The following is a 229,629-nucleotide window of genomic DNA, read 5'->3' on the forward strand; positions in this document are numbered from 1 at the left end:
ATTCATTAATATGTTACTTTATGTTTGGGTTGTTTCTATTTTTTATCTATCTATCTATCTATCTATCTATCATCTATCTATCTATCTATCTAATCCTCACCCAAGGATATTTTTCCATTGGTTTTTAGAGAGAGTGGGAAAGAGAAGGAAAGGCAGAGAGAAATATCCATGTGAGAGAAACACAGTGATTGGTTGCCTCCTGCACATGCCTTGACCAGGGCCCAGGCTGGGGAGGAGCCTGCAACCAGGAACATGCCCTTGACCAGAATCGAACCTGGGACCCTTCTGTCCACAGGTTGACGCTCTATCCACTGAGACAAACCCGCTAGGGCTGTTTCTAGTTTTTAGCTGTTATGAATAAAGCTGCTATAAACATTTATTTTTGTAGACATCGGTTTTTATTAGGTAAACTAGAGGCCCAGTGCATGAAAATTCATGCACTGGAGTGGGGGTACCTTAGCCCGGCTTGCCCCCTCTCTCAGTCCAGGAGCCCTCAGGGGCAGGAGGCGACCCGGTGATCAGGGGAAGGCAACACCCCATCACATCTCTGCTGCTGCCACTGCCAGCAACACAAGCCTCGGCCAGCCCTGGTTACCTGAGCCTCCAGTGGCCCTGGGTGGCTGGGCAGCCACCATCCGAGGCTTGCCTGCACCTCAGGCCAGCCCTGGGCATCTGGGCAGCTGCTATCTGAGGCTTACCTGCGCCTCGGGCTGGCCCTCGGCGGCTGGGGAGCTAAGGGGACTGGGGGACTCTGGAGGCAGGTGCGTGAAGTGGCCGGGCCTGCCTGGGGGTGGGCCTGACCTGAGCATGCACCTGCCGCCCCTGCGGAGCTGAGGGGACTGGGCATTGCCATCTTGTGGCTGTGGGCGCCGCCATCTTTGAGGGCGTGACAGTCAATTAGCATATTCCCTCCTTATTGGCTGTGGGTGCCGCCATCTTTGATGGCGTGATGGTCAATTAGCATATTCCCTCTTTATTATATAGGATACTTGGGATCAGAATTGATGGGTTAAATGATAAGTAAATGTTTAACTTTATAACAAACTATCAAATTGTTGTCTTTGTGTATTAGAGTTCTAGGTGTTCCACATCCTTGATAAGAGCTTGATATTATCAGTTTTTTAAATAAACTTTCTTAGAACAGTTTCAAATTTTTTAAAATTGTCATAATACAGAGTTCTCATGTACACTTGCACCTACTTCTCCTATTATTAATATGGTAAATTTATCAGTTTTTAAAATGTAGTTATTCAAAGGAGTCTGTAGTGGTATCTTATTGTGGTTATAATTTCTATTTCCATGTGACTAATGACGTTGGGCACCATAAGGTGCTGATTGGTCTAATGAGTATCTTTTGTGAAATATCTATTCAAAATCTTTTGTTCATGTTATAATGGCAATGAGATATAAGAATTCTTAGGGACCAATTGTTTGTCAGATAGATGGATTGTGAATGTTTTCTCAGTTTGTGGTTTGTCTTTTCTTTCTCTTTTTTTCAAATATATTTCTTTATTGATTTCAGAGAGGAAGGAAGAGGGAGAGCTAGAAACATTAATGATGACAAAGAATCATTGATCGGCTTCCTCTTGCATGCCCCCAACTGGGGATTGAACCCGAAACCCAGGCTTGTGCCCTTGGCCAGAATAGAACCTGGGACTCTTCAGTCCGCAGGCTGACGCTCTATCCACTGAGCCAAACTGGCTAGGGTTGTCTTTTCATTGACTTAATGTCTTCAACAGCTTTTAAATTTTATGAATTTATTTATTTCACCTATGATTTGTACTTGTATCATATTTAAGACCTTTGTTAACCTGAGATAGCAAAGATTCCATCTGCAATCTTAATTCTTTTATTACCATGTAACATAACATATTCACAGGTTATGGGTTTTAGAGTGTAGACATCTTGGGGGCCATTATTCTGCCTACCAAGTAATTCCATTACCAGAATGAAAAACTGCTCTTCTGTTGCTAGTTTGCTGAGTGTTCCACGCTCTCTAAAAATCAATGAAAAAAAAATCCTCAGGTGAGGATTAACAAAAAAGAGATAGAGATAGAGATAGAGATAGAGATAGAGATAGAGAGAGAGAGAGAGAGAGAGAGAGAGAGAGAGAAGGAGATGATGATGATCTTGAAGAGGAAGGGTTGGAAGATATGAAGGGGAGGAGGATGAAGAAGATGATGAGGGGGAGAAAGGAGAGAAAAATGAAGGAGATGACTAATGGAACACTGATGGATTCCAACCTTCTTTTTAAATTTTATCCAATCCCTGGGAGCAAGTTTCGGTCTCTCTCTCTCTCTCTCTTTTTTCCTCTTGTGCTCAAATGCCTAGTTTTTAAGCTCTTTTCTCTCTCCTTTATACCATGGTTCTCATCTTATTTGGAGGGGAATTACCTTGAACAGAATACAGTGCGAAAATAATCTCCACCCCTTTCTGTTCCAAATATATTTTTATCTTTTCCTGTCTCAACAAAAACTTTATGGAACCAACACCACCGTGTTCTGTGGGAAAAAAGAAAAACCTGATTTCATTAGCTTTGCTGGAAGCTGGAGGGTGCTAGGCCCGCCTAGTGCATAGAATTCTAGCTTTCCCCGCTCCTTTCTCTGTATATTGGGCTCAGTTTACACTGCCTCTGTGGGAATATGGGCAGTTAGCATTTATCAACATGTATCTGTCTACTTTCTTTTGTTTAAAAAGAGGAAAAAATAAAAACAAAAATGGGGGGATAGAAGGGGGGGTTAAATAAACTGGTTGGACTAACGTTATAGGAGTTCTAGGAAACGGTCAAAGGTCTAAACCATATGAATGCTCAATGAAGAAAAGGTACCTTTAAAACGATGGGCAATTTCATGGCATTTTCACTTGCCTTTGCCCCATTCCTCCCCCCCCCCCCCCCCGAAATCTTGGGATCCTAAACCGGACTGACCATTAGAAACGTCCCTAGTTCTAAAATTCTTTAACCCACCCAGTTAACAAAAACGAAGGAACTAGGTAAAAGAAAAGCCAGAAAATATGAGCCTTAAAGAAAACAAAACAGCCAGCAGGGAGGAGGAAGCCGGAGTGGTCCACAAATTAGAAGTGAACTTCCTGTCCTGGGTAAACTTCCGGGATCAACAACAGGCGGCCCAATCAGAAGCTTTCTCCGGGAGCCAATGGGAGAGCACATTACAAAGAGCCAATCCCCGCAGCGCTGTCACTGTTATGGTCCTGTCAGGGCGCCGGCGTCGAGGTGTTGGGGCCGTCGCCACGGCGGAGACTTCGGTGGGGCATTCTCGGGGGCGCCGCGCTGGTCCCGGGCTCGCTTCCGGCCTGCGCTTCCCGGCTCGCGGGCTGCACCGTAGGGCGCCGGTGCGGGTCGGCGCCGCGGCCGCCTTGGGGCCTGGGCCCAGCCGCAGCCTCCTCCACCGCCGCCGGCTCCCAGCGGCCGCGAGATGCAGCCGCCGGGCCCGCCCCCGGCCTATTCCCCCACGAACGGGGACTTCACCTTTGTCTCCTCGGCAGACGCGGAAGGTGAGGCTGAGCCCCCGAAAGTCCCCTTTCGCCGCCGGAAGCGGGGCCCTCCGCGGCGGGGTCTTCCTGGTGCCGAGGCGGCCGTGGCCGGGTCGGGAGCTGACTGCGCCCGCGGGGCCTTCGGAGAGGGCCCGGGCGGCGAGGGAGGGTGTGGGCGCTTTCCGAGGCGCTCGGTCCGCTCCGGCGGGCCCCACGCCGTTGGGGCAGGTTGTTCTGGGTGACTTGCTCACCTCAAATGAACCACGGAACTCGAAGGTGTTTTTTTAATGAAATGACTTGCTGTTACTCAGAAAAGCGATTGGTCAGAGTAGGTGTCAAAGGTGAGGACATGGAAGGAGAGAGAGCAGCGTTCCTCTTATTTACCCGACGGTAACTTTGGCTGGGTTTGGAGTCGGCGCTGCAAATACATGGAATTTGATATTCTGCCACCGTCCCAGTTTTCCTCCTGTTTTTTTTTTTTTTAGTGGTTGACCTGATATTCAGAGAAATAGACCCAGGTATATTTGAAACTTCTTGTAACCCCGCGAGGTGTTGACAATGGCTTCCGCAGATTTCCTTGTGACAACTGTTTGGACGAAGCAGTTGTGCTGGAGAGAGTTTTCTACAGCACAGGAAACTCTGTTTTCCTCCTGTTCTCTGCTCCTTACCAGACTTGGGAAGTGGAATCTTTCTCTGCTCGTCATTTTCAAGTTTTAGTTTTAATATACTTTTGTGCATACACCAGTGGTTTTCCAGTGAGCAGACTTACTACCTAATAGGACAAAAAAGTTATACTTTAGGAATTTTCGTCTCGAGAAGAATGTAGTGTTTCCTCAAATCCAGTTTCCTGGTGCATTAGTTAATATAGCTGGTTTTCCCTCCCCCACCCCCTTATTTTGCTTTTTGATTGGTATTGTTTAAAAAAAAAAAGTAGTAGTGTAGTGTTGGTTATAATTTAAAAGGTAAAATAAAAATTTTACCTATCATAAAGAAGGTAGCTGATCCATTTTTTTTTTCCCAATTACGGTTTACATTCGGTATTATTTTGTACCAGAGGCCTGGTGCATGACAGTCATGCCCTGGCGGGGGGGCGTCCCCTCTGCCCTGCCTGAGCCCTCTGGTAGTCTGGGACTCCTGGGGGGATGTTCCCCTAGGGCAGTGGTCGGCAAATTTCGGCTCACTAGCCACATGCCGCTCTTTGGCCCCTTGAGTGTGGCTCTTCCACAAAATACCACGGCCTGGGCGAGTCTATTTGGAAGGAGTGGCGTTAGAAGAAGTTTAAGTTTAAAAAATTTGGCTCTCAAAAGAAATTTCAATTGTTGTGCTGTTGATATTTGGCTCTGTTGACTAATGAGTTTGCCGACCACTGTCCTAGGGGTCCTTAGCACAGGGTTTTATTATATAGGATAGGATTGGTATCAGGTATACAGCATAGTAGTTAGACAGTATACTTTACAAAGTGTTCTCCCCTATATTTCCAGTACATCTGACACCATACAGAGTTATTACAACATTATTGACTATATTTCCTATGCTGTACTTTATATCCCCATGACTATTCTGTAACTACCAATTTGTACTTCTTAATCCCTTCATCTTTTTCACCCAGCCCCCCAACTCCCTCTATATTTGGTGAAATATAGCAACCCAAAATATTTTGGTTTGTTTCATCTAAATTTTGTAGCATAGTGCTTAGGGAGGAATATCCATGTTAATTTTCCCAGACTTTAGAAGTCTATCATTGAGTATCGGAACCTAATATTTGTTCAAATTACTTTTTGTATATACTGTTCATATCCACCCTTCCCCTAGGAATTACCTTTCTTAAATACACCTAAGAAATCTGACAGAATAATATAATGAACTAAGGTATTGACTATATACTAAATCAATAAACCTGGAATAAGTAAAATCTGTAAGGTTTATTCAGACTTTTCCATCTAGCATTTAAGAATATATAGATTCCCTATATATCCAAGGACATATCCTATATAATAAAACCCTAATATGCAAATTGACCTAACGGAGGAACAAATGGTCGCTATGACGCACACTGACCATCAGGGAGCAGATGCTCAACACAGGAGCTGCCCCCTGGTGGTCAGTGCGCTCCCACAGAGGGAGTGCTGCTCAGCCAGAAGCCAGGCTTGGGCTCACAGCTGGCGAGTGCAGTGGAGGTAGCAGTGCTAAGGACCCCCTTGGGGGTCCCAGATTGTGAGAAGGCACAGGCCGGACTGAGGAGACCCCCCTCCACCCCCCGTGCACGAATCAGGGGCCGGCCAACCTCCTGCGGTCCCTCCCCCTGGCCAGCCCCCTGATAGGCCTCAATCGCCGCCAGGCCGAGGGACCCCACCCATGCATGAATTCGTGCACCTGGCCTCTAGTAGTTACATAAGATGATACCTTGGGGGAAACTGGGTGAAGGGTACATGTAACCTCCCTACTATTTTCTGGTGGTCAGTGCATATCATAGCAAATGGTTGAGCGGCCTTAGCATATCATTAGCATATTACGCTTTGATTGGTTGAACTGATGATCGGACACTTAGCATATTAGGCTTTAATTATATAGGATGTCTAGCAATTTATAAAATCATTATCTTTCATTGGCCTATATATGCATTAAAATGTTTTATAACTAAAATGGGACAAGGGAATTTATTCCTTCACTGTGAAACATGTGCTTCTTTTGTTTCTGCACAAATACTCAGTTCTGGTTTGGATTTAAGCACATATGGATTTTCAAATAAGATGATTTTTGTCTTTGTTCTTATTGCATATTAAATAAGAAAATATTCACATATATAAAAAGTTGACAATTGGCCACATAATGTGCATTATTCATTGCAGCATACTTTTCTTTTTTAAAATATATATTTTATTGATTTTTTACAGAGAGGAAGGGAGAGGGATAGAGAGTTAGAAACATCAATGAGAGAGAAACATCGATCAGCTGCCTCTTGCACACCTCCTACTGGGGATGTGCCCGCAACCCAGGTACATGCCCTTGACCGGAATCGAACCTGGGACCCTTCAGTCCGCAGGCCAACGCTCTATCCACTGAGCCAAACCGGTCAGGGCTGCAGCATACTTTTCTTTCATAGAAATCTAGAACTTATCTAGAGGCAGATCAGTAAATCTTATCCTAAATATACTATCACTAGAGGCCCGATGCACGAAATTTGTGCAAGAGTAGGCCTTCCTTCCCCCGGCTGCCGGCACAGGCTTCCCTCCGGCACCCGTGACCCAGGCTTCCCTCCGGCCGCTGGCAGGCACCTGGGACCCAGGCTTCCCTCCAGCTGCCGGCACCCAAGACCTGGTCTTCCCTCGCAGCCCAGCTTCGTCCAGAAGGTCGTCCTCCCGTCTGGTCTAATTAGCATATAACGCTTTTATTATTATGGGTACTACACTTGACCAACTTCTTCCTTATCTTTCAAAGTGAAGTTCTCAGGCTGAATAGAAAATTCAGAGAAAAGATCCCTCACCCATTCATACACTTGAATTGAAAGGGAGAGAAAATTACTGTTAAATTTTGTTTTGCAGTTTTCCCAGGTGACTTTCAATAAAATTTGAGATGTCCTCATTCTGAGCCCAAATAGCAGTGGAAACATTTTTAAGGTTTCCCTTTGCAATAGATTTTTTTCAAAGAATATTTCCTCTTAAATCCACATATTTATTATTATCTTTACACATTTCTTAGAAAATAACAAGAATATTTTATATAGTGTAATAAGAAAGAACTAATTTACAATTAGTATTTTAGCCCAGCCAGTTGAGCTAACCGACCCATGAATCAGGAGGTCATGGTTAGATTCCTGGTCAGGGCACATACCCCGGTTGTGGGCTCAATCCTCACTCAGTAGGCAGCCGATCCATTTATGTTTCTATCCCTCTCCCCTCCTCTCTCTGAAATTAAAAAAAAATAAAATAGTGTTTTAAAATTCTGAATACCTATCCTAGAATTAAGAACCAAGCTAGCTGGTTCTTACTCTGGTTTAATTTAAGACAGCTGTGCTCTTGAAGTGATTTGGAATCTTTTTTTTTTTTTTAATGCTATTCTTGTTTTAGTTTGCTAACGTGTTAGGCAAACTACCAATTTTTGGACTTTTCTGTTGTTTTGTTCTCACACTGATTGTGTCTTGGTGGTACTAGGGGATGTGTCAAACTACTGTTGCTGGCATTCCTACATATATGTCCATGATATTTTCCCACTTTGAATGGAATGGAAAATACTACAGAATTATAAGCTAAAGGTGCCTTTTTGAGATTCTGGCATCCATGCTATGACAAACTGCTAAACATATACAATTCTTTATTACAGCATTCCTTCACACTATAATTTATAGATCCTTTTTTGGGTTAGATTAAGTGTAGCCCCTTCTACAGGGCAGGAAACAGTTGTTAAGGTCTTTCCTGCCTCATAATTCCAAAACCTTTAATGTCACTGCTGTACTAATGACTTCCTGATCTAAATCTTCCTCTTGTTAGGTCAAGAAAAACATTTTTTGTACCTAATGGAATGGAATTTTAGTTAAATTTTAACTCATTTTCAACTGAGATTAAGACAAAGAAGCAGAAAGTAATTTTGAGAGAATACTTTTTAACTTACAAGATTCTATGATGGCATCTTACAAGAAATAATTTTAAACTTTAAGTAGGGAAGGACAGTAAATTCAAAAGTACTTGCATTTTATCTCTAACTGAGTAAGCTGTATTATAAAACCTTTTTAGAATCATACAATGTTAAATCTGGTAAGGAATAGGAAACTGGAGACCAGAGGACATTAATGATTTGCTGTATTAATTAGTAGCTAAGCTAGGACTTAGCTTCATTTTATTGTAATTAAATGGTTGCAGGAGTTCTCACAACCAGACCAGGTTATGACTCATAATTGATCCACTCATTGAAGTTTTAGCCAAAATTATAATGGCTTTTCTCAAAAGCTAACCTAAAATTTAGGTTAAAATTTAGCTTTTTAAAAATATATGTATGTGCTGTCTGTGGTCTCCAGAGAAGGCATGTCTATGTTAAGAATGTTTTGGGTTGCCTGGCTGGTGTGACTCAGTGGTTGAGGTCCCTGGTTTGATTCCTGGTCGGGGCACATGCTCGAGTTGCAGGCTTGAACCCCTATAGGGGGTGTGAGCGATGTTTCTTTCTCTCTATCCTTACCCCTTCCTCCCTCTAAAAAATCAATAAAAACGTGTGTTTTTTATAAAAAAGAATGTTTTGGTTTACTGTTGCCAAAATTATTTTCTAAAGTACCACTCCAGTTATGTGGCTTCTAGTTAACAACAATGATGGTTGTTTACTAGTGCATAGTGCCTGGTCCTACAAATGTCTTTTTTCTTAACTCCCATATGACCTCAAGCAAGTCCTTTACTCTCCCATTTTTATTTTTTTTTACCAGAATATGTGACATTTGTACTAATGTGATTATCTTAACCTCTAAGCTACTGCGCAGACTACGAATGGAATTTATTTTGTAATCTGGGAAACTGAATCTCTTCACCTTTTTTAGAGGTGACCTAAAAAACCTTTTATTTTTGCCAAAACTTAAGATGTAATTATATAAAGAGAAGAGTTAGCTGAAATAGCAATGAACTCTTACTAGTTAGTTTTATCCAGAACTACTCTTTAACATATGAAGTACTTAACATAAATATTTGGTGATTTAAATGAAAGAATGTATGAATAAATACATTAAAAAGTAGAGAAAAATTATCTATAGTTTTCCTTTAGGCAATAAGTTATGTCTGAAGGTTTGGGGGTATATATATGTAAAGCCTTTGAAAATAATTTATACACTTTGTTCTGTATAATATACATAATAATGAAGGGAATGCAAGATGATATCATGTGATATATTTTGTATAAATCTGCCATTTAAAATTTAAAGTTATTCTGAAAGCAACAAATGAACAAACAAGAAAAACTCATAGACACAGGCAGCAGTGTGGTAGTTACCAGAAGAAAGGTGGATTGGGAGATTGTAAAGGGTAAAAGGAGTAAAAAATACGGTGATGGAAGATTTGATTTTAGGTGGTAGGCACACATTGCAATATACAGGTGACATAGAATTGTACACTTGAAACCTGTATAATTTTATTAAACAGTGTCATCCCAATAAATTTAAATAAATAAATAAGCTCTGGCCAGTGTCTTCAATGGTTAGAGCATAGGCCCATGTACCAAAGGGTCTCACATTTGTCAAGAACACATACCTTGGTTGCAGGTTTGATTCCCAGCCCAGTTTGGATGCATGCAGGAGGCAACCAATCAATGTATCTCTCTCACATTGATGTTTTTCTCTCTTGCTCTCTCTTCCTCCCTCCCTCCCTTGCACTCTAAAAATCAGTGGGAAAAATAATCCTCGGTGAGGATTAACCAAAAATAAATAAATAATAAATAAATAAATAAATAAATAAATAAATAAATAAATAAAACAAGACATAAGCATTGATAAATTTTTTTTAACTTATTGTTATAAGTGTAGATCAAGCATGTCAAACTCAAAGGCTAACACAGGCCAAATAAACATGAGTTTGACATGCTTGGTGTAGATTATGGTACCAGTCCAGCTAATTAGCTATGAGACTTTTCTCATCTTTTATTTTCTTGTAAAATAAAAGATGATATTTAGATACCTGTAGCTTTAAAATATGAAGATTGTATGTAATAGTAGGTCTTCAAATGATAATTATGTTAGTTGAATTTATGCTTATATTAGTTATAAATTCACACATTATTCCTTAGTTTATAATTTTGTCCTCTTTTCTCCTAAGACCTCAGTGGTTCAATAGCAGCCCCAGATGTCAAATTAAACCTTGGTGGAGATTTTATTAAAGAATCTACAGCTACTACATTTCTGAGACAAAGAGGATATGGCTGGCTTTTGGAAGTTGAAGATGATGATCCTGAAGATAACAAGCCACTCTTGTATGTAAAAATAATACGTACTGTTTTATTTTTAGAGTTAGTTTGTGGGATGATTATAGTCTTTCATTATTATTTAAAGATAAATATGGAAAATCTTAACCTTTTTGGTCAAAAGTTTTGGCTATTTTCAGTTTATTAGTAATCATTAAAACTGAAATAAGGGGAATTAATATTTTTAACATATTAAATTGCAGAAATTAAAGGTTGCATGTTTGATTCTGGTCAGGGCCCATACCTAGGTTGCAGGTGTGGTTCCAGGTTGGTGCATAAAGGAGGCAGCCAATCAGTGTTTCTCTCACATCGATCTCTCTCTCTCTCTCTCTCTCTCTCTCTCTCTCTCTCTAGTGTATGTCTTTCTCTCTGAAATCAATAACTTCAGGTGAGGATGTAAATAAATAAATATTACAAAAAGCAAAAGAATCATAATCTTCTCTCTTTCACGTACGCACACACACACTTCAAACTGTTAGGGCTTACCTGGGTCTATAGCTATCTCAAGTAAACATAACAGTCTTTTTATTTTTTAACGTGCAGTGTAAAAAAGCAGACCACTTGGTTGCTTGTTGTGGAAATTCAGTTTAAGACCATTTAAGATTTCCAAAAAGATTATTGCCCTAGCCGGTTTGGCTCAGTGGATAGAGCGTCAGCACACGGATTGAAGGAGTCTGGGTTCGATTCCCGTTAAAGGCACTTGCCTTGGTTGCTGGCTCGATCCCTGGCCCTAATTGGGGCACGTGTGGGAGGCAACCAATCGATGTGTCTCTCACATGATGTTTCTCTGTCTCTCCTCCTCCCTTCCTCTCTCTCTAAATAAAGCCAATGGCAAAATATCCTTGGGTGAGGATTAACCAAAAAAAAAAGATTAATCACTCCCAAATTTCTCCCATATAGAAATTCTAAAGCGTATAGAAATTCTAAAGCTACCATTGAGGACTATAGAGAGATTACTTTTTTTTTTTAAATAACTATGTTATCACTTGGAAAAAAACTGAAGAATTTAACAATTTTGAAAAGAACCTATAGCTTTATAAAATCGAGGCATTACCAAGTTATTCTCTGTAATAATTATTGATAGATGGAGTGCTAAAACATCTTATTTCTATGTTGATATACCATACTTTATCAAATATAAGATACTATGGATTATAAGGTGTAGTTATCTTCTATTTATCAACAAGAAAGAAAAAGTGCTTAAGACAGCATAAAGCTGAGGACATCAAAGGGATATCTCCTTGGTGTAAAGATAAATGAGAAATAACCCAACATACAAAAAGAGACAGCAGGGGAGTTTATTTGTCTCAATTTGACACTGGGTGGGGTATTGAAAGAAAACTTTCCCTTGAGAATGTAAGCCCTTTACCAGTTCTCATATAGGATTGCAGTCTGAGTTATTTGTACGGTCCAAAAAGGTCTCAAGCAGAAAATTATATTTAAAGTCCCAAATTGGTAGTGCCTTTAGGAAACTGGCAAAAGGAAAGGCAGATCTTGGAAACACTTGGCTTCCCTTCAGCCTGACAGTAATTGTAAGACACTAGCGAATGTGACATTCATCCCAATTTTAGAGATGTTAAAATGTTGAAAATGTATACCTTGGAATCAGTGAAATATGGTACTTCAAATGCAAATGCTTTGTTGACCTATAGAGACTATGCCATTATTTTTAAACTAGTGCCCAGTGCACAGATTCGTGCACATTGAAAGGAATTAATTAGAAGGTGGCCGGTGGGGGTGGGACTGGACAAGACGGGTCAGGCACACCCTGGAGCCAACCTCCGGCAGTCCCTCCCCAGGGGCTGGCCACACCTGGGTCAGTGCCTCAGCTTGAAGGTTGTCTGCAGAGTGAGCGGGGTTCCTCTGGCAGGTGGGGTCCCTTGGCCTGGCCCGCGGGGATCAGGCCGAAACCGGCTCTCCAACATCCCCCAAGGGGTCCTGGATTGTGAGAGGGCGGTTCTCAGGTGACGCACCCCAGAATCGGGCTCCCTCCTCTCTGGTTCCGGATGCGTCACCCAAGAACCACCGCTGCCAAGTCACCACAGCTTGGCAGCTCCTGCGTTGAGCGTCTGCCCCCTGGTGGTCAGTGCGCATCATAGCTACCGGTCATGCTACCGGTCGGACAGTCACTTAGTCTTTTGTATATATAGATATAAGCTCTACTACAGATGTCTCCATATTCACAAATGTGCCTTATAAATTTTTTTATTTTACAATTATAGGGAAGAATTGGATATCGATCTGAAGGATATTTACTACAAAATCCGATGTGTTTTGATGCCAATGCCATCACTTGGTTTTAATAGACAAGTGGTGAGAGACAATCCTGACTTTTGGGGTCCTCTGGCTGTTGTTCTTTTCTTTTCCATGATATCATTATACGGACAGTTTAGGGTAAGTATATCTTACTTTATATAAATTCTAAATTTTTCAAGAGTTTAAAAAAATTAAAGATAGCCAAATATTAACTATCATAGGATATTACATTTGGGAAATGCTTTACCACTATGCATTATTTATCATTGGTCATCCCTATAACTATTATTTTAAAAATATATATATATAGCTGAAGCCGGTTTGGCTCAGTGGATGGAGCGTCAGTCTGCGGACTGGGAGGTCCCAGGTTCGATTCCGGTCAAGGGCATGTACATTGGTTGCGGGCACATCCCCTGGTGAGGGGTGTGCAGGAGGCAGCTGGTCGATGTCTCTCTCTCATCGATGTTTCTAGCTCTCTATCCCTCTTCCTTCCTCTCTGTGAAAAATCAATAAAATATATTTAAAAAAAAAAAAATATATATATATATATAGTTTATTGATTTCAGAGAGGGAGAGAGAGATAGAAATATCAGTGATGAGAGAAAATCATTGATCGGCTGCCTCCTGCACGCCCCCCTCTAGCCCACAACCCAGGGATGTGTCCTGAACAGGAATCGAACCATGACCTCCTGGCTCATAGATTGGTGCTCAAAAACTGAGCCACAAAGGCCAGGCTCTGAACAACATAAACTGATGAACAAGGACAGACCCGGAGACAGGGAAGCATCGATCGGACTGTCAGGCCTCGGAGGGAGGGTAGGAGAGGATGGGGGTGAGGGGGAGAGATCAACCAGGGGACTTGTGTGCATGCATATAAGCCTAACCGGTGGTCACAGACAACAGGGGGGTGGGGGATGCGTGGGGAGGGGTTTGAGATGGGAATGGGGGGATGAGGACAATCAATAAAGAAATTTTAAAAAAAAGCCAGGCTCATAGAACTATTCTTAATTATGTGGGAAGTACCTTACATTAATGCTTTTCAAACTTTTCCACATTATCATTCACATAGGAAATATTAATATTTGGCCCTAGCTGGTTTGGTTAAGTGGATAGAGCGTTGGACTGTGGACCAAAGGGTTCGATTCCGGTCAAGGGCACGTACCTTGGTTGCAGGTTCCTTCCTGGCCCGGGCCCTGGTCTGAGCTGCAAGAGGCAACCAATTGATGTGTTTCTCTCACATCAGTGTTTATCTCTGTCTTTCCCTCTCTCTTCTACTCTCCCTAAATATCAGTGTAAAAGTATCCTCTGGTGAGGATTAACCAAAAAGAAAAGAAAACATTAATGTTTGTATAGCGACTGGGGTAAGTGGATGGAACTAATCCCTTCTGACCAGAAGTGACCAAAGGGCTGCCTGTGTCCTTACTGATTTCCCCAAGGGATGAAGAGTTCAAAACACAAACTTCATAATCATGTTCTTACCTTTTTCTCATTTTCAGTTCTGTTTCTTAAAATAGACATTTCAATAAATGATGGTAGGGATTCCATCAATATTTATTGTGGTCTTTTTGTTTGACTTTTTAAATATATATGTATTTTTTATTGTTGATAGTATTACAGATATCTTCCTTCCACCCAGCTCCTCCCCGCCCGTCCCCCGTCCCCCCCCGCCCCCCCCAGTATTTGTTTTTATATAATACTTTGTCCTACTCTCAGGGGCTTTATCATCAAAACACAACATGCACAAATCACTCCCTCATCCTGAGATTGTTTCAGCTTTAGTCATTTGGAGCTCCTTCAGATTAGCTTTAGTGTCCTTTCAACATATTCCCATCCTTTTTTGAGTACTTTCTTTCCTCTGACTCTATGAAGTGTTCTGGGCTTATCTTTTACCTGCTTCAGCCCTGGAATCACCTATTTCTCTAAGGAATCCTAGTTCCTTTTATTAGGGAATGATATTTAGAAACCAGAACCTGGGCAATAAGAATGCTTATGTAGCTGCTGGAGTGTCACTATTTCTAGACTCCAAGTAGACAGAAGAGGGAAATGTATGCATATATTATTATGCTAAGTCTCAGGGGTTAAAATGATCTGAAATGTCTTTAATTCATTATTTGGATAAATGTGTGATTAATATAAACTTTAAAGACCTCCCAAGAAGATGGGTGACCTGTGTCAGGGATGAGTTTTCCTTGCAGGATAGTGAAAATCATGGGGTTGGGAGTAAGCTCTTGGTTCTCTTTTTACAGTCATCTTTTATCATTGTTCTTGAAGTACTGATGTGTCCTTATGCAATTGTTCGTTGCTAAATTTTCTTTTTTTTTAAATATTTTTATTAAATATTTCAGAGAGTCAGGGAGAGAGAGAAATATCAATGATGAGAGCAAATAGCTGCCTCCTTCACGCCCTCTCCCCCCCACTGGGGATCAAGCCACAACCGGGTCATTTGTCTTGATTGGGGAATCCAACTGTGACCTCCTGGTTTGTAGGTCAGTTCAAACAATTGAGCCATGCCATCTGGGTTAAATTTTCAATTTGAATGTAAAATTACATTCACATTTTATTCTTATTAAGTTTTGTAAAGATACCAGGGAACCCAAACCAACTCTCTATGACCTGAAATAGGGTATACCAAAGTATCTTATATGACAGGGAATTGAGTTCCTAGGAACTTCCCAGCTTATTTTGTACAAAGAATTAATTGCATGAATTTTTTCCTCCTTAGGTGGTATCATGGATTATAACTATTTGGATATTTGGTTCACTAACTATTTTCTTACTGGCCAGAGTTCTTGGTGGAGAAGTAAGTGGTTAATTTTGAAAATAGCCTTTTTTTTTTTATGGTAAGCTTTATTTTTGAGCTGTAGATGCCATCAGTGGCTATATTCATCATAAGTATTTCTTGTTCCAGAATTGCTTTTAACTTATGCTACTTCCTTGAAGAGGACCAACATATTAGTATTGTGTATACTCATAATGTTATAAGAAAGGAAATGGAAAGAAAAGATCCTATCCCACTCATAAGTAATTGACAGCTTTTTAGGGAAGCATACAATTCTCTTTTACAGCATTCTCAAAGTTTTTGATATCAGGTCCCCAAAGAGATTTCTCAATGTGGGTTATATTTATCATATTTGCCATGTTAAAATTTTTAAAAATATATTTATTCATTTAAAATTAAAAATTAAACTAGATTCACTTTAACATAAATAATACGTTTTAAAGAAAAATAACATTTTGCAAAACAAAAGCGTTAGTGAGAAGAGTGGTAGTGTTTTAGTACCCTAGTTCCCTCATATCTGCGTTTTGCTTTCTGCTGTTTCAGTTACCTGTTAGCAACTACCATCCAAAAATATTAAATGGAAAAGTCCAGAAATAAACAATTCATAAGTTTTAAATTGCATGCCATTCTGTATAGCATATGAAATCTCCTGCCATCCTGTGCAGAGAGTGGATTCATCCTCCATGCAGTATTCACCTGCCTATTAGTCATGTAGTGTAGGATACCAGGGTATTAGATCAGTTTCAGAGAGAGACCACATTCACATAACTTTTATTACAGATTAGAATTGTTAATAATTGTTCTATTTTATTGTTAGTTGTTTTTACTCTTTTTAAAAAATATATATTTTTATTGATTTCAGAGAGGAAGGGAGAGGGAGAGAGACAGAAATATCAATGATAAGAGAGAATCATTGATCAGCTGCCTTCGGCACATCCCACATTGGGGATCAAGCTCGCAACCCAGGCATATGCCCTGACTGGGAATCAAACTGTGATCTCCTGGTTCATAGTTCGATGCTCAACCCCTGAACCATGCTCGCTGGGCAAGTTGTTGTTATTCTTACTCTACCTAGTTTACAAATTAAACTTTATCATAGTATGTATGCATAGAAAAAAAACAGCACAGTATATGAAATTTGAAATATGATGAGTATAATACGTCATGATCTCTTCCTAATTCTCACAATTATGAAAGTATAACAGAATATATAATGTTAAATATGGGTTTAAATGAATATCTAGATTTCTGTGACATTTATTTAAAAATTTAAAAATTCACAGGTTGCATATGGCCAAGTTCTTGGAGTTATAGGATATTCATTACTTCCTCTCATTGTAATAGCCCCTATACTTTTGGTGGTTGGATCATTTGAAGTGGTGTCTACACTTATAAAAGTAAGTAGTATGTATTATAAAAAGTAGTTTACTATTTTCCAATAAGTATAATAGTTCTCTGGCTAAGAACATCATTACTCCTTATCAAACAATTAATAGTATTTTGGAACAGCGATCTTACTGATTTTACCAATGGTATTTATCTTTCCTTTTAATTATCAGAAATTATAATATATGTCTGGGGGGCGGGGGGATAAAGAACAGAACAAATCAGGCCTGAGGATATTATACTCAGATAATTTTTTTTTACTTTTTAAAATAATTTTTATTGATTTCAGAGAGGAAGAGAGAAGAAAAGAGAGAAGCATCAGTGATGAGAGAGAATCACTGATTAACTACCTTCTTTATGGAAAATAGAACTTTTTAAGACCACCACTTTCAGAACTGCCATTAATGTAGCCTCCACACTAAAGTATTTGTTTTTAAGTAGTGCCACTTAATTTTTATGACATTTGGTTTTAAAGTTTATTACTTATTCCAGTATAGGAGAAATTATTTCTTTCAAAATTGTGTAACTACAGGCTAATACTGACATTATATAAGCATTAGAAATTGAGTAGAATGTGGACTTTGGAACCAGTCAGTTCTGAATTGAAACCCTGGTTCTGCCACTTACTTGCTGTCTGCCTTGGGGAGAGGAGATACTTTTCTTACCCTCCTCTGCAGAATGGGAATGTGAACAACTACTGTTATGAAGATTTTAAAGTATATGTAATGCCTAGTACAGTGCTTGATACAGAGTAGGCATACAAGTGGTAGCTGTTGTTATTACAAATATTATCCTAGGTAATAAAAGGCTAATATGCAAATCAATCGAATGGCGGAATGACCGGTCGCAGTGACACACACTGACCACCAGGGAGCAGACGCTCAACACGGGAGCTGACCCTGGTGGTCAGTGCGCTCCCACAGGGGGAGCACCGCTCAGCCAGAAGCCCTGAGCCAGACTCACGGCTGGCAAGCAAGTGGCAGTGGCGGGAGCCTCTCCCACCTCCATAGCAGCGCTAAGTATGTCTGACTGCTGGCTTAGGCCCGATCCCTGCGGAGAGCAGGACTAAGCTGTCAGGTGCACATCCCCCAAGGGCTCCTGGACTGCGAGAGGGCGCAGGCCAGGCTGAGGGACCCCCACCCCCCGAGTGCACGAATTTCGTGCACTGGGCCTCTAGCAAAAGAATATTTTGAGAACACCTTTGTATGTTGGAACATTTTACAGATCAAGGAGATCTTTTTTCCTTTACATTCTAATCCTAAACATTTTTTTAAATTGCCATTATTAACACTTAGTTCAAAACTCCTATAGTGTAGGAGTTAGACCCATGCTGGCATTTAATTATCTAGCCTTAGTGAACATACCACTTTACTGAATCATTCAGAATAACTTCCTGCTCATTTTTTTTTAACTTGGGTTAAAGCCTGTTTTAATACTGCTGAGACTACACCTAAAATTGCTAAAACTGTGTCTTCTGGTCATTTTTAGTCATCACATTTAACTGAAAATTGGTCCTTAATAATCTTTTTGGAGCATATGAATGTATTATTATAAAATGGAAAATCTTATTTATATCATTAAAAATTTAGGATAAAATTGTTTTTAAACTTTACATTTTTCTTTGTCAAATTTGTTTTCCTAATGACTTAATCTTCTGTGTGTAATGAGTTATTGTACATGTTCCTTGTTTTAGTCCAAATTTTGAGGAATATGTTGCAGAACTCTCATTATTTAACTATAGCATTAAAATACAGTTTAATCTATAACCACTCATCTTTTAAAAATTAAATTTATATAATTCTTACCAATTGTTAACCATTTATATATAACAACAAAAATTGGAACATGACATACAAATGCAATTTGTTCATAATTTTATTTTATATATTTTTCTGTACTTTTCTGTAGGCTTAAAATATTTATGTGGTTTTTGTTGTTTTTTATTTTTTAAATATATTTTTATTGATTTCAGAGAGGAAGGGAGAGAGAGGGGGAGATAGAAACATCAGTGATGATAGAGAACCACTGATTGGCTGCCTCCTGCAAGCCCCCTAATGGGGATCGAGCCCACAACCTGGGCATGTGCCCTCGACCGGAATCGAAGCTGGGACCTTTCAGTCCACAGACCTCTATACACTGAGCCAAACCATCTAGGGCTGTTGTTTTTTATTTTTTAACTAGAGGCCCGGTGCACAAAATTCATGCACTCAGGGTGGGGTCCCTCAGCCCGGCCTGCACCCTCTCACAGTTTGGGAGCCCTCAGGGAATATCCGACTGATGACTTAGGCCTACTATCCGCGGGGAGCAGGCCTAAGCCAGCAGTCGGACATCCTTAGTGCTGCCCCCAAGGTGGGAGAGGCTTTCGCCACCACCACTGCATTAGCCAGCTATGAACCTGGCTTCTGATGCACTGACCACCAGGGAGAAGCTCTTGCGTTGAGTGTCTGCCCCCTTGTGGTCAGTGCACATCATAGCAACCAGTCATTCTGCCATTCGGTCAATTTGCCTATTAGCCTTTTATTATATAGGATTATTTTAAAAATCTTTATTGTTGAAAGCATTACATATGTTTCCTCTCCCCCCCCCCCCCATTAATTTCTTCTAGCCCGTCCCTGTGCTGCTGCCGTTGTATTTTTTTAGTTTAAAAATCAGTAGAAAGTTGGACCATCTCAAATACATTTTCAGTCAGTATGCCAATATTTTTTACCCTTGTACCAGTGGTTCTCAACTGAGGGCGATTTTCTCCCTAAGGACATTTCATAATGTCTCAAGTCATTTTTGGGTGGCACAAATTGGTGGTGGAAAATTACTGGTATATAGTAGGTTGAGACAGGGATACTGCTAAACATCCTGCAATGCACAGAACACCTTCCCACAACAATTATCCATCCCAGAAATGTCAATAGTAGTACAAGGTTCAGAAACCCTGCTCTATGCCAAGTCTGTTTCTATCATACTTTCCCTGATTTGTACCCTGGAAGTTCTTTCTTTAATTTTAATCTGTAAAATGGCTTCAGTAACTATATTAGTAAGTACTACATAAAGTTCCAGTGGAAATCATTTAAAATTAGATATGTGTATACTTAGAAAACCACAGTATATTTTATTTAATTAAAATCTTCACCAAAATGTTATTTTTTTCCTCCTTTTTATTTAACCCTGTATTTCTATTCCTGGGAAAATGCTGGGATACTTAATAAACATTGTGTAAAATTTTTATTTAATCTGTTATCTTCTTAGAAGAAAGTAAATGCTTCTGTGTAAGAAGAGTCAATTAGTTCTCTTTCAGTAATCAAATTTCTTTTAGCAATTTGGTCCAATAATAGTTTTTCCAGAAGTTGCCTTACTTTAAATCACGAGGGACACTTGTTAAAAAGATTTGTAACTAGACCTGTTTCTTAGAAATTCTGATTGATCACAACTAGAGTGAATCTCAGGATTTTCTTTTTAATAGGCACCCTAGGTGATTCTTTTGATTAGACATGTTTTATAACAAAACACTTCATTTGCAGAAGTCAAGGAGCAGAGCAAGGACTAACATTCTTAGAAGTTTAATTTTTAATATATTTTTATTTTTTTAAATATATTTTTATTGATTTCAGAGAGAAAGGGAGAGGGAGAGAGAGATTGAAACATCAATGATGAGAAAGAATCATTGATCGGCTGCCTCCTGCATGCCCCCTACTGGGGATCAAGCCCACACAACCTGGGCATGTGCCCTTGACTGGAATTGAACCCAGGACCTTTCAGTCCACAGGCCAGTGTTCTATCCACTGAGCCAAACCAGCTAGGGCCATTCTTGGAAGTTTTAAACATTCTCAATAAGTTTTACTGTTTACCACCATTGGTTGCCAGGGTTGTTTTAAACAATATTGTAAATATTATTTTTGCTCTATAATATGCAAAATGTTAATTGACTTGCTAATATGCTGCCTTTTGTCTTTTTTGTTTGTTTTTTAAAGCTGTTTGGTGTGTTTTGGGCTGCCTACAGTGCTGCTTCATTGTTAGTGGGTGAAGAATTCAAGACCAAAAAGCCTCTCCTGATTTATCCAATCTTTTTATTATACATTTATTTTTTGTCCTTATATACTGGAGTGTGATCTAAGTCACATGTGAGTAGAAAAAGACAATGTTACCTTTGCGTGAAGGTTGGGAATTCTTGCTGAAAGGATTGAAGAAAAACTGTTGCTGATAAAATTTTACGTGTTCCAGATACAAAGACAGGTTTAAGGCTTTTTTAAAACAATATTTTGTTTTTGGATTTAATTAAGCAATTGCAGTTATCTGGATTTTTTTTAATCAGAATTCTGAATTCTGTTTGATTCTTCATATTCCAGTCAATAAAATATAAAAGCATTGTGTTTTTAAGATTGTGTTGATATTCTCCTAAAAATTTGTGCCAAAAGCACCTGGAATGGTCATTACACTTCACTTAAAGGGTAAATATGACAACATCCTGATAATCTAAAAGTGCAATTTTTTTCTTTAAAGGATTTCTCTTCACTGTAGATCCTGTAGATTTATATTTATATTTATACATATATATTTATGAAATAATTCTTATTCACAAAATATATTTCTGAATAGCAAGAAATGAAGATATTTTAAATCTGATGCTTAAATTTTCTTCAATTTGCCCATTAATCTTTTTATTTATAAATTTAAATTTGTTTTTTAATTAATTTTTAAATCTCATACATGTTTCAGTATGTCCTTGTTAAAATTCTTAATAATAACAAAACTAATTTTAACATACATTGATATAGATTTGATTTGTTTGGGTGTTTTTAAAAAGCATTTTTAATATCTAAACATTAAAAGTTTCTGTTTATCTTTCTGACCAAAGGAGCAAAAGGTATAATGCATATGACATTCATTAAAATTATTAATATGTAGAAAAGCAGTAATATTTATAGCATCAGTAAATATTTTTAAGTGGTATTCCTAAGTCATAAAAGTTGCTTGAAAGAGACCTTTAAAATAGGTTTGTGGTCCTAAACAATGTTACATGAATTAGGAAAAAATAAAGTGCTTCGTAGCTGTTTGTTTTGTGTTATAACACCTTGTCCTGTATTACTTGATATTTTAACAAGTATCAGGTACTCTAACAGATGTACAATATTTCCTAAAGGGAAATAGTAAGAAATTTTAGCTAGTGAAATTTTTGTTGCAAATAATTTCATAGACTTTATATGTATCTTTAATTAATATTACCTTGTAAAGTAGATAAAATATTTATGTTCATAAAATAGCAAATGCCTAACTATTAGCAAATTATTGTATTATTCTGTTCTGAGCTGGAAGAGTTAACTGCTGCCCTCAATATGATAACACGGCCACCTCTTGGTATGTATTCCTTCAGCAATCTTTTCCATCAGGAAATACACAGCAACTCTGAAGCTAGCCTACAAATTAGCAAGATATCAAGCCCATCTCTCTTCTTTTTACCCTCTCCCCCGTGAAAAAAGAAAGAAAAAACTTACTTTAGGCTGCAGAAAAAGTGTGGCTCTACCTTTGAACCAGAATAATGTGGAAAATTTCATATGCTGATATTTTAAACAAGTTTAAGAAAACAGATTGGAAGCACCAGAGGGATGGAACTTCTGGAACCTAAATAATATGATGTTCTGAGGAAGGATCTATAGCTACAGAAGCAGTAACTGTAAAGTAAATATTTGTCATATTGAAGGAATTCCTGAGGACCAATACATTGTGACAGTGAATTATTATTGTCCATATTGTTGACCATGGAATCTTCTCCAAAAAGCTTGAGGATCCATACTAGGGGATAGAATTTCACTAAGCAATAAGTCAAGGAACTTTAGGACTAAGTACATTAAAAAAAAAAAAAAGTTTAATATTTTTAAGCTATCATATTTATTTATAATGATGTAAGATAAAATGAGGTATTTGTGTTCCAAAAAGGTATTTAAGAATAAAATCATTTAATCTTGTAAACTGCCCTATTTGGGGTATATATAAATACAATTTTGATGTTTCAAGTTCAACCAACATCTTCATATGTTAATGAGCAAAGCAGTTAAATCACATTGTCAGTTTGAAAATATGATTTGTAAATGTGTACAAAATACAGTACTGCTACAACTAATAATGATAAGTTGACCATAACAATGTTCTCTCCTTGAATTTTTATATAATATTTTCTAAGTCATTGATTTTAAATCATGATTTCCAACCTAATTATTAGTTCATTAGTATTTCTAGAACAAAACTAGCCAGATAGTCTCTTCTAGTGTATGTTTTAAGTATTAACAGCTATAGTAATCCTGATGAATGTTAGTCCTCAAAACATTTATGAGGCATATTTACTTCTGTTTCAAATTGATTGTAAAATAATTGAAATTTTTATTAAAAATCAAAGTCTATATATAATTTTCATTGTATTAATCATTGTTTAGGAAGATTTGTAAAGTTTTATGAACCATTTCTTATTCCTAAGGTCTTATAAGACAGTTTTATATGTAATAATGTGTCTTTCCAAAAATTCCCCAAATGTTAATATGCTAGTATAGAGTTATGAGTGAAATTTGCATTGACTTAAAATAAGGCAGATATTTTTGTTTAAATAATGTTTAAAATTTAGTCATTTCTTTTCAAATTTGATGTAATAAAATGAATAAAATAATGCTTCTTCAAACTAATAAAAACAATATTTTTCATATTCAGCAAAACCAATAGAATATTTTAAAATAATTATTACTTACCTTTTATATTTTTATTAAGGCATATTTAGTTATTTTTAGACTTCAGGAAATTGTGACATGCCTTTTTGTTTGTTTCTTTTTGTATGTGTCACATATTTGTTAAAATATCTTACTTCCATACAGTTCTCTCTTTTTTTGGTATTTGAACAAGTTGCATTTATTGTTTTTCTCTTTGCAACAAAGGAGAACAACACTCAGGATGGGGAGCCATAGGGTGTCTCATAGTGTTGAAAATTACCTATTACAGGATTTAGGTTTGTGTTAATATAATTATTTCCGATTGCATGGCATGGCAGTCTGAAGTAGGTCTTAACAGAGCTAAAAATCGCCCTCAGAATTCTCTGCTCTGATATTTTAGTCACATAAACAAAATAATGGTATTTTATTATCCTCTTTCATAGGTGGTTTCTTTAATTAAACCCTTGTATTATATCTTACTTTGTACTACATTTTAATTTCCCATTAGAAACTAAATTACAAGTTCTCTTTCCCTCATGTGTGTAATTTCCTGGCAGTAATTTGTGTGTTTGAGAATCTGTTGCCACTTTTTAAATAAATCCCGAAATATGATTTTGACATCAGTGAATACTAGACATTCTTATATCTTTGCACTTGAAATCCTGGTATTTTCTGAAGAAAGTTGCACTTTGTGAATACATTTACTTATAACAAACTGGTATAAATTCTTAATCCTAGCATGTCTTTATGGGGTGTAAAGGTCTGAGAAGAAATGGCTAAAAAAAATATTCCCTGTGCAGCCATATATAATTAAACATAAAATTTAGGGTTAGGTCTCTCACTTGAATTTCTTTTGATATGCTGAGATTGCAATTCGGAGTTTAATTTAGGGAAAGATATCAGAATAATTAAAATGGCATTAGTAAGAATAATTCCCTACTTACATTTTGTATTGGTAGTGATCCTGGTTTCAGCTTTATTAATTTTCACCAAGATATCCACAAGTTTTTACTTTAAGATATTTAGTTTATAGTTTTTTAAAAAAAACATGTTTTTATTGATTTCAGAGAGAGAAAGGGAGAGGGAGAAATAGAAACATTGATGTGAAAACAAAACATTGATGTGAGAGCAAAACATCGATCAGCTGCCTCCTGCATGCCCCCTACTGTGGATTGAGAGTGCATGGGATGATGCTCAACCAACTGATCCACACCAGCCGGGCTAATTTATAGTTTGCAAGTGCTTGAAAAAAATTTCTTCACCCCTTCTGAATAGTTCAGTGGGATACTGGTGCTACCACTGAGATTTTTTTAACTTAGATGCAGTGAATATTCATAGCATCATTAGTAATATCCAAAATTGGAAACAACCCAAATAGATAAATTATGTCACAAGAGAAAACAATAAGATTGCAAGACCTATAACTACATGTAAGATTTTGGATGATCTCAAAAACCTAATATTGAGCCAAAGAGGCCAGACACGAAAGAATATATGCTTTATGGATCCATTTATGTATAAAGTACAAAAACAGGATCTTGGTTACTCTTGAGTGGGAATGAAGTAACTGAAGGAGGGTACTTGGATTGGGGTTCTAAGATGCTTATATATTCTATTTCTTCATGTGGGTTGTGGTTTTGATCCCCGGTTGGGGCATGTATCTCTCTCACATGAATGTTTCACTCTCTCGCTCTCCCTCGCTCCCTCCCTCCCTTCCTCTCTGTAAAATCAATCTCTCTCACATCAATGTTTCTCTCCCCCTGCCTCTCTCTAAAATTAATAAAAGCATCATATCCTCAGGTGAGGAATAAAAAAACACACCACAAATTGTCAACACCATCTACTGTGCTGTTAATGTTAAATAAAGTCAAGGATTTTTAGGCATGAAATATTTAATAAAACTTATTAATATGGATTTATTGCAATTTAGATTTATGAACTCACTCGTAAAACATCTAACAAAAACAAGAAAGTAGTCATTACTGCAAAGCTTCAATTGTTGCACATAAAAGTGTCTTAATTATTTAAAAGGCAAAATATCACAATTTAAAAAAATAGTTTAATGACTGCCCGGCTGGCGTGGCTCAGTGGTCAGTGGTTGATCCCTGACTTATGAACTAGGAGGTCACTGATTCTGGTCAGGGCACATCCCCGGGTTGAGGGTTCCATCCCCATTGTGGGGCATCTAGGAGGTAGCCATCAATGATTCTCATCATTTTAAGTTTAATGACTTATTGTTTTGTTAATCCTCTGCTGAGGATATTTTTCCATTGATTTTTTTAGAAAGAGTGGAAGGGAGGGGGAGAGACAACGGAGCGACGTTGATTGTCTCCTGCATGCACCTTGACCAGGGCCAGGGATGAGCCTGCAACCGAGGTACCGCTCTAGACCAGAATCAAACCTGGGACCCTTCAGTCCGCAGGCCAACCTCTAGCCACTGAGCCAAGCCAGGTAGGGCAAAATAGTTTAATGACTTTCATTGATGTTGTGGAACTGAAGATAACATCTGGGGAAGATATAAAACCCTATTACAGGTGTTCATGAAAATTATTCCAATAAGAACTATATGAAAACGGGTGGGAGGCAGTTGCCTTTATACTTGATCACTGCCATCTTAGCCCAATCCTGCTTTTTCTGATTTGGGATCTGCAGCATTCTCGTGTAGTCCCATTCTGACCTTGGTACCAAGGGGCCAGTACTTGAAACTGTTTTGGGATCAAGTCTTTGTGAGCCAGAAGTCACCCACGTGCAAGTCTCGTTGTTTGGTATCTCCCAGCCTTCCATGGTCCATGAGCTGCTCAGCATAGTCCTTCATCTTGTCCACATGCGCCAAGACCCCCTCAATGCGTTCCTGTGGCGCTAGTCCTGTAAGCAAGTTCTGAAAGGGTGGGTGCGGAACTCGTGACCTGGGGAATATGTGGCCAGGGGGATACCAGCAGCCTGTTCTCTGCTTCTCCCCATCCCGGTGAGGTCGGAAGTGAAAACTCAAGGGGAAACTCGGTTTTTCTTTTGAATATACTAGGACACATTTCAGACTTATAAAAAGGTATGCAGATTAATGCACTCAGAAACTGTGTCAAGAAATAAACAACTTAAAAACAGAGCATTACTAATAGTTTGTACTTTGTGATCACATTTTCTTTCCCCAAATAAAATTGATTTTACTAAATTTGGCGTTTTTCATTTCCATGCACTTTGTTATAATTTTATTATTTATGTATATATTCTTAAGCAATATATGTAGGGTTTTTTATATGTTTTAAATTTGTATGTCAATGGAATCTTCCTGTGTATTTTCTTCTGCATCTTGCTTCATCTGTGGGCAGGTAGCTGTAATTTATTCATTTCTACTGCTTAGAGAATTTCTTTGAATGAATATATTATGTGTTATTTATTCATTCTCCAGTGGATATCTTAGCATAGATAGCTATTATAAAGGAGGGGAGCAAAGGAAATCAGGCATTATTAGGCATAATCACCTAGGGAGCCGGCTTGCTTCCTTAGGAAGTTACAGCTTCACACACTCCCCAGGGAACCGGGAGTCTGTTCCTCCCAGATCACAATAAAGGGGAGGTAAGCAAATGAGCAGTAGGAACCAAGAAGGCCACCAGGGAGGTATACCTCGTCATTCTAAACTTGGAAAAGGATTGGATAAGAGACATAACCCAGAAAGATCTAGGAACTAGATTGGTTAGGGGGTGGGCCCATCAGAAGCCTGGGAAATTGATTGGTCCGTTTGAAAAGGGTGCCAGGTCCTTCCCAAGCCGTAGATAATATAATCAGCCTAACAAAGAGCTTTCTCCCATCCTGTACACTCATGCCTTTCAAAGCGGCCACCTGGTACCCTCAGCAGACTGGGCTGCAAAGGACTAAGTTCTATTATGGCACAGAATCTCTGGACATTGGCACTATTTCTGGCCCTGATGAAGATAAGGTTGGATGGACCGAGATGGGACATTGGGAACCCAGGGGCAATCCTTTGATTTTGCATCTGATGCTACAAATAAGTCTTCCCATGCCACAATCTCCTATACGTGGGTTTCTGGAATGCTTTCCTTGAGACTCAGTGAAGAAACACTGATTTCCACTGGCAAGAGAGAGAGGGCCTTTAGGTTGTTACCAAATAACTGATATATCTCTCTCACATCAATGTTTCTCTCTGTCTCTCCCCCTCCCTTCCACTCTCTAAAAATCAATGGAAAAAATATCCTCTGGTGAGGATTAACAAAAAACAAAAAAAATTTGCAATATCTATCCACCATGGAGTATAATTCTTGATTAATTTAAAAGTAATAAATTTCCTTTTACCGTATCTAAAAATCCACAATCATATTCTTCCTTCACTTAAAAAATACACTAGTTCTCTTGCTTTGCATGAGTACTTGGAAGTTTGAATACACAGCAGGAGGTAGAGCCTCAGCACAGCATGGGATAAAGTCAGGAGCACATCCACTAGATTGCTGGGCAGGGTCACCAGGAGGGTGAGGGCCTGAAAATCCTTGAAGGACTAGACTCATCCTTAAGGAAGCAAGAACCAGGCTTAGTGAGTTTGGTGCAGTTGCAAACGTTTAGTTTTTGGAGTGGGGAGAAGCAATTCTGTGTTATATCTTATTTGGGTTTGATTCCTAGGTCAGCAGTACATTCCCTACTCTCCTACTCCCCAAGTAGAACACAGCATGTGACATAAAAGACAAAAAAATGAATAAGAATTTTAAATGATATATATTAAAAAAAAAAAAACAAACACCCTCCTCAACTTTTATCTATAAACTAGAGGCCCAGTGCATGGGTTCGTGCACCGGTGGGGTCCCTCGGCCTAGCCTGCACCCTCTCGCAATCCGGGACCCCTCAGGGGATGTTGGACTGCCTGTTTTGGCCCGATCCCCGCAGGCCAGACCGAGGGAGCCCACCAGTGCACGAATCTGTGCATCGGGCCTCTAGTATGCATATAAGATCTTTGGTTAATCTCTTCCCACCCTCCCCTTTGTCCCTTTCCCTCGGAGATTCATCAGTCTGTTCCATGTTTCCATGTCTGTGCATTGAGTGTCTTCCCCCTGGTAGTCAGTGCACGTCATACCTATCAGTCAAATGGTTGAACAGTCGCTTAGGCTTTTATATATATAGATATTTATGTTAAGAGGGTAGGTGTGTAGCTAGTTGGGCTGCCTTTGGACTGGAGACTCTGTAGGTTGTTCAGGCCAGGCAGCAGCTGCTCAGGCCTGGGAGGCCCAGACTGATCCCAGACAACTGAAGGCATCGCCTGGGAAGCCAGTTGCCATGTTATGAGGACACACAGAAGTGCTGTGGAGAGGTAGGCGTATGTGTTGAAGAATTGAGACTTCCTGCCAACAGCCATGGGATGGAGCCATCTTTGAAACAGATCCCCCTGCCCCAGTCAAGCCTTTATACAACTGCAGCCCTGGCCAACAGCTTGATTGTAACCAGACTACTCAGGTGCCATTCTTCGGAAGGAGCATTGGCAAATAGCACACATAAGCAGCTTCTCACGCTAATGGTTGAAAGGATGGAGGATATTTATGCTGAAGAAAAGAAGACTGAGAATGGAAGAAAGCAGACTAGCTCCTTTCAACTGTCAGAAGGATTAAAATATGGAAACGGAAACAGACTTACTGTGATGCTCAAGGCAAAGAACAAAAGTAATGGGTATAAGCTACAGAACGTGAGCTCAGGCTGGGGTAATTACAGCCAAAATGGTGTAAGTGGCTTTAAGAAGCAGGCAGAGGCCAGATAATCACCTGCAATGTTTGACATTTTGGACTGAGCAGTACCATCATCAAATTTTGCCACTGTCCTATTAAGGTCCTTTAGAACATTGTTTTTTTCTGTTCCAGGATACAGTAGAAGATTATGCATTATGTTTAATTAAAATATCATTTTAGTTTACTTTTTTTAAAAAAAGAGGGTAGGTGTGTAGCCAGACTACCCAGGTTCCAATCTAGGTCTTATCACTTAACTGGGAGAACTTTGGCAAGTTACTTAGCTTCTGATTCTCAGTTTCTTCAACTATAAAATGAAAACAATAAAAGTAGTAGCTACTATATGTGATACCTTAATCAATAAAGAAATTAAAAAAAAATAAAAGTAGTATCTACTTCATAGGATTGAAATGATTAAATGTTAATATATGTATATGTAAGCATGTGTGTCTATGAACACAGGGATATAGGTTCTGTTCATAGAGCTCAGGAGCAACAAGTGCACATAACACCGGATGTGGTTTCTAAATCTCATTTATTATTGAAAAGAACAGAGACTTCTTGAAGAAATGATTGATTCCAGGACTGGGGCAGGGAAAATACAAGATGAGCCTGGAACATCTTTTTGTGTCAGAATCACAGGAACATATTTGAAGGAGCTCTCATTGACCAAATCTGTAACAATTTGAACATCAAAATAAATAATGAAAACAAAGGAATATAACCTATTGAGTAAATAGCAGGACCACAATGAGAGACAGTTGGAGGAGGGAGAAGAGAGAGAGAGCACGCGAGTGCTAAAGAATTTTTAAGCCCTAGCTAGTTTGGCTCAGTGGATAGAGCGTCAGACTGCAGACTGAAGGGTTCCAGGTTCAATTCCGTGCCTGGGTTGCAGGCTCGGTCCCCAGTTTGGGGTGTGCAGGAGGCAGCCAATGAATGATTCTCATCATTGATGTTTCTGTCTCCCTCTCCCTTCCTCTCTGAAATCAATAAAAAATATTTTAAAAAAAGAGTTTTTAAGGTAGAAAGTCATGTAGAAGAAATGATGGAATTAGAAAATCATTTGGTAACCATCATAGTAATAATTATGGATGCTAAAACTAGTGGGTGTACGTTTGAAGAATAACAGTAACAAGATACCTATTAAGTACAAAAGATAAACTATTAACTTAGCAGAGGAACCTGGCCAATACCACCTTAACCAATGTCAAACATAGTATCACAATAATGGGAGAAACCAAAATTATATGTCGCCTGAAGCATCACTTCTGTGGTATTTTTTAAATTGATTTTTTTTAAAGAGAGAAGAAGGGAGAGGGAGAGAGAGATAGATGTTTTCGAAGAGAAAAAAATATCCATCAATTGCCTCCTGCACCGCCCCCCTCCCAGGGATCAAGCTTGAAACCTGGGCATATGCCCTGACAGGAAATCAAAGGAGTGACCTGTTGGTGCATGGGACAGTGCTCAATCCACTGAGTCACACTGGCTGGGGTTCTGTGGTATTTTTGCCAAAGAATACTTTCATTGTGGTGATAGTTTCATGGGTGAATGCATATGTGCAAATTTATCAAATTGTATACATTAGATACGTGCAGGGTTTTTTTTAAATATCAATAAGGTGGAAAATTTTTAAAATTTAAACATATGTAAAAGAGCTTAGAATGTGCCTGACACATAATAAGGAATATATGTGTGTTTGCTGTTACCATAAGGATATACGAGAAGCCTAGATGACGTGAAGATATAAGAAGGTGAAGGTAAAGAACATGAAGGTAAGTGACATGTTCCTGAGATTACCCAAGTTCCAGGAATCCCAGGACTCGTGATAGTTTACTTTAGTGTCTAATGTCGCCTAGATGTTTTTTTAACTTGGAAAAAATCTAAAAGCATATGATTTTTAAGTGGAAAGTAAAAAAATAGCATTTTATTTGAAAAGAAAGGAAAGATTTTGTAGGCAGATCATAAGCATACCATCTGGTTAACTCAAGAGAAATTCCAAGAGCTTAGATTTCACATTTTTATCAGCCATGCATGGTTTAAGATAGATCTCCCTAAGCTAAAAATATTGAATCATATTTGTTCTGCTATTTATGAGTTAGTTGAAAATGCCACTCAACTGCAGTGCTAAAGACCCCATTTATCTTATCTAAGAATCGGAGTCCATTATGATTTATATTTCTCAAGTTCAAATGTTCAATGGCAAGACAAATTCATCACATGAGAAACAGGCAAAGTTGGCACAGTAGTAGTATCACTAAAATTAAATTTTAATTCTTTAAATATAAGATTCTTATTTTTAAACCAGAGGCCCAGCGGATTTGTGCACCAGTGGGGTCTCTCGACCAGGCCTGCGCCCTCTCGCAATCTTGGATCCCTTGGGAGATGTCAGACTGCCGATTTCAGCCCGATCCTCACAGGCCAGGACAAGGGACCCCACTGGTGCACGTGCACCGGGCCTCTATTATGCATATAAAATCTGGTTAATCTCTTCCTGCCCTCCCCACTCCCCCCTTCCCTCTGAGATTCATCAGTCTGTTCCATGTTACTATGCCTGTGCGTTGAGAGTCTGCCCCCTGGTGGTCAGTGCGCGTCATAGCCACCAGTTAAATGGTCAAACAGTCGAACACTTAGCATATTAGCCTTTTATATATAGAGACTAGAGGCCCGGTGCACAAAATTCGTGCATGGGGGTGTGTGTCCCTCAGCCCAGCCTGCACCCTCTCCAATCTGGGACCCCTCGAGGGATGTCCGACTGCCCGTTTAGGCCCGATCCCGGTAGGATCGGGCCTAAACGGGCAGTCGGACATCCCTCTCACAATCTAGGACTGCGGGCTCCCAACTGCTTGCCTGCCTGCCTTCCTGATTGCCCCTAACCGCTTCTGCCTGCCAACCTGATCACCCCCTAACCACTCCCCTGCCAGCCTGATTGATGCCTAACTGCTCCCCTGTCAGCCTGTTTGCCCCTAACTGCCCTCCCCTGCAGGCCTGGTCACTCCTAACTGCCCTCCCCTGCAGGCCTGGTCCCCCCCAACTGCTTTCCCCTGCAGGCCTGGGTCCCCCCCAACTGCCCTTCCCTGCAGGCCCGGTCGCCCCCAATTTCCCTACTCTGCCAGTCTGGTCACCCCTAACTGCCCTCCCCTGCAGGGTTGATCGCCTCCAACTGCCCTCCCTTGCAGGCCTGGTCCCTCCCAACTGCCCTCCCCTGCTGGCCATCTTGTGGCAGCCATCTTGTGTCCACATGGGGGCAGCCATCTTTGACCACATAGGGGCAGCCATCTTGTGTGTTCGAGTGATTGTCAGTTTGCATATTACTACTTTATTAGATAGGATAGAGGCCTGGTGCATGGGTGGGGGCCAGCTGGTTTTCCCTGAAGGGTGCCCCGGATCAGGGTGGGGGTTCCCTTGGGGCATGGGGCGGCCTGGGTGAGGGGCCTGTGGTGGTTTGCAGGCTGGCCATGCCCCCAGGCAACCCAAGCGGAGGCCCTGTTATCTGGGATTTATTTATCTTCTATAATTGAAACTTTGTAGCCTTGAGTGGAGCCAAGCCTCCTGCTTGCTCTGTGGCCACAGCCATTTTTGTTGGGATTTATTTATCTTCTATAATTGAAACTTTGTAGTGGAGACCAAGGCAGGCCAGGGCTGCGGAAGCTTGGCTTCCTCCATCGCCGGGGGCAACCCAAGCCTCCTGCTCTCCCTAGCTCTGTGGCTGCCGCCATTTTTGTTGGGATTTATTTATCTTCTATAATTGAAACTTTGTAGCCTTGAGTGGAGGCCTGGGCCCGCCAGCGTGTGTGGAAAGCTTGGCTTCCTCCATTGCCAGGGAAACCCAAGCCTCCTGCTCACTCTGTGGCCGCAGCCATCTTGGTTGGGTTAATTTGCATACTCGCTCATGATTGGCTGGTGGGTGTGGCTTGTGGGTGTAGCGGAGTGGTGGTTAATTTGCATATTACTCTTTTATTAGATAGGGTGATTCTTTTTTTTTAATACCGTATTTTCCGGTGTATAAGACGACTTTTTAAAAATATATATATTTTATTGATTTTTTACAGAGAGGAAGGGAGAGAGATAGAGAGCTAGAAACATCAATGAGAGAGAAACATCGACCAGCTGCCTCCTGCATGCCCCCTACTGGGGATGTGCCCGCAACCAAGGTACGTGCCCTTGACCGGAATCGAACCTGGGGCCTTTCAGCCCACAGGCCGACGCTCTATCCACTGAGCCAAACCGGTCTCGGCTAAGACGACTTTTTAACCCAGGAAAATCTTCTCAAAAGTCGGGGGTTGTCTTATACACCGGGTGTCATCTTATAGGGCGGGTATATCCCAAACTCTATGTTTTAACTGGAAAAGTTGGGGGTCATCTTATACGCCGGAAAATACGGTATATTTTATTGATTTTTTTACAGAGAGGAAGGGAGAGGGAGAGAGAGTTAGAAACATCGATGAGAGAGAAACATCAATCAACTGCCTCCTGCACACCCCCCACGGGGGATGTTCCCTCAACCAAGGTACATGCCCTTGACCAGAATCGAACCTGAGACCCTTGAGTCCGCAGGCCAAAGCTCTATCCACTGAGCCAAGCCGGTTAGGGCAGATAGCATGATTCTTAACTAGGGACAATATGATCCCCAGGGGATATTTTGCAAAGTATGGAGACAGTTTTGTTCCTCACTACTGGGAATGGGGGTAGGGGGAGAGCATGTTACTGGCATCCAGTGATAGAAACCAGGGATGCGGCACAGGCAGCCCCCACAACAGTGGATTATCTTATCTAAAATGTCAATAGTGTCAATGTTGAGAAATCCTGGACTAAATGAAAACATTTTCTAAAATTTCAAGCAGTTAAAGTGCTGCAAGGGGTGGAATAATGCTTCCAGTTCTGTCATTTTTTGTTAATGTTTTATTGATTTTTTTAGAGAGAGTGGGAGAGAGAGAAACATTGATGTGAGAGAGAAACAGTGATCAGTTGCCTCCCCCATGCACTGGGACTACGGATCAAACCCGCATGTGCCCTGACCGGGAATCGAACCCCAGACCTTTCCGTGCTCAGGAGGACGCTCAACCATCTGAGCCACACCAGCCAGGGATTCTAGTCCTGTCTTTTTTTTTAATTTATATTGCAGAAAAAAATTTTTAAATATATTTTATTGATTTTTTACAGAGAGGAAGAGAGAGGGATATAGAGTCAGAAACATCGATCAGCCGCCTCCTGCACACCCCCCACCAGGGATGCGCCCGCAACCAAGGCACATGCCCTTGACCGGAATCGAACCCGGACCCTTGAGTCCGCAGGCCGACGCTCTATCCACTGAGCCAAACCGGTTTCGGCTAGTCCTGTCTTGATATAGAATATTATCAGCTAGCCTAGTGCCTATACATAATACACACTCAATATATATTTGTTTAATCAATCAAAAATTTGGACTGCTCTATGAGTTTTTGTATGGTTTTACCTTCATTTATATATGCACTAAAACTGAACTAGAACTTCATTACTATCTGCCTCATAAGTATTCCACCCTCATCTCAAAATATAGAAAGGGAGAAATTTATATACAAAATTAGAGATAAACTAGGTTATAGAATGAAGCCAATATTCACTAGAGGTAGAATAAAAAAGAGGACCAATTTTAGTGGCTTCTAGCATAATGAAAAAAATTTAAATTTAGTAAAGACTTTATTAGGCAATCTCATTAAAAACAAAAAAATTCAAATGATTTTCAAAACACAAATAAGAATTCAGCCCTGCCAGGGTTCACACACTGTGCAAATCTTTAAAGCTACTCAGGCCATAGTTACTTGTCCTGACAAACTGTGGGGATAAGTCTCTCCCCATCCTGCTTATTTTGTGCTTGAGGAAAATGAAGTTGCAGGAAGTTATCCCTGCTCCACTCCCCAGGAGCATCATCTTGAAGGTGCACCCGTGGCCCCTGTTAAAACGGAGAAGCTATGAACTGCTGAGAGCTCCTCTACACCGCTTGGTTGTATTTCTCTCTAGCAAATAATAGTCCACAAAACTTTCATCAGTCTGTGGCATAACCTCGGGTTGTCTGATTGGTTTGAAAATCATGTTTAATGTGTTATGTTCAATGACTACCTCATCTGTCTAGAAATCCCTGAAGTGAGAAACAAATGTTAATTGCTTAGGATGCACAATGGTTAAAGAAAAAACAAAAGTATTAATACTCTTTATATTGATATGCTAAAGAAAAAAGATTATTATATCTAAATTCAATCCAACTTGGACTTGGTTTTTATTAGCTGTTTTAAGAAATTAAGTTAGCCCAGCCGGTGTGGCTCAGTGGTTGCACATTGTTCCTATGAACCAGGAAGTCACTGTTCAATTCCTCGTCAGGGCACATGCCTGGGTTGCTGGTTCCATCCCCAGTGTGGGGCATGCAGGAGGCAGCCAATCAATGATTCTCGCTTATCATTGATGTTTCTATCTCTCTCCCTCTCCCTTCCCTTGTGATGCAATAAAAAAAGAAAGAAAACAATTGAGTTAATATTTAGTAAAAAAAAAAAAAAAGAAAAAGAAAAAAAAAGAAAAGAAAATTGCCAATCCAGAGGACTTATAATGAAACTAGTGACCCACTGCACAGATTCGTGCACATTGAAAGGAAATTAATTAGAAGGTGGCCGGCAGGGGTGGGACTGGGTGAGAGGGGCTGGATACTCCCTGGAGCCAATCTCCCATGGTCCCTCCCCGGTGGCCAGCCGCACCTGTGGCTCGAAGGACAGCTGCAGAGTGAGTGGGGTCTCTCCAGTAGGCGGGGTGCCTCGGCCTGGCCTGCGGGGATCGGGCTGAAACTGGCTCTCCCACATCCCCCAAGGGGTCCCAGTGTGCGAGAGGGCACTCTGCAAAGTTGCTGTCGTACAAGGTGTGGAACGCAAATGCAAGTGTGCAGTAAACCAGATTCGGGATCAACAGTGCCCCAGCAACAACATAACCCAAGGCCGGAGGTGGAATTGCGTGGCTCCACGAGGAATCGGGCTCCCTCCTCTCTGGTTTCGGGGTGCATCACCCAAGATCCATCACTGCCAAGTCACTGCAACTCAGCAGCTCCTGCTTTGAGCGTCTGCCCTCTGGTGGTCAGTATGTGTCATAGCTACTGGTCGGATGGACACTTAGCATTATTAGCTTTTTATATATAGATGCCACAGCCCCAATGCCATTCCTTCTCCACTCCGCATCCCAGTACTACTTCTCAGGGGCAACTCATTTATTTTTGTTTTTCAGATGGTTCTCTTTGTAACTTGGAATAATATCCCTATGTTAATATTTCTTGCTGTATCAATTATAGACATTTACTCTACCTCTGAAATGTGAGGATTTAACTGCTTAAGATATTCTCTCGATCCTATCCATTTTTGGTAGTTCTATTATCTTTAGTTATTTTATTGGAAGTCTTCATAACTTAAAATAAGATATACTCCTGTTTCTTGTTCTTCAGCTTTATTGTAGCAGCTCTTGTCTCCCCTGATGAAGTATGGTGAAGTCATTGCCACACCCTCCTTCCCTTCGCCCCTCTCTTCTCCCACCCAGCCTCTGTCGGCTTCACTTTTGCTTTCTGTCTTTTAATTTGATGACATCAAGATTCGTGACAGCGGCACTCTGGTCTGTTGCTATAAATAAATGGTCAATGTTTTGTCTATAATTGATTCTGAACTTTGAATGGCAGTAAGCAACATTTGCTTTATTATCACTATGTAAATATTAGTGCAGAGACAGGTGCCACGCCAGGACATTTCTTTCCTGTTTCATGGGTCCACTTTTTGACCCCTCAACCATCCAAGAGAGAATGCCACTTTCCTTAAATTCCATTAGTTGTTTAAAATCAAGATATATTTTAGTTTGCTTCATGTCTGGACTGTAGCTTTCTTGTGATTTTTTTTTTCTTACAAATTCCAATTGCCTTTCTTTTTTCCCTATTGAAAAGAATAGGTGCCTCCTTTCTCCATCTACAGCATGAAATGCAGTCCATTCCCATTGTTGAATACATGCTCCGTGGAGCCCACTGGCTTTGTCCTGTGGAGAAAGATGGCTTCCAGCTCTGCTGCATCTTGGCATTCTTCTACACTGGTTTTGATTGCTGTGTTCTTGTATCCCATGTCTTCTTCCTTCTTGATTTTTGCCCTTGTTTTGCTGGCATACATCCAAACATTTTCATCAAAACAAGAGTTCCTTGTTTTCTAATTGAGATCATGTTCTTGACTCTCCTTTCTGGGGGAAAAACAGTGATATGCACCCAAGTGAATTTCTTTTCTTTTTTTTTTAATATATTTTTATTGATTTCAGAGAAGAAGGGAGAAGGAGAGAGAGAGAACCATCAATGATGAGAGAAAATCATTGATTGGCTGCCTCCTGCACATCCCCCACTGAGGATTGAGCACACTACCCGTGCATTGACTGGAATCGAACCCGGGAGGGACCCTTCAATCCACAGGCCGACGCTCTATCCACAGAGCCAAACCGGCTTGGACCCAAGTGAATTTCTTGTACTTATCTTCCAACTTTTTTCTTAGATCTTATGGAAGAAAAGCACCAATACGCTTTTTAAGGTAGTTGTAATGTTAATTCTGTAACTTAGAGCAACCATCGGTTCTCGATATGGTGGAAAAGTAATCCAAATAAAATGGAGAAACCTAGTATGTATTTTATAGCATGTAAGTTGCCAGTTCTTATAGAGATTGAGAGTTAGCCTGATGGATTTTGTCAAATGGTCTTTAACAGTATTTTCCAATAACATAGATGGACTCAGTGTAAGGGTGTTGGTACAAACATTGTAGCTATGTAAAGAAAATACCTAAATTATAAACAAAATTTTTATTTTTAAATAATGGACATGAGATAAACTGTTATTTAGCCTGAAGAATTTAAGCATATTTTAATGTTGCAAATGTTTTTGTTATTAATTGATTTCAGAGAGGAAGGGAGAGGGAGAGATAGGAACATCAAAGATGATAATTGTTGGTTGGCTGCCTCCTGCACTGTCCCACACTCAGAGTCAAGCCCACAACCTGGAATATACCCTGACTGGGAATCAAATTGTGACATCTGGTTCATAGGTCGATACTCAACCACTGAGCCATGCCGGCAACGCTGTTACAAATGTTTTAAAAATACTGTTTCCTGCCCAATCGACTTGGCTTAGTGGATAGAGCATCAGCAGGCCTGCAGACCGATTCCAGTCAAACGCACATACTTTGCTTGCAGGCTCCTCCCCGGCCCGGCTCCAGTCCCGGTCAGGGCATGTGCAGAAGGCAACCAATTTATGTTTTTCTCTGACATTGAGGTTTCTCTCTGTCTTTCCCTCTCTCTTCCTAAAAATCAAGGGGAAAATATCCTTGGGTGAGGATTAACAAAAACAAACAAAAAATTGTTTCTTAGAATATTGATTTTTAAAAATAAATATAACTTAGAATCGGCTTGATTTGGGAGCCTGGGACTAAAGGCATATAAAGGTTGTGGCTTTTCAAAGGCATCTATAATCCCAGGAGTCTTTTTTTTTTTTTTTTGGACAATGCTAGGTAGAACGGGGAGGAGTCTTTTTTTTTTTTTTAAATATATTTTATTGATTTTTCACAGAGAGAAAGGGAGAGGGACAGAGAGCTAGAAACATCGATGGGAGAGACACATCGACCAGCTGCCTCCCGCACACCCCCCACCGGGGATGTGCCCGCAACCAATGCACATGCCCTTGACCGGAATCGAACCTGGGACCCCTCAGTCCACAGACCGACGCTCTATCCACTGAGCCAAACCGGTTTCGGCATTTAAAAATATTTTTAAACTAATTTTAGAGAGGAAGGGAGAGGGAGAGAGAGGTAGAAACATCAATGATGAGAGAGAATCATTCATTGGATGCCTCCTGCACGCCCCAACTGGGGATCAAGCCCACAACCCGGGCATGTACCATTGACTAGAATCAAAGCTGGAACCCTTCAGTACACAGGCCTACGCTCTACCCACTGACCCAAACCAGCTAGGGTTCTTTTTTTTTTTTTCTGTTTCTGCTCTGCTTGTTTGTTTGTTTTAGATTCAGTTGTGGATAGATGTGTATTTATTGCCATTTTATTGTTCATATTTTTATCTTTTCTTCTTCTTCTTCTTCTTCTTCTTCTTCTTCTTCTTCTTCTTCTTCTTCTTCTTCTTCTTCTTTTTCAAGAAGACACTTTAACATTTCTTATAATAGCCCTGGCCGGTTTGGCTCAGTGAATAGAGCATTGGCCTGCAGACTGAAGGGTCCCAGGTTTGATTCCGGTCAAGGGCATGTACCTTGGTTGCAGGCACATCCCTAGTGGGGGATGTGCAAGAGGCAGCTGATCGATGTTTCTCTCTCATTGATGTTTCTGACTCTCTATTCCTCTCCCTTCCTCTCTGTAAAAAATCAATAAAATATATTAAAAAAAAACATTTCTTATAATACTGGTTTGGTGGTGATGAACTCCTTTAGCTTTTGCTTTTCTGGAAAGTTCTTTATCTGTCCTTCCATACTAAATGATAGTTTTACTGGGTCAAGTAATCTTGGTTGTAGGTCCTTGCTTTATATCACTTTGAATATTTCTTGCCAATCCTTTCTGGCCTGCCAAGTTTCTGTAGAGAAATCAACTGACCGTTAAATGGGAGCTGCCTTGTAGGTAACTAAGTGCTTTTCTCTTGCTGCTTTTCAGATTCTCTTTTTGTCTTTAACCTTTGGGACATAGCCAATCGATGTGTCTCTCTCACACTGATGTTTCTCTCTCTCCCTCCCTCCCTCCCTTCCGCTCTCTCTGAAAAGCAATGGAAATAATATACTGAGGTGAGGATAAAAAAAAAAAAAACAGCCGAAACCGGTTTGGCTCAGTGGATAGAGCGTCGGCCTGCGGACTCAAGGGTCCCAGGTTCGATTCCAGTCAAGGGCATGTACCTTGGTTTCGGGCACATCCCCAGTAGGGGGTGTTCAAGAGGCAGCTGATCGATGTTTCTCTCTCATTGATGTTTCTAACTCTCTATCCCTCTCTCTTCCTCTCTGTAAAAAATCAATAAAATATATTTTAAAAAAATATCCAGCTCTTCAGAAACTGAGTCACACCCTGGCTGGTGTGGCTCAATTGGTTGGGTGTCACGCCTCCTTTTGTGTACCAAAAGGTTGCCAGTTTGACTCTTGTTCAGGGCACGTGTCTGGTTGCAGGCTCGATCCCCAGGAGGGGGCATGCAGAAGGCAGCCGATGGATGTTTTGCTCTCTCATCAATGTTTCTCTCTCCCTCTTCCTGGTTTGTCCTCTCTCTCAAAAAAAATCTGTGTTTTTTTTTAAATCTTTAAAAAAAGAAACTGGGTCACAAATGTAAAAATTTAGCTCTGGAGGGGGAAATTATGCCACATGCTGAGAAATTTGGAATAAAGTAGCAAAGCCAGAGGACTACTGAATATGTACTCTGCATATCTTATTAGCCTGGGGTTAGGGCTGGAATCTCAGTGAAAGGGTAGGTGCCAGGAGCAAGGGGGCGGGGAGGTAAAGTCTATTGATTGCATCAGCCAGGGTTCAGTGCAGGAAACAGATACCATTGGAAGTGTTTTGAGCCTGAAGGGATTTGTTGTACAGATTTATGTGCTTAGAAAATCTTTGAAAGGGCTGAAGGATCAGGTTCTAGGCTGGGACTTCAGGAATGAGTCCTAGAACAATACAGAATTGACTCACCAGGAGACTGCCATCTGAGACCACTACCAGGAATGACTGAGTGCAAGACCACAATATAATTGTAACTGGACAATCAATGAGTCTGAGTTGCCTGTCGCTACTTGAGCCAGTTAAGCAGAAATGGGGTTGAATCATATATGAGCATTTATTCCAATACTGCTGGCAGTATGGGAGAGCAGCAGGTCATCCACAAAGATCTGCTGCTCTGCGGTCCCCACATAAACCAGCTGCTTATACAGGGTAGGACAAAGATTATATGGGGAAGTAGGGATTACAGGCATGGGGGAGTAGGAGGCTGGGGTGGGACTGTTTGGGCAACAAGGTTATCAATCTTCCCATGATAATAAGCAGTTTTTAAAAAAGTATATTTTATTGATTTTTTATAGAGAGGAAGGGAGAGGGACAGAGAGTTAGAAACATCGATGAGAGAGAAACATTGATCAGCTGCCTCCTGCACACCCCCTACTGGGGATGTGCCCGCAACCAAGGTACATGCCCTTGACCGGAATCAAACCTGGGACCCTTCCGTCCGCAGGCCAATGCTCTAGCCACTGAGCCAAACTGGTTAGGGCAATAAGCAGTTCTTGAATGAGAATGGACCACATTCCAAGGTTGACTCCCAGGTCCCAGGGGGCATACAACTCCCAGCCAGGTTAGAATGGTCTTTCTTTAACCAGAACAAGGCAATCACAACAGAGCATGATTATATTTCCAATAACCATAGCTAGTTCCCAATATTCTATTTTTGCCTCTAACACCATGATGCTTTCCAGGGTTCAAGAATTAAACATGGTTCCTTGCCACAGTATCTGCTTATCAGGCAGCAGTAACAGCACCAAGGTGTTAGGCTGGTGGGGTTAAACTGAACCTGAGTTTAGCAATCTCGGTAGATGAGTTCTGGCTAGGAAAGAAGAATTCAGAGCCAAGACTCAAAACTGTAAGAGAACATTTATTTGGAAAATAATAGAGGTGGAAGAAGTAATATGCAAAAGAAATGGGCTTAGGAAGCAAGTAATAGAGGCAGAGGAAGGGCCATAGGAGGTTGGGAGTGAGGAAGGTAAGGGTAATGTCCTTGGGGGGTTTGGGGGATGGAGAAGGGGAAGGGAAAGGCGAAGGGAAAAGGAAAAGCATGGGTGTGCTTGGAGGGAGAGTGCACTGAGTCCTCCTGCTAAGGGTTTTAAGGTTAGAGATTTTAGGGGAGGTCCCAAGGGAAGATCTCATTATACTATTCAGCAGTTTTCTAGATGTGTCCTTTCAGGGTCTAGGTCTCCATTGATTGATTGGTCAGTTCCAGGGCAGGGAGTCATTATTCAATGCAGCTGGTCCTGAGGTCAGCCTTGGTGTTACTTGTCTGGTTTTGCTGCTTTTCTGGACTTGGAGCTGAAATACAACTGAAGCTTTGATGTTATCTCTATGAAGGAAAGGTCACATGACCAGTAATATGTAGAGGAGGAAAGGTCACCGTGGGGGTGAGGTCCCAACCTACAATTGTCCTTTGCTAGGCACCCAGGGCTTTCCACCCTGGTGACCTTCTGTACCTGCTCCGAATGTCAGCTAGTGGCCAGATGCTGTGCAGGGGTACTGAATTCAAGAGCAAACATTTTTCTATGGTGTTTACAATCACTATGGTCTTGATTTACTTTTAACTGTTAGTGCCTTATTACTCCAATGTTTCTCTTTTCAGAAAACTGCTTTTGTGAATAGGTAATATATTCCTAATCTTGTACACATGCCATGTCACAAGTCTTCAGGCATATCCATAGAATATCCCCAGATGTGGAATTGCTGGTACGTAAAAAAGCACACTGCCCGGCCAGTGTGGCTCAGTGGTTGAGCACTGACCTATGAACCAGGAGGTCATGGTTCCATTCCCTGGCAGAGTGCATGCCCTGGTTGTGGGCTCCATCCCCAGGAGAGGGTGTGCAGGAGGCAGTCAATCAGTGATTCTCTCTCATCATTGATGTTTCTATCTCCCCCTCCCTCTCCCTTCCTCTCTGAAATCAATAAAAACACATTAAAAAACAAACAAACAAACAAACAAGAACATGGACTAGAAATGATGAGGAAAACCCAGAGGCATTCAGACACTTCTGCAGAGTAAGGTCACCCTAATGTGTTTAGATTTGAGTCGCTCTGTGGTGGATCCTCTAGGACTTGTGAAAACCAGGTTTCACTTGCTTGCTTGTCCCTTAAGCTTCCATCCAATTTACTATGATAAACTTTTCCTTTAAAATTAAAGTAAAATTTCCTTTTGTAGGACAGTTTAGTGAGATGTATCAAAGTAAATATTGCATGTACACTTCACCCAGCAATTCCACTAGAATCACCATAATATCTAGCAATAGGGTCTGGTTAAAAAACGTTATGGTTCATATAGTCAGTGGCTTACTGTTAGTTGTATAAAAGAATGAAACAGCTTTTCGTAAACTGATATGGAAAGATCTAGAGACATCATTAAGCAAAGAAACAAGCTGCAGATAATTATGTATAGTATGCTTCCAATTGTGTGATAATAAAGAGAAGGACATATATACTCAAATTTGATTGTAAATGAATATTTAAAATGTTTAGAAATGATAAATACAAAACTAACAACAGTGGTTAACTGTTAGTGGAAGGGAAAGAAAGCCAGGCAAATGGAAGAGTGAAGAAAAGGATAAAGGGAGGGAAGGAAGGAGAGGGAGAATTGATTTTTTAAAAGAAGAAGTATAAAATACACTTTAAGTAAAATAATACAGAGGACAGTATACTGAGAAACCCAACATTATTCCAAAACCTCTGGAAATTTCTATGGTGCCCACATATCTCCTAGTTGCCTCTGTCTTTGAGTTCTTGCTTCTGCTGATTTTTCTTTTTTCTCTGCTTTTTTTGACCTCCCAGTGGTGGTGTCCCTTTGCAGTCTTTTTTTTTTTTTTAAATATATTTTTATTGATTTCAGAGAGAAAGGGAGAGGGAGAGAGAGCTAGAAACATCAATTATGAGAGAGAATCATTGATTGGCTGCCTCCTGTACATCCCCTACTGGGGATTGAGCCCACAACCTGGGCATGTGCCCTTGAGGAGAATTGAACCCAGGACCCTTCAGTCCGCAGGCCAATGTTCTATCCACTGAGCCAAACTGGCTAGGGCTCCCTTTGCAGTCTTATGTCACAGCTGTACATCATGGTGTTTTATTCAATTTCCAAAGCACCACCACAGGCTGTCTGTAGCACACCTTTACTAAGGGGGTACATTATGGCCCAACAAACAACCTCAACTTGGATCCTTTTCTTTAAAAGTTCCTCAGTCACTCCCTCCTTATGATTGCCTCTCCACAAAGAGCCTTGAAGCTGGGTACTTGTCTCCTCTTTGACCTTCTCCCCTGTCCTCTGGTGTCACTCCCAAAATTATTCTGAATTTCTTAGGCAATGAATTTTGGCTCTCTTTTTGCCTCTCAGTCCATTCCAGAGGGCCTTAACCAACCATTAAGGGTGTGTGTGTGTGTGTGTGTGTGTGTGAACTTTTTATTTTGAAATGATTTTATACTGATACTACAGTTGCAAAAACAATCCCTAAAGTTCCTGAATATCTATCACCCAGATTTCCCTAATGTTAACATCTTGCATAACCATAGTGCATTTATCAAAATCAGGAAATTAGCACCAGTAACATATTATTAACTACATGACAGACTTTGTTTGGATTTCATCAGATTTTCATTACTGTCCTTTTTCTGTTCCAGGATCCAGCATTGCATTTAGTCATCATGTCTCCTTAAGTGTTCTCCAATCTGTGATAGTTCCTGTCTTTCCTTGTCCTCGTGACCTTGAAACTTTTTTTTGACCTTGAAACTTTTGAAAAGTACAGTTATTTTGTAGAATGTCTCTTAGTTTAGATCTGTTTGGTGTTTTTCTCATGATTAGATGGAGAGTATGCATTTTTATTTTTTATAATTATTTTTATTTTTTTAAAATAGTTTTATTGATTTCAGAGAGGAAGGGAGAGGGAGAGATAGAAACATCAATGATGAGAGAGAATCATTGATTGGCTGCCTCGTGCACACTCCCTACTGGGGATCGAGCCCGCAATCTGGGTATGCTCTGGAATCAAACCGTGACCTCCTGGTTCAAAGGTCGACACTCAACCACTGAGTCACACCTGCTGGGCTGCAGTGAAATAGGTGGCGATGACTTCAATCTACGGAGTCACTTAAAAAAAACAGTACCTCCTAAATATGTATTAACTTCATAAGCCTAATTTTTTGCACTCGATGAAATATTTGGAGCTAACATGCTATTGTTCCCCCTGACAGCATTTTCCTCCTATAAATCATCAGATTCATATCCCAAAAATACACATCCTGTAACAGCCCTAGCTTTGGCCTCTTTCCAGGACACCAGGATATCACTGAGATGAAACAAAACTGAACCTGGAAAAATTGGGGGTGGGGAGACCCTAATCCCTTCTTCTTTTTTTTTTTTTAATATATTTTATTGATTTTTTACAGAGAGGAAGGGAGAGGGATAGAGAGTTAGAAACATCGATCAGCTGCCTCCTGCACCCTCCCCCCACTGGGGATGTGCCTGCAACCAAGGTACATGCCCTTGACTGGAATCGAACCTGGGACCTTTCAGTCCGAAGGCTGATGCTCAATCCACTGAGCCAAACCGGTTTCAGCCTAATCCCTTCTTAATGATGAGAAAAAAATGTGGATTTTGTTCCTCTTTTATTTTGACAGTAAAATTTTAAAACCTTTAAAAAATTAACCATTTTAATACACTTTAATTTTTAGAACAGTTTTAGATTTACAAAAAAATTGAGCATATGGTACAGAGAATTCCTATACCCCTTTCCCTGCACTCAGTTTCCCCTATTATTATTATTTATATGTTTTTATTGATTTCAGAGAGGAAGGGAGAGGGAGACATAGATGGAAACATCAATAATGAGAGATAATAATTGATTGGCTTCCTTCTGCACACCCCACACTGAGGATTGAGCCTGCTACCCGGGTATATGACCTGACCGGGAATCGAACCATGACCTCCTGTTCATCGGTCAATGCTCAAATAATAGTTTCCCCTATTATTAACATCTTGTATGTGTATGGCGTATTTGTTATAGTAAATGAACCAATTCTAATACACTATTATTAACTAAAGTCCATAGTTTACACTAATGTTCCCTCTTTGTGAGTATATTCTATGAGTTTTGACAAATGCATAATATCATGTATCTACCATTATAGTATCACACAAAATAGTTTCACTGCCCTAGAAACCCTATCCTCCATCTATTTATCCCTTCCTCCTTCCCACAAATTGCTGGCAACTACTTATCTTTTTTACTATCTCTATAGTTTTGCCTTTTCCAGAATGTCATATATACAGTTTCTTCAGTGAGGCTTCTTTCTTTCACTTCACAATATGCATTTACGTTTCCTCCATGCTCTTTGCAGCTTGATAGCTTATTTCTTTTTATCACTGAACAATAATTTTTATGGATGTACCACAGGCTGTTTCTGCAGTCACTTATTAAAGTGCCCTGACTGGGAATTGAACCGTGACCTCCTGGTTCATAGGTAGATGCTCAACCATTGAGCCACACCAGCTGGGCTCCATCTTAGCTATTTAAAAAAAAATATATATTTTTATTGATTTCAGAGAGGGAGAGGGATAGAGAGATAGAAACATCAATGATGAGAGAGAATCATTGATTGGCTGCCTCCTGCACACCCCCAACTGGGGACTGAGCTCACAACCCTGGGCATGTGCCCTTGACCGGAATCAAACCTGGGATTTTTCAGTCCGCAGGCCGATGTTCTATCTACTGAGCCAACCCAGCTAGGGCATATTAGCTATTTTTTAAAAAGATATATTTTATTGATTTTTTACAGAGAGGAAAGGCGAGGGACAGAGAATTAGAAACATCCATGAGAGAGAAACATCGATCAGGCGCCTCCCGCACACTCCCCACTGGGATGTGCCTGCAACCAAGGTACAAGCCCCTGACCGGAATCAAACCTGGGACCCCTGAGTCCGCAGGCCGACGCTCTATCCACTGAGCCAAACCGGTTAGGGCCATATTAGCTATTTTTAAGTGCACAGTTTAGTGGCAGTAAATACATTCACATCCATCCACAGGATTCTTTTATCTAGCAAAATAAAAACTCTACCTTTCGAACAATGACTCTTCATTCCCTTACCCCCTTAGCCCTTCCAGACACCATTCTAGTTTCTGTCTCTATGAATCTGACTACTCAAGTCTTCATATAAGTGAATCATACACTATTTTTTCCTTTGTTCTGGCTTAACTTAGCATAATGTCCTTGGGTACATCCACATTGTTATTGATAGACACTTGGGTTCCTACACCTTAGCTATTGTGAATAATACTGTTCTGAACATGGGTGTACAAATACATGTGAGGCTCTGTTTTCAGTTCTTTTGAGTCTATACCCAGAAGTGGAATTGCTGGATCATACAGTAATTCTATTTTACGTTTATACTGTTTTCTATAGCAGCTGTACCATCGATTCCCACCAACAGTGCGTACACAAGGGTTCCAATTTCTTCACATTGTTGCTAACGTTTATTTTCCTTTTTAAAAAATCGTTGTCATCCTAAAGAGTGCTAAGTGTTATATCGTTGTTGTTTTGTTTGTTAAGAGTACATTTACTTGACTAGAGTCCCCACAACACCCACGCACACTTATTAACAATTCACATAACTCTAGTTGGGTGGAAGGTGGTGCAGAAACGAGACTTAATTATGAGCTCCCAGCACCTCAGATCTGGCATTTTCACTCAACAAAAAGATTCGGAAATTGGGGGGTGGGGCGTTGTAGCGGGCACGGGTTTGGGGAGATCGTTCAGTTTCTCCAAACCCAGACCAGAGGTTTTTCACTGTCTATTCTGATCGGAGCCGCGGCCCAGGCCCGGAGGTTTCCTTCCGGCCGCCGCGGAAGAGCTGCGCACCGCGCGCGCCGGGAGCCGTTCGGGCGCGGCTGGAACCGAGCAAAGGTCCTCGGGCGTCTCGGACAGGTAGACCCGGCGGGGCCCCCGCCCAGCGGAAATACACAGGCGCCCCACCTCCCTCGCCCGGAGTCCAGGCGCGGGGCGGAGCCCGGCCACGCCCAGGGCGCACCGAAAATCTGGGACGTTGAGGACGCAGCGCTGGCCAGACCCGCGGCGCGTGGCACGCGCGAGCCCTCCCGCGCATGCTCCCGCCGCCCCCGCCCCGCCCCCCCCCCCCGCTCTCTCGCCCCCTCCCCCGCCTGCCTCCTCCGCGCAGGGCCCCTCCGAGCTGGGCCCCTGGGGGAGCGCGGCCGACGTCCGGCGTGCGTGCCGGCGCCTGACTTCACTTCCGGCTAACGCGCTCGCTTGCCCCCTGGCCCCGGATGGTGACTGGCGGCGGTGGTGCACCTCCCGGGACTGTCACTGAGCCGCTTCCCAGTGTGATTGTGCTGAGCGCAGGCCGGAAGATGGCGGCTGCGGCTGCGGCGGCCTCGGGCCCGGGCTGCTCCTCGGCGGCGGGGGCGGGGGCGGCCGGGGCCTCGGAGTGGCTGGTGTTGCGGGACGGCTGCATGCGCTGCGACCCCGACGGGCTGCACAGCCTCTCCTACCACCCGGCGCTCAACGCCATCCTGGCCGTCACCAGTCGCGGGACCATCAAAGTCATCGACGGTACTTCAGGGGCCACCCTGCAGGCCTCGGCGCTCAGCGGTGAGTGTGCGGCGCGCCGGGCCGGGGCCCGGTCCGCTGCGGGAGGGGCCGGGCCCGCAGGATGCCGGGGAAGGAAGCCGCCCAGCCCGCGACTCGGCCTCCGGAGGAGGGGAAGCGGCGTAACGGGAGCGGGTGGCGGCGGAGGGCAGGCAGGGGGCTCAGGCCCGGCTGGGCAGGGGGGCCCGGAAGCTGATGGAGGGGGAACCGTGGGACTTGGCTTTCCAGCGCTGCCGCTGGTTCGGAGAGGCTGGCGAGTTGGGCAGTGGTGGGAGTTGCCGCTCGGGCCTTGAGCGTCCGGGGTAGGTGGGTCCTCCGGGAGAGGTGAGGAGGCCTCGGGTCTGGGCCCTGAAGAAGGCCAGGTCCCCGGGTAGGTCCTGGGAGACATGGTCGGTACTGCCTTCAGCCAAACGAGAGAGGCAGGCTTTCGAAGGGTTGGTCCCGAAGAGAGAGGCTGGCGGCCGGAGGCGAGCGTCCTTGCCAGCATCCTGGCTCTCCCCGCTGGAGCGTGGAAGCGGGTCCCCGACGGCTCCGAGGACCTGCAGGTGCCGGCGGGCTTGGCGCCGGGAGTGGGATTGGGAATGGGATTGGGAATGGGAATGGGAATGGGGGTGGGGTAGGCTGCCCTGGAGAGGGGGTAGGGAGGGAAGTGGGCGGGCTAGCTGCCCGAACTGTGCCGTCGACGACTTTGGGACTCTGGCGGACGCCATGGGAGACTAGACCTTGTCCCCTCAGTGACGAGAAACTCGGGAACCGCGGGGTGTGAACCTGTCGATTCCCTTGGGTTCGCAGTGAGGTGAGACTTCAGGCCCTCTCTGTTCGTTGCACCAGAGTGAGCGAAAGTTGGGATTGGGAGGCGTGTGTGAGTCTCACCGAGGAGGAGGGCAGTTCTGGGCGGTGTACACGCTGGTCCGGGGGCCGGACTTTTTAGCCTGCGGGGTGGGGGTGGGGGTGGGGGTGGGGGTGGGTGGACGCTCGGGGCCCCGGAGCGCAGTGTTTTGGAACCGCCCTGGCCGAGTGACGTTTGGTGGAGGTGACATTTCATGTGAGGTTTAATGAGCGACTTAATTTAGATTTATAAATTGCGTTTGGAAAGTGAGCATGTGTGAGTGAGTTAGACCCAGGCACAGATTTCTAATCCATACGACAGTGCCTTTAGCCAAGTGGGAATAGTGACGTGGTTACTACCAGCTCACTTGTGTTTTAACGTAGACAAATTAGGAAAGATCGTTCTTCTAGTTTCCGGTGTGAGTAAACAAGGCACTTCAGTAAATGGCGATTTAGGGATGTGGAGGTAAGATAAGGGATTTAATTTTTGTTGATGTGAGAGTTGTGAAAGGAATGGACTGTGTATGGCTCTGGAATATGAACCTGGAACCGTATCTAAGATATGTCTAAGAGAAAGTTTCTGCTTGTAATGTTTCTTTTCTTGGCTTGAGGAACAGGAGGGGTGCCCTAGATAGAGCAATGAGCAGTTACTGCAACTTGGACATTATAGTTTATATTACCAATCATTAGTAAGTGGATATCCTCTTAAATTCACTTAAAAATATTTCAAATTCGAGAGGGTATAAAGAATTATGATGTATCCCCCACTCGGTTTAAGAAATAAAACTTTATAAAGAGAGTTGAAGCCCCCTCTGTGTCCATTCTGGATTGTATTCCTCCAACCTTCCTCCTTCCATGAATATTATCTTTAATTTGGTTTTATCATTTTCATACATATCTTCATGCATTTTAGTATATGCTTGTAACTTTAAACAATATCCAGTACTGTCTTTCATGATTTTGAACTTTGAATAAATGGTATTATAGTATATGTATTTGGATTTCTATATAAAGCCTTATTAACAGAAGCCTTAAAAGCGTTTTCCAGCCCTAACTGTTTTGGCTCAGTGGATAGAGCATTGGCCTGCAGACTGAAGGGTTCCAGGTTGATCCCAGTCAAGGGCACATGCCCCAGCTGTGGGCTCAGTCTCCAGTGGGGGGCGTGCAGGTGCAGGAGGCAGCCAATCAATGATTCTCTCTCATCATTGATGTTTCTCTCTCTCTCCCTCTCCCTCTCCCTTCCTCTCTGAAATAAATAAAAATATATATTTTTAAAAAAGTGTTTTCCATAAAAAGAGTAGTCTCACGGAATTTTATAATATCTGGAAGCCATGTTTGAGAAAAATATGTGCTAGAATTTGTTATAAGTGGTTGGGGAAATTAGACATATATGTATTACCTGTTCATGAAAGGGAAAAAAGTAGTCACTCTTATGGTAGATTACTACAGGGGAGGCTTTTAGGTGCATAATATAAGTGTAAAGGTTAGATGCATAGAACTGATTTGGGATGACTTTGTTGGGGCATTTGTTAATTAGGAAGGAATGGGATTGGGTACAATTGCAGATGCCTATACATTGAGGATTGAATATGTATAAATAAAAACATATAGGCCCTGGCTGGTGTGACTCAGTTGGTTGGAGCATCATCCTGTATACTGAAAGGTTGCAGGGTTCTATTTACTGTCAGGGCACATACCATGTGATCCTGTTTGGGGCACATGGGAAGGCAACGCATCAATGTTTCTCTCTCTCCCTCCCCTCTGTCTACAATCAATAAGCATGTCTTCAGGTGAGGATTTAGAAAAATATCCTATATAATAAAAGGCTAATATGAAAATTGTCCCCTTGACTGGGAGTTTGACCAGGGGGTGGGGCCTGCTGGCCAACTTGCCCACAGCCCCCTGGCAGGCCTGGCCCGCTGGGCCCAGATCAGGGAGGGCCAGCCGGATACCACCAGTGCATGATTTCATGCACCGGGCCTCTAGTATACATAAGAGTTATGGCAGCCCTAGCCAGTTTGGCTCGGTTGATAGAGTGTTGGCCTGCGGAATTAAGGGTCCCAGGTTCAATTCCAGTTATGGGCACATGTCTGGGTTGCGAGCTCAATCCCCAGTGGGTGTGTGTGTGTGTGTGTGTGTGTGTGTGTGTGAGGCAGCCAATCAATGATTCTCTCTCATCATTGATGTTTCTATCTCCCTTTTCCTTCCTCTCTGAAATCAATAAAAATATATTAAAAGAAAAAGTTACAGCAAACAAAATTCTGTATCCTTGACTAAATTACTTAACATTTCTGTTCCAGTTTTCCCATTTGCCAAATGGGGATAATAATTGTACTAATTTTGAGGATTAAGTGTTTATAAAGTACTTAGGACACTGTTTAATGTTCAAAAATGTTTCTATTATTTACTTGTAAATCTCTGTAAATATTCTTCTTACTTTTGGTTCTTTTTTACTTAAAACCTGCTAAATTTTTTCAACTTAACTCCACATTTAAACTTCTTAGGATTTTTTTCTGATTTACCAGCTTTTGCTACCCCACAGAATTCATCTAGTTTTTACTTTTATATAAGAATAAAGTATTGCCCTAGCTGGTTTGTCTCAGTGGATAGAGCTTCGGCCTTCAGACTGAAGGGTCCTGAGTTTGATTCTGGTCAAGGGCACATGCCCAGGTTGCTGGCTCGATCTCTATTGTGGGGCATGCAGGAGACAGCTGATCAATGTTTCTCTTATCATTGATGTTTCTCTCTCTCTCTCTCCCTCTCCCTTCCTCTTAGAAATCAATAAAAACATATTTAAATATATATATATTAAAAAAAAGAATAAAGTATTATTGCCCTGGCCATTGTGGCTCGGTTGGGTGTAATCCCATGCACCTAAAGGTTGCTCCTGGGATGCCGGCTTGATCATTGGTGGGGGGCAAGCAGAAGGTAGTTGATTGATGTTCTGCTCTCACATCCATGTTTATGTTTCTCCCTGCCCCTTCTTCTCTTTCTAAAAATCAATACAAATCTTAAAAAGGTGAATAAAGTATTGTTAATTTGTTCAGTATTTTCTTAATTCATTTAATTATTGCTGGTGGTGTTTTCTGTTCCGGAAATAGCTCCATACACACACACACACACACACACACACACACACACACACACACACTTTAAAAAATATTTTTTATTGATTTCAAAGAGGGTGGGAGAGGAAGAGAGAGATAGAAACATCCACGATGAAAGAGAATCATTGATCGGCTGCCTCCTGCATGCCCCACAATGGGGATCTAGCCTGCAACCTGGGCATGTGCCCTTGACTAGAATTGAACCTGGGACCCTTTAGTCTGAAGGCCGATGCTCTATCCACTGAGCCAAACCAGCTAGGGCTGTTTTTTTGTTTTTATAGTTTTTTGAGAGCATGTGATGAGAGAATGGGCTTTTATGTTTTAGGTAGTCCTGAATTTTGAACTTTAGCTCACTAACTCACTATCTAAACTTCATGAACTTCTGCTTCCTCATTTATAAATTAAGATTAATATTTCATATGGTGGCTGTGAAGACTAAGTGGTAAATATTTAAAGTGTCTAACAGTTTTTGGCATAAAGTATCTAATAATTCTTGTACCTACTTGGTATGGTAGGTCTACATGAATGCTAATTCTCTTGTCTCATAGGTGCTTAATATTAACATGCTCCTTATTATTTATTACTTTAAAAAATGTTCACTGACTTAGTGTTTATATATAGAAGATAAATAGATATCATTCAAATGTAGATGGAAATATAAATGTTGGTAACATATTTCAGTGTATTGGTGTGGCTAAATGTCAGAATGAAGTTTGTTGTAATATTAGTTTTGTATATGGATTGCTCGTGTAGTATACGTATATAAGTAAATGAAGATATATGTGTGTATTAATTGATGGATATTGTGATACAGTATATGTGTAAAAGAAATTCATGTCTCTTCAGTTTTTTAAGGGGGTTCCAGATCTTTGTCACAGTGAAACCGCAGAACTCCAAAGCTGCTTATTGTTTTCAGATAAATACTCTGGTTTTACATTTCTTTATGAATCCCTTTATCTTTTTCCTAGATCAGGGGTGGGGAACCTTTTTTCTGCCAAGGGCCATTTGGATATTTATACATCATTCACTTATTATAATTCACTTAATATAAATTTATGTCGCTATGAAAAAAGCTACTAGATTTATTGAATTTCAAGTCCCGCCTGCGGTTGCCTTGGCAGGGCCAGACCAAATGATTTCCCGGGTGGCCCACAGGCCAGGCGTTCCCCACCCCTGTCCTAGATAGGCATTGACTTTGATTTGATTTGAAAAGTGTGTACAGTGATCATAAATGAGAAAAAGATCATTATATTCCAGTTGCAGCAAAGTTCAGATTAAGAGAATTCTTATTGATTGATTGTCTGAGGTAACAACTTCTTGTTTAGACTTAAAGCCCAGAGCTGCCTGCTCCAGAAGTCTTAGAATATAGAAAACTAACCAGGTTAAACTGCATAGTACTCAAATAAATTTTATGGATAAAACTCATACTTATCACTGTGTTAGAGTTAGAAAATATTTAAAAAAATATATTTTATTAAGTTTTTACAGAGAGGAAGGGAGAGGGATAGAGAGTTAGAAACATCGATCAGCTGCCTCCTGCACCCCTCCCACTGGGTATGTGCCCGCAACCAATGTACATGCCCTTGACCGGAATCGAACCTGGGACCCTCCAGTCCGCAGGCCAACGCTCTATCCACTGAGCCAAACTGGTTAGGGCAGAAAATATTTTTCTGACTACTACTGAATTGGCATGTATTCATGCATTAATTTGGATAAAATGGTAAAAATTTCTGTATGTCTGCTTTGGAAATTATGATTTAAACCACTTTCCTGTTCCCTGACTAACCTTGGTACATGTAGCCTTCCTAGTCTCAATTTTCTTTTATGAAAGATAATAAACACAGTATAAGTTGGAATTTTAATAGCCCCAGAAGATAATTACCTTTATATGAGTTCTTTATAAAAAGTAAATTCAGCAAATCTCATTGTGGGCTATGAGTACATACGTTGGTTCTATTCCAATTGATTGACTTTAGTAATGCTATATGATGCTCTATCTTATGTCAAAGATTTGCTTTAGCAAAAAAATTTTTTTATATTGAATGAGTGGATTTATAGAAGACTTTATTGTATTTTTAAAAATTGATTTTTATTTTAAATAAAAAACATTTTTATTGATTTCAGAGAGGAAGGAAGAGGGAGAGAGAGAGAAACATCAATGATGAGAAAGAATTATTGATCATCTGCCTTCTGAGTGCCCTACACTGGGGATCATGCCCGTAATTGGGACATGTGCCCTTCTTGGGAATCAAATCATGATCTCCTGGTTCACAGGTCATTGCTCAACCACTGAGCCACACCTTTAAATTGATTATTAGAGAGAGTAAGGGAGAGGGAGAGAGGGAAATACATCTGTGTGAGAGTGAAACATCAGTTGGCTGTCTGCTGCACGCCCACTACCGGGAATAGAGCCTGCAAACCGGGCATGTGCCTGACCTGATATTGAACTCACCACCATTTGGCATACAGAAGAATGCTCCAGCTAACTGAGGCACACCAGCCATGGCCATAATATGTTTTTCTAAGAAGTCAATGGTAGGGAACCATTGTAGGTTATGACATGGTCAGATTCATTTTTAGAAAGCATTGAAGCTAATGCCCAGTTGTGAGAAGTGATGAGAGTATCATCAAGTTAGAGAGTTGGGAACAACATAATTTGGTGAATGTGGGGATGAGATTGAAAAGATGAAAATTATTCATACTTAGGTTCCTACTTTGAGTAATGAATGGCGTTTACTAACCCAAATAGGCAATTCAGTAGTCCCTCTTATTTATGGTTGTGCTTTGCATGGTTTCAGGTACCTGTGCGGTTAGCTGTGATCGGAAAATATTAAATGGAAAATTTCAGAAGTAAAGAATGCATAAGTTTTAAAGTGTGCCTTGTTATGAGTAGCATGATGAAACCTTAAGCTGTCCCTCTCCATCTCGCTCTGGCTGGTAATCATCCCTCTGTCCTATATATTGATACTGTATTATACACTACCCACCCATTAGGTAGGTAGTAGCCATTTGGTATATCAGATCAAGTGTCACGGTATTGCAGTGCTTGTGTTCAAGTAACCCTTATTTTACTTAATAATGGCTCCAAAGAGTAGTGATGCTGGCAATTTGGTTATGCCAAAGAGAAGCTATAAAGTGAAAAGGTGAAAATTATCAAGTTAAGGAAAGTAATAATCCTATGCTAAACTTGCTAAGATCTATATAGTAAGACTGAGTCTTCTATCTGAAGTTGTGAAGAAGGAAAAAGAAATTTGTGCTAGTTTGCTGAGAGAGACACCACATTCACATAACTTTTATTACACTATTTTGCTATAATTGTTCTGTTTTATTATTAGTTATTGTTGCTAATTTCTTTCTGTGCCTAATTTACAAATTACACTTTATTATAGGTATGTATGCATAGGAAAAGATAGTATCTATAGGGTTAGGTACAACTATGCTTTCAGGCATCCACTGGGGGTCTTGGGATGTATTCCCATACATAAGGGGGGTGGGTCTACTGTACAAGAAAGTGTGGTGAGTAGCTTTTGTTGGAAAAAGCAAGAGGGAGATAGTGATTTCAGTTGTGTTAATTTTGAAGAGCATTCAAGTAGAGATATCCAGAAGGTATTTGGAAATACAGGGTTGAAGTTTGAAAAATTGGGAATACAGATTTGGAAGGAATTGGCATTTATAGAGAAAGATTAGTCTGATGGTTAAGAATATTGGCTCTGGAGCCAGACTGAGTTCCAGTCTGTGACTCACCACTTAGTAGCTGTGCCCATAGGCAAGATGCTTAACCTCTCTCTGTACTTCATAATACCTAACTCAGTGGGTTATTGGAAAGATTAAGTAAACTGATATCTGTAGACACTGCTTGAACCATCTACCAAAGCACTCAATAAATGGTGTGTGTGTGTGTGTGTGTGTGTATATTTCTGCGAGGAAGGGAGAGGGAGAGAGATAGAAACATCAGTGATGAGAGAATCATAGATCGGCTGCCTCCTGCACGCCCCTTACTGGGTATTGAGCCCACCACTCAGGCATGTGCCCTTGACCAGAATGGAACCCGAAACCCTTTAGTCCGCAGGCCAACGCTCTATCCACTGAAGCAAACGAGCTAGGGCTTGGTACCTTTTTTTTTTTTTTTTAACAGACTTCATTTTTAAATATATTTTTAATGATTTCAGAGAGGGAGAGAGAGCTAGAAACATCATTGATTGGCTGCCTCCTGCACACCCCCTTCTGTGGATCAAACCCGAAACCTGGGCTTGTGTTCTTGACTGGAATCAAACCCAGGGCCCGTCAACCACAGGCCCATGCTCTACCCACGGCCAAACCAGCTAGGACAGTCTTGGTGCTTTATATTTATACTAGAGGCCTGGTGCATGAAATTTGTGTCCGGTGGGGGCAATGTCCCCTCAGCCCAGCCTGCACCCTCTCCAATAAGGGATCCCTCAGGGGATGTCCAACTCACGGATATCCCTCTCACAATCCAGGACCATTGGCTCCTAACCACTCGCCTGCCTGCCTGCCTGATTGCCCCTAACTACCCCTCCCCCTCCCGCCGGCCTGGTTGTCCCCAACTGCCCCCTTCTGCCGGCCTGGTCTCCCCTTACTGCTCCTCCGTCAGCATGGTTGCCCCCAACAGCTTCTCCCTGTCGGCCTCATCATCCCCAACTGCCTCCCTCTGCCAGCCTGGTCACCCCCAACTGCCTCCCCTGCCGGCCCGATCACCCCACGCAGCCTGCTGTTAAGTCGTTTGGTCGTCCCTCACTAACCCCCCTGCCGGCCTGGTCTCCCCATGCAGCCTGCTATTCAGTCATTTGGTTGTCCCTCACTAACCCTCCTGCTGACCTTTTCACCCCACATCTGGTTGTTTCGGTTGTGATGGCCCCTGGCTTTTTATATATTAGGATTAGGATTAGGAATAGAGGCCCAGTGCACAGATTTGTGCACCAGTGCAGTCCCTTGGCCTGGCCTGCGGGGATCAGGCCGAAACCAGCTCTCCGACATCCCCTGAGGGGTCTTGGATTGTGAGAGGGCGCAGGCCAGGCTGAGGGACCCCACCGGTGCACAAATTCACGCATCGAGCCTCTAGTTCTATATAATAAAAGGCTAATATGCAAATAGACCGAATGGCAGAATGACCGGACGCTATGACGTGCACTGACCACCAGGGGGCAGACACTCAACACAGGAGCTGCCCCCTAGTGGTCAGTGTGCTCCCACAGGGGGTGTGCTGCTCAGTAAAAAGCCGTGCTCATGGCTGGTGAGCGCAGCAGCAGTGGCAGGAGCCTCTCCCGCCTCTGCGGCAGCGCTAAGGATGACCGACTTCCAGCTTAGGCCCGCTCCCCTTGGGGAGCGGGCTTAAGCCATCAGTCAGACATCCCCCAAGGGCTCCCGGACTGCAAGAGGTGTGCAGGCCGGGCTAAGGGACCTCCTTGAGTGCAGGAATCTCGTGTACTAGGCCTCTAGTATGTATATAAGAACTTTGGTTAATCTTTCCCTGCCTTCCCCCCTCCCCCCTTTTCTCTGCAGTTTATCAGTTTGTTTCATGTTTCTATGCCTGTGGTTTCCTGCTACTTCGTTGAGCGTCTGCCTACTGGTGGTCAGTGCGCATCATAGCTACTGGTTGGCCGGTCGCTTAAGTTTTTATATATATATAGAGACCCGGTGCATGAAAATTCATGCACTGGGTGGGGGGTTCCTCAGCCCAGCCTGCCCCCTCTCATAGTCTGGGAGCCCTCAGGGGATGTCCTACTGATGGCTTAGGCCTGCTCCCTGTGGCTGGTGAGCACCTCTGCGGGAGGCGACCAGGCCAATCAGAGGAAGATACCTCCTCCATCACCCTGCTCCTGTTGCCACTGCCGGCCCTCAGCCCTAGGCCCTTGCTTCTTAGTATTGGCCCTGCCTCTGACCCACTGGTCGGGGGGTGTTCTGGGGCCAGGCCAGCTGGAAGAGGGGCTGTGGGAGATTGAGGCACCCTGTCTAGCCTCTGCGGAGGCTTTGGGACTGAGGCGCTGCGGCCTCTCCTGCGCCACCTCTGCAAAAGGGGCTGTGCCTCTGGACTGGCCTGTGCCGCCAGCTTTTGGCCCTCGCAGCTGCGGCTTTGTCTGGAAGGACATCCGGAAGATGTCTGGTCTAATTAGCATATTACCCTTTTATTAGTATAGAGTATAGATAGTTCAGGCCAACAAGTGTCATTTGAGGTAATAAGATGAATGCCAAATTAAAAAGCTTTCTATAAGAGATGACATATCAGTTGAGACTTGAAAGAAAATGAGTTGGTCCGATAGAGGGAACAGCATGAACAAGAGTACACAGGTAGGAAGTTGGTAATATTTGTTACAAGCAGTTTGGCATTAGAGTACAAAGCATACAGAAAGGACTGATCAGAGAGCCTGAGGATCTTAGACTTGTCCCTCCTGGGCTATACTTCTCATATTTAAGTAGTACAAGAACTCCCAGTTTAAAGTACAAAAAAGTCTAGGGCCTTATTATGATTAGGAGCTACATGTTTAGTATCAGTTAACACTCAATTCCCTTCTGGCTGGTTTAGCTTTTAGATTTTTATGGGAACAAGTCAGTTAATACTCTTCTATCTGTCCTCCAATTTCAAATTTTTTTTTTGCTGTCATATTCTCACTTGTTCCTTTTTTCTTTGTGGGCTTGGTAAGGCCCTCTTTATCTCTTCACTGTCTTTGCAGTGGGAGCTTGGAAGGGAGCAGAGGTAAATGTGAGTGTATTACTAATCCTTATTGTTTAACTGGCAATTTGTAGTTGTAATTGTACTTAAGTTGTGCGTTTGTTACTCTCTACTTAGGAATGTTGGCTATAACTGTAGCTAGAATGTAAACAATAATAGATTTCTGTATTGTAGTATGTAAGAACAGTGGGGAGATGGGTGGGAGGTACCTCTCATATGTGCATTGTACTGCTCATGACCTTATGCCTCTTGGTGCCTTTGGCAAGACACTTCTTTGACTTACTATCTTTTTTTTCTTTTTTCCTTAAAAATGTTTTCATTGATTTTAGAGAGAGGAAGGGAGAGGGAAAGAGCTAGAAATATCGATCAGAGTGAAACATCAACATCGATTGGCTGCCTCCTGCACGTCCCTTTCCGCCCCCAACGGGGAATTGAGTCCACAATCTGGGCATGTGGCCTGACTGGGAATTGAACAAGTGATCTCTTGGTGCATGGGTCAATGCTCAACCACTGAGCCACACCAGCTGGGCCTGATTTACTTGTCTTTAAGTGGGCTAGTAATTCTTGCCCAGATTACTTTATTTCTTGATAAGATAATGAATGGAGAAATTCTTTGTAACCTATAGAACTTTAAAAATGTGAGGTATGCCCTAACTGGTTTGGCTCAGTGGATAGAGAGTAGGCATGCGGACTGAGGGGTCCCAGGTTCGATTCCGGTCAAAGGCATGTACTTTGTTTGCGGGCACATCCCCAGTAGGGGGTGTGCAAGAGGCAACTGATCTATGTTTCTCTCTCATCAATGTTTCTAACTCTCTAGCCCTCTCCCTTCCTCTCTGTAAAAATCAATAAAATATATATATATTTAAAAAAAATAAATAAAAATGTGAGGTATATAACAAAGTTAAGATAAACTCTTTGGGTATAAAATAGGAGATAAGAGAGGTACAAATAATAAAAAGAAGGAAGTATAGAGAGGAGATAATGGATGTACAAATAACAAAGAGAATAAAGTAATTGCTATATAAAAGAGTTTGTGACAAGGGCAGGGCTCCTAAAAAGTAGTGTGGTCTAGTTTGAGTGTTTCAAGTAAGGGCTGTATTTTAGATAATATGAATATTATGCTTTTTAGAGGAAATGATAGAAATGTTTTAGTGAGGCAGATAGGAATCCCTTCTTTGAGATTTGTTGTGGGCCCCAGGAATTTAAATTTTTGTGATTTGTTTCTCTACTTTTACTTTGATTTATGAAGTAGGAAAGGGAGAAGTAGGATGGGGGAGATGGCAAAGGGCAGTGGTTCTCAGCCTTGGTTGCTCATTAGAATCATCAAGGGAGCTTTTAAAAAATACTCTGGGCCCCAGTAGTCTGGCTTAAGTGGTCTGGAGTGCAGCCCAGGCATACTTTTTTTTTTTTTTTTAAAGCATGCCAGGTGATTCTAATGTGCAGCTAAGTTTAGAGGTTCAAACTAACTAGGACCTCAGCAAGCACATTTATTTGATATGCCTGGGATAAACGAGAAACAGGTTTCATTTGAACTGAATAATAACTATTTTGTCTTAATTTTTTTGGTAAGAAAAACCTCCCAAATTAGTTTGTCTGCTAATAAAACCTATCTCATATTTTAAATTGCATTTAGTTAATATATAATGAAATAGTGCATGAAAGAGCAGGGATATTTCAATTACTTTCAATTTCTGTTACTTTCTATTTTTTCCTTTTCTAATTCAGTTTTGGTTGATTTTTGTTTTTTCTTTCTTTTTTTTTTTTTGAGCTACAGAGCACTCTGGTACTTTTTCACCAAAATGCCATTACAGCTTAGGACAGTGACTGTATACTGGCAGGAGAAGAGGAAGTAAAAAGGGGCAAGGAGGGTAGAGATGGCCGGGATTATCTGTTCCAGATCACTAGTTTCATACCTAAAATATCTAAGTTACATGTGTACTAAAATAATTGTAGAATACTGCATTTTGCCACATTTTAGTTTAGTTTTAATATATTAAAAATTTCTTCAAAACTAGAAAATACCTTTGCAACAGCAAAAATGGACCTGGAGATTATTATACTAAGTGAAGTAAGCCAGTCAGAGAAAGACAAATATCATATGACATCAAATATCACTAATATGTATAATCTAATGAACAAAATAAACTGAGGAACAAAATAGGTCCAGAGACATGGAAGTATGGAACAGGCAGATCTTAGAGGGAAGGGGAGAGATTAACCAAATAGTTTATATGAATATATGCATAGCCCATGAGCACAAACAGTAGTGCGGTGAAAGCCTGGGGTGGGGTGGGAACCAGGTTGAGTGGGGAAGGAGGTAAATGGGGGACATCCATTATATTCTCGACAATAACCCCCCCCCACTATATATAGAAAATAAGTCATTTATTCAAAAAACACTTATTTTATATCAAGTACTGGTGATACAGCAGTTAAAGTCTTTGCTTTCCTAGAGCTCATGGTTTAGTGGGAAGAGATGTATTACACCCTCCCCCCTCCCCGACACACACAATGTTAGGTGGTAATAAATACCATAAGAAATTAGAACTGGAATAGAGACAGACTCACAGATAGAGAGCAGGCTGACAGCTGTGGGGGCTGGGTGGAGGGATTGAGCAAACAACTCATGGACAGGGACAGCAGTGGTAATTGGGGGAGAAGGAGGTGGGTGGAAGTGGGAGAGGGGTTGGGAGGGGATAAATGGTGATGGCAATAAATAAATAAATGATAAATAGCTATTTACAAACAAAAACAAAAACAAAAAGAATAGTGAGGAGGTCAGGCTTAATGTTTTGTCAGGTGAATGTAGCTGAGAAAGTGAGGAAAAGAAAGTTTATTATGATAATGATCAGAGCTGGATACGGAGGAAAGCTAGAGTCAGGTAAGGACATAAAACAATGTTGGTCAATGAATTGGGGGTCAGAGAATGGTTGGAGTTTGAGGATTGGAATGGCCAAGTGAGCAGTGCTCTAGACAGAGATTAGGTGTGACCATGGGAAGAAGGTGCTTGACATGAGGCTGAAAATAAGATCAATGGAGGTGATCGGTTAAGGAACAGAGAGACCAGTACCTTAGGAAGATCTTCTTTGTGGGTATTGAAATTAACAACATGGTTGTAAAACAGTGATTCGAGTGCTAAAATATTCACAAAATTAGAATCTTCAGAACACTGCAACAAAGAGTGAAATAACACATATTAGAGCTTAATAACAGCTTCAAAAAAGCAGGGAGTTAGGTAGAAGGGAGGTATAATGTCAATAAAGAGTAAGCAATACCCAACCCATTTCCAAAACCGAAATAGGTGCTGTGTGAGTGGAAAACAGCCACCCCTGAGAAGGCTGCAGTTGCCATTTTGAGCAAGAAGTGGGTGGGGTATGGAAAAAGCCCTTTAGGGATTTCAGGTCACGCAGTGAGGGTGACCTAGAGGTCTTACGCTTCTTCTGAGGTCTGAAGTAAAAAGGGATGCAGAGCATGATCAAGTTCTGTGTTTTCTGTAGGGGAGGTCAAAATTCAGTTCTAACCATTCCCTACTTCTCAGATGCTGAGAATCTGTCTTGCAAGGAGCATGATGCACTCCTTTGCGGAGTGTGTGTGGGGGTAGTGAGGGGGGTGGGAGTGTGGGGGGGAATGTGGGGGTTGGGGGTAGGGGGTAGACTGCTATGATTGTCTGTGTCACAGCAGCCAAATATCTCAAACCCACTTTGTTCACTGTGAGTCTGTCTTGACCATAGACCTAGTCATATGGTCATTCATTCAGGGGCTAATATATTCCCCCACATATACATATACCGTATTTTCCGGCGTATAAGACAACTTTTTAACACAGGAAAATCTTCTCAAAAGTCGGGGGTCTTATACGCCGGAAAATATGGTATATTACTTTTGTTCTATTGAATGTAAGTTGCATATATCGTACCCTTCTACCTCTTACTATTTTTATTTCTAGGAACAGTGATAATTCTCTTTTATAACAGCAATGATAGTTACGAAGTTGATAATTTCACATTGATACTTTTATCTGATCTACAGTATATATTTCAGTATAATCAGTTGTTCTTATAATGTTCTTTATTTTTTATTTATTTATTTTATCAATTTTATTTTTTATTTTTTTAATATATTTTATTGATTTTAGAGAGGAAGGAAGAGGGAGAGAGAGATAGAAACATCAATGATGAGAGAGTCATCGATTGGCTGCCTCCTGCACGCCCCCCACTGGGGATCAAGCCCGCAACCCAGGCACGTGCCCCGGGCCGGAATCGAATCTGGGACCCTTCAGTCCGCAGGCTGACACTCTATCCATTGAGCCAAACCAGCTAGGGCTAATGTTCTTTATTTTTAAAAAAATATATTTTATTGATTTTTTTTTTTACAGAGAGGGAGAGGGACAGAGAGAAACATCGATCAGCTGCCTCCTGCACACCACCCACTGGGGATGTGCCCGCAACCAAGGTACATGCCCTTGACCGGAATCGAACCTGGGACCTTTCAGTCCGCAGGCCAAGCTCTATCCACTGAGCCAAACTGGTTTCGGCTTATAATGTTCTTTAGAGCATTTTTTTCCCCCAGTCCAGGATTCTATATTGTATTTAGTTGCCATGTAAACATTTATCTTGAATGGACTATTGGTCTTAAAATCTTAAGTGTTGAATTTTTGTTCTTTTCACAGCTAAACCAGGTGGACAGGTGAAATGTCAGTATATTTCTGCGGTGGATAAAGTTATATTTGTGGATGACTATGCAGTAGGATGTAGGAAGGACCTTAATGGAATCTTGTTGTTAGACACTGCTCTGCAAACTCCAGTTTCAAAGCAGGATGATGTGGTTCAGCTTGAATTACCTGTTACAGAGGTAAGTTAAAATAAGTATCAAAATATTTTTCTGCTTAATGTAACCTCAGACCTATTAGCTGTTAAATGAAATTGGATTGTCTAATAAGAACAAAGAATTAACTTACTGATCACAACTTTATTTAAATATTTGTTTTTCCTGTGCATAATTAATGCTTGGTGAAGTGATATTTAAGTGTGAACTATACAGATTAAAGCACTGTAAGAGAGACCTCAAAATACAGTGCCTTAAACAGGATAATTTCTTTACAGTGACAGTACAGGGCTAAGTGTAGAGGTATCTTTGCTTACCTCAGTTCTTACAGCTTTCATCTTGTGAGTGTAAGACAATTGCTCTAAGTGTCATTATTTCCTAGTCATAGTGACAAGGAGGACAAAGGCCAGGCGAGCACAGTGTGACACGACTTGCCAGCCTTACTTTTCTTCCACCTTTCCTGTGTTTCTCTCTCTCCTTCCTCCCTCTCTGTCTCCTCCTTCTTTCTTCTTGACTTCTTTCACAAAGTCTCTTACATATGCCTTTTTGATACTTACCCCTTTGGCCAGAATTTAGTCACATAACCATATCAGGCTAAGAAGTTCGGGAAAGATGTTTATTTTTTTAAATTTTTATTTCTTTTTACTTTTTAAAAATTTATTTTTATTTATTTTTTAAATAAATCTTTATTGTTTAGATTATTACAGTTGTTCCTCTTTTTCCCCCCCTTAGCTTCCCTCCACCTGGTTCCCACCCCACCCCATGTCCTTACCCCTCCCCCACTGTCCTCATCCATAGGTGTATGATTTTTGTCCAGTCCCCCCCCCCACACCCGTTTCCCCCCAAGGATTGTCAGTCCACTCCATTTCTATGCCCCTGATTCTATTATATTCACCAGTTTATTCTGTTCATCAGATTTTTTATTCACTTGATTTTTAGATTCACTTGTTGATATGTATTTGTTGTTCATAATTTTTATCTTTACCTTTTTCTTCTTCTTCCTCTTCTTAAAGAATACCTTTCAGCATTTCATATAATACTGGTTTGGCAGTGATGAACTCCTTTAGCTTTTTCTTATCTGTGAAGCTCTTTATCTGACCTTCAATTCTGAATGATAGCTTTGCTGGGTAGAGTAATCTTGGTTGTAGGCTCTTGCTATTCATCACTTTGACTCTTTCTTGCCACTCCTGTCTGGCTTGCATAGGTTCTGTTGAGAAATCAGCTGACAATCGTATGGGAACTCCCTTGTAGGTAACTAACTGTTTTTCTCTTGCTGCTTGTAAGATTGTCTCTTTGTCTTTTGCTCTTGGCATTTTAATTATGATGTGTCTTGGGGTGGTCCTCTTTGGATTCCTTTTGTTTGGAGTTCTCTGCGCTTCCTGTACTTGTAAGTCTATTTCTTTCACCAGGTGGGGAAGTTTTCTGTCATTATTTCTTCAAATAGGTTTTCAATATCTTGCTCTCTCTCTTCTTTTGGCACCCCCATAATTCGGATGTTGGTACCCTTGAAGTTGTCCCAAAGGCTCCTTACACTATCTTCATATTTTTGGATTCTTTTTTCTTTTTTCTTTTTTGGTTGGGTGTTTTTTGCTTCTTTGTATTTCAAATCTTTGACTTGATTCTTATGATGATCCTCTAGTCTGCTGTTGGATCTCTGTATATTATTCTTTATTTCAGTGTATGCTTAATTTCTAGTTGGTCCTTTTTCATACCCTTGAGGGTCTCACTAAATTTATCGGCGGTTTCTAGAAAATTCTTGAAAAACCTTATAACTGTGGTTTTGAACTCTATATCCTCCATTTCTGTAATTTGTGACCTGTTTCTTTGTCTCTGCATTTTGGCTGCTTCCCTGTGTTGATAGAGTGGCTTTGTGTGCTAGGTGTCATATAGGGCCCAGTGGCTCAGCCTCCCCAGTTACATGAGGTGGACACTCTTGGTGCACCCCTTTGTGGGCTGTGTGCACAGTCTTGTTGTAGTTAAGTCTTGATTGTTGTTAGTGTCACTGGGAGGAATTGACCTCCAGGCCAGTTGGCTGTGAGGATCAGCTGTGTCTACGCTGAGAGAATTTCTGTGCTGGAGACACCCTTATGAGGCAAGACTTGCTTCAGTGGGGCTTTGGTGCTCACTGAGTCTGCCCCCTGAGTTTGTCCTTATGGATGTGAGGAGTTGTAATCTGGATGGTCCCACTCTGACCACTGTGTACACTGGCTCTTGGATCTCCAAGGAGGTGTTAATTTAGCCTCTGCCTGAGGCCACCCAGCAGGAGCTATGGAGAGATCTGCAGATTCCTCTTCTTTGGGTTTTGGAGGTGCCCAGATGAGGCCCAGCTGTGAAACAACACAAGCTGCTATGGGGCCTTGGGCCTTCTTTTGGATGTTCTGTGTCTCTCTGACTCAGCTGCAGTTTGTTAGGTAATTTTAGATTTCAAAGGACCAGGCCATTCATATGCAAACTTGGGTGGGTCGGGGTCTCAGGGCGGAGCAAACAGCAATGGCTTCCTGTCAGCCCTGCCCTAAGATGCCCCTGGGTCTCATTGTCTCTTGTAATCGCTGCAGGCACCTCTGAGAGAAAGCTGCCCTCGAGTTCCGCCCGATGCCAGATAGTCCAGTTTCTCCCTGTATGAGTCTGGGTCCCCAGAGTCTTGCCTGGAATTGGAGTTCAGAGCAGTCGGGAGCTTGTGTCTCTCTCTTGATTGAGAAAGACAGCCTCAGTTGCTAGCCCTCTCCGCGAGCGCGCCTCCGTACCTCTGCACTTTAATTCCACACCTCTTCTCCTCCTTTGAGTCTCAGTTTGCTTTTCTTTTTCCTTCTAGTTGTAGAATTTCCACTCAGCCAGACTTCCAGTGGTTCTGGATGATGTCCGTTTTGTCCTTTAGTTGTAGTTTTGAAGTGGTTGTGCGAGGCAGTAATTTCAGGTGTTTATGCCGCCATCTTGGTTTCTCTCTATTTTTTTTTTAAGTATTAAAAAAGGGGAGGCTTAAATATTAATGGACAACCAGTAAGGAATATGCTATTTATTGTATCGCTTAACAATTCCAATATAGAATTTCAGCTATATGCATGTTTTTATAGTGTTACTATTAATTACTTAATTTGTAAATGTATCCAAATTAAACTTTAAAAAAATTTTTTTTATATATTTTTATTGATTTCAGAGAGGAGGGGAGAGAGAACTAGAAACATCAATGATAAGAGAGATTCATGGATTGGTTGCCTCGAGCCTGCAACTGGGCATGTGACCTTGACTGGAATTGAACCTGGGACCCTTCAGTCCACAGGCTGATGCTCTGTCCACTGAGCCAAACCAGCTAGGGCTTAAACTTTTTTGTGTGCATTGATGTTCATGTCATGTAATTTAAAAATTACTTTTAAAAATTTTTGTAATTTAAATGATCTTAAATAGAATATAAAAGATTATAATGCTGTTCTTCCTAAAAAAAGTGAGATATTCTGTTTTGTTTTTTTTAAAATTGATTTAAGAGAGGAAGGGAGAGGGAGAGATAGAAACATCAATGATGAGAAAGAATCATTGATCGGCTGCCTCCTACATGCCCCTTCTGGGGATTGAGCCTGCAACTCAGGGATGTTCTGTGACCAGGAATTGAACCATGACCTCCTCTTTCATAGGTCGAGGCTCAACCACTTAGCCACACCAGCCAGGCAGTATAGTATACTTTCCATTTAGGACATGAGAAATGCCAATGTGTTAGGTGTTTTTATTCTTACTAGGTGGCATTTTAAAAAAATCAACATATATCCACTTAGATTTCTCACTTAGTGTCATAGCACAGTCTTCTATTATATGTTTTTTTTTCTTCTGTTATATTTTAATACTGAAATCATGTAGCTGGAAGTTAGAATTCTGAAAACAGAATAGCCATCTTTTATTAGATTATCTGGATATGGGGGCATGTCTAAAATATTTGAACAGATAATTAGTTCTACTTGTTTTGAACGTTTTTTCCCTCCTAATTTAAGGAATTTAGATCAAGTGTTATGTTAATAAAACTGATGCCTTAATAAAGGATTTATAGTATATTTACAATGGAAGATGGCATTATACTGTTCAAGTTTAAAAAAAACACACTGCAGAATCACAGTAGAATATTTGAATATTTATATGAAATAGACCCCCTAGTCAGTATTTTTCCAACTACACTGACTGAAATGCTAGGTATATTATACCTAGGTCTTTTTTATCACCTCCTGGAACTTGCTGGCTCTTAATATTTATTGCTGGATTTCTCTCTTTTTACCTAAATAATTACAACTCTGATATTCACATAATATATTATTTGTAGACCATCCAACACTCCAGGCATCCTTTACTGCACCACATTAGTTTGTCGCTCTCTTGACCAAAGTATGGTGTCCTATGTTTGGTTGGATCAGAGTAGATGTATTCTTTTCCATATATTAACCATATATTTTTTTAAGGTAGTTCATATTGAATATATGCATACCAATTCAAAGGGCTTTTAAAAATATATCATGGTAACTTAGTGAATGAATCCTTCTCTGATGGTTTTGCATAGTCTGAATATTTAAAATTCTTTGAAGGACTAGACATTGATGTCTTCAAAATTTTTACCTCTATTATTTTTGTTCATGGTTTTACTTTGCCAAGTTTTTTTGTTTGTTTGTTTTAACTTGCTTTGGTTTATGATAGCTTCTGTGTATTGAAACTTTTCCTGTGTGGTAATACACTGAATTCATATCATTTAATTTTGCAGTTGCCCTTTCAAATCATTTAAGTTTGTTAAGAAAAGTAAAAGTCTGCAAGCTTCGGTATAGTAACTGTTAGAATCATTACAAATTAAATTATTTGAATGAGAATTTAAACTTGACATTTTTTGTTTAATTTTCTGTGTTCATCTTTTTCATTTAGGCACAGCAGCTCTTATCAGCATGTTTAGAAAAGATAGATATTTCTAGTACGGAGGGTTATGATTTATTCATCACACAGCTTAAAGATGGTTTAAAAAATACATCTCATGAGACTGCAGCAAACCACAAAGTTGCTAAGGTAAGAAAATAAAAATAATACTTTAGAGTTATAATAGAAAAAAAAACCCCTTCATACTTTCACTTTTCTTTTTTTTTCTATACTTTTACTTTTCTGTCCTCCCTTTACCCCGACTGGCATAGCTTCTAGATTTTTCTCTTTTTAAAACAATGTGCTTATAAGTCATCTTAAAATTGAGACTATTTTTACTTAAGTTTGACTTCAGTTTGTGGGAACTGTTTTGGTGACCTTGTTACTAAAGCTTCTGTGCTTGATGAGCTTCTATTGGTCAAGAGGCAGATGAAAGAGACCTTGTCAGGTTATTTGCTTCAATGAGAAATGGAGTATGTCTTAGGAAATGGGACGACCATTTTGGGTTTTCTTTGTAATTAAAAAAATTAAAAAAAAAATTTTTTTTGCATGATTAGGATGTCTGTGGGAAATGGTGCTTTGACTTAAATCCGTGGGCATACTTCATTAATTTCTTTTGCGTTTTTTTTTAAAGATCTTTTTAAGTTATAATTGTAATACATGTAAAATTTCTATATTGAAGAATATAACATAGAAGGTAAAAGCCATTTTCCTAAAAATAACTTTTACATTTATAAATTTTTTCTCATGTACAATTGTAATTATTTGAAAATACTGTGATATACTATCTTAGTCTGTTTGGGCTGTTATACCACAATACCACTGACTGAGTAGCTTATAAACAACAAGTTTATTGCTTACAATAGTGGAGGCAGGGAAGTCCAAGGTGAAGAAGTCAGTCCTACCTGGTTCATAGCTGGTGCCTTCTCACTGTGTCCTCATGCAGGGGATAGGGCAAGGGATCTCTCTGGAGCCTTTTTTTGTAAAGACACTAATTCTATTCATGAGTGATCAAAGGCCCTACCTACTAATTCTATCATATTTTGGGGTTAGGATTTTAACAGATGAATTTTGGGAGTATGGGGGATACAAACATTCAGACTGTAGCATATAGCTGTGTGTGTTTTTTAACTTAAGAATGTATCTTTAGTATTTTTTCTTATAAATCCCCATGGATTGTATTTTTATGTTGTTTGTAATGTTTACATTGAATTTTATTTTCTAGATTTACAATGATTTTATTAACCCTTATTCCAGTGATAGGACATTTTATTTAATAAAACAAACCATACTATACATTCAAACAGAGAATGTATTGTAAGGAATTGATTTAACATGTGTTTGAGAACTGAAAAAATGAACAGGAAATGCTGAATTGACACATAGATGATACCTACAGGAAGCAGCTCTCACGTAATCTGGAGAAACAAGAGGTTAGGTTTACCGCACTCTACAAACTTAGAGAAAGGGCCTTGTGGCTCTGGGACCCAGATTTCTGAAGAGGAGTTGCTGATACTGTGGAGCTTGAAGCTTGTGAAATTGAGACCTATCTCTGAAGAGAGGTGCTGCTTGGCTGATGTTAGTACCTCTGTTGGAGCTCTGAGGGACCTCTATGAGACTAGTTCTGGGAATCCTAAGAAAACAAAACAAAAAACTGCTGGTGCCAGGTCTTTTGTTGAAACAATCCTGACAGCAATGACAAGAAATAGCAAGGCGCAAGTTTTTCTCCCCTTACCATGCTTTCCAATTTCCATCCCGTGTTTCTTTTGTCAGAACCCATCAGCCAGAAAACTGGTTGGCAAAGAAGAAATATAGTTTGTAGAGTCCCAAACCCAACATGACAGAGAAGAGAACTAAAGGGTAGGTTTGGTGCTTAGAAACAGTAGTTTAAAACAGGCACAGCCTACCCTTTTGCGTACTCAGCATCTCCATACACACAGTCTATATGTATTTGAACAAAAATATTATGCTTTTACTTAACAATGGGAACGATTTCTTTTCTTTCTTTCTTTTTTTTTTTTAAGCAGGCTTTAATCATCACTTTATTTTTCTTGTATAAAATTATGTGGTGGCCACAGCTGGAGCCCAGGTTCCCTGCACAGAAACTCTGGTGTGGGTCTTTACAAGATGGTCAGTGAATTCCTGACAGGGAGACTTGGTGAACACAGTCTCTTTCCAGCGATCTGGGGTGAGATAGCTGTAGGTCTTAGAGATGGCATCAAAGGTGGCCTTGGTGAAGTTGCCCAGGGTGGCAGTGCAGCCCCTGGCCGAGGTGTAGCAGTCATCAATACCAGCCATAATCAGCAACTTCTTAGGCACAGGGGCCGAGACAATGCCCGTACCTTTGGGGGCAGGGATGAGGCGCACCAGTACAGAGCCACAGCGGCCAGTCACCTTGCAAGGAACCGTGTGGGGCTTGCCGATCTTGTTTATCCAGTAGTCTCGCTGCACAGGCACAATAGAGAGCTTGGCCTGGATAATGGCTCCACGGATGGCAGTGGCTACTTCCTTTGAGCACTTAACACACAGACGAACAAATGCCTTGAACTGGGTCCTCTGGCCAGCGCATGTCTGCTTTTGCACAGGCATGATCTTTAACACTTCATCCTTGAGGGATGCCCCCAAGAAAAAGTCAATGATCTCAGATTCCTTGATGGGCAAGGAGAATAGATAGATTTCCTCTAGGGATTTGATCTTCATGTCCTTGACCAGGTGGCCCAGCTTGGTGACAGGGATCCACTCCTTGTCCTCGGCCTTGCCTCCACGAGCTCCCCGGCCGCGACCCCGGCCCCTACTTAAAGTTGGGGCTGCCAAGTCCTCCATGGAAGCCTCCGGGCCCTCCTGCACCGGCATCATCCACAATTTGGTGTTTCATCGGAAAAGAAGTGGGAACTATTTCTTTTTACAAATGAAGAATCTCTTTCCCCATTCCCCAGAAAGGAGAGAAACAAGCTTTCAACAGAATTTTGTTCATCCCTAGATAATATTAACTACACCTAAAATTTAGTTACAGTCTCAAATGTTTAGGTAATAGAACTCTGCTACCTAAAGACTACATTAGCTATAACTAAAAATTCTTACATAAAATAAGTCTATATATGTGTGTCTATGTGTGTCTGTATCTAAATGTGGGTTGGGGAACCTTTTTTTTTTTTTTTTGCCAAGGGCCATTTGGATAATTGTAACGTCATTCTCAGGCCATTCAAAATTATCAACTTAAAAATTAGCCTGCTATATTTGGTCAAACATTTAATTAATTCACCCATAATGCTTTGGCAAGGCCAGACCAAATGATTTCTTGTGCCTTATACAGCGGGCCAGGTGTTTCTCACCCCTGAAAATTATCCATCCATTTATCCATTCATCAATTATGTAATAAGGGAAGAAAATATGCATAGCTGCTCTATCCCTCAATTTTATAATGGTGAAGAGGACATTTATAACTTCCTTCTTCAAGTACCTATTCCATATTCTTTTTGTCCTGAGCCAGTACCTCATCTGGTCAGATGTCTTTACATGGTGGAGTGACACAAATCTTAACTCTTGCAGGATTGAAATCCTCAGTGGTGCTGTGTTTAAGTTGTAATCATCCATTCACTTTTACTAGTAGACAGGACTTAAGGACATGCTAGAAAATCTCCTGGATTTTAGCTAAGTTCTTGCCCCTGTTATTTAGCAACAATCCAGTTTCCCTTGTTTGTCAGTCTGACTAGTAATCATACCAACCAGTAGAATAACCACCTTTTTTTGCCCGATGTTTGGTAGCAGTGTCATCATGTAACTCAGTGGAACAAATATTGTATTCTGGTGGAACCTTCTTCCCTAGGGACATAAGATTTCCAGAGCATAAATCTTAAAAGTTTGAGAATTGGTTAAGTATAATACTGACCCTGTCCAGGAGAAACTGTATCATATATTTTTGGTTGATTCAAAGAATAATCCTGTAAGGTACAACTCCAACCTTTCAAGCATGTCTCCCAGTGCACAGTGACTGTAGTGAATACACAGATGCCTTTGGGGAGAACTTGGAATATGATTTACAGTGTAGAGTTGAGGCATTGTTGTAGGATTCTTTCTCAAGGGGATTCAGCCTCCCTTTCATCCAAGAGGCTCTGGATGTATGAACAGTTTAGGTCTAGAAACAAAGTAAGAGGCTTTCATTCTCTCTCTTATACATTTTTATTTTATTTAATTAAAAAATTTTTTGGATTGGTTGTAGAGAGAGAAACATCAATTTGTTGTTCCACTTATTTATGCATTCATTGGTTGTGGGGATCAAACCCACAACCTTGGTGTATTGGGACGATGCTCTAACCAACTGAGCTACCCAATCAGGGCCTCTCTGTTTTTTGTTTTTTTTATAGTTTAGCAATTCAAATTATATTTCTGGACACAATTTTTCTAGTTATCTAGATAAGCAATACTTTAAGTAGGATGCCTAGAGTATATTAGAGAGTGGAAACCATAGGTGAGCGGGGACAGAATATAAAGATGAAATTACTTTATAGATTTCTGGGAGAATAATGCTTATCATAAAAGTCTAACTTTTTAAGTAATCATTTTAATATTAAATTATTATGGTTAATATTTATTGAATACCTACTTTGTTAAACACTGTACCAATTCTCAATTCTCATAAGAATATTATATGAGTAAGTATTTGTTTTTTCCCATTTCACATAAGCAGGAATCAGAAGTTAATTTGACCAGGGTACCATTATTGATGGTGAAGATGGGCTTGGAATCCAAGTCTGTGTGACTATAGATCTTTTTTTTCAGTTACTTTTGCTGGATTATTATGACAACAACAATAAATGCATAAGAATATGCTAAGCCAAAGTAATTTCTCAACTACCTTAGTAATAATAAATTGTACAAATATTATTTTTTATTTTTTAATCCTCACCTGAGGATATTTTTCCATTGTTTTTAGAGAGAGTGGAACAGAGAGGGAAAGACAGAGAAATATCGATGTGAAAGACACACAAAGATTAGTTGCCTCCTGCATGTGCCCCGACCAGGGCCCAGTCCCGGGCCGGGGAGGAGCCTGCAACCTCGATATGTGCCCTTGACTGGAATTGAACCTGGGACTCTTCAGTTCGCAGGCCAATGCTCTATTCTCTGAGCCAAACCGGCCCGGGCTACAACTATATTCTTATGAATTGAGATGAATGGAGATATTTGAGTGCCTAGTTTGTGCTTAACATTGTATATGTGCTGGAGGAATATAAAAAATTACAGATGATTTTTTTCTTAATTGTGGATGGGATATGTGAGGTGTATTACCATCTGGTTTTTAACTGTCTTTTTGAGGGTGACTAATTGAGATTTCACTTTTTATGTAATTGCAAGTTTCTGCTTTAACTGATGAATTAATGGAGTAAACTGACTTGAGACTAATAAGTAGTTCTTTATTTAATAATGTATACATTATGGTTTTGGTTAAAACTGTTGAGTACATTTTCCTTTGCTTACACTCCCCATTTTCTTTCAGTGGGCCACAGTTACATTTCATCTTCCTCATCATGTGTTAAAGTCCATTGCCAGTGCCATTGTGAATGAACTCAAGAAAATAAATCAAAATGTTGCTGCCTTACCTGTGGCGTCTTCAGTGATGGACAGATTGTCTTACCTCTTACCTAGTGCACGTCCAGAACTTGGAGTGGGGCCAGGCCGTTCTGTGGACAGGTATAACTTTGCTTATAAAGAGATATGACACTGAGATTAAATTGATTCATTTTTGAATTAACCAAGAACAACTGTACATTTGATTATGATTAAAAAATTTCCACAAGTTTATGAAAACCATTTAGATGGTCATTTCTATCAAAATACTGAAGTGGCCCTAGCTGGTTTGGCTCAGTGGATAGAGCGTCGGCCTGCAGATTGAAGGGTCCCAGGTTCAATTCCGGTCAAGGGCACATGCCCAGGTTTTGGGCTCAATCCATAGTGTGGGCGTGCAGGACGCAGCAAATCAATGATTCTCTCTCATCAGTGATGTTTCCAGCTCTCTCTTCCTTTCCCTTCCTCTCTGAAAAAAAACAAACAAACAAACAAAAAAACTGAAGTGAAGTAAACTACTACTTGAATTGTTACTTGTTTTGGTACCTGGAAGGTATTTAAAGGGCTTGGAAAACTATATTTTGAAACTTAAAAATATAATTATTTACTATATAAGAATTATTTTTCTTGTTAAAATTTTGTGACCTTTGAGATAAATTTTTAAAAATTGATTTAGAGAGAGAGAGAGAGAGGAAGGGGGGAAGAGAGAGAGAGAGAGAGAGAGAAAGAGAAACATCGAATTGGTGTTCCACTTATTTATGCATTCATCAGTTGGTTCTTATATGTTCCCGGACTGGGGATGGAACCCGAAACCTTGGAGTTTTGGGACAACGTTCTAACCAACTCAACTACCTGGCCAGGGCCTTTGAAATAAATTTTGATAAAAAACCATGCCGGAATCTGACTATAAGAGCTATATATTATTTTTTATTGAAAATAATGAAAACTATTTTTAAAAAATTAATTAGGACAATTTTTATTTTTATGCTGCCTGCCGCCGATTTAAAGAATATTATAGCCTGGGCAGTGTGGCTCAGTGGTTGAGTGTTGACCTATGACCAGGGTGTCATGGTTCGATTCCTGGTCAGGGGACATGCCTTGGTTGCAGGATGTATCCCCAGCATGGGGCAGGCAGCCGATCAATGATTCGTTCTTCATCATTGATGTTTCTATCTCTCTTCCCCTTACTCTCTGAAATCAATTAAAAAAAAAATAGAGTATTATAAAAGTCATACCTCAACCATTATTTTCTTTAATAAAGATTTATTGCGGTTCCGCTATGTGTCAAACTAATTGAAAAGCTAGTAATGCATTCATTTAAAAACATAAATAATTTTTTATTTGAAGTAACATCAGATTCTCATTAAAAGCACTAAAACATGAAAATGCTATACTGAAATATGAATTTAACTTTTGATTTAGGTTCACATTTGCCTTCACATGCAACATTTTATGTTTTCATTTTCTTGGATGTGAATTGTTAACTTTTTATGCTCTTTTTTGAAGTACATTTAGAAATAGTACATACTAATGTTAGCAAAGGCACTACTGAATGAATTAACTTTTAACTTTTATTATTTTAAGTATTGCTCTTATATTAGTTTGCAGTACTTACTAGTTTATCTCAGTAAACTGAAATTTTGCTTAATCAGTTGCTTTTAAAAAAAATACATTTTATTGATTTTTTACAGAGAGGAAGGGAGAGGGATAGAGAGTTAGAAACATCGATGAGAGAGAAACATCGATCAGCTGCCTCCTGCACATCCCCCACTGGGGATGTGCCCGCAACCAAGGTACATGCCCTTGACTGGAATCGAACCTGGGACCCTTCAGTCCACAGGCTGATGCTCTATCCACTGAGCCAAACCGGTTTCGGTGATCAGTTGCTTTTTAAAAGTGATTTTATTCTATAAATAACTTCTATTGGTTGTATTAAAATTTGCAGAGAATTTTTATATTACACTAGAGGCCTGGTGCACCAATTTGTGCACAGGTGGGGTCCCTTGCCCAGTCCGGATTTGGGGGACCTCGTGAAGGCTCCAGGGCGTGTCTGGCCCTCTCGCCCAGTCCCAAAAGGCTGGACCCCAGCAGCAAGCTAACCTACCGGTTGGAGCGTTTGCCCACTGGTGGTCCGTGCAAGTCATAGCGGCTGGTCCAGCAGCTGATCAAACAGTCGACTCATCAGTCAGACACCTAGCATATTACACTTTTATTATATAGGATAGTAATAATTGTTATCTCTGCCTTTTGGGCAAAATGTAGAAATATATTTCAAATATATTTTATTTCAGAGAGAAAGGGAGAGGGTGAGAGATAATAACATCAATGATGAGAGAGAATCATTGAATGGCTGCCTCCTGCACACTCCCCACTGGGGATCAGCTTGCAACCTGGGCATGTTCCCTTGACTAGAATCGAACCTGGGACCCTTCTTCAGTCCACAGGCCTACGCTCTGTCCACTGAGTCAAACTGATTAGGGCGAAACTGTCATTTTTAATGTGATAACTATAGGTGATATGTGCTGTGGCTGTCCTTAAAATATTCTTTGGAATGTCTGGAAGGGGGGCGAAAGGTGTACTTAGAATAAATGTTTTTGTCTGAGTGCTATACCTATCTTGAAGAGATTATAAAACAGCCACTCACTGCTATTTTCATTGCAAACAATATCAGGGTTTCTAAAGAAAGCAGTATAAACTGTGGTAAATATTTTATTTTAGGAGATGCATTGATTAGATAGGATACTCAGTGTTTCTGGTGGTGTTAATGTCTCAAAATATTAATTGTGATTTAGTCTGTGTTTGTTTCATTACAAGTGAATCTAGGGACCTTATTAGGACCTTGATGAACTTAGATCTGTTGGGGGTTTGAATTAGGTTCCGGTAGATGTTATTGCTGTTCTGTTTGGTAGTATAACTAAGGAGACAGCTTTCCAAGACTGACACACGTCTTGAAGACTTATATAGTCTGTAAAGGATAAGGCTTTTCTAACCCAATGGTGTGTTTTCTTTTCAAACCAGAATGCTGCAGTCTTTTTTGCAGCTAGGGTTCAGGATCATGGAGAAGGGCTATGCGTAAATGGATTGAGACTTGACATGAAATATAAAGTTGGGAGTCATGGGGGAGCCAGGGGAGGCTCCACTTTCTAGTGAAGTAGGCTCTCCAAATTCAGGACCCAGGGCTTTTTATTCACACATTTTGCCCTTTAGCAAAGCAGATATACATCAAAGGTAAGGTTTGGTAAACAGTAAAGGACCATCAGGTTGGGGTAATTGCCTTCAGCTGTTCCAGCAGCAGGTAATAACATGCAGATTTTCAGCCCTGCTGAATATGTCCATTCAACCTTTTGAGTACTTCTCGAATCTATTATGACCTGCTGGACTTAGCCTCCAGCACCAGAACACAACTATGAGTTAAAACTAAAATCACTAGCAATATTATAGTAGATTGTGTACTAATTTAAGGAAACATTATTTTTCTGATCTCATTGTGATGACCTTTACCACTTTCTCTCTCTTACCTCCCCCCCCCCCCCCATTATCAGTTACTCATTAATGTTAGGAAGAGTAAGCTTTGCTTACCAGTTCTTTCTTACTTGAAGCTATTTAGACTTTTTCTAATTTTGATATAATCCTTTAAAGAAATACTTTAATGCTCTCTGTGTTACAAGTTCACACTCAGTGAGCTCACATATTTAAATATGAAAACATATGAAGATTTCCCTTTTTTATAATTCCATGGAGAGTACAACTTTCCTGGAAAAGGATTTCTCTGAAAGAACAAAAAATTGCCCTCTACTTAAAAAATATTAAATTAGAAAATAATTTCTCAAGATGGATGAGATAAAACCACTGTTTCTTTGGTTATAATTTTACCCACTTATACAAAACTTGGCAAATGATGAAGGCATACGACTCTCTGCCTCTACATTTTCAGATTTTGTGTTCTTGGCTTGGTAATCATGTAACGTCGGTTAATTAAATCTATCCCTGGAATTGTTTATAATTTGTGGCTATTAATCAGGCTTATTTTTTCCTACCATATTTAAGAGAAATCCCTTAAAGTGATTATTTTTAGTTAAAAATACAAATTTAAAGTGGTTATTACAAGTTTTTGTTGATAATCTAGTAAAGTTTTTTCATTAGTGTGAAATAGGAGTGTCACTATCATTTGATGCTTAACTTCGATTACATAAAAGTATGTTTACTTTTAGATCATTAATGTATAGTGAAGCTAACAGACGGGAGACATTTACATCATGGCCTCATGTAGGCTATAGATGGGCACAACCAGATCCCATGGCTCAAGCTGGATTCTATCATCAGGTAAAAAATATAAAAAACCTCAGTTTTTTGTTTTAAAAAAACTTTTTCAAAATCTTACTTTGTGTACCCTGTGTGCTTATGTGTATGCCTTTTTGTGAGTTTTTTTCTTCTTATACCTTTGATCATAATATTGACTGGCTACTATGTCATGTATTGTGCACGAAAAGAAAAAAAATGTGTTAAAAGTAACTAACAATTGAATTAATCCTATATAACTGTTTTCTATTAAAAGTAGGCAGTATTCTTCAGATATGCTTTTTAAAAACTGTTCTCTTTTGATGTGTATTTATTTTCACTTTTTGACTTCTGCATGCATAACAGAGAGAAATTACTTAGGGTAATTCAATAAAAGCAACACATTATTACTGAAATTCTAATTTTATTTAGCATAAAAATTACCCATATACTAGATAACTGGAGTAGCAACATTATGTATAATAAAATGCAACCTGAATACATAAAGTATTGAAAAATTGATTAAGACATTGCACAGAAAGAGGAATAATTAGTCAAGGAAAATAGTCATAGTTTTATACAGGAAAAGAGGCATGTGTACATTGTAAGGATTAGTGTGACAAAAAGACATGAGAATGGGACACTATGGAGAGCTTCATTGAAAAAAGTAGAGGGAAGGTAAGAAAAAATGGATTTAGATAGGAAAAAATATACTACTTATACTGAGTACAGGGTAGACTGGCTTGCCATTGTTTTACCCCTGCTAAAGAATCTAAGATAACATTTGCATATAAGTTTTTCATTAAACTTGCTTATTTAATTTTAGAATTTCACGAAACTTTGAAATACATGAAGAATTTGCAGAGTGATTATTCCTTAGTTCTCTTGAAGTGTTTCTGAATATGTTAACTAAAATTCAGAATGTCATATATATTTGAATATTTTATTTAAACTTTTTCAGATTTTTAGTTAGAATCATTTGGAGACCGGCTAATATTAGAATCACTTGAATTATTTTCTTAAATTAAGGATTAAATATGGACCATTTTTCCTAACTTTTTATCTTCTTACTAGAGGCCTGGTGCACAAAATTTGTGCACTTGGAAGGGGGTGGTCCCTTGGGGTGGTCCATCGGTCAGGCCTGCACCCTCTCGCAGTCTGGGAGCCCTAGGGGGATGTCTGACTGGGGAGCAGGCCTAAGCCGTCAGTCGGACATCCTTAGCACTGCTGTGGAGGCGGGAGAGGCTTCCGCTCCTGCCTCTGTGCTCACCGGCTGTGATCCCAGCTTCTGGCTGAATGGTGCTCCCCCTGTGGGAGTGCACTGTCCACTAGGGGTCAGCTCCTGCATTGAGTGTCTGCCCTCTGGTGGTCTGTGTGCGTCATAGTGACCAGTTGTTCTGCCATCGGGCTGAAACTGGCTCTCTGATATCCCCCAAGTTGTCCTGGATTGTGAGAGGGCGCAGGCCAGGCCGAGCGACCCCACCGGTGCACGATCAGGGCTGGGAAAGGACATAGGAGATTGACCAGCCACGGAGGGACTGCAGGAGGACTCCAGGGCGTGTCTGGCCTATCTTGCTCAGTCCCGATAGGCTGGACCCCAGCAGCAAGCAAACCTACCGGTTTGAGCATCTGTCCCCTGGTGGTCAGTACATGTCATAGTGACTGTTCAACCGCTTAACTGTCTGCCCCCTGGTGGTCAGTGCACATCATAGCGAGTGGTTGAGCCGCCTTGGCATATTATTAGCATATTATGCTTTGATTGGATGACTAGACACTTAGCATATTAGGCTTTTATTAAATAAGATTTGGTGGTGTTTTCTAAAATAGTCTCTGAGAAGGGGTAACTTTGATATTTTTTCTATTGAATTATTCATTGTATTACTTCTTTGCCAAGAGGTAAAATCATAAGTTTTCTAGAATCTTCTGTCTGTATTAAGGGTTGATTATTTTTAATCTTGTAGACACAGTAAGTACTAATTAGAATCCTACCTAATAAAATGGTAATATGTAAATTACCATCACTCCGCTACGCCCACGATTGGCCAGCGGGAGGCGCAGGGGGCGGGACTCGGGGTGGCCGGGGTAGCCGATTGGGCCAGCGGGACGCTGAGCTCGCGTCGCCAGCGGCGGCGCAAGCTTAGCGTCTGCGCCATGGCTGTGCTGCGGAACAGAAGGGGCCTCTGGGGCAGCGAGCTCACGTCCCACCGCGGACCATCAAAAGCGGGGGAGCTGGGTGCCTGTCTGCTCTGGCACCAGGCCTTTCGGAAGCCTCTGCCGTGCCGGCACCCAGCTCCCCCGCGATGGAAAGCGAAAGCGTGTAGGGGACCCTACACGTGCATGATCCAATCATGCACTGGGCCTCTAGTAAGTGATAAAAATAATAACGTTGATTTTTAGAGGTATCTTTCAGTTCAGGTTTTGTTATTTATATGTAGGATGTAGTCCAATGTGTCTTGAAGAATATTACACTTGGTTCACTAGTTTGCATTTCGATTTTACTTGCCCTTGTATGGTTGTATGGGATTCAGTTTATAATAATAAACCTATTAGTTATTTTCTTTCTATACTTAACTATATTTCAAATACTTTAGTAATATAATCAGTAGTATAATCCATATACATAAAAGCCCAGCAACCATTACGGTGGAATTACCAGAACAACCGGTCGGTATGACCACCAGGGGGCAGACGTGCAATGGAGGAGCTGCCCCCTCGTGGTCAGTGCGCTCCCACAGTGGGAGTGCCGCTCAGCCAGAAGCCGGGCTCATGGCTAGCGAGTGCAGTGGCGGTGGTGGGAGCCTCTCCTGCCTCTGTGGCAGTGCTAAAGAGCGGCGAGCCAAGTGGTAAGGAGCAAGCGGGCGGGTGGTAAAGAGTGGTGAGCCGAGTGGTCAGCCAAGTGGTAAGGAGCGAGCAGGCGGGTGGTTAGTGGGGGGTCCCAGATTGTGAGAGCATACCTGGGCTTAGGGACCCTGGGCTGAGGGACACACCCGCCCTATGCACTAATTGTGTGCATTGGGCCTTTAATTTTTTTTTTTAAAATATATATTTTATTGATTTTTTACAGAGAGGAAGAGAGAGGGATAGAGAGTTAGAAACATCGATGAGAGAGAAACATCTATCAGCTGCCTCCTGCACACCCCCTACTGGGGATGTGCCCGCAACCAAGGTACATGCCCTTGACCAGAATCAAACCCGGGACCTTTCAGTCCACAGGCCGATGCTCTATCCACTGAGCCAAACCGGTTTCGGCTAATTTTTTTTTTTTTTTTTTTTTAATAATAAAAGTGTAATATGTTCTTCTGGACGAAGCTGGGGCTGCGAGGGAAGCCCAGGTCCCGGTGCCTGCTGGTAGCCAGAGGGAAGCTGGTTCTGGCAGCTGGGGGAAGGAAGGCTTACTCTTGCACGAATTTCATGCATCGAGCTTCTAATCAGTAATAAATCTGAGGTTATCTGTGTGCTTCTATGTTTGATTTAGTGGCCATTTTCTGATGAAACACAATTTTTCAAATAAAGCAGCAAGTTTATAAACATTTAGGGATTCAGTATATTGCTTGAACCTAATAGTGAAGACTAATTCTCTTTTTTTCAATGAAGAATTTTACCTAAATTTATAAACTTCCTTAGAAGTTTTTATTAAAAAGTTATTTTAATGTTGATTAACCTTGTCTGTCTTCTTTATAAATTTGCAGCCTGCCTCATCTGGAGATGATAGAGCCATGTGTTTTACTTGTAGTGTATGCCTTGTTTGTTGGGAACCTACTGATGAACCTTGGTGAGTCTTGATTTTTCTGGACATAATAGCTAAATTAATCCTATATATTGAACTGCGTCCAGCACGGCCAGGGGTGAACCTGAGGAGGGGCGGTGAAGGATTAAAGAAAACAGACAAGAGAATACAGTTGGAACCAGGTGGATCACTGTGCTTAGATGAGGAAACAGTGACAGAGTCTGTAAGCCAAAGCTTTATTTTATAGTCAGATCACACAAAGCAAAACAAGGGCAAGATGTTTATAATGTTCTTGGGATTTTCAAATCTGCTTCTTTCCTGTTGTTGTCATTCTCTGAACTCGTATCAGCTTCGTTTAGTGCACCCCCAGAAGCCCACATCCCTTAGCTACTACCTAGGACTGCAGGGTTAAGCTTACAATCATAGCTTTTTGGCTATAATTGTGCTGGGAGGGTTTTGCCCTCTTCGCTGGGACTTGTATGTGGCTTTGCCACAAGTCAGTCCAAGGCTTGAACCTGTCTGAGCGCTGTAGCTGCTCTCCACAGTATATGTGTTTCTAAATTGTGCTCTTCTGGTCTAGATATCATAATAATCATGTCTTTCTGCCATCAGTATTTTTTCCCTTGTCCCAAGAGGATAAGGTAGCACTGTCTGTGCTCTATCACATCACTTGGCATACAGTATTGCTAAGATCTTTCACTTCCTAAAATCTGTACTTGAAAGTGCCAAAGAATAGAATCAGACTCTGAAAACCAGGAGACTATGATAAAATAAATGAAAAGAGCATGATTCACTTCAGCTGTTTAATAGTGATCTGTTGAGGGCAGGCTGTCAGTGGGGAATCCACAGATGAGGGTCTTATGATTTATGTTAATAAATTTTATATTAAATTATATTTTTAATCTTCACCCAAGGATATATTTTTTTATTGATTCTGTAGAGAGAGGAAGGTGGGGGGGGAGAGAGAGAGAGAGAGAGAGAGATATGAGAAAAATATCGATTGGTTGCTTCCTGTAATCATGCTGACTGTGTTTTTCAACCTGAAACCTGGGTATGTGCCCTGACCCAGAATTGAACCTTTTGGTGCATGGGATGATGCCGAACCAACTGAGTCATGATTATAGGTTCTTGCTTTTCATCACAGGGTTATTCTTTGTAAATATTTATTTCTTTTCGAATATATTTTTATTGACTTTAGAGAGAAAGAGAGAGGTTGATAGAAACATCACTGACGAGAGAATCATTGATGGGCTGCCTCCTGCACGTCCCCTACTGGAGATCAAGCCCCCAACTTGGGCATGTGCCTTTGACTGGAATCAGAATTGAACTTGGGACCCTCCAGCCAGTAGGCCGATCTTTTATCCCCTCAGCCAATCTGCCTAGGGCTTTACACATTTTAAATATACAATGCAGTATTAACTATTGTCACTGTACTCTGCATATATGGAGAATTTTAAGTCTAAAAAAGTAGTTACTCATTTAAAGATGTAGGAAACCATTATGAGGAAATACCAGGACGTTAAGCAATTTAATCAGTATGCTGATAAAGCGTAAATTATACTGTAGCATTTCTGAGTTTCATCTGAGACTGTATTTGTATTGAGTTAAAGCGTATAATAACTGCTATTCTGAAGTTCTGGTTGGACATGTTAGATGATGTTGAATGACTTGGTATTTGAGTCTTTTTAATAAGGAATACCTGTTTTTGCAAAAAGAAAAGATGATCCTGATGTTCTGTTTTAATGTGCAAATTTAACTGCTTTGTTATTCATTAAACTTTTTCCTTTCTTAATATATGTAAAGGTCTGAGCACGAGAGACATTCCCCGAACTGCCCCTTTGTGAAAGGTGAGCACACACAGAATGTGCCATTGTCAGTCACTCTCGCAACAAGTCCTGCACAGTTTCCTTGTACGGATGGAACTGACAGAATATCTTGCTTTGGTTCGGGAAGCTGCCCCCATTTTCTAGCTGCTGCAACGAAACGAGGAAAGATCTGCATATGGGATGTTTCCAAACTTATGAAGGTATATTTTAATTTTGAAGTAACAGATTAGTAATTGATAAAAAAGCAGTTGTAAACTTAGCCTTTTCATTGTTTAGGTGCACTTAAAGTTTGAAATTAATGCATATGATCCAGCTATTGTACAACAGCTTATTCTGTCAGGAGAACCAAGCTCAACAGTTGAATCAAGGAGACCAACTTTGGCGTGGCTAGAAGACTCCTCTAGTTGCTCAGATATACCAAAATTGGAAGGAGATAGGTATGTGAATTTGTTTTATTGGTATTTATAGACATTAAGTATTTTCTTCTCCTAAATTGTATATTCTTTTAATTCTGATTAAAGAGGCAGAAAAATTATTATGTTAACAAATTAGATAATAAATGTTTGGTTTAAAATCTGAAATAGCTGTATAATTCTTTTAGAAATGCCATAGTCTGTAAAATATACTTTATTTTGTACATTAACCTATGCCATTAATTGGACATAATTGCTGCATCGGAAAATAGTATAAATAATGAAAAAAACACACCTTCGATTAGGATTGTAATTTCCTCTTCTACTAAATCTTTTCATAATGCAGTAGAACCAAATGGTTAAATGATTTTAGTTTTCCCTTTTTTAAAATTAGCACTTTAAATTTTAGACATCTTCATGAATAATGACATAACTGTGGTTGGAGAGGATGACCTAATTATTTAAACCAATTTATTAGTAGCCAGCAAAGATTTGAGACAAAATTATTGCTATAGAAATATTTTGTTAAAAATTCTGTGCTGGATTCTTTTCCATTGAGCTTTTCTGGCAGATTCCTGATTTCTATAGGTTTATTTGATCTATGTGGGGAAAGAAAGTAAAAGGACAATCCCATTTCACTCATTTGTTTCCAAGAAATTGCAATTGTAACTCTGAAGTGGGCTAGGATTACAGAGCAACACCTGCAATATTCTCAAGCAGGCAGAATGAAGGGTTTCACAAATGACTTCAACTTGTCTTAAGTTTTAACATCTCCCCTCCCCCTTTTTCTTCTTCAATTTTATTTTTTAATTTTAAATATTTTTTGTTTTTTTAATTACAGTTGATGTACAATATTACATTACTTGCAGATGCAAAAACCAGTGATTAGACATATACTAGTATATGACTTACAAAGTCATAAGTTTAGTACCCATCTAACAACTTACATAATTATTACAATATTATTGACTATATTCTATGCTGTACTTTACATCCCCAGAACTATTCTGTAAGTACTGATTTGTACTTATTAATCCCTTCACCTTTTCATTTCCCCTGCTACCTTCCAATTTAGCAATTGTAAAAATGTTCTCTGCATCTTTGAGTCTGTTTCTGTTCTGCTTGTTTATTTTTTTGTTTTTTCTTTTTAGATTCTACATATAAGTGAAATCATATAGTATTTGCCTTTTCTCTGTCTGACTTACTTGATTCAGCAAAATACCCTCTTGATCTTGTAGATGGCAAGATTTTTTTTTTAATGGCTGAGTCAAATTGTATATATGCACCACTTTATCCTTTAATCTATTGATAGACACTTGTATTGCTTCCATATCTTGGCTATCCTATCTATCTAATAAAGAGGGAATATGCTAATTGACTGCCCTGCCCTCAAAGATGGTGGCACCCACAGCCAATAAGGAGGGAATATGCTAATTGACTGCCTTGCCCTTAAAGATGGTGGTGCCCACAGCCAATAAGGAGGGAATATGCTAATTGACTGCCACGCCCTCAAAGATGGTGGCGCACAGTTCGCTCAGCCCTGCCCCTGCCACGCGCCTGCCTCTGGAGTCCCCTGTACCCTCAGCCCCCCAGCCACCCAGGAAAGCCTCAGATGGCAGCTGCCCAGGGCTGGCCCAAGGCACAGGCAAGCCTTTGATGGCGGCTGCCTGGCCGCCCGAGGCTCAGGTAACCAGGGCCGGCCAAGGCTTGCGTTGCCGTCAGTGGCAGCAGCAGAGGTGTGATGGGGCATTGCCTTCCCCTGATCACCAGGTCACCTCCCGCCCCTGAGGGCTCCTGGACTGTGAGAGGGGGCAGGCCAGGCTGAGGAACCCCCCCACTCCAGTGCATGAATTTTCTGGGCCTCTAGTTGTAAATAATATTGCAGTGAATGTATGGATGCATATGGCTTTTCTATTTCGTATTCTGGGATTTTTGGATAAATACTTAGAAGTGGAATTGCTGGGTCCTTTTTTATGTCTTTGTTTTAAAATCTATTTTGTGTGGTATAAGTATTACTACCCCAGCTTTTTGTTGTTTCCTTTTTATGAAATATCCTTTTCTATCCCTTCACTTTCAGTCTGTGTGTCTTTTGATCTAAAGTGAGTCTCTTATAGATAGCATGTGTAGGGTCTTGTTTTGTTATCCATTCAACCATCCTATGTCTTTTGGTTGGAACATTTAATCTATTTGCAATTAAAGTTATTATTGATAGTATCTATTGCTATTTTATTCATACTTTTTATCTATTTTGTTTTCCTGAAGAAGACCCCTTTAAAAAATATTTTTATTGACTTCAGAGAGGAAGGAAGAGGGAGAGAGATAGAAACATCAATGATGAGAGATGATCATTGATCAGCTGCCTCCTGCATACCCTGCACTGGGGATCGAGTCCATAGTTTATCAGCATTGTTTAATAAGTTATGGTCTCAGACTACTTACAAGTAATTTAAGTTAGTTTTAATGATGCTTATATTCCAAATGTAAAGCAGTGGTTGTTGTAACATTGTACTTTTTTTCTGTCTCACATGTATACATTTTTTTTATAATTCAAATTATATTTTTCTTTGTCTTTTAAGTGATGATTTACTGGAGGATTCAGATAGTGAAGAGCATTCCAGATCAGATTCTGTGACAGGTATGTAAAAGAATGTTAGATGATCCGTTTCTAGCAGAGATCTTCAATTAGTAGTACATAGTGTTTCCTACTTAACTTTAAATGGTACCTATTTGAGCCAATGAATAAAGGGACAGCTTTATCAAATTTTTGTTATAGATGTCAGGGAGTTGACATTGAGCTCTTAAGAATGCGTTCAATTTATTTGCTTAATGTTTTCTCTTTTTAAATAAAAGTAACATTTAAATTAAGGTAAAAGGTGAATAGGAAATACATTTTTAGGTATAAAATCATAGACATTAAGGTTTCAACATTAAGGCTTCAATGCCTTATTCATTATCTTTTGAAATACTAAAACAGAGTATTTTTCATATTTAATGTAGTTATAGTATGGGCAAGGCTAATAGTGCATTTCAAAATAGTTTTACTGTGTCAGAATGAAAATCTTGTCATTTAATTATAGTCTGATAGCATTTTCTAATATATAAAATAGTGATGCTAACATCTGTTAATTAGCATTTTGGGGATTAAGATAAAAATATGTGAAGCATAGTCCCTGGAAGTAGCCAGTGTGTTTAAAAAGGGACTGTTATTACATTGTGGCTCTTCTCTGATAGCAAGTCTCATGAATTAAGGAATGTATAACTTGTTAAATCTCTATATAAGAGACATGGTTTTATATAGTATAGTTGTTAAAAGTTATAGTTAGTTTAGAATAGCAAGTGCTTTTTAAAATTCAGTTTGTTATGAAATCCTTTTTAAAGACACCAAACAATACTGGTCTGGTTTTGGGTTAACCCTTAGTTGTATTTTGAGGTAGTTCTTAGAAATGAAAAAAAAAAAAAAAAGTAGGAAAATGCCATGAGTGATGTACAAATGTATAATTAGCTCCCGAATAATAAAAATTCCATTAAAAATGTTTAGTCTTCTGCTGATAATAATTGTTCCCATCTTTGTTGTCCTTTTGCAAAAAACAGAAAAGGGCTACTGTTGTGTATTCTGAATTTGATCAATAATAAACTGGTCATTGGTCACGTGGAGTCTAGGTTAGAGCTTGATCTCTTCTACAAAATAGTTCTTAGGTCTTGTCAAGTCACTTTAACTCTCTGGCCCTCAGTTTTTCCTTTGTACACTGAAGTGTTTGAACTAAATTTTTCTTTTTCTACTCTTAAACTTTTAAATTCTACCTATAACATTTTCTTTGTATGCTATGGCTTTGCTCTTTTCTCTGGGTCTAAGGATGTCAGTAGGTATTTTTGTAATTTTAATGGTTACCTTTGGTCTGTGTCCTTATACCTTTTCTAACCTTTATCTTTTTCACCTATGCCTGGTTGATCTTTCGCTCCTCCTGTAGAAACTATAGTTCTGTTTACTTGACATCCCTATATCTAAAAAATTACCATATATTCTTGACGCTGTGATACCTCAGTAGGGTTGGGAATGTTGTCTTCATGTAGTATTTAAAGGTAGCATTGGTAATAGAAAAAAATTCTTCTAGCTCGAAAACTTTAGTATTGCTTACTTTTGAGATTTGTAAGTAGCTCATTTATTTGTAGTAAAATATGTATCTTCTAAGCTAATTATATTGATATTAGAGGGTCCATTGGCGTGGCCTGCGGGGATCAGACCGAAACAGGCAGACCCCAACGCCGCCTGCTGCTCTTGCCTGCCACTCCTGCTCATCCTGCCCCCCCTAAGCCTGCTGCCGCTGCCACTCAGTAGGCTCGCTGCTGCTCCACTGCGGTCTCTGGACTGCAGTGGCCAGCTGTGAGCTCTGCATCTGGTGCCCATCAGTCAGCTGAGCAGCGCTCCTGCTGTGGGAGCACACTGACCACCAGGGGAAGCTCCTGCGTTGAGCGTCTGCCCCCTGGTGGTCAGTGCACATCATAGTGACTGGTCTACTGGTTCTGTTGTTCGGTTGCTTAGGCTTTATATAGATAATGCATTGACTAGATGAGTAAAAATGAAAATGAGATTTTGATTTACATTCAGAAGGCCATTGCTAATGAATATTGTTTCTTTTCACAGGGCATATATCACAGAAGGAAGCCATGGAAGTGAGCCTTGACATAACAGCACTCAGCATTCTCCAGCAGCCAGAAAAACTTCAGTGGGAAATTGTTGCAAATGTGCTTGAAGATACTGTTAAGGATCTTGAAGAACTTGGGGCAAATCCTTGCTTAACAAACTCTAAGAGTGAAAAGACAAAGGAAAAGCACCAGGAACAACACAACATTCCCTTTCCATGTTTATTGGCTGGAGGTTTATTAACATACAAATCTCCTGCTACCTCACCCATTAGTAGTAATTCTCACAGGTCACTGGATGGTTTAAGCAGAACTCAGGGTGAAAGTATATCAGAACAAGGGTCAACTGACAATGAATCCTGCACTAATTCAGAATTAAATTCTCCTCTGGTAAGGAGGACTTTACCGATTTTGCTTCTTTATAGCATCAAGGAATCTGATGAGAAAGCAGGAAAAATCTTTTCACAGATGAACAGTATAATGAGTAAAAGCTTACATGATGATGGTTTTACAGTTCCACAGATTATTGAAATGGAACTGGATAGTCAGGAACAGATGTTGTTGCAGGATCCTCCTGTGACTTACATTCAGCAATTTGCAGATGCAGCGGCCAACCTTACCTCTCCAGATTCTGAGAAGTGGAACTCTGTGTTTCCCAAGCCTGGGACTTTGGTTCAGTGCTTGAGACTGCCAAAGTTTGCAGAGGAGGAGAATCTTTGTATAGACTCTATAACTCCTTGTGCTGATGGAATTCATTTGTTAATAGGACTGCGGACATGCCCTGTTGAATCCTTGAGTGCAATAAATCAAGTAGAGGCCTTGAATAATTTAAATAAATTAAACTCTGCACTGTGTAGTAGACGGAAAGGTGAGCTGGAATCCAATCTTGCTGTAGTGAATGGTGCAAATATTAGTGTAATCCAACATGAATCACCAGCAGATGTACAGACCCCTTTGATAATTCAGCCTGAGCAGAGGAATGTTAGTGGTGGATATTTGATACTTTATAAAATGAATTATGCCACTCGGATAGTGACTTTAGAAGAGGAGCCAATAAAAATCCAACATATCAAAGATCCCCAGGATGCAATTACCTCGCTCATTTTGCTTCCACCAGATATATTGGATAATCGAGAGGATGACTGTGAGGAACCTATTGAGGAAATGCAATTAACCTCAAAGAATGGCATTGAGAGAGAAAAAAAGTCTGATATTTCTACTCTTGGACACCTGGTAATAACCACTCAGGGAGGATATGTAAAAATATTAGATCTTTCAAACTTTGAAATTTTGGCAAAAGTGGAACCTCCCAAAAAGGAGGGCACTGAGGAACAGGACACGTTTGTTTCTGTCATTTACTGCTCCGGCACAGACAGGCTGTGTGCATGCACCAAAGGTAAGTGGTCGGTTTGTTGGGTTTCTCTACAAAACTTATAAAGTTATTGTATATGGCATTTGTTGATATGTGAATTTTAGATCCATGTAAAGAGACATTTATTCTTTTATAATGAAGTGGTAAACCTTTCAACTTTTTAAACCGTTTTTAAAACTTTTTTCTATTGCCCTAAGTAAGGATTCTAACTGTAAATAAGTTAATATCTCAGAAAGTATCTTCTCTGCTTTAACCTCAAGAAAATAACCTGCTCTTCTTTCTGTGAGTCCTGACTCTGTATTTGCTTAAATTTGTGGCCTTGGGCAAGTTACTTTAAACTCAGTAAACCTTTGTTTCTTTATTCATAAACTAGGATAAGAAGGCCTATTTCCAGGCTTGTTAGAATTAAATAAAATCATATATGTAAAGTTTCTTGCATAGGTATTGATCCTCATTTCCCCCGAAATAAAGATATTTAGCAAATAATTAGTATTTTTGCCAGTTTTTTTGTATGATTTATTCCTTCCTCTGGTTTTTAGTGAAATCAGTTTTGTAACATCTGAGGCTCTGTATAAATTATCATATAGTATGCATTTTTTTTTTTTTACTTAATATGTATTTTAAGTCAGAAAGAAAAAGCTATTTTTGAAAAGGATTACTGACGATATCAGACAACATGAATAGTCCTGTTGATAGTTTAGTAGGAATTTAGGGCCAGGAGATACTGAAGCCTAGGTAACTATAGCTACTACTTGGGCAGAGGAATTAGGTTTGAGAAGAGTGATATATCTCATGTAGTTTTGGTAAGAATTAGCCTGTTTTTCCTCTCTTTAAAAATATATCAAGACTTTAGTTAAAAAGAATAATGGTTACTTTCAAGAATAAAGAAATTAAATAGAAAAATAAAACAAGAGATGACATTAAAAAAAATAATGGTGAATATAGTGGTTCAGGTTGCCTTCTTTGAAATACTTCAAGTGAAATAACAAAGGGACAAACATCTTCAAATAACATAAAAACCTAACCAGGGTTAACTTGACAAATGGCAAGGCATAATAATTTTAGACTAATAAAACTTTGCTTAGTTAATAAAGTTCAGAAAACACATTAAAATACTAAGCAATATGAAGGGTAATATGAATTTATTGATAATCTATGGCCAGTTCATTGTTGTTAGATCTTTACCTCTATTAATTTGTTTAGTCATCACATCAACTTATGAGGTATGTGCTGTCGTCTCAATTTATAGATAAGGAAACTGAGGGAAAGAGAGGTTAAGTAACTTGCCTATAGAAAGCTAATCAGTGACCGAGTCAGCATTCAGACCTGGCAGTCTGTCATCAGAGTGATTAACTAGTTACACTGTCGTAATGTACCCAAATCAGAAGACTCATTTGGTGACTTCTGGAATCTTAATCTGAAAGATTTAAAAAAATGAAAATAATTTAATTTGCCATTTGGCATGACATCACTAGTGCCTTGATATTTTTGAAAATATATAAGATGATCCCCAACTTAAGATGGTTTGACTTAGGATGTTTTGACTTTAAAATGGTGCAAAAGCGATATGCATTCAGTAGAAACCAGCGAGAATAACCTATGTTCAGTAGGTTACTTGTATTAAATGCAATTTTAATATTTCCAATTTAGAATGGGTTTATTGGGAAGTAACTCCCATCAGAAGATGAGGTGCATCGTTTTTATTTCTGGAGTTGCGGTCTTAGTGGTTTAAGTTGCCACAATCTACTTCAGAATAATGCTGACTTAATTCTAGTAAAATATGGAAATTTTTTTGTAATCTTTTTTTTATGCTACCTTTGTGCTACTGTTGTCTTAAGTATAATATTTAGATGTTATAAATCCATCCAAAAAGTGTTATTTTATAAAGTCTTCGTCTTGTAAAAAAGTTAACAAATCAGAAAAAATATTTTGATCACCTAATTGTTATTTCTATTTTTTTTGTGTATGTGAATTTGGTATTGTCTTCTTTTATCTTGAAGGACTTTCCTTTAGTACTTATTAATAGGCAGGTTTGCTAGCAAAAAATTCTCTCAGTCTTTGTTTATCTGGAAATGTCTGGAAGTGTCTATTTCTCCTTTTTGAAGAATAGTGTTATATATGTAGAATTAGTTGTTGACTTTCTGTACATGTCATTCTATTGGCTCTGGCCTCCATTGTTTCTGATGTCAGTTGTTAATTTCCATGTCTGATGAGATATTTTTAACTTGCTGCTTCGAAGATTTTCTCATTGACTTTGACTGTAATGTATGTATATCTGTGGATCTTTTTGTAGTCAGCCTACTTGAGTTTAATTGAACTGATTGTATTTGTATATTGTTTTTCATCAAATATTGAAAGTTTTTGCCCATTATTTTATAAAAATTTTTTTCTATGTCTTTCTCTTCTCTTTTTTTGAAATTCCCATTACATGTATGCACTTACATTTGATCTGTCCTATAGGTCAATGAGATGCTTTTTTCATTCAAAATTTTTTTTCTTTCTTTTATTGAGCTTCTTTGATTTCTACTGGTCCATTTTTATTTCACTGATTTCTTCTACTGCCACTGCAAATGTACTTTGAGCCTCTCAAGTGAACTTTTAATTTTAGTTATTTTACCTTACAACTCCAGAACTTCCCTTTGTTCTTTTAGAATATTTCTTTTTGTTGTTGAGATTCTTAATTTGTTGAGTCATTTTTTCCATTTGTTCCCTTAATTCTCCTTATCTGGTTTCTTATTTTATGATAATATTTACAATTACTTACTTGAAGTTTTTGTTCGCCAAATCTAATTTTGGGTACTCAGACATTTCTCATTGATTTTGTTTTTCTTAAGCATTGATTGCTCTTCCTTTGCATGTTTTATAGTTTTTAATTTAATTTAATATTGGACATTTTAAATGACATTGGAGAAACTCTGGATTCTGATCCCCACTCCACCACCTACCCCCCTCATCCATCCCTCTTGATGGTTGTTGTTCTTTGTTTGATAACCCACTTGGACCAAATCTGTGAAGTATGCTTCTTTTTCAGTGTGTAGCTGCTGATGACTCCTTTTTTGTTTGTTTTAACTTTAAGCCTTGTTTCTGTTTTATTGTTAACTCTTGTGTCCACATAGCTTCCTATTCAGCTAAAGATTTTGATAAGTGGTTGTGCCCAAATACCAAATACATTAACCACAAAGGCTGTGTTCATGTGTGCCCTGACTTTTCTTTATTTTTGTTTTCTGTTGAGCCCTCTCAGTTCTTCCCTGCATAGGCATTGGGGGCTTGTTTGGGAATGTGTTTATGGCTTAGGCCCAGTATGGTCTTTGCTACACATGTGTACAACCTCTAATCAATGTAGGATTTATAGAGTTTACCAAGCCCCCTATACTTCTATCACGTCTTTTAAGTTAAAATTCCTGATTATTTCCAGTGTTTTGCTTGCCCCAGGATCCTGACTGCAGGTAGCAGAGTTGATGAGCCTCATTTTAGTTGCCACTGAGTTACTTGAAATTGACAGCTCTCCAAATCCATGAGCTTCCTCTGGCAAATAGAAGTGAATCAACTGTTTTTCACAACTTGCCCTACCCTGGTCGAATGACAATTTTGTCCAGGTTTATATAAAGTTGCTTTTCAGGAAGAGACTTTATTGTCCTCCTAATTCGGGAAGCGAATCTCCAAATACTCTTGCTAGAATATAGTTTTATTCATTCATTTTTGTCTTAAAATTTTGCTAAGTTTGTTTTCAGTGTTTTTCTGTGATAGAGATATAAAAAAATAGGGATTCAATTTCATTGTGAAATTAAGACTTTTTTACTTCTTCCACCACCCCCTTCACTGATTTTAAAGGGGGGGAGGGGAGAGAGAGAGAGAGAGAGAGAGAGAGAGAGAAAAACATTAATCTGTTGCTTCCCATACGAGCCCTGATTCAGGGATCAAACCCACATCCTGGGTATGTGCCCTGACTGGGAATCGAACCGCTTGGCCCTTTGGTGCATGGGACAATGTTCTAACTAACTGAGCCACACTGGCCAGGTTTGTTACTGCTAGGATTGAGATTGGCCCTTGATCCCAAAATAGCTAGTGTATTAGTTTCCTTATCTGTTAAGTGGCTACAATAATTGTCCCTATCTTAAGGTTTTTGTGAAGACTAAAATAATTAATTTAAGCATTTAAAATAGTACCTTTCACATAGCAAGTAAATACTAGTTGAATAATTATTATTTTTAAACATGTTTGTGTATTTGACATTTTCCTAATTTAACTTTCAGTTGGCAATTACGTGGCAGTTTAACTTCTAAATTCTTGGAAATATATCACTTTGTTGAATTGAACTGTGACCTTCTCATAGGTCAATGCTCAACCACTGAGCCACACAGGCCGGGCTGTTACCCTTCTTTATCTGACCATCAAGCGATAGTAAAATAAATTTTCTTAACTAAGTAAAGTGCACTTGTATGTGTACCCATCTATGTATGTATGTTGATGAAATATTACTACACTGTAGGTGGTGAGCTTCATTTTCTTCAAATTGGAGGAACCTGTGATGATATTGATGAAGCTGATATATTAGTGGATGGATCTCTTTCTAAAGGAATAGAACCATCTTCAGAAGGTTCTAAACCTTTATCGAATCCTTCAAGTCCTGGCATTTCAGGTATGGTATTAAGTGTTTTTGTTTTTTTTTAATGGTATTAAATTTTTAAATGATTTTTAAAAATGCAGATTCCTGTGATGCTCAGAGTTTTCTGAGTCTATTTTTTTATTTTGTTGTTAATCCTCACCTGAGGATATTTTCTCATTGATTGTTAAGGGAGAGTGAAAGAGAGAGGGAAAGACAGAGAAACTCGATGTGAGAGAAACACCTCGATTGCTTGCCTCCTGCACGCACAGACCAGGGCCTGGGCCAGGGAGGAGCCTATAACCGGGATACCAGAATAGAACCAGAGACCCCTTTGGTCTGCAGGCCGATGCTCTATCCACTGAGCCAAACTGGTTAGGGCTGAGTCTATTATATTCCTACACAATATTTCAATTTTTATAGTCAACTCTTGCTTACTTTGCTGAGGGCATTAATTTCTCTATTGGCATTCTTTTACTAGGCTTGTTTTTTTGTATTAGTTATTATTTTTCCAGTAGTTGGAAAATGTTACAAACATTAAAATAAGTGATTCTTAACTTCGGGTAGGTTGACCAATATTGGTTCAGTTATCTAAGGAAAAAAACATTACATTGGCCATTAAGGAGCTTTTGGTTTAGCAAGGGAAGAAAAAAAAAAAACATGAAAAAGAGAAGATTTATTAAGTAAGTGTAAAGTCAGTGGAATGGCCTATATTACTAATACCAGAGGCCCGGTGCACGAAATTCGTGCACGGAGGGGGGTTGTCCCTCAGCCCAGCCTGTACCCTCTCCAATATGGGACCCCGATGGGATCGGGCCTAAACGGGCAGTCGGACATCCCTCTCACAATCCAGGACTGCTGGCTCCCAACTGCTTGCCTGCTTGCCTTCCTGATTGCCCCTAACCGCTTCTGCCTGCCAGCCTGATCACCCCCTAACAACTCTGCTGCCAGCTTGTTTGCCCCAACTTCCCTCCTCTGCTGGCCTGGTCACCCCTAACTGCCCTCTCCTGCAGGGTTGATCGCCTCCAACTGCCCTCCCTTGCAGGCTTGGTCCCGCTCAACTGCCCTCCCTTGCAGGCCGGGTGCCTCCCAACTGCCCTCTCCTGCTGGCCATCTTGTGGTGGCCATCTTGTGTCCACATGGGGGCAGGATCTTTGACCACATGGGGGCAGCTATATTGTGTGTTGCAGTGATGATCAATCTGTATATTACTCTTTTATTAGATAGGATAGAGGCCTGGTACAGGGATGGGGGCTAGCTGGTTTGCCCTGAAGGGTGTCCCGGATCAGGTGGGGGTTCCTTTGGGATGTGGGGCGGCCTGGGTGAGGGGCCTGTGGTGGTTTGCAGGCCGGCCACGCCCCCTGGCAACCCAAGCTGAGGCCTTGGTATCTGGAATTTATTTTCCTTCTACAATTGAAACTTTGTAGCCTGGAGTGGAGCCAAGCCTGGGGCCCCCTCCAAGGCCGGCAGCCATTTGTGTTGGGGTTATAATTGAAACTTTGTTGCCTTAAGCGGGTGGGCCCGGCCAGGGTGTGCGGAAAGCTTTGCTTCCCCTGTTGCTGGTGGCAACCCTGGCCTGCTCTCTCAAGCTCCATTCTGCCGCCATTTGTTTGAATTTGTTTACCTTCTATAATTGAAACTTTGTAGCTTGAGTGGAGGCTTAGGCCTGGCAAGGGCAGGCGGAAAGCTTGGCTTCCTCTGTTACCTAGGAAACCTTGCTCTCTGTGGCTGTAGCCATCTTGGTTTGGGTTAATTTGCATACTCGCTCTGATTGGATGGTGGGCGTGGCTTGTGGGTGTGTTGGAGGTATGGTCAATTTGCATATTTGTCTATTATTAGATAGGATTACTATAGGAGCTGAAAAGTCAAAAAAATACTTTTAACTCTACAATAAGCATATTAGACCCCAATTGCCCCATTGTGAAACTTTAGATATTCTATATAATAAAAGCCTAATATGCTAAGTATCCGGTCGACCTATCGGCCGTTCAATCAAAGCATAATATGCTAATGATATTCTAAGGCTGCTCAACCGCTCACTATGATGTGCACTGACCACTAGGGGACAGATGCTCTGACCGGTAGGTTAGCTTGCTGCTGCGGTCGAGCCAATCGGGACTGAGCGAGATGGGTTGGACAGGCCCTGGAGCCCTCCCATCGTCCCTCCCCAGCAGGCCAACCTCCCACTTCCCTCCCTGGCCCCGATCATGCACCGTTGGGGTTTCTTCAATCCAGGACCCCTTGGGGGATGTCGGAGAGCTGGTTTCGGCCCAATCCTGCAGGCCAGGCCGAGGGACCCCACTGGTGCACAAATTCGTGCACTGGGCCTCTAGTCAACACTAATAAAAGAGAAATATGTAAATTGACCGTCACTTTGTGACACCCACCAGCCAATCAGGAGTAAGTATGCAAATCAGTGAGACAAAGATGGAGGCGGCCACGGAGCCAGCCAGAGCAGGCAGGAGGCTGGGGTCACCTCTGGCAACAGAGAAAGCCAAGCTTCCCGCCCGCCCTGGCCGGCTGCAGAAGGAGGGGCCTGTGGGGGGCGGCCACGGAGCTGGCCTGAGTGCAGGAGGCATGGGTCGCACGCCCGGCTGCCGAGGGAGGGGCCTGCAAATGGCCCTCAGCCCCTCACCCAGGCTGGCCACACCATCATCGGGGTGAGGGTCCCCACTGGGGGTCGTGGCCAGCCTGCAAACAGCCATCAGCCCCTCACCCAGGCTGGCCAGGCACCCCAGTGGGGACTCCCCACCCTGAAGGGGGTGTGGCCAGACTGAAAACAGCCCTCAGCCCCTCACCCAGGCTGGCCACGCCCCCCAGCGGGAACCCTCACCCCATGGGGGTGTGGCCAGCATGCAAACCACCACAGGCCCCTTGCCCAGGCTGCCCTGCTCCCCAAGGGAACTCCCACCCTGATCCGGGACACCCTTCAGGGCAAACCAACCAGCCCCCACCCGTGCACCAGGCTTCAATCTATACTAATAAAAGGGTAACATGCTAATTAGACTGGGAGACCTTCCAGGACACCTTCCGGACGTTCTTCTGGACAAAGCCATGGTGGCAGGGCCAAGGTAGAGGCGGTTGGGGCCAAGAGGGGAGGGCAGTTGTGGGTGATCAGGCCGTTGAGGGGGGGGCATTGAGGGTGAACAGGCCGGCGGGGTGGGGGGGAGTTGGAGGCAAGCAGGCCATCAGTGGGGGTCAGTTGGGGGCGATCAGGCCGGCAGGGGGGCAGTTGGGGGTGATCAGGCCAGTGGGAGGGCAGTTGGTGGTGAGCAGGCCAGCGGGGAGGGCAGGTGGGGGCGAGCAGGCCAGCAGGGAGGGCAGTTGGGGGCGAGCAGGCTGGCAGGCAGAGTGGTTAGGGGCGATCAGGCAGGCAGGCAGGTGAGCGGTTAGGAGCCAGTGGTCCCGGATTGCGAGAGGGATGTCCGACTGCCGGTTTAGGCCTGTGGGATCGGGCCTAAACCGGCAGTCAGACATCCCATGAGGGGTCCCAGATTAGAGAGGGTGCAGGCCAGGCTAAGGGATACTGCCCCCCATCCCCGTGCACGAATTTCGTGCACCAGGCCACTAGTATGATTATAAAGGAGCTGTAAAATTCCTATTGCATAGTGATTTCTTAGCTGTGGTAACATTACTGTTACAATGCATTACTCAGGTGTTCGTGATGAGGCTGGTATAAACAAATCAACTGTGCTGCCAGTCATATAGAGTGTAGCACTTTGTAGTCATATACAGTACATAATTCTTTTAAAAAAAATTTTAAAAATGTTTTTATTGATTTCAGAGAGAGGGAGAGATAGAAACATCAATGATGAGAGAGAATCATTGATTGCTGTCTTTTGCATGCCCCTTACTGGGGATCAAGCAGCAACCCTGGACTTGTGCCCTCATCGGAATCAAACCATGACCTTCTGGTTTATGGGTCAAAGCTCAACCATTGAGCAACACTGGCCCAGCTATCCTCTACTTTTAATTATTACTTTAGAGTGTAATCTTTCTACTTACAAAAAGTTTGCTGCACAAACCGTTTGCTGTGTAACACTAGCAGTGGTCTCACACATCTCATGTTTGCCATGTTTCCTGATTGCATTATTTTCTCTTATGCTTGATTTATTCTTGTTTTGTACAGTAATATGCTATACATACCACATAGCCTAAGTGTAGTCCAGAAGTACGCCATACTGCATAGCATAGGTATGTAGTAGGCTATACCATCCATGTTTGCATAAGTGCACCCTATGATGTTTGCACAATGATGTAATTACTCAATTATAAAGGAGCTGTACAATTCTTAGGTATTTTCTTAGAATGTATTCCGTTGTTAAGCAGTGCATGACTATAATGTAAAGAAAAGACATTGACATGCTGTTAATATTTACCAACAATTTAATACAGTTTCAGTTAGATTTATAAAGTGCTAAGCTTTGAGAAAAAATGTGGTTTAAAGTACACTTAACAATTTTATGGAACTTGATTTACATTTTCTTTGTGAACATATTCTATATTTTGTATTTTAGTCTTTAAGCTTTTGTTAATTGGAACAAGAATAACAGCCTTTTATCTTTCTCTAATGTTAGACATTTCACAAATAGAATACATATATTTATTAAAAAAACTAATCTGTCTGAAGCCGATTGTTACTCTTATGATGATATGTATATATGAGATTCTCAACTACCATCGAAGTGGAAAAAAATACTATTTAAAGGGCAGATGTTACATGTTAGCAATTTTTTTCATGAATAAGAAAATCTCAAATTTGATATTTATCTGATGTAAATTAGACTTTCATTTTAGCACCATTACTTTTGTTGCTCTTTCTAATTTAGGGTGAGGTAAGGTTAATGAGGACTTTTCTAACAGGTTGACTTTGGGTTTCTCCAGTAATGAGTACCCTTCCTATAATTTAAAATATTAAAAAGTATTTTTCTTATGCTTGTTATGTAGTCAGTGCTAGTTACTTTAGTTGCATTTAGGTATCTATCTGAACCAACGTTATTAACTTTTCAGGATATTTAGTAAATGTTGCAATTTGAGTAGATAATAACGTTAATTAAAACTATTTTTTTAATAAAACCTACTTCAAATTCTTCATTCACTATTATTAAGGAGTTGATTTATTGGTGGACCAGCCATTCACCCTTGACATCTTGACATCTTTAGTGGAGCTAACCCGCTTTGAGACTTTGACTCCACGGTTTTCAGCTACTGTTCCTCCATGCTGGGTAGAAGTTCAACAAGAACAGCAGCAAAGGAGGCATCCTCAACATTTGCATCAGCAACACCATGGAGATGCTGCTCAGCATACTAGAACTTGGAAACTACAGACTGACAGGTAAAACATTCTTCCAGGGTATTAAACTGGAAATCTATATAATATATTTTTTAGAGACAACAGAATTCTTAGAAATATATATTACTGTTTCTCTTTTTATATTAATAGCTTTTGTTTGTTTTATTCTTTGCCTTAATTTTGGAAGTTGCTATATTCATACTTGTAGAATAAAATAGTGAAAATAATATACCATTGTCATTAGTTTGGCCACTCAGTCCACAAATTTAACAGTTAATGAATGATGGAATTTATATTGTAATAGATAGACAGTAAGCAGATATTGACTAGTTAATATAGTCATAAAATATATTGAAATTTGTTAAAACAATATGGGTATAGAATAGTTGTGTGTGTACATGTGTGTAAGAATGAGATGTAGAGAGAGCAAATTTGTCTAATATTTTTAATATAAGGGCCAAAGAAAGGCCTCCATGAAGACATTATTTCAGAGACAGTAGGAATGCAAAGATAATGAGTATGTTTTATGAACTCTAGAAAGAGCAAGAAGACCATTTGTTGGAGTTCAGTGAACGTAGTGAGATTGGTAGGAGGCCAGGTCTAAAACAGTAGCTGGTAATCAGATCATGAATGTATTTATAGGCCACAGTGAGAATTTTATGCTGAGTGAGATGGGAAGATGTTAGAGGGTTTTAAGTATAGGGGTGATGTGATACAATTTACATATTAGAAGGATGGTGTAAGACTGCTGTGTTGACTATAGATTGAGTGGTTGTGGTGTGTGTGTTAGGCAGCAGTGATGGAAGCAAGGATTCTAGTTGGGATGCTATTGTGGTAATCCATATGAAATGGTGAGGGTAGCTTGGATCATGGTGATAGTTGATGGAAGTAGTGAAAAGAGTGATCAGCTTCTGGATATGGATATAATTTGGAGATAGAAGGAACAATATATGCTGATGTAATGAACATCTGATGTGAGAGAAGAGTCAGGGATGACTAAGGTTTTGGGTTGAACTAGTTGAAAAGTGGAATTTTGTTTACTGAGATTGGAATGGATAATCATGAAGTTTGGATTTATAAATTTGAGCTGTCTGGTAGACATTTGGACATGAATCTAGAATTTAGTGGAGGAGAATGCTTTGGAGATTGTTTTTGTTTTTTTTTTTAGCATATCCTACCTAATAAAATAGTAATATGCAAATTGGCTGCACCTTCGCTACACCAAAGCCATGCCCACCAGCCAATCAGGGCGAGTATGCAAATTACCCAACAAAGATGGTGGTTAATTTGCATACGCTGAGGGAGGGAGGAGTGAAGACTGAAGACAACTTAGAAGGAAGAGGGAGGAAAAGCGGAAAGCAAGGTGGCTGCCAGAGGGAAAGCCCGTGCAGGGTGGAGCGGGGCAGAACGGGGCGGGCGGCAGCGGTGTGTGGGTGCAGGTGCGGCGCGCATGCGGCCTCAGCGGCCGCTTTCAGGATTCTTCCTGTAAATGGGCTACTAGTATGTATATAGAATTTAAATCAGAATGGACACATAAGAAATACAAGAAGTTCTTATTATAAAATGCAGATTCCTGGGACCCTACTCATAGATTTAGGGTCGGGCCCAGGAATCTACATATAATTCTGATTCATAATAGTCCATACTGTAAGCAAAAAGGGTTTATATAATGTACAATTCCCAAGGCAGGTATGGATTCCTAAGGTAAGATGATTCATGGCCCTCAGTAACCTCTGTGTTGGGAGCTGCTTATATTCTCTCCTGATATGGAGAAGCATTAAGTTTTGTTGGGGGCTAAAAATCAGAGTGTAAAATGTGATATTAATTGTAATATGGTTATGGCTGAAGGAAGATTTTTGCTTTATTTAGCATATTCTTTCTTTTTAACAGCAACAGTTGGGATGAGCATGTATTTGAATTGGTTCTACCGAAGGCTTGTATGGTTGGACATGTGGACTTCAAATTCGTTTTGAACTCAAACATCACCAATATTCCACAGATACAAGTGACACTGCTGAAAAATAAAGCTCCGGGCTTAGGGAAAGTCAATGGTAAGAATGAATAAAAATTTATATTTGAAGATTTTATCTTGTAGTTGGTTTCTTTAAACAACTAATTTGTTGTCTAGGATTGCCGGTTCCCTCTCCTGGTCTTATCCCAATATATTCTGCTCTACTTTTGGTGATTTTATTTATAAAAGTTAATCCTGGGAATACTTTAGAGCTTTTCAGTAACCCCAGTATTGTTCAGAGTTGCATAAACTTTTAAATAATTTAATTATGCATTTTGGGGAAATACAGGTAGTTCCTTTGTGAATTAGTTTCACTTTTAGCATTATTAAACTTAATACATTACTCTTTTTAAGAGGAGAATTGATTGGGAAAAGGACTTTGTAATGGAAGTCATATTCTTGTAAGGTTACTAGTGAAACCCAACCTTTCATGTCATGCCAGAAATATACCCATTTCTATTTATCTTTGTCACAAATTTAGAATTTGATACATTGAATTATAAAAAGATTCTATACATGTAGCATATTGGGAACTAGATTTTACTTGTCAGTCATTTCTTCTTAATAGGTTAATTGAAAACGGTGGCGGTAACTTTAGAGTAAAATGGCTACTTTACCCAGGGGGTTAAAGACAATGAAACTTGAAAATTTTCCTATTTAAAAAAATGTGTGTGTGTGAGAGAGAGGGTTTTTGTATGTGAGCATCCTTTTGAAATATGACAGATTCTGATTTAATTTGGTTTAAGACTTAGACATTGATCTTTTTAAAAACTCTGCTGGTGCTTGTACTCTGCAGCCTAGGGTAAGAATTTTTAGTTCAGTTGCCAGCAAATTATTTCTTCAGGTGAATATTTTACCACGATTAAAAAAGAGATGAGTGTATGAACAGTTAATGGAATCTAATTTTTTTCTTCCTGACAACCATTTTGTAGCATCTGTGATAAAAATCACAACAGTTCCCAGTTTTATAGAAAATTTTAGAATTTTAGGCACATAAATCATTGATATTAAGTAAAATTAAGTTTACTAATATTTTTATCCTCTAGAAACAGCAGTAGATAGGCAGATCACCTTTCCTTTGTCTCCAGCTCTTAACATTGAAGTGGAACAAAATGGAAAACCGTCCCTGGTTGATTTGAATGAAGAAATGCAGCACATGGATGTAGAGGAATCACAGTGTGAGTTAAATTATAGAGCTGTTGTCCATGACAGTAAAAGGAACAGTGACCAAATGCATCATGCTGGGCACAGATTTCCTTATGGCTTGCAAAAACTTGGTTTTAAGAACATGATTAAATAGTAACCTATAATTCTGCTTTGGCCAAATGCTTTAACTTTTCAGCTCACCTTTTTTAACACAGCTGTGCTATTACTTGCATTATTGTTTTTTAATATCTTGGAATTTGAAATTATGTCATGGTTTTATTATTACTATTGAAAATCAAAGTGAATGTAAATAAAATGGGAATGAAAAAAACCCATAAAATGTCAGGTAATTGATTATTATAGTTCCTTATCGTGATAGTGTATTTATACTTGAACACATTCTAAGTATGGTATTTTGTTAATACATGTAAATGGGACGGGTATTTGTTTTTTAAATATTACATTTTATATTATCAACTACTTTAAAAGAAAATGTATATTTTTCTTTATAGGTCTTAGATTATGTCCATTTTTAGAAGATCATAAAGAAGACATTCTATGTGGGCCAGTATGGCTTGCTAGTGGCCTTGATCTATCAGGGCATGCTGGGATGTTGACATTAACAAGTCCCAAACTTGTTAAAGGTAAAGTAACATATTTTACCAAAGCAGAATAAATAATGACCCAATTTTAAAAATAGAAACAAAAAAAAAAAACAAAAACAAAAACCCTGACCTAATAAAAAGTAAGATATTGTTTTATTTGGGGTTTTTATTAGCAATTCCATCAGTTTCCTGGTAGCTGACATCATTTCGTCTCATAAATTACTTTAAAAAAACACATTTTTATTGATTTCAGAGAGGAAGGGAGAGGAAGAGAGAGAGAGAAACATCAATGATGAGAGGGAATCATTGATTGACAGCCCCCTGCATGCCCCCTACTGGGGATCTAACCTGCAACCCAGGCATGTGCCCTTGACCGGAATTGAACCCAGGATACTCCAGTCCGCAGACTGACGCTCTCTCCACTGAGCCAAACCAGCTAGGGCATAAATGACTTTATGTGAAATTTTCTGACTCTACTTTCTTTGTCTCAGAAGTCTTAGTGTTTTTTGAAAAAGCATAAAGTGAACACAGGGGACTTTAGTGTGATATAACAAAGCTCTTTAAAGTTGCCAGCTATGCTCTGACATGTATGCCTTTGCCATAAATTGGAGAGTTCTGTGTCTTTGGCATGTTTATTGTATATTGTTATAATATAGTTTCTGAAGAGGGTTTTTATAGAAGAGTGTTCTTGATAAGTATCAGATGTAACAATTTGAGTGTCTCAAGTAAACATAAATTATAATTAATGTATATTTAAAAATAATTGGCAATTATATAGATAATAGATATTGCAGTAGGACTCTTATTTCAGCTTTTCTCAGTCTTGCAAGTGTGGAAAAAAAAAGCCAACAAACAAAATACCCCCTTATTATTAAAGTAAATTTGGAGGTGGGGTGGGTTGTGGAGATCCTTTCCCAAACTAAGAAATATCTGACCATCTAAATAACTTCTATTTCATATATGCTTCCTTCATAATGTTTATCTACATTCACACATTTACCTTTAGTTCTGGTCAAGGGCATATACCTGGTTTGCAGGCTCGATCCCTGGCCCAGGTGTGGGAGGGAACCAATTGATGTGTCTCTCTCACATCGATGTTTCTCTTTGTCTCTCCTCCTCTCTCCACTCTCTCTGAAGATCAATGGAAAAATATCCTTGAGTGAGGATTAACAAAAAACAAAACAAAAAAAGAAGAGGGTAATAGTGTAGTGCTAGCATGGTAGGCAGGCAGATCTGTGGAAAACAACAAAGGTTATAATCACAGGAAAATTTAATGCTGTTGTTGCAGCAATTAGCTGATGGTTTCCTGATGAGTGTATTAATTTGATCCATGCAATTATATGGATTTGAGGTCGGTACTATTATTTTCATTTTATGTTTGAAGGAACTGAACCACAGAGAGGTTAATTTGTCATATGCCTTATAAATGGCAGTCATTATTCAAACCCAGGTAATGACCCCAAAGTCTTTGCTTTTTCAACCATTAATACTATAATGCTTATTTGTATGGGTGTCCATGGATGCATAAAAGGATTGTGTGGATACACATATGGGTGGTGCCTTAATGACAGTTTTTTCCTTTGTGTTTTTCTGTGATTCATAAAAATTTGTTATTAGAATCAATAACTTTTTGGGGAAAATATGCCCAACAGCAAAAAATTTTTGTCTTATGCTACTCCTGTAACTCCTATGCTTCTTGTTCTTTGGCTACCAATTGAATATAGGAAGGTATTGAATTATACTAAAATAGCAGTGTAATTTGAAAGAATTCTGAACTGTGTGTTTTCTTTTTTTTAAGTTATTTTTTTAACTTTCATTGTGAAGGTAAAAAACAATTTGCCCTTTTAGTGGTTCAGTTATTTATCCCATTCTACGCTGCTCCTCTAGGTATGGCAGGAGGAAAATACCGTTCGTTTTTAATCCATGTCAAGGCAGTGAATGAACGAGGAACAGATGAGATCTGTAACGGCGGTATGCGTCCTGTAGTAAGACTTCCATCCCTGAAACACCAGAGTAACAAGGGTTATTCACTTGCTTCACTCTTGGCAAAAGTTGCAGCAGTCAAGGTATGAAACAGTTATTTTTGAACTATAACAATCCTGTTTTAGACATTGTAGATGAAATTTGACACACTATTGGAAGTAGTATGACCATTGTGTTTGTTTTTTTTCCAGCAGATCATTGGTTTGTATTTTTTTTCTTTACAGTGACTTAAAAAATATTGAAAAGAAAATATTTTGAATTAACTTTAAGCAAACGACGTAAATTGTATAAGGTATATTTAGTAAGGAGTAATTGTTAGCTAGTACCTCCCTTTACCTTATTTTAGGTCATAATATTTCTTTCTTTAGGTGAGAAAGTTTGATTTAATGCCTGTTACTGGTAACTCACCACTTTTTGTTTTTAGTATGTAGAAAGAGAAGTTGGGGAGTGATTTTAGAGATAAATTGTAATATTTATGGTTGATTTTCTGCAACTTGTCTCTTCATAATTGTCTGATCTTGGATTTTCCTGAAATTTATAGAGATTGTGTTTATTATCATTATTCATAGGCAGCAGTAGCAATATCAGTAATACCAATCATCTTATGTTTATATAGGTTTTCTAATTTTTCAAGGACTTCTGTGCACTTTATCTGACTTAATCCTTAAACTGAGATAGGCAGAGCAGGTGCAAGTATTATTTTTATTTTTCATATTGAGAGTGAGTGAACCGATGGGGCCAGGTGGGTCAGTTGGTAGGAGCATCTACCTGTGCACCATAGAAATTTACAGGTTCAATTCTCAGTCAAGGCACATACCTAGGTTGTGGGTTTGATCCCCAGTGGGGGCACCTCCGGGAAGCAACAGATTGATGTTTCTCTCCCACGTAAATGTTTCTCTCTTTCTCCCCCTTCCTCTCTCTAAAATCAATGTAAAAAATCTTCCAGTGAGGATTAAAAAAAAATTTTTTTTTAAAGTGAGTGAACATTAGAGATTGGGAGGTATTATATATCATGTAGCTTCTAAGTGCTGTAGCTGGGACTTGGATTCAGGGTGTTGGCATTGTAATCTTAACCATTGGGTATTGACTGTAATAACTGTGTCTTTTTTTCTTCTATTATAATTCTGAGGGAAATTAGTCATTAATTGAATATAAAGTAAAAACTTATTTTAATTTGAGATTTATGTTATGATAGTCATAATTCAGTTATTGTCCTTTATTTGAAAACTTTAATAATAAATACTTTTTAGAATCATTTGTTCATTCAATTATTTATTTTTGTGTATTTAGGAAAAATCATCTAATGTTAAGAATGAAAATGCAAGTGGCACTCGTAAGGCTGAAAACCTCCGGGGTTGTGACTTACTTCAAGAGGTCTCAGTCACAATTCGAAGATTTAAGAAAACGTCAATTTCTAAGGAAAGGTAACCTCATTCCCTTTCCCTATTATTCTTATAGTAATAAAAGTACATGCAAAAGAAGAATAAATATACTAACAATATTTTAAAATCTAACTTGAAAAATCTTTTAAAATTTTCACTTGTTTTATTAAGAGCTTGTAATCTCAGTCAGAGCATGAATTGTCTTTCTACTTCATTGGTTTAACCCTAGTGTCTATATACTGCTTGGTATATACCAGGAATACAATATTTGTAGCATGAGGAAAGAAAGAAATAATTTGAAATTTTATTCAGTGTGTCAGAATATAATACATTATCATAAACTTTATTTCTTTTAAAACTGTCTACAAGCCAGGTATTGCTTACATACTTACATACTATTTTAAATCTTTTAATACCATAACATTAAGTTCAGAGGCTGACATTCCACTGTAATATTTATTTTCAAAAGTTCTTTCTTTTAAATTGTGATATTCATGATTTTGCCCTGGCTGGTGTGGCTCAGTTGGTTGAGCAGCATCCTGTGCACCGAGATGTCGCCGGCTCAATTCCTGGTCAGGCATATGCCCGAGTTGCAGGCTCCATACCCAGTAGGAGGTGTGCAGGAGACAGCTGATGAATGTTTCTGTGTCTCATCAATGTTTCTTTTTGTCTCCCTCTCACTGCCTCTCTCTAAAAAATATAGAAGTCATTGAAACATATTAAAAATTGTAATATTCATGATTTAAAATGAAACATATGACCAACCAGCTTGTGATAGCTTTTGTCTGTTTTATTTTGGTTGCTAATGTATTTATATTTTTCTTTTTGTAGAGTACAACGATGTGCCATGTTACAGTTTTCAGAATTTCATGAGAAGCTTCTTAACACCCTTTGTAGAAAAGCAGATGATGATGGCCAAATCACAGAACATGCCCAGAGCCTCGTGTTGGATACTCTTTGTTGGTTAGCAGGAGTACATTCCAATGGACCTGGAAGGTTAATAATTAAGATTTTATTACCATTGATGATTGCTTTTTGGATGTTATGATTGCAAGTTCAAATGTGTGCTATTGTTTTGCAGCTCAAAGGAAGGAAATGAGAGCCTGCTTTCAAAAACACGAAAATGTCTCTCGGATATTGTACGTGTTTGCTTCTTTGAGGCAGGTCGAAGTATAGCCCATAAATGTGCCCGATTTCTAGCCTTGTGCATTAGGTTGGTGTTTTTTTAATTTGAAAGTATATTTTGTAGATGCATTTGCAGTTTGGCGGGTGATACCTTGTCTCTAGTGTAATATGAACCTTGTTGAATGTATGTATAACTTAAGAGAACTTGTAAAAGTTGATGAAATTCTAAGAAAGAATTCAAGGTTTTTAGGGGGAAATGTTATGTTAAATAAACCTATTAGTAAATAGGCGTCTCTGCCTATTAGTAGCAGTTTAGGGAGTTTGGTAAGGGGAACTCTTTCCCCACCTTCACTCTTTCCCCACCTTCACTCTTATTCTCCCTGGTTGTCTTTGGATCCTTCACCCGGGGCTTTGTTCCCTGTTATATGTCAGTCTTACCAGGTTTATTTGTAATATTGACCAGATCATTTTCTCTAGACCCTGAGACTCTTACCTAGGAGTATTTAAAAGCTAACAGTCAATATTGACTATACCTGCTTATCAGTCCCTTTTGGTAAAGTGAATGGTTTAATGCATAAGAAAAGTTACAACGATCCTTAGTATAATTAGTCCTTACTATCTTTTTGCCTCTTTATAGGGCTTTAAGGCAGATTTTTATTGTGATCTGTATGAATACATTTAGAAGATTTTTAGAAGAACTGTACCATCTTTCTGTTGAATTTGAGTATCAATGCATTTAAATTTTTTCTTTTAAAACTTTTCAGTAATGGAAAATGTGACCCATGTCAACCAGGATTTGGATCTGTTCTGTTGAAGGCTTTACTTGATAATATGTCATTTTTACCTGCAGCTGCAACTGGTGGTATGTGAAATTAGTTTAATCACTAGTAACTGTAGTCGTGGAAAATATTTCACAATATACTTAGGATTATTTAGTAACTTTTTGTATATTTTCCTTTTTTTACTCTTATCTTTTTAAGTGGTTGTTGTGTTCTGGTTGGGTGGGCGGGTACTTTCTGTTTAATAATATTGCTAGGAAAAAGTGGGATAGATAAGTATAAATATCAAGTGATCTTAATATATACATTTTCTAATTTCATTGAAATCATTGAGTTTGGTGGTTTTTTTACTGACTATAGATTAGATATCACAAACTAAAATGCTAGTAAGTGATCAGAGAGGTGTATGATTGGTAGCAGCTATAGTCAACTGAAATTCTCTGAAAGGGGCCAGTGGGTTTTTTTTAAGCACCTGAAGACTGTGGTAATATCATTCAATAATGAATGTAGTTATCAAGTAGGAATTGAGAAAGCAATCCCCTAAAGTAGCATATGCATAAGGTAATGAAGATTAAATTTTTTTTAAATGTCTTTTGCTGTTTTATGTTGTTATTGTGAAAGGATATTGATATGCCCTTTTAAATCTAATACTGTATATTTAGTAGCCATTTCTTACTATGTTTTCTTTTATAAATGACCAACCCATTCAACATGTTATCTCAATGACATAAATATATTTCATAAGGATTTGATCTTTGGGTATAACAGGAAAAAAGCTTTCTCAAATTTATTTGGTAAATGGGTATTTATCACTACCTTAATTTATTATTATTAATTTTAAAAAATATATTTTTATTGATTTTAGAGAGGAAGGGAGAGGGAGAGAGAGAGAGATAGAAACATCACTGGGGATCAAGCCTGCAACCTGACCATGTGCCCCAACCGGAATAAAACCGTGACCTTCCTGGTTCATAAGTCAGTGCTCAACCACTGAGCCTCTTTGGCCAGGCACTATCTTAATTTAGATAGTTTATTTATAGTTACCTTGAACATATAGTGGATAAAACTCTTAACTCTATGTTATATAAAGTAGGATATTTTGGACTTGATTGATCATTTAATAGTTTTCTTTGATTAAAATATTTTGTTGACAGTAGTCTTAGAGGTAAAATGCTTAAATTTTGGTGTGTACTTAGATATCTCAAATTTTATAAAAGAGTCTTAAAATACATCACCACGATCATCATTTAAGCAATATTGATCTGTATTTAACTGCCAGTATAGAATAACTATACTACATTCACTTGCTTAGTAAGGTGTGTTAGTTGTAACTCAATGATGCCATCCATTGTTCTTGAAAATTTTAGTGCTACAGAGAAACAGTATTTCAGGATGGATGGCTTGAAGGCCCTGACATCTTTATATGTTTCTAACTATTCCAAAATGTCCCTCAGCGTCATCTCATGTTATTAAAAATCTAAATGTGTAGTTAGGAAGTTGGTCCTTCTTTGTAAACTGCAAGCTGTAAGAAAGTCTGTCTGGGAAAAGGAGACACTGATAAATATGTAATCTGAAGTTTTCTTTGTTAGAGAAAAATGAGGAGACGTTGATTTTTGTTGTTTTCAGGTTCTGTGTATTGGTATTTTGTCTTACTGAATTATGTTAAAGATGAAGATTTGGCTGGGTGCAGTACAGCTTGTGCATCTTTGCTTACTGCTGTGTCCAGACAGTTACAGGACAGGCTAACGCCAATGGAGGCTTTACTTCAGACAAGGTATTTTAATAGATATAATGACTAATAGTGGGCCTTTCTGGACATGGTACCACCTTTGCATAGTACTGTCACATATATATTTGCTTAAAAACCATTTTTCTTACAAAAATATATTGAAATTATACCCAATCTTTTCCCAAATGATATTAGCCCTTCTTTTCCCGTGTTTTTTTTTTTTCTCCCTGAAATGATTCTGTTTAACAATTTTGGAATTCCTGAAGATTGTTATTCATAAGGCTAATAATAATAAAATATTTAAAAATTCTATTTCTTGCTAATGGAAGAGGATTTAAGGTAATTTGTTTCTCTGTTGTTAAACTTTGTTGGCAAATTATGTAAGTCACTTATAGCCCTTAATTAGTATTCTTTATCTCCTGATTAATTACCTAAAACTTCAACATAATGACATAAAGAAATAGAGTTGCACAGTGGTTTTGTAACATTTTTAAATTGGAAATCTCGATTTTGATGAAGTTTTACTCAAAGCCTTTGTACTTTTTCCTGGGTAATGTAGATTGTGGTGAGGCTAGGGCTGCCTCATATCTCGTCCATGCTTCAATCTGCAGAAGAAGATTCAGTCTGGATTCATTAGCTGCCAGCTTATTGGAATCACATTTGTTGACTCTGGACCTTGTCTTTTGGAGTATAGGTTTACAGGGATCACAGTTTAATTTAATGGGTTAATCCTGGTCAGCATCTCTTTCTGCCCCATCTCAAACTTCTTTTAAAACCAAGTAAATAGGTAATTTGTCAATTAGATGGCTGACAGGAAAATTTTTAGGACATTATTTTGTTTTTCAGATATGGATTATATAGCTCACCATTTGATCCAGTCCTCTTTGATTTAGAAATGAGTGGCTCTACTTGTAAAAATGTATACAACAGCAGCATTGGTGTTCAGTCAGATGAAATTGATTTGTCGGATGTCCTTTCAGGTAGTAACTTCTTTTATTAAAGGAATTTCTGAATTTTAAAACTTGTATTTAAGCTACCATTGAATTCATAGATTATGGTTGCTATATTTTACCTTTAAAATCTAAAATTTAGGACTTAACATATGTGAATCATTAAACTGTTTGCCTTTCCTACTTAATCTCCTACCCTTCCATTATTAAGGCTATTTTTGAAAGAAATGTGAACTTGTTTTTTATGTTTCATTGCATGTCAGTTTGACTTTAATACTCAAAAGAGACGATTTAAAATTTTATTATTTGTTGTGGTCTTTTCACTTATATTTGGTGTGCTTTTCCTGTCTTTAAAATCAAAACATATTTCATATTAAAAATAAAATTAATATGTACTTATTGTAATAAGCAAAGATGCAGAAAGAAAAATAATTTTCTGCATCTACCATTACACTCTACTGAGGAAAACTTTGTGCACAGTGTTATATGTATTGTATACATTTCTGAAGAAAATACATTTAGAATTGAATTGACTATAACATTTATATAAATAAAAGCCTAAGTGATCATTACGATGGAACGACTGGTCGCTATGATGTGCACTGACCACCAGGGGGCAGATGCTCAATGCAGGAGCTGCCCCCGGCCCACAGGCCCCAATCATCAGATGGGGCCTGCTGGCCAACCTCCTGGTTCCTCCCCCGGCCGACAGGCCCCCATTGCCCAATTGGGGCTGGGCCCCGGGCTGGGACGGGCAACCAGGGCTGGATGGGGGCGGATGCGGCCCCTTTCCCAGAGGGATCGAGGGCCGGCTCATTCCTCAGTGCCAGCGGCCAACTTCCCGGTCCCTCCCGCAGGCCGGCAGACCCTGATCTGCCTATTGGGGCCGGGCCCGGGGCTGGGACGGGGAACTGGGGGTGGGTGGCGGTGACCAACCTACTGTGGCACCTGGGTGGGGGACTGCGACCTCTTGCTGGCTACTTGGGGTTGGGGGTGACGGGGATGGAGATTCGGTGAGAATGTGGGGTGTCCACTGAGCTCTCTCTCACTCCCTGCTACCCTCCTGGGATGCCAGGACTCGCACGCCGGGGAGGCCCCTATGTTCAGATGCTTGACACCACAAGGAGCCCGCCCTGTAGCTGCCGGGACCGCAGGGGCCGGTTGGGCTTCTCGTGGGTTTGTGCAGGAGCCGGTCTGCAAGGCTGGCTGGGAGAGAGCGTGCTGCCTGCCTGGCTTCCATGCAGCACCACTGGGTGGCCCAGAGGCCCACGCTGTGCCCCTGCCAGCAGCGTCCAGCCACGCTCACCACATCTCTGCGTGGAGACTTGGGCGCTGTGACTCAGGCAGAGGGCGGCATGCAAGGGCCAGGCAGTCCAGGTGGTGCAGGGCCCAGAGGTCAGCTGGGACCTGCCCTTCCATGCCAGACGCTAGTGCTTTGATCGCCTGCCAGGCCTACGGACCACACTTGTTTATGAATTTTGTGCTCTGGTCCTCTAGTTCTTTAGATAATCTTTTCAGGTGATAGAATTTGGTGTTTACCCCATTTTGTTAGCTAAAGCAATGGCCATTTTATTTTTCATTTCCTTCCAACTTGCTGAACTTAACTGAAAGTGTTGCTTGTAAACCAGAATGTTAGAAAATGTATTTATAAACATAGTAAGATACTTACCACTTTAAAATAAATAAATTTTGAATTAGTCTCAGTTTTATTTTAAAATATATTTTATTGGTTTTTTACACAGAGGATGGGAGAGGGATAGAGAGCTAGAAACATCGATGAGAGAGAAACATCGATCAGCTGCCTCCTGCACACCCCTCACTGGGGATGTGCCCGCAACCAAGGTACATGCCCTTGACCGGAATCGAACCTGGGACCCTTGAGTCTGCAGGCCAACGCTCTACCCACTGAGCCAAACTGGTTTCGGCTCAGTTTTATTTTAATATTAGAGGCCCGATGCATGAAGATTTGTGCAAGAATGGGCCTTCCTTCCCCTAGCTGCTGGCACCGCCTTCACTCTGGCCCGGAGCCACCTTTCCACCTTCCCAAGCTGCCCAGAGGCCCAAAGTGGCTGGGGCAGTGCGGAACACCTGCGTTGTCGCCATGGCGACGGCGCTGGTGTCCTGCCCCTGGCCATTAGGCACCTGTTTATGCAGATTAACCCATCATCTTTGTTGGGTTAATTTGCATATCCTGATTGGTGGGCATCACGAAGGTACGGTCAACTTGCATCTTTCTCTTTTATTAGTGCAGATGAACTATGAATTGTGAGAAAAGCAAAAGAAAAATAAAACATTCTATATAATAAAAGCGTAGTATGCAAATTGTCCCCTTGACCAGGATATTGACCAGGAGGCGGGTACAGCTGGGGGAAGGGAGGGAGTCCCTCGCCGGGTAAAGGAGTATCTGGCTGGCCCGCCTCCAGCTGCTAGAGATCCTACCAGTGCATGAATTTCGTGCACTGGGCTCTAGTAGAAATATAACATTTCTCAACTCCACTCTTTCTACCCTTTAAGATTACCATTGTTAATAGGATGCTTAGCTATTTAGACTTGTTTTGTATACATGCTTTAATGAAAGTGATCATATTATACTTATTGGTCTATTACTTGCTTTTTAAAGACTTAAGCTGCCTTGGGTACATGCTTCCCTTTGATGATTTAAGCTCTGACTGACTACTTCATGGCAATCTGGCTCTTTCCAAGTAACACATTAATTTATGAGTGGAACTCAGATTAGATAGCATTAGATATATAGATACCTCCCATATATCTTAGAATTGAATGAGAGATCCATTTTGGAGAGAGTGTAAAGAGAAGACCATAGAGCTCTGGCCAAGCCAGGTAGTCAAATATTCAAGAGTAGCCACACACAATTTAGAAGAACCAGGAGAAGTGACTTAGAAATCATAATATGTCTCCTTATGAATGTCTCACCATTTTATTCCTTACCATAGTCCTTCTGCAGTGTGCCTTTTCTCAGCTAATGGGATCAGTCGCACAAAACAAATCTGAATGTCATCCTTGATACTTTTGTCTTTCTCATCCTTCACATTGAGGCTATCACCAGATTCTATCTATTTTTCCACCAATGTATAATTCAAATCTGCCTATTCCCTTACCTCCCATGATCATCTGATGACAGATAGCCACAGCAGTTATCTTGAACATGGGCTACAGTAATAGATTTCTAATTGGTCTTCTTGCATCTGTTCTTGCCTCACTTCAGCATATTCTCCATATTGCAATGAGTATGATAATTTTGAAATGCATACCTGATCATTTTACCTCTCTCCTTAAAATACTTTTCATGTCTTCATATTACTCTGAAGTCCAAAGTCTGTAATATAGTATTCAAAGTCTTGTGTGATCTAGCTCTCTTTCCCTTGCCACTGTGACTCATTAATCTCCTCTCGGTTCCTGAGATCCTATCATGGAGTCCAGGGGTCAACTGTTTTCATGATTGAATGATGTTATTGCTTTATGGAGTCCATGGGTCAACTGTTTTCATCATAGAATGATGTTATTGCTTTTTTTTCACTGCACTGACATTTTTACCGTTTGTGCAAAAGCATGATGTTCTTCACTAGGTACTTGCACTAAAAAATATGCTAGTTTCACATTGACTTACAAATTTCCTAGATGAAGTAGTAAAACTTGTTAACTTTATTCAATTTTGAACCCATGAGTACTCATCTTTTAAATATTCCATGCTGAGATTGGAAGCATGCATAAAACAAACACTTTTGCTGTACACTGCAGAACCATGACTGTTTCAAAGAAACACACTGTGCAGTTGAGTTATAAAGGGAATGTTTATTTCATGGAACTCCATTTTTATTTGCAAGATATGTTATTAAAACTTGGTTATTTGGCAGGTATTTTTACACAGACTTATAGAAAAAGTCTATCAGTATCCATCCAATTGATAGTGTTTGTTCCCAGTATTAAAAGTAGAGCTTTTAAGCAAAAATTAGAATTTCTGAAAATGTGTATCCTCCACAGTGAACTTGACAGCTTACCAATACATGAAGCCTTTTTTTTTTTCTGGTGGGTTATGAGGATATTAGTGATTGTCATTTTCTGATGTTACATATGAAATGTGTTAACATTTGAAGATCTGTATATAGTGGTGAACCAATATTTTCCACACAAATGGCTAAATGATTATTTAAAAGTACAAGATAGGCCAGTTAATATTAGTGCAATCGAGTTTGAGAAGTTCACTGATCAGATATCAGTATAATGTGGCAACTAATCTTTAACCCTTTGCACTCACTTGCTTTTTTCTCGATTCCTTTATTCTACTCGGGATTTAATTTTTTAAATACCCCAGATTTTACAAAGCGCGGCAGTAGAATAAAAAACTGGAGTTTCTTTTCATACAAACTGATTTATTTGGATTTTTTTATATTTCACATTATTGATACATTCAAAGAGTAATTTTAATCTCTATAATTTTTAATGGTGTGATATTTTTTGAAACATTCACCCACATGAAGACCTGGTTTACATTCACATGTTTCGCAAATATAAATCGTCTCTCTTCTTCCTCCTTTGATTTTTCTGTTAGAACAAACAACACAATCTTTGTGTTTTTTGTTAGGGTGAGGTGTGATTATATGGAGATTTCCATCTAAACGTTGCTCTAAGTTAGTGGATAATAATCTATCCCTGGAAGTTAGTGTACCATCTCTGAATTCTCCAACAAGATCATGTACTATTTTCCTAATAAATTTCACATGCGTTATCGGTTTTTCATTTTTTCTTTTTTGGCATTCTTTGTACAATATATAGGAATTTACAACACTGACCTCAAGCCCCCAGAAAAACAATTTACGCCACCATTTTAGAGTCTTCCTCATAAAACAGTATGTGCCTGTGTAGTGATCAGCTATATCAACACCCCCCATAAACTTTGTATAGTTGGTCACAACCTTGGGTTTGAGAACTATTTCCTTCCCACCACCACGCACTCTCCTTTCCACAGACTCAGTCTCTGAAGTGTCCCATGAACTGAGCATTGTGACTATCCTCTTGTCTTTCCATGCAAAAAGCATTACATTTTCATCCCTGAAAGCCACTCTCTCCTTTCATTAGCTTTGGATGTTTGATAACAGGTGGATTATCTTTCCTATTGGGCATTATTGTCCTTGTCAAGTGTGTTTTTTCCTTGAACAATTCCTTTGCAAGAGTGACACTAGTGTAATACCTGTCAGTGAAGAAATGATAACCTTGAGAACCAGGTACTGAGTTCTTCAATCTTTCATGAAGCTCTAAAACTATTCTGCTAGTAAAAGGGAGATCAGGTCTTAACAACGTTTCAGATGTTATTCCTCCATAATAAGGGACAAATGAATGTACGTAACCACATTTTGAATCTGAGAGGACATATAAACGAATACCCAATTTGTTGGCTTTTTAGGATTATATGTGATGAAGTGTATCTTTCCCTTGAAACCAACAATAGCCTCATCAACAGCAATCTCTCTTCCAGGACAGAATCTCTCCCTAAATTTCATTTCAAGGTATGACAAGAAGCAGTTTACCTTCTCGGTTCTTGTTCTCAAATCTTTACTTGACTTTTGGTCGTTTTTCAAGTGTAACATACAAAATATTTGCAAGTACCTCTCTTTTGAAAACAGATCGAAAAAATGGTATATGAGACTCAAAATCCATGGACCAATAACTCTGCAAGTTGGGGTGATTCAATACACCCATATTTAGTATTACACCAAGAAAAGCCTTCATTTCCTCTATCATCACATCTTTCCAATTATTCCAAGTGGATCGCTGGGATAGTTCTGGCTAATTTTATGCTTAGCATACTCATTTGTCTCATCCGTTATATTTTTTATCAACGTCTCAGTAAAAAACAACTGAAAAAAGTCTATTGGTGTGGCACATCCAGAAGGAACTTGAGGTCCAACGTGTAACTGACCAGTGGAGAAAGGGATTCTGCTAGGCTCTTTGTCATTCACAGATGTAGATGTCCATTTTCTTTTTCCTGTTTTCCCCTGGAAACGTAACTTTCACTGGGTCTTATACCCGATTTCTCAATGATATCACCTATATCTCCATCACTCTCACTCGAATAAACAATTGTGCGTCTTCGTTTTGCCTTTATGAATTCAATGTCACTGTCACTGTCCGTACTTTCAGCCAGATCTTTGGGCAAAGCAAGGGACTTTTTCCTTTCTGTAGTTCCACTAGGACCAGCGATTTGTTCATCATCTCCACTCTCATCCTCGGAGAACTCACTTTCGTCACTATTACATTTTTCACTTTTTTCTTCGTTTTCGAAGTAAAATTCATCATCGCTGCTTTCTATGTCTTTGGAAAACTTATCCATCCTGAGGAGGGGAAATTCACTCAGAACGTGCTACTGCTAGGGGGCAAACCAATCATCCAACTAAACCCTGTGTCATGACAACATCTGTGATATGCTAATAGAAACCTAAACAAACCTAGGAGACGAAAAGATAAGGAAGGTTCTTCACCAAGGGAAGATGATGCAAGCTCAAAAAGGCATGATGCAACGACTCATGCCTTGGACCCTCCTACTCAAGATTGCTGCCTATGCAAAAGATAAGCTTAGGTGGTGGCATCAGTTGAGACAGCATTTACATTTTACTTGTCCTTTTATGCTAATGAAAACAAGAAAAGATACTGGAAAAATAGACAAAAATCCCCCTTCCCCCTGCGGTGAAACTACGTGTCGAGTGTGGCTCGACATACGAGCTGCTACCGATGCTAACCGTGTTGAGTCACACTCGACATCCGAGTGCAAAAGGTTAAAAAAAAAAAACTGGTACTTGTCAAGTGTTTGAATATTTAAGGCTATTGAAATCTTTTTCATCTTCCTGTTTGTGTTGGGTTGGATTTCCTTCATATACTTCTACAAAAACAACATATTACAACACAGTTAATGGGGAAGGCAGGAAAATCCAGTTACCTTCTGAAAAGCCAGAATTTAAGGGATTTATAAAATGTAAAACTTTGCCACTATTCCATTAGGTATTTTTGTTTTAGAAGACAGTTACTTTTCATCAAAGTATGCTGTGTTTTTTTTTAATCTAATGAGTTTATCACTGTTAAATGAATTGATATTTAAAATATTTCATTTTAAAATTTATGCTAAGTATCAATATATAAGTACTGTTGCCTCACTTCAGCACATAAAAGGAACCAACCAACATAAAAGAAAGGTTTTTTGAATTCTCAGTTATTCTAAAGCTATGAAAAGTGGTGTTAGGATTGAGAAATATTCCTCTAGCCACATTTGTTCTATCAATTCAGTTCCTGTAATGTGCCTTGTTCCTTCCTAGTGGAGAGATTTCATTCAAGTAATTATTTTTTCCTGCCTGGATTCCCTTGCTGAATGGAGTAAATACATAGAAATCTCTTATTCTTTCCATGAACCTCATCACCTCATCATGGAACTATTTTATTATCTCTTACACTGATTTCCCTTTATTAGTCCTTTGAACTTCCCTTAAGTAGAACATAGCACTTAAAAAAAATTCAATTGTATAATTAGTTGTTTAATGAAATAACCTTCGACACAGAAAATGTATTTCATGAGAACTGGGGCCTGTCCTTTTACTCTCGTATTAAGTGCTCAATAAATATATATATTTTAAGACATGTGTCAGACCCTATACTAACTAGGCACTGATGGGAGTTTGGAAAACAAGGTTATGGCAATTTAGTGTTGCTTTTATGAAATATATATGTTCTTAATTGATTTCAGAGAGGAAGGGAGAGGGAGAGAGAGATAGAAACATCAATATTGAGAGAATCATTGATTGGCTGCCTCCTGCACATCCCCTACTGGGGCGGGTTGGGGTGGGGGCGTTGAGCCAGCAACCCGGGCAAGTGCCCTTGGATGGAATCAAACATGGGACCCTTTAGTCTGTAGGCCGATGCACTATCCACTGAGCCAAACCAGCTAGGGCTACTATTGCTTTTAATTTAGTCCTTCAGTTGTTGGTAACAGTTTTTATATAACCTCATTTTTTCCATATTGAGTTTCTGTTTCACTTTAGTTGTTACTTATGTTAAAAGTAGTATGAACTCCAGAAAATTGAAAGGACTAAAGATAATCTTTTCCCTTACCACTTACACCCTTATTTTTTTTGTGTGTGTTCATCCATCCATTCTTCTTGCTATGGTTTTATTGTTATACTTTAATTGTTCACACTAGAGGCCCAGTGCATGAATTCGTGCACCAGTGTGGTCTGTCGGCGTGGCCTGCGGGATTGGGCCGAAACCAACTCTCTGACATCCCGTGAGGGGTCCTGGATTGTGAGAGGATTCAGGCCAGGCTGAGGGAACCCACCGGTTCATGATTGGGGCTAGGGAAGGATGCGGGAGGTTGCCCAGCCAGGGAGGGACTGTGGGAGGACTCTAGGGTGTATCTGGCCCATCTCGCTCAGTCCTGATTGGCCAGACCCCAGTAGCAAGCTAACCTACTGGTCGGAGCGTCTGCCCCCTGGTGGTCAGTGCATGTCATAGCAAGTAGTTGAGAGGTCTTAGCATATCATTAGCATATTATGCTTTTATTGGTTGAATGGATGACCGGACACTTATCATATTAGGCTTTTATTATATAGGATAGTTGTGACCATGTGATATATTTTTTTTACTATACATTGAGTGGCCAGATTATTATGATCTCTGAACACATAATTGGCCACTTAGTATGTGTGTGTGTGTGTGTGTGTGTGTGTGTGTGTGTGTGTAATAGAGGCCTGGTGCATGAATTCGTGCATGGGTGGGGTCCGGCCAGCGTGGCCAGGGGATGGGGACATGGGCGGTTGGCCGGCTTGCCTGCTGGTCGCACTCCTGGTCGAGGGGACAATTTGCATATTAGCCTTTTATTATATAGGATATACACTGAGTGGCCAGATTATTATGTGTTCATAGATCATAATAATCTGGCCACTCAGTGTATATGCTAACTTAAACTGTTTGTATGATTATAAAGTAGTATGCCTCATTTTAGAAAATTGACAATATATATAAAATATAAAGAAGCATTTACAGATCTTGTTCATACTTTGGAATGTTTATTCATCTATTTAGTGTCATATTTATACAGTTGATGTCATAGATTGTATTTTGCTTTTATGCATACTTAACAGATTGGGCAATAGCTATTGGAAGTTTATTATCTTTTTCTCTCACTTAAAATCTATATCACTCGTTATTGTTTCTTATTAATGTGAATGGACACTGAGTTGTTTTAATGCAATTCTGCTTTTGTAATAAGGACAGTATCTTCTGCTTGTGAGTTTTCTTAGTACCATGTCAATTGTGAAGTGTTATGTAAGGGTTGTGTGTTTGTTTATACGACTTCTGTAATTAAAATTGGACTAGCACTATTATTTTCATATGGCTGTTGCCTTTTAAAGATTTATTCACATGTTATAAAACTTGTGTCTTTTCTGCATTAGGAAATGGAAAAGTCAGTAGTTGCACAGCTGCTGAGGGTAGTTTCACATCTCTCACTGGACTTCTAGAAGTTGAACCCCTACACTTTACTTGTGTGTCAACTAGTGATGGAACCAGAATTGAAAGGGATGATGCAAGTACGTTTACTGGTATATACCTTCTTTTATTATTTACATTCTTTTATATATTATAAGCTGTATAAATATTAAGTGACATATAAGGATTTAAGTATCTGTTTCCAGTACTTAATAAGTTTCTTAACTGTCATGTTAAGTAGAAATTTATTAATAGGAGGGACATTTTGGGGAAAAATTATAAGTAGTTTTATACTTTCTAAATCTTCATAGGATTTTTTTGTTCTACCCTCTAGTGCACTATTTTAAATCTTATGGTTTTTTTTATGTGTGTGTATATTGAGAACTTTTTTAATTTGGAAAATATTAAACGTAATGAAAATAGAGAGAAGAGAAAAATAGACTATATTTCCATTAGTCAGCTTCAATAATCATCAGTTGATGTCAGTCTTTTGTATAGTTTTGGCATCATATTATTTTATTTCTTTCAGTTGTTAAAGGTATATTGGTGCAATGCTTTGAGAAGTGTGAAATGAGTAAAGAGGGAGTACCATTTTTCCATCTAGTTTAAAGCAACTGCATATTTATGAACCAATATTTGAGTATGTTGAACAGTGTGGTTTTGCTGATGTTTTAAATGAATAATCAATGGGATGTCTCATTTGTATATCTTTATTATCTTCTAACACTTGAACAGAAAGTAAAATCAATTTGCAAGAGAAGTCATGAAAAATTTAAACTTGTCCTTGGCTTCAGAATGGCAAAGGGTTTAAAAGAAACTTATTAGTTCTTTATTTGAGTACTCTTTATATAGAATCATCTTATATCTTCCAATTGTGGCAGTAAATACTAAGTGAAATTCATGGATTATGTATAATGATGATAGTTTCAATTTTAAATTAAATTAAATTGTAATGTTTCTTTTATATGCAGATGCCAACATATAGCTGCCTTTTATAATCCACTAGAGGCCCAGTGCATGATTGAATCATGCACGTGTAGGGTCCCCTACACGCTTTCGCTTTTCGCGGTGGAGCTGGGTGCCTGTCCGCTGGTGTACAGAAGCCGAGCCGGAGGCTTCTGAAAGGCCTGGTGCCGGAGCAGACAGGCACCCAGCTCCCCCACTTTTGATGGTCTGCAGCCGCTGAGGGGGGCTACCCTGCTGTTGAGAGGCACAGGGGGCGGGCTGAGGGGGGCTGCCGCGGACACCTGGCTACCATGCCGTTGAGAGGCGCAGCTGGGTGTCCGCGGCAGGCCCCCTCAGCGGCCGCGGATCTGGCCGCTGAGAGGCACAGGGGGCGGGAGTCCCACCCCCTGCGCCTCTCAACAGCAGGGTAGCCCCCCTCAGTGGCAGCGGATCCGTGCCTCTCAATGGCCGGATAGGCCATCCCGAGTCCCGCCCCCCAGCCTCCCGCCGCCCAATCGTGGGCGTAGCGGAGTGATGGTAATTTACATGTTACTCTATTATTAGATAGGATTCTGATACTTGTCTTTCAGTTGGAATATTTAATGTACATTTAATGTAATCACTATATATTTATGTTTAAATCCACTGGTTTTTAAAATTAATATATTTTATTATATTTCTCATCTTGCCAGATGTATCTTTTTTTCTCCTTTTTTTGGTGATTACATTTTTATTGGCCTATTTTACTTTTTACTATTATTAACTGTTTTTACAAATATCATAATGTAGACATACTGTTGACATCTGAAAGTCCTGTTGCTATTTTTACCATATCTTTAACATTATTTATTATTTTCCCACTTTATATGGCATTGTAATTTTATAATTTGAGTGTATTTTAATTCCACACATTATATTTTTTATATTTAATACTCATTTGAGTTTATCTCATTTCATTTTCATTTTTCTTTTGAACTTTTATCTGGTATGATTTTATATGTGAAAATACTCTGTAAAGATCTCCTTTTTGAATTTGTCTACTCATGAAGTAACTTAGTTTTATTGGAAAATTTTAGAAGTATTTTTTGAATAATTAGATGAATAAACCACATAGCCATTATTCAGATTGCAGTATTATTGATACATTCCACATTCCTTTTATCACTTTTATTTTGCTTTAGTACCTCAAAAAAATACTAGGTATATTACTTACCTCTATGTAACATATACATAAGTACTTTAAACAATACAGACATCCTCTTTAACAACTGGTGCCATTTTCATCTTAATCATCTTAGTTAATTATAATGTGTCATGATACATGGTAATAGTCATGAGTAAGATATATGGGCCCTACTATTTGTGAATTGGACATGCCTCTCTCTATGTTAGTGTTCTGGGAAGCTTATGGTAGGAAACTGGTTTACATATTCTGTGCAAACCAGACTCCGTCTAGGTTGTGCTTTAAAATGAGTGTTATCAGTCAATTTAAATGATGTTCTTGTAATTGAGGATTTTTTTAGCTTTTTTGGTCTGGAGGGAGAAGGAAGTATTGTTGCTTGTAAGAAATCTTTGTAAAGCAAATTTCAGTTTATTTCTTATGTTCAAATTGTCTGACAAGGTCACTCTCATTTTTTATTTTCATTTTAGCTATATTAAATGAAGTTTCCATGCTGAAAATACTTTTTAAAATAATTTTTTACTTATCAATTATAGTTGACATACAATATTATATTAATTTCAGATATACAACCCAGTGATTAGATATTTATATAACTTAGGAAGTGATCACCCTGTTTAAATCTAGTATCTACCTGACAGTGTACATGGTTATTACAATATTATTGACTATATTTCCTATGCTGCACTTTACATCCCTGTGACTATTCTGTAACTACCTATTTGTTCTTAATCCCTTCACATTTTTCACCCATTTCCCTAAAGCACCTTTTATCTGGCAATGATCAAAATGTTCTCTATATATATGAGCCTGTTTCTTGTTCTGCTTGTTTTGTTTTTTGTTTTTTTATTACATATTCCACATACAAGTGAAATCATCTGGCATTTATCTGTTTTTGTCCGAGTATAAAACTGTCTAGGTCTATCTATGTAGTTGCAAATGGCAAGATTTTCTTCTTTTTTTTTTCTCTCTTTTAAAAAAAATTTCTTTATTGATTAAGGTATTACATATGTGTCCTTATTCCCCTATTACCTCCCACCTCCCATTCATGCCCCCACCCCCCTGTTGTCCATGTCCATTGATTAGGCTTATATGCATGCATATAAGTCCTTTGGTTGATCTCTCCCCCTTACCCAAACTGTCCCCTACCTTTCCTGAGGTTTGACTTTCTGATTGATGTTTCTCTGTCTCTGGATCTATTTTTGTTCATCAGGTTATGTTGATTATTATATTCCACAAATGAGTGAGATCATGTGATATTTATCTTTCTCTGCCTGGCTTAGTTTGGCTCAGTGGATAGAGCGTCGGCCTGCGGACTGAAGGATCCCAGGTTCGATTCCAGTCAAGGGCATGTACCTTGGTTGTGGGCACATACCCACTGGGGGCTGTGCAGGAGGCAGCTGATCGATGTTTCTCTCTCATCGATGTTTCTAACTCTCTGTCCCTCTTCCTTCCTCTCTGTAAAGAATCAATAAAAAAACATACTTAAAAAAAAAAGATTTCATTCTTTTTTATGACTGAGTCATATTCCATTATATATATGCACTACTTTATTCATCTATTGATTGATACTTAGGTTGCTTCCATATCTTGGCTAATTGTAAATAATGCTGCAGTGAACATACGGGTGCATATGACTTTTTGATTTAGTGTTTTGGGTTTCTTTGGGTAAATACCCAGAAGTGGAATTGCTGGGTCCTTCTTTTTGTCTCGTTATAGACTATGCTGAAAATATTTTTAAATTTAAATGTATATGGATTAATTTTTATTTGATTTGTAAGTCATTCCTGGATCACTTAAACTTGAATAGTATTATTATAAATAGATTTTTACTATTAAGATTCCCTTATTTATACTCTCTAGATTTCTGTCTTTCAAAATGAAAATTAACTATAGTTTTAGTGTCATAATAGTATAGTACTTTGAATGTGTTTCTCTGTGAACCTTTTCTTCATCCTGTTTTTTTCCCCCCTTGTCTTATGCCAGTGAGTTCCTTCGGGGTTACTCCTGCAGTAGGTGGACTATCAACGGGGACAGTTGGGGAAGCTTCGACAGCCCTGAGTTCAGCAGCCCAGGTAGCTTTGCAGTCTCTCTCTCATGCAATGGCTTCAGCCGAGCAACAGCTACAGGTGCTGCAAGAGAAACAGCAGCAGCTTTTGAAGCTTCAGCAACAGGTTGGAGACCATTTGGCTCTTTGTTCATGCTGTCTCTAAACTTCAAAAGCTGAAAAAGTACTGTAAAAATGACCATTATTTTCATAAAGGAAAGTAGGTTGGCTGATCTGAACTAAGCATTTTCTACAAAAATTGAGGTAAAGTTTTTGTGATATGCTTAAATAAAAAATTATATAAATACACGTTATTTGATATACAACTTAGGTAATATAGTTGATGATTTTTTTTGCAATCTTTATGTAAAATCCATTCTTACATATGTTTCACCACTATTGGTCAAACATTGTAGTTACCATTTGCTACTTATATGGATTGAAGAACCTAAAACAGTATTTTAAAGACCAGTCAAATTAGCATGATTTAAAATTTAGTAATAATGACATGTTTTGGAGATTTCATCATGGTCTAAAAATAGCGTATACAATTCTAGGTGACAAATTGTACCAGGTTAGGTAACATACGAGAGTACATTCTCTGTTAATATTTTGTTTTTAGGAGAACTTTGTTTTTCTTACTTTTCTTCTTCCTTGCCATCTTTGATATGAGAAAGTCCTAGTTCCCAAATGCTCAGGAAATTTTATATCAGATTTTAAATGAAATATACACGGCAAAGAAATATTCTTTATGTGTGTTGTCCACTTTTTATTTAATTTCATTTTTATTTATTTAGGATACAGTTATTCATGTCTATCTTCATCCTATATATTCATGTAGTATTCCCCACAATTTAGGTAGGCAGGGTTAGTCTATATTTGTTGCTTTTCCTTTTTTTTACAGAAAGCAAAGCTGGAAGCCAAGTTACATCAGACAACAGCTGCAGCAGCTGCGGCAGCCTCAGCAGCAGCAGCAACGTCAGCTGCAGCAGCAGCAGCAGTAGCAGCAGTCGGTGGTTCTGTTCACAACTCTGTGCCTTCCAACCCAGTGGCAGCCCCTGGATTCTTCATTCATCCATCTGATGTTATTCCACCCACTCCAAAAACAACACCACTTTTTATGACTCCACCACTCACACCACCTAATGAAGCGGTTTCCGTTGTGATTAATGCTGAACTTGCACAGCTTTTCCCTGGCTCAGTTATTGATCCCCCAGCAGTCAATCTTGCTGCACATAACAAAAATTCCAACAAGTCCAGAGTGGTAAAGTATTATATTTTTAAATAGGTATTTGTTTAGACATTTAAAAATAACTTGAAATACATGCTAAATTTAGAAGGCAAAATTTTATTTTACCAACTTAATATAGCAAATTTGATTGTTTTTATAAAATATTATAGAATGTATATTAGACAGTGAAACTTGTTATTTTGATATTATTGTTATTAGTTTTTCTAGAGCAAGAATAATATCAATATAGAGGTATACTTTTTTCTTTTCTAGAATCCACTTGGTTCTGGTCTAGCCATTGCAATTTCTCATGCTTCACATTTTCTTCAACCTCCACCTCACCAGTCCATTATTATAGAACGAATGCATTCAGGTAATCTTTGTCTTTCTTAAAATATTTTTCTTGCCTAGTCTGTTGGTTTTTTGAAGACTTAATATTCTGTAGTTTGATTTTTCTTTACAAATACATTTGTTCTTGGGTAAGTAAAGTACCCTTTATCAAAGGCTCAAGATATGTGCTTACCAAATTGAAGGGAACAATGCTGCAGAATAGGTTCACTAGTTCTGTCCAACCAGTGGATTTGATTTATTTTTTAATGAATCTTGCCTGCAGAACTATAGTTAACAAATATTTGCCTTCATTGTAGCTGCTCAAATAGCATTACAGTAGAAATTATACTTAAAGAAGTAGTATTTCTAAGACTAGCATTCTGTTATTGGAACCATTTCTTGAGAATAGCAGAAAGATTTACTGTAGATTATAATTAATAACACTTCATAGTCTCTGGATAATTGAAATTTTAACTAAGCGTATACCCTGCTTTATGTGGTAGAGACCTGTGATCCTGATAGGTGGTTTCAATTAGATCATGTTTACTAATAAGCTATAGGCAATTTTTACCTTATAATCCTACCAATTCTTTTTTGGGTTTGAGCAGCAATGGAATTCAACAAAATCCTTAAGTGTGTTTTATAGGAGGCAGTACATGAATATATTGCATACTGTATCACTTTTTTTTGTTGTTTATTTTAATCCTCACCTGAAGATACTTTTCCATTGATTTTTAGAGAGAATGGAAGGGAGTGGGAAAGACACAGAGAAATATAGATGTGAGAGAAACACATCGATTGGTTGCCTCCTGCACACGCCCTGACCAGGGCCTGGGCTGGGGAGGATCTTGCAACCGAGGTACGAGCCCTTGATGGGAGTCAAACCCGGGACCCTTTGGTCCTTAGGTCGATGCTCTATCCACTGAGCCAAACCAGCCAGGGCCTGTGTCACTTTTCATTATATAAACAGTTGAACCTTATTTACTCTATTACATATTTATTCTCTTTAGAAGAGAGTTTTTTTTTTAAATAGCAAAAGTTGAAATCGTGTTTTCTGCCAATTAATCATTCATTGGTAACAATGTTAGTGTGTATAATATTTAAACTGTAGTTTCTTGTGCATTCTTACAAAATGTGAGCAGTAGTTTACACTATGATTTGTTTTTTTATCAATGGAATTGACTTTGGGGACTAAACCTTCTAAGGAGGAGAATTTTTTTTTGTGTGTGGTTCAATAGTTTTTCTGTTTAGGAAAGTATTGGTAATTGCCTGTTTTCTTTTAAACTAGCTCCATTGAGAATCGCTCTAGTTGGGTTTGTTTACTTGGGTTTCTTTACTGTAAAATGTAGGAGTAAAGATTACTAGATGCCCCTAACTCCAGCCCAATAAAAAGTAAAAAGAATTAAAGTATTATTATTATTGTTTTTTAATTTAATAAATCTTTATTGTTCAGATTATTACAATTGTTTCTCCTTTCTGCCCCCCATATCTCCCCACCACCCGGTCCCCCCCCCCACCCTTACCTTCCCCCTGCTGTCCTTATCCATAGGTGTATGATTTTTGTCCAGTCTCTTCTCATACCCCCCACACAGACACCCCTTTCCCCCTGAGAATCATCAATCCACTCCCATTCTATGCCTCTGATTCTATTATGTTCACCAGTTTATTCTGTTCATCAGATTTTTAATTCACTTGACTTTTAGATTCATTTGTTGATAGATATGTATTTGTTGTTCATAATTTTTATCTTTACCTTTTTCTTCTTTTTCCTCTTTTTAAAGAATACCTTTCAGCATTTCATATAATACTGGTTTGGTGGTGATGAACTCCTTTAGCTTTTTCTTATCTGTGAAGCTCTTTATCTGCCCTTCAATTCTGAATGATAACTTTGCTGGGTAGAGTAGTCTTGGTTGTTGGTTCTTGCTATTCATCACTTTCAATATTTCTTGCCATTCCTGTCTGGCCTGCATAGTTTCTGTTGAGAAATCAGCTGATAATCGTGTGGGTGCTCCCTCGTAGGTAACTGTTTTTCTCTTGCTGCTTGTAAGATTCTCTCTTTGTCTTTTGCCCTTGGCATTTTAATTATGATGTGTCTTGGTGTGGTCCTCTTTGGATTCCTTTTGTTTGGGGTTCTGTGTGCTTCCTGGACTTGTAAGTCTATTTCTTTCATCAGGTGGGGGAAGTTTTCGGTCATTATTTCTTCAAATAGGTTTTTAGTGTCTTGCTCTCTCTCTTCTTCTGGCACCCCCATAATTCGGATGTTGGTACGCTTGAAGTTATCCCAGAGGCTTCTTACACTATCTTCAACTTTCTGAATTCTCTTCTCTTCTTGATTCTCTGGAGGAGTGTCCTTTGCCTCTTTGTATTCCAAATCTTTGAGTTGATTCTTGCATTCCTCTAGTTTGCTGTTGGGTCTCTGTATAATATTTTTTATTTCAGTCAGTGTATGTTTAATTTCTAGTTGGTCCTTTTTCATATCCTTGAGGGTCTCATTAAATTTATCGGTCTTTTCCATGAAATTCTTGAAAAACCTTATAACTGTGGTTTTGAACTCTTATGTCCATTCGTTTGTTCTCCTTCATTTCTTTCGTTTGGGATCTGTTTCCTTGCCTCCTCATTTTCGCTGCTTCCCTGAGTTGGTTGGGTAGTTTTGTGTACTAGGTGTCCTATTGGTTCAACGGGTCAGCCTCCCAGTTACGTGAGGTGGACACTCTTGGTGTACCCCTTTGTGGTCTGTGTGTACAGCCTTTTTGTTGTTAAGTCTTGATTGTTGTTGGTGTCACTGGGAGGAATTGACCTCTAGGCCAATTATCTGGGAGGACCCGCTGTGTCTATAACGGAAGAATTGCTGTGCTGGAGACACGTTTATGGGGCAGGACTTGTTCCTATAAGGCTTTGGTGCTCACTGAGTCTGCCTTTTGAATGTGTCCCTTTTGAGAGTGGTTGAAATCTGGTGTCGTTTCACACCGACTACTAGATACACTAGTGTCTGGATCTCCAATGGGGTGCAGGTCAGCTACTGTCTGAGGACCCCCAGCAGGAGCTACAGCAAGAACTACTGTTTTCTCCTCTTTGCTTGGGCGGTTTTGGAGCAGTCTGACTGGAGCTGCAGTTAATTTGGTTAAGCTCCCACAGAACAGGCCATTTATATGCAAAAGCCGCTGTGTGGAGCCTGGGCGGGTATGTAGAGTGTGCGGGGCGGGGTCTCGGCAGGGCGGGGCGGGGTCTCAGGGCGTCATTAGGCTAGGGCGTGGCAAATGGCGACGGCTGCCATCAGCCGTCTCTGCCTTTCCGCGTTTCCAAGTCCCTGCGTTCCGTGCAATGATTGCTGGGCGCACCTCTGCAAAAAAGTCACTCTCACTTTCCGACCCGATGGCCGAGCGTTCAGCTTCTCCCCGTAGGCGTCTGGGTCCCCCGCGTGTCCCCAGAAACTGGATTTCAGAGTGATCGGGAGCTTGTCTCCCTTCTGGTTGAAGAAAAGCCGCCCACCCAGTCGCCCGCCACCAGCCTGATTCGTGCGCCTCCATACCTCAGCTTTTCAGCATTTGTGCTCCTTTCTCTTCTTAGTTGTAAATCTACCACTCAGCCAGCTTTCCCGTGGTTCTGAGTGGTAGACGTTTTGTCTTTTAGTTGTATTTTTGAAATTGTTGTGTGAGGCGGCAGTTTAGTTGTTTAACTTTGCCGCCATCTTGGTTCTTCCTAATTAAAGTATTATTAATGAGACTGCTTCGTGTTTCACTAATTGAGCTTAATGCTGAAGTGTGTGTGAGATGAGCGATGCAAATCTGCTCTTCCTTTCCTTTCAGATCATTCTTGCCTTTTCTTAGTGTGAGCGTCTCATGCTGAGTGTGATTCTAGTGCTTACACAAAAACACATACTACCTCTTTGTGTGGCCCTTAACATTCAAGTAAACCATCTACTTCATACAGTACAGAGCTAAAAAACAGGCATGTGTCAGGACTGGGGGGCGAAACAATGTTTGAGATAAGCTGTATCTATCTCCATTAGAGGACCTTGCTAAGGGATTTTTTTAGTGATAGTAATGGCTACATGTTACTTCAGCCTTATAATTTTACCTTGTATTTTATCCCCAATGTAAGATGTAAATCCATAAGAAGTGAAACAAAGCTTAAAAAAACAAAAATCAAGTGTTACAATGTGATATGCATCTAGTTGTGAAATTTTTAAAGAAAGATCAACTGGTTGAAAGAAGAGTAGATAGGTACTTTATAGAATTAATCTACATATATATATTTTTTGGTCTGATGATTTAAAATTAAATCTTTATGTATAGTTGATCGCCTTTATAGTAAGAACTTACTATTGTGTGTGTGTGTGTGTGTGTGTGTGTGTGTGTGTATATATATATATATATATATATTTAAAATATATTTTTATTGATTTCAGAGAGCAACAGAGAGGGAGAGATAGAAACATCAATGATGAGAGAATATCACCTGATTGGCTTGCCTCTTGCATGTTCCCCAATGGGGATTGAGCCTGCAACCCCAGCATGTACCCTTGACTGGAATTGAATCTGGGACCGTCAGTTCCCAGCTGATGCTCTATCCACTGAGCCAAACCAGCTAGTTTTTTTAAAAATTCATTTTTATTTTTTTAATTTAAGTCTTGGTATTCAAAGTAACATAGATTGAGGTTTCAGGTATTTGAATGGAAATTATTAACTTCTCATTTATTTGTATTTAAGTTAATTTCATTTTTTAAGAACTTTTTTAAGTATATCTTTTAGTTAATTGATATATGGTATTTTTGATCAATTGCTATTGCTTTTTCTCTGCTCTCTCTCTTTCTGTCATAGGAGCAAGAAGGTTTGTGACCTTAGATTTTGGCAGACCAATACTGTTGACTGATGTATTGATTCCCACTTGTGGAGACTTGGCCTCCTTGTCAATTGACATTTGGACATTAGGAGAAGAGGTGGATGGGAGGCGATTGGTGGTAGCAACTGATATAAGCACCCATTCACTAATTCTTCATGACTTGATACCACCTCCTGTGTGTAGATTCATGAAGGTAAAGAACTTCAAGAAAGTGATATAAATGATAAGTTTTCCATGTTTCTGATAAGTTATGAAAAATACATATAATTAAAATGTATAACTATATCAAATTTTTAAATACATTACTCAGATTTCTATTGTTGAATATGAGTGTATATGTATGTATATTTTTCATTTCAGATCACTGTCATTGGACGTTATGGAAGTACAAATGCTAGAGCCAAAATCCCATTAGGATTTTACTACGGTCATACCTACATCTTGTCTTGGGAGAGTGAACTGAAGTTAATGCATGATCCTCTAAGGGGAGAAGGAGAATCTGCAAACCAGCCAGAAATTGACCAGCATTTAGCAATGATGGTTGCTCTACAGGAGGATATACAGTGCAGGTTGTTAGGAAATTGCAGAATATTTTAATCTTATTGAAGTCATTATATTTATATATTTAAAATATTTTTATTGATTTCAGAGAGGAAAGGAGATGGAGAGACAGAGAAACATCAATGATCAGAGAATCATTGATAGTTGCCTGCTCACCCCCTACTGGGGATTGTGCTCGCAACCTGGGCATGTGCCCTTGACTGGAAATGAACCCAGGACCCTTTAGTCCACGGGCGGACGGTCTATCCAAGGAGCCAAACTGGCTAGGACTAACCATTATATTTTGTATTATGCCTTGCATATATTTTTCAAGTAATGTCTTTTCATAAGTGTACAGAAAAGAGCAGAAGGAAGTAGGGTATTAGTATGTTACAATAATGTTTAATACATTGATATATTGCGATTAAATAATTGGCTCTATTTATTTAGTACTTAACAAATGATTAATTCTTTTTAATGGTTGTGTTAACATATTTTAGTAATTTAAATTTTAGTGTGTATTCATAAATGTACATTAAAGAACATTGCAGGAATGATTTTGTTCAATTATTTTTTACTTACAGGTATAATTTAGCTTGTCATCGACTGGAAACTCTTTTGCAAAGTATAGATCTTCCTCCTCTCAACAGTGCTAACAATGCACAGTACTTCTTGCGGAAGCCAGATAAGGCAGTCGAGGAAGACAGCAGAGTTTTCTCGTCCTATCAGGACTGTATTCAGCTACAGCTTCAACTTAATTTGGCTCACAATGCAGTGCAGAGGCTCAGAGTAGCTCTAGGTGCAAGTAGGAAGATGTTGAATGAAACATCAAATCCAAGAGATTTAATTCAGACGTCTTCCACAGAGCAATTACGTACTATCATCAGATATTTATTGGACACTTTGCTCAGCCTTCTTCACTCTTCCAATGGTTTGTATTTACCTTAAGTATTTTAAAGACTAGGAATATTTGTTGTGATCTAGTTGAGTATTTTATTGTTGCCTTGATATTTCCTGGGTAGTGTTAATTATGATATCCATTCTAATATGAAGATGAAATCTGTTCTTTAGGTTAATTCATTTTTCCTTGTATTTTTTTTAAATGGATTATTTTTTTTCTTGACTCTCTCCCATTGATGTGCCACATCGCTGTGTTACTGGCAAAATAATAAATATTGTTTAAATGTGCAACAGGGAAAACTTAGTAGTTGTTAATCTAATATAGAGCTGTCCAAGAGCTATATTTTATTATTACTGAAGCACATACAAACACACATACACAGCCTTCTGGTATATCCATCTCCACATACAAGAAATTTAATGAGCTGAAACCGGTTTGGCTCAGTGGATAGAGCGTCGGTCTGCGGACTGAAAGGTCCCAGGTTTGATTCCGGTCAAGGGCATGTACATTGGTTGCGGGCACATCCCCGGTGGGGGGTGTGCAGGAGGCAGCTGGTCGATGTATCTCTCTCATCGATGTTTCTAGCTCTCTATCCCTCTCCCTTTCTCTCTGTGAAAAATCAATAAAATATATTAAAAAAAAATTTAATGGATCTAAATGCGAACTCTTCCCTTCCTCAAGTATTTAGCAATTGAAATCCTACCTATAAAAATAATATAATTGTGTATTGATTGCTGGTAAAGAAGAAAACATGTCTAGTCATGCCGATCTTGATATCACAGCATACATTTAAATAGGAAATTTTACTGTTTTCTTTTTTATAATAGGACACTCAGTTCCTGCAGTTTTGCAGAGCACGTTTCATGCCCAGGCCTGTGAAGAACTTTTTAAACATTTGTGCATCAGTGGAACCCCAAAGATACGGTTACATACTGGTCTTCTACTTGTTCAACTCTGTGGTGGTGAAAGATGGTGGGGTCAGTTTCTCTCTAATGTTCTTCAGGAACTCTACAATTCAGAACAGCTTCTCATCTTTCCACAGGATAGGTAGGTCAGACAATATTGGACTTGTTATTAATGATTTATGCTTATTATGGTCTGTGTTCAGATTTTGTAATCTGTACGTTGATACTGAATGGAAAAATGTAGCATGTATGTCTATTCAGAGGTTGGAGCATGCCCAGTGAAGGGCATATTGAAGATTATACATGACTAGAGGCCTGGTGCACCAAATTTGTTCACGGGGTTGTGTGTCCCTCAGCCCAGCCTGCACCCTCTCCAATCTGGAATCCCTCTCACAATCCAGGACTGCTGGCTCCCAAATGCTCGCCTGCCTACTTTCCTGATTGCCCCTAACTGCTTCTGCCTGCCAGCCTGATCACCTCCTAACCACTCCCCTGCCAGCCTGATTGATGCCTATCTCTCCCCTGCTAGCCTGTTTGCCCCTAACTGCCCTCCCCTGCAGGCCTGGTGCACGGGTGGGGGCCAGCTGGTTTGCCCTGAAGGGTGTCCCGGACTAGGGTGGGGCTTCTCTTGGGGTGTGGGGTGGCCTGGGCAAGGAGCCCGTGGTGGTTTGCAGGCCGGCCACGCCCCCCGGCTACCCAAACAGACGTCCTGGTATCTGGGATTTATTTATCTTCTATAATTGAAACTTTGTAGCCTTGAGTGGAGCCAAGCCTCCTGACACTCCGTGGCTGCAGCCATTTTTGTTGGGATTTATTTATCTTCTATCATTGAAACTTTGTAGCATTGAGTGGATGCCTGGGCCGGCAAGGGCAGGTGGAAAGCTTGGCTTCCTCTATTGCCAGGGAAACGCAAGCCTCCCTCCTGCTCTCTCCTTGGCCGCAGCCGTCTTGGTTGGGTTTATTTGCATATTCTCTCCTGGCTGGTGGGCATGGCTTGTGGGTGTAGCGGAGGTACGGTCAATTTGCATATTACTCTTTTATTAGATAGCATAGTATAACTAGACTATATTCTTTAGTTTCCTACTTGAATCATGCTCTTTATAGATTTTTGTTTACTAGTATTTCCTATCAGATCATGCTATTTTATATGTTAAATTACGTGTTAAATATGTTTTTTGAGGTTATGCTGCACTTCCCTCTACCTGATTTCTTGTGGTTAAAGTTAGAAAATACAATCAAAAGCTTGATAAAGCTAACTAACATTATACATATAGAGAGTTTGCTTAGAACCAAATATTACTCTTAAATCATTACTCTTAAATTTCAATGTAAATATTTTTTTGAATTAACAATTAAATTGAATCATGATGACTATTTTATTTCTATCTTCTTTTTAGGGTCTTCATGTTACTTTCCTGCATTGGTCAAAGGTCACTTAGTAATAGTGGAGTATTAGAAAGCTTACTTAATCTGTTGGATAATTTATTGTCACCTCTTCAGCCACAGTTACCCATGCATCGGAGAACAGACGGTATTATTTAAAAAGTTATCTTTAGTAGAAACATAAGATTCCTGTAAATATTGCTTTAGAAATTAGGCTGAACTACTTTTAAAAATATTCAATATTGCACATTTTGTTATTATTATTATAATGTAGACTTTTTTGGATGACCAGACTGCATGTGATTGACTTCCATATAGTCACTGCTTTTTCAATCTTTTCATTATTTGAGTTTGAACTTGGAAATTATTATAATGTGTTTCTTCTATACTGTCATAACGAAAAATCAAACTTTCTTACTTAAGTTTAAGGTTAAAAGTACCATTGCTGTTGTGGTCAATGAAAATAAGTTTCATTTGAGGGAGAAAATTTTTATTGAAATAAAGTCCTTAGAGAACATTTGATTTTCTTCATAATCTTGAGGCAATTTTATAACTTTATTAATCGTAAGTTGAGAGATTTTTCTTATTTCAATCACCAGTAAGTCTAAAGATATTATCTTATACCTTGTTGGCTAGTTTACAGTTTATCTCTTATAGTCATCCTATATTTAAGATTCTATTTTTGTACCATGAAGCATTGTTTTCCATTACAATCAATTTGTACCTTGATTTGTGGTCTTAAGTTCCAATTTTGAGGATTATTATAAATAAATATTAAGTATTAGTAATTATATGGTATGTTCTAGATTTATAAGATGTTTTATCTCATAATTATTTTATTTGACAACATTAGGACTTTTAGAGTCCCCTGATTATATTTTAACCTCATCTCTTTATAGGGGTACTAGATATTCCCATGATCAGTTGGGTTGTTATGCTGGTGTCCAGGTTGCTGGATTATGTAGCAACTGTTGAAGATGAAGCAGCAGCTGCAAAGAAGCCGTTGAATGGTAAAGACAGGGAGAGGTTTCTGACAGGTATCAGAAGTTTTTAATAATCTGTTGGTGGGGTTTTTGAGAGACTTACAGTTGTTCCAGAACTATTTATTGGCTCAGAGATTCCAGCTGTATGTAATTTATGTAAAATATGAATTACCTTTACCAGGAATCTTTGTAAGGATAGAATTCATTTTTGAAGAACATTATGGACAAACCTCTTGTCTGAACCTGACTTTAGTTTCTAAATACAATTATGTCTTTCATTGAGGTTTCCCCCCATACCCATTTAATCAGTTTATAATAATAACAACATATCTATACATATATGTGAAGTTTTAAAAAAGGAAATATGTGAAGACTTCTTTTGTTTTATGTTACTTTAGTATAGTGTCATTCCATTTACCGTTATAAAGTACAGTTCTATTAATTAATTACAAATGGCTTTTATACTTCCAGAAATTCTGAGATTTTTGTTGTAATCGTTCTTCATAGTCTTGAGGTAACTTTTAAAAATGAAGGGAAATCAAATTGCAAGATGAATTGTTTTCTTTTCCTCTTCCAAGTTAAGACGTTATAAAAATGAAGCTATTTGTAATAGCTGCATATAGCTAACAAATGCCATAAAATTTGAAATTTTAAACATTGTCAGGTTACTAGTATTAAAAAAAAGATCCCCTGGAGTGTTTTATAGGTGAATCTATTGATTATGGTATACATTATGTTTTGGAAGAGGATGGGGGATTCTTTTCATGTACAATGAATTTGTCTAGATATTTATTTTTTAAACAAATACTGTATGTCAGTGGTCAGTTTACTCAGTTTTAGGATTAGATGTAAGACAATTAAACATGGCTATAGTATGAAGTTGAAATATAATAGTATTGGAGGTCTTAAGTTTTTATTTGTATCATTTAGAGATTATGGAAATACATTGGTGGAAGACATTTTTTTTTTTAAGGGTTTTAAGAATTATACTGACTTGACAAATGGATAGTAGAGAATCGAAAAAGATGTCTTTAGGTTAATCAAATAAACAAATAATTTGTTGGGTTAAGTGTCGGAATAAGCCTGAGTTGAGCAGAAGAATGACACTTAAAGAATTTGCCTGGAAACATTGAGGGAAAAAAAAAGAGAATAAGTAGAACTATGCAGCATGATACTTGAATTACTCAACCTTATTTTTGCAGTCATTATGTCAAATTATTGAGTACCATTTTAGGGGCACCTGCACAAAAGCATAGGAGTTTGAAATTTAGGCAGTATTAAGTATTTGTTCTTGTTAGATTTGAGTGACACTTTCACAGTTGTATTGTATGGAGATTAATCTTAATTGTGGATAAAGTTGGCTGTTATCTGGAAGGATTAGAGAAAGAACTCTGGTCTTAGAGTCACTTAGGGTTTAGGTTAACCTTTCCAGGGTAAAAATATTAGCAATTTCTTTACAGTGGTTTTCTTAATTTTTAAAACTGCTTTGTCATGATTGACACATTTATAATTTTATGCTTACTGGGTATTAAAAGTACTTTAAAATTACATTGAACAGAATTATTAATAAAACTTTTCTTTGCCCTATAGGTAACCAGTGGAGTTTTATTAACAATAATATGCACACTCAGAACATACACAGGTCTTCCAAAGGCAGCAGTAGCCTGGACAGATTATATTCCAGGAAAATCAGAAAGCAGCTAGTTCATCATAAACAGGTAATTTTTAATACCTTTTTTATTTTAATCTTTGAGAACATTGTTTTTACAAGTTGCATAGGATACACTTGCATTAGGTATGGCATGTGAAGAGCTAAGTAGGCAAATTACTAACACTTTGAGACTGTATTTCCTTATTTGTAAGACTGCAACAATCATTAACCTTTGCTTCTCTGCCTTTGTTCTTTCTTATTCTAATCCGTTTTTCATGCTGCCCCTGGGGAGTTCTTTTTAAAAACCAACCATTGGATTATCTCATTCCTCTAATTCTTAGTTTCTTACAGTTGACCTTCTAATGAAGGTTAAAACTTCCTTAACATGGCTTCAGAGCATCTATTATCTGACCCTCTGTCTAACTTTCAGGTTTGAATTTTGGTCTAGCTACTTTGAGTTCCTGGACCAGTTTTCTCATACAGAATTTTGGTTGTGCTGTTTTGTCTTGTTTTATTTTTCCTCCAAACAACATACTTTATTCTTTCTCTTTGATAACCTAACTTATTTTTCAGGTCTTTCTGGTTTCTAAATTAGGATAGTATTGCATATAATATGTTCCTCCTGTGTCTTATATTTTTCCTTTCATATGCATTTTATGTTTTTATAGGGATTCTTTTATTTTGTGAACATGAGATTTGAGCATTTCACTGAGTAAACAATTTCTTACAGTACTATTAGGAATCATGCAGAGTGTGTGTTCTTTTATTCCTGGCCTCTTTTGCTCAAAATGATGTTTTTGAGATTTATCTATATTATTGAGTGTATTAGTGGTTCTTTTTTATTCATTACTACTATTTCATTTTTGGAATGTTCCAAAATCTGTTTTTTCACTTTCCTGATGATGAAACCTTTAGTTTTTGGTTTATTCTTTAATTGTTTTTCTTTGAAATATAAATAGATCTCCGCTTCTTCACTGTGCAAATGCTTGTGAACACATACACTCACTTTTTCTTTTACAGAAGGTATATGGGGTGGGCAAAAGTAGTAGGTTTACAGTTGTGAGTCAGTGAAACTCAAGAGTTTCTTCTTGTTACTATTAATAAATCATTATTACTAACCTACTTTTGCCCACCCATGTATATTAGGATGTGATTTTATTGCAGGCCATCTGTGGATTCTTGTGGTTTTGATCTCAATTGGTTCCATGACTTCTCTTGAAAATTAAGCATAAAATTATTAATGTGCATTTCACTTTGTGGAAGTGAGTTTATAGCTGACCTCAGATTCTTATGATGCTGTACTTTATTAAAATTACTTAAGAAAAGATTTTTAAGTTGACTTTTAGACATGAGGGGAGCGAGAGAAAGAGAGACAGGTAGACCAATGTGAGAGGGAACATATCCTGCATGGCCCCTGCTGGGAATTGAGCCTGAAACTCTGGACATGTGCCTTGACCGGGAATCAAACCGGCAACCTTTCAGTGCATGGGACAATGCCCAGCCAACTGAGCAACACTGGCCAGGGCTATAGTTATTTTTGAAAGTGTCTTCCTCTTTATCTTACAGCAGGTACTATATCCTTGATACTTAGTATACAACCTAGTGTGTTGTCAATAATATTTTTGTAATTGATTTAAGATGAAATGACATTGTATGTGAAACCCTTAGGATATGGCAAGTTTGTGAAAGCTTCGGGCTTTTTAAAAAAACATGACTTAGCACCAACTTGTTTATTTTCACTTCTAAGTTTTTCAGCTATGAGCGAACTATTTGATCTTTTGCAAGAAAGATGATCTGAATCCTTTTCTTATTTAAATAATTATTTATTGACTGGGCATCGAACTTGCATCCTTGGCGTATCAGGGCAATGCTTCAACCAGCCAGGGCTGAAGCTTTTTCTCTCAACTATTTTTCTTTTTGAAACTCAACTAATTTTCAGTGGTACTAATTTGCATTTTTTCAAATATAGCTAAAATTTATTGGTCACTTAATGTTTATGCTGGCTGCATTTAATTTAGGGTATGAAAATAGAAAATAAACATAGAGTGTAGTTCAGTAGATTTTTTTCTTAGTAAAATATTATTACTGCATTTTATTTTTTAGTGTGAAGGACATTATTGGACAATTGGCAAGACTTAAAATGGGGTTTGAGAAGTAGTGGCAGTAGTGCATCATTGTTATGTCTCTGATTTTGATGGTTGTATTATGGTTTGTGGGAGAAAGTTCTTGTTTATATGAATTAAACACTAAAGTGTTCAGGATTGATTGGTCATCAGGTTGCAAACTTATCCTCAAATAGTTTGGGGAAAAATGTCTTTATATAGTAATTTAAATTATTAAGATTGTGGTTGTTTCAAAATAAATTATAAGTTATATTTTTTTCTTGAGTGTAATTGTATATGTTAACTATAGAGCTCTTGGAAAAATTGAAAATAGTGATTTGTAATAGTTTTTACATTTACATAATATGTATTGATTAATATATGTACATGGCTGTTTTTAATTTAGGATAAATTTTCATAATGGTATAACAGCCAAGTTGGCATTTATTTATAATATGATAATAACATTTTTATAATTATGACTGTAACTTTCTAGTGATTTTCTACTTAAGAGTATTGTTCTGCATATATGGCTATATGAGGAAGTGGTTAAGTCATTCAATAGATTTTTAAGGTCTTTCTGGGCAGAGATATTTTCCCCCCTTTTGGTCTGTTTGTTCAGTACTGCCAACTAGTGGTTGCCAGGGATTACAGACTATGCAAACGGGTTATGAGGATAGTAGGTGGGGAACAAAGAACAAATGAGGGCACCTTGTGGTGGTAGAACGGTTCAGTATTAACTGTAGTGATGATAGATACATGAACTAACATATGCTTAGAATTGTATACAGTGAAAATACACACACACACACACACACAAATGAATAGAAGTGAAACTGGAGAAATCTGAATAAGTTTGGTGAATTATAACATTATCATTACCCAGTTGTGATATTTTTTCTTATACTATATTTTGTAAAACGTTATCATTGGGGAATTTCAGTGAAGTGCCTAAGAGATATCTGTATTATTTCTTACAACTGCATATGAACCTATTGTTATCTCAGTAAAATTTTTAATTAATAAATACATATGCATACCAAAAATATACTGCTCTTGAGCGAGATTCCCATAAAGCAAAAGTAAAAAAATTTGTCCAAAATATTTTCCCATATATTTAAAAATAATTTTTTCCCTTTATTTAAAGAAAAGTCTATTAGTCTCAATGGCTTATATGAGAAAATTTTCTGGTTATTTCCCTTTTCTCATGAAATAAGAAATTGAAAATTTTTTCATTATAAAATGGAAAGATCTTATTGAGACTTAGAAAGATGATTTTTCTTTTTATTATTGTTGTTGTTTTATTTTTAAAATCAGCAACGTAGTTAAAATTAGGTCTTTCAGGGAATTATAATCGTCCCTTGGTATCCAGAGGTATTGGTTCCAGCACCCTGCAGATACCCAAATCTGCATATGCTCGGCACTTAGATAAAACGGCATAGTATTTTCATATAACCTACATTCGCCTGTATACTTTAAATTATCTCTAGAGTATGTATAATACCTAATACAATGTAAATGCTATGCAGATAGTTGTTATATTGTTTAGGGAATAATGGCAAGAAAAGTAAGTTCTGTATATGTTCAATATAGCCGCAACCATGGTAGTTGGGCCTAACTATATAGTGCAGGTCAGCAACGAGGTTATTAACATTTGTATTAATTCCATTAGTTTGATGTATGAATTCTGTGAGGAGTATATTAATTTATTTTGTTGTTTTTAACATTGTTATCTATAAGAGTATTTTTTTAAATGTTTTTTAAAGCAACTTAACCTACTAAAAGCAAAACAGAAGGCTTTGGTGGAACAGATGGAAAAAGAAAAAATACAGAGTAACAAAGGATCATCATATAAACTTCTGGTAGAGCAAGCAAAACTAAAGCAGGCTACTTCAAAGGTATAATTTTTTAATTTTAAATGTAATTATCTTAGAAAAGTTATTTTCCCTTTTATTATTTCAAATTATTTGAATCGATAAGTATCTATATATATAAAACCCTAAGCGACCGGATGACCGCACGACCAGCCGACCAGCCGGTAGTTATGATATGCGTTGACCATGAGGGTGGCAGACGCTCAATGCAGGAGCTGCCCCCTGGTGGTCAGTGTGCTCCCACAGCAGGAGCACTGCTCAGCTGACCAACAGGCGCCAGACACCGCTCGTCAACTGCGGTGGCACAAGTCTCTCTAAGGGATACTCCCCCCTGTGCACTCCTTCCTTCTCCCCCCCCCCCCCCCCCCTCCCGCCATGAGCTGGGGGTAAGGCTGGGCTGTGGAGGCGCAGAGGTCCACTGATCCCTGCAGGCCAGGCCAAGGGACCCCACTGATGCACAAATCTGTGCACTGGCCTCTAGTCTAATAATGACCGGGAAATGTAAATATATGTTATTCAACTTATGATGGGGTTATATCCTAATAAACTGATTGTAAGTTGAAAATATTGTTAAGTTGAAAATGCAGTTGCTGTGCTATCTTTCTGTACTGCCACAATGGTATGCATGAATGTTCTGGCTGATGCGCTCAGAGTATCATCAATGCTGAAAAGAGAGACAGATGCCAGGTTCTTATTAGGCCATGCTCAAAAGTAATTGTCTGGTTTCTCACTGTGATGATGAAGCATGGTTATGTTGGTGAATTTGAAATTATTCATGGCCACAGAGCTGGGAAATTTGTTGTGAACCTCACGAGCAGATTAAACAAGTGTGGAGTAATCAGCCCCAGATTTGATGTGCAAGTCAAAGATCTAGAAAAACCTTTTCTGTCCCATCAGTTTGGTTTCATTGTACTCAGTGGGCATAATGGACCATGAAGAAGCAAGTTAAACACACACAGAAAGGAAAATATCGGTATTCTTTTTCTTTTTTAAATTCATCTTTATTGCTGAAAGTATTACAGATGTTCCCCTTAATCCCTCCATTGACCCCCTGTCCCTGCTCCTATACCCCCTCCCCAGGCCTCCACCACACTGTTGTCTGTAGGGATGTAATATATATGTGCACATAAAATGCCTCAATGAAAAAAAAAATGCAATCAGTACACCTAAAGTATGAAACATCATCACTTAGCCTAGCCTACCTTAATCGTGCTTAGAACATAATGCCCCAAAAATGCTAGTAACACAGTACACTGTAGAGCAGTTGTTCTCAACCTTCCTAATGCCGCGACCCTTTAATACAGTCCCTCATGTTGTGGTGACCTGCCAACCATAAAATTATTTTCGTTGCTACTTCATAACTGTAACTTTGCTACTGTTAATGAATCGTAATGTAAATATCTGTGTTTTCTGATGGTCTTAGGTGAGCCTGCTAGTGGTTCTCAACCTGTAGGTCACGACACCCTCGAGGGGTCCTAGATTGGAGATGGTGCAGGCTGGGCTGAGGGACCCCTGCTCCCCCCCCCCACCCCCCCGCCGCACGAATTTCGTGCACTGAGCCTCTAGTATTATATAAAAGCCTAAGTGACAGGACTACCGGAAGACCGGCTGGTAGCTATGACACGCACTGACCATGAGGGGCAGATGCTCAATGCAGGAGCTGCCCCCTGGTGGTCAGTGCTCTCCCACAGTGGGAGCGCCACTCAGCTGACAGACAGGTGCCAGACACTGGGCTGATGGCTGGTGAGCGCAGCTGTGGCAGCAGGAGCTTCTCCTGCGGATACCACCTGTGTGCCTGAGCGGTGGCTGCAAGCGCATCGGGCCTGGATGAGCGGGAGTGGTGCAGCACCCAGCATGGGCTCGGGCTCCTCCCCGGCATCCTGCTGCTTCGTGCATTACTGTGTGCTGTGCAAGATCGATGTGGACAGGGGGCTGGAGCCCGACAAGCTGGTGGGTAAGGCCGGGCTGCAGCGGCGTGGAGGTCCACTGATCCCCGCAGGTCAGGTCGAGGGACCCCAGCTATGCATGAACCCGTGTACCGGGCCTGTAGTATAAATATATTTGTACTGAAAGAATTTCCACTCAATAGATACTGATTTAAATATTGTAAATTTCTATGTACAGCACTTTAAGGATTTAATTCGGTTACGTCGGACAGCAGAATGGTCTCGTTCCAATTTAGACACAGAAGTTACAACAACCAAAGAAAGTCCAGAGATAGAACCACTTCCATTTACCTTGGCCCATGAACGCTGTATTTCAGTAGTCCAAAAACTTGTCCTGTTTCTCCTCTCCATGGACTTTACATGTCATGCAGACCTTTTATTATTTGTTTGTAAGGTAAGTAAACTAATAGGCATAATTTATAATTATAGCTTTATAGTGTATGAAAAGAATTAGGAAAAATGCAGTTTTTAATTGATTTTTAATTAAGAGAAGTTATGGTGCTTTTATTGGTTTTTCCTTTTATTCAGTTTTTTTGTGCCTTGAAATATTTAATAAATATTTTGTCACTGATTTCTCAGGACCTGATTTATATTTAAATCTAGTTAAAGCTAGATTAATGTCGATTTGAAATGTATATAATTTGGGTATGTCTATCTCAAACATACTTTTTAAAAATAATTAAAATAGGAAATATACCAATAAATGCCAAATTACAGTAATGAGGGGGTTTTAATTCCCTGAAGCATATTCATTGTTCATAGAAATTATTTTTTAACTATTCATCCCAGTTTTTAAACAAGATTTAATATTTGATTCATGAAATTACATTTCTTTTTCATTCTGTGTTAGCCAATTATTTTAACATCATAAACATATCTCATTGAAAACTACAATGCTTTGATTTTGGAAAAAAGCATATGTAATTGCTCATTAAGTGTATAATATTATAAAATGTATTGCAGGTTCTTGCACGCATTGCGAATGCCACGAGGCCAACTATCCATCTGTGTGAAATTGTAAATGAACCCCAACTGGAAAGACTGCTATTACTTTTGGTTGGAACTGACTTCAATAGAGGAGATATATCTTGGGGTGGTGCTTGGGCTCAGTATTCCTTAACTTGTATGCTGCAAGATATTTTAGCAGGTTTGTCAGGATTTATTTTTCATAAGAGTATATCAAAATTAGCTTGGCATTGCTCTATTAAGTAACCTTTAAAGGGAACTGTAAACCCCCAAAGTATAAAAGATTTCTTTAATGTTATAGCAATAGCAACCGTTCAAATTACTTTTGTTTAATTACGTTGACTTTTTGTGATGATTCTTAAGTCTTTTTGGAGGAGTTAGGTTAAGTACTGGGATATTGGAGTTTGTTGGCCTCATTATTAATACCAGCAGTGGGCTGCTTACTAGTTCTCTATGGCCTTGAGGGAAGGTAATCTCTGTGCCTTCATATATAAAATAACAATAATAGTCTCTTCATATGTAAAATTAGTACCTTTCTTATAAAGTTGTTTTGATGAATTAAGGGAGTTACACATTTTGTGTTTTCTCCTACTTACTTAATTTTCAGAAATTAAAGGTAGTACAATAATAGGTCCTAGTATTTCCTTAGGTACATGAGGTCTCATTTGCCACTGAATCTTTTATAGTTGGTGGAGAATACATGCTGTCATTCTCTAAACTGGAGGAAGAAATATGCTTTAATATGTTTTGGCTGTCTATTTATAAATTATTCAAGCAGTTGGAACTGTTTCCTTACATACAGGAGAACTGCTGGCGCCAGTAGCTGCAGAAGCCATGGAGGAAGGAACAGTGAGCGATGATGTCGGTGCAGCAGCTGCCGAATCTGATGACTGCCTTCAACAGTCTTCAGTGCAATTGCTAGAAACTATAGATGAACCTTTGACACATGATATAACAGGTATATTCTTTGTATTATGTTTTATTTCAAATATCCTTTAGGTTTTTTTTTAATGAAAATGTTTCAAAATTAAGAATGTTAGTGAAGTATAGAATTAATTTTTCTGTTTTTCTGTTAGGGCTTTTTGGCCTTAGTAACTGTATCAGTAATTTTCCTAATGATTATGTTTTGCTTTGACTCTCGAATGAATGCTCAAAATAAAATGCTATCTATTCATAATGTCTTAGTTACTTTGATACGGTTTGACTGTGTTGAAGAAATTATAAGCTAGAAAACTTAAAGATGTTCAGTGGATAAGAAAACAGGGTTAAAGGCTCTTTAAGATTCACTTTTTGCGTATATTTGCTTCTTTTCTTTCCTTTCCCCCCCCTGTTTTTTAAAAAAGTAACTGTAGCTTAGCCTGCACAATCGTTTGTGGGATACTCCCTACTTTTCAAGACTAATACCCTATGTATGCCAGATGGTGAGAGAGAGAAACATCTATGTGAGAGTGGGACATCGATTAGCTGCCTCCTGCAGGCCTCTTTCCTGGGATTAAGCCAAAACCCAGTCTGTCTTATGCCCTGACAGGGAATCGAACCAGCAACCTTTTGGTTGATGGGATGATGGCAAACCAACTGAGTGAACCACACTGGCTAGGACCATTTGTCTTTATTTTATGTATGTATGTATTTTACATTAACTTGTTTTTTTATTTAAATTTTTTATTGTTGAAAGTATTATATATTTCTCCTTTTCCCCCTATTGACCTCTCCCTGGCCTTCCCCCCACCCCCATTTGTCTTTCTTTAATCTTATATTCTCTCATGTTATTATCCTTTCTACCTAATATTCCCTTTATCTGGATTAGAGTGTCTCCTTTTGTTTACATGAAGAACTCCTTATCTTACATTCAAACAATACATGCCCCTTCCCAGAAGCTTTTTCCAACACACCAGTAGTGTTGGAGATTGCCATCAATGGTACCTTACACTTGATTCTCTCTGATAGCACTTACCATGTTGTAGTTGGTTTAATGACTGTAGTGTACCCTCACCTCTGAACCACTATTAATTTTTGGAGGCTGGAAATTTGTTTTATTAATCTTCATATACTCTAACCCTAATACAGGCTGGCATTTGCTAGGCATTCTATAAAACATATGTTGACTAAGAGGGTGGGAAGTTATGAGAAGATAAGATTTGTAAGGCATAGAAGGCTAGTTAAGAGAGCAAAATACTTTCTAATTCATCATAGAAAAATGAGAATAACAGTCTTATAACTTGAATCTTTTTTGCTTTTCACTGGTTTCAGTTCCTGAAAAATTAGATGTAACAATGAATTTCTTATTGGAGGTAAAAAAATTAACAACATTTAAACTTTATGCAACTTGATTCAACAAGGGTTAATTCAATGGTCTTTTTCCTTCGGAATTGCATTGCTTTTTAAAAATTGTGTGTTATAGAGCGATATATTTGCATACCTACTAATACCTAATTGTCAAGATTAAAAATTTAGGAATTTTTATATCAATAGAAACATATGTTACACACAAGTGAAATAACTTTTACTGTAATTAAAAGCAATATATTGGTTAAAATTAGGTTATTTACTCCATCAGTAAAATCATTTTCAATTATTTGAAGGTGCACCTCCTCTTTCCTCTTTGGAAAAAGATAAAGAAATTGATCTTGAGCTACTTCAAGATCTAATGGAAGTTGATATTGATCCTTTAGATATTGATTTGGAAAAGGATCCTCTTGCAGCCAAAGTTTTTAAGGTATGATACAAAATAGTATTCTTTGCAAATAAAACCTTTCATCTTACTCTTTTGGTTTATTCATTAATCAATAGAGGAAAGTGTACATATCTATCACCAAATTGACCCATGATTTCATGTACTCAAAAATCTATTAATTTGCTGTAGGTACTGTAGTATATCAAATGAATAGTATAAGGAAAACTTACACCATTTTGTTAATGTCTCTACTAATATTATCTCATACTAGAGGCCCAGTGCATGATTGAATCATGCACGTGTAGGGTCCCCTTTTCGCTTTCGCTTTCAATCGCGGGGGAGCTGGGTGCCTGTCTGCTGGTGCGCCAGGCCTTTCGGAAGCCTGCGGCGTGGTGGAGGCTTCTGAAAGGCCTGGTGCTGGAGCAGCAGGCACCCAGCTCCCCCGCTTTTGATGGTCCGCGGCGGGACGTGAGCTCGCTGCCCCTGAGGCCCCTTCTGTTCTGCAGCACCGCCATGGCGCAGACGCAGAGCTCGCGCCGCCGCTGGCCCAATCGGCTACCCCGGCCACCCCGAGTCCCGCCCCCTGCGCCTCCTGCTGGCCCAATCGTGGGTGTAGCGGAGTGATGGTAATTTACATATTACCATTTTATTAGGTAGGATAAGAACCACTAATAAGCATGGGGACGTATATTTGTGGATTATAAACATTTCAAGCAGCATTTAATCTGATCCAAGCTGACTTCATTGCAGATTTTACTTCTGTGTTAGTCTTAACTTTTCTAAAGGAGATACATGCCTAATACTTTATATTGGTGCTTTTTGTGTGTAAGAGATTTTATTAAGGACTAGAGGCCCTGTGCACGAAATTCGTGTGTGTGTGTGTGTGTGTGTGTGTGTGTGTCTGTGTGTGTGTGTCTGTGTCCCCTCAGCCCAGGAGCCTGCACCCTCTCTAATCTGGGACCCCTGAGGGTAGTCAGACATCCATCTCACAATCCAGGACTGCTGGCTCCCAACTGTTCGCCTTCCTGCCTTCCTGCCTGATTGCCCCTAACCACTTCTGCCTGCCAGCCTGATCACCCCCTAACTGCCTTCCCCTGCTGGCCTGATCACTCACAACTGCCCTCCCCTGCCAGCCATCTTGTGTCCACATAGGGGCAGCCATCTTTGACCACATGGGGGTGGCCATCTTGTGTGTTAGAGTGATGGTCAATTTGCATATTACCTCTTTATTATATAGGGTAATTATCCCTCAGGTTTTAACTAAGCTATTTTTAATATTTTGTAAAAAAAGAGAATATTATCAAACCATTCCTCTACATCATTAGGATTATATATATGCTTTGGGGAATTTAAAAGGTAGAGAGAATGATTATTTTGTAGCCCTGTATAAGTTTAGATAATGTACATAATAATGTCAGTCTTTCTGAAGAGGCAAAAATAAACTGTGGTTGTTTTCCATTTTCTTAAGCCAATAAGCAGTACATGGTATGATTATTGGGGTGCTGATTATGGCACCTACAACTACAATCCTTACATTGGAGGTCTTGGAATTCCTGTAGCAAAGCCACCTGCAAATACAGAGAAGAATGGATCACAGACAGTTAGTGTTTCAGTGTCTCAGGGTAAGTGTGTGTTTATATTTTAAGACATATGCTATTCTTAGAAATAAGTCCTAAATTTATGTTTTCTCTCTTGAGAAATTGAGCCCGAGTGTGTTCTACGAGGGTTTAATATCACAGGTGTGCCATGATAGTGCCATTCAGAGCTGTGTGTTTCTTTGTCAGTAAGTTTTGAGGAGCTTTCATTTATGGTCCAAATTTTCCCCCCTCAAAATAACACTTATCAAAATAGCAAAATATATTTGTAATTTTGTTTGTCAGTGTTTTTCAGTAAATCTGCTTTTATTTTTTTAATGTTAATAAACTTTTGTATTTGTCAACAGAATAAAACTATTTTGAATATTATTTGACACTCTTCTAGTCACTTAAAATATATCTTTTTTTTTTTTTTTACATTTTGAATCAATCATACATTTATTAGAGAGTTACAAGTATACTACAGAGAACATGTGTTGCCTTGATCCAGTAGGTGTAAGTTGGTAATCTGATGTTATTTTTATTTTGTTTTATATATTTTTCAAAGCAGGTTATTTTTCTACATAAACACATCAGAAGGCACATTTCATCAAAATCAGGAAATTTATATTAACTAATGTTCAGACCTCATTCAAGTTTTGGCAGTTGTGTTTAAATAATGTCCTTTAATGCAAAAGAATTTAGTACAAGAACATGCAGTATATTTATCTCTTCAGTTTCATTCAGTCTGCCATAGTTTAACTTTTGTGATCTTGATGCTTTTGAAAATTACAGCCTAGTTACTTTATAGAATGTCCTCCAGTTTGGGTTTGTATGCTATTTCCTCATGACTAGATTATAGTCATGCATCTTTGATAGAAATATCGCGAAAGTGTAATGCTCAGGTTTTCTTATTGCACCCCATTAGGTGGTTCATAATTTTAATTTGTCCCACTACTGCAAATTTAAGTTTATTTACTTCATTAAGGAGGTGTTTGCCTATATTCTCCATTGTAAAGTTATTCTTTTCGCCAAGTAAAATATTTTAGGGGTGTGATGGCAGAGGAGTTCTTGGAAACTATTCTTTTTTAAAAAAGTTTATTCATTTAGTTTGAATAGACCCTTGGTTTGCTGTTTTACTCAATGGATTATAAGTCACTGTTATCATTATTTACTTGTTTGTTTGTTTTTATTGATAATATATAAATAACATAAAATTTACCGTTTTAGCCTTTTTAAGTGTGCAGTTCTGTTGCAGTAAGTCCATTGTTAGTGTTTTCATTATTTATTTTGATGTTCAAATAGTTCCAGATTTGACCAGTGGGATCTTTTCCAAGCCGGTCTCTTTTATTTTTGCCATGTTATCATTTTTCTTTGAGCACTTCCTTGTTTTCTGGAGCAGCAAGATGCCAAGGCTGATTATTTACTTTCCCTTCCCCAGATTGAGAATCAGACATTTTAATAAGGTAAAGCGATTTCAAAATCTTTTAGAGGAGAAATTGTGACTTAAAAACCAAAGTTTGATTGATAGATAGACCCCCTACTGGGGCTCGAGCCTGCAACCCAGGCATGTGCCCTGAACTGGAATCATAGGTTGATGCTCAACTGCTGAGCTATATTGGCTGGGCTACTTATTGCTCTTTTGATGGCCATGGCCTCTTGGTGGACCAATGTAGGAGAGTGTGTATGTGTGTCTATACACATTTGCATCTATATTCACTTCTGTGTCTATCTAGAATGCCATGAGTTCACATTGATACAACAGTTAATCTAACTAATCCAACTTCATAGGCTTCATTTTAGTAGTCCCCATTTTCATAGTTGTATCTTTTTTCTGACAGTGAGGAACCTGGTTCTCAGTATCCTTAATGTATTCATTTCATTACTATTACTTCACTTATTTGATCCACCTCTTTCTGCTTATTCACCTTCCCATCACTGGACTTCTTTGTACAGGTATTATTACATGCTATGGCTATGATAACTCCATGCCCAGTTGTTCTTACCTGAGGAGAGATATCCTACCCAGTTTTGTGTTTGGTTGTCAACATTTTATTGTAGGAAGTAGGACATGAGTGTTACCAAATTATCTTTTTAAAAACATCTTTTCATTGCTTTTCTTTAGCCCTAGATGCTCGTCTAGAAGTTGGTCTTGAACAGCAAGCAGAACTGATGTTGAAAATGATGTCTACCTTGGAAGCAGATTCCATTTTGCAGGCATTAACAAATACATCTCCTGCATGTAAGTAAAAATCATCGTTCTTAGGGTATTGCAAAAATGATTAATCTGTTGATTATTTTCAGGTGTAGCCAGCAAGGACAGATTTTTAAATTTTATGTCTGATGTGAGTCTGAATGGGCTAAATATAAAACACCTCTCTTGCTAAATTAGTAGCAAGTTGAGAAATAAGACAAAGGATTAACAAGTTGGGAGAGTGGAGGGGAACAAAATATCTCCATGTAATGCTCTTAAATTCAGCTCAGAAACCTGAGTCATGTTTTTGTTATTGTCTTGTGAGGTTAAGTAAATTCCTAGGGAAGGCTGTTAGCTAGCTGTGTGAGTTTATTGCATTATATCTAAATCATTAATAAAAGTGACTTTTGTATTAGCAACATCTTTATAATCCTTAAAGACTAGGATGGAAGACCTAGGTAAGGATGATAGTCAAATGGGCCTAATTGAACTGCAGAATTGAAAGGATTTACTACCTAATTATCTATAGCAAAGGAAGGCAAATTTTTATAATAAGGGACCAGACGTTTACTATTTTAGGATTTCTGAGCCATATAGTGGGTATTGTAACTACACAACTCTGACTTTTTAGCAGTAAAGCAGCCATTGACAATAACAATATGAAAATGAATGGGCATGGCTGTTACAGAATCAGGTGGCCTGCCAGATTTGGCTGTCAGGTCATGGTTTGCTGACCCTTGATGTAAAGTGCTAGACTTGGGTAGATCTGCTCCTCTCAGGTGAGTACATTTTAGATAGCAGCCTGTCTCTCAAAGGCAAAGATCGAGGAGAAGTACTGAGAAGAAGATAATGGTTCCCCCCACCCATGTAGGCCTACGAATCACTTTACCTCCTCTGTGACATGGTGACAATGGGCTGGTCATAGCAGTTAGAACCTAGGGCAGTGATGGCGAACCTATGACATGCGTGTCAGCACTGACACACGTAGCCATTTCTGATGACACGCGGCCGCATGCCGAGGATGAAACATTTGCTGCTCCTGAGGATGAAACATTTGCGACTAGAGTCTTGGAGTTAGTTTTTTCCTCAAAGTGACACACTACCCGAGTTATGCTCAGTTTTTTGGCGAAGTTTGACACACCAAGCTCAAAAGGTTGCCCATCACTGACCTAGGGAGAGCATCATGTTCCTTTAATCAAAGGGAGTTAGTTCACAGTTCATTTTAATAAAAGCTGGGTTTTCTTTCTGTGTTAAGTTAAATTCTTTTACTGCAAAACTTCCATTTACTTCTTAAGAGATACAGAAAAAAAGAGAAGATGATGTTCTGTAATCTTAGTATTGGTATTCTAATGTTGTTGTACATTGTCTCCTATGTAATAATGGGGATCCCTTTTGTTGGGTCAGCCTTTCCATCACCACAGCTCAGTACTGCCCAAAATAGACCTTTTCTTTGTTAGCCATTTAAAAGAACACGCAAAAATATTTATTAGAAGTTCCTTTTGCAATTTGTATCAACTTCTCAGTTGTCTTTTGATTATTGTCATGTGCAGAACTGTGTCCTCCCCTTTGTTTTCCCCCTCCCTTTTAATATAATAACTTTCTAAATATATGAAGTACTGCTCTTAGAGTCCCTATAATTCTTGCTCCTCATGAATTATATTTATTTAATTAGTTTGATGTGTGGCTTGGGATCAGGATTTTTGGATGCTTCAGGGTTAAGAATCAATTACCTAGATTATCCATCCTAATCCCTGTTGGTGAGCTTGTGGCCTGCCAGGTTTCGCTTGTGGACCAGAGCTAGATTCTAGAAACCTCACCTGGAGAAGAGAGCACAGCTCCAGTGGGCTCATGCCAGGGGAACTTCTAGATACTTGTGGGTGGGGTGGAAGAAAGAAAGAAAAAAACAGTCAATAGACTGTAGTCTAGATTATTCTAAAACTACCTTCTTAAGAATTAGTCAAGATTCTTCTTCCTTTCCCTTTTCTTTTCCTGTTATTAATTAGGAAAATTTTAAAAATAAAAATTGCTAGAGAGTAAAGTGAAAAGAAGTTCCTTTCCTTTGGTGGACAAATCCTATGATTTGGGAGTTTCTCTGTTGATTGTCCTTTTTGACTTTCAAGTAATGTGATTAAAACAAGTTTTCATATAATAATGAATCATTTTAAAGAATACAGTTTTAAATTAAAAAAATATCAACAACAAACCACAACCTTCACTTACCTATACATAGTAATAGCTAGTTAGCAGTTCTCCTGATTTGTGTATAAAATCATAATTGTGTTTAATTTTCAGTATCACAGTCTCCCACTGGAACAGATGATTCACTTCTAGGGGGTTTACAAGCAGCGAACCAATCCAACCAACTTATTATACAGTTATCATCTGTCCCAATGTTAAATGTTTGTTTCAACAAACTTTTTTCCATGCTTCAAGTCCATCATGTTCAGGTATGACTTCAGGAGAAATGATGCATTTTTAGACATTATTAACAGCCTGATATAAGATGAAAATGACTGGGGAGAGCATTCTCAACCTTACAGGGATGATTTCTTTATTATGCTTAGCTGGAAAAATATTGGAGATGCTTTGATAACCACAGCTCTTCAGTAATAGGTTAAATATAATTTTTATGATTCTACTTGATTAGATCCCACTACAGTTGACGCTTGAAAAACAAAGAGTTGTTAACAGCTCTGAACTCCCTCACAACTGAAAATCACATTTAACTTTAGACTTCCCCAATTTAAACTACTAATTGCCTTATGTTGACCAGAAGCCTTACTGATAACAGTCAATTGTATTCTTACAATAAAATAAGCTAGAGAAAAGAAAGTGTTATTAAGAAAATCTTACGGAAGAGAAAATACATTTACATATTTATTGAAAAAGTCTGCATGTAAGTAGTTCTGTGCAGTTCAAACTTGTGCTATTCAATGGTCAACTGTAAATATTATAGTTTAAATACATTTCTATTTAAACACTTGAATCAACTCTTAAGTTAGAAAAGCATTTTTATTAGCTAAATTATAAATTTATATTAGGTACATTATATATTTTAATTCACTTAAGTTTTGATTCATCAAGAATTTTAAGATTGCTTGTCAACTAAATTGAAGTAACCAAAGTATTTAATGGAAAAATTATTTAGACTTAATCATAGGGATTCATACAGAAGAATTTGTTTAAAAAGTATTTCATAATATAACATACTTTTTTGTGTCAATTTTTATTCTTTTTCAGTTGGAATCACTTCTCCAATTGTGGCTCACATTGAGCCTGAATTCTAGTTCATCTGGAAACAAAGAGAATGGAGCAGAAATTTTTTTATATAATGCTAATCGAATACCTGTCATTTCATTAAATCAAGGTAATATTTATTATTAGGAAAATTATTCTCATAGCATAAATAATAAACTAAAAAGGTAGTGATTAGGCTAATATATACTTAAACTTTGTTATAAGGGTTATAATGTTTTAGTGAAAGAAAAAAAAATATTTTTTTAATATATTTTTTTTATTGATTTTTTACAGAGAGGAAGAGAGAGGGATAGAGAGTTAGAAACATCGATGAGAGAGAAACATCGATGAGTTGCCTCTTGCACACCCCCTACTGGGGATGTGCCTGCAACCAAGGTACATGCCCTTGACCGGAATCAAACCTGGGACCCTTGAGTCCGCAGGCCGACGCTCTATCCACTGAGCCAAACCGGTTTCGGCAAAAGAAAAATATTTTTATACACTGACTTAATAAATAGGAAAGAACAGAAGACTTTTTTATTCTCTTATCTGTATTATTTTATGCCTGTGTGCAACTGAAAGTGACAATATTCCATGAATCTTTATATTGGATTCCCATAAAGTAGTATCTTAATTTGCTTTTAGGGGAATTGGTAAGTTGGAGAAGGATATTAATTTGACATAGAAGTTGTGTTCATTTTTTTCTGGGCATATATGCAAGAATGTGGAAACTAGAATAATATCTTAAACAGGAATAGAACTAGCCTTTAGATCTGGTTATAAGAATTTATTTTAGTTATATTTTAAGAAAAGCGAAAATGATCTATTTCTGGTGTTTTCTCCCTGTGGAGGGGTATCCTGTATTTTGCATGGCTCTCATATGACCTGTCTTTCAGTCTTACTGACAGCCACACTGGGTCATGGTCCCACATATGTTTGCGTTGTTTCAGCCAGACCAGCCTGACTTTATTCAGCTTACATCTTTTCCTTGCATTAGTAATTATTATTATCAATTTTTCTCTCATTTCTTTTAAATTTTGTTATTATGAAAAATATTAAAAAAGAGTAGATAGAAAAGTAATGATTCCTTACTATCATCAAATAATCTGGTTAGTATTCAAACTGACAATTGTCGCAATTTTTATAGTTTTTTAAAAATTTTAATTTGGATCTATATAAGGCCTATACATTGTAGTTAATTATGTTTTTTCCTTTTAATCTCAATAGGTTCCCTCTGTGTCTTTTTTATCCCCTTATAAAGTCATTTGTCAAAGAAATATGGTTGTATGTTTCCCAAGATTCCTGGGTCCTGTTTCTTTGTGATTGTATATCCACTATATCCTCTGTATTTCCTATAAATTGGTAGTTATTATAAGTTGTAGTAAATTGAAGCTTGATCTGATTTGAGGTTTTGAAGGCATTTTATAGGTTGTCTGTCTTTTTAACAAGTATTGATGTTTAATGCTTAGAGTCATTAATAATTCACTAGATATTTCAAAATGAAGATAGTATAAGTCTATTATTTCTTCTTTCTCTATTAGCTGAAATACTCCCATAAAGAGAAACTTCCTTTTATATGCTGTTATGTCACATTTTGATGTTATAGATTGTATTAAAAAAGGCAGAAAAAGTGCTGGAAATTTTTTTCTTTTATAGAATTAGTTTTAAAAATGACCTGGTTCACAAATAGTCTATATTCGTAAGCTATAAGTTTCTTTAATAAGTATTTGTATGAGTTATGAACTTAAACATATTTTTTATGCTTCTTTTACAATTCTAATTTTTTTTTACAGAAAAGGTTATACATACTTAATTTTTTTTAATTACATTAAAATTTTTAAAATTCTATATTGTGAAAGTAACAATTATAATTCTTATTGATGGTGATATTGTGCCAGTTGTGGCCAGTAAGAGACTTTTTTTTTAGTAATTTTTTGGGGGGGAGAAGGGTGTAATTAAAAAAAAAAAAAGAAACGATTTGGTTTCTGTGAACTTTCAGTATAATAGGTGCCCAGACTCTGCATTTCCTTCCTGAGGTCTGGAATGATCCATTTTTACAGGGTGTTTTAAGAGCATACTCTCTGCACTCTGTTATGTTTGTGTATTTTCAATAACTGTTTAGCTTCTCTAGCTGGTACAGGTGCTTCTTATTTGGGCCTTTTAAGCAACCTTACTACGGTTTTACTTTGTGCTTTGTTGGGAAGTTACATTGATTTTGCCCGCCCTCCCTCCCTCCCTTCCTTCCTTCCATTTTTTTGCAGAGAGGAAGGGAGAAGGAGAGAGAGTTAGAAGCATCGATGAGAGAGAAATATCAATCAGCTGCCTCTTACACACCCCCTACTGGGTGCCCGCAACCAAGGTACATGACCTTGACCAGAATCGAACCTGGGACCCTTGAGTCCGCAGGCTGACGCTCTATCTACTGAGCCAAACTGGTCAGGGCCCTTTATTTCTAATAAGCCTTATTATTTTTAATTTTGGGTTTTGCAGAACGTGATGATTTTTAGTAAAACACAAATTCTGTTTTCAGTAGAAATGCCTGTAGTTTGGAAAAAACAATAAATTTATAATGATAATAATTTATATGTCATGGGCTGAGCTTTACACTTAGCCATAAAATGTTATTGATGCTTAATGCTTTTGTTCTTTTTAATGGGGAACTCTTTCATTTGTATGGGGATGTTAGATAGTGAGTTGATTTAAATAAATATTTTTGAATTCTTTCTGTTTGTTTTTAATTCTGAGTAAACATTTGCTTTTCCTGAGTAGAAATTTTCCCTTTTCTTTTCTCTGCATAGCATCAATAACTAGCTTCCTCACAGTGTTAGCCTGGTATCCAAATACCTTGCTCCGGACATGGTGCCTTGTGCTTCATAGTCTAACAATCATGACGAACATGCAGCTTAATTGTAAGTAAAAATTTATTCTTTTAAGCCTATTCATTCCTTTAAATCTCTGACATATACAACATTCTTGCTATCAGAGTCTTTAAAGAAAAACTTTTTCTAAGAATTGATATAGTTATGACAATTATTGAATTTATTTGAATATGTATCTTCTGAATTTGTTGCTCTCTCTCTCTCTCCCTCTCTCTCTCTCTCTCTCTCTCTCTCTCTCTCTCTCTATATATATATATATATATATATATATATGTGTGTGTGTATATATATATATATATATATATATATATATATATACTAGAGGCCTGGTGCACGAAATTTGTGCACGGGGGTCCCTCAGCCCAACCAGCACCCTCTACAATCCAGGAGCTCTCAGAGGATATCCTATTGATGGCTTAGGCCCACTCCCCATGGTTCTCTGCTCTCTGCGGGGCCTGGAGGTTTCCCTGCAGCCATGGAGATGAAGCCCCCGTGCCCTGCTGTCTGCTCTCTGCCTGCTGCTGCCATGTGCCATGTGAAGGAAGCCCCAATGCCCTGCAGTGTGCTCTGTCTGCCGGGCCTGGGGGCTTCCCAGACACGGACACACTAAGGAATCCCCCATGCCCTGTTGTCCAGGCTCTGTCTGCGGGGCCTGGGGGTGTTCCCACCGCCACTGCCCACTAAGGAAGCCCCCAAGCCCTGCTGTCTGGGCTCTGTCTGCCATGTCTGGGCACTTCCCTGCCACTACCCCACTAAGGAAGCTGCCATTCCCGGCTTTGCAGGGCCTGGCGGCTTCCCGGCTGCTGAGATCAGGAAGCCACCATGCCCTGCTCTGCTGGCACTGGAGTCTTCCCGATCACCTCGGCGACCATCAGGAAGATGCCATGCCCTGCTCCTCCGCCGGCTCCGTGTGTACAGGGCCTGGCGTCTTCCCGATCGCCGCAGCACTAAGGAAGCAACCATGCCCTGCTCTCAGTGCTCTGTTTGCTGGTGGGACAGGCCAGACACTCCAGCAGCGGGGCTGAGGGGACTGGGCGCCGCCATCTTGTGGGTATGGGGGCCGCCAATTTGTCACGGAGTGACGCTTAATTTGCATATCACTCTATTATTAGATAGGATATATATTTGTTGCTATGTATTGTATCAACTTGTGTCAACACTATGTTGATAATATATTCTCCTATATGTACCATTATAAATTCAAGTTCTATTTTTACCTTCTAAAACGTAATAGTTATTAAAATAAAATGGATTACTTTTAGAGTAGAAAATCAAATATTTAATACTTATCTGTGTTTTATGTTGATTATTCTATAAAAGTACCTTTGTATTTAAAAATGATTTATTCATTGTAATCCTCATTAACATATATAATATAACTAGATTCTTCAGTTTTTGTTTTTTTACATTCAAAACCTGTGTTAAGTGAACATAATTTTTCTCAGATTCCAATGCCCTATTAAGTTTTTATCTTTTCACCCCACCCCCTTTTTTTTTACCATTTTTGTTAAGATAGTAAAATAATTTCTGAACATTTCTCAGAAAGGAATTTTTAGTACTTTTTGTGGCTTTTGTTTCTCTCAAATCATGAAAATACTATATATTATTTTCTGTAGTGCTTATTGTTTTTCATGTTTAATTCTAGGTTTTTATTTGGCATTCTTAAGGTAGTTGTAAGGTAGGGATCAATGTTTGTATTAGAGGGCATGGACTACCCATTTGTGAATTGAAATCTTTATTCCAAGGGACATATGTAATACTTTTAACAATAAAGATAAAAAGAAATCTTTATTTTATTTGTATGTTATGACAAAAGGAGTGTGGATGTCTTCCCCATTCTGTTTGGACTTAATTTTGTAAATAGAAAGCTCTGTGACATTGATAAAGATTTAAGTCATTGCTTAGCATGAAAATTCCATTTTCTAATTTGGAATATATTTTCCAAATATGGAATCAAAAGCATTATTATATGATGCTGAAGATAGATTTAACGTAATGGATATTTTCTTCAGTTCAGAAAACTGTTGTGTTGCCTGAGTATCAGTTAACAGTATACAACCTTGAAATAACTGACATTAAAAATTAATAGTTTTCCCCTCAATTTTAGTTTAAAAAGCTGGATTAAAATTTACCTGAAAAGTAGATTCTATTTCTGGAAGAGAGATAGGTTCACTGAAAGTACATTAAGCACTTAGTTATTTCTTTTCCAGTTAATTGTACATAGAACAGGGTATTTTTCACAATTGAAGTAGGAGAGAGGCAGGAGATCTGTCGTAGATGAAAATAAAGAATGAGTCCAACTCAGTTAATTCAGATCCATTTAATAACCTGTAACAGCCAGGAATATGTTAGTTTTCCTTAAAACTAAAAAATACTAGATACTACATTTTTATTGTTTCTTAATGTTTTATAGCTGGATCCAGCACAGCCATTGGTACTCAGGACAGTACTGCCCATCTGTTGGTTTCTGATCCAAATCTGATTCATGTTTTAGTGAAATTTCTTTCTGGAACCAGTCCACATGGAACAAATCAACACAGTCCACAGGTAATATGAATTTTGAAAAGCAGTGATAGGTCCATACTATAAAATTAAAATGTTTGTAAAAAACTTTAATGTACCTAAATATGTAACATGGTTATAGCCACAGTATTAAATGGTAGCCTTTGATGTATCAGTGTAATAAAATGTTTTGAATTATTAATAGTAGGGGCCCAGTGCACGAATTCATGCACCCTGACAAAGAACTGTGGGCCGCGAGGCTGCGGTAGGCATAGGAGCTGGTCTTGGACCATCCTCTGTGCCCCTGTGCAGCCCCTCCCACTGCAGACCTTGGTCCCCTATCTGATGGCAGTCCCGCTCCCACTGCTGATGGCGCCAGCTCCGCTTGCACCCACTGACAGCATGGAGCAATTGGGGCCGTGCCAGCAGCGGGTGCGAGTGGCGGCTGCTGCCTTGGTTGCCCCTCAGGAACAGGGGGAGGTGGTGAAGCCCTCTGGGGCGATCAGGACCAGCAGTGGGTGTGAGTGGTGGCTGTGGCACCAGCTGCGGGTGCGAGCGGGGCCAGCGCCAGCAGCAGGTGTGAGCGCCGGGCAGGACCACAATGCACAGGAACAAAGAATTTTCAGTAACCACCAGAGGCTTGCCCTGATGACAGTGACCAGCGCCCCGCCTTGGTCTGGCACCCCTGCTCACCTGCTTCACCATCCTGCCACGGCCAACGCCCGCCATGTTCCGCACACGCCCCCTGGTGGTCAGCGCATGTCATAATGACCGGTTGTGTGGTTTTTCTGGTTGTGCCATGGTTCGGTCTATTTGAATATTAGCCCTTCATTATGTAGGAGTAATAGCTATATTGAAACTGAATTATAGGGGATAGTGTTTTCTGTTGGATTTTTGGCATTGATTTTGTATCATTTAAGCAATATTCTGAATAAATACCTGAAAGTCACGGAAGCGTTTCAAAAATTTTGGAATTAAAGCTTTTAAAATTTATGTGTCATTTGTAATGACTTCTATAAGAATTGACAATTCATGTAATTTACTTATTTTTTAATATTTGCTATTTTATTTAACAAAAAAGTAAGATGTACCAAAACTTATAAACATTTTTAGTCTTGCAACAGATTTCTTTTATGTCATTCTAATTTCTTGCTATATTGTACTATAAAAATATTTATACTTTATTATATTTCTTTTTACAGAAAAATATATGTAGTATTCATAGCATCTTTTTAACGGAAGTTATTCAAGATTATCTTGCAGTATTATCTTTTGTTGTTAATCTTTACCCTAGGACAGTGGTCGGAAAACTGCGGCTCGCGAGCCACATGCGGCTTGTGAGCCGTGGTTTGCCGCTGCTCTGTTGACTAAAGAGTTTGCCGACCACTTCGATTCCAATAATTACAGGCTGTTGTTGTTCCTTGTGATGAAGCCACTATCCCAGTGGTCAGCAAACTCATGAGTCAACAGAGTGGCAAACCGCGGCTCATGAGCTGCAGTTTGCCGACCACTGCCCTAGGATATTTTTCCATTGATTTTTTTTTTTTTTTTGAGGGAGTGAAAGGTTGAGGGAGAGACACACAGAGAGAAACATTGATGTGATAGAGACACATCAATTGATTGCCTCCCCACCCTGACCAGGACCAGGGATCAAGCCTGCAACTGAGGAATGTATCTTTGACTGGAATTGAACTCGGGACCCTTTAGTCTGTGGGTCAACACTCTATCCACTGAGTCAGTCAGGCTAAGGCTATAGTGATATCTTTTAATTCTTAGCTATGTGCTAGGCTAGGTACTGTTCTAGGTGCTAGGAATATAAATAGTTACCAAGAATAAGTCTTACCTTCTTGGAGCTTAAATTCTGAATCTGAAATTTCCTATTTATGACTATCTAAAAATGAATCAGTTTCCTGCTATTACTGATAATATTTTTGTTCTTCAAATGAAAGTTATAACAGTATAGTATTTGATTTAACACTTGGAGACTTTTTAAATGAATAATTTCTTAATTGGTATCAGTAAGCAGTTTTCAATGACATTTCATTTCTTTTCAGGTCGGGCCAACAGCTACACAAGCTATGCAAGAATTTCTGACCCGATTACAAGTGCATCTTTCTTCAACATGTCCTCAGATATTCAGTGAATTTTTACTCAAGCTAATTCATATACTTTCAACAGAAAGGTATATTTCAGTGTATACATATATTTCTGATGTGTAACATATATTACTCCATTTTTTTGAGGCATCTATCTGGGAGAAGATAAACAGTAGGATATTAAGATTAAGGAGGAAGGGCCTGGCCAGTTTTTCTCAGTGGTTAGAGAATCAGCTTTTGTTCTGAGCAAGGAGACCATTTCCTTCTCTCCACATGGTGGAAAACAGCAAATGGTGTTTGAGGATTTGTTATTTTCTTGACACTAAATACATGGTGTCTTTCCAGTACCATTTTTTTTACCTGACATCAATTGATATCCTACCATTCAGTACTATACTGACACTACCCAAAGTTATTATCAAATTCACAGTTTTAACTGCTGAGTTCTACAAGACTGCTGTCACTTCAGAGGATAGTTGCAAGTGCCAGGTCTCCAGGTTATATGTACTAGTAAGTTAAGGTAGATTATGATGAAAAAAAAAAAAAAGAAGTATATCATAAATTGAGGGCAGGCACTATAATCAAATTTAGTTATCCTACCTAATAAAATGGTAGTATGCAAATCACCATCACTCCGCTACGCCCATGATTGGGCCGTTGGGAGGCTGGGGGCGGGACTCGGGGTGGCCGATTGGACTTATGAGTCCCCGCCCCCCATTCCTCCTGCCGGCCCCAACGGCCGGCGCTGCGGGAGGACCCATGGGGCCGGCGGAAGGTGCCGGTGGCGGAACTCGGGGTGGCTGATTGCGTAGCTGCCGGCACCAGTTTTCTGCCAGCACCAGTTTTCCGCCAGCACCAGTTTTCCTCTGGCCACCTGTTAATTGGAGCGCCTCCCGCCAGCGCGATCAGCCACCCCGAGTTCCTCCACCGGTGGCTGGAGGAACTCGGGGTGGCCGATCGCGCTGGTGGGAGGCACTCTGATCGGCGGGTGGCCAGAGGAAATGGCTCTGGAGGAACTCAGGGTGGCTGATTGCGCTGGCGGCTAGAGGAAAAGGCGCTGGAGGAACTCGGGGTGGCCGATCGCGCTGGCGGGAGGTGCTCTGATCAGCGGGTGGCCAGAGGAAAACTGGTGCTGGCGGAAAACTGGTGCCAGCAGCCAGGTGAAGGAAGGTCTTTTGCACGAAACTTCATGCAACAGGCTTCTAGTTAATAAATAATAAACCAATAGTGGAAACAAATGAAATCCATCAACTTAATCCAAAAAGTATGCAGAAAATTATGTTTAAAAAGGAACAAAGACTAAATAGAAAAATAGCAAAGTGATAAATCTTAGTCCACTATATCAGTAATTACATTTAATGTGATAAATCTTAGTCCACTATATCAGTAATTACATTTAATGTAATTAAATCATAGTCTACCTTAACATACATGTAATTATTACAGTGTATTTCCAATTTCTCACTTATATGTCAGAACTTTACAACAATATATTTTCAGTTCCTTTATCCTGGTTTTTCTTCTGTCACATGTTTTCTTATGCTGTAAACACAAAAATATATTCCTATAGTTTTTTGCTTTAGATAAACTCATAGCCTTTAGGCATTGAAGTGAATAGTATTTTTTGCCTGGGAGGAGATAAGACTCTTCTAGGGCAGTGGTCGGCAAACTCATTAGTCAACAGAGCCGCAGTTTGCTGACCACTGTTCTAGGGTGATTAGTGTGAATATTTAGTCACTCTTTTTAGGAATTGAGTTTGGATTGGCTTTTGTTGTGGCTATGGTTAACCACACATGTACAATTTGGCTACAAATTGAGGGATTCTCAATTCCTCAGGTTTGCTAATTCTCCTAGGACAAATTACAGAACTCAGGAAAAACATTTTATTCATGTTTACTAGCATATTATAAAGTATATAATTCAGGATCAGCCCAATGGAATTGATGCATAGAGCAGGGTGCATAGAGGTGGTGGTGAGGGAGGTTGCCTTTGAATGGATGTGAACTCCAAAGATTCTACACTGAGTGGCCAGATTATTATGATCTCTGAATGCATAATAATCTGGCCACTCTGTGTGTATGTGTATATATATATATATATATATATATATACATATATATATATATATATATATATATATATATGTGTGTGTGTGTGTGTGTGTGTGTGTGTGTGTGTGTATGTATGTATGTATGTATATGTATTAGAGACCCGGTGCATGAATTCATGCATGGGTGGGGTCCGGCCAGCCTGGCCCAGGGGAGGGGACATGGGCAGTTAGCCAGCCTGCCTGCTGGTCGAACTCCTGGTCAAGGGGACAATTTGCATATTAGCCTTTTATTATATAGGATACACAGTGAGTGGCCGGATTATTATGCATTCAGAGATCATAATAATCTGGCCACTCAGTGTATGTCATCACCCTTGCATCCCTGGTGTTTAGCAATTTGTTAAATACTTTAGTGCACTTCTTCTTACCCATTTGTATATTGCCAGTGTCTCTTATTAATTCTGCCACAGGAAAGCCAGTGCTCATATTCTATCTCCTTGGAAATGACTGTATTTTTATAAATGTCAGGCTTTTTGGTATCCCTTGACCTCAGGGATCTGATGAGTTCAAGAAGAGTTATGCCTTTATAGTCCATTTAGCTTTTTCTTAATAAGTTGTGGGCGATGATTTTAGGCATAGCAGAACATGAGAGCATTTAATTCTGATGTATAAGAATTATTTGATTGAATCTTAATTTTTGAAATTAAAACCAGTAGGAAATGTTTAAAATAGCAACATTTGAGGATAAAATATAACAGCTAATTTTATTAGGAGGAGTACCTTGTGATGTTTATATATTTTATTCTGTAGCTTCAGAGTCACCCGTTTGATTTACTTGTCCTTTAGTTTTCTATTTTGAAGGGAGTAATTTTTTAATTTTGTATAAAATAGAGGTAAGAACAAGGACTCAGGAAGACATGGAAACCATTTGCTACCAAATGAAATAGTGAATACCACGAGTTTAATTTTTGTTTAGCTTTATTGTTTTACGTTGTTGACTTCCCTGCCCAAAGATCTTAAAATGGATTGATTTTTAATTCTCTATCTTTGTCTGCAGGGGTGCCTTCCAGACAGGCCAAGGACCTCTTGATGCCCAAGTAAAGCTCTTAGAATTTACTCTGGAGCAGAATTTTGAAGTCGTTTCAGTTAGTACTATTTCTGCTGTGATAGAATCTGTCACCTTTTTAGTGCACCACTATATCACTTGCTCTGACAAAGTCATGTCTCGAAGTGGATCAGATAGCTCAGTGGGTGCTCGAGCATGCTTTGGGGGACTCTTTGCCAACCTCATTCGTCCAGGTGATGCAAAAGCAGTTTGTGGAGAAATGACAAGAGATCAACTCATGTTTGATATGTTGAAACTGGTTAACATTTTAGTACAGCTGCCTCTTTCGGGCAATAGGGAATACACTGCAAGAGTTTCTGTGACCGCCAATACGACAGACAGTGTTTCAGATGAAGAAAAAGTCTCAGGAGGCAAAGATGGTAATGGAAGCAATAGTAGTATTCAAGGATCACCTGCATATGTCGCTGACTTAGTGTTAGCCAACCAGCAGATAATGAGCCAGATTTTGTCTGCTCTGGGCCTGTGTAATAGTAGTGCCATGGCGATGATAATTGGTACGTATTGAGAATATTAATCTTATTCTTGTTTTTGGTGCTATATCTCTTCTCTTTAGCAATGTATGAGTTCATTTTCTTTTCACTTTATGCTGTAGGGGTAATTGTAAATTTCTTAACATGGTTGATTTTTATTAGTGAAAACTTATGTAGAGTGGCTTCAATCAATGAATTAAATTGAAATACTGGGAAATTTTAAGTAATTGGAAAATACTAACAAAATAATGTCAATTAAATTAAGAAAAAATATCATCATAAGGCAGATACCATAATTTATAGCGACATATTTCTAATAATTTAAAGATGAAAACTTTTACATCAAATTTGGTATTAGGGGATCAGTAAGATTTATTTACATTTTCTTAAAAAATGAAATATAAAATTTTATTCAAAGTGTAATAGTTTCTGTGACACATATCAATGAAAAATGTATATATTGTTGCTTAAGTTTTCTACCTCTTCAAAAGCTAATATATTGTGTTTATTTTTTAAAGTAATTGAATTTTTGTAAACTGTGACACACCCTTTCCTGATATATTTTTTCTTTTTGTTATATATATATATAATATATATATATATATATATATATATATATATATATTATATATATATATGTTTAATTTTTTTTGTGAGTAGGTATGTGAAACAGTCATCTTCTTTTAATCATTAGCTGTTTGAAAGTAGTTACATATAAATATCACTTATTTTTCTCTCCATTTTCTTTCTGCTTCATATATAGCTATGCGGAATTATGTTCTTTGATCATATAACATAACTTCTTTTTATTGTTACCAGCAATAGAGATAACTCATGTATCTCAGATTACCAAAAAGCATGCTCTACTGAATATTATATTAGATAATTTAATTTCTAGGTACAACACTCCTCCCCCCCCTCCACAAGCACAGACACCTATTAATGTACCCATCCTTCAGTGGTTTCAGGAAAAATGACCATTAAGTATATTTTAATTATGACCATTAAGTGTATTTTAATTATTACTGGGTTTTAAGAATATACTCTTTAAAAAAATGTGTAATCTTTTTATTTAAACTAGGGGCAAGTGGATTACATCTCACCAAACATGAAAACTTTCATGGTGGGTTAGATGCCATATCAGTTGGGGATGGATTATTTACCATACTGACAACCCTTAGTAAAAAAGCGTCTACAGTGCACATGATGCTGCAGCCAATTTTAACCTACATGGCTTGTGGATATATGGGCAGACAAGTAAGTGTGATCCAACAACAGTTGTAATAATTTAAGTAGTTTCTGACAATGGAAGTAGAGAATTATTTAGAGGACAGAGAGGAATAGAGTATTCATTTTACAAATTGGAAAATGAACAACATCAACAGATGAGAACAATAAATTATTAGTGGACATTGGAGAGTAACATGTCTTTGAAGTGTTATTTTCACAGACAACCACAGTGATATAGTTATCGTATTCTTAAATTTTAGAATTTTTTCCTATTGTCCCAAAGGTTCTTTCCTCCCCCCCCCCCAATGGCATAGTTGAATACTAAAATATTGTCTTTAGATATCACATATGAAAATTTAATGAGTATTTTTTCAAGCTTATGTTGCATATTTAGTTTCTTTTCAATTGAAATTCAAGAATAGGATAATTTTAAAGGGAAATGTTAGAATATTGCTTTTTATATTTCCTTTTTTAAAATGTGATTTTTTAAAAACTTTTAGTCTTTCAAATGCAGATTTTAAAAAGCAATTTTGTAAAGAATTTTTTATATGTCAGTGTATAATTATCATTTTCTTAAGTATTTATTGAATATGTATATTTCTTGATTGGAAGATACAAATATATTTGGGAAGGATTAATTTTTGAATTGAAGCAAAAATTAATGCATATTAACTTAAGGTAAAAGTGATAATAGTAGTTGAAGACAGATGTTTAAAATTTTCTCTGAATTCAGAGAGGATATTGTTCCTTTTTGATTCAAGTGAGACTTGTTATATGTTATAGCAGACACTGTATGTAGTGACAGGTTAAGGGTGTCATTTTATAATAGACTATAATGGAATATTACATTTACTAAGAAATTTAGTTGTCCTAATTTACTGTAAATTAATCACTATTTTAAACTTATAATGTACATGTGTATTTTTTTGTTTTATTAGGGCTCTCTTGCTACTTGCCAATTATCAGAACCATTATTGTGGTTCATTTTGAGAGTATTGGATACTAGTGATGCCTTGAAAGCATTCCATGACATGGGTAAGATAAAATTCCATTAATTGTCCTTTAAATGTAATCATTTGATAATATGTTATGTCCTCATTTGGGTAGTCTTTAGGAAAGTTAAGTTGATGTCAAACTATCTATCCTAAGATTCATTTAGTATTTTTTGGTAAATTTAGGTGGTGTTCAGCTCATTTGCAACAATATGGTAACTAGCACAAGAGCTATTGTAAACACTGCAAGAAGTATGGTATCAACTATTATGAAATTTCTTGACTCTGGTCCGAATAAAGCTGTGGACAGCAGTTTGAAAACAAGAATACTAGCTTCTGAGCCTGACAATGCAGAAGGAATTCATAACTTTGCACCTCTAGGTAAGAAAAGAATTATTAAATCCTACTGGTATGAATTTATGTAGTTTATTAACCTAATGAAACAAAAATAGTTGTTGAAATAAGTTGATAATCCTATATAATAAAAGGCTAATATGAAAATAGACCAAACAGCAGAACGACCAGTTGCTATGACATGCACTGACCACCACGGGGCAGATGCTGAATGCAGGAGCTGTCCCGTGGTGGTCAATGTGGTCTCACAGGGGGAGCACTGCTCAGCCTGAAGCTGGGCTCATGGCTGGCTAGCGCAGCAGCGATGGTGGGAGCCTCTCCTGCTTCCACGGCAACGCTAAGGATGTCCGACATAGGAAGTGGGCCTAAGCCATCAATCAGACATCCCCTCAGGGCTCTCAGACTGCAAGAGGGTGCAGTCCGGGCTGAGACACCCCCCCCCCCCCCCCCCGCCTTGAGTGCACTAATTTTGTGCACTGGACCTCTAGAGTTATAATATTACCATTTTAATGAAAAACACTTGATTTTTACTAGTGGATTTTAAAACATTCTACTTATTAAGAGGGAAGTTTTTAATAGTTCTTTAGCAGTAATATTTGTTTTTATTTTGAGTTTAAATAAAAGTGTAATGTAGAAGACTAAATAGAAGAGATATATCAGTTTTCACTGTAAATACTAGTATTGAAGAACTTGTTCCTTCTTTGTGTGGTATTTTCCTTTGAAGAAGCTTCAGATTAAATATTTGCTCCATTTTCCAGTCTACATAGTTTCTGTTATATTTTTCATATTTGTAACTCTATGAACATTGGCATCTTAGAATAAAAGTGATTATTTTTGCCTTAGCCAGTTTGGCTCAGTGAATAGAGCATTGGCCCGTGGACTGAAGGGTCCCATATTCGATTCTCTGTCAACAGCATGTACCTTGGTTGAAGGTTCAATCTCTGGCCACAACTAATCTCTGTGTCTCTCTTACATCAATGTTTCTTTCTCTCTATCTCTCCCGCTCCCTCCTACTATCTCTCAAAATCAATGGAAAAATATCTTCAGGTGAGGATTTACATACAAAAAAAGTGATTATTTTCAGGTTGAAGGCTGTATTGGACATTTTGTTTTACTTAAATTATATGAGGATTATAGTGCTAGATTTGTTATTACTTTAGTTTTCATTCAGTATCAATACTGATAAAAGGGTAATATGCTAATTAGACCAGAGGTCCCTCCAGACAAAGCCCACGGTGGTGGCGGCCGAGGCTGAGGTGGTTAGGGGGATAAGGCTGGCAGGGGAAAGCAGTTAGTGGCAACCAGGCTGGCATGGGAGAGCAGTTAGGGGTGACCCGGCCAGCAGGGGAGAGCAGTTTGGGGTGACCAGGCTGGCTGGCAGAGTGGTTAGGGACGCTCAGCCAGGCAAGCAGGTGAGTGGTTAGGAGCCAATGGTCCCAGATTGTGAGAGGGATGTCCCACTGCTGGTTTAGTCCCGATCCCACTCGGGCCTAAACTGGCAGTTGGACATCCCCTGAGGGGTCCTGGACTGGAGAGGGTGCAGGCCGGGCTGAGGGACCCTCCCGCTCTCCCGTGCACGATTTTCGTGCACTGGGCCTCTAGTGTGAATATAAAGAAATTAGGCAGCAACTAAAAGTGAACTTGTCATTTCTCAGTTGACTAGGTGTTGTGATGTTTTGTGAATATTGTGGCAAATCATGCTGAGTGTTTTAACTATATTCATAGTATCAAAAATGTTTACGTTTTTAATTAAATTTTCTAATATTATGATTTGAATAGTTCTTGATGCTTTATTGGGTTTATTTTGTAAGTTTTCATTTAAAATGTCTTTTGTAGGTACAATCACATCTAGCAGTCCTACTGCCCAACCAGCTGAGGTGCTTTTGCAGGCCACACCACCCCATAGAAGAGCTCGCTCTGCTGCTTGGTCTTACATCTTTCTGCCAGAGGAGGCTTGGTGTGACCTTACCATTCACCTTCCTGCAGCAGTACTTCTTAAAGAGATACATATCCAACCTCATCTTGCATCTCTTGCAAGTCAGTAATGTTTTTTTATAAAGAAGCATAATAAAAGTAAACTATAATATAGAAACATAATAATGAGAAAAGTATTTGGCAAATGGTGAAAAGATATTATTTCTAGACTTGTTAATTTTGGAATTTTTAGTGTAATATTTGATGTTACCACAAAATCATTTCCCATAAAATGAACCGATGAGTTTATTCCTCAAACAAAAAGAATGTTTGCTGAAATCCACATATATTCCAATTAATTGTATATTGCCTTTTCGTGGCCCCCTAAATTTATTAAACAATAGCATTAAGTTGAAATGAGTGAGTTTACACACTTGTAGATAGCAATCTTCGTTTTTCTAGTATGACACTCAATACTAGCCCTGTAATGTGAAGTTAGCATAGGCTTATGTGTGTCCCCTCCCCATTGCAAAAATAATTACAATTGTAAGGAATTTTTAAATCATAATATTTTGAAGGTAATCCTTTGTAATATTTTGAACATTTGAGTGAATTTTTTTGTTTGATGGTTTGAGTATTATTAATTTAATCCTTTTTCATTGAATATTTGTTACAGCTGCAAGGTAAATCAAAGGAATTTTTAGAAAATAAGTTATGCACTAAGAGAAGCAAGAACTCTTTTCAGATTTTCATAAACTAGTGTGAAGTACTAGTTTGTATATATGAGGTCCCCCAAATTCTTTCAGTTTAAAATATAATTTTAATAGAATTATTGAAATGTTCACATTTATATTTATTGATTGATGTCACTTAATAATGGCATGAAGAACTATGGGAGATTTTGTAGATCCCTGGCATATTTGGAAGAATAAAATTTTCATTTATTTGTTAGATTAGACTATTATACCCTAATATAGTTGTGGAATCCCCCTTTTGGATAAAAACAGATATAATGAGTAAAATGCAGAAAGAAAGTATACTAATCCACAGGTTTTTAGCAGGTCAAAAAAGAACTATGTGCCCTAGCTGGTTTGGCTCAGTGGATAAAGCATCAACCTGTGTGTCCTGAAGGGTCCTGGGTTCCATTCCAGTCAAGGGCAAATGCTTGGGTTGCAGGCTCAATCCCCAGTAGGGGACGTGTTGGAGACAGCCAATCAGTGATTCTCATCATTGATGTTTCTGTCTTTCTCCCCCTCTCCCTTCCTCTCTGAAATCAATAATAAAAAATATATATCCTATATAATAAAAGCCTAATATGCTAAGTGTCCATTTGTCCGGTTGTCCTTTCAACTAATCAGAGTGTAATATGCTGATGATATGCTAAGGCTGCTCAACTGCTTACTATGACGTGCACTGACCACCAGGTGGCAGATAGTCTACTGGTTGACCAGTTGCTATGATGTGCACTGATCACCAGGGGGTAGGTGCTACGACTGGTAGGTTAGCTTGCTGCTAGGCTCCGGCCAATTGGGACTGAGCAAGATGGGCTGGGCATGCCCTGGAGCCCTCGTGGTCCTTTCCCAGCTGGCCAACTCCATCGTCCCTCCCTGGCCCCGGTTGTGCACTGGTGGGTCCTTGGCCTGGCTTGTGCCCTCTTGCAATCCGGGACCCCTTGGGGGATGTCAGAGAGCCGATATTGGCCCGATCCTGCAGGCCAGCCTGAGGGACCCCACTGGTGCACGAATTCATGCACTTGGACCTCTAGTATATATATAAAAGAACTATGTTACATGGTAAACTATAAGTCAATGTAAGGCTTAAGGGGTTAATCTAAGATGAGGAAGAAATTGCTTTTATTTGGAACGAGAAAGTGGTTCATATAAATGGTGGCTTTGAAAATATAGCCTGAATTTGCTCATGGGGATTGATGTAGGAAGAATGATACGGAGAGCTTAATAAAACATTTTGATTTTATTATTGGATTGGAGCAGAAATTGAAGATACATTGTTTTCCAGGAGAAATAACCTAGGCTTTAGAATCAAACATGTACTAAAATGTAAAATGTGCCATTTGTTAATGTGGTGGTTTGGCTTACTTAATCTCTCTTTGACTTTGTCAACTTGTGTACAATGTGGATAATACTTATCTCAAGGTTTTGAAGATTATATTTAATACTCGATGTGACTTGTATAGTCTTATTGTAAACCTGGTGTGTAATTGGTATACAATAAGTGTTACTTCCTAATTTTACAGTCAAAATTAAAATCAGAGTTCAAAGTTTGTTGTATTAATAGATAAATTTATTATATGGGCTTTCATGTTGTTAGGAAAAAAGAAACACTTTCCCATAGCAGCTGCCAATTGTTACTTCATTAGGCCTCCTTAAATTTTAGAAGGAAATTATTTTAAAAGCAACCCTTCAGGATATTTGGCTAAGGTTTGAAAGAGAAACAAAAAATAAGAGGTGAAAGAAATTTCTAAACTCAGCTATGTTTAAAATCATTGCAATATGGTAGTAGTGAAATAATAAGTTGGTGGAAAAGCAGCTTTTAAAATTATATTTTCTCTAATTGTTGACAACAGTGAACATATTAATCAGATGTCCCATATTGTTGGAGATAATTCTAAATAAAATAGAAGTAATAGAGAGTCAAGTACATGTGGGCTGTATATCTTTATTTACTCTTTTTTGAAGTGAACGTTAGAATTTTTTAAAAACAACTTTGATTTTGTTGTAGATTTCATATTACATGTTGGAAAATAGCTCAAAATAACTTAGGGTGAGAGTCAGTGAATGATTTGGTGTATAAATGCCCTTTTGACAACTTCATTGTGAATATAACTGAAAGCTGCTGTTTTACTGGAATTTTTACTAACCTATGGAGGCTAGTTTACTTATTTCTTTAGTAATTGTTTCATTTTCTCTTCTGCAGCCTGCCCATCCTCAGTGTCTGTTGAAGTGAGTGCAGATGGGATAAATATGTTACCTTTGTCCACTCCTGTAGTCACAAGTGGTCTCACCTACATAAAAATTCAGCTTGTAAAAGCAGAAGTAGCCTCTGCTGTCTGCCTTAGACTCCATCGTCCTCGAGATGCCAGCACATTAGGGCTTTCACAAATTAAATTATTGGGCCTCACTGCTTTTGGTACCACTTCTTCAGCCACAGTTAATAATCCCTTTCTACCATCTGAAGATCAGGTATCTAAAACAAGGTATGTTTATTTCTCATTCTTAAAAAAGCTTTTTATGAAATTATTCTGTAGTTTATTATTTATTTAATTTAAATGGTTTTATTGCTTTGAGAGAGAGAGAGAGAGAAACAACAATGTGAGAAAAACACTGATTGGCTGCCTCCTATTTGTCCCCTACTGGAATGGAGCCTACAACCTGGGCATTTGCCCTGGCTGGGAATTGAACCAGTGACCTTTGGTGCATGTGACAATGTTCAACCATCTGAGCCATACCAGTCAGGGCTGTGGCTTTTATTTTTTAGGGTTTAGGAATTTCTTTGTTGAATAGGTATCTATATAAGAACATGCTTTTTTGTTTGTTTTTTAAAGTGTAATAGAGACTATTCTATCAAAGCAGAACCTTGAGGCTAGTTAAAATTTAGATTTATATGTATTTAATCCTTAAAATGATCTTTAATGTGGTACATGTGGATGTGGATTCTAGTTTCTTGGATTGGAGTCTAATATAAGAATGTCTAGCCTGGCCAGTGTTGCTCAGTGGTTGAGTGTCAACCCATGCACCAAGAGGTCACTGGTTTGATTCCCAATTAGGGCACATGCCTAGGTTGCGGGCTTGATCCGCAATAGGGGGCATGCAGGAGGCAGCCAATCAAGGTTGATTCTTTCCCATCAATGTTTCTATCTCTCTCTATAAAAATCAATAAAAACATATTTTTAGAAAGTATCCAAATGCCAATTACCAGGAATCTATCTAAACCATAGAAATTGAATACATAAATTGATCTAGTCTTAATATGGTAATTCCTAAACACCAGTCAGCAAAAGGGTTGTATTTGAACCATACAAACTAACCAAACAAACAAGGACCTGAATATATTCTTTAATTTACATTTTTCTGGTATATTTTGTTGTTTGGAAATTTTATAAACTGGTTTTACTGAAAGCTTTGCCTGATAAAAAAATTTAGGATATCTTTTTAATTCCTAAGCTGCCAAGACTTTACATTTTTTCAAGTCTATGGTCTTATATAGTTTATATTTATACAAATAAGTATGTGTATATATAAAAACACTAGGGGCCCGGTGCACGAAGATTTGTGCATGGGGGTGGGTCCCTCTGCCCAACCTGCACCCTCTCCAATCTGGGAGCCCTCAGGGGAGCCCTCTCCAATCCAGGAGTTTCTGTCTGTCTTTGCAATCATATGAGCGAATTTTCTGAGACCCCAACCCAGTTTGTTTTGGTGCTCACAGAATAATAGAGGTCTTTTTTTTTTTTCTTTGCTCCATTGGTAGAGATTTCCTAGAAGTTGCAGGATATCTTTCCTTTAATTTTTCCTCGACACTGTGACTTATGTCTCTCACCTTTGCTTTCCCCCCACCTCCCACTTGCAACAGTAACTTGCTTCAGGCTCACTTTGCTCTAGTGTCTAGGAGATCCCACAACACGTCTGCCACCAGAACTGTGATTCCCAGCATTCCCGGTGCACCCGCGCTCTTGGTTGCCGCCTCCGGTCTAGGGGCTGCACAAATGAAAAGGACTGCGAACTCCAGCCACCCCAGGCCAGGCTGACAGGACCAGACACTCCAGTGGCTTCCCTGGGACCCCAGCTCCCTGGCGCCAGCACGTGTAGGCCTGGAGTGGCTGCGGGTTGTTCTGGGACCCCAGCCGCTCTGGGCCTATGTGCAGGCCTACAGGCTCAGAGCAGCCTGGCTCCCGAGGACGCTTGTCCCTAGGACGCAGGCCGCTTGGCGCTGTCCCACCCACGGCTGCTCTGCGCCTGTGTGCGTAGGCCCAGAGTGGCCGGGGGTCATTCTAGGACTCAGGGCCTACGCGCGGCCCTAAAGGCTCAGAGCGGCCTGGGTCCCAAGGATGCCCGTCCCTGGGTGCCATCTTGCACGCAAGTGGCTGCCCGGCCCCCAGCTGCTCAGGGCCTGCACATGCAAATTAACCCACAGTGTTTGTCGGGTTAATTTGCGTACTCCTGATAGGCTGGTGGGCATTACAAAGTGACGGCCAATTTGTATCTTTCTCTTTTATTAGTGTAGATTTTCTGACATTAAAAAAGAAACAAGCACATAGTTTCAAAATACTATTATCACATAAATATTTTTATGTATTCTGTCACAGGGAAACTTATTGTTTAGTTAATTCTTTATTTGATAGTGCAGTATTCTAAAACTTTTTTTACCTAGATTGGTGCTATTTATGAAACATAGCATGCTGATCTTTAAGAAGTTTTGTTTTACTCCTGGAGTAATTCGAGCTATGTAAATTTATAAGTCACTTTGTATTGTATATTTCAGTATTGGATGGTTACGGTTGTTACATCATTGTCTAACTCACATAAGTGATCTGGAAGGAATGATGGCATGTGCTGCTGCACCTACTGCTAATCTGCTACAGACTTGTGCTGCCTTATTGATGTCCCCATACTGTGGAATGCATTCACCGAATATTGAGGTTGTGCTTGTAAAGATAGGCCTGCAATCCACTAGAATTGGTCTGAAGCTTATAGACATTCTGCTGAGAAATTGTGCAGCATCAGGCAGTGATCCTACAGGTGACCATTAACTTTGATATTTTAATTTCTACATTTGCAAAGCAATGACTTGAATTATGTCATTTGTGGTTATTTACGTTTCTGAAATTAACTTCCATTTATGCCTTTATTATTTTTGGAGTTTGCTTTTTTTGTTGGAATTTATAGAAGAATTATTTTTAATGAATATTTTAACATTAAATTGAGCAAAACTCATTCCATTTGCTTCTTTAACAACTTTTTCCTTTTGGTTCTTTATTACAAGATTTAAATAGCCCTTTACTTTTTGGAAGATTGAATGGGCTCTCTTCTGACTCTACTATAGATATTCTTTATCAGCTTGGAACAACTCAGGACACTGGAACAAAAGACAGGTATATAGTCTCATTTTTAAATTAAGGTCACACAAACATACAATCACTTGTAGGGAATTTATTTGTAATACTTCCCCATGTTATAAAAGTTAAGACCATTTATTATATTGTATATCCACCTGTATACTTTATATGATGCAATTTGTAGAGATTTTTGTGAGCATTAAACAAATTTTCACATATACCTTTCTACCCCTATCTCTCTTACCTAGAAAAAAATCTGATGGTTTAAAATAGAAATTTGAAAGCAAATAAATACAAATATAAATAGTGTTTTAAGAATGGGCAATGTATCTTTTCTGTTTCTTAAACTTCAAATCACTGTTGCTTTAATCATTCTTTTACTCTCAGTTAGTGGTCCCCAGCTCCAGGGGATTGAGAATAGAGGGGCACTTACAAAAGGACATATGTTGGGCTTATATTCTGTTTTCAGAATGAAGGAGGATGAGTGGCTGCTACTAGTATTAATGGATGGGAGCAAGATTTATGAAACAGGCTATATTGCATGTGATTCTGCACAATGAAGAATTAGCCCCAGATTATTCCTCTAGGTTGTATGGATTTGTTGTGAGAGAAAATTTAGAAGAGATGGTGTTTGTTAAGTTGTATGTACTGTAATTCTAGTTATATATGTTTTATAAATCAGGTAGGAATTAATGTTTATTTGCTGAATTATAGTTATTATCTCAAACATTTTCATCGGTTGAGATTGGAAAGGTTATTGGAAAATTAGAACTACTTATATCCTTGTTGCTTATATAATTCCTTTCCCCTTCTATTTTAGATTAAAATTCATGAGAACAATTAGTATGTTTTTCTTATAAATATATTTCTTTCAGAAAATGGTGATATTTATCCATATTAAATGTCAGTTATGATATAAGTAGTTATTTGAATTTCATTTTCTTCTTTTAAGAATTCAGGCCTTGTTAAAATGGGTCAGTGATTCTGCAAGAGTGGCTGCTATGAAGAGAAGTGGCAGAATGAGCTACATGTGCCCTACCTCTTCAGCAATAGAATATGGTCTTCTAATGCCATCTCCGTCTCATTTGCACTGTGTAGCAGCAATTCTGTGGCACAGTTACGAACTCCTTGTAGAGTATGATTTACCAGCACTGTTGGACCGAGACCTCTTTGAGTGAGTATGATTTGTGAAATTCTTTTCCCCTCCAGTACTAAATGGCTTTGGTTTTCACTTGAAATGGTATTTTATATGCTTATTGGGATAAAAAGAATACTTTGAAATTATTAGTGAGTAAATATAGTTAGGTACAATTTTGAAATGAAATGTTACAAAAATTTAATTTATCTTCATGTTTTAAGAAGATCTATTAATGTCATTGCCTGTTTTTCCAACCTAAAAGTAGAATGTTTAATATATATGCTCCCTACATTTCATAGTGTTTATCTTATTTGCACATTTACTCATCAGATTCTTTTATCTTTAATGTGTAACTGTGGAAAAATAGTATAGCTAGAAATTTTGAAAGACTTTCTATGTCAGAAGGGTTTTATGATTAACTGTTTTTATTACTAAATTTTAGAAGCCTGTTACGATTGTTCTTTTGATAAGTAGTTTCCACTACCCACTTTTCTTCATCATACTCAGCTAATGCATTGTTGAGCTTACTGCCTGACAACTCCTAAGTCTTAGCAGAATATTATATTTCCTTTTGAAGAGTCCCATGCCTGATAAAAGGTTGGGCTTTTGTCTTGGAATTGGTCATTGTCATATTTGCCCCTACCAGTTGGTATAATCTGTGATTTATTAGTGAGAGTCACTAATAATTTTTGATTTGCAAACATGTATTTAAGCCATCAATCATATCAAATTTTCTTGGTAAACAATTTCATTGTTTTTTTAATGTCACTTTTTTGAGATCACACAGAGAATGGCCAACCTCCCGCTTCCCTCTGATCGTGCACCAGTGGGGTCCCTCGGCCTGGCCTGCATCCTCTCTCAATCCAGGACCCCTCAGGGGATGTCAGAGAGCTGGTTTCAGCGCGATCCCGCAGGCTAGGCCAAGGGACCCCACCGATGCACAAATTCTTGCACTGGGACTCTAATTTTTATATAGATCTCTTGGTTTTCTCTACTCATTTTATACTTTTATTCTACCTTCCAGTTTACCTAAATACTTAATGTATATTATAAGCCATCTTTCTGAAATCTTATCATGTGATAATATTTATGTCAAATAAACAATATAGTTTTCATTAGAGTTTAGATTGATCTCTAGTAGAAATATTTGGAATAAGTATAAGAATATATATTAATATGTATATATACATACACATTGTTAACTTGGTGTCTTTTATTCCCCTAGGTTACTCTTTAATTGGTCCATGTCTCTTCCCTGCAATATGGTTTTGAAAAAAGCTGTTGACAGTCTACTTTGCTCAATGTGCCACGTACACCCAAGTTATTTTTCTTTGCTGATGGGCTGGATGGGAATTACACCTCCTCCAATGCAGTGTCACCACAGACTGTCTATGACAGATGACAGCAAAAAGCAAGATCTTAGTTCATCTTTAACAGATGACTCTAAAAACGCACAAGCTCCTCTTGCACTAACTGAATCACACTTAGCAACTCTTGCTTCCTCTTCTCAATCTCCAGAAGCTATCAAACAATTATTGGACTCAGGTTTGCCATCTCTTCTTGTGAGGAGTCTGGCTAGTTTCTGCTTTAGCCACATTTCTTATTCGGAAAGCATTGCTCAGTCAATAGATGCATTCCAGGACAAACTCAGGCGGCATCACGTTCCACAACAAAGCAATAAGATGCCTATCACAGCAGACCTGGTTGCTCCTATTCTTAGGTTTTTGACAGAAGTTGGCAGTAGCCATGTTATGAAAGACTGGCTTGGTGGTTCAGAAGTCAATCCACTATGGACAGCACTTCTGTTTTTATTGTGTCACTCTGGATCCACTTCTGGAGGACATAATTTAGGTGCACAACAGAGCAGTGCAAGATCAGCTTCTCTTTCTTCAGCTACTACAGCAGGATTGACTGCTCAACAGAGGACAGCAATTGAGAATGCAACGGTGGCATTCTTCCTGCAGTGCATTTCATGCCACCCTAATAATCAAAAGCTGATGGCACAGGTAAGAGTGGAAAATCTGGCTTATGTTTTAGGTTATTTTAATATGTTGTCAAATAGTACTAGTGAAATTAGTTAAGAAAGGGGCATGTATTTTATAAGACTAGATTGTGGTAAAGTTTGGGATTGGGTATGTTTAATGTCTGAATTTAAACCATAATTAAAATACAGGTCTGGAAAAAACAACAACACATTACTGATATCTTCTCCTTCCTCCCCTCAACTGTCACATATATCAGTTAATCTTTTTGATGAGATAGTGGGCAAAATCACAAATTCTAGCAATACATTGTGCTCTCCTTTTTAAGAACTCCCCAAATATAAAGACCAGACCCCCCCAAAAAACACTTTAGCTGCTGGAACAGGATTGACCACTTGAAGATGGTCATTGAGTGCCTCATCTGCACTAAGGCATTGCGTTTTGTTGTAACCGGATTGTTAAAATTATTGGTTTGCGTCTCATGAAGAAGACATTAGAGTAGGTTTAACATAGGAGACACCTGACAAGTCACTTTTAAACTGTAAAGGATTATTTTATTACTGGAGGCCCGGTGCATGAAAATTCATGCACTGGAGGGGGGTGGGGGTGTTCCTCAGCCTGGCCTGCCCCCTCTCATAGTCTGAGAGCCCTGAGGGGCAGGAGGCGACCCGGCGATCGGGGGAAGGCGACACCCCTATCACACCTCTGCTGCTGCCACTGCCTGGGCAACCGCCATCCGAGGCTTGCTTTCTCCCCAGGTTGGCCCTGGGTGGCTGGGCAGCAGACATCCATGGCTTGCCTGCGCCTCAGGCCGGCCCTGGGGGGCTGGAGGGCTGAGGGGACGGGCACAGGGGAGACTCGAGGCAGGCGTGAGGAGTGGCTGGACCCGCCTGCCGCCCTGGCGGGGCTGAGGGGACTGGGCTCCGCCATCTTGTGGCTATAGGCGCTGCCGTCTTTCAGGGCACAGCAGTCAATTAGCATGTTCACTCTGTATTGGCTGCGGGTGCCACCATCTTTGTGAGGGTGTGACGTTCAATTAGCATATTCCTTCTTTATTAGTTAGGATACTAATGACCCAGTGCACGAAATTTGTGCACAGGTAGGGTCCCTAAGCCAGGCCGGCGATCAGGGCTGATCTGTGGGGCGACTGGCGGCGACCCCGCTCGCACCTGCCTTGGCTGGCCTGGGACCTCCGGGCTGGGGGCAGCTCCTGCGTTGAGCGTCTTCCCCCTGGTGGTCAGTGCGCGTCATAGTGACCAGTCATTCCATCAGTTGTTCCACCATTCGGTTGATTTGCATATTAGGCTTTTATTATATAGGATAGGATTATATTGTAACCACATAGATATTGACCAAAGTTAACAGTAAGTTGGTTATGCTGGGTATTTATTATTTGAAAACTCTACAGTAGTAATTTCTCTTATCCACAGAAATTTTTGTTGCACTTCTTATCTACTTCTGTATTCATGTACTTTAAGATGAAATAATATATTCTTTAATTACTAATATAATATATTGAAAGGTACTTGTTAATTCACACTCTTAGTTTTCTTTTTTCAGTTAAAATACAAAGCTGCAAATAAACACTGCATTTAACTTTATATCTCTTGTCTTGCCAGGTTCTCTGTGAACTGTTTCAGGCATCTCCTCAAAGAGGAAACCTTCCTACATCGGGGAACATTTCAGGGTTTGTACGTAGATTGTTTTTGCAGTTGATGCTAGAGGATGAGAAAGTGACAATGTTTCTACAGTCTCCCTGTCCAGTGAGTATTTAACAATTAAATTTTAGTGATTAGCTGTTTGTAAAGATATTTTATAATTTCACATCAGAGTTTGCAGTGATTTCTACATTCTAATTTCTAAGAAAGTAAAGTGAAATTAGAAAAACTTGTATACTTCATGATAGGACCTAAAAATCTCTTTGAGATAAACGCTTTCTACCTAGAATAACCTAATTATACATTAGTATAATAGTATATTTTGATTTGGGAAAAAGTAACATAATATTAGGTACAATAATGCTAATGCAAAACTTGACCTACAAATCATGGCAGGTAAATATGCCACATTTAAAGAAACACATTAAACAAGCCCTTTATATTTTATATGCATTGTTGAATTTTTATTTTATGCTTTTGAAATTTAAAAAATGATATTTATTTCAAAAAACCACATTTTTATTTATTTTGAATTAATTTTCAGCTATACAAAGGTAGAATCAATGCTACTAGCCATGTCATCCAGCATCCAATGTATGGAGCAGGCCACAAGTTCCGGACACTTCACTTGCCAGTGTCAACAACATTATCAGAAGTTCTTGACAGGGTGTCAGGTAAGTCAGACTTAAGTTTTCTTTAACTTTATGCTAGATGTATTTGGAATTTTATTACTTTTATTACTGTTTATTTTACTGCCTTCATTTACGCAACAAACATTTAATGGCTAGAAAAGGTCAAGATATCTTCACTTTATGAGGCATGAGTAAGTAGCTGAAGAAAAAATGTATAATACAAGTTAGCACCTATATTTCTTTTGGTGTGATGTGTGTTATGTGTAGCAATGACAGATGGGGTTGTTGGATATGTAGACAAGCTGTGGGTAGCCATTGATAGAATTTTCTCACAATAAGCCTTCTGGATGTTTTATACTAAGTTAATTCCAGAGTACTATAGTGGATGACAGTAATAAAAATTTATTAAATCTATGGAATAAATGAGTGTTCAGAAGATGAAAATAAGGTAGAATTGATTGGTGACCTAATTGTTTCTAATAGTTAGTGAAGAAAGAAGACATAACTTTTCCCCTTGGTTTCTTACCTGTATTTCAAAAGCTCACATAGTGCTTTTAAACAACATTTACTAACTACTAAAAACTTAGTTTTTGATGTAAGAATGCAAATTAACTATGGATGGTTTGAGTTTATCACCAATCCTAATCAGTAAATGAATTCATGCTATTTGTAAGCACAGTAGTTTGTACTAGGATGTAATAATGAGCAAGACACATATTCTGCCCTTCAAAGTATTTATGATCTTATTATATATGTTGTCAGAATAAAAAAAAGCTGGAAACGTAACTTTTTACATTGTAATGTAAATATAAGCATGTGTTTATACCAGTGGTTGGCAAACTGCGGCTCGCGAGCCACATGTGGGAATCAAACCGGCCACCTTTTAGTGTATGGGACAATGCGAGCCATGGAGCTGGAGAGAGCAGGAGGCTTGGGTTGCCCCCGGCGATGGAAGCACTCCACTCTTTTTTGGAATGGAGTCCAGGGCCGGCCAGGGTGTGCAAGAAGCTTGGCTTCCTCCATTGCCAGGGAAACCCAAGCCTCCTGCTTGTTCCATGGCTGCAGCCATCTTGGTTGGGTTAATTTGCATACCTGCTCCTGATTGGCTGGCAGGAATGGCTTGTGGGTGTAGCCTAGGTACGGTCAATTTGCATATTACTCTTTTATTAGATAGGCTATCTTCCTTATCTGTTGCAGCTACTTTTCTGAAAATTAGACTTTATACATGTTTTTCTGAAAAAGTCCTGGAAATGTCCCTATATAATGAAGAGAAATTAATTAAATTAAGGAGGGAAGTGGGGAAGAGTACTAAAATTCACTTATTGAGATTTCATATGTTTAACTTGATAATGGGAAAATAATTACATTTCGAAGTAATTGGAAATTTAATATTTTTGATTTATCTTTGCTATAAAAGAATGCTGTTTTATAAAATGGTTAGAGTATTGTCCCATACACTAACAGGTGGCCGGTTTGATTCCCAGTCAGGGCACATGCCCAGGTTGGAGGCAACCCATCTCTCTTTCTTTCTCTCTCTCTCTCTCTCTCTCTCTCTCTCTCTCTCATTAAAAAATAAATAAAATATAAAATAAAATGTCATATTCTATTATTATTACAGATAAGTTCCATTTATTACCTAAAAATTTTTAAAATATAGTGATTGTGCTACAGTACCTTGGTTGCAGGCTCCTCCTCACCTCTGACCCTGGCTGGGATGCATGCATGAGGCAACCAATCAATATATTTCTCTCACATTGATATTTCTCTCTGTCTTCCCCTCTCTCTGCCATTCTCTCTAAAAATCAATAGAAAAATATCCTCAGGTGAAGATTAAAAAAAAAAAAAATCTCTCTATATAAAAGCCTAATATGCAAATTATCCCCACGGAAGTTTGATAAGGAGACAGATCACTCGCTATGATGTATGCTGACCATTGGGGTGGCCCGGAACGAAGGGAGTCCCAAACCGGCAGCCGGAAGGCCCCGATTGGCCCTGATTACTGGCCAGGCCTAGGGACCCTACTCGTGCACAAATTTCATGGGCCTCCATTAATAATTTAAAAAAATCAATAAAAACATATTTAAAAATATGTTTAAAAATAAAGTGATTATTTTGAAAACACTACATCTTAGTAAAAACTCCAACAGAGAGTCATCTTGAGAAAACATTTTAAAAAAATGTTGAATTTAACCTCTAATAGTTTATTGGTCCTGTGAAAGTGTGTTTATGATCTTTGATCTTTAGACAGTATATTTTATGATACACTAGTATTTACCTGTGTGTATATAGTTTACATCTCTCTATCCTCACGTGAGGTGACATCTGGGTTGTGCTGAGCCATGGCCTGGGAAACTCTCCAGGCAATAAGCTGGAGTAATCCTGGGCTCATAGCATACGATTTCACTCACCCTGTATCACTGTCCTGCCTTCCTGATTCCTAGGGTCTGAAAACTATTATTTCATCTATTTTCTTAATTTCTAGTTATTTCAGGTGGGAGAATAAATCTCATCTTTGTTATTTTATCTTTACCGGGGTGGAAATACAAACCAGAACAATTTTAAAGAGAAAGTTGAACAAACCTCTTAGTGATTTTTTTTATTGCTTTATTGTGGTAACACTATATAATTCTTATTAACTAATGATCTTTACATGTTTCCTACCTGACTATGCAAGGAGTTAATTGTGTTGATTTTTTAAATTTTTATTTAAATACTAGAGGCCTGTTGCACGAAGAGATTCGTGCAATAGGTCTTCCTTCCCCTGGCTTCCAGCACCGGTTTTCCTCCAGCACCCGGGACCAAGGCCTTCGCTCCGGCCGGAGTCTGCTGTCTTTGCTGAGACTCAGGCCGGACTCTGCCGTCTTCGTCTTTGCTGCGGCCAGAGTGCCGCTCCTGTAGATCCCTTCACCGCCCACCCTCCCTCTCATAACAGGCGTCCTGCCCGGCCACTCCACGCCTGGAGCAGCTGGGCGGCCGGCATATTTGGCCTTCTAATTTGCATATTCCTTCCTGATTGGCTGGTGGGTGTATCAGAGTGATGGTCAATTTGCATGTTTCTCTTTTATTAGTATATATTTTACTCTGACTTGTGTAACTATTTTTGCCATTTTGGGTTTCTTGGTTGTTTTTGTATGTAATTTAAATGTATTGTTTTATTATGTATTTATTAGTTAATAGTGTTTACAAAATTTTTTAATTTCACAAAAGCAGAAACTATTTAAAAACAATCTAGTTAGGGAGAATCTAAAAATTGAGATCACTGGGACATTTTCAGATACTTAAAGAAAGCTGTAAAATAGGGGTTTAATACAAAAGATTATGTTTTATCATATGATCATTTCACTTTTCTGAGACATTATATAATAAATCATTGGATCATAATTGTGTTAAGTTAGAAAAGTAAAAAGGAAATTTATATTAATCATATTCACTTAGTGAAAAATATTTCTAATATCAGAAAAGTTCATCAAGCTTTTTGGATTTCTTCAAGACTAAATCACATCATTATATGGCCTCCATTATTTTAATGATTTCCAACATCATCCCATATTCTAAAGTAAGGAAAGAAAATATTAATTCAGAGAGTAATAACTACCTATAAAAGTACTTAGATTTCATGTTAAAGTACTATTAAAACATATTACTTTGCTATGTAAATTTTCTAACTAAATAAAAATAGCAAAACAAATCTCTGAATGAAATTTTTTCCTTTATACTCCATTTTTAGACTAACTAGAAGTCTAATGCTTTAGGATGTATCTAGAGCTTGAATTTTGTATTTACCCTTTACAGGTTTTCAGCAACCTTGCTAAGCCTGTTTCCTTATTTTGAAAATAATTTTTTCTTGATAAGCATGTTATAAGGAACAGATTAGGTTTAGGTGGCAAGCAGCAAACTATACCTAAAATAAAGCAGATTTTCATGGTAATGGTTTTCTTGCCTTTAGAAGTAATATGTAATATTTTCTTGAGATTGGATTTTAAGTATGCTGATTTAAGAACAGTGGTGAAAAAAAAAAGAACAGTGGTGAGTTCCAGACTTTGTCTTAAAATATTTGTCCTAAATCCATTTACCGACAATTAGTGATAATATAATGTTATATAATCTTAACGTGAGATATTTATCCTTTCCCTTCTTAGTGACTTTGAAAAGCATTGTATTTTACATAATATAATATTTTCTCACAGATACACCAAGTATCACTGCCAAACTAATTAGTGAACAAAAAGATGATAAAGAAAAGAAAAACCATGAAGAGAAAGAAAAAGTTAAGGCAGAAAATGGCTTTCAGGACAATTATAGTGTTGTTGTTGCTTCAGGTAAGCTTTCTGTTTTTTTATAATCTTGACTAGAGGCCCGTTGCAGAAAGATTCCTGCAAGAATAGGACCTCATCGGGCCTATTCCTGCAAGAATAGGGCTTCCTGTGGTTGTAGCAAAGCAGAGAAGGGAGCGTAGCCCACCGAGTCTGCTGCCTTGCTCCCTCCCATCTCTGCTGCCTTGCTCCCTTCTCTGCAGCTTTGCTCCTTTCTGCAGCGCTTGGCTTCCTTCTATGCTGTCTTCAGTCTTCACTCCGTGTCTGTGTATGCAAATTAGCCACCATCTTTTTTTGTGTTTTTTTTTGGCATACTTACTCTGATTGGCTGGTGGGCACAGCGGAGGGATGGTCAATTTGCATATTTCTCTTTTATTAGTATAGATTTGGTTTGTGTTTCTATGCAATATAACAATTTATATTTCTAGGAAGTTCATGTAATAAAGGAGTATTAATGCAAAAAGCTGACTTATAATGATGTCTTAATACTAAATATGAAACTATTATACTGGAAATCTGTTATTCTTTGGCAGTGAAACTTATTTTATGTCCAAAGCTTATAATATGTCATCAAGTATTGAGCTTGTGTGAATAGTTTACATACTGCATTTCAACTTGACAGTATATAGAGAATTATACTCTTACAAATCTACTGTGTTAAGGGATTTTTATGTAACTTCCCTTTTTTTTAAAAAAAAGCAAAAGTGATTTGAAAAAGTATTTATCAGTTTTTATTTATGATATTGTGTTCATTACTTAACATAAAATTAGAAAAAAAATAATTGAAAGAAAATTGGTTGAAAAATGAGTTTTTGCCCTTAGGTACAGAAAGAAAAATGGCCAAGATAACTTGTAATTTGGGAGCATATATTCCTTGACATAGGTGTGACGATTTTAGTTCAAAAGACAAAGTCCACTTTACTCCTCAAATAGTAGACCTCTATATTGGTTTATCTATTCCATCAGAGAAAAATTAAGAACATAAGATTTCCTGCACATATTTGCATGAAACTACTTTATAGTAGTAAATGGACAGCCATCTGTACCTCTACCTCATAGAATATAGTAGTTGACAATATTTTTTATTTTTTTGGAAAATATTTACAAATGCAGCCCAATGTATTCGTGGAGTTTCATGAAGAACAAATAGAATCAGGAGATCAGATGTTAAATTAGAAGAAACATATCTTTTCGCATTGGTTAGGAATGTGGTGCTTTATTAAAATATTGTAGAAATACACTTTTACTTCATTAGTGTATTGGCTGTATACAATTTTACTGATGCTTTACTTCTAGGGCTGAAATCTCAATCTAAACGTGCCGTGTCAGCTACACCACCGCGCCCACCATCCAGGAGAGGGAGAGCAATGCCCGATAAAATAGGAAGTGCTTCCTCAGCAGCAGACAATGCCAGCAAAATAATTACTGTCCCAGTGTTTCATCTGTTCCACAAACTTTTGGCAGGTAATGTTCACAATGGTAAGACATTTAAGAAATTTTAATAATCTTATGACTATATAAATCAGATGTGTACTCACCAGAATCATCTTTAATTCAGTGCTATTGATGAGATAAATGAATTACTGACTTTGTCCATGCAGTTCCAAGAGAAGTGAGACCATATCCTTTTTAACACTACTGTATTATGTTGCATACTTATGCTGTACTTTCTAAATTTTACTGTTGATTTGCCATAATATAATCAGTAAAATTAATATTTTAGAGAGTTCACAAGTTATATAGGAAGTGTGGTGAGGTAACTTTTAAATAATTAGTTCTAGTAGTAAAAGCCTTAGATGTATCATTGATAATTAAGCAGTATTTCCTCCCCAGCTAAAACATATTCTTTGACCAATATACTTTCTATTGGTCAAGGTGATAACCCACTTTGTCTTCATTTTTGTAATGTATTGTTACAAATCAAATTTCCAACCTACTTTAAATGTGTTTTCCTTCTTAGCTTTACCTGGCTGTTTATAGCAGAGGTCAGCAAACTATGGCTGGTGAATGGGAAGCCTCTTTTTATAGAAATATTTGTAGTTGAAATATATAGCTAACCCCATTTACTTATGTATTGTCCATAGCTGTTTTCATGCTACAATGGTAGAGTTAGTAGTTGCAGCAAAGACCTATGGCCTTCATAGAGTGAAATATTTATTATTTGGCCTTTAATAGAAAAGCTTTGCCAACCACACATTTATAGGAATGTCTGTGTTTTTTGTTTGTTTGTTTGTTTCTATTTGCTGTGGCTCAGAAGATCTTAGTGAGATTGGTTAGTAACTAATTAACACTTTCTATAAACATTATTTATTGTTTACACGTGTCAGAAACAGATTTTAATTTTTGTAAACTTTGTAAATTGTTTTGAATTTGGTGTCAGAATCAAACTTCATTAAGTAACTGAGTAAGGTGAATCTAGTAAATGTATCCCACTTGGAATTTAGACTTAACTTAGTAATGTCATTTATAGGCCAGCCGTTGCCTGCTGAAATGACGCTTGCTCAACTTTTAACTCTCCTATATGACCGAAAACTTCCTCAAGGTTACCGCTCAATAGATCTGACTGTTAAATTGGGATCAAGAGTTATCACAGACCCAAGTCTGTCAAAAACAGATTCCTTTAAAAGACTACACCCTGAGAAAGGTATGTGTATGATAGTCCTTTAAAAAGTACAGTCTGTAATCTGAGGAGGCTTACCTTTTTTTTTCTTACATTAACATAAAGATATTTTTCTTTATGACAGTTATTTGTAAATATAAAAAAATTGCCATTATTTCCATTGGAAATTAATCTTAATACCTTGTATAGTATCACTTATTTTATAAGCACTTGTGCTTTAATTTCAAACTTTATTTCTGCATGAACCATGTGAATTATATATAATTAACGTGAGAATTTCAATTCAGGATTCAATTTACTGATAATTTAGATAAAGTCGTATTTTATGCTGATAAATATTTTTTCCCTCAAACAAGAAGTGGGATCAGACATTTTCTTAGTTTTATTTTTACTTATTTTCCATTAAATATTTTTAAATGTGCATTTTTATTGCCTATTATTTTCTTATGGTTAGAACAAAATTGATTTTTTCCCCAGTTGTTGAAAAATTCTGATTGTTCTATAAATGCCATTTGAGCAATGATTTTCACAGTGTGCATATGGTATAATCTTATTTTAACTTCAATTTTTCCCATGATTAAAGTTCAATATTTAATTGTTATTAGCCTTTTGTGTTCTTTACTAAATTTTAGCTCCTTTTTTTTTTTTTTTTTTTAGCCCAAAATAATTTGTCTTTCTTAATGCTTATTTGACCTTGTTATTGTGAACATACTAACCTTTTGATTTTGCTTTGGGAGTGATTCAAAGCTAAACCAGTATGGCATAATTTTTAGTTTTCAGTAAGAAGTCTATTATTATTCATTTTTTTCCTATTTGAATGCCTTAGACCTCAACATATTACTATTTGCTGTGAGTCTCTAACTTATTTAGACGATGCCTTTGATACTGATCTTTGGGTCATACTTTGTAGCAAGACTATAGGAGGCAACTTCAGAAGTCATTTAAACATTTTTTATAGCATCTAGCCTGAAAAACTTAAGCTATTTATGCTTTTTTTTTTTTTAATAGGGAGATGACATCTGCTTTGTAAATAAAAGAGTACTAAAGAAACAGATTCTTTCTTACCTATTTTTTAAATCTAGATCATGGAGATTTACTTGGTAGCTGTCCAGAAGATGAGGCTCTCACTCCAAGTGATGAATGTATGGATGGGATATTGGATGAATCTTTACTTGAAACCTGTCCCATTCAGTCACCATTACAAGTTTTTGCAGGAATGGGTGGACTGGCTCTTATTGCAGAAAGACTACCCATGCTATATCCAGAAGTAATTCAACAGGTAAGATAAGATTCCTAATTGAGTATATCATTCCATGACAAAGCCCTTTGTTCTTTTGTTTGGCTTTTCATTTACTAGTTCTTTTCTCAGTTTTATTAAGAAATATATATATATTATTAATTTATAATTACCTTTTGGAATTACTCTTTAACTTAGTCTTTGAGTATTGTACAAATCTTTATGTTAATTAGGTGGTACTGAAGAAATGTTGAAGACTGAACATATTTGCCAAACTCATTACACTATAGCATTTACCTTGATTTTATGGTGTCACACTGTAACATTTTTGTTTCTATGATGCTTTGTGTGATATTAATTTCTGGATCTTACTGAAAATGGGAGAGTAAAGTAGTATATGCTTATGTCCAAATACATTGTCTTTTGGTTTAAATTTTTTTTCTTTTAGGTACCATTTATGTTTTAGGTGGTTTATAAAACATTATTTTAACATCTTCACCTGTTCATTAATATTGCTGTTATTCTTTTATTAATGGGGGGGGGAGTGTGGTACATATAAAGAAAGTTGTAAATATAAAGCTCTTTGTTGAATTAGGTGGGAAAATGATTCTCTCTAATATCATGTACTTAGTGTATTATATGTGCCTGCTTCAGTTTCCTAGAGCTGCTGTAACAAATTATCACAAACAGGGTGGCTTATACCGTGGAAATTTTTCTCTTATGATTTAAGAAGCTGTAAGTTTGAAATCAAGTGTTAACAGAACCATGCTCTCTGGTGGCTTAGGATAACTGTCATTGGATTTAGGGTCTACTCTAATCCAGTATGACCTCATTTTAACTTGATTACATCTGAAAAGATCTTACTTCTGATTAAGTTCACATTATCAGTTCTTGGGCTCCTTGGAAAAATTCTACGATTGGGGTAGGGAATATACAAGATCAGTCTAGATACAGAAACCTGCTTTAACGGGATCCCACTGACCAGATCTGATTCTATTTGGGCATCGAATAAAATAATAGAGTATTATAACCTATAGGATAACAGAATCTATATTGGTAGATACATTAGTAAATAAGTGAATAAATGAATAGATGGGGAAGAAGGAATGTTTACAGTTCAGTACCAACTAATAAATGTAGAAGGAAAGATTTAGAAAATCACCACTTGACAACCACTGTAGTAATTATTGTTTTAGGCAAGAATTATAAAAATACTAGTTGTAATAGATCAAAGTTTGGTGAGAAATAAGATGTTTAAATAGTCTCAAAGAATCTGTCTACTTAACTTAATTAAAAAGGATTTAATAGAAATTTTAAATTTGAGATACATGGCAGACACCACCATACTTATAATACCATGTAACTCCTCAATGTTTGGAAGTTTTTAATTAAACAAAAAAGAAAAATTCCTTTATTGATCTTATATTTCTCTAGATCTTATATTTCTATATTTTAAGGAGATAATTTGAAATCAAGTGATTAATTTGAACGTGGTGTTGAAACATGCAAATAGCCAAACAGAGATTTATTTTTTCTTTAGGTGAGTACCCCAGTTGTACCATCCACCACTCAGGAAAAGCCAAAGGATAGTGATCAGTTTGAATGGGTGACAATTGAACAATCAGGAGAATTAGTTTATGAAGCACCAGAAACCATTGCCGCTGAACCTCCACCTATCAAGTCAGCAGTACAGACCATGTCTCCTATACCGGCCCATTCTTTGGCTGCTTTTGGATTATTTCTTCGTCTTCCGGGCTATGCTGAAGTGCTACTAAAAGAGAGAAAACATGCTCAGTGCCTTCTTCGATTGGTATTGGGAGTGACAGATGATGGAGAAGGAAGTAAGTGTTTAGTGTTATTAATGAAATTTAACATAGGTGGGTTGTGTAAAAGTTATTCAGATCATTACCTAGTAGTCATCATTTATTACTTTCAAAGTTAAGCTATTACATGATTTGTTGTTGGCAACTTAGTTCCAATAATAGATATAATAAATCTTTTTTAAAAAGTCTTCATTTTATTTATAATACTAGGGGCCCGGTGCATGAAATTCGTGCACTGGGGGTTGCGGGGGGGGGGGGGCGGGTCCCTCAGCCCAACCTGCCCCCTCTCACATACTGGGAGCTCTCAGGGGATGTCCTACTGACATCCCATGGGGAGCAGGCCCAAGCCGAGTCTGGCCTCCCTTTGTGGGAGGCAACCGGGCTGATCAGGGGAAGGCACCAGCCCCATCACCCCGCTGCTGCAGCCACTGCCAGTCACCACAGCCACCAAGGTGTTTTCATCAACACGGACTCCAATCCTTTCACCAAGAAAAAATGACAACTTTCTTTAGGCATTTTCAAAATGTGTCTTTCATAGAATATGCATTTCTTTCTTTCTTTTTTTTTATCCTCACCTGAGGATATGTTTCCATTGACTTTTAGAGAATGTGGAATAGAAAGGGAAAGACAGAGAGAAACATCAAAGTGAGAGGAACACTTCGATTGGTTGCCTCCTGCATGAGTCCTGATCTGGGCCCCGGCCAGGGAGGAGCCTGCAACCTAGGTACATGCCCTTGATCAGAATGGAACCCAGACCCTGCTGTCGGCAGGCCGAGGCATTATCCACTGAGTCAAACCAGCTAGGGCAGGATATGACATTTCTTAGCCCTCCAGCAGCGGACCTTTGTTTTTTTCTCCAGAAGTGTGGTGGAAAAACCCTAGATCACCTTTTTGGATTCTTATTACCCAAGTTACTAAGAATATTACCAGTGGCATACAGGAAGTTTAGCCAATGTGCAGTCAGAAAAGGTGTTTCCTCTATAGTTCACACCAATCGCGGGCTGGGCTCTGCCCAGGCCTTCCAGCTCCCTCTGATCGCTGGCTCCGCCCCTGCCCAGGCCGAAAGCCTCTGGGTGAGGATTTCTGCCTTGGGCAGGGGACCCCCAGCTCCCTGTAATCCATTGCAGGAGCGGACCCCCAGCTCCCTGCGATCGATTGCAGGAGCGGACCCCCAGCTCCCTGCAATCCATTGCAGGAGCGGACCCCCAGCTCCCTGCGATCGATTGCAGGAGCGGACCCCCAGCTCCCTGCAGTCCATCGCAGGCTCCGCTCCTGTCCAAGGTTGAATGCCTCCGCCAGCAGAGGCTTTCGGCCTTGGGCAGGAGCGGACCCCCAGCTCCCTGCGATTGATGGCAGGCTCCGCTCCTGCCCCCTCGTTCTGATTGCAGGCTTGGCCCTGCCCAGGAGCCCCCTGGCTCAGGCCCTTCCCAGGCTGCTCTGGGCCCACGCGGCCTTACCTCACAGTGACCTGGGTGCCAGGATGTTCCTGGGACACAGGCGCTGGGCTCCTATGTATGCATATTAACTGCCATATTTTTGGGTTAATTTGCATACTCACTCTGATTGGCTATGGCCGTAGCGAAGGTACGGTCGATTTACATGTTTGTCTATTATTCTGTAAGAAATCTTTAAATAAAATAATTATATTCATTCATTTGAAAGGTATTTACTTAGTGCTTATAAAATTGCTGGGCATCATTGGAGGGATTTAAAGATGAAGCTGGTATTTATACCCTACCTTCAAGTAGCTAGTGTCCTCCAGTAATAGCAATGAGAATGTGTGTAAATATACAGATCTCACAAGTTATAAAAGCCTTGAGGTCCCTGGCCAGTGTGGCTAAGTTGGCTGTCCGTCATCCAGTGCACTGATAGGTTGCTAGTTTGATTCCTGGTCAAGGCACATGCACAGGTTGTAGACTCAATTCCCAGTAGGGTGTGTGTGTGAGGAAACCAATCAATATTTCTCTCAAAAAAATAAAGTAAAAAAGCATTGAGAGAGCTACAGCATTATGGAGTCCCTCAGGTGTGAGATGATATTTTCACTACCCAGTGATGTGAATAAAGTGGCATAGCAGGATTTAGTGGAGCCATGAAGGATAGTCAATTGAGGTTTGATGAGAGTTATTTTAGAAAGAAAGAATGGTGTGAGCGGTATTTGTATGCTCAGAATACAGGGTATTCTCCCCCCTCCCCCCAAATGTATACACACTTGAACAGCTGACAGCTCAATTATGAAAATGAAATGTATTTTAAGAAACACTCCCTTTATAATGATTCAAAGTGTATATATACATTTTTGGGGGATACCTTGTATATGAAAACTGATAAGATAGCTCATGAAAATTTGCATAACAAATCATGGAAAGCCTTAAAAAGATTTTATTCTAAAAAGCAATGAAGATTTATTATTAACATTAAATAAAGAAGTGATGTGATGAACATTTTTTAAAAGTGAATTTGGCAGCAATATTTAGATTAAAGTGAACAAATGAGGAAAATAACAATATATAATAATGTGTTTTATAATATAACTAGAGGCCTGGTGCACGAATTCGTGCATGGGTGATGTCCCTCAGCCTGGCCAGCGATCAGGGCCAATTGGGGCAGACTGGCCGGGGGAAGGGAACGGGGGAAGTTGGCTGGCCGCGGGAGGTTGGCTGTGGAAGTGCACTGACCACCAGGGGTAGCTCCTGTGTTGAGCATCTGCCCCCTGGTGGTCAGTGCGCGTCATAGCTACTGGCCGGTCATCGCGTCCTAACAGTCGCTTAGGCTTTTATATATATTGACTAGTGTCCCGGTGCACGAAATTCGTACATGGTGGAGCTGGGGGTGGGGGTTCCCTTAGCCGAGCCTGCACCCTCTTCAATCAGACATCCCTCTCGCAATCTGGGACCACTGGCTCCTAACCACTCGCCTGCCTGCCTGCCTGATTACCACTAACTGCCTCTGCTTGATTGCCCCATGCCCTCCCCTGCCGGCCTGATCTCGCCCCTAACTGCTCTCCCCTGCTGACCTGATCGCCCTTAACGGCATCTGCCTTGGCCCCCATCACCATGGCTTTATCTGGAAGATGGCTGGTTGCCCGGTCTAATTAGCATATTACCCTTTTATTAGTATAGATAATCATAGGATAGGATTGCTTAAATGGGGAAGGGGAGCCTTTTTCAGTAGGAGGAGATGCTCTTGGCAGACAAAAATACATAATCCCCATATCTGAACTGATAGCCAGCCATATGCACTATAGTGCCAAACTGGTCATTAAATATTGAACCACTTTCTTACACCTTACACCAAACAGCTGTTGCTCTTAAAACCCCTCCTCAGCCCTGACCTTAGGTTCTGCCTTCTCAGTTCACCCAGATTTGGTTCTGATTGGTCGGTTTCTATGCCAGTCATTGTCTCCAGGCCTATCTCCAGGCCTGATCAGAGAAGCGGGGCTGATCATCAGCCGTCCCAGGCTACTGGCAAGTGGGCTGAACTGCTGACCTCTCAGAGAGAAAGAGGCTCAGCCCCCTGCCAGTCCTCGCCCATCCGAGCCTGCTGTGTGCAGCCTGGCATTTGGTTGTCCCTCTGGTTGTTTTTGACGTGATGGACTCTGGGTTTTTATATATTAGGACTATCCTATATAATAAAGAGCTAATATGCTAATTAGACCGGACGGCAGAGCGACCTTCTGGAACGACCTGCTGGAATGACCAGTGGGTGGGGGGCGGGGTTGCGGGGCCGTGAGGCAGCCGGAGCTGTGAGGGCTGAGGCAGCTGGGGCTGCGAAGGCTACTCTTGCACGAATTTCATGCATCGGGCCTCTAGAGTGTGTGTGTGTGTGTGTGTGTGTGTGTGTGTGTTTGATTAATAACAGAAAACTATGGTGATTATTTCCTGTGGGCTGGTAATTTTAATAGAAAGAAACAAAGAAAAATTCCAATAAGGGTAGTAGCCTGGCAAGTAGATTTTCATTTGGTTTGCCTCTAATTCTCCAGTTAATGACTATTAAATTAGAAAATTTGTACATTTTTGTTATTTTAAAGTCACAGAGAGAAGGGTAAGAACCATTGTCTTTTATTTATTTATATTATTATTTTAAAAAATATATATTTTATTGATTTTTTACAGAGAGGAAGAGAGAGGGATAGAGAGTTAGAAACATCGATGAGAGAGAAACATCGATCAGTTGCCTCTTGCACACCCCCCACTGGGGATTTGCCCGCAACCAAGGCACATGCCCTTGACCGGAATCGAACCTGGGACCCTTGAGTCCGCAGGCCGACGCTCTATCCACTGAGCCAAACCGGCTTCGGCAGAACCATTGTCTTTTAGAATTCTATTGTAATATAGTAGATATAACTTTAAACAGAAAAGGAAATAGAATTTCCTTTATGCTATTTCAGACTATTTTTAGTTACTATACGATGAGTGGTTATTAGAAACCACAATTCTGACATTCCTTTCTGCAGTGATTGTCTCATCCACAATTCATGTGACTAGTTTTTGATGTTTGTTTTTGCATTTAACACTCCTTTCTAGCTAAAACATATTAGAAAACTATATTGCAAACAAAACAAAATAGTTTACCTTTATTACCTGTTTGTGGTTTAAACTAATTCCAAGTCAAGCACACTTACTTTCATACTTTTGTATGAAACTTTTCATGTTTCTTTTTTACTTGTTAGATTTTAGTAAAAATTCTAGCTTATAGTAAATTTAACATAGTCTAGCTATTAACTATCATATGAATATATTTCAAGATTTTTTTTGTAGTTTATATATGATGTCTTTCAGTGCTTTTCCAGACATGATTAAATTTTAAGTTATTCACTATTGTATTTGTGGTATTTGGGTTGCTTCCTAATAAATATAGTGATACAATTTTCTAATAAAATGTCATTATTTGTGATCCTGTATATTGTTTCTTATTGTAAAATATTTTTAATTTTGAGTTCTTTCTTAAATCTAGGTCATATTCTGCAGTCTCCATCAGCCAATGTGCTTCCAACCCTCCCCTTCCACGTCCTTCGTAGTTTGTTTAGCACTACACCTTTGACAACCGATGATGGTGTGCTGCTGAGGCGGATGGCGTTGGAAATTGGAGCAGTACACCTCATTCTTGTCTGTCTCTCAGCTCTGAGCCACCATGCCCCTCGAGTTCCAAACTCTAGCCTCAATCAAGCAGAGGTAGGTTCAGTTTTAATTCTTTAGATTATGAAAACCTAATTTAATTCACAGAGTACAGAATGTAGTTTTTTTCTGAAGTAATCAGGAAGGCAAATTCATTAATGGCATAAGCAAATTTAATTAGGATACAATATACAGGTTCAAAAATGTAGTTACAACATAACTTCCATCATTAACATAAAATGAGCTTATTAACGATACTTTTTAGACTAGCAGCAAAAAAAGAAAATATCTATAAATCTGAAAAATATGTGTACTTCTCTTCATAAAATTTATAACATTTAAAAAAAACAACACTATTACAAACTTTTTTTGTCAAAAGCACTAATAAGAAATGAAAAGAAAACTACCAAATGGGACACTATGTTTATGTATATATGATAAGGAGTTTATATCCAGAATATTCAGAGAACTTCAAAAATTCCCAAAAGGCAGGAAACCCAATAGGAAAATAGATGAAAGGTTAGAATGGACACTTTATAAGAGAGGCAATTTAACCAATAAATGTGAAAAAGTGATCTGTTTCTTTGGTTTTCAGAAAACCTCTAATACACTATAATTGCACACCCATCAGAATGTGTAAAATTACAAAAAACACACAAATATTATTCTATTTTCATTTGTAATAATGTAAAGGTAATAGGATAGATGAAATAAATAGTATAAAAATAGTAGAATGGATAAAGTAATTGTCTACTATGTAATGGAATTCTATACTAAAGTAATGAAAGAAAACAAGTGTAGCCAACTACACATAACAGTATTGATTAATTTGACAAGCAAACTAAAATTCTAGACATAAAGGCATATATGCAGCATGGTTCCACTTAGATAATGTTAAAAAATTAGAAAAAATAGAACTACAGTGACTAGGGTGTCATGCTTAGGTAGTAAAATTATAAAAAGAATAAGGTAGTTATGAGTATAAAAATCAGGAGGATTCTGTCTAGTGTGGCTCAGTAGTTAAGCATCGAGTTATGAACCAGGAGGTCATGGTTTCATTCCTGGTCAGGGCACATGCCCAGGTTGTGGGCTCGATCCCCAGAAAGGGTTGTGCAAGAGGCAGCTGAGCAGTGATTCTCATCATTGATGTTTCTATCTTTCCCTTCTCTGAAATTAACAAATACATATTTTTAAAAATCAGAATGAATGAGGTTGTGATGAATAGGAGATGGAATGAGGGCAGTTTCTTACATGTAATGATCTCACTCTTGACCTGCATGGTTAAAATTGTGTTTATAATTAATTAAACTTGATTTGTTTGTTTTATGTTCCTTCTGTATATATATTATACTTCACATTTATAAATTTTTTAAAAATAGCTTTTTTTATCAGTAACCTTAATTATTCTATTGGTAATGTTTATATGGCAATAAAATTTTTATGATTTATTTATCAGTTTATTTTATAAAATGTGGAAGATGGAATTTCTTAGTCACAGTTCCATAAAACTATATTGCAGATCAGTTCTGAGAGTATTGTTTGTACATAATATTCTTCCTTTTATTTTTTAAAGTAATAATTGCCAATGATGTGAGGGTACTAGTATATGAAATTTAATGAAAATTCTTTAAAGAAGGTTTGTTGTTACAAAATTAATTTTACAATCCACAAAAGTAATAATAAAGAATTGAACTTTACAGAGTTTGAGATTATTTTTAAAAAACCAATACGTCTCATTTTTTCTGTCTCTGTATCATTCACATTTTTAATATGTTCTCTATTCCCAAGATTTTTTTACACATCACTTTCTGAACAAGAAAGAAATTAAGGATTACTCCTAGAAATAGAAGCAATCGTACTTAGTGTGATTGAAAACTTGTGACAGCCATCATGGAATTCTCCTGATGGATGCTTTATTATATACCTTAAAAGATCTGGTTCACGTCCCTATTCCTTTCACTGTTTCTTTTATCTAATTTTGAGTCATTGACTCTCTTGTCATTAAGGTGCTTTACTCCATTTTTTCCTAATATATGTATTCAATCTTTCTTGTTGAGATTATTACAGATAACCCTCTTTTTTCTAACCAGTTCACACCCCTCCCCAGGCCTTCGCCACCCTAATTCTATATCCATAGGTAATGCATACATGCATATAAGATCTTTGTCTATTCTTTCCCCGTCCCCCCCAGCATTTCCTTTCCTCTGAGAATCGTCAGTCTGTTCCATTTCCATGCCACTGATTCTATTCCATTCACCAGTTTATTCTGTTCATCAGATTTTTTTTATTCATTTGATTTTTAGATTCACTTGTTGATAGATACGTATTTGTTGGGGTTTATCAGTATTTCATAGGGCTGAATTATATCCCATTTCATGTATATACCACAATTTGTTTATTCATTTATCCACTGATGGGTGTTTGGGTTGTTTCTACTTTTTTGCTATTGTAAATATTCTTCCTTTGAACATGTGTGTACATTTATTTTAGTATCAATTTTATTTCTTTGGATATACCAGTATTCCTAGGAATGGAATTGCTGGGTCACATAGTAATTCTTTATTTCATTTTTTTGAGGAATTTCCGAACTGTTTTCATTAGCAGCTGAACTATTTATATTCCTACTGATAAATATTTTGAAGATAAATAAAACCAAATAGTAATACATTTTTATGTTTTGTAATAAGCCTCAGGTATCAAGCTCTCATAACCCTACATCAACAGAAGAACAGCAGCTATATTGGGCCAAAGGGACTGGTTTTGGGACAGGCTCTACAGCTTCTGGATGGGATGTGGAACAAGCTTTAACTAAACAGAGGCTGGAAGAGGAACATGTTACCTGTCTTCTGCAGGTACATTTGTAAAGTTGATATTATCAGTGATAATAATTAAATTATTTTTTGTATTTGTATTGATTTTTAAGTATTGATGGCTATCCAAATCATCTTCAGCTACTTTTATGAAGCCCATATACTCCCTGTTCTAAGTTCTTTTAAGAGACCACTGGGTAAAGATTGCTTTTTCCTACTGGTAATTCTAAATTTCTTCCCTGGGAGTAAAGTGACAAGAATGAAATTATTCAACAAGTGGAAAATCTATCTCTTTCCAGTAATCTCAACTTAAGTGCTAAATATGGACTCTTAAAAAAACTATTATTTACCTACTTTTATATATCTTTGTTTCTTACACTGTCTATAACCTTTCTAGAAATCAGGGAAGTTGAACTAGTAGAGAAAGTCTTTAATACCATAGAAATGAGACGAGGAGGTGCATCAATCAAATGATTAATATTGGTCAAGTCTTTGAGCATTTGTTTTTGGCAATTCTATAATGAACGGGTTATTTTTAATATAAAATTCTAAGATTGTGTCCCCCTCAAACTGTATAGTGAATATATTCAATAAAATAAATAATATCAAGAGTTGCTACTAAGGTTTTAAGTTTTTGTTCTAGTCACATATAGGGTGGGGCAAAGGTAGGTTTCCAGTTGTATGTGAAACAGTTTATTCTTGTATTATTATTTATTGTTGTATTATTTTTCCATACAAACAACTTAATCCTGCTTTTACACCACTTTGTATGGTGCCTCATGCAAACACATCCTTTCCTTTTGAAAGTTTAAAGAAAAAATGCCTTCTTTTTAAGTCATACAGTGCAAGAGATTGATTGAGTTGAAAATATGTACTCTTGGAATTCAGACAATATCTAACACAATATATTTTTTTAATTATATGAAGCTTAAATCCAATTTAAATCCAGCAAATTTTTTATTTTATTTTTTATTTTAGGTTCTTGCAAGTTATATAAATCCTATGTGTGGTGCAATAAATGGAGAAGCTCAGTCATCTCATGAGAGCAGAGGACAGAATAGTAATGCCCTTCCTTCTGTACTTATAGAGCTGCTCAGTCAGTCCTGCCTCATCCCAGCCATGTCATCTTATCTAAGAAATGATTCAGGTAAATCATGTTTTAATATTCCTCTGAGATATCTTTGTGGGCAAGTACTTTTGCTTAATTATTTTGTCACTATCAGTTTAAACAGTAAAAATATTTGGTGATTTACCCCAATCTATGTAGGAATGAGTTTAATAGATTTATTTTTTGAAGTTTTTTTCTGGAAATATTTAGTTTGTGTATGTATGGGGAGTAGAGGGGCCCTAATTTGATACTATGTAGTCACCTATCCTAGAACACAGACTGGAAAAGACCTCAATGAACACTTAGTGTTCTTACTTGGTTTTAGCACATTGGATTAACATGAAATCAGTAACATAACATAACTCTGTTGGCTAACTGTACGTAACAAACTTAGCAATTTAAAAAATATAATTTAGAAAGTTTTTCTTCAAAGAATTTAATTCAATAAACTGTCTTTAAGAGAGTTGTTACAAAGATTATACAAAACAAACTTTGCAGCCATAGTTTCAAGGTAGGTACCTGGACCAAATAATTGTACATTTATTAGGGTATTTTACCTTTAACGTTCTTAAAAGGAATGATAAAAGCCCTTAAAGAGAGAAAGTAGTTGATTTCTTAGATACAGTAGCTTCATCATTTCAATTTTTAAAATATATTTTCACGTTATACCAATAAATGTATTTACTGCCACAAGGTACTATCTGAACTACTTAATCATTTTTATGTGCAATATAACTATGTAGTTACTTAATTCTTGGTCTCTCCCCAATTCTGTGCCTTACTTACTTTTTGTTTCCTAAATGTGCTTATTATTATACTTTCTATATTGGCGCTTTATAAACATTGCTATTAATCGATTTACTAACCAACCAATTAATCTTAAGATTCAAATAGAAGCTATATTGCTGTGGGCTTACTGTTAGATTGCACTTGTTCTCATTTTGTACTTGCCCCCTCATCCTTCTTACAGTTCTCGACATGGCAAGACATGTGCCACTCTATCGAGCTCTGCTGGAATTGCTCCGAGCCATTGCTTCTTGTACGTCCATGGTGCCCCTATTGTTGCCTCTTTCTACAGAGAATGGTGAAGAGGAAGAAGAACAATCAGAGTGTCAAACTTCTGTTGGTACATTATTAGCCAAAATGAAGACCTGTGTTGATACTTACACTAACCGTTTAAGGTACTATACTTTATTCATTTCTCTTGTCCTTGATTTGTCTTTTTTTATATAACTTTTAGGGTTTTCTAAATGACATGTGCTAATTAAACACAAATACACCCAGATAGTGTATAAAACTCCAAAGAAAAAGTATCCACTGAATTCTACACTCAGGAATGTTTATTTACATTGGCTTACCTAGCATCTCCATATCTGATATTATAATTTTTCTTAAATACTGGTACATTTTACCAGTTTTACAGATAGATGCTAGTTTTACCCAAAATTGAAGTCAAAGACACCTTTCAGTATCAGTAAATACGTATTGCTAGCAGTGTACTTAATACTTCTAGGTTTGCATGTTATATAGATGCTGTATTTTACATAACCATCTATTAGTGGACACTTGGGTTATCACAACCTCAGACACGCATGTTTTGGGGCATGTAGAAATCTGCATAGTAGATTCATAGATGTGGGATTATTGGATGATGAGTTAATTCCAATTTCATTTTGATACATATAATTCACACTAAAAACTTTTTTTTTTTTTTTTACAAGTCAGAGGTTCAATATTTCTTGGAGTTACAAAGTATTTATCTTCATGGAATATTGAATTTTTAAATAAATATTTGGTGTAAGTTTATACCTCACTAGATTCAGATGATGAGTTTTGTTATCATAAACTCTTTTAAATTAACCTAGTAAACCTTTTCTTTTAGCAGAACCTATTCAGTGGTGGTTAGTTTTACTTAAAGATGACTTAATTTTGATTTTTAAGGCATTTATACTGCCAGTGGGAGTTTATTCCTTTGTCGACAGTCTTTTGAGTCAATGTTCTTTACCGTCATTGTAATATATTTGTTCTACCTATTCTGACTTAATTTTAAAGGACCTAAAATTTGAGAATAATGGTATCTGTCAAATAATGGTAGAGAATTGGTCACTGGAAGAATAGTTTTTTGTCAATCTTCACCTTTCAGGAAGAAGTCAACTTCTCAGATAATCCTGACTCTGTTAATTTATGTTACTGTCATGATCACTTTAAAAACTAGTTGCTCACTGCCAGGCATAAGGATCATAAATTAGAGGTTATAGAAGAATCAATTAGCAGTGATAAAAAGCTGTAGGTGTATACTACTCTTTTACCAGGGTAGGAAAATGTAAAGGCATATTTTCTTTGATATTATGAGATTTACTTCTCTTGTAGAGAAGAGAATATATTATGTGTAATCCAATCCTTCATTGTGGCAAAAATATTTCTTTAACTAGTAACCTCATCAGCCAGTTTAATTATAGCAAAATAGTGTGGTGTCACAATTGAACTGAAGATATAATGTCTCATTGAAGAAATGCCTAATTGAGCATTCTTTTCACTGCGTTGGCCACGTGTGTTTGTTATTCCCATACAATAAACATATAATTTTAACAGCAATTAATACAAAATATAAAGAGCTTTGAAATTGCCATTATGTATTTTTAGGGGGAATTTTGCCCTGTGTTTCTGTATCTTATGTTTCTGTATTTTGAGATGTAATGTAGTAGTTTATAACTGAAAATGGAGAATTTATGAAACTTTGAGAGATTTTCCCTCAGGAGTATCTTATTTCTTGGATGAAAAATTGTCTTAAACACTTGGACTGTTGTTATATTATCTCTGGTTAAAAAATGACAAATTTTTTGTTGTTATAAATGTCAAAATAAGGCCATTTAAAATAAGAATAACTTTCTATATACTGCTTATTTCCCTATCAAATTTTCATTTGATCCTGCAAAAATATAGTTCTAGTATATTGAGTTCTAAGATAATGATAGAAGATGCTTATTTCAGTGAATGGAAATTTTGCACCTAGAGTTCCTTTTTGTTTGTTTTTCTTAATGTATTTTCACAAGAGCTCTTTATTTTCTACTTGGTTACCTGGAAAAAATTATTGTTTACATTCCTTCCTTCTTTAATGAGAAAAAAAAAATGACACTTCAAACTTCTAAATTGTGTACCAACAAAACATGCATGTGAAGATCATAGTGACTTCACAGAGCTCATTTGTTATTTTATCTTTACAGTGACCTTGTATAGTAACTATTTCTAATAATAGTTTTATTTTACTGAGAACAAAACACTGCTAGTGACTTTTGTATGAGAGTTTGAATATATCTCTTACATTATACAGCCTCTGTTAGGAAAAGAAAGCAGTGGAGACATACATTATATAAAATCCCTACTTTCCTTTTAAGGTATGACACATTGAGAATTCATTTTCTACCTTACAGAGAGAAGGTAAAATCTATTCCAGTCTGTCAAGACTAAAGATATTTTTTCTCATATTTTCATTATAAAAGAGTTAAAATAAAATGAGCAATATAGTCCAGTTTCCTATAGAGTTAAAAATAATTCCTAAGTTCAATTATTTTTTAATTGAGTTTTAGAGAGCGAAAAAAGGAGAGGGAGAGAAAAACATCAATGTGAGAGTGGCTGCCACCTGCAGGCTCCCGACTGGGGATCAAGCCTGCAACCCAGGCATGTGCCCTGACCGGGAATTGAATTGGCAACTTTTTGGTGCACAGGATGACACTCAACCAACTGAGCCACACTAGCCAGGGTGGCCTAAATTCAATTTTAACACTGATTCAAAGTGTAAAACTTCCCCCTCACCTCATCCACCTACTCCATTTCCAACTGTATTTAAAAAAACAAACAAAAGGATACTGTGAGAAGAGAGTACTCAGGGCAAGTATGTCCTGTTTATATATCACTTATAGGATATGCTTTATTGGGGTTTGGAGTGTGTGTAGGTGTACCCCAGCTTAGAACAGTTTTACACTATTTTTGTCTTTGCACTCTTATTAAGAAATGTAAGGGTGAATAAAGTACATCTATTTAGTATAAGGATTTTTTTAAGGTTAGAACAAGTACTAGTTTACTAGTTTTGTTTATATACCTTATTGCCTTATGTTCTTTCTCTTGTTAACTTCTCATTTGTTCCTTTTTTAAAACATCAAACATACACTTAAGGCATGCAAATTTTTATTCATTTATTTTTGCTTCAAATGAAGTTTTAATATATTTAACTCTTTGGTCATCTTAAAGGAAACATATTTGCTATTTAGTCTGCGGATGATTTTCATTGCAATTATTTCTTCTGTGCATGTTATATTTACAATTTTTATCTTTTGTGGATGAGAGAAATTAAAATGTTTTGCCCAAGTACAAAGAGGAAGTTAACTTTTGCTGTTGGGAATAACCTAATTGAGATTATCCTATTTTGAGGCCATTGTTTAAACCCAGCTAATCTGGTTCTCAGAATTCAAAGAATGAATGCTATAGGATTCTCCCCCAGCCTGAAACCTCTGTGAGAGGAAAGAGAAGGGATCGCTAAGAAGCTGAAAAGGCAGGTCATGCACCTTGCTTTTAACTGATTTGTGCATTAGAAATTTTTTTATTGTATTTAGATAGGTGAGATCTGGCCTGGTAAGAAGAGCATGACTGATTTGTTCATTTAACAGATATTTATTGAATGCTCATGGGAGCACAACAGGAAAATTGCATCCTCTTTCTGAGGGACTGACCAATTGTGGGAATAATAACTAAACAGTTTTAATAGCACAGTTTATGGTATATTAGAAGTAGAAGAATCAATCCAGATTTGGAGACCTAAAGATTAAGTAGGGACTGGCTAAATGAAGAGGGGAAGGGGCTGGCATACCAGGCTGTAGGAATTATGTTAGCAGTAAAAGAAAGCAGCACATATTTTGGGAAACTTAAAACGTTTGGTGTGCCTGGGTGTAGCATGGGTGGGAGATAGGGGTAAGAGATGAGGCTATAGATGAAAGGAGAGGCTAGAAGATGAAGTGGTGTATTATAGCTACTTACTCTTAAATGTATTACAGTTATTTACTCTTAACTGTGATGAGCACTGAAAGGCCTTATAAAAAGGCTGTCTTGCAGTAGCTGAGTGGTTGTGGTGGGAGTTGGGACAAGACTCAACTGCCCTGGAAGAGATTTTCATCCTTTCCATCTCAGTCGTAGAGCTGAATGCTTTCTCCTCCTCTGCCATTTCTGGGATTGTGGATGTGTAGACATTAGCATTCTTGCTCTTGTATTATGGACTTAAAGAGAAAGTTAGTTCCTAGGTAGAAATAAATTCTGCGTTCCAGACGTTTGACTTAAAAAAGCAATTATGTAAATCACTTGTTAACTGCATTATTGTGTGTATGTGTTAATGTTGGAAACTGCACATTTATCCCTGGCGTAAATGGGTCTTGTAGCGTGGTTTCCTTTGTTCACACATAAGGATCTGAAGTCTGTAATCCCAGGCAGAAGTTTTCTTTTTAAAAAAAAAAATATTTTATTGATTTTTTTACAGAGAGGAAGGGAAAGGGATAGAGAGTTAGAAACATCAATGAGAGAGAAACATCGATCAGCTGCCTCCCGCACACCCCCTACTGGGGATGTGACTGCAACCAAGGTACATGCCCCTTGACCAGAATCGATCCTGAGACCCTTCAGTCCACAGGCCGACGCTCTATCCACTGAGTCAAACCGGCCAGGGCTCTATTATTTTCTTAAAGCTGTTATCCAGCTAAAATTGTAGATGTGGAAAACTTGTATAATAGTAAGTAGGTTTTTGATAAAATTTTTCTGGAGACTTTTCATCTATATTATTTTAGACTTCATCTAAATATAAAAAGAGTGCTTATATAATCATATTTTATTAATCTGATCAATAAGTTAAACTGTTTTCATGATTGGGAACTGAAGGAAATTTTTCTTGGTAGAAATTCCTTATCAGGGCCGCAGCATTTATGAGGAAGAACTTTCAGATCTTATACCACCTATGTTATTGTTAGAATCTTTCTTTATGCCTGCTAGTTCTGTAATTACTGCTGAAATTTTGCTGTTAAATATAGAGTAATATATGTGACATATAATATGTGACTCTATATTTAACAGCAAAACAAATTTTTGGTTAAATATAGAGTAATATATGTATAACATGCATATACATGTTATATATTAATATACATACATCTGAAAAGAGCTTCTGAATTTTATTTTTGAAACCATACATTCTAGGGCATTTCTAATTTTCCTGAATTATAATTGTACCTTAATAATGAAATGATTATCTCTTAGGGTTGAGGATTCGTTTGGTGACTGATAATTGCATAACTATAATGGGATTGTTAGTGTAAGCCAGAGCATTACTCAAGGAATAACCACATGTTTATTATGTTCATCTTTCCTGGCTTATCTGGTAAATTATCCTGTTGACATGGCAGTGTGGCTACCAGGAGTGATTTACTGTGATTTCATCTGTTTTTTAGAAGTTGAGAGTTTCCAGGCTGTTGTTAAGTATTTGCTATACAAATTGGATTAAGATGACAGTGTTTTAATATTCTTTTATTCATAATTCTATGGTTTCAGTATCCAGCAACAGCACCTCTCTTAATGCATCCTTTCAAGATGCGCAATTACTAATAATTGCATAGAGTTAATTGAGTCTAACAGTTAATGTAGACAAACTAATATTGCTGTTAGCTGATTATTACTAAGCAATTTGATTAAGATAAATCAGGGATAACATTCCTTTTGGAAATGCAAAAGGCTCAGCAAAAGTGTATTAGTTCAAAATAGAGAATTTTACATTCACTTTCCAACTTTTGTCTAAAACATAATTATCAGCATTTTGGGGGAAATCTTTAAAAGGTATATGACATGTTTGTATATTATTCCTTTTTTATTTTTCAATTACAATTTACATTCATTGTTATTTTGTATTGGTTTCAGGTGTACAGCATAATGGTTAGACATTCATACTACAAAGTATTCCCCCCTGATACTTCCGGTATTCACCTGTCATCATAAATAGTTTGTATATTAGTCTTACAGCATTTGAAAATACACTTTAACTATACATGTAAGGTAAAATACTGTTGTACTGGCTATTGTCATTTTTTATTTGACATTCAATTAAAAGAGGAATGGCAAGGAAAAGAGGTCATTGCTCCTGTCTAAGTAGTCAGGTATTGCCTGTTTTAAAAATTCTTATGGCACACTGGTTGAAAATCGCTCGTCTAGTGTGAAAATTGATCTGTTGTCCACAAAATAATCACTCTGCAAGATGTGACCCCTTAGCTTTTATGTACCATCATGGTGAAATCCATCTCCTGCTGGTTCTTCCAGCCTGTGTTATCTCAAGATGAAGTCAGTCTACAGCAGTAGTAGTTTGGTTTCACTTTTGAATAAGTTTGATATTTCATAGCTTCCTTGGAGTAGGAATAAAGGCATTATTTTGTTTTTGATGTTCTGTGCAGACTTTTCCTGATGGACTCCAACAGGCAAGTAATCATAGTTAGTATTTGACAGGTTCACCAAGAATTTGAAAGAGGGACTTGCTGTCAAATAGTCTTAATTGGTTATGAGGACCTGACAGATGACTGCATTTGAGTGTAAGGTGTCCTGGACATTGAACTTCTCTGTAACAGCATTAAAGCAAGCGTTCTTTATTGCCTTTTCCTTTGGCTATCTTAAAGCGTTTTCCTGGTGCAAAGAAGTTTATCATATTTTAAAATCACAGAATTCTCTTGTAGAAATAAATACCCAATTTCTTTTTATCTAACTAAGCAATAAGATTAGTTGACCTACTTCTTCAAAGGCATATATATATATAAACATTTTTTTTATCAAACTCTTACTTTAACTCCCGTAAGCTAGTTATCTAGGGCTTCAATCAGTTAAGAATTTTCCATTCCAGTCCTCCCACTACTTTGTTTCCCTTGGAAAAAACATTTCCTAGTTTCTTCTCTTTTTCCTCTGCCTTTCAAAACCTACAAAATTAAAAGGGCATGATTTCCTAGCCAAGAAGCATTTGTTTTGACCATAAAGTTCAGTTGTTCATCAACCTTTTACTGGGTGATGGAGATAGCAATGCCAACATTTATTTTAAAGTTCTTCCTCAGTCGGATTGCCATTTGGCGATGTATATTATTTGAGACAACTCCATTGCACACAGTACCTTCATTGTCTTCTGATGTTTAATGTGACCTAAAAGTTACTATATTTTTATCTGATCTAGAAATTAAGGTTTTATTTTTAAAGGCTACTCATACCTTTGTTTTGAATATTTTCTTCTATCATGCTGCTTATTAATGCTTCCCAAGAAGAGGAAGCTTTTATTTTCAACTTTGATTTAAACCATATTGAAAACTACAAGTGGCAGTTTGTTTGCAAAAACTTAAGCAAAAACAAAAGGGAATCTAGAGATAAAAATTAAGCTTTAAATAAATCACAGAAAATATTTCATCTTACAGTGATCTTTGCCCCATTTACTGGTGCCTTTCAGTGGTCACTTTAATGTCTTCTGGAGATATGAGAAGTAAATAGTTGTCCACAGTAATATTATTAAAAAATATTTTTGCTTACATTTAATATTAATTTTTTTAAACTGTAATTCCTGGCGAAGAGCTTTAGAACTGTGAACTGTGACACAGTACCTTTTATAGGTAAATGTAGAAGTTTCATTTTCCTGTAGTTTTAGAATCTTTCCCTAAGATGCTGATTCTTAATAGTCCTGAATCTGGACATTTCAGGATGTAGTCTCCAGATTACTTCTTCTTTAAATTGTTATTTCAACTGCATGAATGTTTTGTCTTTAGAATTAGGAGTGCAGGAGTTGAAATGGTCTTCTTTAATGTTCTAAGAAAATAGCTACATTATGCTGTTTTCAGTTTAGAGATGATTAAAAAGAACATAATTCTGGTATTTTGTATTTAGTCTTACAAATATCCAACTTAATTTGGGTGATATTAGCAGAGGCAGTTTAATATAACTGAATGTTGAGTTATGGTTTTTTTTTTTCCTTTTGTTTACACAAGAAAGGTTTGCCCATTTTGCTCACATCCTAGTTCAGATTATGTCACAGAGCCAGAATATGCTTAATTTGTTAGCTGTTTAGTTGGAATTCACAGCAGAGTGGAAAATGTTTGCAGATAATTCTGTGCAATAGTAGAAACTTCAGTTGATTCCTCGTATTTCTTCAGGGCAGTGATCACAACCAGATTCAACGTATGCACAGAGCAGCGGATACCATGGTAGCGGCCGTCGCTGATTGCTTTTACCATGTTGGATCCATTGTCAGTCTCAAAGACCTACTTCCAGCTAGGTGCCTTGAACTCAAATAGCTTTTCACACAGACTTCAGGATGTGAGCTAAGGTATGGCCTTTTTTCATGAGCTGGGCCTACATATGGGTTGACAGTAACCTGCAACTTTCATAGAAAAGAGACTACTGGCTGTAGCTCAATGTCAGACAATGACTAGGTGTAGTATTAGGTAGGTAGTTTGTGTTCTTCCTATATTTGAACTACTCTTTTTTTTCGGAGAGTGTCTCTTTTCCCCCATATGTTTTTGCCAAAAAGACTGTTGACATAAAAATTTCTCATTAGAACCTGGTTGTAAAGGTCTAAGGTTTATCAGCTTTATTAGTGAACCATTGTCTTCAATATGAGATGTATATGATCATTTCTTATACACATTTAGTGTAAAAAATAGTATTTTTAAACTTCTGTGGATGTTAGCACTTTTTCATTTTTTATTTTGCTATACAAAATTTATAATAGAATTTCCCATTCTAATTAGTTGCACCATTTTAATAATAGGGATTTCTCCTATCAGTCATCTTTCCCAAACTGGAATTAGAAAATTGGTATTCATGAATAAGGCTTGACATTTAGAATCAGTAGTTTTCCAGGGTAACTTGCCCTAAATTGCATTGATACAGTTTACTCTCCACACCAGAGGTTCTTGTTTCTTCAAGGTGAAAATACCTTAATTCTGGAAAAATGAGCTTTACTCCCCTATCTTCCTTCTCTGCTTGGCAAGATATGCTTCTTTAAGTGAATCTTTATTTGAGGTCAACTGATGGATGATAGATTTTTAGAAAACCATCTTTTAAAGCTATTACCATAACTCTTCTGTGTTCTCAGACTATTTACTGTTGTTTTCCTGTTATGCTTCAGTGGCCCTGTTAAGAATATTTTAAGCCCTGCTATAGGTAGAGAATTCTTTATAATTGGGGAGAGAGAGTCCTTATAAATTCAAAGGAGGTGCTATCAAACAGCTAATACACTTTTCTTGACTCTTTGTGCTTGATACTGATTGTGAATAGCTATTGGTAAATACAGAAGTTGAGACTGTTTGGCTTGTCTACCAAAATCATATCTTTAGTAAGAAAATGATCAGACTCACTATTATACTATAGTCTTTACTTTATAGGTATAAAAGATGCATTATCTTTGATTCTAGCAGTAAAAATGACATTTTAGTTTTAAAACATTCACTATGTTTCCTTACATACATATGCAAACATATACCTACACATACAGAAGTTGAAGACTAAAATGGTATACAGTATGAGATCTATCAAGTGGTTCCTGAGTGACAAAGGAAAATTGGCCATGTGTTCTGACTTCTTATAAGGAGTCATGGAAGTTAAGAGAGCCTAGGAGAAAAGATATTAACCCAGTGACATAGTATCTCTCTTCACTTAAATCACCTTGTCAGGTGAGGTAGTATGTACTTTATAGTTAAAAACATCTTGGGAGCCCATTCAAAATACATGCATAATGTATCCTTCTATGCTTGCTACACACTGAGTGGCTCTTTTTAATTTACCTCTTCTTTTCTGAGCAGGTTTTTGTCTTTGTGATTAAGAACAGTTCATTTGTACATAGATAATAATTATTTTGTTAAGGGCTCTTCTACTTTCTGTTAGTCTTTCATAGTTCTCTAAGGCTCCATGCCCACTTTGTGAAATACTAGTGTAATAGTTAAGTCCTTTTGTTGGTAGGTATGCAACTAGATAAATAAGTAATGTGTAGTTTAGATCAGATCTTAGCAGAAATACTTTAAAGATGTGATTTTCATTTGTTTAACATTATTTAATAATGAATTAGCAAATATGTATATTTTTAGTACCTAAGCAGTAGTGTAATGATGTTTATTTTGTGAATAACATGCTGATAATTGAAATAGGAAAAAGGCAATTGATATTTAGTTGTTATTTCCAGTGAATCTTGTAGTAAATACTACTGCATACATCTAGAAAATTTTTAGAAACATTTTGATGCCTTATACATACACTGAAACCTTGCTGTAACACATCTTATTATGATACACAATTTGATAGAAGGTTGCTTACACTTTAGACCCTGAATAGGGAATGAGAGGATTATCTTTTAGATGATTATGCTCTAGAACTTGGTGTTTATATTAAGTTTCAGTATGTAGAAGCACACTGTGTTAAGATACATTAATAGTGAACCTGTACTTTACTATGGAATACCCCCCTCCTGGGGTATGAGTATACTCTGAGTGAAATATAGAAAGAGTGAAATTTAAAAGTATATGTGGTTCTTTGGTTCCTAAATCTTAGACGACAGGATAGATACCTATGACTTTTACATATAGACGTGATTTTTCTATTTCTAGATATTTACAATTACTAAAAGTATGATTTTAAAGTTGTGTATTCAAAGACACATCAGGTATCAGCGTCTTTTTACAGTATGACATTTCTACAATGTTTATCTCTTGTTTGTTTTTACATTTGGAGGAAAAATCTAGCCAACACTTTATTTATTATGTTAGCTAAGCATTATCGGATCAGATGCAATAATAAATCTAATTTAAACTACCTCTGATATATATCATGTGTATATCAGATGAAATTCACACTATCATTTTGATTTTTAACTACTTTTGTTGACTTATGGAGATACTTATTTTTCAATCCTAAAATCTTAATGTTCCTTCATTTTTTTCCAAATTAAAAAATTTCTTTAGATCTAAAAGGGAAAATGCTAAAACAGGAGTAAAACCAGATGCATCTGATCAAGAACCAGAAGGACTTACTCTTTTGGTACCAGATATCCAAAGGACTGCAGAGATCGTTTATGCAGCCACTACCAGTTTACGGCAAGCAAACCAGGGTACAGCTCTGCTTCTTTCATGCTGCTCCATTACCTACTGAAAACTGACTCTCTCTTTCCTCTATGCTAATGGTGTTCATTTACCTAAAATGATTTTTCTGTGTCATGTTTTTAAGTTAATTATGAGTAATCTCTAAATATTTATCTACTATGTATGATTGCTAACACTAAATTTTATAGCATGAGCATGCATCATACATTTTTTCTCATTAAAAGTCATGAAATGGAAAAATACCATTGTATGAGATAGAAAATAGTATATTAATACTGTCAGAACTTGGTTAGCATTGGCATTTTCATGTAATAGCAACAGAAGATATAAATGACTCTGAATTATCTATTTCACTTCTGCTGTTTTGACTAAATGGATGAAACCTAATTACCATTTCATGAATTTACGCTTTAAAATTGGTGAGGTTTTTAGCCCTATTAGTTATGTTATGAAATAGAATTTTTTTTAATTCTTAAAATCGTTCAGTAGGAAGACGATTGTCAAGAATTTGGTAATTTTTTGAACTCAAAATTTGAACTCTGGAAGTTAATCATTTTTTGTTTTAATCTTCTAAAATTAATAGAAAAGAAACTAGGTGAATATTCAAAGAAGGTGGCAATGAAACCTAAACCTTTATCAGTATTGAAATCGCTTGAAGAAAAATATGTGGCTGTTATGAAGAGATTACAGTTTGGTAAGTTGAAATTTTAATATTCATTTCTTTAGATTTCATTTCAGATTTTTTTAATGGTGCTATTGAAATGTGTTCTGGTAAATTAAAGATTTTAAAACTTGCTTGTACCGTCAATTATTCTTATTTCCTCTCTACACACACACACACACACACACACACACACACACACACACACACAAATTGTATCTTTTTATCTCTTGGAATTCAGAGCTATAGTTATATTTGGAAATCATGATTCAGTAGAAACCTAGAAAAAACAAAAGCCAGATGTCTAACAAATAGGCAGAAAGTTGTATTCTTTCTTTACCTCTATTTCTGTATATCTTGGCCTGGACGAAGGCACGACTATAAGCTCTTTGAAGGCAGATATATTTTCCGATTTATCATTTAACCCAAACACCCTACCTAGAAACTTGTACTGAGTTCTTGGTAAGATTGATATAATACTAATTATAATATAGCATTAATGTTTTTTTATATATTTAGAATTATATAAACACAAGATCAAAATTTATTGTTTTGTCATAGTACTTAGAAAATAATCTTAATAATATTAATAATCTTTTTTTATTCTATTAACTTAAATTTCAGAAGTAATACAAGAGTAAACTTCAGCCTGGAATTTTTGATTTTTGAGATCAGGGGAAATAGATAAAGATTTTTCCATTTTTAATATTTTAAAAAAGAAATACAATGAGAATACTTTTTTATGTTTCTTATTCTGAATTATTTTGTCAAAAATATTTTATGCTGCCGAAACCGGTTTGGCTCAGTGGATAGAGCGTCGGCCTGCGGACTCAAGGGTCCCAGGTTCGATTCCGGTCAAGGGCATGTACCTTGGTTGCGGGCACATCCCCAGTAGGGGGTGTGCAAGAGGCAGCCGGTCGATGTTTCTCTCTCATCGATGTTTCTAACTCTCTCCCTCTCCCTTCCTTTCTGTAAAAATCAATAAAATATATTTAAAAAAAATATTTTATGCCACTCATTTAAGAATAAATTACTACTTTGCATTGTCATTTAGCTGCTTGATATAATCTACTACTGTGTCCACACTGTAGATTATAAATCATTTCTTGTTTTTTGTTCCATTATAGATTCCATCCATGAAGTAGTAAGTGTCACATTAACGTTTATAGTTTACTATTCTTCCACATTGCAGTCCTCTCCATTTTGAGTGGGAAGAAGGGCTAGTGATTTATTTGTGATTTTTGTCATTAAAACAACTGTCCTCCATGCTGGTTCTTTTTTTATTTCAGTGTTTCTATTTTCTGTCTTTTTAGATACATTTGAGATGGTTTCTGAAGATGAAGATGGGAAGTTGGGTTTTAAAGTAAATTACCACTACATGTCTCAGGTGAAAAATGCAAATGATGCAAACAGTGCTGCCAGAGCCCGTCGCCTTGCTCAGGAAGCTGTGACACTTTCGACCTCACTGCCTCTTTCGTCATCATCTAGTGTGTTTGTGCGCTGTGATGAGGAGCGACTTGACATCATGAAGGTAGACAAAGCAACTTTTTCCATATTTCCCTGACTATTAAAATATTCATACAAAGCACTAGAAATACCGTGAATTTAAAATTCTGTTGACCATTTTGGAGTCAGTGAAAGGAGTTCTTTTCTAATGTTAGTTCAGAGTATGTGAATAAGGCTGCTGTTCAAAATAAAGATTTAGAAGAAAATACTAAAATACTTTTGTTGAGCATAGTATAAAAGGATTTAATGCTGACCAGTAGAAAAAAAAGTTATAGAATTTCTACCTTGTCATCCAATATACTTCTCTAACGTTCATACTACTATCAGACTTCAAAATTATTTTTTCTTTTATTTTTTAGGAAATTTATGTATTTACAGATCAGTAAGATCTATGAATTTAGTAATGGTAGTACAATAATAAATAACTTGCACCTTTATGCTTTAGCTCTGGTGATTTAAAAGACTTAGTACCTGGGGAGGTGCTTTCTTTACATTTATGATTTAATTCATAGGTTAAATATTCTGTCTTCCTTAGATAACTGCTGAAACTATTGACCCATTGATTTGCAGAAGTTCTTTTGTTTGCTTGCTTTTTTGTTTTGTTCCATTGGATATTTTTTTAATAGAAATTTCATAGACCTTGCCTATATGGCCACACCCTTACTTGTTTCTTGTTAAAAACAATAGAACCGATTATAGGATGATTACTTAGGGAATTATGTTATCACTGAATAGATTACATAAATTCAAACTTGTGACTTTGTCTCTGTTGAGCAATAAGCTGTACCTATATAAAGGATCCCAAATTGGAGTCCCAAAGCAAAGATCAGAGTTATCACAGATGGAGTCTAGTGCCACTTATTTCGACAGGCAGCTTTTCAGAAACAGAGGCTTTGCTGCTCAGGCATTGCACAATAAAGAACTGTTGAGTGGCTCAAACAAAATTTGTTAAATAATTCTGACACTCACTGTTGGGTTCTTTGCTATTTTTTGGACTACCAGAAATCCTAAGGAAAATACCTACTGTTCTCTCAAAACCTTTTTGTCATAAGTTGTCACATGAGAACCTTTATTTCTGTTACCTACTTGTCTCCTCCCAGAGGAAAATATTAAAAGTAAGTTATTTTTTAAAATTAACTTATCTGAAGATTAAAGCAAAAAATTAACATTATAACTTTGAGATATGATAATGAATGTACCTAGAATCTGAAAATGCTATAGAGACTATTATGAAGGAAAGCTCTCAAAAACAAGTAACTTAAAAGGTATTTGATGTTTAAGGTAAGCTTTCCTGCTGCCAATAAAGACCTATCTTTTAACAGTCCATTTTTATCAAAACCAAATCATTTGTTCTTAATATAAAACCATGTCCTTGTCCTGTATTTATTTTTACACATTCTAGTAGAGATGTATATATACAATGTCAGAAGGTTATTCTTTTATGTTGGATTGTGTTTTCCTACATATCAGTGTTGAACAGTAACATAGACTTTTGTGTGTTTGTATATGCATACTAGGTTCTAATAACTGGTCCAGCGGACACTCCTTACGCAAATGGCTGCTTTGAGTTTGATGTATATTTTCCTCAAGATTATCCCAGTTCACCCCCTCTTGTGAATCTAGAAACAACTGGTGGCCATAGTGTGCGATTCAATCCAAACCTTTATAATGATGGCAAGGTAATATAATTACAGTCTTTTGTTTCTAGTGCCAAAGTGTTGTGACCAAAGTTTCTTTGTAATTTGAACAAAAATTTCGTTTTGGTTATATTTTCATAGTACATAGCTTTCTTCAGGCTTCTCTCCCTGTGTGCAAAGATTAGCTTAAGGAATGAGAGAGAAGGAACCGAAAGGGGCAGAAACACACAGTATTAAGAAGCAAGTACCGTCTTAAGTTACTGAGGTACTAACTTACTTAACATGTTCCTTGGCCAATTAAGAGCTTCCTCCCATCTGGAGATAGTAGCCAGATGTCTGTCTTTGCCTCTCACTTTTCTTTACTTTCCCTATCTCCAATTCCAGTTATCTTTTCAGAAGTGCCTGAAGCTAGATGAATGGCAAACATCTATGTTCCTTTTTTTGCATATAATAACTTTCTCTTCTGTCATAACTATCCAGTTTTTTCCCTGTGGTAGAAATAACTGTGAACTTTAATTTATGTTAAAATATTTTATATATTCTTATAAATGGTAAGATGCATTCCTATCACCACCACCACCCCAAAAGTTGACAAACGAGTTTAATAAAAATTATTTCATAAACCTTCTAAAATTTGACTCAAAAGAACAGCCATCACTTTTCAAAGTAATTTTGGACAGTTGGATGAAATTTCAACAGTAAATTCCATGCTGAGAGTATTTAATGTTTGAAAATCATTATAAGGTCAGAAAAAATTTATAGACTTCACATGCAGACTCTACTTTGATACTATGAGAATAGCAAGTGCTAGAGGTTTATTGGTATATTAAAGATGACTCAAGTTTTCCCTTGGTTTTGCCTTTCTATTTTCAAAAGGTACAGCCTGCCTCAGATCTGGGCTTGCAAGTATCATTTTGTCTTCATCATAAGCTCATGTCATAAAACTGGAATTTGTTTTTTGGGTTTATTTCAGGAGATTTATTTCACAGATAGACCTACTTTCTTTGGGAAAGCAAAGCAGGTCCTTTACAACTAAGCAAAGAAGAGGAAATAGCAAGGCTGACTTAAGAGAGAGAGAGAGACTGGAACATGAAAAGAGTTTTAGTGTAAAATGTTGAAATTTATTTAAGAAATTACTTTCTCAAGACTTATTGGTATAGAGAAGAGGGTAGGGTAAGAGCTTGAGGGTCCAGTATCCTGAATTACATAGTTTTTGTTCTATTACATACTGGTAACATTTATTCTCGGTCACTAAACATTTACTTGGGTTCAAGATCTATAGGGATAATGCCGAAACCGGTGTGGCTCAGTGGATAGAGCGTCGGCCTGTGGACTCAAGGGTCCCAGGTTCGATTCCGGTCAAGGGCATGTACCTTGGTTGCGGGCACATCCCCAGTGGGGGGTGTGCAAGAGGCAGCTGAACGATGTTTCTCTCTCATCGATGTTTCTAACTCTCTATCCCTCTCTCTTCCTCTCTGTAAAAAATCAATAAAATATATTTTAAAAAAAAGATCTATAGGGATAAGAATACCTGCCATTGGTAGCCACAGGGATGCTTTTGATATCAAATGGGATGGTATATCTGACAATCTATAATAATAAAAGGTAATATGCTAATTAGACTGAATATCTTCCAGACGTCATTCCGGACATCCCTCCTAACAAAGCCGGGGCCGGAGGGAAGCCAGCCCAGGCCCCGGGTGCCTGCGGCTGGAGGAGGGAAGCAGCCCGGGTCCCGGGTGCCAGAGGAAAGCCGGTGCTGGCAGTGCATCAGGCTTTTAGTACTTTAAATAATAACACAAAGTCTTTTAAAATTATTCATGAAATTACCTGTTAAATGAATTCATTAAGAGAACAGCAGGGAAATGGACTACTCTGCTTTTCAATTAATTTATAAGAATAGATAAAATGTCCCTGGTTTTATTTTCCCCGAAAGCAGTACATCTCCCTGCTCTTCTCTTAATGCTCTGAAACCAATACTGCAAAATACATGAATTTTGCAGTATTGCTCTATGTTAAATTGTTATTGGCAAATAATTTGAGTTCATTCTGGCTATCTGAGTGAACAAGTATATAATATGTCTTAAAGTTTGATCCTCAAGACCTTTTCACAGTATCTGTGAGGTCCTCCCCTTTCCAAATTGATGGTCATGTGAGGCCAGATTTTACCCATATACTTCAACCAAAACAATATATTGCAACAAATTGAATGCAGAGGCAAATATGAAGTCAGGATCTATGAAGTTATGCCCGAATTTCAGAATTTATAAAATTTGAAAAAGATTTTTAAAAATGAAAAGTAGTACCACTTTTCCTTACTGATTTTTATTTGGAAAAGTTATTTTTTTATTTAGAAATGTTAGTTGTATTTAATGTATAGTAGGTATTGATGCATTTTTCGTTATTGCTATCATATCACATCTGAAGATGTTAATTTGTTTTAACAGAGTAACCCTTAGGGTTTAGAGTGGGGACATAAAACTGAGATACTTTGACATATTAGCATTTCACTTTTACTCTTAGTTGTGACAGTTTGCTTTTAAAAAGCACTCCTTTCAGTTCTGTCTATGTTTTTCTCTTTTTTCCTCAGGTTTGTTTAAGCATATTAAATACATGGCATGGAAGACCAGAAGAGAAGTGGAATCCTCAGACCTCAAGCTTTTTGCAAGTAAACAAATTTCTCTGACAGTTTCACTTAGAAAATGTAGAGCTACTTATATTTGAAAAAATTATTTTAGTGGCTGAGAATAAACAATAAACCAAACAAAAAAGAGAGAGATTTATGGGAAATCAATATTAAATAGCTAATAGGTGAGCAGTTGGTGCATCTCATTTGGAGTTTAGAATCAAAATCAGACATAAGATGGAAATTACATTTTGTCAAAATTTCCTTTTAAAAATTCCCTAAGTTACCTTTAATGTACACCATGATGCAACAGGTAAGACAGATTATCCCATCTCCCAGTCACTACAGGGCTTAAATTCATGTAAGTAGGTTTTAATAAATTCCTGGTATTACATATTTCTAGGATATAGTTCTTCTGTAATCTAGTTAGGAATGGGATTCATTTGAGGCTCAGAAGTACCGTCTCAAATTTTATAAGTTAGTTTCCACACACCATTTGAGCACAGAAAATAAAGTGTTATTTAACATCCCATCTAATGTTTCTTGCTGATACCTTTATAGTTCTGGATCCTAGCAAAGAAATGAAAAAATAAACATATTAACATGAATTAACTTTGTTACTTGTTTATTAAAGAAACAAATTGTTGCTACATCATAGTTTAAATTCACATATACAGTTTACTGTTTATTTTAATAAAGACCATCATAAATTATCCTCAGGTAAACCTACTAAGGTTGACCTAACCTGAGAGGATTCTTTTCCTACATTCTTATTTTGAAATAGTTTAAAGAAGATATGAAAAATATTTTAGGCTGTCACTTATTTTTGACTCTCTAAAAGGCCGGTCACATCCTATGAAATAGAGAAATAAAACTATAATTTTTTCCTTTTTGCCATTATGGAAACCAAGAAAAAAAGGTTAGGTAATTCATACAAAGTAATTAAGGAACTTAATAGAATATTTCTCCAAGTAACTACTATTTCATTTTAAAAATAATTATGTCAGTTCTATTTAAAAAAACTCCAACACCTTCAAATATTTTTTCTATGTGCCCGTTACTCTTGACAACATAAACTAAGCTTATGAGTTTTACTATGAAAGGAAACTCGGAGATAGCCTATTTTTCATTAAGTAAATTAGACTTATATGTGAATTGGAACCATTTAAAAAAATTTTTTTATTGATTTCAAAAAAAAAAAAAAACCCTAAAAAAAAAAAAAAAAGAAAGGAAGAAGAAGCAGGCTACAGGGTCTCAGGAAAACTTGATTTCTTTTTAGTTAGAGTTTGAGACCCAAAGATGTTTTACACTTTGATTTATCATGTACAAAAAGGATAAAAGTACTTTTGCCAGCTTGGACATCTTCCACAAAAATAATTTGAAGGCTCTATATAATTAAAAAGATTCCCAAGCCTGGCTGGTGTTGCTTAATGGTTGAGCATCAACCCATGCACCAAGAGGTAGAGGGTTTGATTTCTGATCAGGCACATACCCCAGTAGGGGGCATGCAGGAGGCAGCCGATCGATGTTTCTATCTCTCTCTCTAAAAATCAATAAAAGCATATTGAAAAATTCCCAAAATACTTTGAACAGTGATAGTCATTATTAGAATTGCTTAGTTTCTTAGTAATGAGATTCCTAAAAGAATAACATTTATTTAATAAAAATGTCACATATTTTAGTCTTATGCTATAGGTCTTATATCTAGCTATAACCTAGTAATTGTCTTGACTATTTGCATAATTTAAAATCAAAAGTCACATTATTCATTAGAATTGCCACCAACAATTACATTTTATCAGTAGCACCAAATTTTGATATTGATCATGTAACTGGTTTTTAATGTCCATATATATATATATATATATATATATATATATATATATATATATATATATATAAAAGCCTAAGCGACCATTATGACCAGATGACCAGCCAGTAGCTATCACGAGCACTGACCACCAGGGGGCAGATGCTCAATGCAGGAGCTTCCCCCTCATGGTCAGTGCGCTCCCACAGCCAACCTCCCATGGACGGCCAACCTCCCGTGGTCCCTCCCCCTGGCTGGACAACCTTCCACAGCCCCTCCCCCCGGCCAGCCTGCCCCAATGGCCCCCATTGCTAGCCAGGCTGAGGGACCCCACCTGTGCACCAATTTGTGCACCAGGCCTCTAGTAATGTATATTGGATGTTAATAAAGATGTCATATGCAAGAGGAGTTAAACATATTTAATGGTTCAGATCATCAACCATTTAAGAATGGTTATAAATATTAAATATATAATACTATTTTTCTTGAAATGGAAAATTCTTGAAATCAGCCACTGATCACAATCCTATTCAATAGCATAATTTTCCAGAGAGACTTAAAAGACTGTTTTGAAAGACTTAAGGCATTTTACTAATTTTGATTGTTTCTTTTCCTCACCCCAAACATGTTGTTATTTCACATTATATCGCTTTTATTGCAAATTAATATTTTGGATTGTATATTTTGTACTTTCCTGTGTTTGAAATATATATATATATAAATTTTAATATATTGTATCAAGTCAAAGAATTAAATCCTTGACAAGACATAGCATGAAAATAAAAGAAATTTGAAGTTAATAATTCCTAATGGGAGTGGGGCAGGAGGGAGGAATATGGCAAAGTGGTGGATATTCTAAAGATAAGACTAAGTTAACAGAATGGATAATGGTGGGACTATGGGGACCAAATGAATACATAAAACTGTAGGAGACAAGATTGCTGACTAGTTGAGTGGTCTGGTAGAAGACCATACAATGGTTAACTTTTTTGTTTTGACAAAGATAGTTTTTGATTTAGTCAGTTCTTAAACAAATTACAATGAGAATTTCTTATAATTTTGTGAATGCTAATATGAAGCTAAATAGAGGGACAGTAAATTCAGCCTATTAAAGTCTAGCTCTTGCTGTTATAAAAATATCAAAGAATTGACTAAGAATCAGTGAACCTACATTATGGAATGAAATACATTGTTTATTAAGTTAACTTAAATAGAGCCATCCTATATAATAAAAGGCTAATATGCAAATTGACCGAGCAGCGGAATGACCGGACGCTATGACGCGCACTGACCACCAGGGGGCAGACGCTCAATACAGGAGCTGCCCCCTTGTGGTCAGTGCGCTCCCACAGGGGGAGCTCTATTCAGCCAGAAGCTTATGGCTGGGGAGCACAGCGGCGGTGGCGGGAGCCTCTCCCGCCTCCATGGCAGCACTAAGGATGTCCATGGGGAGCGGGCCTAAGCCGTCAGTGGAACATCCCCCCGAGGGCTCCCGGACTGAGAGGGCGCAGGCCGGGCTGAGGACCCTCCTCCCCCTGAGTGCAGGAATTTTGTGCACCAGTCCTCTAGTATGTAATAATATACTATGGTATGTAGAAGACATTTTTCTGTTAATTACCAAATCATTTTGAATTCATATTCTAAGAAAATTCTTTGTCCACATGTAGCTATGATAAATACTATTTCTTCGTTTGAATCCAGGTAGCTCTTTTTTGTTAATCCTCACCCGAGGATATTTTCTTCCATTGATTTTTAGAGAGAGTGGAAGGGAGGGGGAGAGACAGAGAGAGCAACATCGATGTGATAGAGACACATCAATTGGTTGCCTCCTGCACGCTTTATGCTCAAGACTTTACTGTACCCATTTTAATTTTGCTTTAATAATAAAGTAGTTCAGTCTTATAATTATTAAGATTAATTTTATGCTGATAATAATATGTAAAAGAAAATCCTGGTTGATAAAGCAGATATCAGTTTACTGTTAGTTACAATTTCCCATTATAAGTATTTTTAATTTCTTTGTTGCTCAGGTGTTGGTGTCTGTTCAGTCTCTTATATTAGTAGCTGAGCCTTATTTTAATGAACCAGGATATGAACGGTCTAGAGGGACTCCCAGTGGCACACAGAGTTCTCGAGAATATGACGGGAACATTCGACAGGCAACAGTTAAGTGGGCAATGCTAGAACAAATCAGAAACCCCTCACCATGCTTTAAAGAGGTATGTTCAATAAAATTAATGGAATACTTTATTAAAGACATTATGGAATATAGTTTATTAGGATTGTACTTGCCTTTATATTTGGAGTATTTACAGTATACTGAATTTATTATAGTTTTTAATAAAAGTCAGTATTAATGAATTTTAAAACCACCTACTTCCTAAAAGACATCTGACTACATTTTGACAGTTTTCTGTTGTCAGTAGTTTCCTAATTCTTTTCTCCTGGTCATTTGTTCATTTACATTCACCTTCTGAATATATTGCATTGTATTATATATGCCTTATTCTCTCTGGATAGGATTTAACTATTTGAATCTGTTTGGGATTAGGCATTATTTTCAGCTCTAGAACTGGGAGATTTTACATATATCATGTGATGTCATAAACCTAATTCTTCCCTGTTAATAATGTAGAGTTCACTAAATTGAGTTTTATGGAGAGGAAAAATTGCATTGTCTTTTAAATTTCATTCCTTTGTAATGCTACATACTTTGTCTTTTCATTTCTGACCGGAACACATTTTGTTCCCTTGCTTGTTTTATTTTTAAGGTTATACACAAACATTTTTACTTGAAAAGAGTTGAGATCATGGCCCAGTGTGAGGAGTGGATTGCTGACATCCAGCAGTACAGCAGTGATAAGCGGGTAGGCAGAACTATGTCTCACCATGCAGCAGCTCTCAAGGTGAGTAAGCCTCCGAGCATGAGCCCTGTTGATGGTTTTTAAAGAAGAGTTGTATGCATTGACAGAACCATGGCTACCTGATGGTAAAGGATGGGAGGGAATCAAAGAAATGTAAAATTTAAATTCAGAGGCCTAAATTGCTACCCAGAAGTCTATTAAAAAGTTATATTAGTTTCCACAATGAATCAACAGTTCCTAAAATAAAAAAATAGGTACAGGAGCTTTTTTTATCCAGTTGTTTGAAGCTGATGACAACAAAATATACTCTGTAAATGAATCTTTAATTCCGTTAGCTTTTCCTTAGGCCATTTATTTACCTTCCAGAATTTTATTACTTGGAGTAATGAGGGAGATGGTAGCTGTAGAACCTCCAACAGCTAATAGGTGGAGGCATCTGTTATACAGACCTGTTTTGGGGGAGGTGAGCAATTGTTTTCAACCTGGGCATTCATGAAATGGACATGTAAAACAGGATGGTTTTGGAGATTTTTTTCTCCTGCCTCATAATATTTGTTCTTATTCCCCCTGTTTCTTTCATCCTCCACCAATTATCTTCCCTCTTCCTATCTTCAATTTTCTCCATCTCTACTGGATCATTCTAACTTTAAGATTTCTATTTTAAAAACTTTTAGAAAGAAAATTATTTTCTCTTTAACATTTGCATCCCCCAAGCTAGTTTTATTTTGCCCCATTATTATAGAACTGTTTCTCTTTTTATCAAACTAGAGCAATGAATACTTCTGCCTCCATTGTAAAACCCTACCCTCTCACTAAACTTTTGCCATGTAACTCTCATTCTACCATGCTACTCAGGGCTTTTCAACATCCATCACTCTGAGAGATGTTTTGCCAATTTTGTCCTCCCTCTGTGACAGTAGCATAAGAAAAGCGCTCAATAAGTATTTGTTGGCCTGTGCTTTGGATTTTGTTTTAAACCTAACTCTTCCCTCAAATGATACTGTGTTAGAATTCCTTGGATTGCAAATCTGACATCACTCATTTCCCTGTGTAGCGTCACACTGCTCAGCTACGGGAAGAGCTGCTAAAACTTCCCTGTCCTGACGGCTTGGACCCTGATGTTGAAGACGCCTCGGAAATGTGCAGTGCCACAGCAGGTGCTGAGGGGACACTCATGCACGATCAGGTCAAACCCAGCAGCAGTAAAGAACTCCCCAGTGATTTCAAATTATGAGCTGCATTGACATGGACTTCATAGACACAAAGGCTTTGAAGCACAAGCCAAATATGTCAATATTTGTATGTAAGAAACTAATTATGTAATAGGTAATGAAACTGAAACTATACTATGCCCTTAAGGAGATCCAGTTTAATTCAAGGTGATCTTTTATTTACCTGTACAAGAGTGTAAACTTTTTTGTGCTTTTATTTTTCAATTGTGAGAACCACTGATTGGTATGTTGAACAAATTTGTGTATACAAAGAAATGGATAAATCACTGATATATAAGGGAAACTACCTTAGGAAAGAATGTTTACTGAATGTTTATTTTATTTTTTTTTTACTGTAGAGTGAGAGATTGTTAACAAAGAATATATATTGGTCATTCTTACAACTACTATTTGAAGTCAGCAACTTTTCACTGAATTTGATAGATTTTATGTTTGGCCATATCTTCATGCTCATATTTGATTTCTGAAGACCTACGTACACTTCAATAAAAGTTAATTGACATACTCCTTTTTTGATTTACTGGTACATTTTTTAAATTATAAATCTGCCGTTAAAATGTGTTATAGTTGGACACTTGCACTTGTATGGATGAATTTATTACATTCAACATATTTAATTTTATGCCTTCTAATTGCAGAAAAATAAATGAACATGATTTTATTCTATGCCAATATTTGGGCTTGTGAATGTATTTGTTATTTGAATTTAAGTATATGAAAGGTATGGTTAATTTGAAAAGTCACCCTTAAACTGATTTTTTCCCTAAAGGGCTCCTTTTCTTCCTGGACTCTGGTTTTATTACTAAAGTTACCTGTATGCATTAAACACAGGCTCTGTAGAGCAGAGAGGTGGTACCTCTCTGGTGCTGTTACAGTACATTCTGTACCTGCCATATAGGCTCATTTTCATGCAAACTCTTCCTAGAGTCAAATAAATAAAGACTTAGGTGTGTTAGTATGTCTTATTTCTAAAACAGTTTGCTGTGTGTGAAATACTTGGACACAAAGAATTGGACACTTGCAAGACCTAAGCATTGGAAAGGAAAGGATATTTTTATAAGACCAATTATCACAAAGGAAAAGCTAAGGTGATTTTTGACAGTATTTATATAAAACTAGAGGCCCGATGCACAAAATTCGTTCAGGGGTGTGTGTGTCCCTCAGCCCAGCCTGCACCCTCTCCAATCTGGGACATCCCTCTCACAATCTAGGACTGTTGGCTCCCAACTGCTCACCTGCCTCCCCTAACCGCTTCTGCCTGCCAGCCTAATTACCCACTAACCACTCCCCTGCCAGCCTGATTGCCCCTAACTGCCCTCCCCTGCAGGCCTGGTCACCCCCAACTGCTCTCCCCTGCAGGCCTGGTCCCCCCAACTGCTCTCCCCTGCAGGCCCGGTTGCCCCCAACTTCCCTCCTCTGCCGTCCTGGTCACCCCTAACTGCCCTCCCCTGCAGGCTTGATTGCCCCCAACTGCCCTCCCTTGCAGGCCTGGTCCCTCCCAACTGCCCTCCCTTGCTGGCCATCTTGTGTCCACATGGGGGTAGCCATCTTGTGTGTTGGAGTGACAGTCAATTTGCATATTACTGTTTTATTAGATAGGATAGAGGCCTGGTGCAAGGGTGGGGGCCAGCTGGTTTGCCCTGAAGGGTGTCCCATATCAGGGTGGGAGTTCCCTTGGGGCGTGGGGCGGCCTGGGCAAGGGGCCTGTGGTGGTTTGCAGGCCGGCACTTCCTCTGGTGAACCAAGTAGAGGCCTTGGTATCTGGGATTTATTTATCTTCTATAATTGAAACTTTGTAGCCTTGAGCCAGGGCAGGCGGGAAGCTTGGCTTCCTCCATCGCTGGGGGCAGCCCAAGCCTCCTGCTCTCTCCAGCTCCTTGGCTGCCGCCATTTTTGTTGGGATTTATTTATCTTGTATAATTGAAACTTTGTAGCCTTGAGTGGAGGCCAGGGCTGGCCAGGACGGGCAGGAAGCTTGGCTTTCTCCATCGCCAGGGGTAACCCAAGCCTCTGGCTGGCTCCAGCTCTGTGGCAGCTGCCACATTTGTTGGGTTAATTTGCATACTCTCTCCTGATTGGCTGGTGGGCATGGCTTGTGGGCATAGTGGAGGTATGGTCAATTTGCATGTTTCTCTTGTATTAGATAGGATAAAATGGCACATGGGAACCCTGAATCTGGAGCTGACCAGAAGAAGACATACTCTGAACAGTGAGTTGCACTCTGAAAAAAGGGGAACTACAAGGTACAGAGCTCCTTAAGCATGGATAAAGGAAGGACAAACAGTATGTGACCAGGAAATTAAAGGTTCTGAAACAGTATTAGGTCTGGTGGGTGGTGAGCTACTCCAAGAATGACAAAAGAGAGTCCATTTATAAAAAGTCATTTACCACAGACATGATAGCTAAAATCTAGGTATAAAATTATCAGCAATAAAAGGTAAAAGAACAGTCATTAATCCTTTAGCCTTTGTTATTGTTTGGTCTGTCAGGGTCCCATCAGGGTGGAGAATAAAAGCTGCTGTTATATGTGTTTTCCTCCAATTTTGGATCTTAGTCATTAAAATAAGCTTCGGTCATTTTCTCCACTCTACACCATTAGTCCTCAGAATATTATTTTACAAAAAGGAAAGGAACAATACCAGTACTATAAGGCCCAATTCATATACATAGCAGTACAGGTTCCTGCAGGTGAGAGTTGAATGACACATGAAAATACAATGTCAGTGCAGTACAGTAAGTTCTCTGATGGTGTTAGTTGCAGGGTACTGTTGGGAGCACAGAGGAGGGACAACTACCTCAGGTAAATGATGGTGATACGGTCAGGGAACACTTCCTGAAGAAACATATCCAGAGTCTTGAGGGGTGAGAATAAAGAAATGAGCCAGGGAGAAAGAAGTTGTTCCAGACACAAAAGAGCAAAAGGAGAGCTCGAGTTGATGGCACCACGTTAGATACTATTGGACTTTAAGAAATGTATATTTTTATTGATTTCAGAAAGGAAGGGAGAGCGAGAGAGATGGAAACATCAATGATGAGAATCCTTGATCAGCTGCCTCCAGCACTCCCAGCACTAGGGATGGAGCCACAATAGCAGGGGTGGGGGAGAGGGTGGAGGGGATAAATTAAAAAAAAAACCACAATTGTTTTTCCTTCCTCCTTGGAGTGGGATCGTTCTGGAGATGTATTGCCCTAAATTCTTCCATGAACCCTGTGTGGTGAGGCTTACCCTGCAGGTTTCTCCCGGTGGCATCCTCAGTGCAGGCTCAAAGTCCACGGAGGTGGGGGTGGGAGGAAGGGCACAGTCCCTCCTGCCACAGCCGAGCCTCAGAGCTTCGTTTTCACCTCGAGCACTGCTAAGATTAAAGGCGCCCTGTGCTCAGCAGCAGGCACGCAGGGTGGCAGCGTTTCTGCAGCGTTCAGTTTATCCTCCAAAAACTTCCCTGCCTCAGCGGCTGGCCAGGTGTCCCCATTCGGGCATAATTTATGTAGTGGCAACGTCAAAACCAAACACTTTACTTACACTTTAATTCATTAAAAAAATACCTTTTCTCTGCGGCCGGGGTGCTTAACCTGGGGTTTAGGGACTGACTCCACAGGGTCTCTCACTTCCATTGATGGTACCCAGCTGTTGGTAGTATAGGCCCACGTGCTTTTTGCGGAAAGAACTACGTCTTTCAT

The 229,629-nt window shown here is 38.3% G+C and overlaps 3 protein-coding genes across 10 annotated transcripts; 2 read left to right on the forward strand and 1 right to left on the reverse strand.

The window, feature by feature from the left end:
• Positions 1-3,202: 3,202 nt before the first annotated feature.
• On the forward strand, positions 3,203-25,765 carry YIPF4 (Yip1 domain family member 4). 2 transcript variants are annotated; one of them, XM_079792154.1, is made up of 7 exons: positions 3,203-3,510; positions 10,272-10,425; positions 12,639-12,810; positions 15,395-15,472; positions 16,735-16,848; positions 20,800-20,949; positions 22,200-25,765. In XM_079792154.1, the coding sequence occupies exons 1-6, from the start codon at positions 3,432-3,434 to the stop codon at positions 20,935-20,937; spliced, it is 735 nt and encodes a 244-aa protein (XP_079648280.1). In that variant the 5' UTR covers positions 3,203-3,431; the 3' UTR covers positions 20,938-20,949; positions 22,200-25,765. The 2 variants fall into 2 exon arrangements, with proteins under 2 accessions (XP_079648280.1, XP_079648279.1); XM_079792153.1 differs by lacking the exon at positions 22,200-25,765 and having other exon boundaries at positions 20,800-21,194.
• Positions 25,766-48,149: 22,384 nt separating this feature from the next.
• Positions 48,150-226,455, forward strand: BIRC6 (baculoviral IAP repeat containing 6). 7 transcript variants are annotated; one of them, XM_079792682.1, is made up of 74 exons: positions 48,150-48,619; positions 63,909-64,090; positions 68,951-69,088; positions 74,433-74,626; positions 78,712-78,823; positions 82,468-82,550; positions 84,309-84,531; positions 84,608-84,768; positions 87,321-87,379; positions 89,387-90,781; positions 95,247-95,396; positions 100,470-100,695; positions 102,544-102,704; positions 103,711-103,842; positions 104,323-104,454; positions 106,303-106,481; positions 107,689-107,822; positions 108,612-108,776; positions 108,862-108,993; positions 109,670-109,767; positions 111,311-111,458; positions 112,260-112,393; positions 121,819-121,965; positions 125,964-126,151; positions 126,929-127,288; positions 127,529-127,628; positions 132,406-132,620; positions 132,788-132,996; positions 133,552-133,898; positions 134,696-134,915; positions 136,171-136,304; positions 137,056-137,193; positions 138,730-138,857; positions 142,659-142,790; positions 144,891-145,106; positions 145,676-145,859; positions 146,481-146,636; positions 148,261-148,394; positions 149,821-149,974; positions 152,052-152,168; positions 154,413-154,567; positions 155,361-155,487; positions 158,156-158,266; positions 160,650-160,783; positions 162,793-162,920; positions 165,942-166,504; positions 167,562-167,737; positions 168,649-168,745; positions 168,889-169,083; positions 170,893-171,093; positions 173,905-174,184; positions 176,467-176,723; positions 176,968-177,076; positions 177,993-178,214; positions 179,404-180,184; positions 181,780-181,923; positions 182,363-182,492; positions 186,638-186,769; positions 188,060-188,227; positions 189,234-189,407; positions 190,466-190,662; positions 192,161-192,461; positions 197,397-197,614; positions 200,245-200,409; positions 201,346-201,514; positions 202,446-202,656; positions 213,478-213,623; positions 214,199-214,309; positions 215,590-215,807; positions 217,300-217,461; positions 220,010-220,087; positions 223,886-224,074; positions 224,627-224,761; positions 225,774-226,455. In XM_079792682.1, the coding sequence occupies exons 1-74, from the start codon at positions 48,295-48,297 to the stop codon at positions 225,951-225,953; spliced, it is 14,706 nt and encodes a 4,901-aa protein (XP_079648808.1). In that variant the 5' UTR covers positions 48,150-48,294; the 3' UTR covers positions 225,954-226,455. The 7 variants fall into 7 exon arrangements, 6 of the variants coding, with proteins under 6 accessions (XP_079648808.1, XP_079648812.1, XP_079648809.1 ...); XM_079792686.1 differs by having other exon boundaries at positions 125,964-126,052; XM_079792683.1 differs by having other exon boundaries at positions 121,819-121,953.
• LOC307112215 (small ribosomal subunit protein uS5-like) lies at positions 69,694-72,969 on the reverse strand. The gene has a single exon (XM_079792664.1). The coding sequence runs from the start codon at positions 71,792-71,794 to the stop codon at positions 71,000-71,002; it is 795 nt and encodes a 264-aa protein (XP_079648790.1). The 5' UTR covers positions 71,795-72,969; the 3' UTR covers positions 69,694-70,999.
• Positions 226,456-229,629: the final 3,174 nt, after the last annotated feature.

The sequence above is a fragment of the Cnephaeus nilssonii genome (assembly GCF_951640355.1).
Source record: "Cnephaeus nilssonii genome assembly, chromosome: 15".
In the NCBI taxonomy this organism is placed as follows: domain Eukaryota; kingdom Metazoa; phylum Chordata; class Mammalia; order Chiroptera; family Vespertilionidae; genus Cnephaeus; species Cnephaeus nilssonii.

Bases quoted from the DNA above. Each gene is read 5' to 3' on its own strand.
- YIPF4 (XM_079792154.1), top strand. From the start codon at position 3,432: ATGCAGCCGCCGGGCCCGCCCCCGGCCTATTCCCCCACGAACGGGGAC. The intron at 10,426-12,638 runs GTATGTAAAAAT...TTACAATTATAG, and splicing joins GAAGATAACAAGCCACTCTT to GGAAGAATTGGATATCGATC. The intron at 12,811-15,394 runs GTAAGTATATCT...TTTCCTCCTTAG, and splicing joins CATTATACGGACAGTTTAGG to GTGGTATCATGGATTATAAC.
- BIRC6 (XM_079792682.1), top strand. From the start codon at position 48,295: ATGGTGACTGGCGGCGGTGGTGCACCTCCCGGGACTGTCACTGAGCCG. The intron at 64,091-68,950 runs GTAAGTTAAAAT...TTTTTCATTTAG, and splicing joins TTGAATTACCTGTTACAGAG to GCACAGCAGCTCTTATCAGC. The intron at 181,924-182,362 runs GTGAGTATTTAA...ATTAATTTTCAG, and splicing joins TTCTACAGTCTCCCTGTCCA to CTATACAAAGGTAGAATCAA.
- LOC307112215 (XM_079792664.1), bottom strand. From the start codon at position 71,794: ATGATGCCGGTGCAGGAGGGCCCGGAGGCTTCCATGGAGGACTTGGCA.